This window comes from Apus apus, chromosome 1 (assembly GCF_020740795.1).
Source record: "Apus apus isolate bApuApu2 chromosome 1, bApuApu2.pri.cur, whole genome shotgun sequence".
NCBI lineage: Eukaryota > Metazoa > Chordata > Aves > Apodiformes > Apodidae > Apus > Apus apus.
Window position 1 is genome coordinate 19,564,000 of NC_067282.1, and position 278,886 is coordinate 19,842,885.

The following is a 278,886-nucleotide window of genomic DNA, read 5'->3' on the forward strand; positions in this document are numbered from 1 at the left end:
TTGATATAAGCCTGTTCCTTTTGAACAGAGAGAGGTTTGTTAAAAGAAATCAATTATTTTCTATTTTTTTAGGTCTTAATTTTGAGTTATTTATTCATGTTTACTATTGTTTTAACTCTCCATATAACACTGCCAGGACAATCACTAAAAAATAACAATATAATACAATCTTAATGAAAGTAGAGTTATTAAAGAAAGAAAGAGATTGGAATAGCAGTTAGAGGGGCAGTTTTCATGTGTTTACAGAGCAGGACTGCATACCTTTTTTTCCTCCTGAGTCTACTATGCCTAAGGAAAAGTATATATATTTGCAATGTTAAATACTATTCAGTGAGATCAGATGCTATAACATTTTCCAGTGGTCCATATTAGTTTTTCAGAACAAAACACCAGAAAGAATTAAATACTTTGCTGGTTTTGTTCTTTTTTTTCTTTCATGCTTACATCAGAACACGGAATTCATTAGTTACATTTCTAAAAAAGTGAGAGAAATTGGAAGCTTTTTTCATCACTAAAAAAATCTGAAATAATAACATGAGAATATTGGAAGGTGCTTCCATGATACTGATCAATAAAGACAATAACATTTGCTTCAATTACATGTAAACATATAAAATTTTAGGTCAAGAAATAAAGAATAAAACCAGTAGTTAGACTGGTACCAAGTTCCTGTGCAGGCATATGAAAGAGAGGGAGACTGCTGAATGTAGTTGTGTTCATGAGGGTACTCCTAGGTACCAGAATTTAGATTTTCAACCATGACAAACCATCAGATCTGACTGATCCCACAGGCATTAGAGATCATCTATGGTTTGTCACATGAGTGTTTAGATGTTATATTCTTTATAGACCCTTCCCTTGCTTTTAAAACTAGAGGTATTATCATCAATAACTATTTTGTTGGCAGAGAATGGTCAGTTGTATCTGAGGTGATTTTGTCTTCAATACAGAAGTTCCCCCTGGACTTGGACCATCTTCCCTGTCCTATCAGCAGCCAAATGTGACTCAGCGATCAGACAATAACTCTTGCTCAGATTCCTTGAGAATCCCAGCTACTCATGTAAGACAAAGGATCAAGCCTCCAGTAATCATTTTCCATTTAAAGCTGTTTTGCTACCAGGTTTCCCAGTCATGGTCTGTTGTGTCATTTGGAACTGCTGAGTCAGTAATTGTGCGCAACGTGAGCAAAAACTGTCTGTCAGCTGTTGGTGACCAGGCATGTCTGGGAATTTGAAGGTAGGACAAACCCCTCAGAGATTACTTTTCTAATACCAAAGATACCCGGGTCATGGTGCATTTTGTTTGCCATCCCTGCTTCACTTTTGTTCCAGACTACTGAGCCTAGCAAAACAGTAAAATTACAGTTAAAAGAGAGTTTGGCTTTGTACTTTGGTTACATTCAAACCAATAAGTTTTTCTCACCTTACTCTGAGTAAGTGAATCAGTGAAAACTACTGGGCAGTGCAAGACCATAGTGACCTTCTTGACCAAGGAAGTGGGGCCTCAGAATGCATTGTTCTGGTGTTTCTGAGCAATTGCCAGATATTTGCATGGAACTAGGAATGTGGCCTCTGTGCATTAGAGAGGGTAGGTTTGGATAAGAAAATATGCCTGGTTTCCCTACACCTACAGAACAGTCACTTGCAGCCTGCTGCCAAAGCTGCATCTCTGTGTGGGAAAAATGGACTTGAGCCATGGCCATGGCATTAACTAACACATGGGAGTTTAGGGAGGGTAAAAAGGAGCACACATATAGGGATGCCCCACCTTTATTTCAGGTGTAGGGTGAGATCCCTGACTGAAGGCTTAGTGCAGCAGCAGATCGGTGCCCATCTCTGCCATGTGCTGAGAGATGAAGAGGGTGCAAACCCGAGTCCAAGCAAACCCCAGCACTTGCCTGCAGGTGCAGCAGGAGGTAGAAGGACCTGTATTTCCTGTATTAAAAGTGACAGGACATTTGCAGATGGTTCCCCAGATATAATCCAGAATGTAGAAACATGAAAGAGTAGATAATTTTTTTAAATACCTCAAACTAGTTTGAAGAAACAGTCTTATAATTGTTAGTGCAAACACCAAAAATATTTAGTAGGTGACTTTGATCTTTTGAGTTCTTGATTCTGAAATATGATAATTTTTATTACTTTGTAATAAATCAAATGGTCACAATTTTTAGATAAACCAGCAAATGAAAATGTTACAAGCTGATAAGTTGAACTTTATGTATTAACTCAAAACAAAAATGTGAAATGGTAAATAAAAAACATGTGCAGTTAAATGATACAGATCATAAGTATATATGGAAAGCTGTTCCTAAATAATTTTAGCCTTTTTATACTTTAAAATACAGAGGGTATAAATGGGTCATTCTCCCTTGTGTACAAAACGAGCTAACTACAAAAGATTCAGGTTACATGACTGACACTCTTTACACCGTGGATAAAAATTTCCGTAGGATCAAAATTACTTACATGAAAGTCACTGGTAATTAACTTTCTTCATTTTTTGCATGCTTTTGAAAATACTTAAGGATTCAGGCTAGAATTTTTATGAGATTTCAACTCACTCCCAGAGCTAGATTTTCAGAAGAGGGTAGCATTCCTGTCCCACTGAAATGCTAGAATAAACAGTCATATTTCAAGAGTTCAAGAGGACTGCAAGTAAAGCTCTGCCAGAGCTTTAAAAGGTTATTTGAAATTGTAGCAAATGCTTCTCAACTATTTTAATTAAAATAAAGCAAGGAAAAAGAAAATTGATTGAGAAGGTCAAGATTAAAGATAATCTTGGAAGATCCTCAAAGCTAAAAGAGTACTTGCTTCACTTGTGAATACAGATAATGATGTTGAATTTGGGAGTGAAAGCAGGACAGATAATGGGAATGGACATTATTTCAATTTAAGTGGGAGCAAAACTCCAAGACATTAGTGAATTTTGATGCAAGATAGCTATCTGCTAAAGCTTTGGAGGAGCTGCCATATCAACTTGCAGATTCTGCAACAGCGTTTCCTCATGATGTATTGTTTACTCTATTTAACAGATGTTTACCATGTTTAACAAAAAGGAAAATCCAGGAAGTCAGTAAATTGTTTCCTTTTATTTGTTTTGTGGCATTTAAAGAATGATGACTTCTGGTCTTTTACTGCAGATCATAACTTTGTTATAAGAAATCATTCTGTCGATGATGGTTCAGGCAGCATTGAGGCACAAGGAACAGCGGTTCTGCAGCTCCTTCTGAAATAAACATCTCATACACCTCTGCCCAAAATTACAGGTACCAGATAGTGCTTTGCAGGTAGCTCCGTGATCCACATCCACTGTCTGGAGAGTACTAAAAGGAACACCCATACTCAAGAAAACAGACAAATGTGATCTGTGTCACTGCAGGACAAAAAACAGAGGACATTAAAGGAGACAGATCAGGAGGAGGCTGCAGCAGGTAAGTGTTGAGAGTGTGCACACAGGTTTCTGGCAGTCTTTGCTCTGGATTTAGATGTCAGCCCTTTAATTAATGTTTTCATTAATGAAACTGGCTCATCTTGTGTTGAAAATTTTGCTAGTGACATAAAATGAAGAGGCACAGTTGAAACCGAGGGGGATCTCCACCACTTACAGCAGGAAGACCCTATGGACAAGGATCCCAAGGAATGGACCAGGTGCCATGTACTCCAATCTGTATCAATCACCTTTAGCTCAGGCACCTCACATCAGGTACTTCAGAAGTCTGCTGCCCAGAAATCAGTCCAAAGAGACAGAAAGAGGCATCTTCAGAGGGAAATTCTGTTCTGAACCCTCACTGGAAGTGTCCACATGTCTTCCTGGTCTACAAAAGGAGCACACAGCTTTAAGACAACTGTTTGGTTGGGATTAATACTTGATTTGCAGACAGGTAAGAGGAACTTGTACTGTAAGCTAAAAGGCAATGAATGGAAATGATCAAGAGGGGAGGTAACGAAGAGTTATCAATATAAAACAACAAAATATAACACTAGGCTCCGCAGGCAGTGAAGCATCAGTGCTGTTGTAGAGGGTGTTTGTGACACCTGATCTCCTGTATGGCACAGAACAAGTCTCAACAATGCTCAGAATAGCACCACTGGGATCAGAGTGTGAAAGGCTTTGCTTGTTTGGCCTGGCAAAATGCAGGCTAAGAAAATATATGGCTGCTTATAAATATACACTCAGCTAAATGCTACGTGCGAATAAAACCATTTATGCTAAAGAACAATGCTTGAACAAGAACAACTGGGAGTAATAAACTGGACACGAGTATCTTTTAACACTGAAGCTACTGAAACAAATCTATCCACAGGCCTGTCTGGAACAGCTTTACAGAAAGAGTAATGAGAACAAAACATTTTCACATGTTTAGAATTGAATTAAATAAGTTTATGAAGGGGATTTGTGTGTCCTATTTGCCTGCAAGGGCAGACAACTGGCTGCAATGACTAAGGAGATCTTATCTCCAGTGCTAAGCTCTTCTCACTATCTGTCAGTGAAAGCAGATGTGAGAGTTGCTAGCTGCTGAAATATCTAGACATCTATTTCAGCTGGGTTGCTGAGCTGATTTAAAATAAACAAACAAACAATCAAACAACCCAAAAACAAACAAGAAAAAACCCACCAAAACCAAGACATCTGTAATTTGAAAAGAAAAGCCTGTATGTATTTGGATATTGAACAAAGATCAGACAAAAATGACAGCAGAAAATATAAAACCTCCTGTGTATGAAGCTCATGATTTCTAGCTGGATTTGCTATTCTAAGGGCTGTCCCTCATTCATACTTGGGAACAGAAGCAGCTTATCATGCTGTTGCAGTAATCTCACTATCAGATAGCCAGCCTGTGATATGCTTTTGCAGAAGTGCATACCAGGAGAAAACTTCAGATCCTTCAGTCTCTGGGAAATGAATTGTATAACCTGGGGACTATGAACAATCTCCATGGACAGCCTCTCCCTATTTCCCATATATTTTGCCCCAAAACAACACCATGTGTTCTTCATGGCTATTGGCTATGATGTGAAGAAAAGAAATTCCTTTGAATTATTAGATAATGATTGAGGCCAAGGCCAATTGTACGAGTTTCAATAAGGCCAAATTTTGGGTTCTGCACTTTGGCCACAACAACCCCTGGCAGTGCTACAGGCTTGGGGAGGAGTGGCTGGAGAGCTGCCCAGCAGAGAGGGACCTGGGCATGTTGGTTGACAGCCAGATGAACATGAGCCAACAGTGTGCCCAGGTGGCCAAGAAGGCCAGCACCATCCTGGCCTGCATCAGGAATAGTGTGACCAGCAGGAGCAGGGAGATGATCCTGCCCCTCTACTCAGCCTTGGTGAGGCTGCACCTCAAGCACTGAGTGCAGTTTTGGGCACTGCAGTATAGGAAGGACATTGAGGTGCTGGAGAGGGTACAGAGAAGGGCAGCTAGGCTTATTTGGGCTCTGGAGAACAGGTCTAACAAAGAAACACTGAGGGAGCTGGGTCTGTTCAGCCCGGAGAAGAGAAGGCTGAGGGAAGACCTCGTTGTTCTCTACAACTACCTGAAAGAAGGTTGTAGTGAGGTGGATGTTGGCCTTTCCTCCCTAGTGACTAGTGATAGGACAAGGGGAAATGGAGTCAAGTTATGCCAGAGGAGATTCAAATTGGATACTAGGAAAATTTCTTCCCTGGAAGAGTGTTGAGACATTGGAACAGGTTGGAACATCCCTGGAGGTGCTGAAAAAACAGGTAGACGTGGTGCTTCAGGAGATAGTTTAGAGGTCACAGGGGTGTAGGGCTGATGGTTGGACTTTATGATCTTGAAGGTTAGATTCTGTGATTCTATGACTCTATGATATTTTCCACTGTAAGAGTCAGGATTTTTGTTACGGTCTCTCTCTGATGGCATTTTTTCATTTTCTTTTGTTCAAAAGCTAGGACAAGGTAGGCAGCATGGATGTTGAAGGAGTTGGAGAGAATAAGTCTAAGTTAGAAGTAGAGAATGAAAAGGTAAATGACAGATGCAGTAAAAAAGATTAAGGATACATAAAGAAATAAGAAAAACTAATGGCTGGTTAGGAAGACCTTGAAGAACTTTGTAGAGTAGGGATGATAGTTGGATTCAGTGATCCCAAGTGTTTCCCAACCTGAATAGTTCTATGATTCTATAAATTCACAGAAGACACTGTCATCAAAGATGTGAACCACAGCCTTAATCACACAGATACCCATGTGCTTAAATCTTTTCTGCAGTCATCTGCCTTTTACCTTGCCTTCTGCCCAGAAACTCTTCAGGACTGTGTCTTTCCAGTGCCATAGTCAGATTTTTTTGATCAGAGTAATTGCATGTTTATAAAATGAGAAAAAATAGTAGAAAATTCATACTTGCCAAATAAATAGCACAGACAACAGTTTTTTATTATGATTTCAGGATTGGTGAAATTTTAGATTACTGTTAAAAGAAACACCTTAATTGCATCCTGCTTCTAATGTAATACTGTGTACTATGAGTCTGAGAACAAATTTTGTTTCATCTAGTAACCAGTTAATATCAGAGAATGGAGAGCTTTTGTTGCAAGAGTGAACATTTTTTAAAAAGCAAACAAAAACGGTATTGAAATTAATTTGAGATAAAAGGAAAGAAATAGCTGCAATTCAAAAATTTGCTAACTTTTTAGCCAATGTTTCATAGCTGCAGACTTTGTATCTATATTCTGCTGCTACTTCATCACAACAGTTAAAACAAAAATTCCCATTCTTATTTGGCCTTAGGAGAAAACTTTGTACTCTGCATGCCGATGTTTTTCTTATGAAATCCTGCCGAGATCTTGTAACTGAAGTGTTAAACTAATCTCCCTTTTTCAGCAGAGACAATAACACTCTAATAAAAAAATCTTATGACAAGTGACTGTATGATTTAGCAATTAGCAACTGCCACTGTAATAAAATTTAAACATCAGCAAGGATAAAATGTGAAAAAATATTTTCTTCTCCCTGGAATAGTTGATGTGTTGAAGTGTTGTGTTCCTGAGAAGCAAAATCTTTGCAGATTTGACTTGATGAAGATATTTTTAAATATACAAATACATTCATTTTATCTTTCCTCATCAGTAGCTTCAAGCAGTCCAGGGACATCAGTAAATTTCTCCAAATTCTGTGTTATTTAAGAGAAATTATAGATTAGACCGTAAATAAAACTTTGCAGCATAGGAAGCACAGTTCAGTTGCAAAATGCAGCTGAAGAACTACTCTCTGCCTAAGACTGTCTTTGTCTTGCTCAGCATGGAGATTCTTTGTCTTTCCCCATTTTCCAGGTATGCTATCTTAAATTAACGAGTACAAATGAAATGAGGCATGAGCAGAGCACAAGAACACAATTCAAATATTGCATCGCCCTCACCAGTTCTGTCTGGATTCCCAAATGCATTTTGTCTATGCTGAAAGCTACATGACACACCAGCAGGAACACGACAAGAAAGACACAGACATCATGGAGGAAATTTCTGCTTCACCCAGTTACTCTCAGGTGCTGGAGAAGAGAGCTGCTGCCTCCCAGCAGCTGCATGCTGCCCTGGGACCAGGCTACTGAGAACCAGCTGCCAATGCCACACCAGAGTGGCTCAAGCCTATGAAAACCTTGATTTCTTTTTGTACACATATGCTTGCTGAAAGCCTTAGCACAAAAAGCAACCATCTCACTGTTTAAATATTTTTAAATTTAAAGCATTCAAAAGCAAGTTGAACCCTAATTATTAAATTTCTTAATCAAGACAAAAGAAATCTCACCCATAGGTCAAGCTCTCTGGTTCTATCTGTCTAACAGTTAGATTTCTCAGATCATTAGCTAAGCCCTGTCAAGGGCACCAAGGGCAGGAGGCAGGCACCCCTGCAGAGCAAGTGGTACCACTCATCCATTGCAGATGGCTGACCTGGGAGAAGACATATCTCCTTCAAAGGTTGTCTGCTTCTCTCCCCTGATTATTGATGAGCCTGAGTGACTAGGATAGATTGCAGGTCTATATGTTAGGAAGGTAGGGAGTATGTTAGGGAATTGGGTAGGAAAAATTCCTACCTGTTTCTGACCCAATGTCAGAGGCAGAAAAGCCTTGTTCCGACCAACATGTTTTAAACTGACTGAAGACTTCTGTCAATAAAAAATATCTTACTTGTCTGACTCTACTCATCATAGAAGGAGCTCCACATGGAAGGAGCTCCATGTAAAAAGCCACAAAACCACCTCCTAATACTCTATCAAATCCTCCCTTTGTTGTGATGAATAATACACTAAGAGTGTCTGACATGATTCAGACTGCCAATGCCCTTAGACGTTTACTAACGTCTACGGTGCTGAGAAAGAGAGCCTCAATGTTCCTGTACTATCCCTTTATTTGTACCTATATACTGTTCCTTCTACACTGACATAGAAATTAGGGGGTGGAGGCAGAGATTAATTTTTTTAAACCTGTGTTTAAAAATATTGGTTTGGTGTATGCAGGTGTCTGTTTATGGATACAGCTTCTAAGTGCTATGGAAATAGAACTACTACATAGGATTAAAAAGAATACTAGGTATCGAGTTGTTTTTCATTGTTAATGAGCAATTTCTATGCCAAATGGCCAGTTTCACAAGCTAAAAGGGATCTCAGCTGGGAGGAAGGCAGATCCTCTGTTCTCCCATCGCTCCATTCTCTAAAAATATTCTCTTCAGAGGCAGATGTTTTCTGATGTTTTCTGCATTACTCTGGTTGGGAGAAAACACAGAGATATTTGCTGGAATGAAGCAGGGCTTGAGTCACAGGCTCTCAAAGGCAATGAAGCTCAGATAGATAGGCACATAGATAGATAAAACCCTGAGAATTGGCATTATATCAGGTTTGAATAACATTAGCTCCAACAAGCCTCTCCAAATAAACCTTGTAAAAAGGAAAGATGGTGACAAGCCCTACATGCACTGAGACATTACTGTTGCTTATGGGAGTACTTATAAAGAAAACTTCCAAACAAAAGGACACCAAAGAAAATGAATTAAGACTCTTCTCCTTTTATTATCTAAGCAGAGATATTAAAAAGGGACCTCCATCTCCTAAGTAATGAGAAAGATTTTCCTGGTTACCAATTATTATTTAGTGCTTCCAGACTAATTTTCAATAATGGAGATAAATAATGTGAGATAAAGTGATGCTATATTAAAAATGGGGGACGACTAAAGACATTTTTAAAAGACTGCTTGTAATAGTTTGTAAGCAAATATAAAAGAGAAGCAAATTTAACAGGTTAAAAACTTGGCTTTTTTTTTAAATTTTAAAAGTGGTAAAAATGTTGAAATAATTGTAACACATATTGCACACATTCCCTATTAATTTGAATATCAGTAATTGCTCCTGGTGATTGAAGATGCAGGAGATGAACCAGTAAGGCAGATACACTAGAAAATTTGCTTTAGTATTAAAGTATAAAAAGGTCATTAGAAAGGTGACAAGAAAGCAAAATATGTTATGTACCATGTTATATTTGGAACTTAAATTGCTTAGAATTAATTGTGACATACTCACTCAAAAATAGAAAATATATTTGCTAGCATGTATGAATTTTTTTCTCACTAATGGATAACCAAGTGTGAAATCTCAGTACTGGCCTCCATTAAAGTTATATTAGGCATCATGTGCTTTTTATAGCAGAAAACTAGCAAATTTACAATGAAGGTGTATCTAGAGGATTTGTGGAAGAGACCAAGGAGGAGACAAAATAATGACACAGATAAAAGTTACTGGGAAAAAAATTTGAGAATCTGCTAATTAAAGAAAGTCTAATCTCTCTAGATGAACATAGGTTGTTCTGATTAGTAAGTTGCTTTAAAGGCAAAGACTGTTAACTCCCAGATGCCAACTGCAAAAGGGAAAGATTTTGAGGGACTTCTCTGCCACAGTGAGAGCCATCAGTGCAGAAAGGCTGAGTTGCCTGATCTTGCAGTTAGCAGACTGGAAGTTGATGTAGGTGAAACAGATTGGTGGCATGCATATTGTCTAACTGTAGATGACTTCAACATACACACTCCTGAGGGGCTTACATTTGGATATTTTGAAGTCATGAAGAAGAACTAACAGCTTTTAGATCACCACAGATCAGACAGGTCCATGACGCTTCTCTTACAAGGAAGAATAACCACTGTGACTAGCTCAGCTGTAGCTATGTGCATTTAATTACACAAGTCCTTCTGCTCTGTGTCACTTGTACTTCATTTTAAATCAATTTAAGTCTCTGAGATACATCCTTTGACAAGTAAACTGGTTTGGGGTAGGTTTTTTTGAGAAGTCAGCATAGTGCTCCATAGCTCATGGTAGAAAACCTGTACAGTTGCTGACGTGGAGAATGTTAGGTCTGCAACAAAGACAAATCCAGAATCTTTTTCAGGGAACAGATGGATTTCTGGATTTCTATGTCACCTGAAAGACGTTCACCTGTGGGCTAAAAAGGATGTGGAGAAGGTCACCACCCTTCAGGAGAAAAACTCGATTCATGTCTGCAGCAGGAAAAGGAGGCACCAATGTCTCCTGGCATATGAGTTTCCTTGCCAGCAAAATCTGTCTTGCTCATAGATCTCCAGTTAGAAGAGAAGAGCTATCAGGAAGAATTCACAACTTAGCTGCTGGTAGAGACAGTGACTATATAACTTCTAAGTAGGGATGTAAAAACAAGAAACAAACTGTGACATGGAGTCAGAATTTATTTCCTAGGAAAATACGTACTTAGCATAGACTTGAAGTCTGCTCCCCATGCAATGAGGAATACGTGGTATGCATAGATTAGAAAAAGCTATTTGTCTCTATAACCCATTATATATATATATTTGTACTTTCTTTTTTTATTATATACATTAGTGTCTGATGACTAGCATGACACACCTTTTACTTTTAAAAAAACTGTTTATAGGTTTCAGTTTGCATTTTCTTGCAGATATACTTCAGTATCACAACAAACATTTCATACTAAACAGTCCAGTGAAATTAAGCAGCTGATTTGTCACTGATCCAGTCTCCAGAAGCAGGCAGCAGCCTGCTCACAGCTCTTGAAAGCCAGAGTAATTATTGAAGCAAATTAATGCAGACCTAACTCCACAGACACTTCCTCCACTCCCTAAATTTGTCTATACTGAAAAACTAAATAGCAGAAATAAAATATGAAGAAGCATCTGTTAGAAGATGCATCCTGTTTAGCAGATAGACCACAATACATAAAACATTATCCTCTGCCACAGAGGAAACAGCAAGTCTGGCAGAATTCCTCTGCTCCTGACGCAGTGGAGCTGGTGCTCACAGCTGCAGTGGCATTTCCACAGAAATATGGAAAAACTAATATATTGCCTACAGCTACTTAGGTTGAACACCTGACTGCACTCTTTCTCTTCTGTAAATGCAGGATGGCAAAGCCATGCTGCAGCAGGTCATCATGTGGGCACACTCCCATAGTTTAGTCTATGTTTAGAAAAGTATTTAATTGTAGAAAAATCCTGATTACCTTGTTCGAATTCCAGTCAGTGGAACAGAAAGAACACTGAGTCACAGGGCAGCAGATTCAGACACCCAGGTCACTTTGCTCTACTAAAAAAAAATTTATACTGACACAGGTGCTTCTTGGTGAGTGTGGAAAGAAACCAAACAGAAGCAGGAGGAAAAAAATCTCCTGTTGCAGAGAACAGAATAATGCTGTGCTGGCTTGCTTTTTTCTTTTGATTTTAAATCTTTTCTACATGAGCATGACAATACTGTTTGTCTCTTTGACAGAAAGTGATGAGCAATCAGGTTAAATATAATCAGCCCAACGTCACAGCTAGCTCTTCCAGTTCACACAAGTTCTCTGGTTCATTTTAGCCCCTCTACTTACCTCCTACAATTGCTGATATTTTTTTCTTTCATCTTCTATTAAAAAAATAATCTTTCTGCTTTTGGACCTCACTGTGAGAACCCAGGAGATGTGGGACAGTTCATGACCTAGGAATAAAATAAGATGCTATTATTTCATTTCAGTATTGGAGTCTTGGGAAACAACATTGATATAAAAAAGTACAGTGTGAAATTTTAGCTGGAAACAACTGATGAGTAGTCAGAGTTTTCTTTCTTCTTTCCAGAGGAACAAGATTTATACAGAAGCATTGCTACCTTCAAATGAGTTCATTATGAGAAATTTCACTCACAGTAGAATGATTGTGAGTGTGGGATAGATAACCTAGCTAAAATTAACTTTTGCCATTTAAAAATATATTCAGTAAGTAATTAAATTTCTGGTACATACAAGTTTTTCTCTAGTTGCCATTTTACCTACTTCTAATGCATAATAATTTTCAGATTTTCAGCTATTCTTAATCACTATGTGAAAGAAGGATTTTGATAATTGACGTGGTTGTTGTTGCCAGTTAACCTGCCTGAAAAACTAATTTAGAGACCCATGCAATTAATAATGTGTGAACAGACCGCTGCATCCTTATGGAGCTCCACTGATGTCAGCAGGACTTCTCAATGTTTTATCATTCTAACAGCATGCTGGTAGATCAAGACCCTGAAAGGTTAAACTGGAGCCCAACCCATACCATTTTGATAATATGGACTACTTTTAAAAGTTTATTGAAAATCTGAAAAAAAATAGAGATTGGGTCAGATGCTGTATTCCATTTGACATTTTGAATGGATAGTGTATAGTTTTTTATTTTTAATTTTTTTTACTTTCAACTTACAAGGAAAAAAAAGCATAATTTGAATAACACCTTGAACATGAATATCTGAATGTTTATATATTCATAGGAATCTTCAAAAAATGGGAATGTTACTGCCAGAGCATCATAGTTTTGCAAAAGGTAAGATTAACAGATCTTTGAAAGTTATCTATATTCCCTGGGTTTTGCAGTGGTGGAAAATGTTGCAGTATATGAAAACAGGAACAGATTTTCTGGTTTTACTGCTGTTCTTATGGAGTTTGAAGTAAGCAGCAAATTAATTTTTGCTAGCAGAATAGATTTAGCTTACTCTGACTGTATGTATGCTACGGATATGAAGAACTTCCCTGATTCATTCAGAGAATTTTTAGAACTTTGCTTTTTCTTTTGTTTTACTAAGGCAGTAAGTCTGGACCCATGTCTGTCACAGAAAATAACATTTGTTTTTAGCAAAGGAAGAAAAATTAAATTCTGTTATTAAAGATATAGGGAGAAAAGGGAAATGATGCTAGCACTTTTTATTAAATGCCTTTTATAATTAATTAGTGCTACTTTGTTTACAAATACTTTGCTATGTCTAACAATGTTTTCCTTGTCCAGCTGGCAGTCTTCTGTTTATTACTGAACAACCCACCAGCTTTTTAAAAAAAGACTACATCTTATTACATGAAACTGTCATCGGCTAACTGTAATTTCAAATTCATATTATATCTGGCTACATGTTCTGGTAGCTGGCAATACTCTATGGACACTATTTTTCCATATTTTGAACTCTAGAACACATTTCCAAAATCTGCAGTCTTACAGAAGATGGAAATTTTCTGGATACAATTTTTACTTACTTTGGGTTTTGCTCTTCGTAACTGACCAAAGCCTCAAATACTGGGTAGAGACTTGGTTCCATATTAATTTCTTATCAAAGCTGAAGATAATTAACAAGTTTGGAAAGGTTTGCTAAGATGTTTGGCTGTTTCTCTGTCACTTGAATTTTGGTGATCAAGGTTGGTGACCCTGCTGGAAGGATGTGTTTCCAGTGAGGAGTTACCTGTTCAAAGTAGGACTCGAGATACAGCTGTGGAACTGTGTGATCTGGGTTGGGCAGCCAGTCAGATCAGTGACCAAAAGTGTCTCGTTTGTCACTGAAACCTGTGGAGAAAAATCCAGCCATTGTTAATAATTGCAATATTCAGAGATGTATGCTATATGTTTAGCTCACTAAGTGAGACCATTTACAATATTTGAAAAGTATATATAAAATTGTATTATTCATTTTATTATGGCTGCATTCCTTAATATTACAGACGTTGTTCTGCTTTCATATGTGGTACTAACCATACCAGAATGTTTCATGTAAATGACAAGCTTAGCCACATTCTGCTTTGGTTTGCAGTTGCACTGAATAAGCATTTTTTTCACAAATTGCTGTATGGAAGTCAGTACTGATTCAAGTTAGATATTTCATGTTATATCAAGCAACATAAGCCACTACTTTCTGCAAAAAGAATGATCACCTCCTTGAGAACAAGGACATGCAATGTTTTATTTATCCTGTCTTTATCCATGTTCTGCTTCTTACAGAATAGCAAAAGCTCTTTATTCTTCTAACCTCAAAATAAGCAGCTTGATGACTGAAGTACAGCTTCAACTAACAAACTCAGGGAGGAAGAGAGGTGACAGGCCAGGTTCAGCCAGGCTCAGGGAAATATGCTACAATGTTGTACTTGGATTATTCAGACCCTTTAGCAGCTGAGAAAGCCACATGCTTGTGTGGATTTCAGGCAGCACAGCTGGTGTCAAGAGAGGTTACAGCACTAACAGCAAGCAGAACAGGAGGTGAAAAAGTGTGTTTCCTCTGCAGAAGCATATCCAGAGACCCTCTGGAGATGTTAAAGGGCATGGTATTTTAACTCTATTGGTGTCTCATGCAAAATCTGCAGTAACTACATGTCCTGTCTAAACAATGTTCCTGGACTCCCACTAGTAGGAAGGGACAGGCACTACACAGGGAATCCTTTCCTTCAACCCATGACAGTTGCTTAAAATAGGTGGAATGGATTCCCACTGCAGCCTTCCTACTCCACAGAAAGGGGCTAAATAACTATTTTAGGGTAGAATTGGATGTTTAAAGTACTGGCCTCAGAACTCTATGTTCCTAAGAATGGCTACATCTTGGCACCTAAGTCTCCAGCTGTGATTAATGTAAACCTCACAAATGAGATGATAAAGAATCAGTAAAAACTGCCTTGAGAACAATTTAGCTATCTGAAAGCTTTGCAACAGCTTCAGTTCACCCTTGAAGTCTAAGGAAATAAGACTGTATGAAGTCTTATTTTTTAATTTAATTTTTTTTTCGTTGAATGAGTCATCTTGTCATAAACTTGTACCATCATTCTGTGAGAAAAATAAAGTATCAGACAGCAAAATATAAGTTCAAAGATGAGCTCTGATGACATGTGAAATTTGATGGAAGAAGCAAACAATTTTTAGTAATTGCGGTTTTCAATTGGGTTGGAAGTTTATTATAGAGTGCTTCATATTCCAGAAAAAAATTGCACTTGATACTTAGTTACTTTATTGTGTCTAGCCACAGAATACTTCATAGAGGTCTCAGCAAATTTCTCAAGTCAATTTTTATCTTACAAGTCTAAGAAAAAAGTTAATAGCTCTTATGCTTGTAAATCACAGACACTTAGTTTGAATTGATCGTATTTATCCCAATTGAAACTGCAAAAAATCTCTGGTTTTAGGTGACCACAGATTTTACACCTGTTGATGCATTCAGTGGTAGGATATTTGGTAATTTATCAATGTGAGAAATACATGTTCCGAATTCAAAGGTCATTTCTGTTGAAGGCCAGCTAAGACCTAAGCATGTTAAAATCCTCAAAATAGGATTGCTTTTGTAAAAGTGTGACTGTAAACCCAGAAATATTTTAACATGGATTACTTAGGATTTCAAATTAAGGCAAGGAGTGTAGAAAATAAAAAAATAGTGTTTTCTTGGTTGAATAACACTCTAAGTGTTGAGATTAAGGAAAAAAATATCTAGGCCAAATTGAAAAGTTATCTTCCATTTTAAAACATTAATGTTGGGCTTGAAAATTCAACCACCAATTCAAAGAAAAACAAAAGAAATGTGAATATATTAAGAAAAAGGAATATAGATAGAAATTCAGGTCAAGAGGCAATGGGCACAAACTGAAACACAGGAGGCAGTCTTAACATCAGGAAAGACATTTTCACTGCAAGGGTAAGCAAGCAGTGGCACAGGTGGCACAGAGAGGTTGTGCAGTCTCCATCCTTTAAGATGTTCAAAACCTGCCTTGCCATGGTCCTGGGAAACCACCTGTAGGTGTCCCTGCTCTCATGAGACCCCACCTTGAGAAATGTGTCCAGTTCCAGGGTCCCCAGCACAGAAGGACATGGAGCTGTTGCCAGGAGTCCAGAGGAGGGCCACGAAAATGATCAGAGGGCTGGAGCACCTTTCCTACAAAGATAGGCTGAGACTTGGGGGTTGTTCAGCCTGAAGAAGAGAAGGCTCTGGGAAGACCTTATAGCAACCTTCCAGTACCTGAAGGGGTTTCAGGAAAGCTGGAGTGGGACTTGTTAAAAGGATAGCTATAGGACAAAGAGGAACAGTTTCAAACTGACAGAGGGTATATTTAGATTGCATATTAGGAAGAAATTCTTCATTTTGAGGCTGCTGAAACACTGGAACAGGTTGCTCAGAGAAGTTGTGGAACCCCCCTCCCTGGCAGTGTTCAAGGTCAGGTTGGATGGGGCTTTGAACAACTTGGTCTGTTGACAGGTGTCCTTAGATCAGACACAGAGTGTGGAAGCAAAAGGCCAGTTCTGTCACAAGTGTGTTGGTAATTCAATAAATCAGACCATAAATGGGAGTAAAAGTAATTGGATTGGAACTATGCTAGAGATAGCTTGGGTGTGGGATGAACCTCTCATTAGGTAACATTAACACTGCTAAATTTCTAAACAGACCTGTCAGGCATGATTGCCTGGAATAACAATGGCCTGACCCTCAATTCAGTTGGTCTCTTGCAGCTCCTGACTCAGCAATGTACTAATGAACAACTTCTCTGATTTGGTTAGTCAGGTCCTCAGAGTATCTCTCCTGGCAAAACTCCTCTTCCATTGTAGTTTTACAATGATACTGTAAAACACTGCTGCACTGCTGCTTGGGTCTACAGTTCAGGCACTCAAATCGCCTTCTGAGAGATAAAAGATTATTTTTACAACTGTTTTGTTACATGATAATATCATAATTATCTATTCTCCAGTTTTTGCCACCAAGACCATTGTACCTAAAGCTTCCTAGCAGCATACCTATCACAATGAATCAGTTTCTTTTTGATGTGTAGATTGCATACATACATATACATAACTGTACATTTTTTAATGTACAAGTTGCTATTGAAGTTGGGCTCAAAACAGACCCAAAGATCTGAATGAAATTAATTTTCTCTTCAGAGAGCATTTTCAGACAAAGACCTTTTTTTCCATTTAAAATTACACAGACTACAGTAAAGTTGTTATGTACAATCACAGTGCCTTGCACCAAGAGAAATTGCCTTCAGGAAAAACGAAGAGCCTCGACAGCCCTGATGATCTCGAATACTGCAGGCAAAGACTTTGAGTAAAGCTGGTGGTCAGATAATCAGGAAATTATTGAATAAAATATTGATAATGCAAAAAGATTTATTGGAATATTTTTAAGTCAGTTAAGTATAAACAGTTTTACAGAGTTTCCTTGTTAGTTGGAAATATCTGGGGCTTGAAGAACATGACCAATACATGTAGACCAGCTCAGGAAGAAAAAAGCAGGATGATGTCTTCATTCTGTTCCTTGTGCAGACCTGGGAACTGTTCCATCGAGGAAAAGAGAATTGCTCAGCAATAATTGTGAACAGATCTGGATGATGGCCGTCTCTGACCTTCTGGGAGCAGAATCATGGCTCTGGTAGACATCACCAAGAAAGCCAGAAATCTTCCCCAGACTCCCACTACATCTCTGCTCACATGAGACTCAGAAACTGCAACAGCTTCTATTTTAACGTGTTTCTTTACTATGGTGAAATTAGCAATTTTTACTCAAGTAATTGTAATATTGAAATGATGTAGCATAATTTCCAAAGAAAACAGGCATTTATCTTTTGTCACCAAATGTTCTGGTCTGCAGTCTATCCATGTAAAATCTTATAAATTTAAAAGCTGTGACTGTTTTTCTTGTGTGAGGGTGGCCATTTAATGGTGGTGAAACTATTTTTAAACAAGATCTGGTAAACCTTTTTATCTGTCAGAGTAATATTTAATGCTTTCTTACAACTGGTGATAAGCTAAACTTTTTGTAACCTCCTGCTACATGTCCCTAGGGCACTTAATAAATTGTTTGCATTGGACTTCTTCCAAGGTTCAGTAATCCCTTTCTCCAAAACAGAAATTCAAGATGTCTTTAAAATGTTCATTTTACTCTTCACTGTTTACCCTTTCCCAGAACCGTATCTATTTTTCCTTCTCAAAATTGACATAAAGTATAACCTAGATTCCACAGAAAGTCTAACAATTTTTCCAAGGATACAAAGAGAAGAATACTTAGCAGTAAGGCTAAATATAAATTATACAAGAAACTTCTGCATTACAATAAGTAAATAAATAACCTATTCAATCCTGCTTAGATAAACACTACTAAAATGCTTACTGGAAAATAATTTTACTGACAAATACGCAGCAAATAATTTACATGTGTGTGTATATATGTATATGTTATTTTAAAAGGCCATGAGTATTTGAAGGTTTTTTTGCTGAATTTTCCTGAGTTTTAAATGGAAATAGGAACATTTTATAAGCATGTGTTTGGCAGTGTGAAACACTGTCTCTCAAAAAGCATTCAGATTTCAAGCATTAGCTCAAAAACCACTGCAACACAACAGTATTCTGAATAGTCAATATAGAAATGCAAAACCTAGGAAGACATCACTAAGTTAATTTGTATTATTCTAGACTACACCATTTACAACATGAATTCTTGCAAGAATTATATGAAAACTTTTTTTTAACCTAGAGATGGTTTTCCATATTCAAACTAACTAGAAGGTTGAAAACCAGACATCCCAGTGCTTTCTAACACTGTGAGTTGAGACAAAAGAATACTGCCTACAGGGCCATTGATAACATCCCATTTGGGAGTGTAAGTTTACCATGACAGATACATATGTTCTTAGATCATGTACCCATCAATTGTGATTCCCCCTGTCAAATTCACAGGACAAGGGCAAACAGCCACAGGTAGCTCATAAACTGCATGGAAAACACTGTTATAATTTTAAAATTAAGAACAAAAAAACATTTAAAAATTGCCAAGTTCATAGGTCCTAATGGAGATTAACTTCAATTGTTGTTTTTTTTCTTTAACTAGATGACAATTAATGAAAAAAAAAGTTGAATTGATGTCTTGGAGACTAAAGCAAAGCAGAACCTAGGCAAAGAACCTTTCCTATTTGTACTCTTTAATTGACTACATTATTTTATAATGCTTGACCCAAAATAAGTTATTTCTCTAAATGCTAACATTAATTGGCTCACAATACTAGATATAATGCAGCAATGTAGGACTAAACCAATGTAATTGGACGCCTTTATTCTGAATTTCTTTCACCTCCTCTTGATCTAAGACAAAAGAAACTGTGGTACAGTTGATGGCAAAAGGGAAAAAATAAATAAATTACTTTCTCTTCCTTTTAAGGTGGATGGCAGACGAGTTAGAGTATGCACTCCAGCTCTGATGTAGGCAAAACTGACCATAGATGTACCCAAGGAGTACTACATATACACAAAAAAATGGCTTCTTTGTGTATTTGCTTCAGATTTATGGCTCTTCAGCAGTAGTCAATCCCCACCACTGGGTTGTAAATTAGTTCTTTACATAAAGCCACTAGCATGTGGCAAATCCAGAGATTTTTTTTCATTGCATAATATAATAAAATGAGAAATGCTTCCATACAACTGAACAAAGCAGAAACATTCTGAAAAAAATGCTGAGAAAATTCTGAGACCCTGAACAACTGTGTTAGGTGAGTTTTATAATGCAGGTAGCTGACAACTTAAAACTCTTTGTCTATAGTAAGGATTTGGGGTTGATTATTCTCTCATTGTCTCCAATTGTAAAGATGTAATATCTTACTCTAGAACAGGTAATGGGAGTGAAAGTATTTTTAAAAGGCAAAAAACCTATTTTTACCAAATACTTGTTCTCCTTTTAGGTTATAATACTCATTAAGAAATACACTCATAAAAGGAAAATAAATCCTTCAAAACAATTTTCACAGCTACTCTCACTAAAATAATTTAGATTAACTAGCTCATTATATTAATGCAAATTAACTTTTATTATATGATGGACACTTTTAAATAAAGCCTTGCAATTTAAATAAATTCAGGAACTATCATAACACTTCAGGAATGTATGAGTAGCCCACCCTACGCATAGGAAAGGAAAAATGGGCTTTGTATGTCATTGGAACTGAGCAAAACAATATAAACAAATGTAGTTTACATATTGAGTATAGACTGTGTGTAAGTATCTATGTGTAGCACAGGGAAACGACTTGGAAGTGATTCCTGTAGATTTTTTGCAATTTTCTTAGGCTCATGCTTTAACATGAATGCTTAATATTAATTGCTACTATTAGTATCTATTTTCCATGAAGACATCCATGGTCTTTTCTCAGATTAAAAATATATACAATTCTAATCTGAATATTTTACAAAAGAAGAAGTCTTATTTATCAAACAGGCTTTGCTCTATTTACCACAAAATAAAACACATTTTACATGTTGATTTTTGCACCAAATGATTCCCATTTGTTTGATGTTAAGGACTAATATCCATAAGCAGTAAAATAACCATGTATGTCTCCTTTAAAAGCCTTTCCTTCTTGTACTGCTTACGGGGATAATATGAATTATTATAAGCTTAAAAGTAATTGGCAACAATAATGTTTAATTTCAATAAAGCATCTTCTCTCCTAGTTTATTACTATTTCTTTCAGTATTACTGCTACATGATTTTATTACAAGCCTTCCAAGAATCAGCCAAACTACAGTGTAAGGACTAAGTATACTATATTTTCTGTCCTCAAGAACAGACATTTTCTGTTACAGGTAACATTCCTCCTACACATACAAATAATTGCAGGCACAAATGACCTTTAAGACCCATATAATAAAGTTATTTAAAAACAAAGAAACAAATAAAAAAGAGGTTTTAAAAATTATTTTAAGAAAAAAAACAAAACCAAAGCAAAACAACAACAACAACAAAAACCACAACAAAACAAGGAGAGAGGATTTGTACTGAGAAGAGGAAACAAGGCAAATAACAGGATCACAACCTTGGAGTCCACAAAAGTAAATTTTAGTCTGGTCAAGGGTTTGCTTGGAAGCATCCCATGGGAGACCCTCCGGGAGAGCTGATCAGTGTTCAATGATCATCTCCTCTGTGCTCAAGAATGGTCCACCCCATGCACTAGAAGTGGTGGCAGGAAGCCTGTATGGAGTTGGATGGGGTTAGATGGGGTTCTGAGCAACCTGATCTAGTTGAAGACGTCCCTGCCCATGGCAGGGGGATTGGACTAGATGACCTTGAAAGGCCCCTTCCAACCAAAACCATTATATGATTATATTATTACAAGGCCACTCATCTTTGGAGGAGGCTCCTCAGGACTGGAAGAAAGGAGATGTCACTCCTGTCTTTGAGAAAGGCCAGAATCACAGAACCACAGAATCACAGAATCACAAAAGGGTAGGGGTTGGAAGGGACCTCAAAAGATCATCTAGTCCAACCCCCCTGCCAGAGCAGGATCCCCTAGAGTAGCTCACAGAGGAACATGTCCAGGTGGGTTTTGAATGTCTCCAAGGATGGAGACTCCACAGTCTCCCTGGGCAGCCTGTTCCAGTGCTCTGTCACCCTCACGGTGATAAAAATTTTCTTTATATTTATGTGGAACCTCCTATGCTCCAGTTTGGACCTGTTGTCCCTTGCCCTATCACTAGACATCACTGAAAAAAGCCTGGCTCTGTTCTCCTGACACTCGCCCTTAACATATTTGTAAACATCGATGAGGTCGCCCCTCAGTCTCCCCTTCTCCAAGCTAAAGAGACCCAGCTCCCTCAGCCTTTCCTCATGAGGGAGATGTTCCACTCCCTTCATCATCTTTGTGGCTCTGCGCTGGACTCTTCTAAGCAGTTAAGAAGGGCAGAAACTGCAAGGCAGTCAGCCCTTCGTCAAATCCCTAGAAAACTGACACAACAAATACTCCTGGAGGCCATTTCCAAACATATGAAGGACAAGATGGTGACTGGGAACAGTTAGGATGGATGTACAAAGGGAAAACTATGCCTAACCAATCTGACAGCATGCTGTCATAAAATTACTGTTTTGGTGGACAAGGGAAGAGCACTGGATGTTTTTTATCTTGACTTTAGCAAGCTTTTCAATGTTGTAGCCTGTAACATCCTGATGGACAAATTGATGAAGTACAGGATAGGCAAGTAGACAGTGAGGTGGACTGAAAACTGGCTAAACTGCCAGTCTGAAAGCCTTTTGATCAGCGACAGTAAATCCAGCTGGAGGCCAGCCACTAGTGGAGTACCCTAGGTTCCAGTACTGAGTCAATGTTTGATACACCAGATGGCTGTGCTGCTATTCAGAGGGACCTGAACAGTCAGGAGAAATGGGCCAGCCACTAGTGGAGTATCCCCAGGGTCATCAAAGAAGATCAAGAGCATCCTGGCCACAATTAGGGAGAATGCTGCCAGTAAGCTGAGGGAGGTGATCCTCTGTTTCACACTGGTGAGGCCACCTCTGAAGTGCCAAGTCCACTGCTGGGCTCTCCAGTACAAATAAAACTACGGCCATGCTGGAGTGAGTCCTGTGAAGAGCCACACAAATCATTGAAGGGATTTAAGGAATTAAAGCATCTGACAGAGAGCAGATGTTCAGCCTTGAGAAGAGGGTGTTCATGGGGAATTTTGTCCATGTCTAAAAGCGCATGGAGGAGAGGGTAGTAAACAAGAGAGGTAAACAAGTACTGGCACAGGGTGTTCAAAATGGTTGTGTTGTCTCCATCCTTGAAAATACTAAAAACCTGACTGGAGTTGGCCCTGAGCAACATGTTCTAGATGACCCCTACTGGACTAGATTATCTCCAGTCCCTTCCAACCTCAGCTGTTCCTTGACTCAGTGATATTTACAAACATTGGGCTTCCTGCAAAAGCAATCACAAGTTTGAACTTGAACAAGTTGAAAGCCGAACTACATGGTCTAACTGAATAATTCATGGACTAAAACAAAGGGGGATCTTCTCTATTGTGGAAAGGAATGAAGTTAAACAGAAATACACTTAAAAGACAAAAGTTCACACAACCAATTTGTTCCATTCCTCTCAGTCTTATTCCGTCATTACAAGTTAACAAAGCTGTCTTTTCAGATTTAAAATGTGACATTTTCTTAAAGGCTATTCAAGAGCAACAGCTGGCAAAGAGGGTTTAGGGTTCACTGAGTTTCAGAAATTACACATCACAGCTGTGAACCCTGAAAGCCCAATAGCCCCTTCTAATTGTTAATTGAGGCAAGAATATCCAAACTGACATGACACTAAAACTAATAATTTCAGGCACTTGTAGAAGTCTCAGAGATTTCCACTTTAACTGTAGACTCAAGAATTTTACAAGCATGGGATAAATAAAATCTGTCACAAAAGTACTTCAAAAGTGAAAATGGTACTTGATTTAGCAATAGATTGTTTGTGGAATTTGTAGGTATCTTTGTGAACCTAGGGAGTGCTCTTCTTCAACAGCACTACATTTTACAACAATGTTTTAAATTACAGACAATGGGGAATATTTATGGATTAAAGAAAAATCAATTAGAAACTCAGTTCTCTCTCAAAGGTCTTCATGCTACCATAGTTTCAGTGAGGATTAAAGATCAAGATTTCAAAATAATTTGTTCTTTATTTTTTTGATGGATGACTAATGAAAAATGTTAAAATCTGGAGAGTTAATATATTGAGTCAACATTGTAAAGTACCTGAGTTGACTGGAATTTTAAACCAAAACTCTTTTAAAGTTATTTAAGGTCAGATTACTGAAGACATTTAGACAGAGACAGAGGTAGCCATAAGCAATTTACATGTCAAGTAACAAAATAACATGAAACTCTCATTGATCACCTACAAATATTTTCGGTACTATACAGCTATCAAAACACACTCCTTAGTCACTCAGGAGCACAGAGATTTTGATTGGAAATTCAGAGACGTGGAAGTGATTTGAGAGTCTAAACTTCGATGGCAGTCACTGGGACTCAGATTCTAAATAACTAAGTCACCTTGTGAAAATGGGACAGGCTTCAAAGTTACTTATGTGCTTTTGAAAAGGCCATCTTTTTTGAAAGTGAGTTAACGTTTACTCAGCCTGGTCACAGTAGCTTGAAGTACACTAGGTTTTAAAATCACAAGGACAGTGATCTCATCTTCAAAAATCTGTTTAGATATAAAAATTAATGTTGATACGTATTGATCAGTCTGAACACTAATCACACAATTTAAAAGCAATATTAAAAAAACCCAAAACATTAAGGCAGCAAAATTAACCATGCAGAGATTAGAAAATGTTAGAATTAAGGTTTTCCTGTCTAACTACATTTGTTTTCAGGTACCTAGGTGCCTTATTTAACTGTATGGTCATACATATTCTCTGGGGATCTGCTTCATTCAGAGAATGACAGTGCCCACGGAATGAATCAAAGTTCCATACTTAATGAACCTATAATATGATTGCATGCAAATTTATATGCAAATGACCAGTTGTGCATCTAAGTGGCTACTTGTATGTGTCATTATCTGATTTGCATGCATAATCACTGTAATTATACACAGTTTTTTAAAAGTGAGTTCACAGGGTTTGCAGCTGAAAAATATGACTTAACTCATGTATTAATCATTCCTGTTAGTCAATCTTTTACTTACGATGTGTTTACATTAATCTGTTGCTCTTTGCATAACTTACATTGCCACCTTCCCTACAAGATTCATCCTGTTCCTTTTCCCTAATCATCGAGTCTGTCATTCGGGAGGCAGAGACTACCTGCACCTCTGCCAAATAGCAGACTCCCTGTCTTATGGCTGCAATCTGTGATCTATGCACTCTGTACTCAGTTACCCCATATAAATGCAGAACAATTTAAAAAACTAGGACAGATCTGTGCACCAGAATTAGTTAATATCCCCTCTTCCAGGTAATATGAGGTTCTATTACTCCCACTTACATGTAATGAAAATTGTCAAAACCACCATATCAATTCTGAATTTGCTCTCCTCACTGGCTCCTCCACAGTGCAAACCAAGATTCAAACTAGGAGTGTTACAGTGCAGAGGCTGAAGAGTGTGAGGAGAGCATGAAGACATATTAACTCGTCACCAAGCAAACATGTTGCATTTCATTCTTATGACCCATTATTCTAATTTTGTATTTTTTATTCACTACATACTAAATCATCAATATAGACTAATCTATTTTTTCAGTTACTCAAAGTATAAATGGGAAGACCAGATGACTCTAAATTCTCCAGAGAATAGGCTGTTATTCTTTTGTGATCCATATGTCAGTCTGTTCTCCTATATTATGCATCATTACCTGTATAAAGCCTAAATGATAAAGGACAAGATACCAGCAAAACACACTATGCACATGATTTTCATTAAGTCTAGGGAAGCAAATAAAGTATTTTATTCAAAGACTACAAGATAATTACAGCACATGCATTAATCAGATAAAAATGGAAATGGAATTAAGATGTCAGCATTGATCAGCATCATTACAACATCTCTGAAGGCACTATGATGCAGAAAAGTGTTCAGTATTCCATCAGGAAACTTGTGATAGAAGAGCTGTGCTTAAAAAAGGATCTCTGAGGCCTTGAAGTTCAGTAATCAGTCAGACATGACTTTTCATAATACATTAATGTTCCTCTTTAAATTAATCTCAAAACAACAGGCAGGTGGCAGCACACTTCTGTGATGACCTTGGTGACACATCAGTGATATTATCCATCTGAAGCTAACACTAAGAGAAAGACAATGTCATCTGGGAAAACAGGGAGCAACTGCACTGCACTGTGCATCAGTGCTCCACAACTCTCATCATTAAAGTTGGAGCCAAACCCAAAGAGACTGCACAGGTGAGAGAGTTACTATGTGACCACTCGACTGCAAGTCTGTTTTTACTGCATGCATTTAATTAGATTGTTACAATTAATGAGATGGAGCATCTGTCAGGATAATCCTCGTTATATACCTTCTTCAGAATAACAATATTGAGCTGAAACTGAGTACTCTCCCTGTTCTCTTCAACCATTACTCAGAATGCCCAAATTACCTGACAAAGCATATGTGGAACAATTTTGTCTGCACAAGTGCTCTCCTGTTCAATCACAGAAAGATAAAACTAGTAGGGCTGTGATGTGTCCCTAGAGCTAGTAATGCTGTGGCACTGTTTGTACCACAAACATTGTAATGCTAGTAATCCTGCTCCCTCAGACTTTATCTTGTTTGGAATTGGCAAATTCCAAATTTGTAAAAAATACTGTAAAAAATACTGTGATTTAGTTTACTTTTTTTTGACACCTAATTAGCCCTTATAACATCACTGGGAGCTCCTCTGCAAGTAACCATATTCAAGTTATGTCATGGACATGTTATGGAGCCATGAGCTAACATGCATGTAAACTTCATGCAGCATAAAAAGTCCTTGCTTTTTCAAATACTGTCAGCAGAAACAATTTCTTAAAAAATTCTATACACTGCTTAGGATTCGTGTTCCCTTATTTTATCCCCATTTACTTTTCTAGCCTTATTCAAGTCTTCTTCATGGTCCAGGCCCTGTCTATAGCCAATGGAGAGAGATATTAACAGCACAAAGCAGCAACTAATTCTGCCAGTTTAAGAAAAAAGTACTATTTGGTTTAATACCACAAGTACTTGTTGTGCTGAGTCATAGCAAAAATTCAAACTAACACCACTGTTAAAAACTTTCCTGAATGATGGCTGTCTGCTACTCACTCTGAAATGACTGACTACATTACACACATCTCAGACTAGCTTGTATGCTGCCTTCATTCCTTTTATTGAGTCATAAAGGAACCACGTTATCTTTCAGCTCAACTCAAATTAATTTAAATTTCCATTATTCCATCAGTAACTTGATAAAAGCACCCTTTTAAGTCATGAAAAGGTCTATGCAAAGCAGTAAGAAATTGTAAATGCATATTGAACTTTAAAGATAAACCGAAATCATAGAATCATAGAATCCTAGGGGTTGGAAGGGACCTCGAAAGATCATCTAGTCCAAGCTTACTGCCGAGGAAGTGTTGCTCATATGAAAGTGCTTGCTAAACAGGTGGAAGCCCTTAATAAAATGAAGACTTTAAATAGTCTAATTAAGCTGAACGCCATGAAGCAAAGCAAAGCAAAAGAAATATGCACAAGGAAACTTTCACAACTGATTCATAAAAAGACTGACAGAGAGAACACATAGCTCCCAACATCTGTTATGTGAGACTAAATCTATTTGCTCTTCTTTACAAATACACTCAAAAAATCATGTTAATGCAGAGAAGGATCATGAGCATGTAGGTGTGCTGACAAGCAGGTAAACTCAAGAAGAGTTGTTTGTGTGTGACACGGGGCTGCTACCACTGAACGGAGACTGAGAAAGCAAGGCATCTTTGCTTGTCACAACACTAAGAACAGTGTCTCTCTACCCACCTCCATACTAAAATAATTTATACTCAGTTAAAGGTTTTACAAGTTTTTGCTAAACATTTCTGAGGCCTTCCTTCCTCTCCCAAAGATTAGACATTTCCCAAGGAAATCCTGCTAACAATCTGTCTAATGTACCTTCAGAAAACAGCCTTCCAAAATTGTAGGTAGACGTGGCTGTTTTATTTTAAATATTTTATAGATGTTCTTATCTAAAGTTACCACTTATATGTTTTACTCCTTCACCAAACCAGGCACCCTGGCCAGACTCTCCTTCCCAGAAACTTTACATGCTCTATTTGATTATGCTTCTAAAACACTGATCACAAACAAAAATGAAAGGACTTCTTTCATCCTTTTCAACATCTAGGACAGTCATCCAAAACTACACACATTCTTGAGACATTTGGTATGGGAATGGTACTGAGAATACAGATCTTACAGGGTATTATTAGAAAACTTCAGGAAACTTTCCTAACTTAATTGTAGGAAAAACAGTGTTTATTTATTTTTTAATTTCAGGAGGATTTTTGCACATATTATAAAGCAAAAATAGATAAACCAAGTACTTTTGTGCAATTCCTTCAATTCATAAAAATACAGGCATAAAAACAAAACATTACCAATGCTTCCAATAGTAAAAACAATATAGATATACATCCATTGACTTCGTTATCATATGATTTTAAGAACTACTTATTAAAAGACAGAAAGTAAATACTAATTTAAACACCTGCATTTTATTAGGGGGTGATATTCTAATTCTAAAGGGTTTTTTTAACTTTTTACTTGTCCAACAACAATAAAACCCATGTTGTACTTCAATGAGTAATTTCTATTCTTTTACTTCACTGCACTTAGGCCCTTTCCCCCCCCCCATCATTACCATCCTTCCCCTACTCCTTTTCCGTACCTCAGTTAGGAGACTTTTCTTTTCCATGGCATTTAGCTCATAAAGAAATATCAAGCACTACTTGCTTGAAGTTTTGGAACTACATCTAGCTTTATTGCCTAAGATGACTGTTAATTGACTCTATCCAATGCTTTCTTCTCCTTTATTCTGTTCTCTATTTATTTTAAGTATGGGTTGATCCCATGAAACCCATGTGTTGTTGAAGGTATCATCAGCTGAACATTTTGCACTGGCCACTTAATCACTTCATGAGTGTTTCCCCATGCCAATAAAAATTATACTAATAAATCTGCAGACTGAGGAGTGGCAGCTTCCATTCCTTGTTGAAATGAAGAATAAACCTATGAGAGTTATTCACAGGCAATCAAGCTACAGTCAATCAACTAATGATCACTTTTCCTGTGAGCCTATTAAGTGCGTCTCTGCCTGAAAGAGTATGAAATAATGTCACTTACTTTATCTGAGGCAGACAACAGTTGAAGCAAGGGGGAAAAGTGAAGGTAATCTCCCAGAAAAGTATTTTCAGCTTCACAGTGTGTGCTTTTAAAATAAACCAAACGTGGTAGACAAACCTTAGCAAATTAAAATGCAAGGATCTCTACTGTTCCAGAAACCACACCACTATGATAAGAATCTTGGAGATCTTAAGGTGTGCTGAAGGCTTTTATTTTAAATGAAATAGCACTGAAGTACTTGATGGGTGTGCATGAAAGGGAAGTTTTTCTTTCTGATTTAAGTCTCTAAATTCTATAGCACAAATGCTTATCAGCATCACATCCAGTAAGAGGAAAGGACACAAGCCATGTTACAGCATATGATGATCTACCTTCCACTCCTCCTCTCAAAATAATACTGAATATTTCAAGCCACTTATTCCACTTGGTTCTCCAAATAAAAATACTATACAACAATTTCTATGCAATTGTGATTGTTTTAATATCTCCAAGTCTATATATAAAAAAAAAATAAAATAAAATTGGTGGAGCCCACACATGGGTTACATTAGATTACTTCCCTTTGCTTTATTAAAACACTATAAAATTGTCTATTACTGTAGTCCCTAAAGATTCAGTTTACTTTCCTTTAACAGTTAATACAATTAACTATATCCTAGAACCCTACATTCAGTTTGCTAAAACTAATTTGTTCTGTCCCCATGTTTTGATAAGATTGTCACAACGGAATTTTTTTAGTACATTTGCAGATGTTTGCATCAGAGGGCTGCACTCTCACCTGATGAGAGGTACACAAAAAGCTCGCTGTTCAATTAGTAAGTTGTTGCTAGCTGTAAACCACATCCTCAGATTAGATGCTTAATACGTGGGGAAGGAAGAACTAATCAAGAAGAAAGGTCTGCTTGCATGATAAGCAAGAGACAAACTACGATAGGCAGCACAAACTGCAAGTAGAGAAGCAAATCCAAGCTCAGCCTTTCAAGAAGAATTAGATGTCTCTAGATGGGCTGAAGAGAACTGCCTGGGAAACAGCTTCAGATCAGCTTCTAATTGATTTGAATTGGGTATTTGAACTTCACTCTCCCACTCAGGAAAATACTTTATCCATAGTTAAATTCTAGGTTAGGATCAAGAGCCATCAGTACCTTGTGTGGTGGTGCAAACCCCCAAAAACTCTTGGGCTACTTGGTACGTGGTGTGATCCCCCTCAAGCAACATATCAGCCTGAGGCCACTCGGTACTTAGAGAGATCCACCCCAGGTCACACGCAGCCTGAGCCAAGTCCGATACGGACTGTGAAAAGCAACATACCAGAGCATTGTGACACCTCCTTGATACATCTTGTTCCTGCTCTTCCTGTTCTCCAGGGGTAACAAAGATATCTGCATTGTAAGCAGTGGACTGGCACACCCCCTGCATGTGACCAGCTCCCGCTCTCCCTTTGATCAGCTGTAGAGGTGGGATGGTCGATCACGTCCTGACAGCTTGATACATCTGCACTCGGGTCACGGCTCCAAACAGGGTGATACCAGAACTCCTGAATTCATAGCAAATTCTGAGCATACGCAACTGGTGGAAAAGTACCAGAATATTTCACCATCCAAGTGTGGCCAAAATGGAAAAGTGGACAAATACTTGACACAAATTTTCTTGTACCCTATAAACAGTGATTCCCAGGAAGACTCTCAGACCTCTCCTGGATCACAGGCAGCTGTGACCAGCACCTCCCCTGAGCTGGGATGCCTCTCAGGGGCTGTCTGCCAAGAAAGCTGACAGAAGGCCAGGGTAAATTCATCCTCCTTGAGTCTCAGTAATCTCCTGTTGAGGAATGCTGATGCATTGTGAGTATTTACTCCATATTCAAAGAGGGAAATGTTAACTATAGACCAGCTGCTCCCATCCATCTCCCTGTCAATCCAGGTGTTTGAATACACATATTTGCATTCACAGGAGTGGGTGTCTGTATTTCCCTGGGCCCAAAGGGTTCTGTCTGTCAGTGTGTGCTTGTATGTTTTGTATTTATTTGCATATGTAGTTTAGGATAGCATGTAGTAAGTTAGTGTGAATTTTGTCATTCTCAAATCTGTAATTAAGTCACTGTTTTAATCATAACATCTTGTACGGAATAATTTGTTAATCTCTATATTGGTTAATGATTAAATGCTGCTAAAATTCTGTCTTTTGATTAATAAACCTTGCTGTGCTGCTGAAACATAACTGTGTCAAAATATCTCATCCATGACAGCTTGACAAAAAAATTCCCAATTTTTATGCTTTCCTGGCATCTGAGATACAGAACTTCCCGAATGACACCATGTTAATCACAGCCACAGAAATTAAAAATGTTTTAGCTATCCTTGAGAAATGGAAAACAGGAAAGCTGGACCAAAAATGAAATCTCAATAACGGGTCTAATATGGGATCCCAACCTAGGGAGTAAGCCTCAAGCAGACAGTGCCAGCTTCATTGTTATTCCTATTATGCAATTATTCCTATGCAAATTATTACATTTCAAGTGAAATCTTTACATTTTCATTAGTGCAGAAGCTGATACTTAATACTGCCAAACTCTAGACAGTTCTGTATATGCTGAGAGCAGATAGTGGACAGACCTCAAGTAGAGTTTTCACTAGAAGCTCAGGTAGCCTACACTATATGGGTGGTAGAGGGAAAAGGGTTCGGTAACAACAGTTTTCCCTGAGTGTTTAAGGACAACAGTCAGGGCCTCTTTACACATCTAGCTTTTGGCTTTATGCTTCTTTTAATGGAAATACGGATTCTGTAGTTGCTGCATTCTCTTGCTCAGAATGGTTGCTGTGTTTCTCAGGTCACTGAAGGTTGGGTCTTGAGTGCTTGAAGTGAGCAACCTTAAAGTCACTTTTTGCCAACATTTTTTAAAATCCTCTATGTCACGGTTATTATACATTACATAGAAGTATGTATAGCTTTGAGCAGGTGGTTAGCTTCCATTGTCTGTTGCTATGCTTTTATTTCTCATAATTGTAAAAATGATGGCTTTATTGTTTTGCATTTGCCTTGCTAAGTCATGACACTGCATAATTGTTACTGTATAACTGAAATTTTGTAAAATCTTAAAAAATATATTAAATGTCAATATTATAAAAATCTTATAGAAAAGTAAAACCCAGCTGCTAATTCAAAACTTAATGTAAATTTCAGATCTTTGGCACATCATTGTTTATACTCCCTGAGCATATGGATGAAACTTATTTTAATATACTCTGTTTCTCACACAAATTTGAGAAATCAGAAAGGAGCTATGACTAATAAAAATTTTGAGTGAAATTACAATGCCTGCTGAATGCTTTCTTGAGCATGTAGGCATTGGCAAATCAATTTCTAGTATGCTTCATGACAGATGAAAGTAGCTGTGCAATACTTAAGCTGTTTAATTAAACCTTGGCATTTTAACAAAATAAAGGAAAATTAACTATCCTACTTCATTTCCCTATAGCGAAAACAGAGTGCACGACAGGCATCTGTGAGATATATAATTAATCCCACTAATAAAAAAACCAAAACACTTCCAAGTATAGTTATGAAGACTTCAGTTCATATATACAATAAAGTTTATATCCCAAAGATGCTCGTTATGTACCCCTCAAATTACTTAATGAGATGACTTCTTGTTGTATACACAGTGAAAGAGAAATGTATGGCCATACATATCACTATATGCATTATACATACATTTTTGTAACTTCAGAGAGAGATGACTAAAGGGAAGACAGGAAAACAAGAAGTTACTGCACTTAAAAAACCTGGAGAAAAACTCTGCAAAGCACATTTCATGTACTACCAAAACTGGATATAAGGAAGGAGTTGTACTTTTCATTACATTTTTATAAAACATGTAATGAAGTATTTATTCATTGGTTTGAAATAAGCATCCGTGAAGCATGGAAAAAGCACACCATCTTTTCTAATAACACTGAATGACATAAAAGTATGTTATTGAGATGTGATTTATGTTGAAATTGATTTTAATAAAGCATGCAATTCATAATCAAGCCAATTTTCAGCTAAGTCATAATTGAATGGTGACAGCAGGGTGAAACTCCTGTACAGTGGAGACAGCAGAAAGGGGGAAAAGTTTGCATGATATAACCTAAAGTGCAGAAAGAAATTAACATGTAACAAGTTTTCAGCTAGCCAGGAAATGTTTACTGCAATTTGAGATCCTGTAGAGTGTTTTAACTGGCCTCCAGCTGCCACCCCAGAAGGACTGTGAGATTTCTTAATCTCAAACTGAATTTGACCCTCAGAAGAGGAGAAAGAGAAAAAAAAAAAATAAATTTAAAAAAAAAATTGGGATAATTATATGCCCACATACAAATGTCCAGCTTCATTTGACATGTTTTAAGTTGTCCAAGAAACGCGCATGTGGCTGGCGAAATGACAAAGGACATAGAAGGAAGCTGTACACTGTTGGACTTGCAGTTGGCTGCCAGATAAGATTCCCTCAGGGCATTTCAAAGACCACTAGTCCCTACCCAGAGCCAACTGACATGACTTAACATTTGTGTGGGAAATAGATGCCTAAGACAAAACTGTGGCTAAAAAATCTCTCTGGCGCACTTAATGTTATGGGATTCCTGATTTGATGTAAAGCTCTCTAGTCATCAACAGTTCCACACTTACATGTACTCAGAACAACTCAGCTTCTACAGCTCAATGCCAAGATCCCACCCGAGATGAAGTGAAACAGACCAAGCAGTCCAAAGGACCCAACACAGAAGCAGAGAGCACTTTGAGAGCTTCTACTAAATACGCAGGGGGAAAGTGGTTGCTCTGCTTCTCCCAGTATCTTATAGAAGTAAGTAGACAGTTGGCTACTCATCACCTAGGAAGAGATCCAACAATGTGCTTATGCAAAGAAAGTTTAATTGATCAGCAGATAACAGGAAAGATGGAGCCAGACTCTTCTTGGAGGTGCATTGGGGTAGAATGAGAAGAAAAAGACAGATTGGAACACAGGAAATTCTGATGAAACATTATGGAGAAAAAATTTCTTGAGGGTTACCCAGTCTTAGAAGAGGTTGCCCGGAGAGGTTGTCTCTTGACTTGGAGGTGTTCAAGACTCAGCTTGACATGGCCCAAAGCCATCTGAGCTAATTAGACCTCTTTGAGCAGGAAACAGTCTAAGATGACCCCCAGAGCTCCTTTTCAATCTGAACTACTCCTATGGTTCTCTGAAGGTAATTTTAAGCATACAGCTTCAGATATACATATATTCAGCTCCCACTAGAATTCATAGGATTTTGGTTAATTCTTGTTGCTAATGGAGATTCCAGTTCCCAGTATGCAATACAGGAACCTGTATTAGATATCTAAGTCATACACAATGTACAAGCAAAGTTAGGATTCCCGTAATGAAATCCGAAATACCACACAGGTTAAGCACAGAGCTGAGAAACACTGCCCACAGAAGGACATCTAGCCTGCACTTTTCACCAGTTCTAAAGAATGAAACCAATGTGCTCACAAACTCAACAGTGGAAATGCAGATCCTAGAAATAACAAGTTAATCAGGAACTACATTTATGCCTTTCATAACACAGAAGCTTGAAAAGTTGAAGCAGAATTGGGAGTTGTGGGCTTTTACAGGAGATTTTGAAACATTTTTCCCACTTTGTGCCTATATAAGCAAGTCTTACATTTTCAGTACATTCATCCTAAGTTAATTTATATTTTGCAAAGAAAATTTGTATCCTGCCTTAGCTACACTGAAGCAAAACCTATTTATTTGTCCTTTTGGATGTTTTTTAAGAAAAAATATGTTAAAGAATTCTTTGATTTAATAGTGGCTTTCTCAATCACTATTTCATCTCAATTACTGTTACTGAAAATTATTGTATTTTCCTGGAACTGGTCTATAATTTTGCAGAGATAGTTGCAATTCTAAAGTAGCTATTTTATTCTGGCTGCCATTTGCTACAATTCCTTCTCTTTCAGTGGGAAAATATGTCTTTCTCTTCATTGTGGTTCAGAACAGCAGAAACACGAGACTGAGGGCTCTCACAAGACAGTATATTTTCTTAAAAGTCGTAAGTGATTTGTCACACTAGAATCTATCTTCGGAATCTTTCTGAACTTCTGTAAGAACATACAGTAGAAATTTTTCTATGAACACATAAGGGAAAATTTGGAATGCACTACATCTCTCACCTCTTATGCAAGAATACACCTCTAAGTATCCGTGTAGCCTCTAGATTAGAAGGTGAAAATGGCTTTAATTAAGTATAAGCAATTCTTAAAGACTCCAAATTGTATAAGGATTTCATAACACTGCAATTGTTCTTGTTTTAGTCAGGACAGAAACAACAGCACAAGACAGATGGGTACATCACAATTATTTACTTTCCTTGTGCTCCTTTGAGGGGGACATGTGTTATCTGCATTATTAAAAGTAAAAAGTGAAAGAAACATGCACATAACAATAGTAATTAAACTTAAAATTTTATGACAGATATAACACATGATAGCAGAAGGAATTTCAGCACAACTACAGAAGAGTAAAAGAATGATAAAAAATAACACTTCAATGTAGTAATACAGCTAATGCACTAGGTGTATTATTACCATTACTTTTACTCACTACTTGGCACTTTCAAAAGGCAGTGGGTATGCATTCACCTGCATGGCACAAGAACTACTGTGTTAACAAAGCAAAATTATTCCTCTTCAGGACTACATGACATTCTTGCTAAAGTTTGACTAACGGCGTAAAAGAAATTTCAAAAGTAGTAATTATTACTACAAAGGTCCCAAGGAATTCACTTTTCCTTATATAGTGTCCTGGAAGGACATTGTTAGGCTGATATAAAAAGACTTGAAAATAAAATTGTTATGCTACATGCATGTCCACAGCAATTTGGCAAGAGACAGAGTGTAATTCACATAGAAAAAAACTCCACAAACAAACAAAAAAACCTTGTTAACAAAGCTGCAAAGCCAGTTTTTGGAAGGACATTAAAGGGCTTTCAACAACTGCCAGAATACTTATAATAGATTTATCTTCTTTGTATGACTACAGAAATAAAGATTCTAGTAAGTTCAGGAGGTAAATCCATTTTTCAAAAAAAAGTCAAGTAAGTCTCAGTTGTTGTATTTAACCAGTGTCCTACTGTAACAAGAAGTGTCATAATAAAAGGTTATTTTTAATGAATAATTCCTTATTTAGAACTGCCATATGGCATTTACTATCTAATTAGTTTATCCCTTTCTCCACAGATAGAGGGAAAAAAAAAAGATGAAATTGCAACTGAGAAGAAAATAATATAAATTGGTACAGAACTAGTAGAAATTAAAACCGTGTACACTCTGCTAACAGTGAGTTCATACTGGTCAGATCTAAAAGGTACAAAAAGACAAGAAAAATGTGTAGTCTGAATTAATTACAGTAAAATGCCATTGAAGCAGGAAATCTTTGAAAGTTTACATTCAGAACTAAGAGGAAAGAAAAAGCAAGAGGAACAAAGGGGAAAAAAAAGGAAAACAAAACCAAAACCATACAAAAAAACCCAAACCAAACCAAAACAAAACCAAAAACAAACAAACAAAAAAACACACAAAAAAACCCCAAAACACAACAAGAAAGGCATAAAAAATCTGAAGAAATAATTTGGAAGAACTGTCCTAGACAGAATCCTCTCTGGGTTTTTTCTTGGTTGGACCTAGTAGGTTTGCACTGAAAGGAGCCGAGGATACTGCGGCCCTTCAATGGAGAGCATGGCAGAAAAAGCTGCAAACCATAGTTACTTACAAATGAATCCTCAAATTACTGCCTACGCTCCTGTAGAATCAACAAGGATAGACAGGAATCTCTAAAAAGCTTCTCCAGAATGCTCAAGTGACACACTCAGGTTTTTCTAGGCTCTATAAAGACCTTAAACGGTTTTGAGAGACAATAATGGAATCCAGATGCTGTGGAGGGAATATAATTGGCAACAGAAAAAATGAAGAGGAGTATGCCTGCATTCCTACATGTCTCAGAAACTCAGGGTTATAATATAATGTGTTGCTAAGGGTTACCCAGTGGATTCAGTCCTTTGGTGCCCATACCTATGCTGGGTCCTTCTCATGGACACTGTGTCTGAATAAGAAGAAACACCTTGTCATCCTATCTTCAGATTTCAAGAGGGGAGCTATTAGTGATGTGTTACCAAGGAGCTCAGATAAAGCTCTGTTTTCTGGAAGGGGATAAAATGCTGTCAAGGGCTCGCTAAAAGGCAGCTGCTTTACAGTTGGTACAGGTCCTCATGGAAGAAGCAAGTGATGATCCACAGCCTCACTAAAGTTGTTCCATCATTTAGTCCTGAGGTAGACCACCTTGAATTTTTTGGACCTTGAACTTACAGTTTGGATGGTGTCTAGGGTGATGGCCTCATAAAACTACCTAAGATATTTTTCTCAGAAGGAAGCTGATCTCTTAGGCATAACTCCTGAAAAACATTAAGAACTCTGGGGGTTTTGGTTTGTTATTTTGCTTTTGCTTTTGGTTTTGTTTTGTTAGTTTTGTTTGTTTTGGTTTTTTTTTAAGGATAGGGCTATGTTGGCATCTTAATGGATGAATGGCACAGTGAAAAGTTGTACAATAACCCAGAAGTTGCATCTTGGAGAACCATGCACAAGCTGCCACGAGTCAGCTGAGTACAGGTGGATGGTGGATCCATGCTGTCAGTATGAGCTATTCCCAATGCTGACCTTGAGTTTCTTTATTGGGAAAGTCATTTAAACAGTGTTATAGGTGAGTAGGAATCAAAAAAATGAAAATAGCAACATGATCAGTGAGGGGGGGGACGGGTGAGGAAGGAGGATGGTACAGATGCTACGAAACGTAACCAATGAACATGTTGGACGGTTTGTTACAAAACCAAATGTCTTTACATTTGTATCTCACTCATTGCTTATTCCATTGTACAAGCAATCTGTCTCAAAAAAACCAAGTGAATACAGTCACTCAAAATAAATGAGGTTTCTTCAGGGATTTTTTAGGTGCTATCAATAATATGATATTTCATTTTCTACAGAACAGATTCTTATCTACAAGTTCTTACTACTTTTGAGTCTAGGTGATCAACACATCAAATTCTACTACTCTCCCAGTGATCAAAACATACTATGTACATTTTACTTGCACCAGTATTTTTTTAAATCATGCTTTGGAGGTACTAATTCAGGCATGTTATTGTACCTGATGGTTGTACTAATTCAGGTATGTTAGCAAGTACATACTTTATGAAAATGACTGAATTTTCCATTGATTTTGATTTAACTTGCTAGTGTATCCAGGAAAATAACCACCCCTGGAAGTATTTAAAAGAAATGTAGATGTAGTGCTTAGGGACATGATTTCAGCACTAAACAGGTAGATTAGGTTATGGTAGGTGGATTTAGGTTATGGTTGGACTTGATGATCTTCAAGATCCTTTCCAACCAGGATGATTCTATGGTAGATCTATGGTAAAAATACATATCTATAGACAACATTTTAAAATTATTTTTAGACACTGGTACAGTGGCAGGATTGATGAGCCATAAGAAGAAGGTAGAATATGCACAATACAGGGCAAGAAGAAAAATGAAGAGAGAAAACCAAAGGGAAAGATTTTGGATTAAGCAGGTGGGGTTTTTTTGGTTTGGTTGGTTTTTTGTTTGTTTTTGTTTGTTTGTTTGTTTGCTTGCTTTTATCCAATCCATACTCTGTCTCTTTGATTATTGCAAATCACTAATACAACATTAAGTCCTGTGCCAGATGCAAGTTCACTACAGTTCACTACTGTACAGTTCATTCAGCTGTCCCAGAATAGCTGAGATACAAGGGGTTGGAAGAGATGGGAACAAAACTCCAACTGGTAAACACTTCTAAGTATTATAGGTCATGCCAGAAAGCTGCAGGAAGTCAATGGAGGAAGGGGTTATCCCACACATAAACAATAATCTAGACAAAGAGATGAATTTGATGTTCAGCATTTCTTCCTCTCATTTCTGCAGTTAATACTTCAATGACAAGCTTCAGTGTAACACCTGTAATTCCTGCTCATTTCATGAGGAACAGTAGACATTCCTGCACTGCCACCAGCAGTTCAGTTCAGCAGCACGAACTTCCCTTCCCATCAGCAAACATTAAAAGCAATGAATCTACATGTCCATATGTGCTTCAAATTGGGTTGGTTAAAATTGGAAACTCAGCGCTCAATTCAGTTCTCCAAGGGCTACGATGACATGAAGCCTGTAGGCAGTGTTGCTTTTACTGCTGCTCCTGGATGTTTAGGATCCACTTTGCTTTGGTGGTTATAAAGACAAGTTCACTTTGGAGAACCGGAATCCAGCTCTCCACTACGCATGTGGCATGGGACAATTTTCTGGAAAATAACACAATACATTACACAATTCTTACAGAAGAACTTTATGGATGGTGTAATTTCTATTCCACATCCAACCAATACTCTCACTCATTTCCACAAAATACTTCCATGTGTTCCGCTCAGCTTTGCTAGCTCTTTCAAGCTGTGACTTCTTTTGATCCCCAAGTCCCTTCCTATCCAACAGTTCCTGCAGTGCTTCTCTTATTTCCTCCTTTTTCAATGCCTTCATTCATGCATATCTTCTCTAATTAAAATCCCTTTTAAATTAAAATCTCTCAACGGCTTCTTTTCTAACCTCCATGATGAGGCAGCTGAACTTCTCCTCCATATCCATCATCTCAGTTTCACATGCATTTTGCTGAAAGCCCTGTAAAATTTTGGCTTCCCCTAGCCCCTTGACATTCTATTTGCCTTCTAAACCCCTGTCTTTCTTCATTGACATCATACATTTTCTCCTTTGCTGCCTAAACACTTTTCCTATTCCTTCCTCCTTTTCAGTTATCCCATTAGTGTTCACTCCTCTCTGAACAACCTCGTTGCAAATTGGCTGGAAAAAAAAATCTATAATTTATTGTCCCAACCTACAAGTCACTATTCTTCTCTGTCACGGGCAATTTCCCTTTTTCTTCTCCCAAATTTCCTAATCTCGCATTCCATCAACCTCCTCAGGCATCGACCCCCGGATCCTTTTCTGCCCTCCCCAACCTCTGAAGGTTGTCTGGTCCGCAACCACACATTCAGAGCCTTCCAAAAGACTGCTCCCTAACTCGTACCTCCCAGGCTGTCCCCGAACGTCCCCTGCCCCGCCAGGACCCCACATTCCCGCCCCTGCCCGGCGGGAGCCACCGGGACGCCGGGGCCCGGCCCGCCGGTCCCGCGCATGCGCACTCTGCGGAGGGGCGGCCGGGCAGGCCGGGGGCGCCCTCCAGAGGCGGCGGCTGCTCCTTGCGTGCCCTGCCCTGCCCTGCCCTGCCCGGCCCGGCCCGGCCCGGCCCTGCCCGGCCCGGCCCTGCCCTGCCCTGCCCTGCCCTGCCCTGCCCTGCTCGGCCCGGCCCGCCGCCACAGGGCTAAGGGCAAAGGAGGGGAAGGCAGCGCTGCGGGCTCGGCGGGAGGGGCAGCGGTGCTCCAAAGGAGCCCCGCACACCTCCCTGCGTCGGGCCCTGTCCGAGTCCCCGAGCTGCTGCCGGTGGGGCCGTGCGCCGGTTGCCGCGCGATGGGGCAGCCGGCGCCCCGGGGAGCGGAGCTTCTCCCTTCGCTGTGTCCGGGCGGCGACGTGGGGAGGAGGGAAGGAGGGAGGGAGGGCACAGCTTATTTCCCTCCTCCTGCTCGGCCTCTTCTCCTCCCTCCCCTGTTCCTCTTGCCGCCCCCGCAGCGCCGGCGAGGCTGCGGGAGCGGCGCCCGCCCAGCGCCTGGGGCTGCAGCCGTGCCGGGAGGAGGGAAGGAGGCGCTGCCTGCGGGGAGGAAGCTGGATGAAGTCTTGTGCCTCAGGGCGGGCTCACCAGCCCCTCGGGCATGAAGGGGACCGCGGGGACTCTGCCCTGCCCTGCAGCCGAGCCTGGACGTCAGGTAAACGCCCCGCTCGCCTTCCCCCTGCGCCGTGCGCGCCTCGAGTGCCGGGAGAGCGCGGGCGCCGTGCGGGAAGTTATCGTCCCGCCGCTGGCCGGGGGGGCGAAGGGCAGGGCGAGGCGAGGAGGCAGCCCTCGGTGTAGGGTTACTCATCGGCTCATTCGGCCGGACCCGTGCTGTAGAAACTCGGCCGGGCTCCGGAGGTTGTGCTTTTGCCGTGGGGGGTGAGGCAGGGAAGGGCTGAGACCTGGCGGTTCGTGCTGGCGTGTGTGCCGCTGGGACCCCCTGGCCCCGGCGGTTCTGCGGCGCAGTGTGGGGCGGCGGGAAGTTTGCAGCAGGGGAGGGGGGCCACGAGAAACGGGAGAGGGGCCGCGGCGGGAGGTGAGCTGGGGAGGGGGCAGCCTGATGAGGGAGCGGAGCTGGGGAGGGGGCAGCCTGATGTCCGGAGGCGTCCAGCGCAGTTGCCCGTGGACGGTGGCATGAGTGGTGCTCCCAGCAGTTCCCTGAACTGCAGCTTAACTCCTCCGTGCTTAGTTGTCATTTGTTACGGAGACGGTGGTTTTAAGTATCCGTTGAGTTATAATGTTGGCATCTTTAGTGGCCGTGTTTTAGTCTCCTGTGAAATTTACTTACCTCCTTATGTCAGCTCAGATATGTTCAGGAAAAGCAAACAAGAAAGTCTTGAGAGACGAGAGAAAACTGCACAGCAGTACACCGGAGACTTCAGTGTGTGTTGTGTGGGATGGCGTAACTGTAGATACACTGCTGGTCCTCTTGAATCGCACTTTGCTGGGACTTTCAAACTGCAAACTTGTGAATTAAGTATAAAATTTTAGTAGATTATGTGGATTAACAGTACTGGAGATTGAATTCCACTTTAAGTGTTTTATTTTCTGCATTTATTTAGATGTATTATTTTCTTCCCCCTTCACTCACAGTTTGTATAAAGGACAGGATTTGTCTTTTTTGCTTAGTTCTTCTAAAATAATTTAAGGAATGAAAAGGGAACAGAGTACCCCACGCAGGTTGCTACAAAGTAAAAAACTATATTGAACCACCCTCAAGAAAAGCAAACAAACAAAATCTATACCTTCAAAAGCCTCCTTCCTTACCAGCCTGAACAAAGAAGTGTATCTTGCAAAGTCCCCTGAGTGAGAGTTGAAAGATTTACATTATTTCAAATAAGGCAAGATTCCCCTTATAAATGTTCTGCACTAACTCCTTTGATTAAATCAGAGATAATCTACCTTAAAAATTACCTGCTGCAGTTCTGTTTTGCTTCCAAATTTTTAAGAACCAAGGTAATCCCACAATGTTTGTAGCAAAAATCAAAGGAATAACTGAAGTGCAATGAGCTTAATATCATTAGATCAGGAAAGTACATAGCTTTTTGGTTTGGGCTTTGCTTTTGTGGTTTTTTAAAATAATAAAACAAAATTGGAACCAAATTTAGGGAAGCATTCAAAAGCAGAATAAGTTGAGCAACATGCATCTGTTACTGCAGGTAATGCCTATTATCATCCATAGGCTATCGATAAGGCACTATATTTAAGCAGTTATATTCCCTAAGAAGGTCTGTTAAAGTTAATGGTCCAGTGCAGCTTGGAGAGTCCTTTTATGTATGCTCACCTTTGTATTAACAGACTTAGAACATTGCATTAAGCTGAGAGAGAAGGCTGAGGAAAGAGAAGTACAGGCATGCATCAGACTTAAAATACTTCCCTTTTATGTGTTTTGTTCTTTGATGGTGGCTTTTTGTTGGTTTTGGTTTATTGGGTTTTTTTGTCAGCTTCAAATATAACCTCTCTAGCCTTTCATGCAAAGTGGCAAATTTTATTAAACATATGGAAACAAAATCTATTGAATGTTCTTTAGTTCTTACTTCTTAAGAAGATAGATATGACTAGAAAATTACTATTTTTCTTGACAGCATGACAGTTAAAACTTTGTTTGCATAGAATGAACATGTGTAGTGCATTTAAAAGAAGGTGTGATTATAAACTGTCATTGACTAACTTTTCAACATGTTTTTGTGAAAGTGAATATAGCACTTGTAAAATGACTGCTGGGATGTAACTAAGAGGTAAGAGGGTGTTAATGTGGTGATGTAGGGTCTAATTTAAGATTTTGAGTATGGATTCAATATTTGAATGCCTACAGCTTTAGTGCTTGGTCTTGTGAACAGGTATGTGAATTAATTTTCTTCACATCTGCATCTCAGTTAAACTCACAAAAGTACTATTGATGCAGCAGTGCTTAAGCTACACAGAGGTGGAGTGTGGAATTTTGCCTCTTTATAATATACTGAAGCAAAATGCTTTGCTGGAAGCGTTCTGTTCTGGTAACAAGTCCAGATTGTATGTAGCTATTGCTGTCAAAAGCTGTGCTCCTGTTACAGTTAGAAGCTTAAACCTGTCTGTCTGTTAAAGAAATGTTCCGTTACAGCATGTGAAACCTGAAGCAGTGAAAATGGCCAGGTGAAGCAAGGGAAGCATATAAAATGCTATTAAGGTATGGAAGTGTGGAAAGTTTGGTAAAAGGGGAGAAAAGGGAAGGAATTTAGGAATTCATGTTTTTTTTGAACATGAGCTTTTGCTGTAAAAACTATTCTGCTGTACTTTAAAGGCTCCTCTTGAACCATGGTAGAAAATGTCTTACTTGGTTGTTAAACCTATGGAGTGTAATATTTCTGTAGAAGCATGAGACTGATACAAAATGGAATACTGACTAAAGAAATTTCCGTCTTAGTTACAAGCTCAACACCCAGGCACTGCAGAGTGCTTACTATAAATGTGGAGAAAGTGGGGTTAGCTTTTGGGAAAGGATTTCTTCTGGTGGCCACAAACAAGTAGTGTTCCTGCAGAATGAGCAGAGTGATCTTTCAGTTTGTGTGCCCATTCCAAGTGTTTTTCCGTCTCCTGTTACATCTCTACTCAGTCTCCTCTCAACTGAGACTCCATATTCTTTAAGTTTTCCTTTTTACGTCACCTTTTCTAGATCTCTGGTAATTAGTATTTTTTACTGATTCTCTGTTAGAGGTGGGAGGGGATCGAGAACACTGTTGTCACTGGTTTAGTTGCCAATCTTGAGTCAAACCGTGACAATGTCCCTGAGTATCTTAGCAGTCTGAAATTTCTTAACAAATTGTCATTATATTAAATTTGATGTTAAATTTACCTGCTTTCTGTTAATATATGGAAGGTTAGATTTAACAGAGTGATACTGAACATTTAATTATCTTTTTTTCCACATGAGCAGAGAGACTCACCACGATGTTCCAAATTAATATATTTGTCAATATTGCTGTTGAGTTAAGTCACATAGCACGTCTCAACCTCTGAAACTGAGGAATTACTTTTGGAAAATGCAACATATATAAATTATACAAAAATACTCAAATAAATTTCTTAACTGTGGTTGAGCATTAAGCATTCACTGCTTCTGAAGATGAACATGCATTATAAGCAATTCCATAAACATCATAATAACATGTTTGTATAAACCTGGAGAGGCAGCTTCTATTTGTCATCTAAGAGCTGATCTGTGGAATTCGGATTTTGTATAGTGAACACCATTACTTTTTATTGTAATATTACTTGTTATTATAATAAAAATTTACTGGTTAAAACATGTTTCTCTGTGTTGTGAAAAAAGTTGCTAGCTTTTCAAAGTTTCAAGGAAAAGGTTTCAAATTCATTGAAGTGTACAATGTGTACAAAACAAAAGCATGCATTAATTACAAAAGACATATATACTAATTTATGCTAAACCCAGCAATTTATTTGACTATAGAAACAAGGAAGTTCTTTACATAACTCTCCGGCAGTTTTCCCAAAATAAAGTTTCTTAATGAGGAATTACAAGCTAATTTGCAACATTATTTGTGAAAAATGTAACATGTGAACAATCATAGCATAGTACTGTTTCCCTGCCTTCTTCAGACTATGAAGTTTTGCATGGAGGTTTTTGCTAGAAGTTTTGAAGATGCCTGTGTTTTTATATTTATTTTTTTTTTCACAGAGGTGTACAAGCACATAGGTAAGAAGTATTCAGTCTTTTCCTGGTGCTTATTTCAAAACCTGCAAGTATTTTAACCAAACAGCAAGAAAAGGCAATCAAAATTGAAAGATCTGGCTGATAAAATACATTTTTCTGGAATCTCCCACTTTGCTGTCAAAAACAAACTCCCGAAAATAATTTGAGAAAGAAATTAGTAACCAGTCTTGTGAAGAGGATGCAAGCAGCCGTTGTGGAAGTCCAGAGATCGTCTGCCTCCTTTTTATTTGAGCTGACACTAAACCCTTCTGTTCTTTAGAAAGAAGGTTTGCTTTCAGAGAATCATTTACTGTGTCTTGGCACTTGCCAGAGTTGTGTTTTTGTCTGAAGTGTAAGGTCGTATTATTACTTCTCTTGGGACATTAATTGTTGGATGACCTGTGTTCTTTACGAACATAGAACGAACTCAGGAGATCTCACAGTCTTTTCAGGCATGGTTCTGTGATACTATGTTGTTATGAGTTTGCTAAGTCTTGTACACAGTAGGATCTCCTCCTTCCCTTAGTTCACTGGCTGGCTAATACAAGGTCATCCCAGGATGATGTTTAATTGCTTTGGTCAGTGCAAGACAAAAGTGATGACCTTAATGGTCCTGTCGGTGTGAAGAATGCTCTCCTGTTGCTATCAGTCTATAAAATTATTTGATGTCATTATAGACACCAATATTGTGATTCCACCAGATTCATTGTAGCAGCCTGAAACCAGTGGGCATTGATGGTAAAAAAAATTATGGTTGGGGAATTACTTCTGTATGTATGTATGGTATATATAGTAGTGTCTGGTAAGGGTTCTGTATGGTGGCATACATGTTCCTGGTGCTTGATATTCTACAACTTACATTTTGTAGAAAATTCACTCAGGTGGCTTTAGTATTGTCCTTCAGACATCAAGGCTTCTGTTTTCTGGCAGGTTAACCAAACTCATGACAGTATGCTGCTTCACGTTTCCCAGTCAGTGAAAATATGGATGCTTACTGCTTAAGTTAGGACTTGCCTGAATCAAGATCAATGGTCTTCAGAGAAGCAGTTACTTCAGCATTTCGAGTTTTAGGAAGTCCCAAATGCATGCAAATTATTCCTACAGCAACATCAGGGGTTGCTAATGAGAACTGCCCACTCTTGATAGTACTATGTATATTATGTAAACCAAAAAGCGAGGGGAACAGTGTCTCCTTTGTCAAGAATACATGGTATTTTGGATATATCACCAGTGGAATTAACTTTTTATCAGTTATCTTACCAGGGTCCTCAAACTCATGCAGATTAATTCAACAAGGTTTTGTTTGTTGTTTTTTTTTTTTATATTGCTTTGGGGGTTTTTTTTAATAATTATGTCACTTTTTAAACTAGCTTATTTTAGTTTGTGGGTTTTTTTTTTACTCTTGCTGTTTTTACCAAACTGAAAACATTGTATTTTGTCACAGGTGCCAGTCTGGAAATATTTAGATGTAGATGTGTGTAGTCAGGCTAGTTTTTTTAAAAGGAGATTGTAAAATTTTAAAGGAAAATTTTAAATGAAAAGGCTAGAAAAACATGAAAACAATTTTGTTGTTGAGCATAATACAGCTGTTAAAAAGAGCAGATGTTTGTATGTTTTCAAGTGGAATGAGATAATAGAAATTGTGGAAATTTTTCTCCATCCCAAGAAGCATTACAAAGAAAGACTGTAGATTATTTGAACATGTTATTTTGAAAAAGTATTAATACATTCAAAATAAAGTTGAAGATTTTTCTAAAATAAATGTTTATTTCTTTAGCAGTTTGTCCCAGGCAAAAATAATTTGCTTACTTTGCATGTTTTATACAATAATGTCTTAATTTGGCAAAAGTAAGAAATACTAGAATTTCAGTTCTTATGTGGAAGAATAGTGCAAGCACTATGGATCACTTCATATGATATGTGTAACAACTAACTTTGTAATTACAATAAAATATATATATATATGTCTGGTTTTAGCACAGCATTTGGCTTCAGCAACAAGTTTACTGAAAGTTGAAAAAGTGGAAAAGTTCTGCAGAGCAATTCTGACATTCTGCAGGGGAGGGAGGTTTATTTTGGACTAGATGATCTTTCGAGGTCCCTTCCAACCCCTAGGATTCTATGATTCTATGATTTTCTTTCAAGACTGTTTAATGATTTTCATAAGTGATGTATCTGTAAGTGAAAAATACATGTTCTGAGGGAGGTTCCACTTTTAACTGATAGAGCAGAACTATCTCATATGTATTTATTAATCATTTGCTGGTTTTCTGCTGTACGTTGTCACCAGCATCAGCAGGTAAGTTGAGGAGCATCATATATAAATATTTTATATAGATTTATATAATATCTATTATATCTATAATAGACAGGACAAAGGGATGTTTAAAATAATAAAAGCAGGAGAGACTCTGAAAACTTCTTGAATCCCAGTTAAAGATGAATTTTAGCAGCTCCTAACCAATCCTCCACTTAAAGTAAAAATTCAGATGATTTTTTTTTTTCTATGCAGTGGTTTAATAATTTTGGAGGCTCAGTTCATTCTAACAAGGCACAATTTGTAGATACAGATTCCCTACAGAAAACCTTTATCATGTTGTCATCTACTGCTTCCACTTACTCTGTTTAAAGTTGTATTCTAGAAGGACTGGTTTTGATTCTTGCTGCTGTTTTCCTCCTCCTCCATCACATAGCTACAAAGAGTACATGCTTTTTAAAGAGCTGCTTTAAAATTTAACAGAGCAGGCTTTCCAAGTTGCTTGCACCAAATCTGCTTGACATCTCCTTTGCTAGCCATGAGAAGAGGGAACCTATGTGTGTTCCTAATCTATCCATCAAAAGCTTCAGCATACCCACCTATTCCTTGAAGAATGATGTGATATCAACAGTGCTGGAATCCTGTCATAGGAAATAAATGGGTTTTACCTCCTGATATAAATAAAGAATACATGCAAGAGAACTATCAGTTAATTTCCTCAAAATCATCAAAGTATTTAGTACCAAAAATTCTCAAAGATCCTGAGTTGTAGGAGAGAAGATTATCTCAAAGGCAAATAGTTAAAAACCTGGGAAGAGAGAGTGGGAATAAATTGTGGGGTTTTTTTCCCAGATGTGACAGGGTACCAGTGAAGTGTTGGGATAAGAGATACTGAAACCTTTGCAGCTCAGTGAACTCTCAAATTATTTGAACAAGAAAGCTAGTTGGAAATTGAGAGCTTTAGCTGAATAATAGTGAGTTAATATAGGTAATTGCTACTAAACAGCGGCATTATTTCCTGGGCATGTAACTTTCCTTCTCGATAGATGCTCAGTAACTTCTCAAAAGATCTTTGCTCTAGCCCTTGCCCTCAGTCATCTGTTTTTGAATACTGTGGAAACCTTCAAAGAAGAGTAATGGAATTGCTGAATATAACTTTTCAGTAAAGTGGAGTAAATGTTTCTGGTAATTTTAAGTGCCATAGGCAGTCACAGTTATTCTCTTGAAAAAAAAAAAAAAGTTTATAAACAATTCAGAGAAAGGCAGAAGACATGCCAAGGAGGTGCTATACCTTTTTGAACAGGTGATCAAACAGATTACAGCTCTTCAGCTTCTAAAAGAAGTGCTAAAAGGTCATGTGACAGGAGTCAATGACATTGAGTGGCGTGAAAAAAAGTGAAGATGGTCTTATTATTCACCCTTTCTTATTGTGTGATAACCTTCCATGAAATTATCAGTCACCAATAAAATAAATTATTAAATAATTAAGTTGTCAAACTAATTGCCACAGGATGTTGTAGTGGGCACATATATAAAGGACCTCCAAGCAGAGTATTCAGATTGATGAACTGTGAGTTCACTGGTAGCCTTCAGGTGGTGATGGTCCAGAGGCAGTTTCTGGGCTAGGAGTTCTCTTTATATCAAGTGCAGAGATATAGAAGAACATGCCAGTGATGGCAGTGTCAGTCTTTGACCTGTTTCTTACAATTTTTTTCTTAAGCATCGTTTTTGTTAGAAAAAAGACAGTAGCTTGACATACAAAATTTGTCCACTGCTATGTTCAGCCATGTGCTATGGATGCTGTGTTCAGTAATTATACTTCTGAAGTGTCTGGAGTAACCTGTTGACATGGCTTATTTGATTGCTAATACTGTATAATTATGATATATGTATGATTCTGCTCTTTCTCCAGCTTGTACCTACGTTTCTATTCCCTGCTTAGAGACTCTTTTCATGAGGATAAGAACAGATTGTATTTTTTGAAACACTAGCCTTTGAACAGTAAAGGAAGTGTGCATAGATGATAAGGGAATTTTCTTATTCCCATGAGTGGAACTTAACCTTAAAACTGAGACAAATTAAATATCTATACTAAAAGAAAACATCCCTCCCACCCTTAAGTGTAGTGCTGTGTATCTCAATTATTTTGTGGTTAAACCTAATTATAGCTAAACTGTTCTCAGTTTTGGGATTAGTTTTTCCTGTGGTAATCTGTCTTAAGATGGGGTATCTAACATTTTTTCTTGTCATTGTTGCTGTCATTGGACAGTGTCTCTTACACAATGCTGAATTCTTTGGAGTATTTTGAAAGTATGTGTAAATTATGACAAATTCTATCTGGATTTGTATTCAGGATTTTTTTGGTGTGTGTGCATCTGAATGATAGGTTGACTTGCAGCCAGTTCAATCAGTAATTATTTGCTCAGCTGAGCCCAAAAATATGCTAATAACAAATCCATTCAGTCCCCCATCTAGCAAAAAAATGCAGTTGTGCCTAAGCATGCCAGTGAATTCTTCTCCCAGGTTGCTTATACACTTGGCACCTGCACATGTCTGTGAGCATGCCAGACTTTTGTCTGTGGTGAATGCAAAAGTGATTGAAGACCTAACATTGCCAGATAATAATTTCTGGACATGCATGCTGATTCATGTGTTTTCCTTAGTCCAATCATCAAGCTGGGAAACAAGTACAGAAAATTTTTCTGCTTTTTCCAGCCTATGTTTCCAGCAGGCATTTGCTGCATCTGGTCTTGGCTGGCAGGCTTACTTCAAGGTCCCTGCCTATCCAGAAATCAGCTGCTCATGCAAATATGCAAGAGTTGACACCATCTATGAAATCTGGTTCTTATCTCTCCATCATTAGGGTTTATTGATTGTACTGTCATTTTCGGGTATAATCTCTGACTCAGGGTCAGTCTCTTTACCATGAGTACTGCAGCTTCTAGCTCACTGTGTAAATGATGAGCATAAGACTCAAACACTCTTTTTGCACAGTGTGCAGAAATCCTAATTAACAGCAGAAATTACTACACTGAAATAATCTTTATGGCTGCAAACAATATTCTGGTTTTATTTAAATGGTAGGTCCATAAGGTTTTGGAATACCTTGTGGGGTGATTGGGATACAGCTTTGGATGAGCTCACTACAAGCCTGCCTCACAGCTATGTCTATGATTAATTATTTTTTTCCTGGCAATTATGTGTTAACTTATGTGATAAAAAGATAATACTAATGTATTAGTTAGCAGAAGGCTATTACTTGACACCTGCCTTTGTTTTTGCAGATTGAGCTACTATGTGGCTTTTCAGTCTAATGCTTTGAATACTAGACAGGTGCAACAATCAAGCTGATACTATTTATAAGGGCTAAGGAAGCTACTAATATTTGAAAAGATTCAAAGACTATCACAGTGTCCGCGGGCTGAACAAGTGTTCTTTCTGAGAAATAATCTTCCTGTCAGTTTTCTTTTTATTCGCTACAGGAGCAGCATAATTGTCAGTATCCATATTTGATAAATACTGTTCTGGTAGCAGATAAAAACTTCAGGAGCGGATTTCTGTGACTACTTTAAAAGTAGATAATTAGGCCACAGTTCTGTTGACTGAAGATGGGCATCTGGGCCCGATGGTGTCCTGTCTGGTCAGTGGTTGTTGCTGTAGAGGAACAAGAGTCTCCATATTTGGTGGCTCTGTGTAGGTGCCTCAGATGTTCCAAGGCACCTAAAACTGGTTTTTTAGGTGATTGAAAAAGTCTTTCATTGGCAGCTTTGCTACAACCAGGTAAAATTTTATTTTCAATCTTGATTTGAACTGCACTCTGATTTTCCCAAGCAAAATTTATATTTCTTTAAAATTTTCAACAGCAAAATATGCATGTTAATATACATTAATTTGACAAATAAGAAATTCTTGTTACTTTAAATAAGAGCCATGATTTGGGGACTACGTTATAAAAAGTATTTATGTGTATGAGCACAAATATATTACATATCTTGGTCTGTCATCCCTTCTTTATACCTGTATTCTTCTAAGTTTGGAATCTGAGTTCATAAGGAATTTATTCATAAAGGAAATGATTCAATGTTTTTTTATCTTGAAGTCCTCCAGGTTCTGGAAATGGATAAAATACCTGTGCTGCCCCAGTTGGTCCCATTGATTAAAAATTACCACATTGTCTTTTTGTGGTGCATAAAAATGTGAAGTGCAAAAAAGGGAACATCTGTCAATAAAAAAAATGTATATAAGCAATAAATAACCATTTATTTATTGACTCTGATCCATTTTACAGTAGTCTCCAAAGACAGTGACTGTATGAAAGCAGTAAGTTAACTAAAATGATCACTGGGAATATTTTTATTCTTGCCTGCAGCCTTGTGAAAAAAGAAGAGAATGCATACCTGACAATAAATGAATTAAGTTGGTTGTAGTAACAATCTATCTCTGCCATCAGCTGCAATTGACATGACATAGAAGTTGCCTGATCCTGATAATATTTGGAAAGACCGGCATGACTTTCTCTGAATAAGTCTGAAAAATTAATCCATTCTCTCTGCTCATTCTTTTCAATAGCTTACTAATGCAGACATTCTAAAGGAGATGCTGGCACGTCTTTTCCTCCTGTTAGTTTTAGATGTAAACTCATCTAGCATTAAGTACACGAATTACAATTTTACAATCTAGGTCTTTAATGAGAGAAGAAATCATGATAAAATTGAGATCCTTCAGGCTTTTGTCATAAGAAAGCAATTGGTACTGCATGAGAAATAGGGACAACTCATGAGATCTTCAATAGTCACAGAAGATAGTCTAATGAAAATATTATATCTTTCTTGTAACTGTTATACGGTACCATTATTCTCTAGAATCAGTTGACAGGAGCAAGTGAGACTGTTAAACAGAAACTGTTGATAATAGGAAGAACACAAATCTGGTATGTAAAAATGAGAAATACTCAAAATAATTTCATTCATCTACTCATAATGGATATTAAAATAATAATAATTTTCTGATAACAGTTCTGGGAAATGGTATACTCTTACAGTAGGTGAAATAAGTCTCCTTTAACATGGAAGAGATGTCTTTATATCTCTTAAGTGAACAGTATGTCCCAAAAGAGTATGGGATTATACAGGAACCTCTATATCATTGGAGGTAATCATATTAGGAGTTGGGGATAGCTATCTGCATAGAGGTATGTGTAGATATATGCAAGTGCCTGAGTTTCTGCAACTATTGTGGAAATTGTGACTGTGCTGCCAGTATAAGTCTGTTAGACACAGCAAACATAATGCCATGGGAAGATGCCTACACGATCTTGTTACTAGAATAGTTTTAACATGCAGTTTATAAAATCACAAAACTTATTAAATAACTACAATAAAATTCTGTATTTCTTACTTTAAACTTTCATGTTACATATTATCTATCTATTCTGATAACTACTTTAAGTTCAAGAGCTACCTTTTACTGAGAAATACTTGGATTATTACTGAATTTTTGAGTTGGTGCTAAAGCAGCTGAAAAATGGAGAAGTTGTTTTTTTTTTTCTACTTTATGTTTTGATTTTCATTATAATTACTATTTTTTTTTCATGTATAAGGATCAAATGCTTAATTGAATGATGATGACTCCCTATACAAATGACATTTATGACACTTGTAAATGTTCCGAAGTGCTCAGATGCTAATCCAACAGAAAACATTATGCTAGAAGTAGCTGACAGGCTTTTGTGTGCAGGGAAAAGCAGTTTAATTTCCTGTAGGTAGACACAGGTGAGCTCACATATACAAAGTGAGTTTCAAAGTCATTGAGTCTTAAAATGTTCACTATTCAGTCAAAAACTGAAATGAAGTGATTTTTGGTGGAACTGCAGGTTAATACTTAGGTGGTACTTCTTATAGTCTGTGTTGACTTGTTATCTAAGCAAGACAATTTCTGTAGCTTTCAATTTTGAAGTAGTACTATTAAATTTTGCTAGTTAGTGTTGAAATTTTGGTAATTTTAGTAAGCTTCTGCTTATGTAATGGTAAAATGACAGTCATTGCCTTTTTGATTTATCTGATACTTTTAAGTCTTCATTTCTTGGTAATTAAAAAAGTTAATTAAATAAAAACTGTAAATATTATATTATCTCGTCATTTGAGTTATCGTCAGTCATGATCCATACCTATGCAACACAGCTTTATATTAGTTGAGCAAATGGCAATACCAATGGCACTGGCAGGTTGTCCTTCCCACTACTCGTGTTGTTACTAGGCAATTGAAACCATTTTGGCTGGGTTTATTGCCAGTCAGCTGCTCTTCAAAACACTTAAAGATTTGAGAATTTTGAGTTGAATTTCCAATTGTGTGTGGGAATGTGCCCTCCCACCTAGCTGTTTCATCTTCCTTTTTGTGTATTTCTGCCTATTTCTCTGTATCTTATCCTATTTCATTGTCTGCTATTGTTCCTTGCTGGTGTGCTTTACCTGCTGCAGATTGTTTCTGTCTTTTCCACCCTGTCTCAGTCCCTTCCTTTTGTTTGTTTTTCATCCTATTTCTTGATTTCTCTTTTGCATGTTGTTGCCCTGCCGTCATGTCTCCTACTTCTTACAAGCAATATTTTTGGTATAGATAATTTTTTCTTTCTATTCACTGCCTGAGCAGAAGCCAATTGAATTTAGAAAGCCCAGTGGAAAGCTATCTGGCCTCATTTCACAGCAAAATTCCATGGTGAGCTCAAATAACTGGAAGGACAAATGGCAGAGGAAGTCTGCCTAGAGAAGAATTTCTCATTAACCAGTTTCAGGAGGTCATCACAGATTAGTTTTAAGTAAGACAGATGTGAAACATTTTGATTTCTTGAGTTTTCTTGAGCTATGACTTACTAATGAGTCTACAGTGTAGTTAGTGTACTGTAGGAAATTAACACAGTTTTTCTCATCACAGCTGTTATAAGAAAAAATGAGGTTTGCTTCATTGAGTTTGATAGTTGTAAATTTTAGGTAAGTCTTCTCCATCATCATTATTGAATGATGGTCTGTCTAACTAGAAGATCTTTGGACTTCCGTTACAGAAGTGTCTGTTTACAGGCAAGAAGAGAAGATTCTACTCACTAGTGTTGCTTGCCAGAATTAAACAAACGTAGTTAAAGCTCTGTGTTCTGGTGACTTACTATTCTTGAGTAGTTCACTTTTGTCTATAGAAATAAATACTGAAGTAAGTCATGACACCATTTCATGCCATTAGGGATCCCTAGTGTCTCTCATAATATTTGCCTTATATTTTAATAGTAAATCTAACATAGATTTGTTATAAATACTGAGAATACGTAGTAATATTTTACTGAGAAGTTCACTGCAGTTATGTGTCTAATTTTATAATAAAATCATAATGTTCTAACTTCTGTAAATCACAGACTAAATAAAACTCAGCTTTCCAAGTGGATAAATCTCATAGTTTATTTAGTAATGGGAGACACTTGCCATGCCGGGTAACCTTTTGTTCACTAGCAGAAGGTATAGTGTTACTTGGAAGTGTCAGAATATATTGCCATCATGTAAAAATCCAATTATTTTAACTTTTCCTACTTTTTTTTTTTTTTTTATGACCTATCCTGCTGAAATTGTAATGAGAATTCACAGGCTCACTTCAGCAGATAGATGGCAGAATGTACATATTTATAACTGGAAAAAAAGCTGTTTTGTTTTGTCACAAGTCCTTCTTATTGTCTTGTTGACCTTTAGCAAGGTATGAAGAAATGGAATCCTATAATACAGAAAATATTACCTCAGAATAAGCTTCAAGAAACAACTCCCTTTTTGTTATGTGTGTATATTAAAAATGTGCAAAAAAACCTCACAAGTATAAAAGCACACATGCTTTTGTTTACATATTTACTACTCAGCTAAACTTGCTGAAACATTTTGGTATGTAATATTTCCTGTCTACACAAACAACTTTTTCACATTTACATCAAGCTTGAGTTGATAGTGACATTATGGTCACAGTGGTTTTGTAGCTTAACCAGGGAAATACCTTATCAAAACTGCACTATGTCAAAGCAGCTTGACCTTGCATGTAATTACTAATCAAAAGCCATCCAAGCAGGCTGTTCAAGTATTTAAACTGAACAAGAATACTGTATATTTGTTTTCTTCAATAAGTAGCAAACAAGGTCACAGTAACTGGCCAAGGGGAAAACATTTACCAAACTTCTGACGTCTAAGCTTTTCCCTCATATTGCTGCAAAGTTGAAAATGTCATTTATTTATTATTTTTTTTCCACTCCAGGAATGTTAGTCTTAGTAGTTTGTAGTGAGCTGCTGCCATTGAAGATGATTAGCCCTATCCCTGAACTCCTGGAGATCTTTGTGAGACAATAGAAATCAGGTTTTTGTTCCCTTGCAAAGCCTGATTAGTGAGAACTGGTTCATGTCCATTCTTCTCAAGCCTAAGACTCTTTGGAGAGAGAAGCTGCATCCTTGCTGTGTATAAGCAGGAGTGTACCATGGTGCATGAGCTACTTCAGAACACTTTGGACTTTCACAAAATAGGCTTCTTTGGTCTTAAGCTGTTTCCCTCTTGAATGCCTCACAACAGCATCTGTATGTTTATGCAAGCCATTGGTTTGTGGTCATTGCCTAGACATGATATTGCTGTAATCTCCCTTATGAGGAAAGGCTGAGGGAGCTGGGTCTCTTTAGCTTGCAGAAGAGGAGACTGAGGGGAGACCTCATCAAAGTTTACAAATATGTTAAGTGGGAGTGTCAGGAGGACAGACCTAGGCTTTTTTTAGTGACATCCAGTGATAGGACAAAGGGCAATGGGTGCAAACTGGAGCATAGGAGGTTCCATGTAAATATCAGAAAAAACTTGTGAGAGTGACAGAGCACTGGAACAGGCTGTCCAGAGAGGTTGTGGAGTCTCCTTCTCTGGAGACATTCAAACCCCACCTGGACAAGTTCCTGTGTGATGTGCTCTAGGTGATCCTGCTCTGGCAGGGGGGTTGGACTCGATGATCTTTTGAGGTCCCTTCCAACCCCTAAGATTCTGTGATTCTGTGATTTTACTGCTACTTGAGGTGACTTCACTAGCTGTATTCTTTAACATCTCCCCTCAGACTTGTTTCTGTAGGGTCACACATCAAGCACTGCGCCATTCCCAAAGTCTAGGCACTTCTATAATGGGACTTTTCAGGCCACCACTGCTTAATTGATGGTTGGGTAATGCATACCATCAGCTGTTTTTAGAATACTTATGTGAGCCCCTCAAAGGAAGTGGTTTCTAGTCTACGCATATGTTAGTTTGAAAAGGCAAATCTTTCCTATGTATGTCTGCTTCTGAAAGTAAATGATTGAAAGTTGCAGTGAGTCAAAAAAGACAGCATGTATGTTCTGTTCGTGCAGTGTTAGTGAGGCAGGGATTATAGCCTCTGTCCTGCAGGACAAGACTTCAGTCTTTAGTCATTAGGGTAAATACACCTTTTGCTGAAATGCACTTGTGAATTACCCAAGGAAGGAACAGGATTACTGGTAAGGAGAATTTTCTCCCTTGGTTTTGAAAGCTACAGTCAAGAGAAGGAGCTTAAAAAAATGCAACTAAGCAAGAATATCAGGGTAAGGAAGGAATTGGAGGTTTAACAGCCCTTTCAGTTGAGAAGCTATGGAAAATATTGGGTGAGGGTGAAAAAAACCATTGGAGATAAGGTTTATTTCTCTGCCTAGATACAATGTGCTGTGTTTATGAATACTGATAAGAGAATTACCATATGTAATGCTGAATTAGATTTTCACAGACAGGAGCTCAATGAAAACATAATTTATTTTTCTGTCTTGAAGTAAGTCCTATGGTAAAAAGCTGTGAAATCATCTACTTTTGCAATAAATACATAGTAGATAATTAATATTTTGGGTTTATGCTACATTTTAAAATATTTTTGTAAATCAGTTGAAGCACTTGAAAAGTAAACAGGATGTAAGGAAATTTTATCTCAAATGGCATTCAATAGCTGTTCATCAAATTGGATTTTAACATGGAAAGTGAAGTTTAGTTCAAAGACTTAGTGAAGGTGATATACTATTAGAATCTGGGAAATGTAAATTAACTCTCTTTTTAAAACAGCTTTTCTAAGAATTTAAATACCTTTCCAAGGATATTTTTTATTATTAAAAAAAGGAAGAAGTTGATGTCATATTGTAGCTACATAGGATCCTGGTGTTTCTTTAATTGTTCTTATATTGGGACCTAGATTCTAGCAACATGCTGAATAGCTTTTAAAACATGAGAAAACTCTAGCAGGAGGGTTTATGTGGTACCCTCCTTTTAATTATTAATTTAAGTGAAATATTGTGATTGTTTTACATAGTTTCTGATTATTAGCCCAGATTAACACAAATGCACTAGGCAGACTTTTGGTAATTTCAGGAATAATAGTAGTTACATTTTTAATAGAGGAATATGAGTAAGCATGTTAATTTTACTGTTTACTAGGTAGGGAAGTGGGATTATGAATCTGTCTCTGCTTCTCATATTTATTTTCTTAATAAGCCCAACATATTTTCTGTTAATTATGTTGATTTTTCAATTATAAATGGGTGTATAACACATGCTGTAAATCAATATTAATTACATTGACATATTTCCTCCATATTTAAGGCAAACTATAAAATAATCAACAAATTCAAATTACCTGCTTATCTTCACTAGTGTGAGAAGATTGGAAGTGGAGCTCTTTGAGAATGCATAAACCATATGCAAATTATTGTTCCAAATTTTGATGATTGCTTGAAAAGAGAGAAACCTATCTAAGGTATAGGCTTATTTAAGAATATGAGAAGTAGAAATAATAGTATGTACCAATCAAAATCCACTGATGTAATCCATGAAAATCTTACTAATATATTTGATGTATCTTTTTTGAAAGTGGTTTTTGTTTGTTTGGTTGGTTTTTTTGCCAGATATGGACCAAACAGATAATTAAATGGAGTGCAGTGAAAATTTAAATTCATGCTTACACTTATGCTTGCCAGGGATCTCATTGTAGTCTAGGAAATATAAAAAATACAGACTCATTCACATGTGTATCTCTGCAAGACTGTGGCTTGAGAAACCCATTTTGTCACTGTAATTTGGAGTAACACAGTGTAACAACTAAAGCTTTCCAGTTAGTTTTAAGATTATTTAATGAATGTTAAAACTGTTCAATATTTAAGGCGTATGATTTATGGTGTTTTGTGTGACATAGGGTGTAAGCTGCCCATGTGCGGTATGGATAGACAGACTTGTTTGTGTTACTTAGAAAATTCTAATAGATTACTTTAAATGTTATAAAACATTAACATAATCTAAATGTTTTCTTTATATCATTCTTTTGATTGAAGCAAAGGAGATATACTCTAGCTAATCAGAAATTGTTTCCATGTTTCTTTAAAGTCTGTATCAAAATGTTGACATACAGTACTTAGTGAAGACAATTTCATATATATCTCTGTATACCAATCCATGCTGATTAAAATATCTAGATGTAATATATGGAACCTTGTATGGTTTGTCCATTCTAAGCCATGGTTTGAGGATTAACCAAGTATTTACCCAAAATTGCTCACGATGTTATCTCAGATTATTTGAATGTGAGTGAAGAAACACCATCACTGCCACCAGTTTCATTAAGAGGATACAGCTGGGACTTGCCAGATAACCAGTGATTGGCAAAGAGAGATGTCTTAAGTATATTCTCGTGCAGTGAAAGACTAGGGAAGGATAAAAGATCCTTGCAGTATATGAAGATATAAAATACTGCTTGAGCAAAGAAATACAATTAAATGCAGAAGAATCTCTATCTGGTGGCCTCACCTGTAGAGGTTACAGTGTATGATTAAGTAGGTGTACTGCTCTCTTGTGTCATCTTGGGGAATGTGTTACTGGAAAATATTCAATGTGTATGGATTTGTTGCTCACAGAGACAGTCTTCCAAACCTTGAAGGCCATTCTTCTTAACCTTCCATGTTGAACATAAAGAACAGAAGTGGTATCTGTCTACAGCAGATTGGCTACTAAAACAGCAGTCTCAGAATGCTCCTTCTTCATTCAGGGTCAAGCTCTTACAACAGTGAGGTTACTTCCATTAGTTGATCTCAGAATAAGGTCAGACTTTCCTACATTACTTTACCTCCTGGTCTCTCAATGTATGGCCTTCACAGGAAGAACAACTTCCCTAGCAACAGTGCAAACACATTTTAATTCAACTCCATCCAAACAGTTTCTGAATTTTTAACCTGATGGTGAATAATTGTCTTCACTTATTCGCAGTCACTTTGCAATATCCATGTCATTGCAGGAATAATATTCTTATGTGCTGCTGGATGCAGAATATCACAAATGCAACACCTGATTTCTGTCTTCCCTGACTTCCCAGTCTTCAGAAAAAAATATGCAGGCACCCCGTTGTGAAAATTAGAATGGTTGGAGACAACTTTTCTGGGTATCAAAGTGCCAATCCCTCCTAAATTCAGTCTTTAAAATTTAAGGAGAACACAAGGATCCAAAAATATTAATTTTCTCCCTGTACCATTCTCTGAAGAAAATTTGAATATAGTATTGGCCAGACTTTTTCTTTCTGAGCTATTTCAGTAGCCTATAAACCAACATCCTGTTTGTTTGCTCTGTCCTGTGCCAACCAGTAGAGACTTATGGGGGAATTTTGTGACATACATTTATATACCGTCACATACACCCAGGTGTGTGACAGGCTGTATGTCTGTTTTTAAAATGCAGCTTCATTAATTTTTTTTTCTTCTTTTAGGGCAGCCACAGAGTAATAAATTGTATAAGAAATAACAACTACTAGCTTTTGATAGTAAACTAGTATGCCCTTAACTTTAGAAAAAGCTTAAAATCCAAGTGCATTAATCAGGAAAGAGAAATGCTACTAGGGTTTTTTTTGAGAATATAAAAATTAAGTGGTCTGGTAATGATGTTTTTTGTCAATTTTAAGGATCCTGTGAGGCAGGGAAAATCAGTTAATTACAAAGTCTAAAGACCACAATTAAAGAAAAAGAGCCTCAAAGGTATGTGGACATTCTGAAAAGCTTGGCAATGACTACTTGTATGTTACTGGTCATCCCTTAAAGCCTCTTCCTGTGAATATTCCAGGAAACATCAGGGATACTTTCTGAGAAAATGCTACAAGCAGTACAGATAGATGTATGTCATGGTTGGACTGGGTATGCAGGTAATCATACCGTGAATACAAGGGTCCATTCTATTTAGTGCAGTAGCTGACCAGGGCAACACACTTGTACACTGATTTTGGTGCTTACCTGCTATGAGGGATTAAAAATAGGTAATAGCTCAGAGGCTGTTGGGCACTTCTATCGTAGGAAATGATCAGTGAATTTCTGGAAGTTGTTTCCTGCTGGCAGGGCTGGTCTGTGACTTGGCTTTGTGTTTGTTCTGCAACCATTTGCTAACAGCTAATGGACTCGGTGTTTGCCTGCACGGCCGGAAATGAAGCAGCCTGCCTAGGTAGCACAGTTTTCTAGACAGTGAATGAGATGACCGTACAAAGTAGGATGCAGCTTTCTCACTTTAGCTGCTGCAAAGCCAACTAAGTGTGTGAAATAAAGACGTAAAGTAAAATGGTGTGATGAATAACAGAGAAATGGACTTTTAACCATAACTTGTTGACTGATAATGCTGAAACTATTTCAAATCACAAGTTTACTAAGGGAAAAACTTAGACATTTGTTGATGGTGTATATTGCTAAAATCAAACCAGTTGTCTCCTGTTTTGGACATTGAGAGGAGCTAAGCAGAGCCTCTTTAATTTTGTTGCCTGTTGGGTTTTGTGTATTTTTTCTAAAATAGCTGGTCAGAGTGAGATGCCCAGTTAAAATAAACATTGTTCCAGATAGTGCTCCAGAAAGAACATTAGGCACACTTTTAATTCCCATTTAAGCTAATTCAGCTATTTATTTTTAGAGTATATTCTAACTTAGCTTCACAAGGTAGGGTGTCACATTATTGAAAGCTGCCAAAAATATCATAATTACTACATAATTACATTATTCCCATGCTGAATTTATGCACTTCAGTCAAACATAAAATAGTTTATGATTTATTCCCTGGTTGATTATTGCTTCTTCTATATTATAAGACTACACTTACCATTTACTTGCTTTTGCCAGATAGTAAATTAAGTGTACTCATGTGTCTAATTTTTCTGCTTGCATTTTGGCAGTTAAAATCTCAGTAGGGCCAACAGATTGTTTATTATTATTATTGACATTAGTAATTGTTATTTTTATAGTCTTTACAGTGGATGGTTGCTCAGAAGCATCTGATGGATCAAGGGCTCTGACTTAACCGTTGGTATTAAGGCTCTACTTCTACACAAGTTCAAAACTTCAAACCAGATTCTTAAAAATCATATTCTGTGTACTTCTACTCTTGCTTTTTCAAGACTGTTTGAGTTTATTTCACAGAAGGTCAGAACACAAATTGCTATTTTATTATGGTGGTTGGTGAGAAAACTTGTCCTTTTTCTGTTTCCTTTCTTTCGGCCTTCTCGTTGTCTTCCTAGAACATCAGAAGGCATAAAAACTGCTGAGAATCTCAGCTGAACGCTGAGGTTCTGTTGTCTGCCTGATGAGAACAATCATCTTGATCTAGAAAAGGTACTCTGGATTAGCTACATCAGTCTGCTGTTATCATCTCCATGGCTGATCTTATGAAAGTATCATTTCAATTATATATGTTTTCAATGTAACTGCATTGTGTTAACCAAAGATTGCCCAGGCCTTCAACGTGAGGACAATTCTTTCTGTGAACTGTTTTGGTGGGTTGACCTGTATGGTACAGGTCTAAACTGACCCTAGCAATTTAGAAGCAAGGGACTTAGATTAGGTCCAGAGTGAAAAATGGAAGCGCTATGAAATACTGTATACCTCTAGTTTCTAAAATAATAGCTAAAGGTAGATGTGGTTTAGGCTACTTTATAGCACTAAAAATACTTTTTATTTTGCCTTTTTTCACCCTCCCATTTCTGGTATTTTTTTCCCTGACATTCTTTTAGTGAGTCATAGGGTACAGTATGATTTTGAGTGCAAAATTAAGAGTAATCTACTTCAGAACAGTTTTATGATGGCAGCTTGTGAAATGGAAAATCATTAATCCTTCAGTGTTTTATAGTGTAGTTTTAAAGGAAAAGTAAAATGCTTTGGGAACATGTGTTGTTTTTTTTCTTAGCTACCAAAAAAAAATATGGGAGATAATCAGTATGGGGTAAAAGCTTTTTTTTCTTTAGCTCATTGTTTTACTCAAGTGTAGAAGTTGACGTCCCTTTCTAGATACTTACCATAGTCCTATTATTAGAAAGAGACAAGATCTTGTTCTATCAATAACCAGCCTGCTGTCCTATCCCTTACAAATTTAAAAAGCACATCAAGCATAGCCAACTCAAACTGTGTTGGAGGGAGACAGTAGAAAAAATTGTTTCCAACAGCTCTTGTTTCATGTTACAGCCTCTAGCAGCAGTGGGAAGTTAGGAGAACTGAAAAAATTTATTTTTTAAAAAAAAGGTGATTTTTCTGTAGTATTGTTACTCAAGATCACAGGTGACTTAACAGGTACAAGAAAAAGTATTGAGAAAACTTGGACAATTTCCCTCCATTCCTGGAAGTCCAGAGGAGTGTAGTAAATAATTGTCTATTAAATTTTCTGACCATTAATAAAATTACTCACCCCTGCCTTTATTTGGTTGGTTTTGTTTTTTGCTTTCAGTGATTCTAGTAAATAAATATTTATGTGTGGAGGGTTTTTTCCTTTTTTTTTTTTTGCATTTGTTAATACTATTAGGTATCTATTTTCAGGGAGTTTTACTTTTTTTTTTTCAAATTATGTGCCTTTTTATCATAAACATATGTTGGTTTTGCTGTACTGTTTTACCTTTCTGAACCTTTATCAAGATACCTTTTACTATTTCATATGGCAAAACTTTGTTTCATTTGGAGTTCTACATGCTAATTTTAACTATATTTATTTACTGGTTGTCTCAAAATTACAGTTTTCAGCAGTAGAGGACTTGTATTCTCAGTTAGCTCATTATTAACTGTCTCTGGCAATGCAATTTTAGGATACAAGAAGTTTGGGGTATCAGAGGAGAGCGTGTGACTGACACCAACTAATTTTGGGCCACAAAGAGAAAGATACTGCAAATGCAGTAAAACCATTATTCTAGAACTAACCAGATACTCTTTGACTACACAGATGATCCTAAAATCTGTTTCCTGACTTCAGTATGTAAGCCTCTATAGACACAGACTGCTTTTTCACAAATAATCAGAAAATTCTTTTTTTTCTAAGACAAAATCTGTTTTCCATAGAAGCTAGAATATCCTTCTTTTGCCCTAAATCCCTTTTGCTTAACATGCCCGTATCTCACTTTTTAAACATGTCACAGACTTGAAAATTACCTGACTTAAGGTAGAGAAGTTGACACAGATAGGACCTAATGGCTTCTATGTCTGTTTAAGTTAGATTACTTAGTCAAACCATTACATGACAGTCATTGTCTTCTCCACCCATGTTGTCTTGTACTTTGAGGGATAAGCAGATGTTCTTGAAATCTTATAGGTATACACAGAATTTTTTGTCAAAATTGTAGTTTTTTGCTCTAAAAAAAAAAAAGTTACATCTTTTAATGAGAGAATATTCAAACCACAATTGAAGAGTCATTTCCCATTGTCTTCTCATGGCATAAGCTTGCAACTACTTCTCATTAGGCTAGTGCTGGTATGAGTGGACTCATACTCGATGTGAATGATAAATATGATTGCTTACTTACTTTTCTAGGACTAAATCATCAGTCATTTACTTTCAAAATGCGAGTGAACAGGAGGTTTGCAGTTTTTGGTGAGGAATGGGACACAAGCGCTCTTGAACTGTGAAGATAATTATGTCACTAAAAGAAAGACTTTCTACAGAAAGTTTTTCTACAGATGCATGAAAGTCCATAACTGAAGTAATTGTCACTATACTAACGCATTCTGATGTTAGACTGAACTTTAACATTGCAACACAAATATAGATTTTGAACTGATATTTACTTCTCACTTACTGTAAACTGTACTGTTACAAACATTTGCAGTCCAAACAGGTGTTAGTCCATCAGAGCAAACAGATTTTGGTTCATGACTCGTAAGATGTTGTCAGTTAAAGTAGTCAGGAGGGTAATTCAGGAATATATCTTGGTCTTGGATGTGAGGGCGATCTGGCTGCGACATCTGTCACCCCATTGATCGCCAGGGTTGATTCGGCTGATCTGGCTGGCTAGGCGGGTGTCCCCTTCCTCCCTCACCGCTCCATGTGCGTCCCTCCCAAAGCTGCGCGCTCGGTCGAAGAGGACGACCTTCCCCGATAGAGACGTACCGTTCATCGGTCAAAGGTATACGGTAGCTGCGCTCCCCTGCTAGAACCTCCAAACAAGCTCAAGGTCCATTTGTAGGAGAACGTAGGGTAGTCAAGCTTCCAAGACTGCAGACACATCCAAGTGAGGCACTGCATGGGGCAGTCTGCCATTGTTTTTTTGAGCACGCGGCAGCGCAGAGCGGAGAGCGGCAGCGGCACCGGCAGCGGTGAGAGCTGCTCCTTTAATTACTGAAGATTAGAGAAGGGGCCGGGCTTCCCGGAGACAGCGAAGCCGGAGCAGAGCGAGGAGACCCGGTCTGAGCGGGAATCCTGAGAGGAACAGGAAGGCTGACGTGGCGGGGGTGTGGCTGAGAACGGCGGCAGGTTTAACAGCGGCCATCTCGGCAGCTCCTCAGAGCACGCGGCAGCGCAGAGCGGAGAGCGGCAGCGGCCATCACAGGGAGTGGCGCGAGGGCAGGGAGCGCGAGCACACGCGGAGAGCGAGGGCAGGCAGGAAGCAGAGAACACCAGTAAATTTCTCTAGCATGGTGACAACACGCCCTAAAACCGTATTGAAAAAGGATATGGGAACTCAGACGGAGGTTCTGAGCAGGCACGCAGCTGTGCAGGTCTCTGGCTGCAGCGACTGCCTGAGCCTGGCGCTGGTGCCAGAGGGAGCCAGTGGCACCGCGTGTGTGCGGTGCGAGCAAATCAATGATCTCCTCAGGCAGGTTGTTAGACTGACAGAGGAGGTTGAAAGACTTAGAATCATCAGAGATTGTGAGAGCGAAATAGATTGGTGGAGCCAAACCCTGAGGCAAGGGCAGAAGGAAGAGGTGCTAGAAGAAGTGACAGATCCCCTCCCCTCCTGTTCTCAGACAGAAGGAGAGAACGTTAGGGACATGGAGGAATGGAGGGAGGTCCGTCCTCGGAGAGGCAAGAAAAAACCCTCCCAACTCCCTCCACCCTCCGAATTGCCCCTGAAGAACAGGTATGAGGCCTTGGAACTTCAGGGAGAGGAAAATGAGGCTGGAGTGACAGATTTGTCTAGTGAACCGCCTAGGACTTGTCGCTCAGCTCCATGACTTAGGACTTCTTCAACTAAGAAGGAAAGGAGGGTAATTGTGGTGGGTGACTCCCTTCTGAGGGGAACAGAGGGGCCAATCTGTCGAGCAGACCCATCCCACAGGGAGGTGTGCTGCCTCCCTGGGGCTCACATTAGAGATGTTAAAAGGAAACTCTCTAGTATGGTAAATCCATCTGATTACTACCCACTGCTGATTTTTCAGGTTGGTAGTGATGAAATTACTACAAGAAATGTAAGGGCAATGAAGAGAGACTTCAGGGCCCTGGGACGGCTAGTTAGGGGGTCTGGAGCACAAGTCGTGTTTGCCTCCATACCTCCTGTAAGAATGGGTGGGGAGGTAAATAGGAAGAGTTTACTTATCAATGAATGGCTACGAGACTGGTGCCAAAGGCAGGGCTTTGGTTTTTTTGACCATGGGCTGCTCTATGAGACACCTGGCCTGATGGTGGCAGGTGGGATGCACCTGTCCCAGAGGGGGAAGAGGCTTTTGGGGCAGGACTTAGCAGGGCTCATTGAGAGAGCTTTAAACTAGATGTGAAGGGGGAAGGGGAGAAAACTGGGTCTGTTAGGGACAAGCCCAAGAGAAACATACCAGGGCCTGAAGAGGGGTGGTCTAAGGAGGATTTGGTCCCACCAGTGTGCTCTACTTGCTTCCTGAAATGCCTGCACACCAATGCACGCAGCATGGGGAATAAACAGGAAGAGTTAGAGGTCTGTGTGCGGTCTAAGAGTTATGATCTGGTAGCAATAACAGAGACGTGGTGGGACAGCTCACACGACTGGAATGTGGCCATGGATGGCTATGTGCTTTTTAGGAAAGATCGGTTGGTGAAGCGAGGTGGTGGAGTTGCTCTTTATGTGAGAGAGCAGCTAGAATGTATCGAGTTTTGTGCAGGGGCTGATGAGGGGCAAGTTGAAAGTCTGTGGGTAAGAATTAAAGGGCAGGGTGTTATGGGTGATACAGTTGTGGGGGTCTACTACAGACCTCCAGATCAAGATGAGGAAGTTGATGAGGCTTTCTACAGGCAGCTGAAAGCAGCCTCACAATTACAGTCCTTGGTCCTTATGGGAGATTTTAACTACCCCAATATCTGCTGGAAGACTTACACAGCCAGCCTTTCACAGTCTAGGAGGTTCCTCCAGTGCATTGATGACAACTTCTTAATGCAAATGGTGGATAAGCCGACTAAAAGAGGAGCGCTGCTGGATCTTGTGCTCACCAACAAGGAGGGCCTTGTTGAAGCAGTGGTGGTCAATGGCAGCCTTGGCTGCAGTGACCACGAGATGGTGGAGTTCAGGATCCTGTGTGGGAGGAACAGAATACCCAGCAGGACCAGAACCCTGGACTTCCACAGAGCAAACTTCAGCCTCCTCAATCAATTGTTAAGGGAAGTCCCATGGGACAGGGTGCTAGAAGGTAAAGGGGCTCAAGATAGCTGGACAACATTCAAGGACCACTTCTTGCAAGCACAGGATCAGTGTGTCCCAATGGGTAGAAAATCTAGTAAGGGAGCTAGGAGACCAGCGTGGTTAAAAAAGGAACTGCTGGGCAAACTCAAATGGAAAAGGAAAATCTATAGATCATGGAAGGAGGGGCTGGTTACTTGGGAGGAATATAGGACTGTTGTCAGAGAATGTAGGGAGGCAACTAGGAAAGCTAAGGCCTCCTTCGAACTTAACCTTGCAAGTCGGGTTAAGGACAATAGAAAGGGCTTTTTCAAATACATAGCCAACAAAACTAATACCAGAGGCAATATAGGCCCACTGCTGAATGAGGCGGGTGCCCTGGTGACAGAGGATTTAAAGAAGGCAGAGGTGCTGAATGCCTTCTTTGCCTCTGTCTTTACTCCTGCAGGCTTTCCCCATGAGCCCCAGTTTCATATAGCCCCAGTAGAAGTCAAGATAAAGAAGGAGTTTGCCCAGGTAGATGAGGATTGGGTTAGGGATCAGTTGCGTAATCTGGACATCCATAAATCGATGGGTCCGGATGGAATGCACCCAAGGGTGCTGAGGGAGCTGGCGGAGGTCATTGCTAGTCCACTCTCCATCATCTTCGGTAAGTCATGGGTAACAGGAGAGGTGCCTGAGGACTGGAGGATAGCAAATGTCACTCCAGTCTACAAGAAGGGCAAGAAGGAGGACCCGGGTAACTATAGACCGGTCAGCCTCACCTCCATCCCTGGAAAGGTGATGGAACAACTTGTCCTTGGCACTATTTCTAGACATATCAAGGAGATGGGGGTCATCAAGAGCAGTCAACATGGTTTTACCAAGGGTAAGTCATGTTTGACTAACCTCATAGCCTTCTATGAGGAAATTACTAGGTGGATAGATGATGGTAGAGCGGTGGATGTGGTCTATCTTGATTTCAGTAAAGCATTTGACACGGTCTCCCACAGCATCCTTGTAGATAAGTTGATCAAGTATAGGTTTGATGATCAGGCAGTGAGGTGGATCAAGAACTGGTTGAAAGGAAGAAGTCAGAGAGTTGTAGTCAATGGGGCAAAATCTAGTTGGAGGCCTGTGACTAGTGGAGTCCCTCAGGGGTCGGTACTGGGACCGGTGTTGTTCAACATCTTCATCAACGACCTGGATGAGGGCACAGAATGTACCCTCAGCAAGTTTGCTGATGACACCAAGCTGGGAGGAGTGGCTGACACACCAGAAGGCTGTGCTGCCATTCAGAGAGACTTAGACAGGCTGGAGACTTGGGCGGGGAAAAACCTGATGAAGTTTAACAAGGGCAAGTGTAGAGTTTTGCATTTGGGGAAGAAAAATGTCATGCACCAGTACAGGTTGGGGGCTGACCTGCTGGAGAGCAGTGTAGGTGAAAGGGATCTGGGGGTCCTGGTAGACAGGAGGATGACCATGAGCCAGCAATGTGCCCTTGTGGCTAAGAAGGCCAATGGCATCCTGGGGTGTATTAGAAAGGGTGTGGTTAGTAGGTCAAGAGAGGTTCTCCTCCCCCTCTATTCTGCATTGGTGAGGCCGCATCTGGAGTATTGTGTCCAGTTCTGGGCCCCTCAGTTCAAGAAGGACAGGGAACTGCTTGAAAGAGTCCAGCGCAGAGCCACAAAGATGATTAAGGGAGTGGAACATCTCCCTTATGAGGAAAGGCTGAGGGAGCTGGGTCTCTTTAGTTTGGAGAAAAGGAGACTGAGGGGTGACCTCATCAATGTTTACAAATACGTAAAGGGTGAGTGTCAAGAAGATGGAGTTAAGCTTTTTTCAGTGATGACCAGTGATAGGACAAGGAGTAATGGATGCAAATTGGAGCATAGGAGGTTTAAGGTGAATATCAGAAAAAATTTTTTTACTGTGAGAGTGACAGAGCACTGGAACAGGCTGCCCAGAGAGGTTGTGGAGTCTCCTTCTCTGGAGACATTCAAAACCCGCCTGGACGCCTTCCTGTGTGATGTACTCTAGGTGACCCTGCTCTGGCAGGGGGGTTGGACTAGATGATCTTTCGAGGTCCCTTCCAACCCCTAAGATTCTATGATTCTATGATTCTATGATTTTCACTGTACTCATTAAATTTTTTTCTTTTTCTTTCCGTTCTTTGCATTTAAATAGGACAGCTGCTTTCAGATGATACAGAACCTTCTGTCAGTTGCTCTTGCTTCAGTCCTACTTCATGAGAATTTCAGAAGATACTAACTGAGGTATTTATTTACTCATTTTTAGAATTTCTACATTGAATGTATTAGGTAGAAAAGCAGAAAAAATACATGATGAATCTAGACTAACAGGAGTGATCATACATACAAAATAATACAAAAGTTCCACCCATAAAGAGAGAGAATAGACTGGACTAGCCTAGCCTATTTCGATTGGAAGGGGCCTACAGCAGTCATCTAGTCCAACTGCCTGACCACTCCATGGCTGACGAAAAATTTACAGTGTGTTTTTAAGGGCAGTGTTCTTCCCTGACACAGCTTTGAACCATTCCCACATGTCCTCTCAGTGAATACCACAGAGAAGAGCTCAGCACCTCCCTCTCCACTTCCCCTCCTCAGCAAGCTACAGACAGCAATGAGGTCATCCTTAGCCTCCTTTTCTCTAAACTAGAGACTCCCAGTGTCCCCAGCTGCTCCTCATAGGACATCCCTTCTAGGCCTTTCACCAGCTTTGTTGCTCTCCTCTGGATGCATTCAGGGACCTTAGCATCCTTCTTAAATGGTGGGCCCCAGAACTGCACCCAGCACTCAAGGTGAGGCCACACAAACATTGGATGCAGCGGGATAATCTCCTCTGACCTCCTGGTGATACTGTTTGATGCCTCCAGGATGTGGTTTGCCTTTTGGCCTTTTTCTATAGCTGGGCACTATGTTAGTTTTTTTATAAACTGAGAGATCAAATAATTATAAATATGAAAAAAGGAAGCATATTAAAATTAAGTTAAAATGTTGCTTTTTTATGGTCTTCTATCAAGTTTTGTCTGATCCTCTGCTTTTCTCCAAGATGGACAAAAAGTTTTACAGGAAATCCCTGGACATGATGACCTTATTACATAAATAAAGACTAAATAATTAAACCTTCAAAACAATCTGGTGTTTATAGATTTATTCCTCTAATACTCACGGGAAATTTCAATTAAAGAAAAGCTTTGGTGTTAACAAAAAAGCCCAAATACTTTCATCATAGTTTATCTTTCCTAAATCCATGAGATTAAATATAAAAGTTTTTTTAAAGATAAAGTAAGTATTTTATTATGAAGAATATTTGTTGTTTTTGTTAGATACTAGGGAATTAATTCCTTCATGTCCTAAAGAACTTCTCTATTTGTGTATGTAAACAGAGTCTGATAAATGATTAATGGCCACAGAACTCAAAAGTGGAAAAACAAAGTATCTTGTAAGCCTGTGATCAGCTGGATTTATGTCAGTACTAAATTTATGATTTGCAGCTGTTAAATATCTGATGGGAGCTTCATCATCTAAAGCACGATGACAGTATGAGTGCATAGCTAGAAAAAAGGAAATATTGTGCTTTGAGAAATGAAATTGTCTAAACATATGGATGATGGTTGCAGTGCTTCTCATTGCACAAAACTTTTACTCTGTAAATCTTACAAATGGATGTTTTAATGCAGACAGCTACCAGCACAGATTCTAAAATAGCATGGGTTCAACAGAGTGTCTGTTGGTCATTGTTTGTGTAGTCAGTCTAATGTAAGCAGTGCCAAGCTGGAATTTTGAGAACTCAGAGCTTAAATGGCACTGAGAAAGATGTTGCATAATTTCTATAATATCATCTTAAAATATGTAATATGTGCATTTTTTTATAGCTCTTGGTATTTATATACATCTTTCTTAAATATCAATAATAGCTTAACTTTGTGGAAAGGTTGGTAATTGTTAGTATAGTTACTGTATAAAGGTCGTATGTACTATTATAGGTATAATATAATACAAGTATTTCCTTATTTGCAATGGAATGTACATATCAGCCATACAGATTATAGGATAATGTTAGCATTAAAATTAAAAGTTTTCAGAAAAACTACTGTTAAAATTCAGTTGGATGTTACATATGGATTCATAAGAGAAAGCATCTCTTTTTTTTCTAATTTTTGCTTTGTGTGCTGTTAGCAGCTGCCTGTGTTAATAGTTTTTACATGCAGATTCTATGAAGTGCTGTATATTCTCAGAGTTTAACAAAGCAGATGGCATGATGTGAGGGGTTGGGCCACTTTAGTTTGCATTATGGATTGGTTATGTCTTACAGTGGGGCAGTTCATTTCTGGAGTCAGTGCACAACAATTTTAGCAGTAGAATGAGCCGCTTATGTCACAGATTATAATTAGCTGCGTCTGTATGGCAAAGCAACAGGATGGAATGCAAAGCAGAGCCAAACATGTGAACGAATTTTCTTCCAGTGATATTTGGCCAGGCCTAAAATATCTTCCACTCCAGATTTAAAAGTAGTGGAAAAGTTAGACAACTCTCTCTTAGGAAGGAACTGATTGTAGTTTATTCAGAAGTCTACATTGTTTCAGATCTCTAAGGTAAGCAGTGATTTTTTAAATTTATTTTTATATCTGTACTAAAATGCTAGCATATTAATAATTGAGTTGTTTTTTGTTTGTTATTTACTTACTCGATGGATGTATTGAACTTCTCCTCCATCTGATTTTCCATGAAACATTTCTGGCTCATTCTGTACTCATTTAAGGATCATGTTGCTGCTTGTGTGATTAATTTTAGAGCCTAAATTTAAGTGTTCATTTTTATGTATAAATACTATTTCAGATTCTGATAGCTTAAATATGCTTGTTTTTACAATTAAATATAGTATCAAATTGCATAGTTTACATTTGCACTTGTGTAATGTTAAGAAGCTAACTTTAAAAATCTTTTACAATATCATATGACTATATAGAGAAATTGCTGCAGTTATATAAATACCTGATTTGCAGTAGTAAACCTCTGATGTTCGTAACTCTAAACTTTTCTCAGTTTATCTATCACATACTGAAAGTTAAATTTAGTCAAGAATTAATCTCTGCTTCTGCTGAACACTTTTTGTTATCTTGATAGTGTGATAATAACTTTCCATCTGAGGAACTGTTACCAAAATCAATTCTAACTTCTTTGAAACATATTTGAATTAATATGGAGTGTCCAACTACGTGTATTCAGAACTCCTTCTATGAATTTGTAGTCTCCTTGAATTCAAATACACTTTGTCTGAATGAAATAAAATTGCTAGCTAGGTATCAGTGTGTTACTGACTCGTTATCAAATTATTTATTGGATGATGCTTAGTGTCTTTTCACCAACAGGTGCTTGCGTTGCATGTGTAATCATGCATCAGAATAACCATGTATGTTCCTAAAACAGGATATTGCCCAAGTATAGAAATGTGATTTGACAGCATCAACACCAGTCAGCTGGGCTCCTTTTATAGAGATATAGGTGGTTTCATTATATTTATCTTAAATCTCCTCCTGCTTGAAGAGATGAATGATGTCCTAGAAGTGTCTGCCTCTCTCCATTGCCTGGAGCAGGGACCTAGGTCACTATGGCTGATGTTATCTGAGTTTGATGAGGTGAATTCTGGCCTGCATAGCCACATCCAAATGCAAAGTCCACATGAGTGAACTATAGTAATTTTGTTCTGTAGAGTTCTGAAAGTTGGCAGTCAGTTAAGATTTTGGGAGTTTTGGTTGTGATGCACAGTCAGAACTGATGCTGCTTCAGCTGAGATGGATGTACATTTACCTTCTAACCAAATGTGATATTCACATATTAGATACAGACCTCCTTTCCATTATGTAATGAAGAACAAATGGTCCTAGAATACTGCCAAGGAGGAAGAGTCACTGCATGGTGTTAAATTAAAAAGGTTTAAATTAAGCCCAGCATTAGAGGGGACCATTTAAAATCTATTTTCTAAACCTTTTCACTTTCGCTAATAATATGCTACTTTTTCTTGGTTGAAATCTCAGTGGTTAAAAGCACATTATGTCTTCGTTTTTAATCATAATCATAAGGCTTTAGTAACAATATGAAGATACAATAGTCATCCATACTGTAATAGGTTTGTATTTATACAGTTGTGACTATACTTTGTGTTGAGGATCCTCACATGAACATGTATGTTTTAAGGTAAGGGAAGAGTTTTGGAGGAATAGTTGAAAGGAAGAAATGTATATATTGTATTGTACAAACCCAAACCTTTGTCAAAGGAAACAGAAAAGTTGTCTGGGCGAGATCCTTTTGTTTGTATAGGCTTGTGAGATTCATTCCTTCCTGTGAAAAGTGATGCCTTTTACATGTGATACAAATCTCAAGTCCTGACCTCTTATAATTTTTTAATTATTTGCATGTCTAGGAATTAAGTAATCTGGATTTCAGTGGGCTTATTTCTCCAAGTTGCTTGTCCCTAGATGTTTAACAAGCAGCCGCTGAAGATTTTCCATAACAAAGATGTTTACAAAGTCTTTCTCTCATACAGGTTTTCTTACATCTAATAAGGTCTTCTTGCCCATTACAGTCTCTCAGTGGAGACATAAATGGGGTTTCCTCTTCTGCCTCATTTTCAGAAAGTTTGTAAGAATGTAGGATTTCTGAGACCTCTACTTGTTTGTTGAATTTGGTTAAAATAGACCAAGAAGTTCAAAAGCTATTGTAGGAAGGAGGGAAACAAATGGGAGACAGACAATTTTGTACATAGCGTGTGTTTGCTTTTTTTGTATATTAAACCAGGCTAAAAGCATCGTAGCAGTTTGGTTAAGAGGTTTATTCAATATCCTGGTCAAGTTTTCAACTTGGGTAACTATTCTCGCTATTTAATTCATCTGAAACTTGGGCTACCTGGGCCAGTCTTCTCATTAAACCTTGCTTTACATCTGCGAAAAGCTGTTAAGCAGCTGCTGCATTTCATGCTGCAGCTGGTTGTGTTTCTGTGGTGAATGAAGTACTTCTGTATAAGAATGTGAAGAGGAATAAAAACTACAGTACATCAGTATTTTTTAAAAAGTAAAGTGGTGTGTACTAAATGTTGGATGTTGCTGGATTAGCCATAAAACACGTGGTTTTCACTAAGACATACTGTATGTTTGTTTATTTGTGTGCATGCGATTGTGTATCCTAAAGATTGTAAGGATTACTTAGGTATGTGTTTTCAAGAATGGGATGTACAGGTGGAATAATTTTGTAATAATGCCTGTTAAAACTCTTAAGTTCCTTCTTGTTTATTTGCTGTGTAGTCAGTATTCTGAGAAAAAAAAAAAAGTCTTAGTACCTTTTCTTCACCTTAGCTATTTCCATAGTGTGTGTGGCAGATTCTAAATTTTACACAGACTTTTTGCATTGTTGGCTTATCAGTTCAGGATACCATAGGTTTTTGGAAAAGCCTGGCTGTGTTATGAACTTCAGCCTCTGTTTCAAGCTTCATGGAGGTTCTGCTTCAAATTTCAAAGCTGTTAGATCGGGCTATGAGAAGTGTGCAGCCTCTGTCAGGGATGGCTGCTGGTGGAAGGAGAGATTCCTCAGTTTTGAGGAAAAGGAGATTGAAATGAAAGGCAGTAATAAGTAAATAAAAACCATGTCGTGGTGACTCCCGGCTGCTGAAAGCAGAATAAAATGAGACTGGTTCTTAAAAAATAATGCTCTGGAAAGAAGCTGAGTCAGCAGAACACAGCTATGGCAATGGCCCCGAACTGAAGGCTGGGCTGCATTAGTGAGGCTGTAGATGCCAAGCTACATCCAGAGGTGTATTTCAGTCCAACATTGAACTGGAATAGATGACCTACAGAGGTCGGTCAGTTTGTTTTTTTTTCTGGGATTCTCAGAATTTGTTCAGAAAGATCTTCCTGAATATTCCCTTTATTTATTTACCTACTGATCTTGATTCCTCTGCTGGTTGTCTTAATAGCTCAACAATCTGCAGTGTTTCATATTTCATGTCTACTTTCAGTATGAGGAGGGCATCACAGTTTACCAAATGAGAAACTTCATGGAAGATCAGTAGCCAGCAGTATTCTCAGGTTCCTGTTGGGTCTGTGTAAAGGTCCTATAAATCAGTAAGAATTGATTGCAATATTGGACTTGAATTTTATGTGAAAATACAAGGAAGGAAATAGATGGATTTTAATGACAAAAAAGTAACAGTGAGGATTATTTTAATATCATCATTCCCTGTGAGTTGAAAAGTTGCAGGAGGGTATTTGGGAAACTGGCAGAAAACGTCATAGTTACTGTTTGCCTAAGTGAAAATTTTCATAGTGGGGATAAGAAAGATTTCAGAATGTAGAGGAGGAAGAGGTTGATTGAGGTTTTGCCTGAGTGCCAAACAGGAGCAAGAGAGCAAGGTTAAAACTCTCAAAAGTCAGCATGGATGAGGCAGACAAGGCTGCCTAAGGTTTGGTTGGTGCCATGTTCCTGTATTAATATCCTGAAAAGCATTGTACCTTCATATTACACCTCAAGGCTTCTAGCATATTTTCTGGTTCTACAAAAAGACAGTAATTTTTGAGGGCTAAAGAGGTGAAAGAGGACACCCAAAGGGCACCCAGAGCCACGTTTTATGTAGTGTGGTTGGATGTAGTCTACAGTTTTATGTAGATGGAGCAAAACTTTCTGTAGGATGGACCAGGATAGGAGGTGGTGGACCTATACTGCCTGTGCTACTTTTCAGGCTGTTTTTCTAGACAAAAATGCTCAAACCAGATGAAGGGCCCAGTATACTAAAAAACTTGTTTACTTTTCAGTCCTAGTCTTTGGTATCTGTCCTGGTTTGAGGACACATTTTCTTTTCAGCCACACAATTTCCTTCCCTGTAACATTATTTTTTTAGTTTTGTTGTGTTATGAAAGGTATTTTCCATTTAAAGAAAATACTGAAGAAAACTTCTGAAAATTGAAATCTTGATTAAACATAAACTGCATAATGAAATAGTGTATTTCATTCTGTATGATTTCTTGAGTCATTTAATATATATTCAAAAAGATAACGCTTTCAAACAGAAATACAGTTCTTATATTAATGAAGTTGCATAAGACTACTAATTTATTGTCATAACAGTAGAAACCTGTACTTGATAAAACCCCTGTGTTTATCAGAGTATCCCACATTCTTTTTAAATTGTGTATGTCATTAAAGTTATGTTAATAACAGTTTTTGTGACCCATTAAAGTATGTAATTTTTTACATTTGCATTCATATGTTTTATTAATTTTGCTTTCAGTTAAACACATCTGTTGAACTGATAGTATGATTCACACTTGGTGGTTTGTTTTATCTGGTTTTAATCATACTTGTGGAAGACAAGACTGTATCTCTTTAGCCATATTGAAAACATCTAAAATGCTATTTAAATTAAGAACATTAAAATTACTGTCCTCCTGTGTCAGAAATCCTCAGGTGCCTAGTAACTTATGACTCTAACTCAGGAAAAAAATCCAAAACTGGCATTCAAAAAATTATATAGAAATAAGTTTTGATTTTAAGATTGTCCAATGAGCAAAATATAGAAGTTGCTCAAATGTAAGATAATTAAAACAAAGGCAGCAAAAAGCAAAATTATTTTCATTTTCTTCATCTGAAGATTCCATCATTTGCTTCCTCCTCCTTCTCTTTGAATTTTCTTCAGCATTTCCTGGGCACTTTCTCTTCAAGTTTTACAATCTCCACTTAATGTGTCTCATGTTCCTTTTCCAAGTGTACCCATTACTTAACTTTTTTCTCTAATCCCCAACTGTCTATTCACAGTATTTAATTTACTGTACTTAAATTATACTGTGGAGACTTTTTCTTTTTTCCGTCTGATTTCATGTTTTGCTAATTCACAGCTAAAATGGAATGAGAACATTTACAAGACAGTTTTTTTCATGCTGAAATAGGTTTCAGCACTGTGGTGGATGATTTTAAAGTTAAGCTGAATTTTATCCAGCTTTTTCTTTTAGATTGAATAGATTTTAAAGCCATGAGAACACTTTTTACATTTGTATACAAAAGAATAACAAAAATCTCTTGGTTTTCTTTACATTGAACAAAAGCCTTTCTGATGCATGATTACCTTCCAGAAATGTGTGTTAAGTTGTTCTTCAACTGCCAATTAAGAAATCAAAATCCATCTTAGGCAGAGTTTAATTACCCAGTAGTAGAGAACAGTCCAGACCACCTGCAAACCTGGACTAGGCAAACCTGCTGTAACTAAAATCTAATATCTTTTGTCTTTATTCTGCCATTAGAAACTTGTAGACTTTTCCAAAATTTGAGTTTAGGAAAGCCTAATTTGCAACTTTTTCTCTTCCTGGAGGAATGCTTTCTTGAGAAGACACCACCACTGTCCTGAGATTAGTAAAATGTTCATTTATTATGGGGAAAATTATCAGAGGACTTTGATCAAAAGATAAATGCTTTGCTGCTTGCCTCTGACTCACCATTGACCTTATTTGCCAAAAAAAAACAGACGAGAATGTTTTAAAACATATGTGGGACCTCTTACTTATGCTGTTGGAGAACTTGCTTTTCCAAGTAAAGCAAGTTTATGGGGTGTTTTTTTGCTAGACTGTAAAGTAGGATTCAGGATTAGTGATCCCTACCTGGTGAAGTTGTTCTTTTGAAGCAGGGGTCTAATCCAACCTAAAATGCAGGTAGTAATGATCTGAGCATGCACAAAAGCCACAAAGAATTTTTCTTAACTGCATAACGGAACCAGTACTTCAGCATGAGCTGCAGGTTTCTTTGGACCTACAAGGAACACTTAGGAAACTAGTGTTAATGCCTTTAATTCTGTTCTCACAAACTATGGTTAAAAGCTCTGGAGCTAGTCTGCTGCTCATTATTTTTGGTCAAAACTGCAAATAATGCTGCAGTGGATGCATAGGTAGCAAATAACATACTGCTGTTGTTATTAAACATTCCTGCTACAGTTCTTTTTTTCGTTTTATGATCTGGGTCAGACTACAAAAACTGATTGACATGTCAGGCATTACTGGCTATATTTGATGAGCAAACAATGTCTAATTTTAGTTTAAAAATGCAAGTTATCCTTGAGATCTGTGAGTGTCTTTTTCTGTGTATGCCTAAAGAGGAACTTCAGAAACTGCAGACATACTTCCTGGAGAAGGTAATGTGCTTGTTATTTGATCCAAATATGAATTGTTTTCCAGTTACCCAAATTAGGATCTTTAAAATTAAGAAGTATTAAAAAAAAAGTCTTACTTTTCAGATTACACTATTTGATTTACATCAGTAATTCAGCTTTAATTGAAAGGCCGGTGGTATTCTGGAATGCATTAGGAGGAGTGTGTCCAACAGATTGAGGGAGGTTCTCCTCCCCTTTTACTCAGTGCTAGTGAGACCTCACTTGGAGTATTGTGTGCAGTTCTGGGCTCCCCATTTCAAGAGGGACAGGGATTTACTTGAGAGAGTCCAGTGGAGGCTACGAGGATGATTAAGGGACTGGAACACCTGCCTTATGTGGAAAGGTTGAGAGACCTGGGGCTTTTCAGTCTAGAGAGAAGACAGAGGGGGAATCTAATTAATGTCTATAAATACATGAGGGCTGGGCATCAAGAAGGCAGGGACAAGCTCTTTTCACTTGTGCCCTGTGATAGGGCGAGGGATGATGGATTCAAACTCAAGCACAGAAAGTTCCACCTCAACATGAGGAAGAACTTCTTTACTGTGAGGGTTACAGAGCACTGGAACAGGCTCCCCAGAGAGGTTGTGCAGTCTCCTCTGGAGACTTTGAAGACCTGTCTGGATGCCTTTCTCAGTGATCTGCCCTAGTTTTGGTCCTGCTCTTTCAGGGGGTTGGACTTGATGTTCTTCAGAGGTCACTTCCAACTCCGTATATTCTGTGATTCTGTGAAAATTAAGAATTTTATTAATAACTGCTTATTTCTATTTCAGAATAAATAATTTCTATGAAAAATTCTACTTTGAGATACAAGGAGTATGTATGGTACAGCAAATGAGAGATTTTGCTCTTAGTTTATTTTGGAATTCATACATACTTAACATGTACTGGGTTTTGTTTATACTTCACTTGTTTTTACAGCTAACTGAATAATCAGTTATGTCTTTAATCCAAGAAATGGCATACTGATCTAAAACAGTATTTATATGTTTTGCCACGTTTTTCATCTTCCGTGTTCCTTGTATCATGTTATTGCTTTGCCACTGTTGCTGAAGAAACTTAGAGTCAGCTGCTCTCTGAACAGCTGAAGTCAACATCACCAAAAAAGGCTGCTGTGGGACACGTCTTTTAATTGTTTCCTTTTGTGTCTAATACACATTTAAAGTAATCTGGTTTTCCCCTGTGTAAGGAAGAATGAGTAATAAACCTGTTATGACCAGGACTGCAATGCTGCAGAAGCACATCATTTTGTGTTCACTGATATTTCAAATTCATCAGAAAAGGGCAGAGATTAAAAATATATCATGAGACACGGTGTATCTAGGAAAGAATTTTACTTCCCTTGCTACTGAAAAGGAAAGCAATTTTTTTTATTTTTAGTTCAGCTTCATGGGATCTTTCAAAAAAGGTGCAGTTGTGACTTTCTAGGTGCAAGGTCAAATTAGTCTTCTTTTGTGTTTTCTTAAACATATCTGTGGTAAATCACTTGAATTAGGGAGGGAAGACATGAGGATTAATTTTAATCTCCAGTTTCTGCATCTACTTCTATTTCTTGTTTCCTTGGTGTATTTTCACTTTGCTATTCAAAAAAAGCTTCATGGAAGAGCAGTATAACTCAATTTACAATGTGAAATCATTTAGCAAGGCTAAATTAACAGCATTTCAAGATTGGAAAACACCACAGAAAGGAGTTATCTGTTTTGTAATTGTGCTGAAGTCTGCTGTACGAACTGGAACTATGCCTCTTATCTAAAGAGATAAGATCATGCTACCTGGAAGTAGCTCTTTCATAAAAGCAGCAGCGAGAATAGGAAAATGAGAAAAGGTTATGCCCATTTGTATGCTTTTGTGTATTTAAATAGAGCTGTTTCTTTTTGCTCTCTCAGAGGTTACATCTTCCCAGCACTGAGGACATGAAATACATTTGCTGAGAAAAACATTGAGCATAATGTTTAATGGATTTTGCTAAAAGCTCTGTCCAAGTTCTGTCCTGACATTAGGAATGGTATTTCTGCAAGATATATTTTGGCCTTATTATTGTTGTATGGTAGAAAGGAACCACTATCACACACCTAGAACACAGGAAGATATCTTTTATTAAAAAAAATAATAAATAAACAGGAAAAGATGTGATTTTCTTTTAGAAGTATTTTTTGAAGTATCTAAAATGGTTCTTTGTCTGGTAGACATCCACACAAGATTATGATAGTGGAGATTCTTTCATTTTCTGTCTCCATCACAGGGATTGCTTTCATTTCCCTCACATTTGTAAAGAACTTCAAGCCTTTCAGTATGTTTAACAACCCAAATGAAATTAATTCCTCACTCCTCCCCCTGAGTTAGCTTTGCAATACTGGTACATCTATCCCACTTCTCCAAAATATATAAATACCCAGAAAAAAAGTATGACACATGATATTTATTTATTTATTTAAATGTCATGCCTGCCAATGTTCTGAGATTCCTGGTGTTGTCTCTAGTGGAGAAAAATTAAAGGTCACAAAAACAATTCTTATTTGCATTTAATGGTCTTTAAGTAACGAAATATTGCACACAGAAACCTAATCTTCCCTGCAACTCAAAACAACAAAACTATCATATCCTGTCTGAAAACTTTACTATATGTTAAAGTAAAACTTTGTGGTGTTTCTTTTCTTGAGACACTGTATATTGTTGATAAAGGGAGAACTGAAAGTAATTGCCAGCATGCAAGCAATACAGTAAAAATAAAAGTAATTGATAGCAGGAATTTAAATCCATACAGTGTATCCAATGGATAAAGCATGGGATGTATCCAGTTTTGTCAGCTACTCAAATAAGCTTCTTATCTTAATTTTCATGGCACCAGCTAAGTAGTTAACATGTGTTAACATGCCAGATATGTACACTCCCATATGAACGTTTCTCCTTCACTGGAAGGATTAAGGAGAAAACCAGCTTTACCCATCCCTGGAGCTCCATAGTCCTTAGCAGTATTGTTGCTGCCCATGAGACAGGCAGCAAGGGCTGGATAAGCCTCAGAAGTCTCTGCAGTATCCTATATATGATCACTCAGCAAGCACCAGAATTCCCAGGGCATCAAAGTCTGGTCAGCAGAGGGATGCCTCTGTCTCCTGCTGAGGGAGGTCTCCAGTGACTACCACCTACCAGCTGCCTATGCAGGTTGCCACTCTCCAGCTTTTTTTACTTTGCTGAAGGGCATTTCAAGATTGAATGATCAAAAATGAAAATGGCAGATAAAATTCAGTCTAGGTAGATGTGAAGTTTTCCACATGGGGGTAAAAAGGCCTTCAAATGCAAAGTGATTTTATCTGAACTATTATAACTTCATAGTGAGATCCTGAGGTTATAATAAATGCTTCATTGAAAACACCATTTCAGTGCACACTAGTTGTCAGAAAATGAAACATTTTTTAATTCATGGGGAAATGATCGATATTAAAAGAGAGTACATTGTACATTAGTCACCATCAGAGAGAGGCTATTGAGCTAAAAGGACTTTGGTCTGCTCCAGTGTAGACCCTTTTATGGTTTTAACCTCATAGATAAGATAATAAACATTTTAAATGTTGTTTGATTGTTTTTGTAGGTCAATTTGTTGTTATCAGGTGGGATCTACTGGTGGGATAGAATATAATAACACAAAGCAGCTGAAGCAAAAGTGTAAAAATATTTCTGAAAAATTATTTTAATTTTATCAGTTATTAATTGTCTTAATATTTTCTGAATGTTTGCATTTTTTTTCTTTATCACATGTTCAGTTCTTGTAGGAAAAATATGTGTTTTAAAATATAAATTGTGTAGCAATTAAGCTGATGGAATTCTACTTGGTGTTTGTTTACCTCAGAGTTGCTAAACCCCACCCCCATCTTTTTTGACTTTGCAGACAAATTTGAGTATGATAAAATGAAGCATAGAAGTTTTCAGAGTAATTAAGGTTTTTTCAAGTTTAGTGAAAATTTATTGTGAGGCAATGCCCTCATTAAAGCAAAATTCTGTCCTGTGGGTCAGAACTCAGTTCAAACTAGCTAATACTGGGATGTATTATCTTTTGCCCAGGAAATTTTTATAAACGAGTTGGAGAGAGCAAAAGTAATAAAGTTACTGCATTGATGTGGATCCTTTAAGAACAAAAGGTGCAAATCTCTATGAAACTAATTCTCATTATTTCTGTTTATAGAACAAATTCTTAATTAAGCTTGCTTGGTTTCTTTGCTGTTTTAAAAGGATATTTAGGCACAACTGAAAGGAGCAGCAAACATACCTATACCATCTATCCTCTTTTTGTTCTCTTTGTATTGTCACTAATTTCAGTTTCATCTTTGCTGCTGATATAAGTGGTAAGCATTAACTGGGCTTTCTAGTTTGCTGTTTCCCAGTGCTCCTCCTAGATGAAACACTTAGTGCCAAGACAAATTCTGAATTTGTTTCAGAATGTTATTGCTGTGATCATAAAAGAAGATGTACTGTCTGTTCAAATACCATGTCTACGCTGTTTCATGACCAGAGGTGGTGAGGGACGGTCCTTTTGGCTGTTTATAACATCTAATTCATGTGTTGGATCACTCCAGGATGTCATGCATCAGCTTCAGTAGGTATTAAATTAATATTGGTTGATAGATACAGAAACTGTCTTGTGGTACTTCCTCGATTACTTTAAATGTACCTTGCCAGACCTGAATCATTGTCTTCACAGTGTTTGTTGTTTTTTTTCTCTGTGCATTTTAGCAAAATATCCAGTGAAGCCTGAATAGCTTTTTCAGCAGAAGATGAGCAGAGTTAGATACCTTCCAACAACCTGTTATCATTGATGTTAAAAATTATCAAATACTGGGGATAATATTTTTGGTGTTGATGCTGCAAGTAGCTAACCTGATACTTTACAGGAGCATTTCAGGGTGTGTTCCTGCAATTTACAGTATGCATTCAGTTCCTTTGTTGTTTGTTGTTTTGTGTTTTTTTTTCTATTGACTTGTATTTATTTGTGTATGTTATTAATATACATTTGTGTACTTGAAATATACTGAAGATTTATGTTTTATGTGCCTGAACAGATCTATCAAAAAGAAAATTCCTAAGGAGTTAACATTCATGTTCCCCATTAAGGAGGTCTGGGAAATTTCTGTATGTTGCCCTTCTTTATGAAGGATGACTCTTAAGAAGTGTCCCAAATAAAAGTCATAGAATCATAGGATGGTTTGGGTTGGAAAGGACCTTAAAGATCATGTAGTTTCAACCCCACTTCCTGAGCTGGGACACCTCCCGCTAGATCACAGAATCATATCATGTGTGGGGTTGGAAGGGACCTTTAAAGGTCATCTAGTCCAGCCCCCGCTGCAGTGCACAGGAACCTTTTTAACTAGATCAGGTTGCTCAAAGCCCCATCCAACCTACCCTTGAACACTTCCAGGGATGGGGCTTCTACAGCTTCCCTGGGCAACGTATTCCAGTGTCATATCAGCAGAAGATATTTTGGGACAAATCAGTAAAATTAGTAATTTTTCTGTCGCCGGGACCAGAAGGTATTCACTTATTTTCAGCAGAAAAAAACCTCATTTGTGTACCTTTCTGGTAAAAGAAGCAAGCTAGCATCAAACATGGCTTAATCTTAATTTTCTGCTCCAAGAGCTTCTGATGTATTTAGATTTTGCTAACTGCCTGATTCTAGTTTTGCTTCAACAATATATTCCCACTGTCTTTTCTTCCAAGAGCTTTGGTACAGAGTACCGTAATGATGACAGACACAAATAAATCTTCAACTATTATGCAGTTTCAGTTAGTTTTTGTAAGTAGAGAGAATTTCAGCATTGTTAGACTGAGTAGAATACTCCCAGGCAGATTATCCCTATCTTGATATTTTTAACAAATAAAAGAGCAGTTATGTCGGTTTAAGCCAAATTGTGACCTTCATTCTGTTTATAAATGGTTTATAATGGTTATAAGGGATTTTAAAGGGAGAGTCTAATAAATAAATAATATGTAAAGCAGGCAAACAGACACGATCAGATGTTTGCAAGCAATTGGGGAAGAATGTTTTAAGTTACAGCCCTATAATAGGAGGATAATGTCCCATGAAGTTAGACTTCTGAAGATACTGTTGACAGCTGCCTAGTTCACTGTAATGCAATATGAAACAGTTTTACATTTTGTCTGGAGGAAAGTAGAGTTTTTAATGAATGCTTGAGAACACAGAAGTAGTTCTGTAGAGCAGTTCAGAAGTTAATGGCAGACTCACATGTCCTTATTTTTGGTCTGGCACTTTCTTCCAAATCTGAGTGTATTGCTTTTGCAGGTACAATAGGTTGTATTGTAAAAAATACTTTTCTAGATGTAAGGTAAGAAAATTCTTAGTATAAAAAAATGGGCTACCTCAGCAAATCCAGGACAATATGTACCTGAAAAAGTTTTATGACAGTCTAAAATTCTGTCCAAGAATAACTAATTTTTAAATCCTAAACATCTCCATTAGTTTGGCATCCCTGAGATAAATGTTTCAGGCAGTTTTACACGTTTCTGCTTGTAGTTTAGTTTCTCGCAGCTTTTCTCCAGACCAGATGAGTGTTCCATCACCTCAGAATGACTCAATATACTGCTGTCAGGTATATTGGGATGAAGCACAATTTTTCCTGTGGTAAGTTTGGGTCTGGAAATTGGAAATGAGATGTGAGATCCCATCTCCCATAGGAATCTCTGTTCTCAATGAAATATTTTCCTGTGCCTCTACTGGTGTCTGCAAGAGATGGAGGAGGAACTGATATTAAAGCAGAGGGAACAAGAGCCAGACAAGGAATGTATGGAATCAAGCAGATGGAGACAGGGGGTTGGTACTTAAGAGACACTAGAACTAAGCCTGGTCAGCCAGAGTGTGGAATTTGGAAGAAATGCTGGGAACAGATATGACAAAGAGACTGGACCTACCAATAAATGTGTAGGGTAAAGGACTGGAGCGTCTGCCCTGTGAGGAAAGGCTGAGGGAGCTGGGACTGTTTAGCTTAGAGAAAAGGATGCTGAGGGGGCATAGAAACTGTAAAAAAGCATAAATCTCTGGAAGCTGCCCAGATAGATAATTCCTGAATGGGTGACACTGCCAATGTGTAGCATGTTCTGTAGTTGGGAATTGAGCAAGTGTAGATCCGTGGTTTCATCCTCCTCCATTTAAGAGGAAGTGAAAGTTACACTAAGGAGTCCTGCAAAGCTTAATACATATTACTGATACCAGAGCCCCACTGTAATGTTTCTGCGTGTTCAACTGTTACTGAGAGCTGGAATGGTTTAATCTCATTCCAGCTCAATTTACAAGATAATAATAGAAGCACCTTAAATTAGAATAGTCCCTTATTAGAAGAGGAAGCAGAAAGAGGAGGATATCAGGGAAGTTTTGCATATGCTGTCTTGACTGATTCATTCATTTTTCTAACCTCTTCATTTCCTAGACAGGCAGCTAGCTAGAAGAGCCAGTGTTTAAAGTAGCGAGTTGTATCCCCACCAAAAGGCAGCTTTGGTAAGAATAGCATCATATATGGTAGTTAAACAAAATGGTGCCTTGGAAGAGACAGCAAACTTAATTAGCACAGTCCTGAAGTTGGGGAGGCTGGAAGGGGAAGCAGGGAAAGGAAAGAAAGTTTTAGGAGAATGAAGGTCATGTTGAAGAAAATTAAGGTTGGGATACTTAACTGGAAATCACCATTTTTTCATCTGTATATATGTTAGTAACATGTAAGTAGAATGAAACTTTCTTCAGGTCCAGAAAAAGTGATATTTTTTTATTCTGGAAGCAGAACTTCTCATTAAGCATAGAATCTTAGTAAAGTGAATGGGAATATAACATCTTTCTGTGAATGCATCAGAACCACATTTTAAACTCTGGTGCATGTGTAGCTGGCTCATTTACCTTTTTACCTTCCTTTCTTAGTAAGTCCTGCTACTACACCTGGATTTCAGATCTCCAGGAGCCATATATCTACAATTTTAATAAAAGATGGAAGAAAACAGCATGTTTCTTGACTCTGAATGCAGCTATAGCACAAATAATTCCAGCCCTGTATGCAAGGCAGGAGAAGTTGTATCAGAAGTAGTTGCACCTGCTGTTTGGCAAGTAACTTGGATTTAAGTTGAGTAACATTAGTGAGAATTTATGCCTCAGTATACCTCAGTATTTCCTAAATACCTCACTATTTAGGAAACCTTACTGTATCTGTTTGGCTGGTAGGTAAAGGAAGGCAGCAGCATTTCATGAAAATTGGCCAGTTCAGACAACCAGACACAGGAGAGGGTGCAAGTCAGCAACCCTGAAATCGAGGGAACAAGTAAAGCTACTGAGAGTCTAGAAAGCTAGCAAAGAGGCTCTGAAGGCAAAACTTAGACTGAGATATGGGTAACTGACGACCAGGACTGCCATGATAGCAATCTTTGAGCAGGTTATTGGACTAGATGATCTCCAGGAATCCCTACCAACTTTCATGTTTTGTGATTCTGTGATTCTGTTCTGGCAAAACTGTTGCATGATAAATTAAAGATAAATCTGCCTACGTAAATTGGAGATAGAAGCCTGGGAAATAAACAATAATTATACATGCTTCTATAGCCTCAAAATAAGATAGAAAAATTGAAGTACTTAGCTGTAAGGTAACAAAGAAACTACATGGACTTGAATAGTCATGTTGAAAACATAACAGAAATAAAACATTCAGTGGGTAACACCAAGTTAGAAGCATAAGGACCTGGGGGTTGTACTTGATGAGAAGCTTGACGTGATACGCCAGTGTGTGCTGGAGCCCAGAAAGTAACTGCATCCTGGGCTGCATCAAAAGAAGTGTGGCCAGCAGAGCCAGGGAGGGGATTCTGCCCCTCTGCTCTGGTGAGACCCCAACTGGAATACTGTGTACAGCTCTGGTGCCCTCAGCACAGGAAAGACATGGAGCTGTTGGAGAGGGTCCAGAGAAAGGCCATGAAGATGACCAGAGGGCTGGAGCACCTCTGTTATGAAGACAGGCTGAGGAACTTGGGGCTGTTCAGCCTTGAGAAGAGAAGGCTTCAGGGAGACCTTACAGCAGCCTTCCAGTATCTGAAGGGGCTACAGAAAAGCTGGGGAGGGAAGTTTCACCAGAGTGGGCAGTGATGAGACAAGGGGTAATGGTTTTAAACAGAAAGAGGGGAGATGTAAGTTAGACATCAGGAGGAAATTCTTTACCATGAGTGTAGGAACACATTGGAATAGGTTGCCCAGGGAGACTGTGGAAGCCCCCTCCCTGGAGGTGTTCAAGGCCAGGTTTTGTGCAGCCTGGTCTAGTGTGAGGTGTCCCTGCTCATAGCAGGGAGGTTGGAACCTGATGATCTTTAAGGTCCCTTCCAACCTTAACCATTCTATGCAAGTGGTGCCATGTGTAAACAGAAGTTTACTGTACAAACAGATTGATAAAGAAGTTATATCAACAACTCATCACTTATATCAAGCTATTCATGGTTTGAAATGTGCCATCAAAACATCATCATAATATTAGCAGTTGTAAAAATAGGATTGAAAATATTAAAGGCTGTATTGCCAGTGACCTGATCAGAGTTATACAATGACTGTGTCTTGGTGTAGTGGATCAGAAACAGTATGAGAGGAAATTGTATTTTTTTTCTTTCACTTTTTTAGTATAAATGTCATAATTAAGTCCAACATTCAGACCACATTTTTAGATCTCATAAATTACTGGTTTGGGCAGCAGTTTCTCATTTCCCGACTCTGCACAGTGCACAATGTGTCTTTCATGTTGTTGTCAAGGAGAATATTGTACACAGAATCATCACAGAATGGTAGGGGTTGGAAGGGACCCCTTGAGATCATCTAGTCCAAAGCCCTGCTAGAGCAGGATCCCGTAGAGCAGATTACACAGGAACATGTCCAAGCAGGTTTTGAATATATAGAGGGATGGAGACTCCACAGCCTCCCTGGGCAGCTTGTTCCAGTGCTCTGTCACCCTCAGAGTCAAGAATTATTTTCTCATATTCAGGTTAAGTTTCCTGTGTACCAGTTTGTGGCCATTATCCCTTGTTCCGTAAGTGGACACCACTCAGAAGTCTCTGACCCCTTCCTGCTGATACCTGCCCTTTAGATATTTATAAGCATCGAGGAGATGCCCCCTCAGCTTCCTTTTCTCTAAGCTACACAGACCCAGCTCTCGGCCTTTCCTTGTATAGCAGATAAACCAGTCCCTTAATCCCCACAGTGGCCCTGTGCTGGACTCTCTCCTTGTCCTTCATGAACTGTGGAGGCCAGAACACCAGCCATGTTGATGTTAGAGTAAGCATTTGTGATGGAGTAAAAAGATCTGAAGTATCTTAGTTCTTAACTTTAAAAAGGTATTATGTAAAAGTAAGCGACCTGTGAGAAGTAAACACATTTTTGCATGTGACTGTTTCAAAGTCTATCAGATGCTGAGGCTCAATACGTATATAAAAGACATTGCTAAACCAGTACAGCTAAAAAGCAGGACAAGAGTTATAAAAAACATGTTAGTTGTATCAAATGGGGTGAAAAGGCTCAGAACTCCAATAGGCTAAATGTAATAACACAGTAGAGGAGTCCAAGCAATATTTAAGAACTTGAAAGCAAACATAAATACTTTTTCAAATTGCATGTAAGGCTGCCACAAAAACTCTAGCTGAAATTTAGCAGGACTGTTCAGAGACACTAAGGCTATTGAAGAAAATGGAATTCCTGATAACAGATGGTTGAACCTTTTTCCCAGCAAGTAACCAATTGTGATGTCAAAGTTAACCCTGCTTTGAGCAGGGAATAGGACTAGAGGACCTCCAGATGTCCCTTCCAACTTTCATGTTCTGTGATTCTATGATTCTTTTCTGGGCAGGTTGTTAGATGATAAATCAAAGACGACCTCTCATCACCTCATGAACAATTGAACACAGTAGCACAGGTATAGCACCATTCCATAAAAAATGCCTGTTTTCTGTCACACAGTAGAGGACAAAAAAGCAGATTAAACAGTCACTTGCTTTTTCTGTCTGTGTTAGTTTAAAGCCTTAACTAAAAATTTAAATTACTCATAGTTTGAGTAATTTAGTTCATACCTAGCTTAATTACAAACATTTTGTTAAAGGGCATGATTAAAGAAAAAGAAATTGAAATGAATCCATTCTGGCTTCCTCTTCACATGTAAAGGATTTTTAAGTCCAGGGAAGAAAGAGAGAAGCTTCACATCCAGAAGACCCTACAATATTTTCTGTTCTGATACTGTATTGCAAGACATTATGTATCTTCCATTCTCCTGGTGGACTTGCAGTCTTTTGTGTAAACACTTAAATGATCTTGACACCATTATTGGATCTCAGTCATTCATTGTTAGGTGAAACCAGTGGCTGCACAGATTGCTTTTTTCTCTCTCCTGAAAGACTTAACTTCTAAAATCTGTGTTTGTGACATTCACCTAGATGTGGGTGTCTCATCCACATCATCATTGTCACTTCGTCAGTTTCAGTTGTTGGAAGCTCTTTGTGTTCTTGAAAAGAATTTTGTCTGCCAAGATAGAGTAACATATATGTCAGAAATCTTAGGAAAGTAAATAATTTTTTTCCCCCTGCATTACGGTATTCAAGGTTGCTCAAGGAAACTTAGCTGTAATGGTGAGTGAATTTTAGAGAGAGAAGTTTCACTTTTTTTTTTTTTAATTAAAGCATTTTAAGACATTACACGTGAAAGCCATGGAATTTCTCATACCAGAAACTAGCTACTTCTTAAAATGTTAGTAAGGTATGCAAAAAAATTAAAATAATTTCAAAAAAAAATCTGTCTAGTATTTTTGCTTGGCTTTTTTCTACTACAGGAACTATAATGAAAATTACTTTTCTAATCTAATTAATGTCTTTGGAGGTTTGTGAAAGGAGGAAAGATAAATCAAGTTGAAAGACTGAAAACAAAGTTTGAAAAACATTTTAACTGTAAATGAGGTTCAATAGTTCACAGATATTAGAAAAATAGTAATTTTTAATACAACATTTAATCCAATTACTACCTTTCAGCTATTGCACTGCTACTTAAAATGTGCAAAACTATTAATTGTGACTGTCATAGTTATTATGCAAATTTGCACTGCAGGGTATGCAGACAGTTAACAAGGCCATTTTAATTTCTTTGCCAGTTTCTGCACATAATGCTGCAGGGATCCAGCTTTTGTTGGCTGATGACACTACTTAACAGTTCAAACTGTAACTCACTATATAATACAGAAACCTCAGCAAAGAGAGGTTGGGCAAGATTAAATACAGTATGTTGGAACGAGGGAGGGTTGAAAGGAATGAGAAAATGTTCATCTAGTCATGAGAGTTTGAGTGTTCTTTGCCTTTCAGATTTTGTGTTGAAAGCTTTTCCATATGGATTCCAAAAGGTTCCCTTCTTTTCTATTTTTTTTTTCTTTGAACAGCAAGTTTGCCTCAACTGGTTTTCCTCTGGCAGGAAAATTCTCCAGCTGCACTGATTTCCTGCTTCTGTCACCCACAGACAAAAGTGTGCATGCCTGAATGCCACCAAATGTGAAGTCTTAATGCATTTCTGATGTTCCTAATATATAATAATACCCATCTAGCTCAATGCATTATATAAAAACATTAAGGAATGTAATGTTCCTTGAAGATACTATATGCAGATCATAAAAGTAGTTCTCACTTGCCTGGGTTGACAGGTTGTTATATTTCAGGTTATGGTTAGTTTGTAATGGCACAAGAATTTAGTTTAAATTATTAAAATGGTCTTCCTACTGAATTGTTTTAGTGTAGCACTATCACCTCTTTCATCTCCACACATACTGCATGCAAATAAATCTACTTTATGTAAACAGAGAAGAAGCACTGATGACTGAAGTTCCCTTTCAAGAGAACATGTGTAATATGACCATCAGTGGTGTAAATTTATTAAACTTCACCATTTCATCTTAACTGCTGCATTTTCTGAGTGCTAAGCTTGTTGTCTCTTTGCTGAAAATCCCAACACAGTTGAAACTAGTCCAAAAATATAAAATGCCTAGTAGTTATATAATTATTACTGGAATTATATTTTGTTATTAGTATTAATCAACTAAGTAGTTTTATATTTAAATTATGCTTTCTTGTAGATTATTATCATTATTATTGTTGTTGTTATTACTGTTGTTTTTGTTGTTATTATTATCTTTATTACAACATGACAAAGTACTTGAAGTACTTGAGAGAACAAGAGGTAATGGATCAGAATTGGAATAGGGGAGATTTAGGTTAGACATTAGGAGGAAATTATTTAGTGTGAGGGTGGCGAGACACTGTAGCAGGTTGCCCAGGGAGGCTGTGGATGCTCCATGCCTGGAAGTGTTCAAGGCCAGGTTGGATGGGGCTTTGAGCAACCTGATCTAGTGGGAGGTGTCTCTGACCAAGCATGGGGGATGGAACCAGGTCATCTTTAAGGTCCCTTCCAACCCAAACCATTCTATGATTATGATACTTGAGTAATACAGCTCTAAGCTGTGCATTAAGGAGAGTTAGATTAACATTCAGGAAAATAGCACATCTATTTATGAACAAAAACAGGAAAAACATATTTTTACAATTGAAATAAACTGAGATAGTTTATTTTAGTTGAACTAGTATTCTGTCTCCGTAATTTCTGCAGAAAATTAATTCATTAAAATAATGTGATTAACATGCTAACCTAAATCCAGCAGTAATATTTGTGATGGAGAGATTTTCAATATCTAGAAATTAATATAAAAATCTTCTGGACCTCTGACTCAGGCAAATCACAGAGGCCAGTCTCCCGGGTCTTGCATGGAAAAAGCTGGAATACATTCAAGAAAATGTTCTGGCATGGCTCTGTATTTTTAGAGGGCAGCTTTAGTAACACAATGTAAAGAACATACAGTCCTGCCATTGGCAGCTTGGATGTGTATTCTGTTAGGCACGAATGTCATGCATTACATGCAGCACTTACAAGTAACCCCTGAACACATGAGAAAATCTCACATAATACAAATATCTGCAGTGTACAAGTAATTAACAACTTCTATCCATCATTTAAAATCTATTGTAAATCTCTCAGCCTGTTAGCATTCAGTAACTGTTTTAAATCAGCAAATGGGCAAGAAGTAATTGGATAAAAATGGATCCCAGTAAACCAGATTATGACAATTGAAAAATACTTTCTAATAGCAAACTGCCACCATAGAGCTTGATCCTATGAGTTATGGCCACATATGCAAAAATCAGTAAGGAATGTGTGTGTAGTTAACCTTAATCGTATTTGACTTCTGATTGTGTGGGCCCTTTAGTAGGAACACCAAAAAATTCTATTTCCAATTAAGTAGAAGATTTTGTTATTATTAAGGTACTGTTGACATGTTCTGAATAATACATGTTTTCATGGCCCATTTGAATGATGCCAGAGTTTTCATTCTGAAACTAAATTGCCATTTTATCTGTGCTATAGGTTGCTAGGACTGGTCTAACTCTGTAGTTCATCACTGTGTGCTGCCTCCTTGTAAGAGCATAAAGATAACATTGACCAGTCATTGTTCATTGTGCAGAGTTGCTTCTGCAACTATCTTGTGTACACACAGGTGCACCCAGGGGCTTTCTTCTTGGTGCCTGTTTAGTGTACTCCTACACAATGAACTTACAGCTTCATCATTATTTCATTAACAAATCACATTTTTCATCATAGTTCTAATGATCTGTAGTTTTCCTGCTTAGAGCCTCTCTTGAATCCTGACAGACTTCACCAGCCAACTATGAGATCTGCCTAAAGGCTTTCCTTTCAGCCCAGCTTCCTAAAACAGCCCAAACCTATAAAAGAATTTCTCTCTGAGTTCTCCAGACAAGTCAGATTACTCTCCTGTGTGAATGTGTAATTCAGTAATATAGGAAGTTGATTCTTCCAGAAGAAGCCATCCATCAGTATCAATGTAATTACTTGGTACTGGGCCACTAATTATCTTAAAAATCATATTTTATTACCTAGAAAAGTTTAATCCTTTTCAAAGCAGTCAGTTGTCTAGGCCAGCAATAGCCATTTACTAGAACCAAAGCAATTTTTAGTGGTATTAATAATGCTCAGGAGCAACAGAACTGTTTTCTCTCAGGAAAAAATAATTTATGTAGGGAACAAACTGCACTGGGAGATGTCTCCTCTAGAATTTCTGAAGGGCTGAAAACAATCACAAAACTCATAGGCTTTTTGGTGAAATGCATAATGAATTTTGACCTCGCCTCATTTAACATCAGTACATAATACATTATGTATAAAATCCTCAACTCAGACAATAAACATTTTACAATAGGGTATAAATGGAACAGAGGAAAACAGAAAACAAAGGAATCCTATCTTTATGTTGAATTACATGCTTCTGGAAATCATTCTGGTTGGAATTAATTGGGCCAGATGTTTATGAACATATGGGTAAGTCGTCCCATGGTCGTTTTTTATGGAGAGAAATGACACACATCTAAGGGGCAGCTCATTGGATGCTTAAAATATGCATGTATAATATCAGATAATTAATTCCCAGCGTGGGTAGGTTTATCTCCATTGACCAGTAAGTGAGCACAGGTTGACTGGCTCATATGTTGAAGGCAGAATTGTTGGTATCTAACATTGCAAGATGAATCCCAACCTCAGAGACCAGTGAGATGAGGCTGACATAAAAACATGAAGATCGGAGAATAAATTTACTCTTTACCAAATTGTGTTTCTATTGCAAAATTTACCTTGAAGATGTAGCAGATGGCAACACAAGGATCAGGCAAAGCTTAGATGCCGCAGCTAGACACTTGTTGAAGGCTCAGCCAACTTTGTAGACTGTGCAGTTTCTGAAGAATAGTCTATTTCCCCACAGCCCTGTTTAAAGAACCTTATCTTGTGAGGGGGACTTCTGTCACTACAGAAGTTTCTGTAGCTGTCATCTAACTTGTTAAACTGACACCTAACAAGTATGTGTCGTGAAGGAAAGAGTAAGAAACTCAGAGGATACCCTATGTTAGGGTATCAGATAGTTGTACTATACCCGAGCACGAACTGCACAGGTTATTTCTCCAAGTATATCTGTCCATGTCACCAGATAACACCGCATCCTGTCTTGTAACTCACAATGTTGAGAAAACTGTGGAAGTAAGCAGAAAGGTTTTTCTAAGCATTTTGTGAAGCCCGTTGTATGTATAAATGTATAAATGTCTGCCTTACTTGGCAGAGTGTGGTAAAATAGGTTTAATATAAAGGGCAACATCAATGTGAGTGGTGTGGTTTGTTATACAATTAGTGAGAAAACAGAAAAAAATAGCAGCAAACATAAAAACAGTATCCTATAATCAGTCCCAGGTGCTTCAGTAATACACAGAACTAAAAAATATAATCTGATAATTTTCATAGAATCATAAAATGGTTAAGGTTGGAAGTGACCTTAAAGATCATCAGGTTCCAACTCCCCTGCTGTAAGCAGGGACACCTCACACTGGACCAGGCTGCACAAGCCTCATCCAACCTTGAACACCTCCAGGGAGGGGGCTTCCACAACCTCCCTGGGCAACCTATTCCAGCGCCTTACTGCCCTCATGGTGAAGAATTTCCTCCTGTTGTCCAACCTAAATCTTCCCTCTTTCCATTTTGACCTATTACCCCCATGTCATCACTGCCCACTCTGGTGAAAAGCCCCTCCCCTGCTTTCCTGTAGCCCCTTCAGGTACTGGAAGGCTGCTATAAGCAATCGTAGTTCATATGGTGAATATTAAGTACCCTTTTGTAAATCTACAATGTTTTGCAGTAATGTTAAGCCAAGGTATTCCAGAACCTATGATTCTCTGCTATTAAATTATTGCAGTATTTTTATTATTTTCAGCAGATAAAAAGATTTCTATACACAGTATCATGAGCAGCTGAGACTGATAGCAACAAATTAATTAGAATATTGTCCCATTATGACTGTAGCATGGTTACATTATGAACTGCCAATGACCAAAATTATTTTTTTAATGTAAATAAACAACAAATTAAATATTTTAAATGGAATTGTAGAAATAACAGGAACGCTGCATTTATACGAAGACATAATGCATGAACTTCCATTCAGTTGTAAACTTATATTGTGTTCTCTGCTTTGTAGTTTGAGAGGAAGCCACAGGAAGAAGACATCTTTATAAAGATGAGGGTTAGAACTCAGAGCCATAAGCTTGTTACAGATGCAGGATGGCTCTGCAGAAGACTTGAAGAGAGCTTCTTCAAGAACTTAGGGTCATTCAGCAGCTGGGCAAGGATGTAATTTAATCACATTTTGAAAGCTGTGTGAGCAGAGCACAGGGATCTCATTCCCAGGATTGAGAGGAGACCTTGTGTGAAACCTGGCTGAAGGCACTCTCGTTTGGAAACATCATACCATAGGAAAGTTGACCAGTTTTTGGATGTGAGGTGCCTTTGGGTATACCTGGCTCTTGGGAAGTGCTTAAATGTACAATACCTTTTTTGTTTTTACATCAATGGTTGCGGTTATAGTGGTTTTTTTTGTTTATATCAATGGAAATGAGGTAGATGTTGCCCACTGTTGTTCTTGATGAGCAGCTTCAGCTGGTGAGATTTTATTCTCTTGTCTGAAATTGTAATCTTTAATGAATTATTTCAATTGTTGGTGGTCTCTGTGCTCAAAAAGTGGAAGCTGATTAATAACCTCATGTTTTAAGGAAGTGCAATATGATAATATTTCTTTAAATTTAAAAAAAGAAATGCTTCTTTAGTAACTATAATATAAAGTGAAGGAAGTTGTTTAAACCCAGTGAATAATATTTTTTTTGGTAGCATGAGTGTCTGATAAATTGAAAAATCATTATTTCCTTTACATTTTTAAGAACCATTTAATATCTTTATATACAGATTCTGAAGCTTAACATATTTTGGCATTCCAGGGATACACGGTTGTTTTGCAACACAAAGAATGTGTTTTATTACTGAATTGAGGAAAGAATATGTAGAAGTATTTTTAAACCTGTGCTTACAAGGTACCATTACCACTTGTAACTATTTTTGCAGTAAAATAATGTTATTCTCTGAGCCTCAGATTATTATGTGATCCTATGAAATATTTTGTGATGGGACAAGTAGAATATGATGAAAAATGGAAGGAAAGTGTTGCCATTCTATGCAGGAAAAAATAAATTTAAGGCTCCTGAAAATGGCAATTGATGCAGTTCATATATTAAAACATTTTAAAAGTAAGATAAAAGTGTAATTTGAATGAGACATGATGAAAATGCTTTCCAGGTAAAACTTCATAGGAGTTCCTAGTTTCTAGTAACTTACTGTTGCAGTTGTATCTTCGTATTTCCCTCAGGGTTTTTTAAAAGTATTTTTCATTTAGCTCAAACAACTAAGCAATCCCTTTTTTTTCTTTACATAGCAGATGGTACGTGAACAATACACTACAACAACACCAGGCACTAGCCTAGAGAGGCCGAAGAATGAATATGTCTACAAAATTGGAATTTATGGCTGGAGAAAGCGTTGCCTCTACCTGTTTGTTCTCCTCCTGCTTATCGTCCTAGTTGTGAATTTTTCTTTGACAATTTGGATTCTTAAAGTGATGTGGTTTTCCCCAGTAAGTGTCCTTTTTAATTTTCCATTATTTTCATATTCTCTTCTCCTCCTTGCCTCACCACTTCATTTATTTTTGAAGTACATCAGCTTCTCTGTATGTAGCAGACTGTTCTTTTTAGTTCCTTATTGACTGCAGTTTGTGCTTTAGTTGAAATATATATAAGAAATATCTCTTTTTTATCATACTTCTTGATCTGTAAATTCTAAGTTCATAATAATCTTTAAAATACTGAGGTTATTGATACCTTATGTTGAGGTGAATTCCAACCATTCTAAGAAAATTTGTTTTGCTATTGTCTCATAGTCTGTGTAGTTTAAATTTTGTAAATGAGTTTGTTGTAATTTCATCTCATCCAGAATTCCTTAGGATTAAAATATTGCTGACAGTTGCTCTTTTTTTCTTAGATTCCTTCTCCTGTTTGTAAGCATCTAAAATTTAACAATTTATTTGCCCAATTAATTGCAGCTCAGAGATAATTATCACTACTTTGTGCTTGAGGCTAAGCAGCTATATTATTCCAGAAAAAATTTAATAACTTTCCACCATCATATATTTTAATATTTATAATGTAATTTTGCGTGTAGTAGATTAAAGGATAACTTTCAGAAGTCTGCAACATGTAGCTTTAGTCAGAATGCAATAAAATGCATCAGTGAATAATGAAGCCAAGCTGATTTGTTCCTAATGTGCAGTCATGATAGACAGATTATTTGAATAGACTTGTTACAAGAAAAACAATAATAGTAAATTACTACAGCTCTTCCCCTGCTGCTGAAGAAAGTGTTATATTAAGGTTCCAAATATCTATAATTATTACACCTCTGTCACTAAATGAAGGCCATTTTATCTTCATAGAAGCTTTTCTATGCTTTCTCTTACTATAGAGAAAGTAGGTTAATTTTAAGTGCTACATACTAGTATAGTTATTACTGCTTGAATTCCCATGGTTTCGTATTCCACATAAGTCCAACACTGTCGCTGTCATACAGATTATGATGAAAACATCTTGTATCTCATATAGTTTTTTGTTACGCAGTTCACATGGAAGATGTGCCCTTAGTGACTGCACATCATGAATCACAGAGAAAATTAGTAACTTAAAATTGCTTTCTGTGTGGCTCAGATTTATATTTGTAGGGGCTTTTAAAAATTACTTTCTGTTGGTTTCTTTGTATGAAACTGGGTATTTCTTCCCTAATATTAGTCAGGAGTAAAAAAAAATGGCATCAGAAACTTCACTTCTGGGAACTCCTATCTCTTGCTACTTATGTGTGAGGAAGGCATCAAATGCCTTGATCTGCTGAGTCAGAGTATCCTTCTGCCCTGGCAACAAGAGCAGCAGAGAAACATCTCAAGTAGTAAAGGCTTGCATTATTTCAGAGGATGGACTATGAATGCCATGGTTATAGGGGTTTACCTAATTCTCTCTTTAAGAACCTGTATTCCTGATATGGCTGATTAAATAATGACTTAACTGCAATGCCTTTATGCATTTAGGGTAATTCTAGGGAAACATCTTTATTTAAGATAAATATCAGCTGTAAGAATATTTGTGCAAAAAGCAAGTGTATGTCACAATCCTCAGCAAAGTATTTGTGAGGTCTGGAGAACAGAGATGTGGGCTTTTTTGCTGAGTATTGTTTTAATAGAGTGTATCTGGTAAGATGAGATTTAACTCTGAAGAGACCAGAAATATCATCCAGACAAGCACTGCTAGCCTCTAAGAAAAGTCTAAGAAAGAGTACAGGAGTTAACAGTATCTTTAAAGTCTGCAAGTGTAATTGAGGCATCACAGTCCTTTCCTGTGCCTCAGGAAATACTGTTTGTAAAGAATGAGGGTAAGAGTCATAGAAATAACCAACACTGTCATCATATCATCAGATTACTTGGGTTGGAAGGAACCTTAAAGATAATCTGGTTGCCAGCCCCTGCATGGGCCCGACACCTCCCACTAGACCAAGTTGCTCAAAGCCCCATCCAACCTGGCCTTGAACACTTCCAGGGATGGGGCATCCACAACGTCCCTGAGTAACCTTTTCCCGATGAAATTAAGCATCTATGCCTCCAAGTTTTTTGTTAGTGTTTGAAAAAGAGAGGTAACAGTATATTCTCAGGAACAGATTTTTAGGATTCTTGAGTTCCAACCTTGACACATATTTGCTTTTTAGGAAATAAGTTGATTCATATATATCCTACATATCCAATTAAACATTCTCATTATTGGAAAGAATTCAAAAGTAATTCTGAAATATTATCCTATGCATTGTCAGTTATCTGGCAAATGTTAGTCTGTCAGCTGTGATGATACTTTTTATATTTAGCAGTTGTGTTCTAGGTATATTGTGTAGAGTTTATACTACTTAACTATGTTTAATATTAATAATACCTATTGCATTTTTAGCTATTACTGTTGAAGTATTCGGTCCTAGTTTAAAAAAAATACATTAAAATATTATCTCTGTTAACAATTTTAGAATATTAATAGGTAATAAAATCCTAACAACTCCATCACTGTAGAATAATATAAGAAACAAGCTGTATTCTTTCTAAAGTGGATAAATAAATTTAGAAAAAAATGGTAAACATTTTAAAAGATATTTTAATAGTACATGTCTCTCTTCTACACAAGAGAATTTATGCTCAAATAAAACTTAGTTGTAGTATGTAGTTTTGTTAGGAAAAGTATTGCAGCATAATGCATAAAAGTTGTTGATGCTTAAGTGATTGACTGGCATAGTTCTATAGCACAGCCTTTTTCATGAGCCAACTCAAAGATGACAAAATTGTTATTTACACCTCAATGTCTATTTTATAGGATTTTTTTAATTATTTTTTTTCTGAAAAGCAACCTTAAATCTTTCATTATACAATAATTTGCAGTGTATTAATTCATATGCAATGTCTAGTCATAGATCCAGATTAAAATAATATTGCAACTATGAACAGAGCTTCAGCGGGCTCTGGCATAGGATTAATCCATATACACATCTTTTGTCTCCACTCAAAAAAACAGACAGCATGATAAATATGAGCAAATTAGCTAAGCTGATAAAGGAGACCATGAACCAGACATAGACATGCTGCAAGATTAATAGATTTTAATCTTGTAGAAATTTGGAAAGATGATGAAAGTCAAAGACTTTTCTAGACTCCATTTTTTGAGAGAGCTTCAGCATTAAATGAACATGACTAAATTGAAAGTGACTTAATTTAATTTAATTTCATAAAATCTAGACTAAAAAGAAACAACCTGAGCAGAGAACACATTCCTTTTTTTATATTGCTCCAGTTGCATAATATATAAGCATCCCCAAGCTGTGCAGATTCATCCCGAGGTGTCAGATATGTCTGTGTTTTGTGTTTGGTTTTTTTATTTTTCTCTCCTGGAATTCAGGGGGACAGGGTCTAAAGGTGAGTTTTTTGGGGAGTGAGAGAAGAAAGTTGTAGATTCTTTGTATTCAGCTGTTTTGGAGAAGACAGTATCAAATAATTATGCCTTGAATTTGGTGAATAAGGGGAAATAGAATTATTTAAAAACTAGAATCAGTTTTGCATTAAAACTTAGAAAGTTTGAAAAATCTGGAGGCTGAGGGTTTTTTTTCCCTGGACATAACATTATATGGAATAATTTGATTTTTTTATTGGGATGGAGGTAACACGTGCTTCACCTGTAAGGTGATTACAGAACTCACCTTGGAGACAGAACTTTCCATTCTAGCTTCTGCTCCAATCAATATATTAATTTATATGAAGTAGAGCAAACTAGAAAAAAAAGAGAGTAAATATTCTAAACATCAAATGAACTATAATTGCTGGTTAGACCGTGAGTCTCTGGGAGAAGTTACGAGATCAGATTTTCCCAGGGAAAGGAGGAGTTTTAATCTAGGGGTGCAACATCCCAATTGAGTCCTGCAACCACTTGTTCGTAGGTAAAAGGACATCAGGGTCTCTTCACATGGCCACTTTTTATCCTTGTAGTCTTTATTTGTCCAATGGTGATCACATAATTTAACTGCAAGAATATTAGTATGCCTAGATGTGTTGGACAAGTGAGGAGGACTTTTGGGGGTCTATATTTAGGAATCTGATTCTTAAATTATTTAAGGATCTTCCATACTTATTGCCCAAGATGCAAATTCCATATTGACAAGACTGTGGGATGCTGCATGACTGGCAAACAAGTTGGAAAAGTTGACTGTGTTAAGCTAATTTGTATAACAATGTTTCATACAACACTGAACATCTTAAAGTTTTACAGAGATTAGCTGCTCAGTGGGAGACTGGCTTCCTGGTTTGTTACACAACTTACATGATTTCACAGCCATAGTCATTTATTTGTTTGGCTGTGGACCAGTGATTCATGGTTTTTTTTCTTTTCCATTATCTTTATATTCATTGGAGAAAACTAGGTTCATGAGACTGATTTTGCATCTTCTGAATTGACAGACTTTCACTGTCCTCGCCTACGGTCACATAGAGAATTAGCACGTGCATCCTCAGAACTTCACCTGTAATACTGATCCATTACATCTACACTATAATTAGTGAATGGTTAAGGTTGGAAGGGACCTTAAAGATCATCAGGTTCCAACCTCTGCTATGAGCAGGGACACCTCACACTAGACAAGGCTGCACAAGCCTCTTCCAACCTCGCCTTAAACACCTTCAGGGAAGGGACTTCCACAACCTCCCTAGGCAACCTATTCCAACGCCATTCTACCCTCATGGTGAAGAATTTCTTCCTGATGTCTAGCCTAAATCTCCCCTCTTTCAGTTTAAAACCATTACCCCTTGTCCCATCACTACCTTCTCTGGTGAAGAGCCGCTCCCCTGCTTTCCTGTAGGCCCCTTCTGGTACTGGAAGGCTGCTATAAGGTCTCACTGGAGCCTTCTCTTGTCCAGCCTGAACAGCCCAAACTCTCTCAGCCTGTCTTCATAGCAGAGCCTCAGACCAAAACTTTTAGGTCACTGTTTAATTTTGTAGGTTGTCATGGTAGTACTCTTAAATGCATGTGTGAAAAATGCACCTGATCAGATTATTACCATTTGTGATGCAATAGGAAATCTTGTTCAGAAATCCCCCATTAATTCAGTAGTTATATCATTCAGCTAATGCTACATTATCGTAACAACCAGGACAGTCCTTTGGCGAGGATTATTCCTAAACTTTTTTAGCTTTTGATGGAGAAACCCATGTTTCCATGGGTTTTCGTGGATACCACAGCTATCACAGTCTCCTGGAGTAAGAAAGGTCAAGGGAATTGTCGTCTTTCATAGTGATAAGGACAGACAGTCATGAAACAGGAGCATTTCCCAGGAAAGCTACTTAGTTGTCTTTCTGCAGTCTGGAGTTTGGCATGAAAGTTTTTCTCTGGCAAAAAAAAATAAAGCACAGCATGAGTAAGAATCAGACAAGTCTTTATACTTTTAGCTGTGCTGTCAATTAAACATGATTTGACTCTGCAGTCAATCCCGTGTTCTTCTGCCATCCATATTAAACCCTATGTGGGCTTGAGTCAGTAACAAGAGGAAAGTCATACCCTAATCCCAAAATTTAGAAGAACCTGTGGATCACCTTGTCACAGCAGGAATTAACTTGGCATAGGGAGGGCCAGGCACATGATCTCCAGTCCATCAGTGCGTATCCAAATGTGATTCTTCCTAAGAACAGCACAAACATTGAGCCTGCTCTCATACCTGCACTTCAGCTGGACTTGAAGATGTAGGCAATGAGAACTGGAAAGGTCTCTGCACGTTTAGGCTACAGACTGGTCTTCCAGGTTCTCTTTTATGCACAGGTATTTCTGGCACTGAAATAAACAGGACAGTTGCTACAGATGAACAAATAAATAGAGCGTTTTCCAAATGTTGTTCACAGGTATTTTCTTTTTCTGGCTTACTTGTAATTAGTGAGTGCTCTACCCATGTACCTGTTGCAGAAACATTACAGACATACCACTCTGCTAATCTTCTTGAGTTCTCATGGGCAATTAATAATGAATATAGACAAAGTATTAAAAATGGGGGTTTTTAGTTATTTTCTGAAGTTTTCTGTAAGACAATGCTGATTTGTTTATGTTCAGTTGTATAAGAAAATGTTGAAAAGCTAACTGTTGTAACTGGTGTTACAACTAATGACTATATATACACATTAGTTGGCTGATAATTACCTAGTCTAGATCTATAAATATTATATGCATTTTATAATAAAATATTTACTTAAACATTTGAAAAATTCAAGCACTGAATATGGAGGGGCTTACTTAAGGAAATAACAGATATATGAAACTAGAAATGTGACCAATTTAGAAATCAAAATTTGTACTGAAAATCAAGTAAAGCTTTCTGATAGTGAAACTTACAAGACTGTGTAATAGCATGCCTTATTAAATTGGAGATGCCCAATCATTTGGAACATTTAAAACCTGACTAGACAGCAATGAAAATGTAAGGTAAAGAGCACTCACTCACAGCAAGAGTTCTCCTTCACTGCAAAGACATACACTAAATAGCTTGTACAGCCTTCCCTGCATTCTATCAATAATAATACATGCTTCATGAAATTAGTTGCCGTTTTGAGAATGCTGCATTTTTAAATACTCAAAATATTTACTTAATTATTCACATATTCTCATCTGAATTTTTGCTAAAATATTTTCATGTCTGAACACGATAGTTTCCATAGTTTCTACTCTGAATCATCCTGACCAGCTGTATTTTGCTATTTTTCTATTAAGTTGAATACAATTTGCCTCCAACCAGGCCACAGTTATTCCCATTGTCTCTATCAGATGGTGAATATTTAAATATTTCATGCAAAGAGTAATAGCAGAAAAGAATGAGTCTGAGATTTCCGTAGAAATCAGTGAGACAGAAAATTAACCCCTGTTCTCAAATGATAGCTCCCTAAGACATACATTTGTTTACGTAATTTATATGTCATGTTTCACATATTATATTGTCTGTGGTGTTAGCACATGCAGCTAATAAATACCTCCTGTGTGTTTCTGCTACAACAGGGCCTTTGTCCAGATTGGGATCTGTGAGCGTCTTAAAATTAGAAAAGGAAAAGAAATGCTGTGTAACAATCAGTTTCCCATTAAAGAGATTTAACCTTTAATAAGATTAAGCCAAACTTTGAAGTCTGCTCTCCTAGAATGTAAAGTTCTGGCTGCCAGAAATACATTAATTGTCTTAAAACTTTCTCCTGACGTTATATGTTGAAAGATTTACTTCATGAATGGATAGCAGTTTTTATCTCTTTTTTTCAAAATTTTCTTGTTTAATCTTCAACCAAATTTTTTTTAAAGTGTCATATCTTTGAAAATGTACAACCAGGTCTGTGTTGGTTTTGTCTAGATAGAGTTAATTTTCTTCACAGTAGCAGGTAGGGAACTATTTGTTGATAACACAGGGATGTTTTTGCTCTGGCTGAGCACTGCTTGCAAAGAGCGGAGGCCTTTTCTGCTCCTCACGCTGGCCCTACCAGCGAGTGGGCTGAGGGTGCACAAGAAGTTGGGAAGTGACACAGCCAGGGACAGGTGACCCTAGCTGACCAAAGGGATGTCCCAGACTATATGGCATCATGCTCAGCAATAAAACAGGGGATTGAGCTTGCTGGAGGTGGGGGGGCACTGCCTGGACACTGGCTGGGCATCGGATGGTCAGTGGTGAACAAATGTTTTCATTCACATCACTTGTCTTTCTTGGGTTTTATTTCTCTCTCTTTATTATTTTCCTTTCCATTTTTGTTCTTACTTCCATTATTAAACTTTTTTTATCTCAACCCACAAGTTTTCTCACTTTTACCTTTCTAATTCTCTTCCCCCATCCCACTGGGAGGGAGGGAGGGAGTGAGTGGCTGTGTGTGCGTAGTTACCAGCTGGGGTTAAACCATGTCAAGGTCTTAGCCACAGTGTAGGACATGGATTGGAAATTGTCAAAAATTTTAAATGTAACCAAAAAAATCTCATCCTTCCCAACTTAAAGCTTCATTTATTTGTTATTGCTGTGATTTGTTAGGTATATTGTATAATTAATGTGTAAGAATACATGTTAAGCTATAATTTTATTGATACATAGCATATATTTATTCCATTATTTTAAATATTATACTGTTGTCAGTACTAGAGTAGAGCTTGCTGAGGTGCAATATAGAGAAAATTGAAAAGAATTGAAAAAAATTGTTTTCCCTTTTGCTCAATAAGAGTTACAAAAATGCACTTATTCATAATGTCATTAGAGAAGCATCGTAGTAGGTGTTCATATTTATTTGTGTAAAATCTCCATGGTCACAAGTACTGATCATTATAGATTTTTGTACTGTGATTAGCAAAGGTAACCAAAACTTTGCTCTTAAACTGTTCAATCAGGAATACTAAGATGAGAGTGGGTGACTTAAAATGAGGTTGAGTTGTTACAGGACATGATCTATTTTTGGTTGCAATATACTGCAGCAGTTGCTTTTAATATGATAAAATCTTTTTAAAATAAATTTGCATGATAGCTGCAAGGTAAAACATAAGGTAAAATATGTCATTCTTTCACACAGAGCTGTAGTGTTCCTCAGCAGTGCTCTGTGAGGGATGCAACATCTCTTTGTCCTTTTTTCATGTCACATTTTTGTCAGCTTGACTATTCAGGCAGCAAATACTGTCAGGGTATTCAAGAAATAAACACCGTGCACTGTTGTTCAGAAGAAAATCCTTCTGAAAAGCTTTACAAAGCAAAGAAAAAGATTTAATTCCATTTCTTTAAGTTGCATAATTATAAATGTTAACATAACAAAATTAATTAGCCAACTTATAAAAACTCAGTTCCTGAATAAATGTGTGCAGTAGTATGTTTTTCTAGTTTTGAGTAAATCAATCACAAAAGATGTAATGCCACATGTAATGGCATTTTTATTATCAAAGTATTGCCCAGCTTTGGAATTCCTGCTTGTGCAGTAAGAAGCAGAGACAGAATTTGGTCCTTGCCAAACAAGAAAATGAAGCTGGAACTGGAGCTATTTTGAGGAGATCTGGAGTGATACCTATTGTAATTACTACCTACCTTTATTTAAGAATGACTGTTGTTCTACCTATTGGGACAAAGAGGACCTGAAAATATCTTGAAAGCATGTATCTTAAATATGAATTTTGTTTTATGAAATAAACCTCATCAAAACTAAGCAAATGTCAATGGTATGGTGAATTTGCATCTTTCATAGACATTTCCTTACAAAACTGTTGAGTTCAAAGTGGCCATCTACTTTTCTAGATCACGGGAGTTTATCTACCCACTCTCTAGCCATATTTGCAGAGGATGTTTTAGTCAGTATCCAGCCTTAAGCCAGGTGAGACTAACATCTATCAGCACAGGAGTGCTTGCTGTTGCTAAGTGCTCTGATTTGTCCAGTGTCTTCAACAGAAAAGACTCCATTGTCATCTAAGAAAAGGAGTCAGATAACCTTCTCTCTCTGAGCCCAGGAAAGACAGTCCTTGCAACAGAAAATGAGATGAGGCATCAGCAGTGTTATTATACCAAGCACGTACTTAGCTCCAAAATAGATATTGTAAGTCAAACAGAGAGTTTCATCAGATTCATTACCACTCCTGTTTTGCTGATTGCTCTTTAACAATCTCTACCCACAGCCCTATTATCTCAATGAAACAATATGCTCTTGTTTGCAAAGCAAGTTCTCTAAATAATAATTGCTGCAAGAAGTACTGCAGTGAAGCCTGGATCTATAAAGCTATTAATTGAAGTATCTTTGGGGCACAACAAATGAAATCTTGGTCTGAACTTGCCAAGGTTTTTCCCTAGGTTGGCCTAAAAGTAGGATGTAAGTATCCTGTAAGTAAGAAAAGGTAATATCTGGATCGAAATGCTGCATCCTATCTAGCCTGAAATTAATTCTCGGTTCCAATCAGCAACTACAGCATGTGTGGACTTCTGATATTTGAAAAATTTGAATAATCAGGGAGCAGGTGCTAGAAATCCAATATACTATTAATTTCTAAGACGGGAGCTATTTTACTTTGACTTGAGTGCATGTTAAAGGTAATGCTTGGATCAACCTGGAGCTTTTACTGTAGTAACCATCCTAACATATGGATACACCTGTCTTTCCAGTATTTGATCTCTTCCCCAGAAGAAAAACATGCATCTTCCTGTGCAGGTATTAGGTAATACATAAATCAGAAGTTTAATTTCCACTGCTTAAGAGGAGTCTGAGGGCTGCGTTTGAGTCTAATGCTGAGAAGGTGCAAAAACAGTGATGATATGGTAGAAAAAGACTGCTTGACCCAGTATAGTAAGCCCCTACATGTAGCAGTTTCTATGTTGATAGGAAAATGCAAGTTGCACTTATTGATTGAATGTATGTTACTAGAAATACTCATCATAAACTGAATGAATGTTCCTCGTGCTTCATCCTCATTTCTAAGGGCTATGTACCTACAGCACCAGACCTCTACTTTTTTATATGGGCTTGAGAGATGTCTTCTGATGTTCTTTTGATTCCATAAGCCATAGACAGCTCTGAGAGCAGTCACTGTGAGTGCAAGAGCCTTAGAGCCACAGCTGCTTACTTCCACTTATGGTAGTCCCACACCAATGTGCAAAGTGCATCTCTTTCCAAGTGACTTTCTTGGTCCTGAACCAGAGCAGCAGATACCAACATGACAACAGGTGAAAGAGGGCAAGTTTTTGCATCCTGTTTTAAGAACACAGGCCTTTATCACTAGCCAAAACTTGCTTTTTCCAATCCTGTCTATATTTGCCTCCACATGGATTTTCATAGCCAGAAGAAGGCAGCCATACCACCAGACTCACTGGTATGACTTTCCAAACTTTTTGGTCCTGATGAAAAACCAGTCCTTTCATAATCCTCTGAAAGAAACTTAATGACTTTTCTATAGCTTGTGGACATACTATACTTATCTACTGGCTTAGTAGACAGTGGAACTACTTCCCCTTTTTACAGAGGAAAATAGTTTACATTTGTTGCGTCTAGAGTCTAAGAGAATGATAAACCATGCAAGATGGTCCTCCTGTCCACATGCTCTGTAACACAATGAGTCTTACCTAGGATCCTAGTAGTGATAGCTACTTATTCCACATGGTTTCGAGTATCCCTATGTAAAGAATAGCTGAATAGCTGTCAAATATGCTTTAGACCATGATTTCTGAATCAAAGAGCCTTTTGCTGGGCATTTATGATGCTTGAACCCACTCAGAGCTTAAATGTCTTGTAGAAGGCCTTGGCTCTCTTTCTACAAGCACTTACCTCCTCAAGAGCATTTTCAAAGGATGAAAAATATTTCTACTGCAGTCAAAGACAATCCTGTTAACCCAATTAGAGTGTGCCTAGCAGTTTTGAAATGAGCACTGGTCACACCTTTGTGAACACTAAAGCTAAATCGCGTCTTTGGTGCATAAGGGTTTGGCAGCTGCCAGCAGTTTCCATGCAGTCAATACCTTGCAGCAATAGCAAAATCTGCTTAGTGTCTACAGAGATACCATTTCATCCACCTTGTCTATACAGCTCAGCCCCTGCCTTGCTGAGGGCTTCGAATAATTAGAAGGCATGAGCCTCAGGTTTGTATGCACAACAGTGTGGTACATCTCAGGACCAGCACACTCATGCAGTGACAGTCACCAGCAGCAGGGTAACAGAAGTCCAGACTTACCATACATCTGCTGTGTTTAATGAAGCACTTTGGTTTTCTACCTAATCAATAGCTGATTCTATAACTGTGTAAAAGCCTGCATCCAACTGACATTGCACACTTTCCTCAAGTCAAGAGAATATTTATTTAAATTACTTGAATGAGAACATAATCAAATCCTTAAAACTGAAAGCACCAAGGTTCTTCATCACTGAAGAAGCTAAAGTACCCAGTAAATAATAATAATCTTCTCCTAAATGGTAATGTAAGAAGCACAGTGGTCGTTGAGAGAACATTATGTATAGCTATTATACTCCTCATTTTTATGGAACTTATCATTGGATCTCAGTGCATTAGGGTGGCTGTTTATCCTAAATCCCTCTTTTTTATTCTATGCAACTTCAGTTTGCCAGCTACAAAAGGGGATAATAGAATTTCCCCATCTCACAGTACTGCATAACTCAGTATTTTGACAACTTAAGATGCTAAGAAAATCATAATTGTTTACAATTAGAGTGGTCAGAGAGGTGAGGAGCACTGCATAAAATCCACACTTTTGCTTTTCTCATGCATTTTACAGAGTTTACCTGTTTGTCATCACAAGATAGTAATTTATGCAGGTTACCCAGGTCTAAATTTCCGTATCTTTTTAACTTCCTGAGTGGTGAATGAGAATGGATAAGGATGTTCTTAATAAAATATGTGAGAATATGAGCTTTGTGTCAATGCTGAAATGAAATATGGGATGAAGAAAATAGGACATACTTGTGGACATACTTATACAAAGTAATCCTACATGATAAGACGGGATTTACTGAAAAATAAAAACTTAGAACTAGGTTAAAGTGCTCAGTTTTGTCACATGGCATATTATTTTTGATGACAAAAAGACATTCCTTTGTCTATATAGCATATTTAGAATAATCTTTGCTGAACAATCTGAATCTGTTAGAAAGAGTGTACTCAGTAAATTGCATAATCTTCTTTTTCAACATCAATTATAGGGGTTTTTTTGCTAAAAATTGATTCCTGGCAAAGCCAAAGGCAGGATAGGGATTGTCACTGAGGAGTTTATTAATTTTCCCTGATTTGCTTCAGAGTAAGAAGCTACTTTTTCCTCTGCCTTCTTAAATTTCAGATTTGTCAGTGTCATTTTTATACGTACTTTATCTCATAATGTTTACTTAGTTCCTTCTATTCCAGGAAAAATATGCAAACTGTGTTTAAACATGATGCTTAATATAATCTACTTTCCCCTGATGGGAAAGGCATGAGATCAGAGCAATAATAAGATCCTAAATTTAGTTAATTGAATGAGAGCCATTTTTTAGTGGTGTTTCTTTAAGAATATCCTGATATTTCATGTCATTTTTTTCAGGAGCATTTATCTTAAAAACTGTGTGATTTTGTGGTGTTGAAATGATCTCTGTTTTGTGTTACAAGTTAGAAAAAACTGCCTATAGTCTTCACTAGAAAAACGTATTTCTAAATCACTCAGTGTTGCATACATGATTATGAATGCAATAGGGGTCTCATCATAGGTATTTTTTTTTTAATTTTGCCTTGTGAGATGTGTTGGTATGTAACAGATACTTTTTAAAAGCTTTGCAATGGTCTAGAATTTAGAAGTTGTATCTGCTTCCACTGAGAAAAGCCAGTACATTATGTATTTCAAAGCAGTAAAATATTTGACACTAAGTACAGACTCCATAAATAGCTATTCCAAAGTCTCTTTCCTGAAATAAATCCTTACTGAGGATGAGTCGCAGTTGTGCTCTCCAGTGGAGTGGACTGCTGGCAGGAATATTTCTTACTTTAAGCAAAGCCTGGTTTTCTCTTTGTCTCTCTTCAAGCCTCTTATAAGACAGCAACTACTGTTTTTCACTGAAGTCTGGTTAGACATGTCATTTAGCATTATATACATATATACATTATATATATATGTAATCTCATTGGTGAGAACATACCATATTTTAAAATAATGGGCCTCTTGAAGTTCCAGCTTTTTTCAGTGGTAGGCAGAATTCACTAGATGAACAAGTTATGGATGTATCATCAGTGTCATATCTCTTCTGCTCTGCTTACATGGAAAACGACTTGAAAAATATTTGGAGTGGAAATACTTTTTGGATTTATTATTAATTATTTAGCCACCTCGCCTACTTCTTGTAGTTTGAGACAGTTGAATTGAAATATTTTCATGTGTGACCAAGCTGTAAGGCTGCAATTTTTTTTCTAAGCTTTCTGTCACATCTTTGGGGGGGAGGGCAGGGGTGAATCCTTTATGAATTAACTGAATACTTGTGAAATTCCTTGCAGCTGAAGCCTGTAAGTCCTGAGATGTACTTACTGAAGTAATTCCTCACTATTTTTCACATTGTCAGTGCTGTGATAATGACAAGAGAAAGTAATAACAATGAGCTACGATATGGATTGGAAAGCACAACTGGGCTAAAACTGGGAAGAAGAAACTAAAGAGAATAAGGATGGTACAAAAGCTGACAAACAGGTGACAGAGAGAAAGGAAGATCATAGAGATGGAGCCTTGACCTATAATTAGAGGAGAAAAAGAAATAAACCATTGAAAAATGAATTTAAAAGAAAGAAGAAATTACAGAAAACAGAGCAAATAAAAATCCCTTTGTCTTAGAATTATTACGTTATTTGTAAAATGCACTATTGATAGAATAAACCTGGAGATGTTAACATAAGATTTGTTTCATGTAAGTACTCGTGTAAAGTCTATTTTAGAAGGCAATTTTAGAAGGCAGGTATGAAGGCTATTTCAGCACAGTGAATACAAATGCACTTCCTAACTTTAATAACTGTCTTGAATGCTACAAATTCTTAAAGAAAAATACCCCTGGAAGAAATGAGGAATTCTCAAAATCTTAACTGCATTAGCCTCGGTATCTTTGTCAATAGACTGGATGCAGGCAGCTTTGGAAATTTTCAGTTTATGAAAATAACAAAAATTAGATACAGCAACAATCATAAAATGTGCCTAATTCTTGCATCTTCTTCTCAGACTGGAATGGGACACCTGCGTGTTACAAAAGAAGGCCTTCGTCTGGAAGGGGAATCGGAATTCTTATTCCCTCTTTATGCCAAAGAAATCCATTCTCGAGTGGTAAGCAGTCTTTCAGTAATGCTGAATAAATGAATGCACTTATGAGCAGTTGAATGTAGGCAAAGTTTAGGCATCTGTCATGGAAATATATATAAATATCTGTGTGTGGATGTGTACGCACACATTTTTTCACACTAGTAAGTTCACACTTTGTCATCTCTAGGACAAGCATTAAATATATGATATCTTTATATATTTATGTATATGAAATCTACAAGAATAAAGGAAAAGATTGAGTATTTAATCTTGTTTGCATAGACAGAAAAATGTATTATTGTTATTACTACTAAGGTAAAAAAGGAAAAACATACTTTGTAAAATAAAATATTTATCTAGCAGATTCACTTTACAATTACACTAAGAATAGGTATGGTGTAAAGATTTTTATTGAGGCAGTGGGAAAACTATGTGCTTAAATTAATTTCCCTTGATGTTGTTTATCCAATAAGACATGTAACTTTAAGACCAGCATAGCTAATACTTAAGAGCTCCCTCTGCCCCAAAAAATAGTTTTGCTATGTTAAGCCGACATTTGTGCTCTTCTAATATTCCTTCCAGCTCTTAATACATTTAGTACATTATAGGAAGAAGGAGGTGTGGCAGCATCTAGTATAAGCTTAGCTATCTAATGAACCATCATAATCATTAGTAGCATGCACTAATTAGAGCCTTCAGGCTACTGCATGTCTCTGCCTCCTATGAACTGATAATTCATCTGAGGTTTTTTGTTTGTTTGCTTGCTCGTTCCTTAAAATATTTGAACTCTCTAGAGGCTTAATTGCCTGTAGCTTGACGTCCTGAGTGCTGTTTATATATTTATTCTCATGAAGCTGCTTACTTGTTCTGATTTTTTTTTCTAAGTTTCTCTGTTAGAGAATTGGGCCACTCACAGCTATCTTAGCAGCGTTGCCTTAATAGTGTTCTCCTTGCAGTCTCCTAACAGCTTTTCTTGCCTAATGAGGTCTCCAAAGTGCTAAGAAAATATGTAGCAGAAAATCTACTTGCTGTGCATCATCTCTGGAGTCTATTACAAGTTTATGTCTTCATTATGAGTCCAACACAGAGTTATGGTCAATACTGTTGCATCTTAGCTAATATATATTAGGTAAAAATGAACATTTATAAATATGTTTAATTTGTCAACAACACATGCTGAAGCTGTAGGTCTAGAATGCAGCTTATTCACACTTAAATTTGATATTACAACTTACTAGCTCATTTTTTAAATCAATCAATAGCAGTCAAATAAATATAACAGAGATGCTCAGATTTTTTGATCATTTAGCATGTGTAATTAAATGTAATAAATTTACTTGATCTTTGTTGACTTTGCTTTCCCACTTCATACTAGCTTGTTAGCATTAATGTTAATTCTATCACACTGCTTTCTTTTTCCTCAGACTTTTCATTACTCGTGTTAATTCTGTTAGATTTCAGTTTTTCCAGATATAATTTACAACATTAGATTCATCTATGGTACTCACAGTGTCTTATTTAGACATAGCTTATCTTCCTACTTGTAAGATATCCTTTACAAAAAAATATATATATAAATTGAACTCAAAACTGTGTTGCTTCTACTGCTGTTACTAGGAAGTGTCTGTAGTAAAATTCTTCACATAAAATGTGTTTAGATTCTCAGAATATCTCATACTCTAAGCATGAAATTAGATCGGGAACATGATTTGGTAGTGATATACAGGGATTAGCCCTTCAAGGTGCTTCATAGTCTCTCTCGAGTCCAGAAAAAGTACCAGAAGCCAAATAGAATCATAGAATCATAGAACTATTCAGGTTGGAAAAGACCCTCTTCTTGCATCCTTTCTTTGGATGAGCTACCTCTTTCACCTTACCTGGGCTAAATCTCTTGCTTCCCGCACCTTCCTGTATTCCTCACACTGCCTGGAATGCTCCTGGATCCTGGCAGGGAAGAGGGTGAGAGTGGAATCAGTTGGTGTCCGTGGTCAGCCTTTCATGTGGCTATATTTCTTTTGCAGTCATTTCAGACTTAGAGAGGGCCTTGCAAGTTGACACATGTTGGCTTTCCTGCAACAAACTAGTTAGCCTGTTGTAGCAGGGGCAGGTGTCACCAGAGGCTTGGCAGTTGTCTCTCAGCTACACACCTCACTCAACTCATCACAGAATGGTCAAAACATCATCCACCTGTTGGTAGTATTCTCTTCTGTGCAAGTGTGTAGTTTTGCAGTTTTAACATAAAATTGCATGCTTCTTAGGTCCTGTTGTACCCTGTCTATGGCTTTCTATTTTTCCTTAGATAATTTTCTAGCTACAGAGTTTTAGAACTGAGACTTATCCCCCTAAATTTCAATGAGAACATGTGATTCTTTAATTGTTTACAGCTCTAATTATTCTGCTGAATCTATTTTTTTTCCCTCCATACATCAGGACTCATCACTGCTTCTCCAGTCTACTCACAATGTGACTGTCAATGCTCGTAATTCAAATGGGGAAGTCACAGGCAGATTAAACGTGGGTAAGTCTGATTTTTTTTTCCTTTGTCACTGTTTTGGAAACTTTTTAATGAATATTTGCAAGGAGCTTGGAGGATATAAAGAACTAAAAAAGTTACTACTTTTTACTATTATGATGATACATAAATAGTCTGGCTACTACTCAATAAGTAGCAGCAGTATATTTTCATTTTCCCAGTTATGCGTTAGTTCTTTAAATACTTAAAGCACTTTTTAAATGCAGAGTTATGCAAGAAAGGTCACTGCAGAAGTTATTCTTTTTTTGGTGTATATATTTCTATTGATAGTTTCAAATCTTTTCCTAATAAAATTCAACAAGAGAAGGTGGCTAGAAAGGTCTGTGTATCTCCTCTTTTCCTAGTACTCCAGAGACTAATACATTTAAGCAAATGTCCGAAAAATAAACCTGCCAGTTCATAACTGGGAAATGTACCTATTTTACCATATTGGGTAACAGTAAGACACATTGGTTTACCAAGTGAGATCAATCAAGATCTAGACAGACGTACATGCTCGTTCTTAGCAGCAAGAATAGGCAGACCTTCCTCTTTAAATTGTATGTTTAAGACAATAATGGCAACAATGTGTGTCATATACAACAGACCTTTCCTTAGTTTTGTTAATATTTTTCAACTGTTACTTGACTTTGAAGAAAAAGAAGAGGAGGTGCTAGAGAGACCTCATAGTGACCTTCCAGTACCTGAGGGGGGCTACAGGAAAGCTGAGGAGGGGCTTTTTACAGGGGCTTGCAGTGAGAGGATGAGAGATGACTTTAAACCAAAGGAGGGTTTAGCTTAGACATCAGGAAGAAATTGTTCACTGTGAGGGTGGTGAGACACTGGCACAGGTTTCCCAGGAAGTGGTCAAGGCCAGGTTGGATGGGGCTTTCAGCAACCTGGTCTAGTGGGAGGTGTCTCTGCCGATGGCGGCATGGGTGGATGATCTTTAAGGTCCCTTCCAACCCAAAACATTCTATGATTCTATGGAAAATGTAAAAAATTATTAACTTGTTTCTTTTGATCCTCATGCAGAAAAAGCATGAATTCGTACTTATTTAACTGTGAGACTAACCTGATGTGCTTAAGTAGTTTACTAGACTGTGACTCAGATGATCATTGATGAGCACCTCTTCCATGTTGATGAGACTGTTTAACTTCTGTGACAATTCCAGTCTGAAGAATTTTTGTATCAATCTATTGAACATTTGCAAGATTTCACGTATAACTCAGAGCTTGCTTTTTCTCTTAACAATGTTAAATTAAACAATTAATCAGAATTTGGTCTTTAATGTTTTCACATACATTTTTTTAAATTCTAGCTAGTCATTCTTGTTAAAAAAATACCCCTAAATATTTATCAAAACATGAGAGTAGCACTTATATCTCATCTGATAATATTTAATGGTGTGAAATGTACAGAACTTCTAGTTTCATATTATTAGTACAGCATTGAACTGTTTGGCAGTAATTAACCATACATTGACCACATGACCAAAACCAAACATGTCACATGATGAAAATTTCTGTGACATGGCACGTGTGCTGTTGGTTCTGTCTGCTTCATATTGTTTGACTGACCAGATGTGGTCATGTCCCCATCCTGCCTGATGTGAAGAAGTTCTCAGGAGGTCGTTTAGGAAGGCAGACCACAGAGCAGATCACTGACCACTCAGCAGATCACTAATCTGTCCAACTTGATCCCTGCTTAAAGCTGAGAAACTTACAGGTAAAATCATGTCAGACTGTAGCTCAAAGGCCTGATTGTTTGACAGGCTGTATCCAGCCTGTGTGACCAATTTTACTGAAAGGAAATATTTTAATTGTGCCAACTGGTGTCAATAGATATTACCTTGGGAAAATGAAACGCGGCAAAAACCAAAAAATCTGAGACCCTTCTTTTTTCTTTTTTAACTTTTTTCTCTTTAGTCTTTCCTTTTCTTCTTTTCACATTCCCAGTAGCAGCATAGTCTTCTGAGACCGTTCACAAAAAGCAGTACAGAAAGTGAGATGGAACTTGCTGTGTGAAATAAGAAGTTAAAAAAACCTGCTCTGAAGGGCTAGAGACACCTAGATTGAAGAAAACTGGAGACCTGATAGACAGAGAAGAGTCAATACAAAGCCATGTTGTAGAATATTTACTGTGGTGTTTAGAGGGAAGAGTTCTGCTGGATGGAAACTGTCTCATCAGCAGTGACTCATTTATGTCAACTACCACCCGTATTTAGTATTTTCCCTTCTTATTGGTAGTTAATTCTGTTTCACCACTTTTCATCACCTGGATTTTCTGGCCTTATTCCCATTAATGTCCAGTTCAGTGTTCTCATACCTTATGATCTCAAGCCTGTTTAACCCTTTCCTAAGTGAAAGCCAAATACTTAGTGTTGTCCAGATGGAAAGTTGTCTGGCTATGCAGAGGGGCTATGTCTGACTTAGGCAATACAGAAGGAAACAAGTGGGAAGGAGCAGAATGCAGACTGCACTTTTCTCACTGCACTTTTAGAAGTGTACCATGTATAGAGGCAATTCAAGTTTGACACTGAAGTGGGAAGGTCCTGACAGCACTCTGGCTTGCTCTGCAAGAAATACCTAGGTAAGAGAGTGAAGTAATTATTTGAGCCTGGGAAAATCAAAACGATATCAAAAGGAAGTGCTGAAGTGAATTTGCATATTATTTGAAATATTTCATGTTAAAGTAATCACTTGTTGACTGGCAGTTCCATTTATTGATTTCACTAATAATTGGTCTTCTGTGCTATCTGGTTTAGTTGGTACCATTGTAAATAATAACATGTAATATTACATTGAATTATAATTTTAAATCATATTAAATTTAGACTGATAGAAAAGTGTTGAAAGAGCAGTAAAAGCTTAATACTGTAAAGAACTCTGCTAACTGCTGAAGATATGGTGAAACAACAACTGGAGTGACAGTCTATTAAAGTAAATTACCATCTATACATAGCTTGATATTTCTAGCCGTTGTCCTTAGCCAGTCATAAAATGCAGGCATGTAAGATGACGTTCCCTTGTAAGAAGTGTGAAAAATGGTGTGTGGCAGATTTACTTCTAAAGAATTTGTGCCTTCCACCATTGCCAGTATACTGGAATTAAGTCTTAAAACTGTAGTCATCTTATAAATATGAGTAGCTGTCATTTTGAAGTGGCTGTATAGATAAGTTTGGGATCATTCCAAAAAGGACAATATAATCTAGTATCACTCATAAAACCATCTTGTTGTGTTTTGGACTGTGTTCCATTATTATACTGCTTTCAGAAGCCTCGCTGAATGCAAATACTGCTTGTCAGGAAAAGAATACTGTCAAAATAACAGGGTTCATAACTATGAAAAAAACAAACCAATTCTGTTCGTTACTCTTTTTTGACTTCAGTGTCCCTCTGGATGACAGAGATACCCATTTTTGTTTGAGTTATTCTTTAAAATAATTTATAACTCACCTATGACCAAAGGAACTAAATATAAAACCATTAAAAAGTTAAAATATTAATGTAATGCAAAAAAGGAAATTGGACATTTTAGTTAAGGAATTATGGGATGTGATTGCTTTGGGAATATTTCTGAGAGAAATGGGACTTAAATTAGGGATGTTGGCCAGCAGATAAATAGGAGGGAATCTAAGCAAGGCACAGACATGGGTAGGTACAGGATTGAGGGTCAGAGGGAAGTAAGAAAGCCATGGAGAGAGATGCCTGTAGACAAGGCAAGGATGTCTACAAAACAGGTGGTAACTCTTTCTTAGAATAGTTCCTGTCTTTAAAATCACAGAGAAGATTCAGATGTCATTGTCACGCTTGCCCATCAACCTGCAATGCTCAAAATATCAAGAACTTTTTTTTATAATCCAAGAAAGCAGTTGAAGAAAGCTTCTAACCATCACCTCCAAGATTCTTGTTCTTACCACTTCAATCCTAGAATAAAAAATAAAAAATAATATACCCTGAACTGTAATAAAGTAACTTAGTGTAAAAAAATGATCAAACTTTTTCAGTAATGAATATTATGAAGAGAGACTCTATAGTCAAATATCAAACACTTAAGAGCAACATTGGTATCAAACAGCGAATGACGCTTCACCTCAGTAAACACATGCTTTCTTATACAGCCAACCCACAGCCAACTATAATACAGTCAGATTTTGCAGTGATGTTACAGTGCCAAATACTAAGAAAGTAGGTGAAGTACAGCATGTTTCCAACTATCTTTTCTGAAAAGTAGGGCCAGTTTTTGCAAAGATCTATATTTCAAGGAACTTGTAAGTAGATTTTAACCTACATGTATTTTCCTGGAGAAAAAAGACCACAAAGGAAAGGGGCATCCAAAGTCATTAAAGGTCTGTGAGAACAGATTCTGGTACCAGGGACTGCTGATCCTCCTCCTAGCTCAATCATTTACACCAAGGAACAGCAACATCAGTAGCTTCAGGTCAGGTGTTCAGTTTAAAGTATTTAAAGCTAGAGGAAATTTATTTAGATAGTTGCATAATGAAGCTGTTATGCACTTTGAAACATGAAATCATCACCACTCAGAAAACATGGGATTATGGTAAATGTCAAAATGTTTTATACAGTCTGAAAACAGAAACACAGTCAAAATTCTGCCTAGAGACTGTTTTCACATCTATTACATTAATCTTAACAGCTGTTTCAGTGAGAGCATTTGAGCTATTCCCCCACCCTGTTTTTTTCAAACAGGAAAAACATCCTGAGAAAACAGATGTGTCAGAACTTAATTGCTTCACTAGTGTTAATTGCCATTTATAAACTACTACTTTCCAATGTCAAATAATTTATGTTTTTTAACAACATTTTGATATTTCATTTTCAAGTGGTGGTATTTTTTCATCAGAGACGTAATAGGAAGAAAACAATGCTAATGAAGCATGATGTATGGAAGAGCTTGTAAGATGGCATTTTTACAGGGAAAACCCTGAAGTCAGTTTCATAAACTTGACTTAATTAATTGTAGAATCATTTATCTTTTCCTTCTTTATTTTTCCCAGGAGGCTTTCATTAAAAACTCCATTTTTGTGCAGATAAGTTCTTACTTATCTTCCAGATAAAAGCCAGAACATATTTCTTGAAGATCTTTGTACTGCAGGAAGATGATTATTTGCACAAGTTTATTTGTACAATGTCCAGCTGGGTTATAAGAAGGAATGATACAACATAGGAGTGATTAATAGAAAGATAAATTCAAAACTTAATTTAAGTATTTTTTAGGTGAATAAATCTTCCTATGATCAAGAACTTACAATATTTGTTACAAGGGGATTAAAGTAGGGATTTTTACGTCCAGAAGTACAAAAAATGTAGCTACCAAGGAATCTGACCATATGAAGACATAGATGCTAGTTTTATCTAAAAGCAAAATTGAGTTGACTCAGATTAGGCAAAATGTAGAGAATGACATCTGGCTGCTAAAACATCCTACAGACTTGTTAACCAACCCTCTTTTCTAATTTCCTGTTTTAATCCATGGCACATGTGTTTCTGTTCTATATTAAATGCACATACTGTGAGTCTTTTCTGAGACTGTTGTGTATTTAAATTGATACAATGTTGAAAAGGATTTTTTTTAATTGCAGAAAATAGTAAAGAGTAGTCAATATTCATATAACTTTAAACTAGATAAGCATATCACCATGACAACCTATTAATGACAAAATTTCATCATTACAGTTATAGTTTAGTATTTAAACTCAAACAGTTTCCTCTTCAGCAAAAAAAATACGATCAATATCTATGTAAAAAGCATAGTAAGGTGCTCCATAGCAAGGTTTACACACCCTGTCCCCAAATGTGATAATCTTTATGAAGAAATGTGTGATAATGTTAGGCATCAGCAATACTGACTTAAGTCAGACTTTAAACATCTTCCATAATTTAATCAGGTAGTTATGTGCATTGCCAACTTACTTAAATACACCAGCATCACAGTTAAGGGGAAATCTAACCTGGCCAAGGGGTTTTGGATCCTATTCTGTCACTTCTCTTCTGTGTCTAGAAGAGAAAAGCAATATGCATAGAAGTCTACAGAATTTAGCTCTAAAACAAATGCTAATGTTTGGGAATTTTTTTTTGTTTTATTTTTATTTTTAAAAATAACCAGATAGTGGATACCTATTCCTCGTCAGAGAGGAGTCACACATCTGCATATCTCTCTTTGTTTCAATGGAAGGAAGGAATTCCCAATAAGCAAAAAACGGGGAATTGTTAAGTAGTCTATAACCTTCTCAACTTTCACAGTCTTCAGGAAATTTGCAATCCCAAACAACATATTTTGGTTTGTATGGTATAGTAATCATTAACATAAGTCACTGGATCAAAATTTGAAGATAATTCTTATTGCTAAATGTGAGGACAGTTCCTGTACTTCCTTCCTTTAAAGTAATAAGATTGAATTATTTGCATTGGTTAATACTACATGAATTTTCAAAAGTCAGCTTAAAACAGCTGAATTTCATTGTGACTATGATCTATTAGAGAATTTGGATAATTAAGTACGTCTAAAATCCTAGTCATTTCATGTGTAACTTCTTTCCTCTTAAAGCTAACAAGACACTTAAGTGACATAGTGGCCAAAAAGAAGCTGCTAGATCCTTATCTTTTTGCAGCAGGTCTGCAGAAGAAGGCACACTCGCCATCCTGGTGGACTACTTGAACATGTATCTGCAGTGTAGCCTTGTGGCAAACAGGTTTCATAGAGTACTGGGCAGCATCACTCCACTCCTAGGAGACTGCATCTGGAATACTGTGTTAGGCAGCTCCAGTATGACAGATCAATGAGCAGACTGAGGAGACGCACTCAGGGTGCCATTCAGATGGTCAGGGAGTGGAAGCAGATGCAGTATAAGAGGATGAGGATGTTGTGTTTGTTTACCCTGCAGAAAAAAAAAGTCTTAAAGGGGGCTTGTAATCTCTGCCTGCTACTAGAAGGGCTAGAGATATGATGAAGCCAGAGTTCACCTGAAGTACCGTGTCCAGTTCTGGAGTCCCCAGCAGAAGGACATGGAGCTTCTGGAGCGAGTCCAGAGGAGGGCCACAGAGATTACGAGAGGGCTGAAGCACCTCTCCTGTGAGGACAGGCTGAAAGAGTTGGAAATGTTCAGCCTGGAGAAGAGAAGGCTCCGAGGAGATCTCATAGCAGCATTCCAGTACCTGAAGGGGCTACAGGAAAGCTGGGGAGGGGCTTTTTACAAGGGTGTGTAGTGATAGCATGAGGGATAATGGATTAAAACTGAAATAGAGGAGATATAGAGTAGACATCGGGAAGAAATTCTTTGGTGTGAGGGTGGCGAGACACTGGCACAGGTTGCCCAGGGAGGTTGTGGATGCCCCCTTCTTGGAAATGTTCAAGGCCAGGTTGGATGGGACTCTGAGCAACCTGATCTAGTGGGAGGTATCCTTGCCAGTGCAGGGGGGTTGGATCTATATGATCTCTAAGGTCCCTTCCAACCCAAACCATTCTATGTTTCTATGATTCTTCTCAGAGGTGCACAGCCAAAGGACAAGAGGCAGTGGTTATAGGTTGCAGTGAGGCAAAATGCAACTGGATAAAAGAAGGGGGGAGGAGTGGAATATCACTGTTTGAATATGTAACCATGGGAACAGGTCACCCAGGGAGGCTTTTGAGTCCCTTTCCTCAGAGGTATTAAAATTCTGCCTGGACAAGACCCTGAGCACCCTGCTGTGAGTAGGAGGTAGGACTAGGTGACCTCCAGAGGTGACTTCTGGCTTGCATTTTTCTGTGATTCCATCTTGCCTTGTCTTCAGCTGATAGTCTGGCAGAGCTCAGGTTGCTTACAGACCCCATGTCAGATTTTCTAGTCCAATATAGAAGTCTTAGATACTCAAGGGCATCTAAAATAAGCTGAAGGCCAAGCAGGGAACACCAAAGGATGTAAAATGGCACTAGCCAGCTGTGTTGGCAACTGAGTCACGCCCCATCTGTTTAATTGGTCCTCTTACATTGTCCTCTGCCCCAGTCCAGTAAGCATGCACAGAATACTCCTGAAACATAGTGCTGGTGTTGACTGTATGAAAATACACTCACGGTTTGTTTCGCATTTGTTTTTGGTGTTGTTTTTTTTAAATAAATAATTGGAGGAAATAAGAATTACCTATTATACGGAAGATAGAGCAGTTAAAGTATTTTAACTTGCTGAGATGCTCAGATCAGCTGTCTTCTCTGCATTCAGGGTATCAGATGATCATGCGTCATCTCCTTTAGTAGTTTCCTTTTCACCTTACCTGCCCGAGGACTGTGTTTCACCTTGTTCTGTTAAAGTTATTCATCATGCAACAAATTCTGGATTCATTAGGCCCCAGAGGAAAGGTGACACGTCTTTTTTTCAAGTTGCTATGTGAGAAACATCATCTCCTATTCCTACCATGGTTTCTACATGCAATAATCCATTTTACATGGGTTCATTTTTTATACTTAAAATAAAGTATTTTATAAGCATAACACCTAGATGGATAAAATCATAGTTACCCAAATGACTCTGAGAGGGTAAGTGCTACCACCCACCCCTGTTGGGTTGCCAGTGTCTGCAATGATCATTAAGAACTGATTTTTTAAAGATGTCTAGACTCGTGTTCAACCATAGAGAACAACAAAGTGTAAGAAGCACTGACAGTAAAGCAGCCTTACTTTGATCTGAGAAGACATAATTGTTGCATCTATTGCATAAAAGGAGAACTGGGAGAAAAAGGGGAAACAGGAGTAGCAAGTGTTCCATTAATGTATTAGAGAAGTTTTTCAAGATGATGGGACATGTATGATATGGACATAAAATACATATATACAACATACTGCATATTTTTTGTAATAATGCATTTGTTCTACTAAAAGATGAGTAAGTACTTCCATGCCATTCTGTACGAAAATGTGACTAATTTTATTCTTTTGAAAGTAATAACTTTACATTTATTAGCATTATATTACTCATTAACTAAATCTGTAGGACTATTACATTTTTAATACACTTTTAATGTGATCTTATTTTAAATAAGGTGCTTTAATACAATTTTAAAAAACCTAAAAAATGAAGCTGCATAGCAGTACCCCAGAGCACTCGGGATGTTGGCTTATATTGAACACTTCAGTGATTCTGAACACTTCAGTGATTCTGGAGCACGCGGCAGCGCAGAGCAGAGAGCGGCAGCAGCCATCACAGGAAGTGGCGCGAGGGCAGGCGCGAGGGCAGGCAGGGAGCAGTGGGTGCCTCATAGCAAGACAGGCAAACTAGTAGCTAGATAGATCATGGTCGCAACGCGCCCGAAAACCATAGTGAAGAAGAATGTGGGGACTCAGACAGAGCTCCCAAGCAGGCATGCAGCCGTGCAGGTCTCTGGCTGCAGTGAATGCCTGTGCCTGACACTGGTATCGGAGGGAGACAGTGAGAACACGTGTGTGCGGTGTGAACAAGTAAACGATCTCCTCAGGCAGGTGGTTGAACTGACAGAGGAGGTTGAAAGACTACGGACCATTAGAGAGTGTGAGAGAGAAATAGATTGGTGGAGTTGTACCCTGAGGCAGGGGCAGATGCAAGAGGTTGAGGAGGTTGAGAAAGTGACGGATCCCCTCCCCTCCTGTCACCAGACAGAAGCAGAGGACTTAAGAGATATGAAGGAATGGAAGGAGGTCCGACCTCGTAGAGGCAAGAAAAAATCCTCCCAACCTCTTCCGCCCTCCCAATTGCCCTTGAACAATAGATATGAGGCCTTAGAAATTCAGGGACAGGAAAATGAAGTTGAAGGAGTAGACTTATCTAATGAAGCACCTAGGACTTGTCAGTCACCCCGAGTCCTTAGGACTTCTTCAATCAAGAAGGAAAGGAGAGTAATTGTGGTGGGCAACTCCCTTCTGAGGGGAACAGAAGGGCCCATCTGTCGACCGGACCCATCCCACAGGGAGGTCTGTTGCCTCCCTGGGGCTCGGATTAGGGATGTTAAAAGGAAACTCCCTAATCTTGTAGAGTCCTCCGATTACTACCCACTGCTGATTTTTCAGGTTGGCAGTGACGAAATCATTACACAAAATGTAAGGGCAATGAAGAGAGACTTCAGGGCCCTGGGACGGCTAGTTAGGGGGTCTGGAGCACAAGTAGTGTTTGCCTCCATTCCTCCTGCAAGAATGGGTGGGGAGGTAAATAGGAAGAGGTTACAGGTCAACGAATGGCTAAGAGACTGGTGCCAAAGACAGGGTTTTGGTTTTTTTGATCATGGGCTGCTCTACGAGACACCTGGCCTGATGGTGGCAGGTGGGATGCACCTGTCCCAGAGGGGGAAGAGGCTTTTGGGGCAGGACTTAGCAGGGCTCATCGAGAGGGCTTTAAACTAGGCGTGATGGGGGAAGGGGAGAAAACTGAGTCTGTTAGGGACAAGCCCAAGAGGAACACACCAGGGCCCGAAGGCAGGTGGTCTGAGGAGGATTTGGTCCCACCAGAGTGCTCTGTTTGCTTCCTGAAATGCCTGTATGCTAATGCACGCAGTATGGGGAATAAGCAGGAAGAGTTAGAGGTCTGTGTGCGGTCTAAGGGTTATGATCTGGTAGCAATAACAGAGACATGGTGGGACAGCTCACATGACTGGAATGTGTTCATGGATGGTTATGTGCTTTTTAGGAAAGATAGGGCGGGGAAGCGAGGTGGTGGAGTTGCTCTTTATGTGAGAGAGCAACTAGAATGCATTGAGTTTTGTGCAGGGGCCGATGAGGGGCAAGTTGAAAGTCTGTGGGTAAGAATTAAGGGGCAGGCTGGTGTGGGTGATACAGTTGTGGGGGTCTACTACAGACCTCCAGATCAAGATGAGGAAGTTGATGAGGCTTTCTACAGGCAGTTGAAAGCAGCCTCACAACTACAGGCCCTAGTCCTCATGGGAGATTTTAACTACCCCGATATCTGCTGGAAGACTTACACAGCCAGCCTTTCACAGTCTAGGAGGTTCCTCCAGTGCATTGACGATAACTTCTTAATGCAAATGGTGGACAAGCCAACTAGAAGAGGAGCACTCCTGGATCTTGTATTAACTAACAAGGAGGGCCTTGTTGAAGCAGTGGTGGTCAATGGCAGCCTTGGCTGCAGTGATCACGAGATGGTGGAGTTCAGGATCCTGTGTGGAAGGAACAGAATACCCAGCAGGATCAGAACCCTGGACTTCCACAAAGCAAACTTTGGCCTCCTTAATCAACTGTTAAGGGAAATCCCATGGGACAGGGAGCTAGAAGGTAAAGGGGCTCAAGATAGCTGGTCAACATTCAAGGACCACTTCTTGCGAGCACAGGATCAGAGCATCCCAATGGTTAGGAAATCTAGTAAGGGAGCTAGGAGACCTGCATGGTTAAAAAAGGAACTACTGGGCAAACTCAAGTGGAAGAGGAAAATCTACAGATCATGGAAGGAGGGGCTGGTCACTTGGGAGGAATATAGGTCTGTTGTCAGAGGATGTAGGGAGGCAATTAGGAAAGCTAAGGCCTCCTTGGAACTTAACCTTGCAAGTCAGGTTAAGGATAATAGAAAGGGCTTTTTCAAATACATAGCTAACAAATCTAACACTAGAGGCAATATTGGCCCTCTGATGAACGAGGTGGGAGCCCTGGTGACAGAGGATATAAAGAAGGCAGAGGTGCTGAACGCCTTCTTTGCCTCTGTCTTTACTCCTGCAGGCTTTCACCATGAGCCTCAGATTCATATAGCCCCAGAAGAAGTCAAGATAGAGGAGGAGTTTGCCCAGGTAGATGAGGATTGGGTTAGGGATCAGTTGAGTAATCTGGACATCCATAAATCGATGGGTCCGGATGGAATGCACCCAAGGGTGCTGAGGGAGCTGGCGGAGGTCATTGCTAGTCCACTCTCCATCATCTTCGGTAAGTCATGGGTAACAGGAGAGGTGCCTGAGGACTGGAGGGTAGCAAATGTCACTCCAGTCTACAAGAAGGGCAAGAAGGAGGACCCGGGTAACTATAGACCGGTCAGCCTCACCTCCATCCCTGGAAAGGTGATGGAACAACTTGTTCTTGTCACTATCTCCAGGCATATCAAGGATATGGGGGTCATCAGGAGCAGTCAGCATGGTTTTACCAAGGGTAAATCATGTTTGACTAACCTCATAGCCTTCTATGAGGAAATTACTAGGTGGATAGATGATGGTAGAGCGGTAGATGTGGTATACCTTGATTTCAGTAAAGCATTTGAGACCGTCTCTCACAGCATCCTTGTAGATAAGTTGATCAGGTATGGGTTTGGTGATCAGGTAGTGAGATGGATCAAGAACTGGTTGAAAGGAAGAAGTCAGAGAGTTGTAGTCAATGGGGCAGAATCTGGTTGGAGGTGTGTGACCAGTGGAGTCCCTCAGGGGTCGGTACTGGGACCGGTGTTGTTCAACATCTTCATCAACGACCTGGATGAGGGTATAGAATGTACCCTCAGCAAGTTTGCTGATGACACAAAGCTGGGAGGAGTGGCTGACACACCAGAAGGCTGTGCTGCCATTCAGAGGGACTTAGACAGGCTGGAGAGTTGGGCGGGGAGAAACATGATGAAGTTCAACAAGGGCAAGTGTAGAGTTCTGCATTTGGGGAAGAAAAACACCATGCACCAGTACAGGTTGGGGGCTGACCTGCTGGAGAGCAGTGTAGGAGAAAGGGACCTGGGAATCCTGGTAGACAGGAGGATGACCATGAGCCAGCAATGTGCCCTTGTGGCCAAGAAGGCCAACGGCATCCTGAGGTGCATTAGAAAGGGTGTGGTTAGTAGGTCAAGAGAGGTTCTCCTACCTCTTTATTCTGCATTGGTGAGGCCGCATCTGGAGTATTGTGTCCAGTTCTGGGCCCCTCAGTTCAAGAAGGACAGGGATCTGCTTGAGAGAGTCCAGCGCAGAGCTACAAAGATGATTAAGGGAGTAGAACATCTCCCTGATGAGGAGAGGCTGAGGGAGCTGGGTCTCTTTAGCTTGGAGAAAAGGAGACTGAGGGGTGACCTCATTAATGTTTACAAATACGTAAAGGGTGAGTGTCAGGGAGATGGAGTTAGGCTTTTCTCAGTGATGACCAGTGATAGGACAAGGGGTAATGGGTGGAAATTGGAGCATAGGAGGTTCAAGGTGAATATGCGGAAAAATTTTTTTACTGTGAGAGTGACAGAGCACTGGAACAGGCTGCCCAAAGAGGTTGTGGAGTCTCCTTCACTGGAGTCATTCAAAACCCACCTGGATGCGTTCTTGTGTGATGTGCTCTAGGTGACCCTGCTCTAGCAGGGGGGGTTGGACTAGATGATCTTTGAGGTCCCTTCCAACCCCTAAGATTCTATGATTCTATGATGATTCTATGATTCTATGTGGTAGAAGAGCGAGGCATACAGAGCAGGTGATAGCCATAGGTTATCAGAAATTATGGATAGCAGAAGAGACTAAAGATCTGAAATTAAATCAGTAATATCAGTATTTGAAAACATTTGTGGATATGTATTTTATGGCAAGCCCTATTTTTGCTAGAAGATTCATTGCCATCTTGTCCTTCCACATTTGTATTTGGCTGGAGTTCACAGGTTGAGTAGCAGTAGAAGGGAATTTATTTAAATGCTTTCTGACTGAAATGGATTCACTAAAGAAAAGACCTTCCTTCTCTGGAAAACCACCTAGGGGAGTCAAGAGTGAGGAGGAGAAACAAAAAGGAAGACTGTTCAGCGGTGTGCTCCTTTGCACGCAACAGGTCAATTGTTTTTGGAACAGTTTTTCATCATTCAAAGTGGCATCCTCTGTGTCAAGAAGTATGTGGTGTGATGATCACATACAAGGTCTGTATCAGATCTGCAGGTGTTAAAGGAGGACGTGTAAAGATACAACAGGCAATTATCAGTCAGCCTTATTAGCAAGGATAATGGGTCAACCTGGGAATTCCTGCACATTACTCAGGACTGCATCCAGGTGAGATTTTAATATCTCCAGAGCAGGGGACTCCACAACCTCCCTGGGCAGCCTATTGCAGTGCTTCATTAACCTCACAGTAAAGAAGTTTTCCTCATACTTAAATGGAGCTTCCCATGTTCCAGCATTTGTCCGCTGCCCCTCATCCTGTCACTAGCCCTGTGGAGTGTCAGCCATCCCTCCCAGTTTGGTATCATCAGTGAACTTACTGAGGATACCCTCTGTCCCCTCATCCAGGTCATTGACGAGTATGTTGAACAAGACTTGACCCAGCACCAACTCCTGGGACGCACTGCTGGCTGAAGACCTCCAACTTGACCCTGCACGATTGGTCTCAACCCTTTGAGCTCTGTCACTCAACCTGCTCTAAATCCACCTCACTGTCCAATTTTCTACAAATCCTGTTATGCCTCTCTTTCCTCATCTATCTGTGGAGATTTTTCTCTGGTTTTCCCCTGTCTCACTATTTTAGGGGGGTACTGCCTTAATTTCTTATTTTAAAGGTGTTCTACCTTGTCTGGAGTAATCAGAGTGGAAGAAAAGAGGAGAGCCCAGGAGTGTGTTCGTGTGGTCTAATGTTAAAAACATTTAGGTGAGAGTGGAAAGGCTGAGTCCCAGTCCCTCTTGAATGGGATCAGTGCCTACATGGACCAGTTTAATTAAACTGATACATATATATATATATATAGCATCTCCATTTGTATGAGTATGGAGTTTCATATTGGACATCATGCCTGAAATTTGCATGAGAGAGGGCAGATGAGAAAGTCAGTCTGCACATCATGTGTTTGTTATCTATGCCTCTTTACTTTGATTAGGTGAGAGAAAACAGAATTTGGTCCAAGGTATGTAAATGCTATTTAGTGTGTATATATTAATCCTGAATTCAAACAGTTAAAGCAGCTCCTGTATTTTATAACTGTTTTCTTTTGTCATGTCTTACCTCTCTGTAGAATATGCAGATTTACAAATTATATTAATTAATTAATGCTGTTTGGGGTAAGTATTTCCTGTTCTTGCTATGAGAAATATGAAAAATCTTACTTTGACAAGATTGCTTGTGAAATAGATTCAGCAAGTGAGCAGATCAAGAGGATAAATGAACTCCTAGAAAAGATCGAGTTAGGCTGATGCCATTCATGTCACACTTCTCCAGTTCTTTCAAAATCATTTTTTTCCAGTGCTTTATAGTCAATTAAAACCTCTATGTCTACCAAGGTACTGAGTAGGAAAGAGCAGAAATGCCACTATTAGGCCCAGCAATATATTTTCAAAGATGACTGCCTTTGTACCAAGGAAGTCAGTAGATAGCATTCCCTCTAAACATAATTTTCATCACATGAAGTATTTTTCTGTGATTGTGTCAATAATTAACAATTATATATAACTTAACAGTATATGTTTCTGACTCTTCTAGATACATTGCTGGTTATTGTTAGCAGCACATACACTTACAGCATTTTCTAATCAGTATTTGAAGGATTACTCACACTGTAAAACCAGCTTAGAAGTGAATCTGTGGGAGGTCTAAAGGCACCTACTTTAAAGGACGTATACCTGAAGTTTAAGTCTTCAGGACCTTTACTCAGTTATTAATTCTTTTAATTAGTAAATATTCTATAGATATATAAAATATTTGCTTTAAGCATGCCAGATCTGCTAAAATATTGACAGCACTGAAAAGGAAAATACGTAACTTTGTCAGAGCCTACAGAATAAGCATTTGTATTTCTATCTCATCTACTCAGTCTAGTCCAGCAGATATTTCAATGGCATGCTTTTTAGAATGGGTTCTGACAATAAGCAGGATCAGGAGAAGAAGAGGTGGTAGTACAACTGTTTTCTCCAGCAGTCCTACAACCCATGTTGATGCTGGAAGATAGAGACTTGGGTTTCTCTCTTCTGGAGGAAATAAAGGGTCACAATAGTACCTTCCTTTTCTATACAGTATACAACATCTTCAACAAAAGAGACAAAGAATCACTCCTAAATCCCTTCCAGCAAAAGTGTGGTATCCTCATTGTGCCTGAGGCACCCGACCTGTATCTTGTCAGGCAGCAGAGGATTTGATTTGTGTTTCCTCTGCTCATTCTGAGTGCTGTAATCATGGTGTTGGATGAATGAGAAACTAGCCCCTGCAGCACCAGTAAAGTTGATAACAGCCAGTGTACTTAGGCCTTTGATTTGTTTAAATAAACAAGGATCTACCTACACTAGATGGCCAGTTTTATTACTGCAGCTGGGCAGAAACAGCAACAAGAAAACACCTTAACCAAGATTTTTTAGGAAAGCATTAATAGGGATCCATCCTTGTCTCACTTATCCAGAATGGCTTATTTTGCTGTAAAAAAAATAAAAAAAATAAAAAAAATTACTGTTTAACACCTTTTCACTGAATGAAGATATTTTCAGAGCTCACTTTTTGGAATATGCATCTCAGAAATAAAAATCATGTGCTTCAGAGGAGCTTTAGAGAAGGGTCAAATTGAGATCAGTCAGAGTGTGGTGGAGTGCACAAATCCAACAAAGTGTAATGTACTACAGAGTTCAGCCCTCTATACTGAGATATTTTCAAGTAGAATCAATTTCGGGTATTATGCCATAACATTGTTGCCCTAGTTGAGGACATTATGGCTTCGATAACCCTCCCCGTGCTTGAAGGGCAATTAAAAGCAACACTTTGTGTCTGTTGAGGGAAACAATAAGCAATTTGTATAGGACCTTCTGGTAAGCATCCCTCAGAATCAGCTAACATGCAGATTTTAGAAAATACCTGAATGTGTTTCTTAGCAGTGTTAACCATCAGTCACCTTAATGCCATTTTAATGCAAGATCTAATAGGAAAAAAAAAATCCTATTTCTTTTGCAAATTGCTACCTGGAATATATTTAAGGTGTATGAGAGTAGGCATGGTAAGACAGGCTCTTTCTGTGAAGGAAGCAGCTCAGTGCCTCTTGGTCCTGTGGATAGTCTGTGAATTAATTACCTTTATTAAATATTACTGAAAAATAATCTTAACTCCTTTGACTGTTCTCTGTAATTTTAATTCTAAACATAGATTTAGATGATGACTCTATCAAATAGACATTCAAACTTATATGATGTGAATTTTTAATTGATCAGGTTGTTAGAAAGGTATTAAGGGTTTGATTTATGTTTGCTTACCAAGCCAATACTGTAGAACATGATGTTTTACTGAATTTAGGATCTGGTAACATGTACAGACTCTCGCACACAATTGTTTTAATTTTTGGAGTACCAGATCCAATTACAAATGCTCTCACAGCTTTTTTGATCTCTTCTAAGAGATCAGTAACATAAGTTAGATATGTGGAGCTAAACTGGCCTTTGTTACTAAAGAGCTGAGAGTCCTGCCCTTGCATGGGATGTTTGTAATTTTAAAGCATTTGAGCCTTCCTAATCATAAGGGGGACGGTGCTTCAAAGACTTTGATAATTAGTTTCTATGTTAGGAAGGGGGAAAAAAAAAAGAAAAAAGAAAAAAAAAATATATTCTAGAGTCATACTGGTGAAAGAATATTAGCAGTTTCAACACTGAGAACATAAATGTTTCTCTTGATCAATTCATGAGGGATTTCCTAAATTCCTTGGAAACCTAACTTGAAAACAGATACAGTTTTGAAGACAAATTAGATCATATAAATAGACTCATCCAATTTCAGTACTTACACGGCCTCTATCCTTAGAATATCTGGGTGCTTCATGATCCTTAATATACTTAAATGAGTGGCTAAATTATTATTACCACAATGCAAATTATTAGCAATTTTATAGAAAATTGAAGAAAGCTGATGTAATTATTCTGTTATTCTACTGTGCTTTGCAGGTCCTAAAATGGTAGAATTCCATGGTCAGCAGTTTCAGATCAACTCAAAGGATGGCAAGCCACTTTTTACAGTGGATGAAAATGAGGTTGTAATTGGCACGGACAAACTTCGAGTCACAGGTTTGTAACAGTTTAAGAAATGCCCAGATACAAGTCACAGGAAAAGCACAATAAAAATGGCATTTTTAAATACATCACTGTGTGTGAACACAAGTTCTGGTTTTTCCTCATTATGAAATGGAAATGTGAAGATATTCTGACCCTTTTTCAATAAATAATCAATGAGAATTTTAACAGCAAAATAATAAAATGTATATATAATGATGTATAAATCTCTGTATGCACGTATTTTATTTTAAAGCCGTTAGTGATTGGAACTGTACTGGTGGGGGTTTTTTTGAATTATTTAATGTTTCCAGTGCACACTGTTAATTTAGGCTGGAAAAATTCTAGATCGTCCAGTTTGAGTTTTATAGAGTTTTATTTGCAAAAACTTTTTAGATGCGCTCTGATATTTTCATATGGTTTTATCTTTCAAAATGAAAGCTTCCCTGTTTCTGCTCTGCGTGTAGCACATGTATCATGGAATGGTATTTGTAGTGTATTTTAAATGTCATCTGTCAAAAGGCAAGTTTATCTTAGGTTATTTCTGCAAATCACCAAAGTACTCATTTACAAAGTAAGATGTCAAAGTTATCGCATGAAAAGCTATTGCCTTTCTTATGACCTGATAAAGGCAACCTTCGGTTTCCAGCTTTAAGGTTGCATTAAAACAGATAAATCAAGGTGTGATTTCTCTTTAAGTGGAAGAAGACATCAAAGGATATATTAAAATTATCCTGTAACTTGTTTTCAATTACCTTTCTAGCATTTTTAACATGATTGCAACTATGATATTTAACTTCTGTTAATTACTAGCCCTCTGAAATCTTGAGGTCTTACTTTGAATGGATATGTTCATATGATTTCGCTGTACAAAACTACAAATGTGGTGATAACTATGCAATTAGTGTTTCAAAGCCAAAGTTAAGTTATAATAAATGTTTTAATAAATTTTGTTTATGCCTGAGGGTCTTATCTTAAGTTTTTTTCTTTTTAACCTAAATGAAATTACAACTCTGTTTAACCAGGAAATCATATCAAATAATTATTGTTTGCCCAAGGGATGCTGAACTTTAATAGAAAAGCATGTTTAACAAAGATATGAAAAACTGCATAGTTGTTAACTGATTAGGAAAAGGTCTATCTCTGCTCAAAGTAAGTAAAAATCATTCATACATGAGTTCAAATTTATGCTAAAACATGTATTCTGACTTGTCTAACATTAATCTTTATACTGCAGGGATAATTGTTTACTCTAGCAAATATTGGAAAAAAGACACATTGCCTATTTCTTTTTTCCATGGTAGTACAATTCAAAAGCAAATCCATTAAAGTCAGTGAGGTTATTTCCTTGTATAATTAACACAAGTGAGAGGAGATTCATGCATACTTTGCTTCAAGTTAATTTATTAGAATTGTGATTTAAATGATACTATTAGCATGAAGGAAGAACTAGTAATACTTTGCATACTGAGATTTTTTTTTTTAACATTTTAGATAGAGAACAAGATCAATGTGAAATAAATTTTGAAAAGTTCATACCTTAAGAAGAAAACTACATCAGGCTTAAAATACACAAAGAACATTTTGAAGTTTTTTATGTGCAGTCTTATGAACTATTTGGTTTTAATTCTTATTTATGTGAGTTATGAAAGCTCAGTAAAAATATGTAACAAAATCTGACAGTTTTTAACTAAAATATAATACTGCAGTGAGCAAATATCTGTGATTTATGGTATTTTAGGAAAAAAATAGTCCAAGAGTAAGCAAACCCAAATGAACACCTCATAAGTTGTCATTTTCCAACAATTTGATATGTTTGACCTTATGTTGTATCAGTGAGACATTTTCTGGCCCATGTGGTACAATAAGGTAGTAACAGACTCTCTCTCTGTTTTCCTGTTACAAGCAAATGCCTGGGGAAAGCCATGAGTGGGAAAGTGTCTCAGATACTCCACAAGGTAACAGATGGGTCTAGATGACTATGTTCAGACAACTGAATTGGACCCCCAGTCAACACAGACAATGCAACCTAAACTGTGAAGAAGACACCAAGATCTGGCACATGGGGAGCTCTTCTGCTGACCAAATGCAGTTGTCTGCTTTAGGATGAGCTCAATAGCTCACTCATCTCCTTTGAATGTAGTGTCTGAGTTAGATGCTTAAACATAGGTGTCAAGTAGTGTTTGAAACACCTTAGGGGATGTGAGACACCACATGGTATCACTGTGCCTACAGGACACCACCTACACGGGAGACACTTCTTTGATCTTGGCAGCTGAAGGCTAGGCAGGATGTACAAGGGTATTTTAGATTGCAGTAGGTACATATGATTAGGCAATTGAATTCTGCCTTTAGCTCATCTGTGACCCCTACATTATAGACACTTAAATTTAAGTGTATAAAGCTGAAGCTCAGTTTAATCCCATATGATGATTAATGGTACCTGAAGGAACGTGTACTCCACTTACCTCCTCTCATATTATTTCAGTAATGATCTGCATCTTCTGCAGACATTTATAATGCTGCTACAAACGTACTGAACATCAGCATTCTGTTCTGGTAGGCTTTTATACATTTAGTTGGCATTGGTGACAGTGAAACCCAACTTGTAACACTGTATTGGCTGGCAAAGAGACTATGGCTATGTAACTAACAATATTGTCATTGGCTGGAAACAGTGCTGCTCCCCTTGCTTGCTCTGCAGACTTGTCAACTAGAAGTCTGATCACAGAAAGGAGAAAATAGGCTCAAGAATATAAAAGTATATACAATAGTAATACAATTAACATTCAACAGATAGAAAATAGTATCAACTACTGCACAAAAAAAAAGCTTTTTAACTAGTGCAAATAACTATATATCATGACTGTTACATCAGGTAATAATTTGGTGATGAGTAGACAAATTAATAGAAGGCAGTTGCTTATCCTCCATTTGAAGAAAAACTGGCAAGGCAGGGGGATCACTATCTTTAGGGAGAAGCATATTGCATCACCCTTTCTCCAGTTTAATAGTTCTTCTGATTGCTTGTCTTTCATAATGTCTTAAAAGTAATTGCTGAGTATTGTTGGTGATTTTCTGATGTTCTGTTCTATGGAAAGGTTTTCAGTTTGGGTAGCTAACACTGAAGTGCAGTGTGAAGGTGTGTGTTTAATTTAAACACTTCTACTCAGAAGAGAAACTAAGGAGGAAACAATTTGGGGGTGTGATTAACTATTCTGTTAGACTTTGAAGAGACAGATGGTCATAGAATCACAGAATCATAGAGTATCTTGAGTTGGAAGGACCCATGAGGATCATTGAGTCCCACTCCCTGATCCTCACCTCAAGCTAAACCATACGACTAAGAGCATCATCCAGACACTTCTTAAACTGTGACAGGCTTGGTGCCATGACCACTTTCCTGGGAAACCTGTTCCAGTCACAGGCCACCTTCTCAGTGAAGAGCCTTTTCCTAATGTCAAATCTGAACTTCCACTGATGCAGCTTCATTCCATTTCCTTGTAGTCCTTGCTTGATGGGGGTGGAGAAGAGGTGTTAATGAAACTTACTGACTTTGATCCTCTCATTAAGAAACTTAAGAAAGTGTTCAAACTTCAATGTTTGATGAAGAATTTTTTCTCACAGGAAGGCAAGGCTTTACTCTTGATTAGAGGTGACAGCTCTAGAATATGTAAATAATCCGTTTCATTCCCTCTTACACCACCACCACTCACTCAATGCTACCTCTCTCTCTTGAGCATTAACACTGATATTTCCTGCTGGCTTTCTTCCATCAGCTCCTACTCCCATGCAAGTGACACTGTCCCTGTTACCACTTACCTGTCTTTCAGAGCAGGGTGTCCATTTTAGGAAGTGGGAGAGGGGCTGAATTCCCTCCTTGGCCCAGGAAACTTCAATCCTGCAGTCCTACCTCGCAGGACAGTGCTCTCTGTCGCTGTACAAAATGTTAGGTGCCCAGCATGAGGGGACAGATGGGAGCAAGCACTCTTGATTTCTGCCAGCTAAGTGAAGCTCTGCCTCTGTGCCTCATTTCTTACTCTTTCATGGTTCACCTTCAAGAAGAGAAGAAGAGGGTGAGATCCCCAGAGCTGTTCACTGCTAAGCATGGCTTGCAGTCTTTTCCAGTAAGGACGGAATGCTCCCATGACAATGCTGTTTTATAAAGGCATTTGGAAAGATTATTTTTAATTAAAATCTTGTAATTAGTGGGGTTTAGTGCTGACTCTAGTGCCCTTGATTTGCACAGGCTTGAGAACTAGCAATACAATCGGGTTTCTCTTGGGAGTTTGGTCTCTCTGGTCTCTGCTCTCTCTGCCTTGTTTCTGAGCCACAGTGGTGCTTAGACCAAGAGACCTGCCATCTGGGACCTAAAACAAGGCTCTGCTTTATTTCTTGAGCAGCCATGATTGCACTCAAGCCTCACAAATCTCTCTTTGTGTAGATGTTTGCTCCACTCCTCCAAGCAGTTTTGCCAGGCTCCTCTTTCCAACATCTGTCTGTGCATATCTGGTCATATTTAACTTAAAAAGTCCAAACCTGGACAAAAATGTAAAAGTTGGACTAGAAGAGGCATCTTATTTATCAGCTCACACCCCTTTCATAGACAGACAAGTAGGTCATATAATTTATAATTTTATCAAGCGACATCTCAAATGCAATCACTTCTTTGTTTTTATATCCCTTTTTATATCACATTTTATGTGTGAACTTCTGTCTAAAAGGTGCTGCAGGAGAAATACAAAAAACTGTATTTAAACAGATCCCAGAGTGAAATTAGGAAAGCCTTTGAGACAGAAGAGTTTCCTTCACTGTTGTGATTTTTTTGTGCCTTGCAGCTCCTCGCATCCCTTAGTAAGACATCATGAGGGCACCTTTGGCACGTGGCTTCCCATGGGTGCTGCGAAGTGTCCCCAGCACTCATCAGCCCACTCGTGAGTGGGCTGCAGATCTATTTTTGAGAATGGCTCTAAAAGTTCCCTCAAGTCTCAGTAGGGCATTCTGAATTGTAGTTAGTTGAAAAGAAGATTTCTGAGTAATAAAGTTTAGGAATGTTGCCAAGGCAAAGCATTTAAGATCAGCAAATGTTACTAGACAAGTTAGTTTGAGCTTAAATAATTGACAAGAGAGCTCATGTGTAAAGAGGTAAGCCTAAACCTGGACGGCCTGAAAAAGGCATATTGGCAAAATAATTGAGATACCCCTTTATTAGTTATTTGTCCTTTTCATTTCTGTCACCTCTTTTGCAGTCTGTCTCAGCTGAAATAATCAATAATTACTTATTTTCTTCCAAGACCATGATAAAATGTTCCATCACATTTGGCCCCACTAGTAACATGCCCCTCACTCATCATTCACTGTTTGCAATTTTAAGACCTATCAGTCAATTTTAATCTATATAATGCATTCCAGGCTGATTTGTGTTGCTCTGATCTCTTAATCAAAATATGATGTGACATCAAAGTAAATGCCTGTGGAAGTTTATTACAGCCGTACTGTTGCCTTTATTGGCCAAGCTTGTAACCTCATTTACAATTCAAAGATATAAATTCATTTAGTAATGTCAATACCCAGTGCTGCACTGCATACAAAGAAAGGTGCAAGAAGTACAAAATATGGTGTTAATTAGTCTGGTAGAGGACCTTTGTATTTTGTTCTTGCCTTTCATACACTGGTACCCCAGTTTCTTGACTTCCACCTGAGTGTATCTGAGAAAGAGCAAAACTGATTTTCCCATGGTTTTCCCTGAATCCACTGATACAAATACTTACAACCTTTAATTTCACTTTTAATTCATTTTGGAACTACAAATCCATATTGATGAGCTGTATTTTCTGTATGGTTTTTTGAAGGTGACAGAGGAATTACATGGAAATCAGAGCACAGAGTAGAGCTTTTCAGGGTCTGCCAATGCCGGTGATGTCTAATGTGGAGACAAACTACACCAGTGAAGTTTTAGAGACACGTCTTTTCCTTTTGAAGTAATTATTTATTATTTTGTCAGTGATAGCAGATAATAGACCATGTTCATGTAGTTAAACTACTAGGCTCCACTTAGCTGTTATTACTCTGATCATCACTCTGATAGCTACATATGCCATTTCATGATTCTGTGAATAACCATTCGTGTTACTTTCTCAAAATATTAATATGCTTATTTTCTTCCCTAATCTTTCTAATAACTGAAACTATGTCATTTATTGCAAGTGGATGAAATAAATAACTTATTTTACACAGGGTAATTGCAGCAAAATTTATAAAAATGTTAAAAATGCTAAGACATAAGACTAGATTTTTAATAGCAGTAAAACTATCATGCCATTAGGTTCTGTGGAGCTGCTCTGGCAGTTTCAATGCTTTCAATGTGAGGACTGTATTTGCAGTAATGACACTCTGACATGCAAACAGTCAAGGTGCTTTACAAATGTGCCACTCAAAATACGTCACTGGAATAGAGGCTCTTCAAGAAGGAGAGGTTGGAAAGGTGATGCAGAAACTGTGTCAAGATCCTCAGTATGTGGCATTTATTCAGATATCAAGAAATGAACACAACGTGAAATTCTACCACTGTAGCCATAGCACATAAGGATATGCAGCAGTGTAGCAAGGCATGAAATTTCAATCTATGCAGTTTCATACAACTGACATTATAAGAAGCTATGCAACTTATCTAGGCATAGGAATGCACTGATATCCTATCTTTGTTATACCTCATCCTATGACACAGTACCGCGAAGCTGGTACTGAGGATTGCTGAAAAATTTTAACTGTCTAACAGAAAAGTCAATGGATTCCAAACCATGCCCAAGTGAAGCAGCACACCATAGAATGTGTGTTGATATAGTAGATGCATGCATGAGCAATAAAAGGAGGGAACTAAAGGAAATTTAAAAACGCCTTCCTAGGTCTTCAAGCCAAGGTGTGCATCCACAACAACATTTTGTTCAGTCAGAACTGCACTTTTGCTACAGATCTGATTCTGGCAATAGAGTGGACTCTTTTTGGATTAAACCAAACTGAGAAACAGGCTCCAATAATGCATTTACTTCTTCAAAATTGCAAATAGGTTTTAAGTCCATTGGATGAGACAAGAGAAAGTCCAAAGTAAAATCCCCTAAATCTGCATAGTCTGCATAGAGCAGCAGATCTTTAGCATCAAGTACACCATTCTATAAATGCACCCTTTTTAGGTCACATTACCTCCTACCACAGACATACCTGAAGACTTCCCAGAACTGCAACTGGAAGACATTAAGATCAAGCTATCTCCCCTGATAAAATCACATTTGGAGATAATTCAAAGTTGCTGACAAGATAAGTCTTTCGTTAGCAAAGGTAGTACTGTGACAGTGTATATTTCACTGAAATTGGAACTCATTCACTGTAATCCAAGATGAAAATCTGAGTGAGGAAACAGTGACATGCTTCTCTTGCCAAGACTTGTCAGATAGGACATAGTGGAATGAAGGAGCATGGTATATTCACAAAGGACCACAATGGCAGAAGAATCACATTTGAGGCAGTACCTACTCAAAGAAAAAATTGAATTCATTGCCACTTTTAGCTAGCAAGTAAACTAAATCAGAAGTTTTACCAGATTAGCATATCTCAGCAAAGTATCTAAGTTGCACCAAATCAGCATTTTCTGTCAAACTTATTTAATTCTCTAGCAGGTCTTTATCTCCAATGTGTAAGGTTGTCACCTTGTAACACCCACCAGCACAAATACAAGAACAAGAGAATAATTACCTGTCTGGCCAGACATTGGATTTTATCTTGCTAAATAATCTTCATGCTAATGAAGAAGAGTTAAAGTCCTGTCTGAATTAATGAATTTTCCAGTGTTAGATTCGTGCCAGATAGCAGATTCCAGAAAGACTCATCTGTTAGTTTCTTATGAGGATATCAACAGCTAAATCAAATTTAAATAGAAGCTTAGAAATCCATGGTTCCTTGAAGTGGTGAAGTGATTTGGTATGGTAATTCTTGTATTTTGTGCACTTCTCTTCCATCTGAGCTAAGATTTTATCCTAAGGAATCATTATTTCAGCTACAGCTCTTCTCAAAAAGCAGTATGTTTCGTACTTTCTTAGAACATCCTGAGGACTTTGCCTGAGAACATTCCAAGAAGAACCTTCACAAAGTGAATGTCCTCCTATCCATTGGGTCAGAAATGTATTAATTTCTAATGACATTTCTTGATTTCACTTTTTTCCTTTACCATGTCCTCTGTGGTTGCCCCCACTGATTTTTATTATCCTTTTCCCTTTATGCCACATCTAATACCATGTCTACACCACCTACACCATACCTTCTAATCATACATTTCCCCTTGTCTTTCCTTCCGTCAGCCTGGTTTTATATGTACTTTTACTGTTTCATCCCAGTCTCCTCAGGTTTTGCAGACAGAACACACACAAAAAGTTTTCTTTGCACATGTATTTGCATATATTAGGTTTACTATTATTACATTGATATTTAAATAGGTATGCATTAATATTCAAATAGTGCATGCATGCATGTTCATCAGCCTGCTGCTCAAGAGGGGTCTTCAGAGTTTTCTTCTCTAGATGAAGTCCAAAGCCCTGACTAAAGACTTTCTACAGCCCATCATTCTTTCTTGAGGGTAACTGCACTCTGTTTTAATTCAAACAGCAGGCAGAAAAGCCAAGTTGAGTAATATCCTACCTATTAAACTGTATTGTCACGCTACATATTTACCCAAAAAGTGCTTAAATGTATGAAACCTATAAGCCAGAGGAGATCACTCAACCCAAGGCCTCCCTAGTTCTGAATGAGTGGAGTGCCTTCACAAAGCAAATGAACAGAAAGTGAGAGCCTCCTTCCTTGCTGCAGCTGGTGGTGTTTAGCTGCTTTATTTGAGCCATCTCTGTTGCTGAGGGGCCTTGGTACCACAGCTAGTTCCCTAAGCCCAGTGAAGCTTAGGCTGGAGATACTGCAGTGATGCTAGTCTTCAGGAGAACAGTAATGGAGATGCTTGGAGAGCATGTCCAGTGGGGAGGCTCCTGGTGAGGTTGTGTGCCTGCCTGTTGTGGGGACAGTTTCAAGCTTATGGTTTTGGTCAGGTTCTTTTGGTAGGGCCTATTTTTAGTGCTGAAAATAGAATGATGCAGAGTAGGGCACTTAAATGATGCCTCCCTGCAGAGGGAAGAGGCCCCTCTGTAAAGCAGCTCTGCACACACGGAACCAAGAGGCTCTGAAGGAGGCAGAAGTGCTACACCGTGTACCTGGTCTGCTGCCTGGGTCAGTGCAGTAGATATTCACACCGATAAAGAGGGCTTGCAAACCAAGTTTCCTGCCTTATAGCCAGATGCTCCAATCATCATCACAGAATTTTGCAAGACTTAGATACTGCTACTTCCTTCTCTTCTGCTGGCAGCTGTGTTTTGAGGGGGACTGGAGGGTGTTAACTGTGTGGAAACTGGTGATATGAACAAGCAATATTTAGACACTTCATTAACTTCCTGACAATATTTTGGTTTTCAATCTGTGTTGCTCTCTTAAACCTCAACACCTTGGACCTAGGTTGGAGACTGACCGTTAGGCTGTTACAGGCAATCTGAATTCCAAAATAAGTTAAATGACCAGGACCTAAGATTCATCTAAGTCCTTATCTAGATTTAGCCTCTAAGCATTCAGTCTTTCTTATATTTCACACTAGAAATTCTCAGAGGAGGACCAGCCTCCAATACATGATGCAGTCTGTGCAATGAATTCCAGTCTTGAAAATTCCTGTCTTTATTATCATAGCATTTCTTGAACAACTTAACTTAGAACCACAGAGTACATTGCAAGAGTCAAATCACTGGATGCAAGAAAATAAAATAAAATAAAATATAAAATTAAGAACAAGGTTAAAAGTAGGTGGACTACCAAGAAAAATTAAAATAATGACTTGTGACAACCAAGCCAAGCACTCTGATTTTCCAGAGGGTACTGGTATTAAGGTGATGAGGTGACATAGTAGCTCCTTTTTTGGGAAGGATTGTATGAACAGAATCTGCAGTCATGAACTTCATCTGGTTCTGGATGTCCAGGCTTTAAGATGTATTTGCCAGCAGCAGCACAATGCAAATAGTCCTTTTGTACTGATGACTTGCATTGCCCCACCATACAGAGTGAATCACTGTTCATTTTCTGTTGGAATAAAGTTACTCTTATTTCAAGGTGTAAACTACCTGGCCCCATAAACATTTCATGTGCAGAAATACCATTTTATTTTCAGCAATTCTACCTAAAAGTAGGGGGAAATCTTTGATGAAGCTGCATGCTGGAATTTGTGCTATGTAAAGAAGAATCTGAAATAAATATTATATAATAATAAATATTAATATATAAATCTGTAATATTTGCAAAGGTTTTGTGGTATTTTTATAGTATCTGTTAACTCTAATGGAAGTTACACTGGAAAAGTCTTATATAAATATTTTGTTGTCCCAAGTAGTTTAAAATTTCTTCAGATTTTTAGATTTCTTTTTAAGAATTTATACCTGTACTTTCACATCAACTGTGTATTGTGTTCTTACAATCCATACTGTAAACAGGACTGTATATTTTCATTGTCGCATTCATTAATATTTGTTTTTGTATCTTAATTTCTAGTATCAAAGTGGCCATATAAGTTGCTGATGCTATATTTTTATGTTTGAACTTTTACAATATTGTATTTTTCTTTTTTTTTCAGGGCCTGAAGGAGCACTTTTTGAACACTCTGTAGAAACCCCACTTGTGAAGGCAGAAGCTTTTAAACAGCTTAGGTAAGAATTTATACATAAAAACATAAATCTAATAAGTAAACATTTTTTGCTATAGATATACACTTTTTTTATGAACAATGGATTTTCAACAGCATTTACAGAGCTACTGATAACTTTTTTATATATTTTATGTGACAAATTATTGCTTTGAAAGAAAATTATACGTTGCTCTGCAATTTTGAAATATATTATGGGCAATTTTTTTGCTGATGTTGAGCATTTAAAGCCACATAATAATATTTTATTTTTCAATTTTGAAACACTCAACTGTACCTTTTGCTACAATAGAAGTTGCTTGTCTGCAGCAGGTCGTAGATCTATAATTAGTGAAGAGTTTTAGACACTAGTATCAATCTGAGGAAACAAGCTAATAATAATTTGGAAATGTACAAAGTTCTGCATGACTAAAGAGCAATTTGGGATGAGAAAATCCTTACAGAGTACCTTGTATGTTTCGGAACTCCATAATTCTGGGACATCATTTATTTGTGCTTTATTTTATGTAATTTTGAGTATCCCAAATTAGTTTATCATATGTTGGTTATGATTAGGTAATAAAGTCAATTTATATTCTATTAATGAACATGTTATGTTTCATTTCATAAGGCAGTTCAAGGAAAGATTTAATGAAAGGGAATCTCTTTAAGAATTATACTTATGTTCTTTCGTACCTGTCCTTTCATACAGTCTGCTGCTTTCTGCCATAATTTCTCTTCTTAGTGTTTCTTCTCCAGTAGAGGTAACTTACAGAGAGTAGCAGAAGATGATTAAAGCTTTCAAGAATACTGTCTGTATCCTGGTGACTGAATTTTCAAATTAAGAATGGAAAATGAGGGGGAGGCTACTGCTTAGTTTAATTTTCTCCTTGATATATGAGGTTTACTTATAGTAAGATACCTTGTGCTTTCACTTGAAGACAGAATGAGCTCAAGACATTAGTTTCTATATGGTGATCTCTGCTTTCAAAGATGTGATTCTTCTACAGTGGTAGAAATTGGAAGTGACAGACTGACCAATTTGTAGGATTCTGCATTGTGGTGAACATTGTCTGGTTTTGGAGAGAGTGGATTAATTATGTTGTAAATTCATAATTTCCTCTGATTATCTGAATTTTTATTTAGTCGGACACTGAATCTTGTAATTACAAAGTCAAGGAGGTCTGTGCAAGTTTTAATTGGATACATATCACTTATTTTCTTTGGTTGTTACTTTGCTCCAAAGGTATAATCAATTAATAATATCTTAGGCTTAAAGCTAGTAGTTCTATCCTACAGGCATTATGCTATATTATATTTTAAGTTCTCATCTGCTCTTAATTTAAACACAGTTACACTGTTTCAGACGATATACAACTATTGTTATAAATTTTTCCTCTGTTTTTGAAATAGGATATTATTTGAAGAAAAAACATTGAGATTAATTACAAGTGTTCATAAAGTTCCCCTGCATGGATGAGTTTCCCTTGTGGCTTATCTCTTTAGTGATTTTTACCACATCAACTATAAGCACGTTTTGACCTGCAATGTTACGGTATGTTAGCAGAACTCAAGTGTAATAGTAAAAACTCCCATTCAGTTCTGTCTTCAATTAAAATAGTGTGAAGTACAAATTCCTCCAAAATTGAGGGAAGTTGTGGGAATAATTGTTATGTCAAGTAAATCCGTACATGGCCTCATCAACACTTGCCCTTGTGACTGACATTGGTAGTGAACACAAATCCAGAGCTGCTGAACACCTGTGCTAGAAACCAAGCTAGCTTAACCCTAAGAAAAACGCTGAATATCAGGGCATGAAGCTGTGCAATGTGTTCAGCACTCACTCATGTCCTAGCAGGCTCTCACCCAGAGCAGTGCAAAAATGCCTCATTCCTTTAATGGTGTTTTGCTGCCTTCACCACCCTCAATCAGTGTCCAGTCTGAAAGCAGAGATGGCAGTGATTCCGTGGAGGGCTTCTGGGGAGGATCAAGAAGAAAATCCATTTGTCTGCAGTCCAGATGCCAAGCTAAGGTGTAGGCAGAGAGAGCATTCTACAAAGCTCATGCTGGAAAAAAGGTTACTTTCAAGGGTAATCTTAGCCATCAATATAAACACAACTCATGCATTCCATTGTAGAGGAGCTCAGACAAGTTTACCAATGAAAGGCAATTTTGTAATGCTCTATAAATATTCTGTTTCATTCCATGTGGTTAAATACAGGAATCTGCCTACTGAAAAATACTTCAATATAAAAATTTAAAATGCAATTTGAAGTATTACTTTTCTATTTTAAATTACAATAAGCTTCCTTTCCAGATTAAGGTAGCGAGTACCAAGTTATAGGTGATATAACATATTTGCTCTCCTCAAGCCTTATCTCCATGCTTTCACCATCTATTAATCTTCTGCTATTTTTCCTCTATTTTTCCTTCAGTGGTTGTGATGTGCCATGTGAATGTGATATGCTGGATGAATGTAATATAAAGTGTCACAGTATGCAGCATTATGTATGGGGAATGCTGCTCCAAGAAAACCCATCCACTTCAAATGGAGTTGCATGTTTCAAGGAGCTGCCTGGAAAGCTGTTAATGCTCATAACTCTTCAGCTTATGTCATATGGGTGCAGGCAACATTCATTTCTATCATTCAGATTTGGAGAAGGATCACAAACAAAGCTGACACAAATGGCCTTCTGAATTACACATTCTGCTGGATTTCTTGTCTGAATGCTGAATTTCAAGATAGTCTGCTCTTCTGGAAGCAGAAGATATGTTAGAACATATCTTTTATAGCTAAGTAATGGAGAAAGAGCAATGCAATTATACCGTGGTCAGTAACTGTCCTTTCATTCTGTAATTTGAAGGAAACAGAGAGTTGTTTTCAGACTAATAGATTGAATTCATGACTCACCTGTAAAGAAAAAGAGATGTGCTTGCACTTGCTTCCAACTGGTAAGAAGGATTATGAAAACAAAATCTACATTTCAAAATTGAAGCTTTCCTGGGTTTAAAGTAACATTGCCCGTTCTTGAATTTCTTTCCTGGGTTCTTATATCTAAAGAAGATACCTAGTTCCCATTTACAAAATTTGTTAAGACTTCAGGAGTTAGTGGAGACTAAAAACGGGGTCTTGTATATAGTAAGTGGCTGGCAAACATCTCAATGGCACGTTTACTGTCAGTGGGAATATTTGGATATATCAAGGAAATACTCTCTCCCCAGACAAACACCACTGAGGAGGTACCAGGTTAAAATCAGCCACTTGTAATCAGTGATAACAGAAATATGTATGGACTCCTGCTGCTCTCTGCCATTCTGTTGCCTGATATAGTCAAGTGCCTACACAGCTTCCAGGTGCAGAGGTGTGGCAAGAACCTGTCTGCTGGGTCACATCTCTCCTTTGGCTGAACCTGTTCTTTATATTCGTGCGAGCAGAGAAGAGCAAGCAAGAGGAAGCACGAGTTATTCTCGTGTTTAGGGCATTCCGCCAAGAGTAGGAGACCAGGGATTTTCCGTTATGATTTAAAAAGTAATCCTGGAAGAAGAATCAGATTAATATCCTGACCACTGGGTTATTTCCTCTTTATTTGCTCTGTTTCTTGCCAGATTACTTGGTTGTATAAAGACTGACACTCAACACAGGGATTGCTACAATCCAGCTCTTTTCTCCTGCCAAACTGTTTTGTAGTCTGGTAAATACAAGTAATGGATACAGGTTTCATTCCCTTCAAGATGAAGAGGGAATTGAACTGATGCTTCATGATTCTTTGTTGAGTTGCAAAATCAATAGGATTGTATAATATGTATAATGCTATATTACATTGAATAATATCAATTATAATTTATATTTGATATTATATTTGGAACATTTTAACGGGATAGAAGGTGTTACTTAATCCGTGGTTCTCCATGAAAGTGGCCACAGCCCTCATACTTCAGTGTGTATTTGGAATTTCAAGAAGCTGCCTCCATCAGATCTCCTGAGGCTTCCATAGAATTTAGCAGCCACTTCTAACTGGATCACAGAAAAGTTTTAATGGAAAACAGGTACCTTGCTTTCCAAAAGAAGGAATTTAAACAGTGTTATAGAAGCTCATGTTCAGACACGTATCTTGTGACCCAAAATGCAAGTGGGAAATCTGTAACAGCAACTAATGGAACTGGCTGCTGTGGGCAGACACAGTTATAACAATTCCCTAAAAGCCAGCTTTTCCCCAGATTCCACGTTGAGTACCAGCAGTAGCTTTTTCTGATACTACGCAGTTTCATGCCAGCAAACATACCCTTTTATACCCCCAGTTATCAAATAACAATCTGTATGTGAAAACTAGTGTTTCACTTTAGACATTTTTCCAGCCTGATGTTAACATGTATTTCAGACCACTATAGCACTTTAGAGTATTATTTAGCATATTGTTCTTTTCCGCTTATATTTTGAATAACATGTAGCTTATATATAGGTTTTTTTCATTTTGATACTCTTCACTTTTTGTGAATTTGCAGTTTTCTTAGGGAAAACAAAGTAACAGCAAGATTATTAAAATCTCAAAAAAATGTTTCTGAACTCAGCATTCACATTTCCCAAACTTCTGAAAATGTGCTCACAAGTGACATCTTTCCATTTATTTACTAACTGTATATTATACATAATGAATATAATGCTCATAAACGAGTACGAGCTTGGTTCTCTTATTTGCCATATATAGATGTCTGACAGCCAACAACTGTGTCTTTTGAGCAAAAATCCTGTGGGAAATCACTTTTATTAGAGTCAGTTTGTGGTGTTTTGCCAGTTCTTCAACTGAGGGTTCACAAAGTGACCCACATCATTCCACCCTTCTTGGGTTTGAAAAGCTGTATAGCAGGAATGATGCCACTGTTCCAGAGAGTCAACTTTTGTCAGACTGTTACTATAAATATCTATATATAATACATCATTTGAATATGGGTGTGTTTAATGGCTACGGGTATATTCAGAAAATGTTTCAGTATTTCCTAGGGAAACAGATATATTTTGAACAAGTGTATAATATTGGCATTCACTGTAATTTTAAATATATAACTTAAGAAGCATTGCTTCATATTTTAATGAAATCCCTATGTGCAATGCTTAAAAGCAAAAAATGTGTATTTACCAGCTTGTGACTTACATGTGCTAGGATATTGCTAATTGGAGGGCATAATTACACATCTTCTAGGTATTTGGTTAAGGTAAATTACTGCCCTAGGGGATTGCTGGCAGACCTCACTTCTCTCTGATTCTTTATGAAGACTTACTTTTATCCTTTCCTTTCCCCAGTGATAATATTGTTTCCTTTTGCACTTCAAGTATTTGGTAGGTTTATGTGTAATAAGACAGAGAGAAAGTCTGGAAAGTGAAATTGTGGGGGGTTACAATCGTATGAATAAGAATTATGAAAGAAATCTAGAAAAAGGTGGATAGAAGAAGCCTACCAGGGTAAAAACCATTTGCTACATCATTGCTTAATCATATTTGTAATACTAATGCTTACATGCTAATTGCTTAAAAATATCATCTGACTAATGGAAGTACAGTGATTATTTTTTGCATTCATTATACAAATCAAAAGCCCAGTCAGTCAGAAGAGAATTAATTACATAACTGAAAAGTAAGTTTACAGTTATGATTCAGTATTTATAAAGCATCTCTGCTTCCTGACTAGTGAGATATTTCTACTGCAATGTAATTTTATGAGCCCAGGCATTAAATTTGCTAGATGTAAATTTGCATTCATATACTTTACTGCATTCAGGTTAACTAAGAACACCATCAAATAATTCTTTTGGAAGCTTAAAGAATTTCATTTCATCTGGTGGACTCAAATCTATGAAAAGGAATAGTTTAGAAGGATTGGATGATACAGGACATCACGTTTATCACCTTTTCAGGAGCATTTCTGACTCAGATATTTAAAAATATCTTACTAGCAAAGGTTTGGGTACTACTTCACATCTTTTATTTTAAGCAGTGATTTAACTTGAAAATATTAATCATAAAGTGAAATGAATTTTCCGTGTACAATCTATTCTCTTTGCCTTGCATTACTACTTATTTGTGTGCAATTTGGTTTACAAACTATACCTGCAGGGCATGTACATCTGGATCACAAGACCTTAGGAGATAGACTTACCTCTGCTGATTACATCATCCTGCCTTCTGTAATTCTGAGCCTGAAGAAAGACCCTGTCCTGCTCTCACTGTATCCCAGGCTGCATCAAAAGAAGCATGACCAGCAGGTTGAGGGAGATGATTGTCCCTCTCAACTCTGCTCTTGTGAGACCCCACCTGGAGTACTGTGTCCTATTCTGGAGCCCCCAGCACAGGAAGGACATGGAGCTGTTGGAGTGAGCCAGAGGAGGGCCATGAAGATGATCAGAGGGCTGAAGCACCTCTCCTATGGAGACAAGCTGAGAGAGTTGGGGCTGTTCAGCCTGGAGAAGAGAAGGCTCTGAGGAGACCTTATAGCAGCCTTCCAGTACCTGAAGGGGCTACAGGAAAGCTGGGGAGGAGGGCTTTTTACAAGGGCTTGTAGTGAGAGAACAAGGGGTAATGGATTTAAAGTGGAAGAAGGGAGATTTAGGTTAGACATTAGGAAGAAATTCTTTAGTGTGAAGGTGGTGAGACACTGGAACAGGCTGCCCAGGGAAGTTGTGGATGCCCCTTCCCTGGAAGTGTTTTAGGCCAGGTTGGTTGGGGGTCTGAGCAACCTGATCTAGTGGGAGGTGTCCCTGCCCATGCAGGGGGGGTTGGATCTAGATGATCTTTAAGCTCCCTTCCAACCCTAGCCTTTCCATGATTCTGGGATTTCTACACCTATGCTGTTGGACTGGGTACCTGACAGTGTCAGACTGCTTGATGAGATTGCTAATGTGAACTTGTCATCAGTGATTCCAGCATACTCCACCAGATCACAAGCTATTGTGAAAATTTCATTAACGATCGTCACAGTTATAGACACCTTGCAGGTGACCACCTGGAGCTCTCTTTTTAAGTCTATGATTGTGCTGTCACTAGTCTACGACGTAACATTGAGCTGGGTGGAGCATCCCTTACATTATTGTCCACCTTTATATCAGTCTGCACATGTATCAAGGGAGCTGGGGGGAAGCATGGAACAGGAGTCAACCTTCAAAAGGATGTGCATTTGGCAAACTCTGGAGGAAGAAAGGAAAGCATTTCCTCATAACAGTATTTCTTCCAAGAGATACTATACATGTGCACAGTCACTACTCACACTCTGTCCCCTCTCCCTCAGCCTGTGTGTACGGTTGTGATACTTCAGTTGTGAGGAATCTGAAGAGAGTGTGGCACATGCAGCCACTGTACTAAGGAATCATAAGAGGAGAAGGGTATGACCTGCTTGTCAGCAAAGATCTCTTCACTTGAGTGTTTATTTTCATTCAGAATAAGTGCAACCTTTGAACAGAACTTACTGAAGAATTCCAGTTACTCTTATTCAACATCTTCATTAATTACCTGGATGAGGGGACTGAGTGTATCCTCAGCAAGTTTGGTGATGATATGAAGCTGGGAGGATTGGCTGATACACCAGAAGGCTGCGCAGCCATTCAGTGAGATCTAGACAGACTGGAGAGCTGGGCAAAGAGGAACCTAATGAGGTTCAACAAGAATAAATGTTGAGTCCTACACCTGGAGAGAAAGGCTAAGAAAACTGGGGCTGTTTAGTGATAAGAAGAGAAGACTGAGAGGGGAACTTATTAATGTCTATAAATATCTGAAGGGTGGATGTCAGGAATGGGCCAGTCTCTTTTCAGTGGTGCCCTGTGATAGGATGAGGAGAAACAGCATCAACTTACAACACAGGAAGTTCCACCTCAACATGAGGAAAAACTTCCTTGCTGTGAGGATGATGGAGCACTGGAACAGGCTGCCCAGAGAGGTTGTGGAGTCTCCTTCTCTGGAGACTTTCAAGACCTGTCTGGATGCATTTCTGAGTGATCTGCCGTAGGTGTTCCTGCTGCTGCAGAAGGGTTGGACTTGATGATCTTCAGAGGTCCCTTTAACCCCTATGATTCTATGATTCTATGATTCTATGAAATCTTTATGCTTCTGCATATTGAAGAAAAATTTGCTTGAGGTATATATAAGTCAAGCATGGCAGATTTCAACCTGGAAGATAATTTTATTGAAATAAAGAGTCATAATGGAAATATTAACCAGATGTTTACAACAGTGATGCAAAAAAAGTGTTATTAATTGAAAGTAAAATTTTATAATACAGTGAATTGTTTTATACTATCATTAAAGTAATATGAAAAAGATAGCCATGCTCGAAACATCTGTGATATGCCAGATTCAATCACAATCACTGGGCCCCTGGCCATTTTTAATTACTTGGAGAGTTAGCACATCATAAAATTGAGGTCATCACAGAGACCACTTTTGAATTAGCTCTGCCTACCACTCTTTATCACAAGTGTCAGTCTTGAGAGAAGCTTCTATTTTAATCATATCTCAGTTCTGATCTTTAGTCTTCGTTCCTTCGACAGCTCTGCATTGAGTGACAATGGACAAACAGAAAAAACCACCTCAATATTTAGGATGGATAGAGAACTAGTAAACAAACAACTACACTGTAATAATCTTATCTGCTATGTTTTTAGTAGGGTATAAATGTCGGTTTTTTTAATTACTTCAAAGTAGCATTAAAACTGGGCACTGTTTTATTCTCTTCTTAAGAGAACATATAAGTGCATTTTTCCTAGAACTCTGAAAATTTCTTTTCTATTGCTTACATGAAATAAGTTCTGTTAATCAAAACCTTGGGAACTGGAAACATCTGTTATCCAAATCTGGCTTTGTAATTGTGCTTGGGCACAGAGATCACCCCTAAGCCATAAGCAATGTTGATGCCCACTGTGCTTACACTGAACAATTCCCTTGAATCCAGAATCTCATAACTGAGCTTTACTGGAATAATCACTTGCCACTCATTTCAGATTTAGAACATGAATGTGGAACACATTTGGAACACAGAATATTTCCAGAAATCAAAGTATGACAAGATTTTTTTTAAATATAAATTAAAGGAAAGGACAATACGCTGAAGAACACATCAGCTGACATCTTCAAGAACAGCAAATACTCCCAGCATTTAAGAATGCCACCCAAAAGGACTGGATTACCTCAGGGACCTCTCCTTTATCCTTGATCGTTTTTAGCAAAGAAAAAGATAAGGTAATAAAACCCCAGCAAACTTACTTATTTAAAAATCAACCACACTTCTTATGTATATGGAGTAGGGTTAAAAAACAAAACAAAACAAACTCGTCTGTATCTGTCTAACACTTTGGCTGATCCTAAATGTCCATGTGTGTGATTCAGCTGATAATTCAGCACCCATTTCTGGTTACCATTCAGCTCTTAAATATTCAGACTGAATTCATATAGCAGACTCCAAACCTAGAGGACCTCTGTGTGCCCAGAATAATCAGATGCATCTCAAATGTTAATACTGATTTAGAACTGCCCTCTCTCTGCAAGCAGAAACACTCATTCACAATTCATTCATTCCTGCATTCATTCATGCATTCATTCACTGAAGTAGGAGGGCATTCTCCCACAAACTACCCACATAGGTGCATTTTCAGAGAGACTAATATACCTGGATCGTGGCCCCAGGGGTTTAAAACTGCTTGGGCAGATAGTTCAGGTGGGATTGATTCAACTCAGACATCTAGAGTGTAGCTAGCTACATCGGATCTCATCACCTCTTTGGGGAAGGCAACAGGTATTTTAGGGCATGTTACTTTTTATTCTAACAGGGGCATGTAAAATAGATCAGATGAATTATGCCCTAGCAGTGCCTATTTCTCTCTATTCATTTGGAAGGGTGCACAGGGGATCATCTGTACTCCATACTTCAGGAAATGGTTTTTGTCCAGAGGAGTTGCGCACGTATTGACTGTGCCGTGTTTGGGTAAGCTCTGATGAAATGAAAAGTCATCATAAGAAGCAAGATCATGCACTGTGATGTGAAATGCTCAAATCCCAGAGTAAAGCTTTTCCATTTGTAACCCTATCTTCCATAAATTCATCTAATTGTTACTCATAGTTTATATAACCTTGTCGGATTAGCAAATGCTGCCAATTACTATCTCTTTTTTAGTTTCAGGGATGAGGTAATGAGGCCTTCCAAGCTAATAATTAGCTTCAAGGCCCTGGCCATGCTAGAACTTTATCTTTTCAGGAAAGCCATGACACCATCATATTTACCTAAAATAAGTGTCTTTTCTTCCTATGTTAATAAAAATCCATAGTCATCATACACTCACTAAAGAATTTGAGAATTCCAAAATACAGTCGTAATGTTTTCATTGCTGTCAGTTTTCTGAATCTCTTCTGTCTTCATATACTTCTGCATGTCTTCTGCATCAAATTCAGACATTTTTTATACTAATCCAAATAATTGTGTATCAGCCTCCCATGCTTGTATTTACATGTATATTTATTATCTTCTACAGTTGTTCCATTGACTCAAGCAATTCTTGCTCTGAGGGTTTTTCTGGGTTTTTTTGCACTGCTCTACACCACTCATCTCCAATGTCTTCCTGTAGTTTACTTCTTTCTTAAAGCTTACAAATCTGCAAATTTGAGTCAGAAAACCAGCAAAATCTGTCTTTTCTTCTAATCTTGGGTCATCAGATTGCCCACAGTCTGAAGCATGAGTGAGGATGAAACAATCTTATCTTGTATGAGCTTTTTTTTTCATGGAGTTCTTAACAATGAAGTCATTACGGGATGCAAGCCATTTTGATTTCTTGGGTTCTTCAGCTCTCATGTTGCAACACTTAAAATTCAGATACCCTGATTCAGCAGTAGAGCAAGTATCAGACTTGACTCCATATCCAAGCTGTTTGATTTATAAGATTGTAATAAGTCCATGGACAAAATAATTTCAATATAGATTCATGGATAAATGAATTTGTTCATAGAATCTGATTAATTATTATTTTATTTCTATCCAATGACTGTCTAATGTACAATACACACAGAGTTGAGGAATTCATTACTGCAGCTGCTCAAGATTATACGAAGTCATTATAAGATTGTTTTAGCTTTAGAAAAATCATTCGCTAAAGGTGAGTTATGCTTAGTTGAGCCTAGTGATTATTTGTGATCTGACTTCTTGGTTTCTCCCTTCCACCACCACATGGTTCTTCATGAAATATTGAGTCCACTGTTATCACTGGGATTTTGTCATTTCACTGTGGCTCCCCTTAATTCCAATCAAGCATAATAAGCCCAGCTGTGTTGCATGTGATGACAGTTCCTTCCCAAGAGATGGCAAAAAGGGAAACATTGAAGTGCTTCAACAGTCTTTTTTTCCCCTCCAGGGCCAAGAACTCAACCCTGAAGCGGTCAAGTAATCAAGTGCCCGCCCTTTAGTCCTTAGCAACACAGATAGCTGGGAGAAGAATCTAATAAACTTTGTGCCCTCCAGAAAAATCTATCTATAAACCTAACAGCAGCTTTTTGAAATATACTATTTTCCTTGATTGTACAGAATCTTTTACAAATGTGAGAGTTTGTTTTTTAAGCTCAGCAACCATACGTTATTAATACTTTACTCCTTGTTGATTTCAGTCAGAAATAATGGGCTTCATCCCAGTATTATTTTCCAAAAGGCATTCTTTTTTAAAAAGAGAGTCCTGCAGCAATATTGTACATGCCATTCAAAATTCCTCTACTGCTGTTAGCCCTCTTGTAACAACTGCTCGTGCTTCACACATTAGGACTGTCAGTGTATGTATGTATATAAATGTCAAGAACATCATTGTCCCAAGAAAGGAGGCTACCAGAAAAATTATTTCAATAATTATTTCAAATAATTATTTCAAAGCATCTTTGCTGTTATTGAAGCATTTGGGATGTTTCAGTGCATTACAATGTGCATTTGTGTCTGTTTTTTAGAGCTCAGAGATATTACAAATGGCCAGCAAAGCCCAGCACATTCTGAGACTTTTCAAAGTGATTTAGGACAAAATTATAGACTTTCCAAAATTACATTTTCATTAATGTTTTTAAGCAATAAGCAGAAGAGAGTCAAGACAAAAGTGACTTTTAAAATCAAATTGCAAAAAGTTGCTCCACTATTTTATAGTTTCTAAGTTGGAACATAGTGCCACTGAAGGTTTTTGTAAAAGCTTCAGGATTACTAGAAAAATTGGGTGCTTTACATACTGCTGCTTCATTCCAGTCAAATATGTTTTCTTTAATGCAGTTCCTACGTATGTACACTTGCATGTAAACAGACACCCTCATATTATGTTCCTCTAAATTCCATTGCATCCTATACATTTCCCTATATTTATTCTGATGTTATCAGATATTTTCACAAGATGCTGGTGGTTTACTTTTTATTATTGGCACAGTAACTTTATTTTGGAGAAGTATTAGCTTTGGCATACTTCAGTTGAAAGTACAGTCCTAATATTAAGCTGTATTTTGTGCTACTATACATTTTCCTGTATACTTATCTGCGATTAAAATAGCCAGATGCACTTAGAAGGAACTGCAAAAAAAAGTTATTTTTTAATTTTACATAATTGCTATTTAATTTTGATTCATGAAAAACTTACTCGTTTGCATATTACATTTTATTGTGGCATAAATAATAGACTAACTTGGTGTTCATTGTATGGGAGCTGTAGATACTGAAATCAGTCTTACTGAAACAGAACACATGTCCTAATGCAGGAGCAATAACCCTGGAAAAATTATTTCTTTAAGCTACAAAAATTGGGACGATATTATTTAACCATTGACCAACTAATGGACTTGACAGGGGAAAATGGATGCTGTTTTTTCGGTCCAATTTTGGAAGACAGCGTCATCCAGATAGGAAGCAATTACTCCAGCTTTACATGAACAAATTCAACATGCGTGATGTAAAATGGGACATGTTAGGAAGGAAAATCAATCAGCATTTTAAAGATTCACAGAAGTTATGTCAAATCAGAATTTTGTGCCAAGGCTTGACTAAGTAACTGCTATGCTTCCATTACTGTGCAGGAAGTGACCAGGGAAGGAGATTTAATGAGTCATTAGTATTTTATATTTTTTGACATTCAGTAAGAGCTATCAGAATTTACTGTTGAATACTAATACCTCTGTGTACTTACTATATATACAGTTGTTGGAAAATTCTCTGAAACTCATCCTTCCTGCTTGCAAGAAGATTTAATTTCAGGAGTCATTCCAAAGAGAATGATTTACAAAATAAAATAGAAATGAGGCATGTACCAAGACTGAGATCTCACTCCTGTTCTTTTGTCCTTCTTTGCCTTTGGACCTGCTGGCAAGCAACCAAAAGCCACAGGGCAGAACACCAAGATCCATAGCATTGGGTAATCATATTCTTGCTACATTCAGATCACCCTCTCCACTTGCCTGACCTCAAAGCAGCAAGCTGCTGGGAGATAAGTGAGTATGGGCAGGAACTGGCAGCCGGCATTGGGGAGTCCCTGCTGCTCATATCCACCTCTGCAACTCCAGCTTAGTTTTCTTCAGCTCATTAACAGGAATCTAGTTTCTTGATAAAGAGAGAATATGGTTTGAAATTCCATATATTGGACCATTAATAAATGCTGAAAATCTCATTTTTCTGTGTAACTAGTGCATACTCTTGGCTGTGGTTTACTCTCTTTTAACATCCAGCTGCATTGCCAGTGAAGTAGACTGCTTTCAGAGTAATCAAGAAACCAAAATACTCCTATGACTCCTTTTAAAGGTTAATATGCATTCAAAGAGCAGAGCTGAAAGCAGACACCTACAGAGAACCAAGGCCAATTAAGCTCACAGAACCCTTTAGGTTGCTTTTTTGACTTTCACAACATTAGTTTCTTGACAGGTTAAAGATTTTCCTTTTCCTCCTTTTTTCTTATGTTTTTATTCCTTCATTTCTTGCCTTTTCTACTTTTTTTTCCTCCATGACCTCCACTTGCTGCCTAATTGACTATATGTTAATGGCCTGAAGCTGCACCAGGGGAGGTTTAGACTGGATATTAGAAATAATTTCTTTACTGAAAGAGTGGTTGGGCAGTGGAACAGGCTGTCCAGAGAGGTGGTGGAGTCACCATCCCTTGAAGTGTTTAAAAGAAATGTGGATATAGAACTTAGCAACATGATTTAAGCACTGAATGAGTAAATTAGGTCATGGTAGGGGGATTTAGGTTATGGTTGGACCTGATGATCTTCAAGGTCCCTTCCAACAAGGATGATTCTATGATTCTATGTTCCACTTTCACCTTTCCAAAGTCAGACTTGAATTCAACAGCATGTGTTCATGACAAGACTCCCTTCTGCATGCCAGAAGTACATGAAGGTTTTTTCCTTAATTAATCATGTGAAAAAGCTGGTTTGGTTGTGTGTCAACAGCATCTGATGCTCAGTGCCCCTTTTTCACAGCCTGTCTCCTGTGCAACCTCAGTGCTTTGCATCTTTGTACACTGTAACAAGCCTTGTAGCCACTGCTCTCCTAACTTTTCTTGTTTCTCTCAAGAAAATAAAGTAGGAATGAAAATGTATGTATCTTCATAATCTCAGGAAAAGACCAGCCTAGTGTTGGAATTAGATATGCATGGGCAGAGTTGCACAGTGCTCGCTTTCACGTGAGTGCAGACTTGCAGGATCAGATCTTCAGTGGCAAAACTGGCAACCTTATTAAACTTGCTGTAATGGACTTACTTGGTCTTGGAACAGTTTAAGTAAAAGCACTTTATTTTAAAAAATCTTTTCTAACTCTGAGAAGCCATGGAGATTGTTTACTGTGAGGCGGGTCAAACAGCTGTGTGCTCAGAGCAATGGGGGGGATCCTTACCAGGTCATCAGGTTTGATTTTAGCGTCTTCATGGAAGTTCAAGGGAAAGAACAATATGCAAATACACATCAATGGACCAAGTACCATTATCCCAGCTCTTCTGAATTACATTTTCTGTATCTCTTCTTTTTTCTTCAAATTCTTCAGTCTTTTCTCTAATACTGCATTTCCCACACATGCTCCCATATCAATGCTTAGGAACAAGCATGATGCAGCACCTTCAGCCCTACAAATGGCAGAAAGGAAGGGGTGTGGGATCTTTCACTGTTTTCTGCCCCCTTATATTTCTTTGTTCTTAAATCAAACCTGAATATAGATTTTTATTTGACTCTTTTGCTTGGATCCTTTTATTTTAATTATACTGAAGCACTACAGGAAGAAGGCTGAGCATACTAGAGAAGTGAAAATGATGGATTAGTATATTTTATGAACTCTCATAAAAATCAATACCAGGAAGCACAGTTAAAAATTTTTTATGAACAGGGATTATGAAGTAGCCAGCATTTAGGTTCTGCCTGGACCCACCTTATGTGCTTTCAGTGCTTGAAAGGGCTTCACAAAGAAAATCCACCATACAGGTGAACACCAGACCAGTATCTTATTAATGATCTAAACAAACATACTGGTGTGAAATAATCCAATATGAAATAAAGTAAATCAAGTCCAATATAGCTGACATTTTATTTTCTCCTGTGTACAAGGACCCTCTTTTTGATTAAAGCTGAGTCAGGGCTAAAATACATCGGTGCCTTACTTTTACTAATCCAAGAACATATTTAACTCAAAATACTTGATACACTATACACTGCTGAATTCTTTATCATACTTTAACACTACTGCTGTGTTTACATTTTATAAAATCTTTTCAATATGATAAAATTGATCAGGCTATTTTAACAAAAAAGCAAGAGGAAGAAAAAGAAAAAAGAGAAAAGAAAAAAAAAAAAAAAGAGAGAGAGATAGGTGGGTAGCACCACAATTTGAGAGGCAATGCCCACCTACCTGTCCAGTCCACTTAAAATAACCATGGTCTCCTTCAAGTGGGTGCTGGGAGGAATGCATATATGTGGGGAGCTTTTATCGTAAAGTCATACTGAGGAATTCTGTCCCCATTGAATTCAGGAGAGATGCCGACTCATAAGGTGGAAAGGACAAGAAGTGTCCAGAGGGAAGGGATAAACTATTCCCCAAACCCAGATGAGCAGAGCTGGTTCCTCTATCCTGCTCTAAGAGTCAAGCAACCCCATACTGCAGTAGGAAACTTGGACTCCAGAAGACTGTGGTACTCTTTCTGCAGTACTAAAACCAGTTTTCTAATGCACTGTGGTACTTAGGTCAGCAAGATAGCCTTCCTTCTCCTGCCAGAACAGGATGAAGGAAGAGATCAATATTCCTGCAGTATTCACAGGCAGCATCAGCTGCTCCTTTACCACAATGACAGCAAGACTGTCACTCCCCTCACATCCTCCCAAAACAGCCAATTGAGCAATTTTGGTGATTTGGTATTGCCATGAGTTTACAATGTGCTTATAGGAAAAGGTGAGAATCTCCAAGCCTTTAGGTTGTTGGGATGGTTTCAGATCCAGAGTCTGGATGCTGTCTAGGTTCCCTCAGGAGATTTTCACACAGTCTTTCATTAATTCTTCTGCACATGTCAGCACCAAATTTCCTTGGCCGCCCACCAAGACAGTATAGTCAACTTCTGTAACTATCTTACCAACAAGGAAGAAGGCAGGGCTAAAAATTCTCTCTTCCTTGTAATTGGTTGTTTAGTTGCACTGGACTGCTGGAGGACCAATATCCAGCAGATGACAGGGCTATGAAATATTAGCAAGGAACCTTTACACTCCCACTCTTCCCTGCAGCCACTGTGCTGTTTCCCTGCACTTTGCCAACAAATCTCCAGGTGGCTGCAGGGAGAACAAAGCAAAAAACTACTCTGCAAGTGGGCCGAGATATGGTTTCCATGGCTTCATGTTCCATGGATATGTCTACACGAGTGTTTTCATTAAAATTCAGAAGGGGCTTTTGAGGGATATGTCCAACTGCTTGAGCTCCCCACATCTTGGTTCTCATTGTGGAACCATTTGGGGTACAAGAACGGAATGACATTTAGATTAAATTAACCCAAAAGTTGTGCTCTCCTAGAGAACACCTAATGAGCTCCAATGTTTCTGGGCTCCCAGTCTTTGGGGTCAACAGCTAGTCCAGAGTACTCCTCAGAACACATGTAATGGGGGTGTCGGTTCCCTGACATAAAATGTTGTGCCATTCCAGTCAATTCCTCTTGCATCACACCACTTGCTAATAGAACCAGCTATCACAGTACCAAGAAGCTACTCATAAGTACAGAATCCATCTTCCCCAATGCTGTGACAGATGTCTCATTTAATGCAGCACATCACATAGATTCATTCCTCTAAATGATAAAGATCCTCACTCCATTGTTAAATGTAATGTATATGCCTGTAATTAAAAATAAATAAATAAATTAATTAATTAATAATGAAGTGACAGGTAACCATGTATTTCCTCATCATTCTACTGCCTGAATTCAAACAAATACTATGAAATTACTAAAAACTTTAAGACAATCAACTTCTGTCCTCGAGTCTCCAAGCACCCTCCAGCATTTGCATACAAACTAAATTCTTGTTTTGCCAAGACTTTTAAGGAGTACACATTAACATTTTGCTCAGCCCAGTCTATACTGTCCCTCCATTTTTTGCCTAGGGAAGGTCTTGAAACTTTCTCATCAGCCATTACCTGCACACAGTCATGTGTTTTGTTCCTGACTGACCCAGATCTTTCACAGTGCTAAGCAACTTCTTCCTATCCTATATTTTAAGTAGACCCACTGGTCACTGATTAAAAAAACAACCAACCAAAAAACAAACAAACAAACAAACAAAACCAAAACAAAAAATATTTTGATTTATAAATGTCTTCTTAAATCACCACTAGTGCTCTATTCATATCTTTCTGAGACACCCTGAGTTCATAGAAATATCTCCATCTGTCAGCTCTTCTGCTAGGGCAGTTACATCGTCTCCAGACCCTTAAGCATACCAAAGTCCAAACCTGCCCACCAGCAAAAAACTGGACATGTCTCTGGGCCAGAACTGAGGAATTTCAGGTGACTCTAAAGTCATTGTTTAAAGGGAGGAGGAAGTTACATATCTTCAGGACCAAGTGGGGTTGGAGAAGGAACATTCAAAGTCAAGATTCGACTCAGTCACGTCATTTCTACACTAGGTGTTTGCTTGCCTTTTAGTATATCTGGATTTGAGGCACAAAACCTTTGAGTGCTCTATGAAGAAACACATCATTAGTGTTAACAGAACGTTGCCTTTTCTAAAACCTCACACATAATAGTTCCAGAAGGCTTTAAAATCAGTGCTTAAGCTTCACAGCAGTTTCCATTTTCAGGAAGCTCCAATGACTGACTTAATTAGGTAAATCCACCCTTAGTTAATCTAGAAATATGACCTGTATAAACAACAAAAGTTTAGGATTGTGATTAATATAGCAAATGTAATTCTGCCACGTAATTTAAATTTTATTGAAATCATAAAATAAATCTGCAAATGCTTCCAAAGTATGTAGGCTTCTTGCCAGCATTAATTTTGGTAGAAACTAAGAAATGCTCTACAGTGCTTTTCAAACTCCAGGTCTGATATACTCTTCAAAATATCTGTCCCAGTCTGCCTCCTTGTAATATTCAATAGAGCTTAAACATAAAAATTTATGCCTATGTGTAGATTTTATAGTTGAAATGTTTTACAAAAAAATATATATATACAAAAAAATAAATTATTTCAATGTTTAAACTTCTTGCTAAAACAAGCAAGAATAAGAATCTCAAGCAAAAAGTAATAGAAAAGTTGTTAAGTCAAAACCACTGCTTAATAGAGATGACTAATACTATCTTAGACATCTGATGCAGAACAGACTTATACTCTTGCCCTTGTCATGATCATGACAGAAGTTTGTGCCATCTAAGAGTCATGGGATAAGGCATCAAACTGTTTTACGCATATGGTCCTAATATGGAACCATGATGCAGTTATCCATTGTGAGGAATTTAAGTTACCAATCTGGAGTTTAAACTAATTGAAGGTGACTAACCCAGGAGATGTTGGGGAGAGGCAGATCATAGAAACATGAAGTCATAGAATGGTTTGGGTTGGAAGGGACCTTTGAAGATCAAAGAAGATATCATCTTCTGTTACCTCTGGCAAGCAGTGATAAGCCAATATTGCCTGAGTCATTTTCAGATTTGGGGATAAAAAATGAAGTTGCAGTGACTGTGCTTAGCTGTGCTCAGATATCATGGGTTTAGGTTTTAAGATACCAGCTGGATTTAGCTTCTCTAGAACTCTAAGATACAACTGATGTTTCTCACCAGCACAAACTGACTTCTTTTAAAATTCTAGTTTTAACGAAGTAACTGCAAAAAAAAAAGGAAGAACTGAAGCAGTCTGAGTAAATTAAACCCACCAGACAACTACATCAGAACTGCATGTGATACCATTTCATTCCTTTAGCATGTGGTTGGCAGTCAGCATCTAGACTCACTCCATGACATAAACCTACTGAAGAACCTGCTGGGACACAGGCCCCATGCATCCCGACCAGCTGCTGGGCAAGCGCAGAGCCAGCACAGCTTCTGCTGGGAGTGCCTGTGCAAAGGGGCACACAGACACACACACACACTCCCTGCCCTTCCATAAGGCACACTGGGCGTGCACATGCAGACCTGGGAACGGGGCCACATGTCTGAGTTCTTTTATATGTGCCCTGGGAATGTACAGAATAGAGAAGTTAATATGGATGTAAAGTAAACTGAGACCACTAGTTGATTAATTTTCTCTAGCTTTAATATTCACATATTTAATGTTGGCTGACTGATAGTGTAAAATTCAGGCTGGTGTCATCAGGAAGGGTGAGACAATATTCAGGAACAAAACCCAGTAGGTATCAGCTATGATCCTGCAGTGTTCCCAGTGTCTCAAGACAAAGCAGTAATAGCCAAAAGAAGCAATATAACCAATAGCTTGTTGCTTGGCTTGGGCTCTTTCCTTCTTATGCTTTTTAATTAGTAGTTCTGACTGTGCTATTTATTATGGAAATGTTACCAAAATTCTGAAGAAACAAAGCCTTATCTCTTGGGAAAATAAAAATCATTACGCCTGCACAGCTGACTCGATGAGGTGACTACTCAGCTAACGCAGAACCTTCCTGCCATCTTGTGGCACTGTAGGGTTTGCAACATTCTGTTATATTGCATAACTTTTATTTCAAAAAAAGTTACTGATTTTTGCATTTCAGATGCCATCTAGTTAAACAACACACATGCACACTGAGTGAAACCTTGGTCTGACTGGTGGCAGGGTAAAAACTCTTGTTTAAAAAACTTCCAGACTGCATTAACTGTATTGATTTCAATATCTTCTGATGTCAAAAATGAAAAAAAAAATCAAACTAAAGAATGAAAAAATGGGTTTCCATTTTAAAAAATAAATTAGCATTATACTGAAATAATTTGAAGTTCTCTCTGAAATAACACCTGGCATTTGTATTATTAATTCATCTGTAATTTTAATTTGGGATACTTTGGTGGTTTTAATTAGCTACCTACTTTCTTAAATCTGCCTGAACAAAAAAAGAATCTGCATCTTTTATATGACTTCAGGCAAAATCCTTCAAGTACTTTTTTGAAGTTTACTTATTTTTCAAAAATAAAGGAACATAAGAGAATGTGCTACTGTCAGATTTTCTCCTGCTTTCAGGCTGGAATCACCAACTCGATCTTTGAGTATGGACGCACCACGAGGAATTAATATCAAAGCTCAAGCTGGGAATATTGAAGCTCTTTCCCAGATGGATATCAAACTACACAGCAGTGATGGTGTGGTGAGTACAAGCCCTTGTGTTTCCATAACTATGGTTGATCTTGCTGATTATATCTAATTTAATTCCTCAGATTTTAGGAGACAGGATATAAAAATTAATTGTGCCAATAATAAGACTTTATTTATGGGTCAGATTAAATACTGCCAATTGACCCTATCTTGTATTAGCTTAGAGAAATGCTTTCTAGTGATAGCGCTCAGCTCCCCACTAGCACAGTGATCCCTGGGCACCACAGCAGGGTCCTTGGCCCAGAGGTAGACTCAGCCCCAGAGTTGCTAAATCAAGGAGTGAAGCTCTGGAGACATCATTAGGAGCTGCCCCATCAGCAACAGCACACAATACACAGCAGCCTCTTTATCCCCTCTGCAAGGCTGTACAGTGCCAGTTCTTCCACAGAGCCACTCCAAACCAACCCATATGTCCATCCTTAACCATCTGGCATGGCTGCAAGCCTTCAGCAGGGACACCTGGGCCAGGTTGTTCAAAGCCCCATCCAGCATGCGCGTGAACACTTCCAGGGGTGGGGCTTTCACAAGTTCCCTGGGCAACCTGTTCCAGTGTCTCACCACCCTCACAGTGAAGAATTTCCTTCTAATATCTAAACTAAAATCTTCCCCCTCTTCAAATTTTAAGGCATTACCCCTTGTTCTGTCACTTTGTGCCCTTGTAAAAAGTCCCTCCCCAGCTTTCTTGTATGGCCCCTTCAGATACTGGAATGATCTCCCTCAACCTGCTGGACTCACTTCTTTGTATGCAGCCCAGGATGCAATTGGCTTTCTGGTCTGCTAGTGCACATAGTGTCAGCTCATACTCCAGCAGTATCCCCAAGTCCTTCTCTGCAAAGCTGCTCTCAATCTCTCATCGTCCAGCCTTTACCCATGCTGGAGACTGCCCCAACCCAGGTGCAGATCCTTGGACCTGGCTGTGTTGATCTTCATGAGGTCTCTGCTTGGGAAGAGGATGGGCTTATCTCCTGTGTTCCAGTGTCTGCCAAGAGCTTAGGCCTCACAGCAGCTTCATTTGTTCCAAATCTGGGTAGAAAGCTCTTCTTAAACCACCGCCTAGACAAAGTCAAGTTGTTTTATGGCTATTGCGTTTTTATCTGTAACAATCCCATTTGTCCTGCATTCTCTCATGCAGCTTTTGCTCGATGCTGAAACTGTGCGACTGCCCAAACTGCCTGAGGGCACGAGGGGTGGATCTGGTATTTCTCAGGGGCTTTACGAAATCTGCGTGTGTCCAGACGGAAAGCTCTACTTGTCAGTAGCCGGCGTGGGCTCCACTTGCCAAGAATACAGCCGAGTCTGCCAGTGAGGCCCCAGAGGAGGCTGCACATCCCCTTGCCAGACTGAGCTTTATATCCTTGCTAAAGAGTGTTACCGAAAGCAGAATTTTCAGAATTTTAGAAGCAAAGTACTTCAGTTTAGGAAGCAAATCTGTATCTACAATTTTGGACTACAGGGTGAAAGGGGAAGAAGAGCACAAATGACATTTCAACTTCAGAATAATGACTTGAATTAAATTATATATTCAGTCAGCAACACACTCAAAACAGCCTTACAGAGAGCATAAAAAATTAAAAGGAATATGTTTCCATGCTGAACTATTACTCAGTCAGATGATTATGTCATTGTTAATATTTTTTAGTTCCTTGTTTTTTTTCCTCTCACTACATGTAAACACTGCATTAGTGGGTGAAATTAAATCGAGAGAACTACTTGAACAAGGCAAAGACAAAGCATTATTTGGGACATTCAGAAAGTGCCAGCAAATGGTCTATGCAATTTTGTTCTTGCAATAATACAACGTACAAAAAATATGGTATTTGTATAAGTTCTATGTAAAAGGTATTAATTTGCTAATAGCTTTCTATTTTAATTTGGCAACATAATATGCTAATTTGCTTATTACAGAAATCCCTATTAAAAAAAAACTAATACAAAAAACTCCAGGAGTCTTTTACACCTCCCTGTGTCTCAATTCTGTTCACTATACAACAGAGAAATATGTTAGTATATTTTGTAATAGCAATAGTTTGTTGTACTGTCTGTACAATTGTACTCGTTTAAACCCTTTTATATTTTAGGACATGCTAATACAACAAAGCAATTTGCTCTGCCAGCTGGACTAGTAAAATGAAAAAAATCCTTAATGTGGCTCCAGATTGTCTGACATGAGGAACTGTTTGGGCAGTGGGGAAAAAAAAATCCTCTTTTGCAGCCCACAAGATTCCAGTAAGAGGACTATTTCATTTCCATCTGCAGCTGTTGACTGATATTTCTGATCCTTTCAGAGTGTGACTCCATCACAAATGGACAGAGTAAAACTACTCTTTATTATTTTTTACATTAGGACCTTGGATACAAAGTAAATGCTCACCAGAGTTGACAAACCATTTATTGACCTTGTAGGGAAACAAAACTACAGACCCATTCCCCTGTACAATGGCTGCACTGAACACAAATAAATTGTTTGCATACCTCTGGGTAGCAAGATTTGTATTTAATGGCCTGTTGTTTAAACCTCATGGGTTTTTAACTCCTTTAATGCTGCTTTGTATATACCTAAATATATTATTAGCCAGGTAGGAGCTGCTATCACATAGTGCCTTGGTGTCTATTTACAGAAAGATTTTAACTCATTATTAAACCACAGAATGTCCATCCTTTGGAGAAAATAATTATCATCCTTAAAGTAGGAGAATCTAAACAAGGGTAACTTAAGAATATGCCTTTTTTAAAACTTGCTGCTTCAGCTCTGGGGGTCAGGTGAAGAAACCCCCCACGTAGTTACAATCCCTGATACCCACAAGACTGAAAAATTCACCACTGTTTTTGTGGTAAAGCCCTGGGTAGTCCCTGCCTCAAGGGCTGCCTTTGTAATTTATCCAAGGGTCTAATGTACAATACTGAATTTTCCCTTCATTAGCAGGGTGGAGCCCTCAGCAGTTAATGCAAACTAAAAGAGCTTCATTAGAAAAAGGAGAGGTGCTTAAGCTGAGCTTCAGGCAAAGGATGAAGGCAAATCAAGGTCACCTGTGGTATTTGGAGAGTGCTTCCATTGCTAATGTATTGCCTAAGAGAGTAGCAGGAAGCCACAATATGTATCTATTCTACAACTGTATCTCTCAGCTATCTCTCTCTCTACAACTAGGCCCTCAGCTGAGGCAGGCTTTAACAGAAACCTGCCTTCAGCATTCCTTTAAAGACAGTTTAGGTGTTTCCAGCTCCTTTGAAAACCAAATTATGAGCAGACTTAGCTTATTCATTGGACAGAAAGTATGAGTATTAAAATAAAGAACAGCAAATTCCATTTCATGTGTCAGATATCTAAAAACTGCTGCTACAAGCAACCTGGAGGGCTGTAATGTCTACAGTCATTTATAGATGTAGTACAACAGCAAAACTGGGACTTCAAGTCCTTAGAGAACTCAGCCACCATCCAGTTTCAGAGGCATTTGAATTGTCATCATACCTATGCTTCTGACATCAAGGAACACATCCCCACTTCCATGTGGGAACATACTACTCATTCCCCTAATCTAATCCCTAAATTTTAGACAGATGCTGTAAATAAGCACATTAGTCACAACCTGCCAATTCTGATGGCAACGGAAACATGGCATTTTAAGTTGTGTATTTTAAGCTTTTGTTTTGCAGGCACATTTCCAAATGTGATTTGCTGGTTAGTACAGAGCAAGGGATTGAATCCAGGCTTTCCATCTCTCATAAGAGTAACCTAATCCCTAAACTACAGGGTACTTGGAAGCCACTTCTGCACCAGCTTCTTGTGTTGAAGTAGCTCTGTTTTAGTTAACGTTTTTACAAAGCTGTGGTCTCCAACTAGCAAAATCAGTGCAGTTCCCCAGCCAGTAACAGTGCTAAGCATTATGGCACCTCAGTTACACATGGCAATAACTGCTGCCTTTCTTGAAGAGATAAACCTTTCGGACTTGCCTCAGTTCACAGGTGGACTCTGAGTAGTATAGAAAACTAAACAGATCTGCTAGATCCCCAAATCTGCCATCATCAAATCACCAATTTGTCTCTCTTCATTGTTTATATTGTTTAAATGTTGTTTGTCTTTGCAATATGCTACAAAATTGACACTGAAAATAGAGTTGCATTATGTAAATTGTGCAGGTTTTTTAAAGCATGGATAGCATCTTCTTGCCACTGAAGAACATTTTTGGGATTTTTTTCTTTTTAGTTGTAGTTAGTGAAGAAACAAAGTTTATGTTCAAATTACCACAGTGTAGTCAGATGATGCTATAATCTGAATTGTTGTTAATCTCAATATAGTTCATACATCACTGAATTATCATTTCTGGTATCTCCATGTGGATGTCTTTCCATCTCTAATACTTCAAATTAATTGCCTCTACTTGACTCAAACTTAGTAAATAGTTACAGATTAACAGAAACTTACAGCACAGGAATCTGAGAGCAGATACTTCTCCAGTTTATTTTAAAAAATGTTATCCAAATGGGGAAAAGAAAAACTCACTACCCAGCATAGTGAACTATATTGTTTGCTTTTTTTTTTTTCTCTCAAGAATTATTTACAGTAGTCCTTGTAACTGGTTGGGATTGTTACACAGTGTAAAAGTAAAAATATCAAAATGGTAGTAAAATGTTATTGGTGATTGCCCAAACACAACCCTCTTCGTTTCCATTTCACAGCCCTTTAGTACTGACATTTGTCTCTCTTGATAAAGCTTTATGCAAAAGGGAATGATAAGAATTGACTGAAAACTGAATTCTTAAATAAACTTTATACATTTTTTAAGTCTGCTTCTCCTTTTGTGTTCAAATGAAACAGCTTAAATGAATGTTTTCATTTTAAAAACAAAATTATTTCTCAAGATTCTGAAATGTGAAATGTACATTATGCAGAATTATGATCAAAAATCTTGGCCCCAGCTAAAAATTCACTTTCCAGAATTTAGAAAATGCTTTACAATTACATTTTCTTGGACAACGAGAATTCCTGTTTTCATCTGTAGTAAATGAAAGTAAGCAAATAATTATGCCAGTGCTACTGAATTAATTATCCAGAAAGCAAACCAAAGTTTTGATGAAAAACTCATTCACAAACATCTCCATGTGATAAAAATGTGTGTCTTCTTCAAATGAAAACATCTACTTTGGCTGTCAAGTTTAATTATTCTGGAACTATTACCTCTACCTGTGTTCCACAATACAAATCCAACCATTCTTAAGGTGTTCAGATCCAGCAATAGGGAATCTCAGAGTTGGTACTACCCTCCTTTGCTTTGAGTAACGACAACAGATTTTACTAAAGCCTCATTTAAAGGAACCCAAGTACCAAGTGAATACAATCCTTGTTCTGGTAGTTCTTGAATCCTAGTTTTCAAAACACCTTTGTAACTTTATTTTTATTTGAGTACAAAACTGCAATTATTTATACAACAAACTATATATTTTTCTGTTCGTAGTTACCTACACAAAAATCTATTTCTAAAAAAAAAAAAAATAAAAAAAAGTATTGTCACTAATTGCCGAGGCAAGTGACCAGTGCCTTTTAGAATAGGTGTCAATACCATTGTTTGAGAGGAAAACTTTTACAGCGTCCACAAGATAATATTAACAAACATGCCAAGAAGGCTTGTTACAACCACAGTTCCTTAGCTTTAGGCTAGTTAATGTACAGTTAAACCAGTTTCTTGTACCACTGATCTGTGCTTAACCTCACAACTATAATCCTGGGAGATGAGACACTGGAGGTATTCTCTGGAGATATACAGGACCAGCCTGGATGCAGTCCTGAGCAATGTGCTCCAGGGGATCCTGCTTTAGCAGAGGATTTGGACTAGATGATCTCTAGAGGTCCCTTCCAAACTCTGACAATTCCATGATTCCATGACTACTGAAGCTGGTTTTCTAGACACATTGCTTGTACCTGTGGAGATAACTAGGACATATATCTGGCTGAAAAGACATTTTCTCTCATGTGAACTTGTGTAACATGCAGAATTACTTGTAAATTATGTTTTTGTGGAATATGACATGCCAACATTTACTTCTACCAATCATCACATACTAACTGTTCTGACCTTACCTGCATCATCTAGGAGTATGTTACTCTGCATTTCCCAAGGCTTCAAGCTGAAGCCAAAGGAAGCAACAATTAATATGCATTTTTTAATATTTTTTTGCCTTAAAGCAGGGATTAGATGGCACTTGTGGTGGTTTCTATCACAGTATGGCCCCCTAGTGTCATAAGGCCTCGTTCTTTAAACTGTTATGGTGAGTTATGCAGCTTCCACCAATAAGAGACACCACTCTTGTCTGTGTCCATATGCAGAGCCTACTTCAACTGATAATGGTATCAACCAGAATAACAGAATATATAATCAGTTCCTCAGTGTGATTCAGATTTTCTTGCTCACTTTGGTTCAATATTTAAATTAACTTCAGACCATTAGATTTCTAAGAATCTGGACCATTTTCTCTCTCAGTGTCATCACTCAACACTATTCACAAATAAAAACATAACAAAACAGTTTAGTAGTTCTGCAGAGACATTTTAATGATCCATAATAATATTGGGAGGGCAACATAAGTTGCTAACAAAATACAGCTATGCACTCAAAAGATTTCCTTCCTCAAGATCTCACTTAAAAATGGGAAATGAATCATATTGCTCCTCTATTTGTTTCACGCTGTTGTGCTACCTTTACATTTTAGCTTCATTTACACTGAAAAACACAGCGAGAACTGTTTCCTTTTGTTAATAAGAGCCACAAAGGAATCTGTTTAAAAAACCCTGGGAATTAACTAAACTGATAAATTTCATGGCTCACCAGGACTTGTGTGTTTTGCTTACATGCTATTTATTGCAAAAAAATCAGCAAAAGGTACAATTTTTTGGGAAAACTGCAAACATATATCATTGCAAATGAAAAGGATTTTTCCTTTTTAATATTTGGGCAATTATTTAGAATTAATTGAAAAGAGAGCATGTGTTCATCTATATAAAATAAATCTTGAAATAATAGATAAATTTAGTCTAGAAAACCAAAACACATCAGACTGAAACTTATGTTTGCATTTTTCTTTATTAAAATTATGGCACTTAATATTTATAGCAGAAATAATAATAGGGCTTCACAATCAGAAGCAGTATCATTTTCCAAACATCAGATTTCTTCCCACAACAATTTGCAAGCTTTTTCAACAGAGAACAAGTCCTTTACAATTTGCACAAAACTGAAGAAGCCTTCATCATGATTTTTTTGGGTTTTATTACAACACTGTTGCAGCTGTATCAGCCCTGCAAACTCACTGCTGTTTATTTTCCTTTGTATTCTGCAAGTGAAGTTACAGTTTCACTGTGCTGTCAAGTAAAGAATTGTAATAGCATGTCACTGGAAAATGTTTAACATTTATGTTAAATGTGGCTGATCCAGCAAAGAAAAATCCTTCCATTTAGCATTATCTTTGCTTTTTTTTTTTTGTTTTTATTTTTTTCTACAAATACCTAACATTGAACATATTGCATGACATTACCAAAAGTATTAGAAACTATAAAAGAAAGAGTGTGGACTAAAAATCAGACTTCTCTAGGGTTGTAGTGAACAACAAAATAAAAAGAGCATTACATTGCAGCACCTTTAAACATGTAACAAAAACAGTGCTCAGTGTACACCAAAAATGGGTTACTGAATTTTCCTATTATCAATGTTTGTTTGTGGAAATATATATATATGTACACACACAAAGGCACACACTCAGGAAAAACAGAAAAAAGAAACTCAAATGTTTAGACATCTGAAAACTCAGGTTTGGTGTTCAAAAAAAATCATAAATCATCATATAATAAGGTTTACCAATTTTATATCATTCACATGCATTTTTCATTAAACAAAAGCTGACAGCTCTAGGAAAAAAGTAAGTTAAATACATTACTATTTAATAATAAAGTAAATGCAATCAATGCATGACATGAAGTTGCATGTTAAGTCAAGTATCATTATTCAGCATTAAAATAACTGTACCAGTTCACAGGTACTAAACTATCCTTTAAAGGTTCACAACGTGATGCGGCAGCAAATTTATAATCAGATCCAGCTGATAAAAATAATACTACAAGTGACACAAATGTCCACAGAACACAAAAGAATACAGAAATGCTTTGGAGCAACACCTCCAAAGTTATTTTAATTTCCATCCCACTTCCCATTTCATAGTATGTGTCCAGTCTTAAGACTAATAGATTGAAAACTGACAACACAATTTTGAAACATATTGAATGAAAAATCTAATAAAGACTTATAGTTACAGCCTTCATCTAACAGAAAACTAAGCTTTGGTTATATAAAGTGCAGTTCAATAATATGCCAATTAATCATAATATTGTACATACAGCTAATTTTTGCAGCTCAGTTTCCCTGCATATTTTAAAAAATATTCATGTTTTACAGTTTGCTTATACAGCAGGCTCAGTTTAAAAAAAAAATCCTGTTTAAATGAACTTCAATTCTAAGTACTTCACTACCATCCACCTTTGTGTACTACACTACTGAACTGCTTGGAAATGTGTAACCTCTTGGTTGTTCAGTAATCTGCACAATCACATTTGTCTTCCGTTACACAAAATACCTAAGATCTTGACAAAACAGTTCCCTACCATCTTCAAATCTCTTACACTTTTTGTTGTATAAAATTTTCAAGTTTTATTATGATACAAGCAGTACATTCCATCACTCTCATAGCAACTTCTGAAGTAAACCTATCATTGGGAATCTGTGGAAAAGGAAGTAAGTCAGGATACCGAGTTTTTAAGCTATCCACTCCATAAGCTTCCAACGTCTGAACATCATTTGAAAGGCCTTCAAGTTGCTGACTATATTCCTCTATTTTTTGTGCAAGGGCTGCTGGTTTTACATCTTTGTCTGATTTGCCCTTCACAGCATAGTCAGCTGCAATCAAGGCTAGTTTAGTAGAAAGGTAGCATTTAAAGCATACCCATTCATTGGCATTTTTATGAAGGTCATTCCTTGCAGCTGAAAAGTTAGCTCGGGCCTGCCTAAGCCATCGACGTGCCTCTACAGGATTGCCAACAGACCTGAATGTAGGTGGGACAAAAAAGCGTTGTGAGTAAGATGGCCCTGTGGAAGATGGACACTTTTCTTTATACTGTTGCCGTTCAGATTTGTGGCTTGTTGCTTCCTGATTCCATGAAGTATAAAATCTCTGAAATGAAAATTTATCTGACTGAAATCGAGAAGCAGAGGATGAAAATGGTCTTCTTGTGGCTCTGTCCATATTTTGATCCATAAAGGACTGTTTTTCTAGCCTGTTAATCTCATTCTGTAAATGTTTGAAAACTTCATTGGCTATATCAAGATTGTCTGCATTTTTATCTGGATGCCATTTAAGATACAACCTCCTAATAATCTTTTTTCTTTCAGTCTCTGGAAGCTTCCAAGCCTGTTCAATCACAGATGTCACTTCTCTTAATATTTCTGGCAATGAGTTTGACTTTACCTTTTTTGGAGAGTGATGTTTTGAGGACATTGTTTTATGGCTCTCTCTCCCAGGGAAGAGAGGTGGAATTGTCCTTGGTCCATGTGCTGGAAATTCTGTAGGACTGGTTGGGGTAGAAGGTGTGCTATCCCTGCTTTGAGAACTTTCCTCCGGTCTTGAAAATTTGTACAAGTCAAGAGAACTGACTATTTTGTATTCACTATATCCAATATCAATCTGGTAGATCTTCCCCAGAAAACTGGGACTTTCATCATCTTCTCTTTCTACTTCTTGTACAATGATTGCATAGGTGTAAGTTGGTTGATATGATCCATATATATCACCACCTTCAGCATCAACAAGGTAACCAACATATTCACCAGGATAAAATACATTCATTGGATCCATAAGAAGTGTATAGTGAATTTCAGCTGGTATAGGAGTGCCAGGTGTTGGTAGTTCAAGTTTTGATGGCTCAGAAGAGTCATACTTCACTCCTAAGCTGTCAAGCTTCTCACTGATCCGGTAGATATCATTACATCCCAGCATGGCAATCAAATATGAGGTATCAGAAATCAGGTTGTCAGTTGCAGATTTCAAGGTCATTGCTAATGCTAACAGAAAATTTATGTCTTTGCTGTCAGAATGCTGTATATAAAGCAGTATTACTGCATTTCCATACCTCTTCAGGAAAGCAAATGTTTCACTTTTGCTGTGGGGAATAGGAGCAAAACCTTTAACTCTTAAGGTTGTTTGCAGCTTCTCAAAACAAGAAACTTTCAAACCTTCTCGCAAAGCTTTGCAAAGCCTTATTGCTTTTTCTTCATTAGCTAAAAATGCATTGTCATTTTCATGCTTCATAATCCTAATGAGTCCTGTGATGAATTGTTCTGAAGACAACAGTAACTGTAACCTTCCTTGCAAAGAACATAATGCTCCAAACTGACAAATTTTGGGAGACTCTTCATCCAACTGTTCTTCAAGAATACTGCTAAGTAAGCGAGGCCTCAGTTTCTGAGGGAATAACATTATCAATTTCGTATGAAAGCCGTGGTCTTTGCCTAAGTAACACTGGCTAAGATCAACAAGCATTTGCACACCAATGTTGCCTTGGATTCTGCTTTTGTAGTGAGGTGCATCATCAAAAACTAAGATACTAGACTTTACCAACCTTCCACCTTGACTGGGAAGGTAAAGGACAAAATCCCTCATATTCTCAAGGTCATTCCTAACCTTGACAGAATCATTCTGAAGACTTTTGAACAGGCCAGAAACTACTCTTTTAACTGTGCGCATTTCATTAGGATCCAGTTGCTTTCCTTCTGAGTTCTTGAATATGCGACTTAGAACTTCAACATACTGCTTTGTTGAAATAATATCTTCAGTGCCCAAATGTTTAAATAACTGATGGAAAGTACCAAGTTCTAAAGGAAGTTTGTAAAGATAAGGCTTAAAATCAGATTCATACTCAAGGTTTATTACGACCTCTTCAGGCCTGAGGAGCTTCCAACCCTCCTCCACCATTACAAAAGAAACTCCTCGAAGCTGAAAGCGGAATTCCCTTTTCTCTGTACTAAGAAATTCATAAATGCTTCTTAGGACCTTGGCCCTAGTTTTCACCATGTCTTCATCCAAAGTTGTTATATTGCATATGTTCCTGCAGTTATTGATAACTTTGTCAAGGGGAGGGTCCAAATTAACATTCAGCATAGTTAAAACATGCTCAAGCTGTTCTTGTGCACCAAGACTACTTCCCTCTTGCTCTTTGATACTTAAAGGTGTTGCTTTCTCAGGAAGAATAGGACATGAAGTCCACAGCAACTGCAACACATCAGTCTGTTTGAATTTGGGATTCACCTGTGCCCCATTGAATCGTATAAGAGGAAGTGTCCCATTAACTTCTTGATACTGAGGGTGAAATCTAACAAATTCTGCTGGAGCTCGTTCAGGGCACAGAAAAGGAATCAACGATAATTCTTTCAGAAAATTTCCTGACAAAAGGTCAGTTCGTTCTTGAAATATGTGATGGAGAAGGACATCGACAGTATTCTGTAGTGTTTCTTTAGACCAGTTTTCTGTATTTGCTCGCATGCTGATCTCCTTAGCAAACTGTAGTAACTGTTGCTGTGAAATGATGAATTTCAATCCAATATGTCGTAGAAAAGTCACCCATGATGGAAGGAACGCAGCTTGACTTTTTGGTTTTGTAAGTTGCTCTAGTTTCTTAAAAAAGTCTTGAGGTATGAAGAATTTTTCAGGAAGCATCACTTCAAAGACCTTAACAGTCCTGTCATAAAAATGTTTTGCTGGTTTTAATCTATTCGTTGCATCATGAATTATCAAAATGCTTTCAAGCTTTTCAAACAGCTGTTCTTTAATTTCTGAACTTTCCTCAATGCTAGTTAGCCTGTTCTTTAAGTAGATCAAGTGTTCCAGTTTTGCATCATAAGACAGACTTTCAATTTTTGGCAAAAGATGTTTCAAGTACACTTCAAGGTCATCCACAGAGACACAGCCAAGCACAGTATATAAATCTTTCAAATGAACCTTCTCTTCAAGAAAAGCTGATGAAGTCGACTGTGTCCATCTGTCTACTTCTACTGATGGGATGCTTTTTGTGAGGACATAACATGTCCCATATTTTGAAATGCTGATGTAGCGGCCACTAATCGATTTATAGCAAGGAAGAGACTTTAAAATTTTAATGTCATCCTGAGATGTCAAATTACATAAATTGCAATTGAAGTACATTAGGAGAGCCTCAAAGTCACTTTCTGCTAACTTTTCAGTCCTAAAAGTTGATGTCTGTACCATATATTGTATGGCTCTCAGAATGCTTGAGGGATTATCTATATTTGCTGTACATCCTGACAACAAAGGTACTAAAGCACTGTCCTTTGAGCAAATTTTGTTCAATGCCAGCTGAATACAGCCTGTTTTCATTAAAGCATGGAAGACTTTATCACTCTGAGCGTTTGGAAAAACAGCTATATGCATAATGCTGAGAGGCAGCAAAACATCACACTCTGGCACAACAAGATGATTAGCTGAGACAGTGAACTTCACGCCTGGCAGCAAAGTCCAGTCCTTCAAAGTTTCAACAACATCATCAAATTTTGCTTGCATATCTTCTTGCTCTTCCTTGACATTTATAGACTCACTAATAAAATGCCAGACGTTTTTAAGCCAAGATTCACTTGCAAAGTTTTCCTTCCATTTAATAAAATTTCTAGTTTTATATTCTCTAGGCAGCACGGATGATAACAATTCAGCAAAGCCTGCGATATCAAACACTTTTGCTACTTCACTGTTAAGCAGAATACTGTTGTATCTCAAATACATTGTGTTCATAAAGAGGTCCTTGCGAGATGGAATCAGCTCATGGTATGTTGTTAAGAACTTGGGTCGCTTTGAATCAAAAATTTGCAAAACATTGTCAAGAGTAATAAGGAGTGGCAAGCCCTCAATTTGGATTTCATTTTCTTCTGCATCTTTAAAACAGTAGTCAACCAGAAGTTTGAGACTATGAAAGAGTTTCAAATTTGTCTGCTGAAGACGACAGGGTAACTTTCCAATGTGGCAATTGGAGTCTGGAAAAGCAAATGTCATCAAAAATGACCGGACATCAGCAGGTGTCACATAGGAGACAGGGATATCTGCATCTACCAAACAGTGGTAAAGATTTGCAGTTTCATCACAGTTATATACCAAATTGAATCCAATTTCTAAGAGTAAGTGCTTCAGTCTGTAAACATTTTCAGCCACTGTCTTCCGCGTCGTGATGTTGTATTCTGTGTTTTTTAGATGTTGCAATTCATCCTGTAGTAAATTGTCAAAGAACGGCCTGCCTTTGTTCACCGCAGACATGTTAACCCATGTGATAATAACAGCAGAATGCAAATCAGAACCATCAATATTTGGAGCTCGCATAACAGGTAAAAGACGCTTCAAATCTTCATAAATGCAGCTGTAAACTGCTTTCACTAAACAATACCAATCTGGCTGAATGTCAAGTCTATTCACTGGAAAAAAGGATAAAAATTTTTTTAAAGTGTCTTTCACAACATGAACAGGTGTGTTTTGCAGCACTGATACTGTAGGATCAGTGCCTGGAAAATATCGTTTCTTCAGCTGAATCAGCAGTTCAACATAGGCTGGTGCTATCAGGGCCGTCATTAGGCTATTATTCCAGTCACTTCTTACTCCAACACCATTATCATCACGCCATAGATTTCTTCTTGCAGAATCCAGAGCAAAGTGTCCATTCACATGAAAAGGTAACCCAGTTTCTAAAGACAATGGTAAGAAACAGAATGCTCTGTGGGGTTTTTTGTAGTTATGAGTAATGCAAGCTGCTACCCCACCACGTGGAAAAAGTGTAATGTCCTCATTCTTGTGGGCTGAAACCACACTTTTGGATACCTTTTCCATGGCAGAAAAGCCAGACCTGTTACAAATTAACCAAGTTGTAAGATTTCCCTCAGAGTCTTCAGTATCCATTGTGTAAGTGATCTGTTGTACAGGTATTTCACTTAGCTGCTTTTTTTTAGTTACACTGTCAATTACAGATGCATGGAATTGCTTTCGTTTCAGTCTGTCTCCATCAGTGATTTTGCCTTGTACAGAATACAACACATTCAGTGCTCCTGTTGTTTTTTCTATCTCGCAAATAGAAATTTTTTCCATATGGTTCAAAAACATTAAGAGTTCTGCTCCATCTGTACGCAGCTTATCTAAAAGGTTCTGGACCATTCTATCTGAACATGGTACCGAGGAAATTTCTGATACTTTGGCCATTTCTCCATTTCGAAGAGGAAACCTGAACATTGTGCAATTATCCAGTTTGAAGTGGTTTCCTAAATAGAGGTCCAGTACATCTGAGAACTGTGTTCTGAAATCTGCATCTAAATCTCTAAACATGCGGCCAGGACTTGTTGATGTTGCACCTGGTGCATATCTAGCGTGAGGATCAAAAATACAAAGTATATCATTGCCAGATATGAAAGAAGGGCAATCAGTAATGTGATAAACAGAATTGAAACCTATACCATATTGCCCAGTTTTACAGGGGTTTCCTACTTTTGTACCCTTTCCAAGATTCTGAATTCCTCGAATATCGTCTTCTGTAAAAGGCTGATTGTTGTAAACACACAGGGCTGGTCCTTGAAGCGGTGCCCATTTCTCATCGAATATTCTATCGGCTGGATGCTGTCTAGGATCAAACACAAAACAGATCTCTGTAGCTTTTGCATCATCTGCATTCTGAAGGAGCTCTTTCAACATTTCTTTTTCTGAAGGGTAAGCATTAAGAATGCTTTTAATTCTACTTGTCAGTTTTTCTTTCTGGCCAAATTCTGTTCCAAGGGTAGTAAAACAGATGTTGGATGCGTATCTTTCTAAAGCTTTATGGCGCTTTGGTATTGCTCCAAGCTTTACTGCAACTTCTCTTGGAATATCACCATGACAATATTTAACAGTGGTGTCTTTAACTTTAATCCATGGACAGTCATTGTAACACAAAGATTTTGCAGGGAGAAGTGCAAGACGAGTATCAGGTAACAAAATTTCTCCATACTTTTTCTCACAAAATTCCTGCTTCTTCTCTCTAATGAGCCCCCATATTCCTTCACTAACTATCCTCCTGCAAAGCTGAAAGTTCTCTTCTGTTAGCTGTTTATTCCCTCTTTCCTGATTTATTAATTCCAGAACTTCAGCAAAGTCTTCAACTGTAAAAGCCTGTCTTACACCCACACTTTCAAACAGCTCACGGAAACTATTTTTGTATTTATTAGGCAACTGATAGAGATAGGGCGCTGCTTCAAAATTCAAATGAAAAGACACCTTTGTTGGATCAACGTACACATTCTCAACTAGAATAAAACTACAGTTTGTCAGTTGTTCGATTATCATAGCTTTTGTCGATTCATTCTGCAACATTGCTTCGTGTAGATATTTGTAACAAGCATTCGTGATATTTTCTTGATATAATGTGATTCCATCAAATGACTTTGCTACTTCTTCTAACTGATTCATGACCAATTTAACAGCTGGTTTCTTCAGTAAACCCAAGAACTCTTTGACAGCTAATGACAAAGCACCACAACCTTTAAAGGAGTGGGAATTTTCATTAAGAATTGGTTGCATTAGGCAGACTATATCTTGATGATCTGCAGTGAAAAGATCAGTTGCTGAAAACATGACTTCAGGCTGAAAATCGCTGCCTTTCCAGTGCAGTGAGAAGCCTGCTGGCTTGCTAAGGAAAGGAAGAAAAGGGATGGTTTGACATTTTGCAGCAAATTCTTTAGCTCTAGGGTCCCTAGATTTTAGTTTTTCATCAATGAGACTCAATATAATACTGCTTCTGAGACAAGCTGCAGAATGATCAATCTTGTTAATTTCGGCTACTGATTCTGCACGTTCTATCAGATCTTCCCATAAAATATCATCTTTAGCCATTCCCAACTGAACAAGTTTAACCAAAGTAACAGGGTTAAGATAATCCTGAGTGGTGCCATGAGGAAATCTTCCATCTTCAGCATCATATAACTTCGCAACTCTTCCTTCAGGATGAATCAGTCTTGATGGTGTAACTAATGGATGTCCATCCAATGAACAAGGAATACATGGAGTAACACGAAGAATCCCTGAGAACTCCTCAAGTTTTTCATTGAGAACATAAAGCATCAAAGGATCACGCAGCTCTGCTTCAATCTCCTGCACATTAGGGAAAAATACCTCAGAAAAGAACTGTTTCTCAGAGAAAGTATTCTCCAATAGTATGTATTTGCATCCTGCTTCTTCAAATCCTGTCTTCACCCAGGATGGGAGATCTACAGCACACAGATTTTTCGAACCAGTTTTCTTAAGGTACTTCATAAAGATCTTAAAGGCTGATGGTCCAACATCTGGTCGTTTCAGTACAGAGTCATCTAAAAACCTTACGTTCTTCATGGAAACCCAAGAGGAACCATCAGAAAACACTTTGATCCCTTCTTTGCTTTTCATATGAGCTATGTCTTCATAAAACCCTTGACAAATAATGGAAAAATCATCATGAACTGAATCAGGATCTGGCCACACAGCACAGTAACTGTAGTCAACTAGCTCGCCGTTGATTGACATGTCACGTAAAACACAAAGTGCTTCTATGTAGGCTTTTACAATGACATGCCTCATGAATACTGTGTTCCATCTTCCTTTCGTGTCTGTTTTCCAGATTTCTTTGCGATTTGAAGTAACTGCAAAGCAGCCATTAATATGAAGAGGTAAGCCTGTTTTTATTCGTAGAGGTAAATAGCAGAATACTTCACCTATGTTGTTGAAATTAGGTTTCACCATCCATTTTTGATCCTGGGTTTCAGACAGCAACACTCCCACCCCACCACATGGAACAAGACCTAGTCTTCGTCCACTCTCATGTATTGAAAATTTTAAAGCATCTCCAGTGTCCATGCATGAACATATAAGCCATGTTGTTGAATCTACTGTTTTCTGTGGCAATTCATCAGCTGATCTTTTTACCTGTCCTGATTTAGCCATTTCAAAGAGAGAAGCTGGATCGTCTTCCGTACCTCTGAAAAGCGGAGACTGTAAATCAGCAATCCGCCTAAACACATGGTGAAATTCTTCTACTACTATCTGTAAGATACACGAGGACTTTGGTGTTTCAGTGGGAAGCTTTTTATTACTGCTGCTGCAGAGCTTCATGAGTTTAGCAGCTTCCTTTAAAACGCTCACATTTGGTGCAGTTAAGGCTTTGGAAGAACACAGGGTTTTTTTGATTGTGACAACATCTTGTGCCACCCCAGGATCATCTGCCTCAATTTTCAAGTACTTCAAAACCATTGAATTTACACTCTGAGCAAATATAATCAGTCTATGACCACAGATGCTGAATTCATCCACAAGAGAGTAAATGTCTGCTGTATTGTAAGACGCACTGCTGACTTCACTCACTTTAGCTTCCTGCTGAGTTCTAAAGGACAGCCTGAAAAGCGTCCCTTTGTAGCTGTAAGGAGATTCTACAGTCAGTGGTAGTTGGCAACCAAAAACTCCTATGAATGGCTTAAACTGATTGGGAAATTTTCGCAGCCTCTTCTGTTGTTTACTCCAGTTGATTTTGATCCCAGGGTTAGATTTATCTCTAATATGCTTACTGATATGGTTAACATTTGGATCAAACATTATCATGAACTCCCGGCTCAAAATAATAGGAACATCAGTGATATGATAAACAGAATTGAATCCCAGTCCAAATTTTCCTACTTTGTCAACTTCACTCCTTTTTAAAGACTCTCCTAAACGAGTTATATTTAAGAAATCAGAGTCAGAAAATTCAGAATTATTGAATGACCACAAAGCTGGACCATGACATGCTGCCATTCCTGGATCCAGAAGATTCTCTCTTATATCCATATTTCTTCTCATGTCAATCAGGAAATTACATTCTGTTGCATTAGCATCATCAGCATTTTGAAGAAGCTCTTTAAAAATATCTGAAATGGAAGGGTATTCTTCCAAAATGTTTTTAATTCTTACAGTCAGAGGTTCTCTTTGCCCAGATTGCTCAAATCCCATATTTTCTGGATTAATCAATCTTGTGCTAAGGCATGGGACATTCAACCACTCAGCAGTTTTCATTGGTATGTCTTCATGCACCAAAATTATTGGTTCAACAGAATCTTCAAGCAAATCATTTAAGTCATCAACTTTGATATCACAGTAGCAACACTCATGAATTGGCCTCATTGCAAGTTTGTAAGGAATTTTGCCACTGTATAGAGGCATGGGTGTATGCAGACTTGCAGGAATCTGATTGCTGTACAGCCATCTTATGATGCTCAACATAATGTGAAGGTTTTGTTTACTCTCTTGTTCCGAGAGAGACTGCTCACTTTTTAGATATATTTTCTGAATGACCATAGAAACGTGGTCTGGTGTTAACTGCTCAATTGAACCACAAGATTTAAACAACTGGTGAAACTTCACCATAGTTTTTGGCACATAATGTAGGTAAGGCTGCAGATCAAGATCAGGTACTGACTTTATTACTGCCTGTGTGAGGGAACAAAATGTTTTACCTGTCCAAACCCAGGGAAACTTCAGGGCTTTAAAAGCTTCTTTGCCTTCTTCGAGATGATCATGCATAAATCCATAAATCTCAAGCAGGATATGCTGAAATTGATAATAGTCCTCATCACTGAAGGTTTTAGAACTGTGCCAATCAACCAACACCTTGAAATGCTTTAAGACTGCTTTTATGCTGGGCTTGGTGGGGATGCCAAGTGCTTTTTGTATATCTAACAGCACATTATCCACAAGAGGAACTGAGGAACCAACTAAAATTGCATGAGATACATCACACATTTCTGGTGGCGAACAGAGATTACAATGATCTCCTTTCCACACTAAGGATCCTGGGTAATTTGGAGGTCTTTCCTTACATGCGGGAATCCATTTTATTTTTTTCAGCGCAGTTTTTGTTTCAGGTGACTGAAGTAGTGTATGGTTTTTGTTCAAAATCATCAAGAGAGTTCTAGCTTTTCTTAACAGTAAATCATGATCAGTGTTTGAGTCAGCATGCAAAGTTTCAGTTTTATTTGCCACTCTCATAATATCACTTTCCTTAAGATCAGCCTCATTTTTTAAGCCTATTTGTCTCAGAGAATGAAGAATATCTGAAGATGTAAAAATAGCTGGTGGGAAGCAAATTTCCTCCTCAGCATAAAACAAATTTTGCAGAATTTCCACCTCAGGATCAAAGAGTTCATTTGCTGACATTATCTTTTCCTCTGAGATCTTAATAAACTTTAGTGAAGTCAGCCAATCTATCACATCTGCATTCTCATTTTTCAGAAAAGTCAGATTTTCCAGAACCCATTGCATTATCTGTGTTGTTTCATCGTGTGAATAAAAATCACTCCTAATGTCTTCTATAACAAACTTCAAGCAATCTGTGCTCCTTAGGTGTTCTATTTTCAGCAGGTTAGTTAAGCGAATAGTAGCTTCATCACTGCTGTCAATTATTGGAACAGAAAATCTTAGACCAGGAGGAATTTTGGCAGTGTGGTGTAATACCTTACTACCTTTGATCCCAGTAAAAACAGGGCCATTTTCATCAGATAATTTTTCAATTTTTTTAAATATTAGCAATTCTTGAATAATTATTCTTTCTTTTTCACTTGCATCAGTTAAACTAGCCAAGAATGCCCTAAGAGCATCCTTATGTGTTGATGGGAATGATGCAACCTGACTGCATAGCTTCTGTAAGGACATTTTTTCCATTATTTGTAAAACAGCACTTGGTAATGGTGGATGCACATATTTTTTTAGAAGTGGATGTTGGATAGAAGTATCCAGCTTCTTAAGTACAACTCCACCTACTTTCTGAATAATATCAGCCAAGTATTCCGGGAGCTGAGTCTCAGATTCATCTTCCAGAATGATAGGTGATGGATTCCTAAATCTAACCAGTTCCACTGATGTTTGGTTTTCCTCCAGAGGTGTCTTGGGGATAAGTGGCATGTCATCAAACACACTCAAGTCATCAGAAAAATGTATATATAGGTTCTTCCAGACCATCTTAAGCCAGGAAACTGATGGGTGATTTTTTTCTTCCAAACCTGGATACCACTGTACCACCATGTCTCTGCCAGGCCACACGGTATTCATAACTTCTTTAATGAGCCGAGCAAATCTTTCTGGGTTCAGAAGCTGCAGCTGAGTGCATGGCCTTCCTGAAATTATAGCAGAAGGGCAAAGTCATGAAAATCACAGAGAAGAGTTACATAACAAAGTGCTTTTGGTTGCTGGTGGGGGGAGGGAGGGTTAAGAAAAAATAAAATTAAAAAAATCTAACTTGTGCCCTGCCTTTGTAAAAAAATGTTAAATACAACTGCAGATACCAGCTCCCACTGCTTTTAGGAGTTAATTAAAAGTGAATACATTCCATATTAGTATAAAAATAAAAGCAAATTTAAAATTATCAATATGTTATTGCATGTGTTAGTTTAACACAAGAGTTCTCAGGCATACACTGCAACTGTGGATTCACAAAGTAGAAGCTTCCAACACATTTTTTTGTTTGGTTGACTCTTTACACTACTCATTTGGCTAGCAGTGAATAAGAATCTAATCCATTATTTGATTGTCTACAATCACACACATTCAAATAGATCTGAAAGATCATTTATCAGATATAGCAAAGAGCTGCTGAGGTGCAGATGTTCTCACACTACAACTGACAAGCAGTGAAACTCAGTTGTGAGAGAAGTGCTGAAACTTAAGTTTAGATGGATATGCTTTTATTTCTATTACCAAAGCCCTCACTGAAATAAATATATGTTAACTCTAATCTTAATTATAATTAAGACAGCTTATACTTAAAACTTACAGAACTTCTGAGGGTAAGAAAATAGTACAGAATATAAAAATACCTCTACTTCCCAATTACATCAAAAACACCTACTAGAATTTCAGACCTTTCTTCCATCTAGATAGTACTGCAATTTCCTTAAATTTAAGATACTATCCACTATCCCCGCTCTGCTGGAAATCAGCAGTAAGAAGACATCCTTCAGGAAAAAAAAAGTTTTCCTTACACTTCATGTCTACATAGCTACACATTCTGTTAGTTCTACTGAACAGAAAACACAGGTAAACAGGAAGCCTTCTGAAAGCTAAAAATCCTTGCACTGGTGGGCCAGTAATAAAAACTAAGCTCAAACGCCATTATTTGAGCACAGGTTTTTAGAAACACTCTTTCAAAATCTATAATACAAATATGTATCTATAATCTTAAAATACTGGAAATTTTCCTGCATGCAAATTTATTAAAGTCTATATAAATACACCAATGAAAATCTTGATAGTTTTTATGCAACCTAACTGCAAGTTTATCTTCATCAATATGCATTTCCCTTGATTCTACTTAGAACTCTTTTCATAATCATCCTTGGTAACTATTTGTTGCCAGCTCTATTTAGCAAGTTTTGTTTACAAGAGAACTGGGGTAATAGCTAATCACCAAATTCACGCAAATATCAAGCTTCAATCCAAATCAGCACATCTTTAGTTAATAATCATACCTGAAAATCCCCAGAGAAGCTGTTGGGCTAGAATACAATCAAATCCATTTTTAGAAAATAGCTTGTGAGTTACACATTAACACACTAAATACAGGAACATTTACTAACTAGAAAAACACTAATTTAGCAGAGGACAAATAAGATCTGGTTTCCTTTGTTGAACACTATTTTAAAAATTGCATCACATTTTCTAAAAAAAATTTTAATAGAAATTTTCTATTTCTGCAATTGTGTCAGGAATCTCTCTGATATAATTTCTACAGTTATACAAGGAAAATTCTTGACATGTCAGGTTTCAAAACCCACCCAAAACTCCTCTCATACTTATTATTTATAACACAGTACAACTTTTAGATTACTGCAGCTGTACTTTACAATTGTGCAAGGAATAATTTAAGAGGAGGTAAAACGAAGAGAAAAGTAGGCAATACAATCTTGCAAATTATTATCTAAAAGCCCTTAGGCATTTCTAGAAGATTTAGAAGAATTATATTAATTTGCAAAAATATATTTGTCTAATCAACAAGAGGCATACAACCAACCAAGAACAAGTCCTTAGAAAAATGTCATTCAAAGAAACTGCTAGATGAAGAACAGAGACAGAAGCAAGACCTTAAATTTGATAAAAAAACTTTGTTGCAGAGACCAAGCCTAGAAGTGAAGAACTCAGCAAGGGACTGCTTTATGAATACATAGGGATTTTTTCACTTCAGTCACCTCTACTTTTTTTTGTTTCAGATGTATTAAAGCACACAGTCTGTCAAACCTGCAGTAAGTTTTGTGGTTTTTGCCTTTTTTTTTTTCTTTTTTGCCTTTTTTTTTTTTCATTTAAGCATGGTTTTGGACTGATTTGTGATATAAAATTTGAAGAAATTGTCTAGGACATCTCAAAAGCCAACTTAAGGCTTGACCACAAGGAACTGGCATTTTTCAAAGCTAACATTCCTGTCATCCATACAATGTTTCATCCATCCAATCTCACTGTGGCTCTCTTGATCCCTATATATTTCTGTTCTTTTAAAGTCCCAGGAATTACTAGTGCAGTAAACAGTAGTTCTTTATGGTTCTATTCCAAATTAACAATATTCACTGTTTGGATACACAAGTTAAAATATCCACTACTTTGAACAATGTATAGTCTGTATTAAAGCAAAACAAAACAAATTAAAAAGAGTAGTGGAGGAAACTAACCGTAAAAAAAACCAAACAGGCATATTCTACTGGGACAACAGACACAACACCCATCATATAATATGCCCATAACCCTTTCACAATTCTGCTTTTTAGAGGAAGGTTTTGATTTATAGTAGTTTCAGACTTGCTGTTCTTCATATTCAATGAAAGTCTCAGCACTGGTTTCCTACCTTCTATACAATTTATATAATTTTAAATATTTACACTGTTTGCTCTGTAAAATAAGTCACTCCTAATTCTTTAAATCTTTTCCTAGATGCTTTGCCATGTTTTTAAATGTATCTGTGATTCTGTGATCTTAGCCTCAGAATGATCTCAATTTTCTAATATTTTTTATAATAAAGCAATGACAAAACCATGAAGAAAGGAGCAGGTTTCCAACTGAACAGCAAGAAGAGTAAACAGAGCACATATAAAGGACTGAAAGGGAAAAAAGGTCAGAACAGAGACTGAATAGAGACTGCGACTGAATGACTAAAGGCCATCATAAAGGGTATCGAAAAAAGCAAATCAATGCTGATTTATAGTATTCTATGTCTGGTTCTAGTATCTTCAGTCTAAAAAAGAATTCTAACAAATTAAGCCATTAAAAAAAAAAAAAAAAAGAGACAAAGGACCTTTTTCTGAAAGTACATTTTCTAGACACTGAAGAATAAAACAGCTCACCATATGCTCACACTACTTAAAAATAAGCTGACAAGTGACCTGTTTGCAAATTGTTTTTAAATAAATGACTTCTGAGACTCAAGACTTCAAATTTACCAGTCAAATGCACAATGAAATACAGAGTTGAAAAGGTAAATACAGACAAACTCTGAGTAGACCAGTCAAATGCACCATGAAATACAGATTTGGAAAGGTAAATATAGACGAACTCTGAGTAGAAAATGAGGCAAAAAATTGATTGTGAAAGGAGTAAAACAGAACTATCTTATCTAGAGATGAAGCAAACTTCTTTAACAACTTTAATCAAAATTACAAGCATTTCAGTAGCTCCACATTGACACAATGATAAGCTATGAATTAACTCAGGGAACGCTTGATGAAATTACATGGTCTATAGTAGGCTTGAGGGTAGATGCTTAAGCTAGTTTCATCTGGTTTTAAAAAAAAGCACTGATGAGATCGCTTGTGGCTGAGAGATAAGAGATGATGTACAATACCAAAACCATGACATAGCTATTGCATATGCAGATACTACAAATGTAAAAGATAATTCAGACTGTCTTAAGTGAAGGAATACTATTTGCATAAAATTACCAAACTTGAATACACGCTATACTAAGTAGTGAATATCTAATATTGTACATTCTCATCCTTTTTATCTTGCTTTTGCCTTTTCTCTTAATTTATAATTTTCATTTGTGCCATTTCACATTCAAACAACATTGTGTATCATATCTTAAGTATTTTTTTAAGATCACCAACTTATTTATGTGAATTCCATTTCAAAAACAATATTGCTTTGAACTTGGGTTTAAAACCACTCTGTTCAACCATTATCAATCCATTTCACTATATGAGAATACAAAAGACATTACCTCGGCTTTTGGCAGCTTCTTTCAAAGCAGCTAGAACCTCAGGCTTCAGGTCATCAGAAAGTAATCTTCCTTCCAGGCCAGGAAAGAGTGATCTAAGAACACCATAAAACAAACAAACAAAAAAAATAAACCCAAAGCAGACTTTAGCAAAGCATCTAATTTATTTATGTTGCTGCACAGAAATTACCAGCATGATAATCATCATGGTAAGACAGTCACATGCAAAGTAACTGCCCACATATGCAGAATGGAGCTTTCAGTGGGCATTTTCTTATAAATTAAAAAAATCATACATTCAGAAGCAGAGTGTAGTAAGTGTTTTTCCAACTACTCTTCTTTTCAAAGCAGGTCTAAGCAAGTTTTCTTTTGATAGAAAAACTGGAGTTAGAAAATTATTTTCATCTATTTGTATTCTAAAAAAAAAAAAAGGGTAAAATAGCACCTATTTTATGCCTCTTAAAGATTTTACTTAAAAGCATATGAAAAATACAAAATGTAATTCTAGGATTTCACACAGATTTGCAAATTTCAAAAGATCTGCAGACAGTGGTTAAGGCTATTATAGCCAAGAGTCAGTCTCATCCTGCTTTTCACCTCTCATTCCTTTACGTTAGCACTTTAAACTAAATAGTTGGTTTAGGTCTTCGGTCATCCTGAAAAAAAAACAACTATTCAGTTTAATTCTAACAGCAGATATGTCAATTATACATACACCGACACAGAATCTTTGTTTTTCTACCACAAGCGTTACAAGAAAGAAATTCATAAAAGAATATTTCAGCTTTTTAAGCAGGCTCCAAATTTGAATATGCAAAGAGCCAAACTCTTAAGTTCAAAGTGTTTTAAAACATCTAGCATAAGCCATTTATCATATTTATAACATCAGAATTAAAAATAATTACTGTAGGCAAGAATAGAGGCAAATACAGCATTACTATTTCAAATTTCTGTATCATCATAGCTACCAGGTAGATTTATGCCTAGTACAACAGCTTTTCTATCAGTTTTACATGACTAACCAAACTAAGTCCATTAACAACAGAGCATAAATTGAATAAGATACTGTGGTATCCTTAAGTTATTCTTAAGTATCTTATGACCAGTGAGAAGCAGAACTGTAATGAAAATGTCAGTCTCATAATGGAAATGCTTTATGTATTAGTATACTGGCTTTACTTCTGGAAGCAGAAACTAAGTAAAAGAATACCAAAAGATAAATCACTTCACAACAGATGCTAGAGAAAATTTTTAATTATTATTTTTAAAAAAAGAGACCAGAATCACAGGCTCTGACTAGTGTTAATCCCCTGATAAATAACTTGAATTGTCTAGAACAAGAAAGATCGTAGGTTTAGAACATAATAAAAACAGAACAGCAACAGACTTGAAAACAGCAAACTCCTCTCAAGCAACATGGGGTGACCTGCATTCAACTGCTTTTCTTGAAGATGTGTTGTCTATACATATATTAAAATCACAATTTACATAAGGACCTTACTTGAAGAACTTTTTATAATATCTATACTGGCACACTGACCCACGTCTTCTTCCCTTATGAACAGTCCATAGGACACTAAAAGCAGCAAAGTACCAAATGTCACATTCTCTCAAGCTGAGGATCTGAAAATTAGGGAAAGGAGAAGGAGAAGGGGGTTGTGAACCTATGTATGGGTAACACTTTATAAAGAGGAAGAGCTATAGGTAAGACGTCTGGTGTATGCAAGTGACTTCAAACAGTACCTCGAAAGAAATTACTTGGAGAGGTGTCCAGATTTAACAAATCTTTTATACATACATAAAATCCTGTACAGACATAAAAAAAGTCATGCTGTCCCCCAGTGACCCCAAGGGCACTTACACCATCTAGCATGCTCTTTCTTACCCCCTCCCCAGTGTCAGTGCAAGCTTTTTTGACAAATGAAATGTGAACCAAATTGGAACATTGATGGAGACGAGAAATAAGCAAGGAAAAAAAAAATTAATTGGAGAGGAACTGGAAAGAACAAAGGGCGAGCACATGTAGATGCTAAGCCCATGGTAGTATCTGCCTACTTCCAGAAACCAGTGTTTAGAACTAAACCTTTCATTAAGAGTGCTGTGTTAAAAAAAAAAAAAAAAATGAAAACCAGCACCTGAAGTAATCTCAAGCTTTAAGCTTAATAAAAGCTTTTATCTTTACATGATTTAATGTATTTTCTAGTATGCATATACCTAACCTCCTCCTATTAATAATTCTAAGAAAGCTAATTTGAAACATATCCTGAGGTACTCCCCTAAAGCCTAGAGTACATGATTCTTTCTAAAGTTAGAATAGTAAGTAGATGTCGGGCTTTTCAAATGAAATATATGCACACATACACATATACACAGAAAACTGAGTTCTATCTATGCATTATTTCATTACATTAGTGGCTGCTGCATATCATCTTGTTTGCTGATAAGCAAAGAACAGTCCAAAGCTCTGTTTCAACATTTAAACTAAAAAAACCTCATATTTAAATATTAAGTATACCTGGGATATTCTTCAGAAGTTATGTAAACTACATCCTGTTCTGACACAGACGAGGAAAAAGGAATAAAGTTTCCATTCTGTAATGGCAAAAGCTCCAATCCAATCAGTTCACTGTAGACTCCATCAGAAAGCACAAATTCTAAAAGACAAAGCTTTTCTTCAGCAGGTCCATTGTGTCCAGACTTCCGTAGTACTTGCCGTGCTACAGCAGGAGTCACTTTTTTCACAGCTTTAGAAGTAGAAATCGTAAGATGCACTGCACTAGCAATATTTGCTGGTACCTTGGCAATCTGCTTCCCTGAATTCTGGAGGTAGCTGAGAACAGACTGTGTGTACTCCAAACTCTCATCCATTTCAGAAAAGTGTACCTGTTCCACATTTATCCACTGATTACTCATTGAGTAAATAACTGTATGCTGAAGCAGCTCTTTAAAGAGAGGTACTACAATTGGTTTCCAGGGTACCCTGATTTTGTTCTCATCAGGCCATAACCTATAAATTCTTTCAGCTGACAATGGAAAATCCGAGTTCTTCTCAGTTTCCATTCGTTTGATAGCTTCCAAAATAAGGGTGGTATATGCCTTTGGCACTACGTTTACCACAAGAAGATCATTCCACAAAGCTGCTGGATCTCTCCATTGATCCAGCTCTCGCCATTTGATACTCCTCCTATTGTCTGTGAGACCAAAGAAACCACTAACATGAACCGGTAACCCAGTTTTGCTTTCTTCACCTGGAGGCAAAGGCAGAAAACAAAATGCTCTTCCTGAAAAATCTGCTACAGCTCCTTTTTCCTCTCCATTAGTTGATAAAGACATGGCTACTCCAATAGTAGGAACAAATTTCAAGTCATCTGCTAAACAATCCAGTTCAGTACACATTCCTCGACCACCTACACAATTACATACTAACCAAGATGTTTTCTGTGCGTCCTTAACATTCTCATCTTCTACAACTATATTTACATGGTATGTCACACATGTTATGCTATTGCTTGGAACTCCCTTACAATACTGATTTATTGCAGTTCCTAAGATTTTGATAGAATTGGGTCTTTCGTGTTTCAAGGCTTTGTTCTCACTGGCAGTTACTCTAAAAATCAGCCTCTCAGTTCCATCAGCTTCCCTAACATGCAACGAAACATCCTGAACACTCTTCAAGAAGAGCAATACTGTGTCTGCATCTGCTCTGAAGGATTCAAACAGCTCCAAAACCTTCTGTTTGTCATAAACATTGCTGCTCAGTTGGGAAGGCTGCAGACGAAGTGGGAAACGAAAAAAGGTACCAGGGAAGTTTCCATTCTTAAAGGTTTCCTTCGTACTGCCAAATACACCAATGAAGGGTGCAAATTGGTCTGTAAGTTCATTGATTTCCTTGCTATCTTCTTTTAGATTCCAACACTGGCCTGATTCATGAGGTCCAAAAAGGGTTTGATGGGGATCAAGCATTCCAATCTGGTCACCACTGAAAATACTAGGGACATCTGTATACATAAAGAACAACTATTAGTAATCCTAAACTAATTTATTTTTCAAATACAGTCATAAGGAACAAAGCTTTGAAAAGTCAAGAAAAACAAATGTTATTAAAGTGCCACGAACCCAGTATAACGTCATGGGAAGTGGCTGAGTCACCATCTCTGAAGGTACTTAACATAATGATGTCACTAGAAGAAACAAATCTCCTCCAAAAACTTTCAATATCCAAAGGATACATTATAGAGTTTTAGGAAAAGTGAACATTTCTTAAGGAAACTTACCCAGGGAACTAACTTTTTAAATGCACTATAGAGAAAATATTAACTTTTTGATGAGTGTCTTAAATAATTAGACAATTTTAAACTTCAACACTTTAATTTTAAAATATCTACTGAGAGTACCTGTTATATGATAAACTGAATTAAAGCCAATTCCAAATCTTCCAACTTTCAGGGGATCATCTTTCTTCCTGCTTCTTGCTATTTCCTGTATACCATGCCAGTCCTCAGGGGTGAAAACTGCATCATTGTATGCATAAAATGCTGGCCCTATAATAAATAAACAAGTGTTAAAAAAGACCACAGAAGAAGTGTATTAACTGTTAAAAACTTCTAGGAAATGAACTTACAGAACTGAGAAAGTACTTTTTTGAAGTATGCATGGGGAATTTAATGGGGAAGCTATGACTCAAGCTGGTATCAAATTACGCTTGGTGATAAAAGGGAGATACAGAGTAGCAGGAAAAACGGAAGCAAGAAGATGGATTTATCTCTGTAAATAGTACTTAAGGGATTATATTCTGATGTCGATTCTATTTCTGGTGTCAACATTTTAAAAGAATTATTTTGAAAAACTGAACAGAAAGCACAATCTTTTCAGTCTATAAATAAGATATTTGAAGGATGTACTAATCACACTCCATTAATACCTCCACTGGAAGGGAATACATGACAAGCTATAACAACAACCTGTGTCTAGAAAATAAGACAGACAAACTCATATTAGAAGTCATTATTAGGCTGATTAACAACTGAGAAAAGCTAGATAAAAGAAGTAATGGATCACTGATCATTGAAATCACAACCGAAAGACTTTTGGGATAATTATGCAAACAAATTTATTTGATAAACACAGAGCTGACCTCTATCACACAAAGCCATCTCAGGTGATGTAAAAACCTTAAAGGTTACAAGAGGCTTCACGTGCACACTACAGGCAGCACAGAGTAAAGTTTGGTACAAGGGTGAAAGAATAAAAGACTGGGAAGAAAACAGAACTGCCAGGAGAGTACTGAAATGTAAGGGGGTAGGGTCATCATTACATTAAGAACTGGAGATAGCTCTCAAAAGGTAAACATTAATTTGTAAAAGTCTGCACATTTTTGTTTAATACCCCAAGCATTATTTTATCCTGGGTCTTACTAAATCTTGTTTACCTGCTCTACTAAAAATCCTTTTTTGTATTTTGTGATACTGAGCAAACCCCAGGAAACAAACCGAAGGATACACAGTCACCCTGGGAGAAGTGACTTAACCTTCATGTTCAGCTTTACTACTTCTCAAACAACACTAACTGGAAGCAGCTAGAAAGCTGCTATTGACACCCTGCAAGAAGTCAATGTAAGACCTTCAATACCAAACACCAGCTTTGGAAAATAATTATCAACATTAAAACATAAGACAAAAGATGCACCTAGTAAGGTGGAAGTAGCAATGTAGTCAACCCTATATGGTCATCTCAATATAACAAGTAGAAAAACACAGAATCACACACTTATTGAAGAGTAATAGCCAAAATTAATAAAAATTATTACATTTACCCTGATATTGTGCCATGTCCTTTGACCATAGAGTTTCTGTTCCATGCTGAGTTTCATCATATAAAAACCTAACCTCTGTGGCACCAGCATCTTCTGCATTCTGTATCAGTTCCTGAGACAGCAAAAAAATCAAACAAAACTGAAGTATAATACAGTAATGTTGTACACATTCTAGCAATGGGTTTCCAACTTAAACAGTAGAAAATAAAAAGCAATTATCTCAAATATAATTTGTTTTCATACTTTTCAAACAGAATAAACTTACCCAGTTTACCTGAATGAAAATAGACATCATTATAAAAGGAATACTCAAATACTGTAAAAGTTATTTGAATTAGGAGCTCAAATACCACACACAGGAAGTAGAGTTTAGAAGTAAGCTACTAAATTATTACTGCTATGACTATATTATTCCAAATCAGAGTTGTACAACGCAAGAGGGCAGAAAAAAAACCAAAACAACAACCAACCATACCATAAAAAAAAAGTTTACTGTGAAGCTCACACTACAGCTCTGAGTAAACAGTGAGGCAACAAGCAATAAATGGACAATACACAGCTCTCTTCTTTACATCAGCTGAAATTCATTTAAATTAACATTTTGCAGCATGAACCGATCATTTAAGAGCCACGGTGCTCACTTCTAACACCCCTTCAGCAAACGGCTGCAAACCAGTTTTGACCAGTAACACTGTAAATCATGAACTAATAGATGTTCATCAACTTACCTGTTGATGAAGCCCAGAGACAAGAAAAAGGATTATGTTGTTAATAGCATTACTGCTGGTGAGAGCTGTGAAAAACTCCAATCACTAAAATGTAAAAATCTAGTTCTGTAAAGGCTACCATCACTAACTACACCAGTCTTGTTTACATCAATAGCATTACACACGGCAGCCACATAAGCATGATTACAAATACCTACAGGATTAGAACTTCACACAATGCTCTATTTACACTGAATCACGGAGGTGTATCAGGGCTCCAAAGATACACACTCATACACACATACATAAAAACACACACACATATATGTGCATGTTTGCGTGGATATATGTAATCTGGCATTAAAAAGTACCTCATCTGAACTGAACAGCTACATAAGTACATCACATCCAACCTATTTATCAACATAAGGGTCATTCAATTATGCATAAAAATAAAAGACTTGGTAGCAAGATCAATCTTTACTTGCAAAAAGACATCAATTAGCAGCAGACACTTCAGATTAAGTTGCATTCTAATACACTGTTGACAGTAAAATAAGATCATTGTTACCTAATACTTGGAAACTGTAACCACTTGATTTTTCACATTGTGTGTATTTGGTCTATAAGGCGTAGCACACAAGAAGCAAAATATATTGTTTATATTGTCACTTTACATAATTTTGAAGCAAGATGAGACAGCAAGAAATACAACCACATTTTAGCATAAATAATACTGTTTTAAAGAATTACCACATGGTATTTCATTAAAAAAAAAAAAAAATTATCCTTCTAAAAGAGTAATTACAGCAATCATTCAAGAGGATACAGAAAGATAACCAAAGCCTCTAGAAATATTAAGTAATAAGTACAGAAACCTCCATGTAGTCACAGACTAGTGTTCATGCTGTGACACACAGAGCATCTGCTACATGCAGCTGTAGCAGCACTGTATTTGAAGAACGCAAACAGGGAAATCAGTTTGAACAGATCAGCAAAATTCCTGGTAGTAACCCTCCCCAACAGTCTGTTAAGTATGAATTGCAAACTGTGAAAGAACAATTAAACTTTCAGCCGTTCTCCATAATCTTTGAGAAGTCATGGAGATCGGGAGATGTCCCTGAGGACTGCAGGAAGGCTAATGTCACTCCCATTTACAAAAAGGGTCCAAAGGAGGACCCAGGTAATTATAGACCCATTAGCCTCACTCCAGTCTCTGGGAAAGTCATGGAGAAAATCCTCCTGGGGATTGTGCCAAGTCAACTGAAGCATGTGATTGGGAAAAGCCAACACGGATCTACCAGGGGCAAATTGTGCTTGACAAACCTGGTCACCTTCTATGACCAAGTAACCCACTCAGTTGATGCAGGGTGACAGGTGGACAGCATCTACCTGGACTTCTCCAAGGCTTTTGATATGGTCCCCCACAGCCTCCTCCTGGAGAAACTGACTCATTACGGCCTTGACAAGTGGTCTGTGTGGTGGGTGGGGAACTGGCTGACAGACCATACCCAGAGGGTGATAGTAAATAGTTCCTCCTCAAACTGGCAACCGGTCACAAGTGGGGTGCCCCAGGGATTGATATTGGGCCCAGTGCTGTTTAACATCTTCATAAGTGACCTGGATGTTGGGATCAAGAGCACCCTGATGAAGTTTGCTGATGACGTGAAAATGACTGGAAAGGCTGACACTCCAAAAAGGAGAGCCACCCTCCAGGATGACCTGGACAGACTGGAGGAGTGGGCTAGCAGGAACTTTATGAAGTTCAATCGAGAGAAGTGTAAGGTCTTGCACCTGGGAACATGTAACTCATGAATGCAGTTCAGACTGGGATCCACCTGGCTGGAGAGCAGCCCTGTTGAAAGGGACCTGGGGGTCTTGGTGGTTAACAAGCTCAACATGAGTGAACAATGTGCTGCAGAAGAAAAGAAAGCCAACAGGAGGCTGGGCTGTATCAGCAAGGGCATCACCAGCAGAGATAAAGAAATCACCATCCCACTCTACTCGGCATTTGTCAGACCACACCTGGAGTATTGTGTTCAGTTTTGGTCCATGCTCTACAAAAAGGACGTGGACAGGCTGGAGAGGGTTCAGAGAAGGGCCACAGGGATGATCAGAGGACTGAAGTACCTGCCATATGAGGAGAGGCTGAGAAAACTGGGTTTGTTCAGCCTTGAGAAAAGAAGGCTTAGGGGAGAGTTCATGACCATGTTCCAGTACTTTGGTGGCTACCAAGAAGATGGAGACTCCCTATGTAGGAGGCACATGGAAAAGACAAGGGGTCATGGGCAGAAGCTGGTCCTGGGGAGATTCTGAATGGACACTAGAGGTAAATTTTTCACTATGAGGACAGTCAAGCATTGCAATAGTGTCCCAAGGGAAGTGGTAGATTCCCCCACATTGGACAGTTTTAAGTCTCAGGATAACAGGGTGCTGAGCCATCTCATATAAACTATAGTATTACCTAAAAAGGTTGGACCAGATGATCTTGAGGTCCCTTCCAACCTGGCATTCTATGATTCTGATTATTTCTTCATGTTGGAATCAGAAATTTATATTACTAAGAAGGTCTGAACCTTTAATGATTCAAATGCATCTTGAGAGGCTTGTGCAAACTGCATGAAGTTCAACAAGGCAAAGTACAAGGTTCTGCACCTGGACCAAAGCAATGCCAAACACAAATACAGGCTGGATGGAGAATGGATCGAAAACAGTCTGGAGGAGAAGGACTTGGGGGTGATGGCTGACAAGAAGGTCAACATGGGCTGGCAATGTGCACTTGCAGCCCAGAAATCCAATTGTGTCCTGGGCTGCATCAAAAGAAGCATGGTCAGCAGGTCAAGGGAGGTGATTCTCCTCCTCTACTCTGCTCTTGTGAGACCCCACCTGGAGTACTGTGTCCAGTTCTGGAGTCTCCAACACAAGAAGGACAGAGAGCTCTTGGAGCAAGTCCAGAGGAGGGCCATGAAGATGATCAGAAGGTTGGAGCACTTCTCTTGTAAAGACAGGCTGAGAGAGTTGGGGTAGTTCAGCCTGGAGAAGAGAAGGCTCCAGGGGAGACTTTATAGCAGCCTTTCAGTACCTGAAGGAGGCCTACAGGAAAGCTGGGGAGGGACTTTTTAGAAGGGGTTATAGTGAGAGGACAAGGGGTAATGGGTTTAAACTGCAAGAGGGGAGATTTAGATTAGACATTAGAAGGAAATTCTTCACTATGATGGTCATGAATACGTTACCCAGGGAGGCTGCGGATGCCCCCTCCCTCAAAGTGTTCAAGGCCAGGTTGGATGGGGCTCTGAGCAACCTGATCTAGTGAGAGATGTCCCTGCCCATGCAGGGGCGTTGGAACTAGATGATCTTTAAGGTCCCTTCCAACACAAACCATTCCATGATCAATCTACAGATTCAACTAGTACTGGGAAATACTAAAAGTATAAGCATCCATCCTATGAACAGACATTGCCCAGAACATAGACAAAATGCAGTTTGCCAAAACAATTGAAGATATACTTATCTTCAGCATTCACACTAAAAATAATCACATGCTAGTTCCACAGTTGCAAAGAAAACCTTCCAAGAGACAGAAGGAATTACTATCATCTGTCACCATTTTTATTTGTGTGTCTTATATATACAGATAAATACACATATTAATTAAAACCTAGTATTTCCATATACCAAGGAAACAAATAGCTTAATATCCATATGATGAAGCATTCTGGATTAAAAGCTTAACATCAAACTATGAACTAATCACCCTAGATTCTCTTCAGAAAAAATCAGTCTGGCACTGCCAGACACAAGTATAGGAAGCAACAGTAAATTAAACAAATCATCTTCTACAAGTACCTGTCTTTCCCCTTGACAAATTCAGAATTACCTGTATTTTTTCAGATCATAAAATCATAGAAAGGTGGAAGGGACCTTCAAGATCATCTGGACCAACACCCCTGCCATGGACATAGATATCTTTCACTAGAGCAGGTTGCTCAAACGTCAGTCCAACCTGGCCTTGAACACTTTGTGGGAGGAGGAACAACTTCCCTAGGCACCCCATTCCAGTGTTTCACCACACTCACTTAAAACATTGCTTCTTTATGTTCAATCTAAACCTACCCTCTTTCAGTTTAAACCCACTGCACTTAGTCCTATCACTACAGGCCCTAGTATAAAGCCTCCTTCTTATAAGCCCCCTTTGTATGTTGACAAGCCACAAACAGATCTCCCTGAAGCCTTCTGTTCTCCAGACTGAAAAACCCTAAGTCTCTCAGCCCTTCTTCACAGGAGAGGTGCTCCAGCCAAGTCTAATGCAAGGTGAGGCAAACCGTACCAGTTCACCATCCTGTTTACTGAAAAAAATGTTAGTGCTTAAATCCATGTTGACATGTAACATTCAACTGTGGAGCATCACAAGACAACATGCCCTGCTGTTGCATACTTTAAAGTCTCCTGGATGAATGCTAAAGCACCATCAAGAACACTAACTTCAACTCAGAAAATCCCATTACATTCTTTTGTTATGAAAACCAACTTCTAGACTAAAAATGTTTTTCAGTCTATACAAAACTGATGGCTTTGTTAGTCTTATCAGTCCAGAGCAACTCTCCCAAAAGCCAATCTAAGATTCCTACCTTAAAAGTGTTCTTATTCTAATGATGAAACTTAGTGATACTGTCATAGGTCACTAAGGAAAATACATTTTGTGACTAAGAAATTCCATAGCAAAATCTTGTATTAAAGTCTCCAGCTTATCCCACTTTTACACTAAGATAACCCCTTCCAAAAAATGTTATATACTATTATGTAATTTTACCACACCTTATAGCAGAGATGAGCAATAATAAGCAAAATAAACATTTTTTTATAGCTCACTCACATACAGAACCTCATGAAGTCTCTGATTTAATTTTAACATCTGTATTTTCTTTCTATTTTTTTATAAATTACAATGGCATCTGTGACAAGCAAACTCAGGTATGTTAAACACAAAGAGATAAACCAGCTACAAACACAAAACTCACTTTGCTTTGTTCACAGGAATGGAAACCTCTATATCCTGTACTAGAATGACTATTCAATGATGTACAACTGCAAGATTTGCTGGAGATTGGTAAATAATGGTATTATGCCATGCATATTAAGCAACTGCTAAAAATACCATTTGTTGTATACCTTAAGAATCTGTCCTCCTTCTGGGTATCTTCTTAAAATATCCTTAAGAAAATCAACAAGTGGTGGAGTTGTTTGTCCAAAACGACCTAAAATCAAACAAGCAAACAAATAATCTGTCTATTATGTTACCATGCACTTAATTTCAGACAAAAAAAAAATACCCACTAAACAATTACTGGGAATTTAGAAATTTTTTTATATTAACTGAAGGCCTGACACGGTAAGATCCTGTATTTCCAAAGTTAACTGTAAAGATACTAGATTATAAATCTTTTTATTAAAAAAAAAAAAATCTTAGATGGCGGTCTTGATGTTAATGGCAACTTGCTGTTTCATATCTAGATGAAATAACTTTGGGGGCTAAGCATTTGCATCAGTTATGCATCAACTACTGGATATTCAAACAGAGCAACTTCTAAAGGACAACTACTTCTTCAGTAGCAGGATAGTATTCTAGGGCAGCAGTGGCTCTAATTATTTTATAGCTAGTGATGATCCCTCCTGACAGCCATACACAGGCACAGTATACTTTGACTCTAGAGTATACTTCCTCTCCTGACGTATCACGGTGCTGGGCCTGGTGCCAGCTTTGGTGCTACCTGGGCCTAGCACAGGAAGGTAAAGTGTCTCAGAAAGGTACTGCCAAGCATTAGGAAGCCCTGCTCTAAGAGACTCTATCACAAAATGAAAGGATCAATATGCTTCAATTCAAACTCTAGTTTGAAATTAAAGACCAGCTCCCCAAATCCAAACCTCTAAAACATGTGCTTCAAACTAATATTAATGATGCAATCCCCACAAGGAGAAAAGATTCTACTGATCTATAGCTTCCCTTTGAAGTTACTAATAAAGTAATTATTCTCTCCCTCCCCTTCTCTATATATGTGTGTTTATGAAGCACACAGATTGAAACATATGTGTGATACATATTATGGAATAAAACACTAAACAAAACAAAACAAAAAAACTAAACAAAAAATCAGGATCCCCAGCAATGTGAAAAATCAAGGGGTATCCATAAGAGAGATCTATTTGCTGAGGAAACATCAAGTGAAAACATCAAACATCATCTTGTCATTACAAAATTTTCCTATGGCTCTGTATTTAATGTAAATCAATAGCATCAATGAAAAAAATCCAAGGAATTGCAACTCACAGCTGAAAGTGTGGAAAGTATTTGATAACTTTTGTTATTATTTTTACAGCATATGAAGTATATGAAGGTCAAATTGCAATATGTAAACTTCCATAATAGGGTGAACTGACCAATAGCATGAAAGTTTGGGTGTTTCTTAGGAGAAATTCTCTAAAATCAAGAAACCAATCTTCTCTAAGTCTAGCTTGGGCAGGCAGGCAGAAGTGTTTAAACAACACACTTCACTATGGAAACCATCAAACCACACAAGTAACTTTTATGTGATATGACTCAAGATAGACATTGCTCTAACTCTTTACATCTAAGAGCAGAGCTACTCTATGTCACGAAAATTACTCTATCTTGAGATCATGACTTAATGCATTCTATCAAAGACTGAACTGATTTTTCTTGAGTATATTGTTAAAAGAATATTAATGCTAGCAACCAAGTAACATAATCATTACAGATTTTAAATAGAGCATTTCTGAAGATATCCGGGTATTATAATGCAATTCAAGATATCATACACACATATATGCCTACAATTTTTAATATAAAAATATAACTCAACATACTGAACCAAAATTTTTAAAAATCAGAACAAATAAGAATCTTTTTTACCAATTATATAGCTTTTTACACAGTGGTAATCTTAAAAGATATCCTTTCAGTATCAAAATTGCTTACACGTATTCAGCTTATTTTATATGAGACAACAGCTATTAACACTATTGGAAGGCAAGTTGTATTGATTTCAAAGCATTAAAATTCTAACATTCTAATAGTCTAATTTCTACACATGAAATTACAAAGAAAAAATTAAACACCAGGACACTTAAAAAGAGAAGCTTGATTTTCCTGGAGCAGAATGAAAAGAACAAGTGAAGGGATACCTAGGACTTGGAAGAAAAATAACTACTTCCCATTTAAAGACGACAATAATTTCAATTAACTCCAGATTGCATTAGAAAATGCTTTGACCTTCCATTATATAAACAGTTTTTTCATACCTCCTCCTTTCAACCCTTTTGACTGAAGCTTCAGAAAAACTTGATTTTGAGACTTCTGAAGATCCACAATCTCGACATCATCAGATAACTGAAATATAAGGCAGATCTTGATCAAAACATTCTACAACATCAATAGTTTAGTTTACTATAGCTTCATTTCCTACTTACTTACTCTATGAAGTCTGGTTTTATCTAAAAGTGTACAAATACTCTGAAATATCCTGTATGCAGTCTGAGCAGCACTTTCAGATCATGCAGTCTAGGACCACCACTAATGCTACTCCCCGGTTTGTCAGTAACAGGACCAGAAAAACAGCAACAAACAAATCAGGTGGAAAAAAATGCCTATAGAAGCATATGAACAGCAAGCCACAGCCTCTCATTTTCACATCTGAAAATTTCTATGTCCTGGGAACTTTCTGACTTACACAACTAAAGCAGTTATTGTTCTAAGGTGCATGCCCAGAAAGAAAATAAAACGTACAGGAAGTCTGTGATCTATGTGCTCCAAAAGCTACATATGGGTATGTAATTTCACAGGAGTTTTTAACTAAGTAGTAACAGCTCAAAGCAGTTAATAATACAGAATGCACAGAGACAAGAGCAAGTCACAGAAAGACCCCCAAACAAACTGACAGCCTCATCTCCCCATTACCTCTACAGGAACATAATGGAGAAACTGGGGCAAACTAAGCACCAAATCCTTAACAGCCATTGGGTGAACTATTTAGTAATCACAGCACACGAAGGTTTTGTTGCAATTCTAGTTTGATATTATATGTGTGTCCCAGTCATATACGATGTGATGCTAAAAAAGTCACACATGACATGATGTTACCCTGCATACCACCATAACAAGTGTAGAATTAGAAGTTGTGCTGTGCTAATTAGAAACTTGAGCAATTCCAACTAGTTTCCAGACAAAGACAGTCTTAGTTCACAGCATGTAGTCATAATTTTAAACATCAATAAGAAAAAAATGTATTTAGAACAATACTGTGTTTGTTGCATAGTTCCTACTGAAATGTTACACTTGAGATTATCTTGTCTCAAGATGTAAGGAACTATGAGAGAGAGATACTGGATTTTACTTAACATCTGTAAATTGCACGTAGCAGCATTAAGGGAAAAAAGATTTACTGATGAATATTCTGCTACCTCAGTAAATCAGGCAATAATTTAATCCCCGTAAACAGGAGTTCAAAAGTTTATAAAAGATTTTCAAAATGGCTACAGTACAACTATATATTTTAGATTAATAATTAAAAAAAAAAAAAATCAGAATTGCTATTACAGTCTGCTTACTGTTCCCTGCCAGAAGATAGTTTTCTGTGCCAGACAGGGTGCTGCTCAGGTCTTTTCTTCCAGAGAAATTTTATAAGCGATATACAGATTTCCTTCCTCCCAAAACAGGAAGGCCCGGAGCGAACAGAATCAAGGACACACAAAACCAGACAGGAAAGTAAGAGGTAAACTACATGGGCACTGTTTCAAACCAGGGTACTCGCAGATTACTTGTGCTCCCCATGCAGGGACATCTTTCACTAGAGCAGGTCACTCAAAGCACTATCCAACCTGGCCTTAAACACTTCCAATGATGGGGCTTCCACAACTTCCCTGGGCAACCTGTTCCTGTATCTCACCACCTTCAGCCTAAAGCATTGCTTCTTTATGTCCAATCTAAACCTACCCTCTTTCAGCTTAAACCCACTGCCCCTTATCCTGTCACTACAGGCCTTGGTGCAAAGTCTCTCTCCATCTTTCTTATAAGCCCCCTTTGTATGATCAATGGCTGCAGTAGGGTCTCCCTGGAGCCTTTCTCTTCTCCTTTACGCATTTGTAAGTCCTCTCCATCTAATTAACCTAATCTCCTCTCTCTACACTTCTTGCCCCTACTCATCCCATCCCACCGACCTCCACATTCTCAGCTCCCAAAAGCATGGTCAGGCATCACTACAACAGCGACCCCAGGATTATGTCTTCAATAGAACAAGGTCACTCATTCATTCGACTCTCTCTCCCATACTCAGACCTCGAATTTTAACTTGTAAGAGCTTCCTGTCCTGGCAATGTCAAGTCTGCTGTTGAAGCTGGCAAGCTGGTAGAAAATCAATTAGAGATCGAAAGGAAGCCAGAACAACCACATCAACACTTTCAGGTGAATCTTCTGCCCCTCTCCAAAGGAGTAAGGACAAAGCACATGGATTATGTCAGAAAAAGACACAAAAACTCGAATGGTAAGGACTGTCACCATCACGAGCAGTCCGGGGGTGAGCTGTTTGTCCAAACGACCTCCTTGCCCAGGAGACTCACACCGAAGGCCCCGCACACGCTGCGCTGCCCACAGACCAGACCCGGCAAGGCGCGCAGGGCGGACGAGCGGGGACTTCGCCAGCGCGGCAGCACGAGAAGCAGGGGAGAGGCGGACGCGCCGCCCCCCACCCGCCGGCGCCCCTCACCTCTCTGCCGCGGTGCCACAGGCGCTGCTGGGCGGCGGGGAAGCCGGCCTCCGCCTCCACCCGCGCCTTCACGTCCCCCACCGCCGCGGCGGGCGGCAGCTCGAAGGTCCTGCAGCCCAGGCAGTCATGGAGGACGGTCACCCGGGCCAACCTGCGACGACACGAAAGACACCGGCTGAGGAGAGACACGCAGCGACCTGCCCCGGCGCCCACCCGCCCTCTCCCTCGGGCATCCCGGAGGCCCGGGACGGACAGGGATGGGCGGGCGGGCGCCTGCCTCCCGCTCCGGGGGGAGCCACCGGGCTCCGGGGGGAGCCACCGGGCTCCCGCGGCCTTCCCCCCGCCCCGCCACCACTCACATGCCCGCCGCGCTGCACAAAGGACCGCTATCTCCGGCCGCCGCCGCTCCCCGCCCGGGGAAGGGGTGGGGCTGCCGGGGCGGCGGGCGGGAGGAAGAGGAAGGAGGGGAAAGGAGAGCGCGGAGGAGCCGCCGCGGCCGCTGCGGGAGGGGCGCGCCCGGCCCGGCTGCCGCGCCCCCCGGGCGGGATCTCTCCGCGGAGCGCGGGAGGCTTCCCCGGGGCGCCCTGCCCGGCTGGCGGGGCTCGGGGCTCCCGTTCTGCCAGGGCCCGCGGGGCAGGACGCGGTGGCCCGCGGGGCATGAGGCGGCCGCAGCCGTGGCGAAGGCTGAGATCCCGGGACGCTACCGCGCGCCAGCTCCTCCTGCGGCAGGGCCGGCGGCGGGGAAGCACGCCGGCATTCGCATCATTCCCAGCTTTCAGGCACCACCCCACGGAGCACACAAAGGTACAGCTGATAAACCTCGTATTTCTCAAGGATCCAGAACACAGAAGAAAACCTAATTTTTCTGCTCTTTGTCAGTCGGTTGATCGATCATGGACATCTATTAGCATTGATCTACTTTACAGGGCATATGGTAGATCCTTGTGCTGTTCAAGACTTAACAGAAAGTGCTCTCTTTCCTGAAACTTGGAAAAAAAACTTACTCCCATCTCCCAGCGTTTAGCCAGAAGCAAAGGACATCGTGGTTGTGATTGTTTTAACTCAGCTTCTATGAAAGCTTAGTGATTTCTAATAGGCTAGTTGCAAAAGGAAGTTCTGTAGAATTGAGATGGATGGAAGAAACACTGTAATGACCATGACTGTAAAAAATGTTGGAAGTACTCAGTGTCTTCACAGGCAAGGCCTGCTCCCACTCAGGCACATTTTGAAAAGCAGAGGTGCAGTCAAGGATGAGAACTGAGCAACAACTGAGAGCTACATAGAGAAGCTGTAGATACTCAGGTCTGTACAACCAGATGGGATTCCCCTGAGGGTGTTTTAAATGCAGGCAAATATGACCAAAAGGCCATCTAGTATATCTGCCATCAAGCACAATGATCAGGAGAGTTTCATGGCTAGAAAAAGAGGCCCATCATTATGAAAGACTAAACAGAGGCTGAAAGCAATTAAAGGTCTGGTAAATCTCAGCTTGGTCCCAAGGGATACGGAGAACATCCACTTGAAATCCACTTTAGAGTACCTGAGGGACAAAAGGGTAATCAGGAAAAGTAAATATGATTTATCAAGGGTTGAACCAGCTTAATTGCCTTCTATACTGAGGTGATCCAGTATGTAGATGAATGAAAAGTACTGGGTGAAATACACCTTGACTTTTAGTATGGCTTTTGACACTTTCTCCTAGACCATTACATCTGGAAGCTGAGGAGGTATGGGCTGGAAGTTAGGTGAGTTGAAAGTTTATTGGGCCACTGAGATCAAGAAATTGCATTAAATAGTTCAACACTGAGCTGACAAAACCCAGAGTACTCCGAGGACATATATTGAGTAGTCCTGATACTGTTTAACATCTTCATTAGTGACCTAGATGATGACAACTCAAATTTGCAGAAGGCCCTTGTACAAGAGCTAAGAGCTTTCTCTTGATCCCTGAAGTCTATCAGAGGCTATAATATGATTGGTACAGAAATTAAGTAACTGTTGTGCTGTAAGGTGACCAGCAGATCAGAAGTGAGTATCTGCTTGGTGTTGATTAGGTTGTATTTTAGATATTGTGCCTAGAATGTGATGCTTTGGGCTTACTCACTTCCACATTCCAGCAGAGGACTGCTAGCAGTGTCAGGGGCCCAAAGCAGGTGATCCACAAGGAGAAGATGGGGAAACTGGGCTTTTTTAGTCTGATGAAGAGGAGAGGGGCACCTAAGATGCAGGATAGTAACCTCCCACAACTAACTGAAGGGCAATTACAAAGGGAATGGAACTAAACTCTTCTTGGTATGCAAGACTGTAACAAAGGGCAGTGGCAACAGTCTGCAGCTTGGGAGGTTCACACTGGACAGAAGGGAAAACCTGTCGCTCAGAGAGTAGTGCAGTTCTGTCATGGCAGTTTGTCTAGAGACACTCTTCATACTGGGTATTTTTAAGGCTTAGCCAGGCCAATCTGACCAAGGCTTAGCCATAGCTGACCTGATCCCATATTGGTGATCCTCCTATTGTGAGCAAGAAGATAGACTAAGCACCTCCAGCCAACCACTCAGTTTTGTTTCAACAAGTCCTCAATTCCAGTCCTCAACTGTAAACTAAAATATTGATGACTTTACTCAGGGAATTAAAATTGCCACTTGGCAGCAACAGAGAGCAGAGTTTCTGTCAAAGGCAGAAAAGACACAATGACCCGTTCTGCAGAAAATCTATTGAGCTAAGGAAAGGTAAGCCAAATAAAAAAGAAAGAAGCTTAAAATATATTTTAAATCTAAAATTATGGGGACTGATTTGAGAATTTTTCAATACTACGTATAGAAATTCGTCTGATAACATTTTTATAACCACTCTTCAAGGAGAACAGCATTTATACTTAGATATACATGTGGAAAGTTCTCCTGTGGCTATAAACAAGAGTTCTGTTTGCTTCAGAATGGTGTCATATAACCCCTACAAGAAAGGACATAAGGCAATAAAAAATGTAAAGAGTCTCTGCAACATTAAACTATTTTTATAAAATGAAATTAGATCCATTTTCATAGCAGCATTTCCTTGAAAACAGAAGATTCTGTGTTGCAGAATGACTTCATATTTCCAGTCATTTAAAATAAGTGTGCAGTAGCAGAAAGAGATGGATGAGCCCCTTCCTTACTTACCACTGCACTTAGAAAGGTGGAACAGAGACTGAAAAATGAGTGAGTGGTGTGATAAGAAACAGACATTATTAGGTCACTTATGCACGAGGAAACCCACTGCAGTACAGTAGCTTCCAGTGCAGCAAATAACATTCTGCAGTGCTGGCAGGCAAGTAGCAGTGACTCAACAACTATGTCTAGATTTGAGACAGTGCACACCAAGCACAAGATAAAAACTTTCTGTGACACAGTAAGCACTTACCTTCATTCTTAAATCAGCTTATCAACTGTTTCTAACAGATGGTTTAAACATTACATTGAATATATTTCACATTAGCCAAAGGTTACAGATGCATTGATCTGTAGTCATTCCCAGGAGCTTGCTTTATCCCTGCTTAGTAATGCCTTTTCAAGAAGTTTGAGAACAGACCTACCATTTGCTGATGACACATGTGCTACTCATTGGAAAGCCCCCCCTCTTACTGGGAAGGTTTTATTTGAATAGTGCCATTAACATAAAACAAGTACATTTTTTTCTTAAAAGAAATCACTGAAATGGCTATAGTCCCAGCTAGTAAAAATGACAAAAAACCCCCCTTCTGGCCCGTGAACAACAAAATTCAAACAAAATACCTAGTTTTGCCCTAAAATCTGTTACACAATTTAAGTAATGTACTGAAACTATTTTATTATATATTGGTGCAGTGGGTTTAAATCAAGTAACAACAACAAATAATAACAACAAATAAAATACTTAAGGGCACAGAGGCCAGGAAATGCTGTTTATTCTCAATCTAATGATTTTTATCACTCAGTTATTTGCTTTAATGTTGCAGCCAGTTCCTTGATAGCACCAAGCAAATCGAAAGACCTATAAAACTTGTTTCAATTTATTCTTTGCAAATAAATAGCAGTGCAAGAAGGCACAAATAAATGATACAATTTCAAAATCTTCTCAATTATTTAAGTAAAATTTCCTCTTAGATCTATCTCTAAGAAAAGAATACTTAAGTACTCAAAGAGAGGACCTAATCTTGCTCTTAACTGTAGTACAGAGCCCATTACTCCACAAATTTATATTACTAAGAATCATAGGGTTTTCTACTGTAGTTGATACAAATAATAAAATACTAGTACAAAATGCATGGCATTTCAAAATATGGAAAAGATTAAACCAAAACAGTGATAAAAATAAACTCCTCAGTTACTCTTTAGAGAATTGCATTAGGAGGGACTACAGTGTTGCAAGACATACATTTTTTTAATAAGCAATACATTAAAATTACTGGTGGTGTTTTCTTACAGCCTTTGATGCCAGTTAAAGGACTGGATTTAGAACACCCACTTTAACCTTGAAACATCAAAAAAGCAGAGCCTAAATTTGCAAATTTATTTCAGTGCCTGATGTGGGTTCCTAAATACCATAATGAATCCAGGCCTACGTTTTTTACCTCCATTTAGGACACACAGTAATCAGCTTATCAAAGCTATTTTTTTCATAGTACCTTCAGACATTTTTCTTAACTTTGTTCCAGAGTACTTAATGAAGCTATTATCTTTCTACATAAGTGAGGAAAATCCACTGAATAACTAAAATGAGATCAGCAGCCCCAGATTATACACATTAATCATTTTAAGAAGCATTTCTCCATCTCTATTGCTTCTCCATACAGCATCTAATCATGCTCTAGAACTTCATAATATTTTGTAGGCTTCAGTCAGCAGAGCCCTATGTATCTAGAGAAAAATCAGAATATCAAACAGAAGGAAATACAATCTATGCAATTTTCTTAAATTATCAAAAGCCACAACTTCACGCACCTCCACAGTATCTGTACATCCGATAGTGGATGACACCCAGTAATAGCTTTTCAGATAATGCTGCTGCTTTACCAGCTCTCTATCAGTTTTGTCTCCTTTGTAACAGGGTTTCATACAGAAAACTGTTCAGCCTGGAGAAGACAAAGCCCAGGGGAGACCTTATAGCGGCCTTCCAGTGCCTGAAGGGCCTACAGGAAAGCTGGGGAGGGGCTTTTTACAAGGGCTTGTAGCAAGACGGCAAGGAGTAATGAATCAAGACTGGAAGAGGAGAGATTTAGGTTAGACATTAGGAAGAAATTCCTTAGTGTGAGGGTGGTGAGACACTGGAATAGATTGCCCAGGGAAGTTGTGGAAGCCCCATCCCTGGAAGTGTTCAAGGCCAGGATGGATGGGGCCCTGAGCAACCTACTCTAATGGGAGGTGTCCCTGCCCATGCAGGAGGGTTGGAACTAGATGATCCTAAAGGTCCCTTCCAACTCAAACGATTCTATGATTCTATGATGAAACACAATTAACAACTAATCATTCAGGTAACAGAAGGATCAGTGGCACTGAGGAAGAAAAATGAGCCATATGTAAGGCCAAGTGAGAGGAAGGGCAGAAAAGGGGAAGAAATGACACAGGGCATCCTTTTCTGGGAAAACACAAAGAAGAAGTGGAAGGGATTCCTGGGTTACGTGACAAGTCTAGTCACACAGCTTTAAGAGTTGCAAGTAAACGCCATTCCAAACACTAGCTCATACACAAGAGTTGCAGAATCATTCCTTACAGAATCACAGAATCTCTTAGGTTGGAAAAGACCTTTAAGATCATCTAGTCCAGCACTAGCCATGTTCCCAAGCACCACATGTAGATGACTTTTAAACACATCCAGGGATGGTGACTCAACCACCTCCCCAAGCAGCATGTTTCAATGTCTGACAACCCTTTCAGTGAAAAAATTATTCCTAATGTCTAGACTAAACCTCCCCTGATGTAGCTTGAAGCTGTGTTTCCATGTCCTGTCCTACATAAAGTAGACATCAAGTACAGCCTCCTACACCCCTACTGCATTTCACTTTTCTTTCCAGTTTACTGGTGGAACTTCTTACATAATTGCCTCTTACCCTGGTTCCAATGGTGTTACCCAATTTAACAAATTCTTGCTATTTGAATTGTTTGAGTTACTTTGGCTTATTTTGATGGAGCCAAGACACAAAGCGTGAGTAATCTGTACTATCTTCAGCATGGAGGGTGTGCTAGCCTGTAGCTTCAGCAAGGGGAAGACATAAAGACATCCTAACTGCTGCCAGTGAAGTCGATGGTAAAACCTGAACTAATTGGAGGCAGGGTGCTTTTGAAAATGCCATCAATGTTGTTTACATGTCTGCACATGTGACAGGGCAGACTGAGTGGTTATTTATTATGTTGTGTTCGTATTTACACATACACACTTATGGAAAGAGTTGATTAAGTACACTATTATATTTCATGTAAAATCTCTATTGAAATATGAGTATGACTTAAGTGCAAAGTTATCTAAGCCTATGTTAACTCCTCTTCAGTTAGCCTGCTTGTGCCTATCTTGAACAGAAGCAGCCACATTGCCAAAACAAAAATTGTAGCAATAAAGGATTTCACAGTCAGTGAAGACTGGATTAGCAGCTGATGGGTTGTGGAAACTAAAGCTGTAGGGTGACTTTACTCCCTCCTTCCCATCACAGACCAGTTTTAAGCACCTCAGTTCCCCAAGATTTATTCCCTAAGATAGATGCATTATAAACAGATTAACAGCAGCATGTGCTTAACAGAAACTACAATTGCAGCAAAGCCTATCTACAACATGATCAATGAAGCCTTTCTGGAAAAGTTAATTTTAATTAGCTAAAAAAGTGTGGGTTTTTTTTTAATATTTGGATTGCATATGCACGTTGATAGAAACAGAAATTAGTATGGGAAGTTAAGGGAATTGCACCCTTATTAATGTTAATTAACTGAATAATACCAAATATATATAATGAAGGGAAGAGTTCTAAAACTTAAAAACCTGGAAAAGAAGTTAGTACTTTAACTGCTGGTTTTATATATATTACATAAACTCCACAAAGCTCCAACTGGGAGCACAATCTTATTATTAACCACTGTACAAAAAAAAAAAAACAACAAAACAAACAAACCAAAACATAAAAGGCTGGCCCTGCCCCAAATGCATCTGTTCATAGTGGACTAAAGACATTGTGGAGAAAGGGCATACACCAAAACTTGAGAAACAAACTAACTTGGTGCAGCATCAAAAGGGTCTGCTATAAACTGAGATATTTGCTTCAAAAGTATCTAAAGCCCTAATTTTGCACATAGGTTTGAAAACTGACACGTGACTACCATTAAAAATAGCTAGGTATGATATCAGTATTCAAGTTGAAACACAGGTAAAATACCAAAATCTCTGAGATCTGTAACTTTTTTATAATTGACTGATACTGGAATAAAAAACTTCTACTGGGGATTCTGAAATATCATTACATAGTCTAATGGAAACTCAGTTTATCTGAGACCTACACAAAAAGCATAAGCTGCATGGAACCAAATTAGTATAAATCACTATATAACTGACATGACAGGATATTTGTCATTTATCCTCTTGGTGGAACAAAGCAATAGTATCCAAGAGTGTCAATATTGAAGTATAGAGTTTTAAATTGTTGGCAGCATGGATAATGATTGCTGCAAGACATCTGCTTTTAGCAGAACAGGTTGAGCAATTCAAAAGTCCAAGTCAAGTATGTGTCAGGTCAAGTCTGTTTGCCTCTCCCAGTTCTGAAGCCTGATTTATTCAGTCCTGCTTCTGTCCAATGCACAGTCCCCAGCTTGAATACTGGCCCTTAATCTAGGGCTCAATCTAGGACAATCCATACATTCCAGCTCTTGCTCCTGACTGTTCTGCAGTTTCATCTCTAGTCCAATTTCAGTGCTTGATGCCAACAAAGCTGACATCAGACTAGGTCTTTACAAGAGACCTTCACGTTTTACTGGATTATAGAAGAGCTTGCTGCATAGATAATTTGTGCAGTGTCTAAACCTCAGAGATTTCCAAATGTACAAAATTTGAATTACATGTGCCTTCTTAACTGATCTAGAAGAAAAAAGAGTAATATCCAAACCCCTGAATTTTCTATCCTGTGGTCACCTTGCAATAGAAATACGTAACCTCCATGAATTTTCAGAAAATTACCCAGAAAGCCAGTGGAACAAACCCTGAAACAACAGTCAGCCGTTGCTCACAATGACTTTCTAACACAAAGCAAAGTCTGCCTTAACACATAGAGAAAAGCAGAGTCTGTTTGTTACAGAGTTGCACATGAGTGGGGATTCTGCAGATTACAAGGCTGAGGGTGGAGGCAGTTGTCTTCATGCAGGCCCATTGACAGCAAATAAGAACACTTCTAACTACAACTCAACATCCAAATAAGCATTTATCTTATAACATTTGTTTAGACCCTGTTCACACAAGGAACTTGCTTTGCTTTTTAGCTGTTACTGAGATTACACATGCCTTGCAGTAATGCAATACGTTAAATTCAAAGTTAGGCAAGTGCAGGAAAACTTTCACTTTCTTTTCCAAAAATGCTATAGTGAATGTAGACGGTACATGTAAATTGAAAGTTAGATTATGAATCTATTACTCACAGGAGTGATTAATTTTTTTCAAGTATTTCTCATTAATTTCACAGAGAAAATTAATAGGTAAATGCAACAAAACCAGACACCTATGTATTATTTGAACTTCATAAGTTAATTTCACCTTTAAAAGTAGCGATTTTGTACAAACACTGTACAAGTTTCAGACTCTTCAACTTACTGACCATTAGGGTTTGAGCAAGAACATGCCAATCTAACAGAAAATTCTTACAGGAGTTATTTTTTTTTTACCTGTTCTTATTCTCAGTCTTCATTGTCTCTTTCTCTTTTATATCTTCCCAATAGAAACATGAAGCAGACGTTTGATTTATTAAATAGCCAATTCTTTTTTAATCTTCTTTGCTTGGTGGCTCACCTCATCATCTCTTCAGTGGACACTAGAAAGCCCAAGCATGTGAAACAACTCAGTGTTCACTCCATCCCTGTACTCCCAAAGAGTGTCTGACGATCTGCTACTTCTCCAGTTTTATTTTAAAGTTACGTGCTTAATTGTTCACAGAAGTTCATTCTCTAGTCATCAGGAATTAATAGGATATGTCTCAGAAAGCAAGGAGGACTTGTTAAGTTTCTTTAACTAAATTCAGGCTATGTTCTTGTGCAATTGATTTATATTTGTCTTCTGGAGAAGGAGTGGGATTCTGGAAACTGCTCTTTCTGCTTTGTCTTTTTTCTGGAGGCAGGCACAGTTGGAAGGGTATTTGTGAGGGCCAAAGTCAGACTTGTCTTTTCACTCACACCTGCTAGAAGACGCTTCTTAACAGTAGCTCAGGAGCTCTGGAAGAGACATAAGAAAAGGAGTGGGTTGTTAATACAAAACAGAATTGAAATGAAGGGTATGGAAAAGTCATTTCCTCTGAGGGAATAGTTGCAGTTACTAGTATTAAGTGAGTCATGATACTAATTATAAACTGCCTTGTGCATTACAGCACTTGTAAGCACATAGAGAACTGAAAGAGAGCAGTGAGGTTTCCTGCTTCTCTGCCAGTACAGTACCATATGATCAGCACAATAACAAACACATGTAGCTTTAAGTATACTGAATAAATAAGCAAGTTTTCAGTTCTTCCTTTGCATTGGTATCTGCTTAAAAAGAAATTTAAGAAAAAAAAAAAGCTCTAGGATATGTATTAGAGCCTTGACATAACATTATGTCATCAAATAAAATAACAGGCTGGGCAGAACACTTATGGAGAAGGATTTTTCCCTTCTATTCAAATGGCTGGCAGCTAGGGGAAGATATTAACTGGCTTGTAATGACTTTCCATAAGGAAGATTGAAAGTCTTCTCAGTTAATCCCCACTCCCAGCTATATACGTCAACACCTACCCTATGCACATACATTCAGGAGCTACTTCCTTCAAGCTGACACACAGCATTTTTATAGCATCAGAACAGTGTATAGGTGAGCAACGCATGTACAGTCAAGCAGGAGAAAATGTTTCATTCAATATACATGTTAAGTTACTACCCAAGGAAGATATATTTGAGAGAGCTGGGAGGGCAACAGTGGTATTCTGTTACCGTTCTGCATCTGTGCCAGTGCAAATCTTTCCCTGAGCCTCTGACAGTTTTGGCAAGTCTCTTCATAATTTGCAGTTGTGTATGTCCCTCTTCAAAGTGTAACACAGAGAATTTCTTTCGTGACCCAGAAAGGGAAATAACTATAGCTAAACTGTAAAATGTGAATTAGTTTACCATGGAAGTATGATACTAAAATACAAATGGTATGAAAGAAAGGAGAGTAGAATTTGTGGCTTGAATTTTATTTTTTTTAATATTTAGGATTTTACGTGCTCTGTTGGTAAATTAAATATAAAAGTATATAGACTGAAGATTAATTCTGAATGCATGTTTACCTTGAAAAGCATCACAGATAACGTAACTTAGTATAATGTGCTACTAAATGGCTTCAATATAATTTTTTCTTTACAGATGCTGAGATGTATACCTAGCCTGTAATCCAAATAAAAGTTCCACATGTAAGTCATACTTAAATAATACAGACCTAAACAAAAAGCCCAGCAAAACCATCCTCATTTGCCCAGCTATGACTGATTCCACAGACTTAAGTAAAACCATTTCAGCCCTGCTGTGTAATGGGTTGCAGTTGTGAGGGGAATATTTTGGCTCCTCGCACTCCCTGTTGCAGCCACAGTGGGAAGACCAAGCCAGCTTATACTGTTTCCCCTAAAACACCGTTAGTAAAATGACACATGAAAAATATTTAAAGTTATTTGAGCAGCTTTAATTCTCTTGGGGAAGGAAAAAGAAAAAATAGTTTTATAATAGAAAGCTAATTATTAGTTTAAGAGGCAGCATCTCCATAATTAGAGAGTGACACACTTTCTCAAACTGCATTCCATTTCTAGGCTGGGCCTTTCAAAGATTGTCCTTTGTTATGTTGCTGTGGGGCAGCTTTTTAACTCATTGCAATTTTGTGCATGATTTCGCACATAGGGCTGTACATGACTTGCATGTTGAGAAGAGTCTAGCTAAATCCATTATCTTAGTAAGTCAGTAATTGCTGTATTTCTCCCAGGACACTGAAAAGCCCCTTGTTTCCTGACATCTTACTTGCTCTTGATACTGACACACCCTAGGAAAATAAAAATATCTTCTAGGAATTTTGGCAATGACGCCTTGTCCAGAAAATGAGTAGGTCTAAAGTAGCCAAAAGCAGCCTAATTATTAATTCAATAAATATTTTGCTTAGCAGAAGAGCAAGCTGTTTCACAGCATGAAGTGAGATCTCTACACTGGCAAATCATTCTGATAGTCCTCGAAGGAGCTTGGTGATGCCCATTCGCTACCAGATCGCATTACAATCCTAGAAAGATTTTGACACAGTCATCTATCTCTATGTTGTCTCCCATGATAAGAAAGACAGCCAACTTGGCTGTCAGATACAGACAGACCCTGGCACACTAACTTCCTGACCTTACATTTCTTCAGCACCCAAGGTTACCTTATAACTTTATACATTGAGCTGCAACATCTGAGAACATTCTGTCATTTAATTCATTATTATAGACATAACAGTAAATCTTCTGGGAAAAACAGTTACAGCCATTGCCTACACCAGTTGTCCTGTGGGATGTATTAGTTTTTAAAAGGAAGCAGCTGGTGCTGGAGGATTTTATGTCTATCTTTAATTGAATTTTGGTGGAGCAGGTTTAGTAGTCAACATGTTAAAACAGTCTTCAGTTTTGTGGATGCCTGTGATTAGTTGTAAGGATGAAGCCACAGGCATGGGTGCTAGTTCATAGCTATGCAAATACTTAATTTTGCAAGCAATTCAGGCTCAAAACCATTGATCACAAAACCTTACTTCTGAGCTGACCAAAAGGGCAGCATGACTGGGTCCCTAGTGGGATGTGCACAGCCAAAGGTACCCCACCCATCTCTTGCAGTCATGGGTAACTGTGGCTGTAGCTGCCATTTCTCTTCAAGGTCTGAGGACACACCATGGCCCAATGTAAACAATCTAAAATTTTTAGATTTTTGAAGTGTAAAATTCAGCAGTTAGGAAGGAAGGAATCAGTTGGAAGGGATCCCGTGGGAAGCTTCCATGGAGGGCAAAGGAGCTAGTGAGTGCTAGGAGTTTTTCAAGAAGGCTCGCCTAGATATGCAAAATGAGTTCATCCCGTCTAGTGGCAAGAGAGGTAGGCTGAGCAAGAGAGCCCCTTGGATTAACTGTGAGCTTCTGGGTCTGCTCAGAACCAAAAGGGAAACGTAAGACAGGTGGAAAAGTGGAACATTACGTGTTGGAAATTACAAGGGCATTGCCTGCGTATGCAGAGATGCAGTTAGGAAAGCAAAAGCTCAGCTTGAGCTGCAATTGGCCAAAGATGTCAAAAACTTCAAGAAAGGGTTCTTCAGATGTGTTAACCACAGGCAGAAACAGAGGAGTAACACTGGCCCACTATTAAACAGGAGAGGTGAATTAATCATCAATAATGCTGAAAAGGCAGAGATCCTCAACAACTTCTTCATATCTGTCTTTACCAGTGCTGTTGGGTCCCAGGCTACAAGAACAAAAGTCCTTCACAGTCAGTGAAGGAAGAGTTGGTGTGTCAACTATTGCAGGATCTTGACCCATAGAAATCAATGGGCCTGGATGCCATCCACCCTAGGGTGTTGAGAGAGCTGCTGATGTCATTGCAAAGCTGTTCTCCATAATCTTTGAGAAGTTGTGGAGATCAGGAGACATCCCTGAAGACTGGAGGAAAGCTAATGTCACTCCCATTTATAAGAAGGGTTCAAAGGAGGGCCCAGGTAATTACAGACCCATCAACAAGGGCATCACCAGAAGATATAAAGAAGTCATCATCCCACTCTACTCAGCATTTGTCAGACCACACCTGGAGTATTGTGTTCAGTTTTGGTCCCTGCTCTACACAAAGGACCTGGACAGGCTGGAGAGGGTCCAGAGAAGGGCCACAGGGATGATCAGAGGACTGGAGAACCTGCCATAAGAGGAGAGGCTGAGAAAACTGGGTTTGTTCAGCCTTGAGAAAAGAAGGCTTAGGGGAGACTTCATGACTGTGTTCCAGTACTTTGGTGGCTACCAAGATGGAGACTCCCTATTTACAGGGAGTCACATGGAAAAGACATGGGGTCATGGGCACATGTTGGTCCTGGGGAGATTCCGTTTGGACACAAGAGGTAAGTCTGAATGAGCCTAGACCTCCTCCACCATGGTTATAACAAGGACCAGTGTGCAAAATGGACGGGCAGCCCTTTATGCTGCTACACAGTCAACTTGAACACTGTACATTTATGTGAACTCCAGCACTCTCACTGTTGCACATTATGTACATAGTACCCTGTGTGTATATGCAGAACAAGATACAGAATCTCGTACAGAAATGAACCCAGATGATTACTAATACATATAACTGTACAGTAAATTACTCTCTAGTCTTTTCTTCCTATAAGATTTAAGACAGCCTGAAATAGCTTGCATTCCAGAGGAAGCACCTAAACCTAAAAAGTGTTATCCAAGTATGAAAAATTTGGGAAGACACCTCTTAAGTACAAATAGTTCCTGTCAATGCACGAGTATACTTGCTGGGTTCAAAATGCATTTCTTTCAAAGATTACATTAAATTCAAGGCTATCACACAAGTGCAGGTACCACACAAATGTTCAGAGTTGCTTGTCAGAGACAAATATTCTGCAGAAATTTGAGATGAACCTGATACATTTTGATATAAAAATGCCAGTAAGCTAGAAATGCTAGAAATAAAGCAGATATGTCCATAATGTGTTTGCTGTCTAGACAGTTTTGGTGCAGGAAATTCATCCAAAATGAGTAGTCTAGGTCATCAGCAGGTATCAAGCAATGCCATAAGCTAAGTATATGGCTCTGCATTTAAACTGTTATGCACTACATGAGCTTTCCTGCTTTATCATATAGTTGTAAAAGTGAACTGAATGCTTTCAAAATACCAACACTTTAATACTATTTATACTATTGATAGTGCTAATACTATGAATACTGTAACACTAGTGTTATTAATATTAATATTATTAATATTATCATTAATAAAAATGCTGCACTCCTGTTAATTTTATATAGAGGACGGAGTGATAGTAGCTGTACAAAAGTGATTATTTTTCTAGAGTGTGATTATTTTGATGCCTTTGGCATAGTAGGTATTGTTCCCTTTTGGTGAAACATGGCAAATGTATGTACAAGGATAAAAAATATTTAGCAGATGAAAAACTGAGCGAATTTTGCTTTTTTTGGACCAGGTATTGTTTATGCCTATCCCTTCCAAGGCCATTCCAGCAATAGAAAGAGCAGCAGTTATCCCTCTTAGATCCCATGGAGTAGTAAAACCACTGACCAGCAACTCTATAATGCCATAGGTTCCTAGAACAGCAGAAAGTTTGATAAACTGGAAAATTCCAAGCTAAACCTGAGCTGATGACTATATCCCACTTGGGGAGTGAGAGGGGCAAAATCCACCTAAGACTCTGTCAAGCTAATCACAAATCTGGGAAAGTATTTAATCTTGACTGCATGAACCAAGTGCCCAAACGGGTATTTGAGAGATTGCAATGACAACAGATGTACCCGTGTGTCTTCATTTCCAGCCTGTCTGCTGTAAATAATCTCCAGTGCCTCCAATTAAATCTAAAAATCCTACAACACACAGTCAGAAATCCTATCATACACCAAAAGGATGAAGGGAAGGATACATTCTTCCTGATCCCTGCAGGGACCAACAGAAACTCAGAAGCATGGGGTTTGGAACCTCCTCCAAAACTGACCTCTCAGATGCCAAATATATGCCTGTATATTCTTATATTAATCACTGTCTTTAAATGTATTCCTTTTGACTTCTCTGTCTGCTCAAAGGAAAAATCCTGAAGCAGGATGATTTGTCTCAGAGACTAATTATTTTATTTTATTTTTTCCCAAAAATGAGTACAATACTTGTTCTCAAGAATAAGGCTAAGATAATTGGAACCAAAAATAGGTCTTGTGCCAACTTCATCTGTTTCTTTCACAAAGGGCACAATTCTCAACAAGTAAAGCGTGTGTAACACAAGATGTGCAATACTTCACTTACAGAAAAGGTGACTCAAGAAGCATGACTACATACAACAATATGAAAGCTCTAGAAATTATTTGTAATGGTATGACTAATTAACAGTTTGATCCTGTGGTATTCAAATGCTCTTACAGTAATCATCTGGGACTGTGTGGTTGAACTATGCATAAAGAATCCTTTCATCAAATTCTCATGAAGTAAACTTAAGATACCCAATGAAAATGTCTCAAAGTGATTTCTCAACAATACAGGGCAGCTGCAGAAAAAGGCTTAAAAAGTCCAAAACTGAGGGAAAGAGCTGTGTTGTTAAAACCTCACTGCTGTTCTGCAGAAACTTGGAGATTTTAAGACCCCTCCCCTGAAAATGAAAGCAGCGAGTGCCACATGAAGGGACCAGCAGGAAAACCATTTGTGTGTAGCATTAGTTCTGAACCACTGAATGGGTTTTCCAGTGAAACAGGAAACTGAGGCTGTCCATAATACGGGAACCTAAAGAGCTCTGCAGTCACAGACATATGAACAATGGAGCTATTAAGCTGAGAAAAAAATAGCAGGAATATGGGTAATGACTGCACAATATGATGCCATTTAGAGATACTCAGCTTAATTGATAAGCTCTGCTTGCCCTAAAGCAGGGTAAATTAATTATGACCTGAATACTGGGCTAAATGCAGCTATATAATTTCTACTAGCTGAGCTAGTCTGGACCATCCACTGTGGCAACACAGTTCCATGCAGACTTGCTTATACAAGAGTTCATGAATTATCTAACAGTGGGATGCCAGTCTCATGAGTCCCTGATGAGAAACCAAGTGAAGGACAGGATAGGAACTGAACCCTTGTACCTAAATTATTAACATTTCAGAATAATTATGCCAGCAGCCATTTTTCTTAAGGGCTGGAAGGCTGGTCAAGTGTTCTGAAAATGTGATTCCCTGCGGGGGAGTGAGGACTTTGACAGATTTCCTTCTCCTTGTTTTTATTTTACTAAATTTTGTTTTGGATTGTTAAAATGATACCTTTTAGATACAAAAGCATCTCTTGAGCACCTTTCTTCAAGAGTAACCTGGAAAATTCACAACTTTATTATTGCTTTGCCATCTGACTAGTGACTGAAAACCAAGGAAAACCAAGTATCCTTCATGGTTGCATAAAGGCACTTTACAGTGCTGTACACAGAAGACTGTTATAGCAGATACATGAAGTACCACTTAAGATGAAACAGTAAATTAACTTATTTTAAAGATGAACTAACTTTATGGTAAATGAAGGTAGTTATGCCCTAAATTCTGAATACCTAATCTTGATATCTGAATTCTTTATCTGTTTTGCCTCCTACCTTGTAAGCTATTTACAGGCAGTTCAGGCTTATGTACACTGAATCAGAATACAATTTGTGTTATTTGTTTTAGATAATCACAAATAATTCTTTGTCTATGGTCAAATGTCTAAAGCAGAAAAAAATATACTTAGGAAAAATTCGTAGCTATTAAATAAATCAAACTCCAAATAACTATCATAAGTAATACATGTATATGGAAAGTTACCCTTTGACACCAACTTAAAAAAAATTATTTTTATTTTACCTTCAGGTGAAGGGTTTAACTATATTCAGATCTTCCTACTGATCTTACTTCAAGACTTAACTCAACAGCAGATGGATTCAGATCTTTAGAAAAAATGTCTTCAATGAGTAAAATGAATAGGTGTTTGGTTTAAGCATAACTGTCCTTGAACTCTGTGTAACCAATATGATGGCTGGTCTCACTGCCTTCTCTGACTTAGCATCTTCCTCTTTGATCACCTTGCAGCACAGATGGCCAGCAAGGAAGCCTGTTAGCCTGCTGCTAGGAGCAGTTGTGTTCTTAGTTGGACTTCTGGTCTTCTAAGGACAGTTCAGGGTCTTTTTCATTATTATACTTACGAATGCAGTGAAGGTTGGAAAGCATTTCTTACCACAGTAATTTAAAATTCCTGAGAAGCAAAGCTGTTTCAAGTGCTGAATTATTTTTTTTTCTCTCATTAAATAAGTATTTATTATTAAATCGAGGTTTCCCCCTTTTGCTTACAGATATTTGGGTTTAAGCAAGATTGATAGCCACAAAACACTGGTCTGTAGCAGATTTACATAAACATGATTTTTTTTTTTTATTTATTGTGTGAATGTGTTTTGCAGTATCTCCTACTTAAATGTTTGAGGTAGATTGAAATTCTCAGACCAACAACTCAGAAATCTGCGTTTGACTAACAAATGCCTGATGAGGAAATTTCAAGTGTACACTTACAGAATATTCCCAATACTTTCATGAAGGGGTAGACACTAGCAGCTCTCAAAGGAGCATTCAAGAAACCAAGCCTTTTCCTGATACATTTCCTTTCCTCAATTAGTATTGCAAAGAACCTTTGAATTACTGGAAAGTTTATGATGAGATTATCTTGATAACATCATTAACCTACAAAGTCATTCTCTCCTTCAGGAGGTATGAGATATGCAGACAGCCCAGGTTTGAGGGATCTCCAAGTGAGGCGACTGTGTGTTGCTGACATAACTTCATCCTGACAGAACTGAGCTCTGATTCATCACATCAGGGGCATTCACAGCAGGCTGTGTGCAATGTACCACTTCACGGAATGAGGCATTTCCTACTCTGCAACAGCTTCCAAATTATTCCCGGGCACAATTTAAGATATGACTTTTTACTTAGCTTTATGCACAACCTGTAACACAGGTAATGTAATAGAGGCAAGTAGCATTCCCATTTATTTTTAGCATTCAATATGGGGACTAAGATTACATGGCTAGTATAAAAAAATGTGCAGAAACTGAAAATCCATAACTGAGGTGAAGTTAACTCACTCTAGTTGGAAGAAACTAGATTATTTCTGTCCAAGAATTCTGGAACACAGAATTGCAGTGTTAGTAGGAAATATGTTTAATAAAGCAGAGTTTAGTACTACATGACTGGGAAAAAGTTATGTGGGCAACTACAGATCCTTTGTGCAACACAATAGTGTGCAAGGCTTTAGAAAGGAATGACTAATTAAATACATGAAAGCAAATAAATACAACAAACTATGTAAAGTCAACCTAATATATTCCATTAGAAATATTTTCCAGAGAAAGGAAATGACATAGTTCTCATGTCCTGAAGTTCAGAAGCAATGACCACACTGAAAATTATCAGTTAAGCAGGAACAAATGGAAATTAATACAATAATGGTAGACATAGAACCAGCTCTGTGGCAAATGATAATAAGAAGCTACTGAGAGTTCCCCAAACACATCACTTGAAACTACAGGGATAGCCAAGGGAATCAACAGCCTGTCCTCTAAACAGAGACTAAAAGAAACTGGCCCTTTTAGCCAAAGGGGAGTTAAAGAAAAGATAGCAAAGCAAAGGTGAGATTATCCTTTGTAAATAAATCTATTAGATAAATGAGCACAGGTAAAGAAGTCCTGTTTAACCTATTAGATCCCATGGGCACAAAAATACATAGTGTTAAATTATCCCAGAAATAACTGAGCCTAGAGTGGGGAAAAATTAATCAGAAAAGCAATGAGGTTCTCAGGCAGCCCTTCAAAAGAAGATATGAGCACAGAAAAGTGTCAGTGTTGGAGACGGATCAGCTTTCTTCTCATAGGCTCTCAGCCTATGAAGTCAGAGCACTGCTCTCTTCCAGGAGATCCCTTTCAACCCCACAGAGCTCCTCTATGCACAGCCAAGCCCTGGGAATCACTTGGAACATCTAACCTGGCAGTGTCTAAAATTTTTGTACCTGGAAAAAGGCAACTGGAAAGGGGTGAGGAGAAGATCTCAGCTCTGGAATTCACATCTACCCTCTTAGCTGAGAGCAACTGAGTTCACTAGCCCGTGAGGCATGTTACCAGGTCACTGTATTCACTCCTAATTTCTCCAACAGGACTGAATAGAATTAAATTATCTCGGATTTATGGTTTGGGAATATTTGTGTCGTCAACATAGTGTCAACAAAGCTGTATTTTACAAAAATGTCACTCACGCATCTCAGATTAGCTAAATGTATGGGTCTAAACCAAAAATAAATTGATACATTATGTCAAAAGTTGTTTTAGTGTAGTCTCCTAAAAGATAAGTTTACTCTGTTGTTGTCAGCCAGCAGGGAATTCCAGTGCTGCTGTTGACAATTTTTTTCTGTTTGCTTGCACCCAGGTCTACCACAAGAATGCCAGTTTAAAGGCAAAAAAATGAAACCTTACACTTTGCCTTGCACCCAGACACACGACAGGACTGCCTGATTTAGGGCAGGAAGCAAAATATTTTGTAATAGATGTTTGTTTGGTATAGTTGCATAATAGCATCAAATCTAGAATAAAGGTATTCAATCTGCAACTACTAAAAGGAATTAAGTAATCAGCAACCAGCTTGCAAATACGTTTGCTACCTGAATGAACAGACCAGATCTGAGAGGAGACGAGATACTACTTCAGACCAGACTGGTCCTAACCTATGGAAAAGTGTATATAAACTCCAGCAATACCAAGTGGCATTTGGGGAAAAAAGAAGCCCTCTTTAATCCCAGCTTCCCTCTTTGAAGAGCTCTGGCCATCTCAGCCTGAGACACTAAGCCATCAAAGACTGTGGCCATCAGGACCTGTTAGCAGGAGGTGGAGTTGCCATTACACTAAAGTAGCTGAAAAATCGTCCATTTTTAATACTTCATTACCCAACTAGAGCTCTCTAAGATATTTTTGGAAGAGGATAGTAATGAGGAAAGGCAGGAAGGACATAAAGGCAACTACCGCTTCCTTCCTTCCATTAGTGCAAGCTCTTACAGACATATGGCTACATTATGTGATGTGGTTTCAGACATCATCATCCTCACTTGATTCAGATCAGCATGTAGCAAGTCTCTGAACTTTTGTGGGAGAAAATACCAAGAGGTTCAAATGAAAAAATAACATGGGAACATTAGAGACTGTCATTAGCAGCCAACCACAAAGGAAGGTCAGCTTCACAGTGCTGGAGAAGGGCATGGATGAAGGTGACAAAGGCTTTGAAAGTAGGACAGACAGCTCATGCTTGATGCTTAGGAAAAAAGAAGAATCAATAAAAGCATAGCAAAGGGCAGCCTTTCTGCAGTGGCAAGTCACGAAAACAATTTGCACAACAGCGTCAGGTTCAGTATCAGCAGAGCAAGACTGTAACTACAAAAGCACAGAAAAAGATGCTGTAACATTTAGGATCCAGGACAGACCAAAAATTCACTTTAGGAAACAAGGTAAAGTCAGAGGCAGCCAGATGGGAGAGCAGAATTGTTAAGAAGAGTCCCCATCCTGCCCATAAGCGATCACTTATATTAACAGAAATCTAAATTAGCCTTTAGACCAGCTGGACACTGTCTTTCCATCTTGAAAATACATATAGTGCTTAGACTGTGTCTACACTACCACAGTCCTCTGGCCCCAAAGCAGGACTGGGTCCCCAGTCTCAGTGGTGCATCCTGACTCGCACAGCTCAAGATCAGAACCAGGCTGGATCTGGGCCACAGACACAGTGCATACCCCTGCTCCTCCCCGTGGGACATCCCTGTGGTCTTGGCAGGTTTGCAGGAGTTTGGAGGGAACAGTAGGGTTCTTGTTAGGTCAAAAGACCTGAAATAATGATGGTTGGGTTGTGTAAAAATGGTACTTTTATAGCATGCAGACTTAAGTTACATGCCTCCGTAACTCATGTCACGGAGAGACGCAGATCCCTAAGCAAGAAGTAGGAAGTAACTTGCAGGCTGTCTTCTTTCTCCAGAACAGTCCCACATAGGAGCCAGACAAACCTTCTTGCAAAGTACAGGGAGCTGTTTCAGAAACAATTAAAAGTGAGCTGAGCTCTGATGAGTGCTGTTCATCTACCTGGGAAAGGGTGTTATTCAGACCAATAGACAAACACTTCTGAAGTGTTTGTTGGAAGGCCAAATTTTATTTTCAGTTACTAATATTAATTTTTTTTTAATACTTTTTTTTTTTTTCTTCTCCTCCGTTCTTCCAAGCCTAGTTTTTTATAAAAGTGGCAGGAAGATGCTGTTAAGATCACTACATACTTGTATGGCTATGGATGGAGTTTGACAGACATGCCATTTGTCAGCTAAAATTGATGACAAGTGGTATGGCATTTGCTGTCTATGACTAGTATGCTTTTAAGCAGGGAATTTATCTATATTAATTATCTCTAAAGTTGGACATACTATGCTGAAAATTCTCATCGAGGAAAGCCAAATGTTGCAGAAGCAAGAAGATTAACACTGACATTTGGCTCAACAAGCCAAGACAGTGAGGAGAAAATATTTTAACAGCTGAGAATAGTTTACTCCTTTGCTGATGCTGCAAACCAGTGTGAAAGCACTGAAATGCAGCCTATTTGTTTAGCAGGTGTCATCCACAACAGCAGCCGCTGTTGAAAATTATTCTTAGAAGAACTCTGACAAGATCTGGTGTGTCTATCATTTGACATCTCTTTTTCTTCTACGGCTTCACAACATACATAATAATCAATACTACTTTCTGAACAGGTATTTCTCTCCTTCCCCCCTTCCCCCCCTCCACCCCCCCGAGGTTAAAAAGGTGGCCTAACACTGAAAGAACTGAATATGGCCATTTCAGCATATGAAACAGAAATAATATTATTCAAAAGCAGCTGTATTAAGCAACAGGGGTACTATACAGCTGCATTCCTGAGTGTTTGCAAAGTGTTTTGAACTATTTGATTAAACACCACCTTATTAGTGAAAATTATGATTAATGAGAAGTTTATAACAACAAAGATCTCTCTTGGAGAAGCACATTTCAGATTGGGGTTGCTAAATAATTAGTAAAGGGTATTTGCAAGATTTTTATATTGTATATTTTAGGTTGATCAAATACACTTTTTTCTATTATTTCTGGTTTTTATAAAACTTCAAGAGCTTATTGTTACTCCTCTTAATCAAAGTAGTATTTTACAACATGATGAGAGAGATACCAGAGATCAAGCTGAAAGGCCAAGCAGGAGCCCTGGGATCAATACACTCAACTCAGAGCAATTTTGTTACTCCATTATGTTCCATAAAGCAAACTAGTGCCTTTTCCATCCAGCTATAGCACCAATCCATTAGAGCAAGAGAAGACATGGTCCTTCTCATTTATTATTTATAAGAAAGGGCACGTGCAACTTGTCTGACATCATCCTTGTCACATGAGAAACTGAAATAAATCAGGTTTTGTGGCATCATAGAAGAGATGAAAATGCTCTTTCAGGTCTAGCAATCAATTTTTCTGCAGTGGGAGAGTGCAAGAGTGCTCTCAAACATATGCAACCAAATAATTTATTGTACATAATTGCATATGTCCCAAAGTGATGAGCTTTCCACACCACTACTGCTGCTTGGGGAAAGTCCCCATGTGCATGCATATAGATCATACAAACATCAGACAACCAATATGATTTAAGAAGATGTGCTTAGCATTGACAAGTAACCAAAAGAAACCAGAAAGCACTTTAAGTTCTTTAACTCTAAATGTAATTTGCTGTGGTGGATCAACACTGTTAGGCTGAGATACAGCATGGCACACGACTGCTGGGGTAACATGAGTCTATGCCCACAGCCAAGTGTTTGTAGTGCCAGTCCAATATGAACGTGAAAGTAATTAGGTGAAAATTACTTGTTAGTGCCCAGGAAGAGACTCCACATCACTCTACACTGCAAAAATCACCCTCCAGTGCACAGCCTACTCCATCTCTTGTCCATGGACTGCTCTAGCCAGAGAGCCTGGCTCAGCACATGCTCTCTCTGGAGAGAGCTAAGGACCTGAGCAGATATTTCTTCCCTAGCTCTCTTCTTTAGCAGCACAGATATGGCCAGGCCCTCCAAATTCACTCCTGGGGTGTAGGAGAAACCTGAGATGCTGCCGACATGCGAGATAACGGCAGAGCAGGGACACTGCTGTTACAAAAAAAAAAACTTCATGAGAGTTGTTCAGAAGTGGTAATTCACATAGGAATTGGCCTGGGAAAGAGTGAAGGAACAATATGGAGGGAGACATACGAGCGGAAAGGAAGAGGTTTATAAAGGGGAAGTTTATGGGGAAAGCACAAGTGGCATAAGCAAGGATTGAGAGCACAGTACTGCAATTCCCTTTCTGTCCCAACAGGTTTCCAGACATCTCCTGATATTTGAAATGTATTACATAGTGTGAATTGTTTTATAGAATAGGATTAGGTAACAGCTGGTGCCTGCTTGTAAAGCACACAAGACCACTCTGAAGCTACTATCATGTTCTCCAGGATCTCAGTTTACATTAATTAAAACCTAACAGTAAGATCCACCACATACCATATATAAATAACAAAAAGACAGCCAGGTAAATCAGCCTGTCCTAAAACAAGGCTGGTCCTTCTGCTTCACTGAAGCTTTAACTAAAACTGGTAATTTAAATACTAGCATCATTATTTTCTTCTTCATGAGAGACCAGAGCCTCAAACTCTGACCTTTACTATTTTCCACCAGCTGTCTTATCTCAAATAGGTGATGATTGGGATATGCAACCAGCTGTATCATTCTCCTGTAAGAAAAAAGAAGCTAAACCTTACTACCAAGAGGAGCCTGGGGCACATTCATGCCTTCCTGAGAGGTCCCCAGAGGAGATCAAAACACCTGCCCTATCGTGTCCCGAGTGTAATCATCACATATGAGAAATGCTGCCTTATTTTGGTTTGTCCTCAGTAGAGCCAATTTCTACAGGTAAGTTTAGGGAAGGCAACTAAGCCTCATCTATTTCTAGTCTGACCTTCACGGCCACACATTTTTTTGTGCATAAAGGCACATAGGTCTTCACAGGCAGTGTGAAACCTTCCCTCCTCACACAGCTCTGGTGTACCTCCAAATACTTGCTGAAAATTCCAAACAATGACCATCTTCTAATGAGCTGGTCAAAAATAAGATGAAAAATGCTAATGAACTAGACCACCCCATTTAAAATTTAGCTCAAGACTGCTAAAATGCAAATAAATCCATTAAATACACACATAAAACAAATCTGAATGACATACAGAGAAAACCTACTGTACCAAATTCATGTATGACTTGTTATATTGCTTAGCTAAGGCAGAAATAATTACTGAATAATTGTGTGTATAACAAAAATATTGCTGAACAAATGACCAGGTATTTCTAAAAAGATTAAATCTTAAAAAAAAATCCAAATACTTCAAGATCTGACATGCAGTTTTTCAATTCTATGTGTTATTCCTAGGATTCATACAAACTGGGCAGCTAGACACTCTTTAAACTCTTCAAGAAAATGTTGGTTTTGTTATTAAAGCCTACACTTTAATATATATTTTAACATAAAAACTCATCCAGTATTTTAGAAACTGTACTTTTGAGAACAGGGTCCAAGCACCCCAAACATTATGAAGCACAATGAGCACTGGCTAATTATAGTTATGTGGTATATCCGTTTTGCCAGAAATGCCCCTGTATTTCCATTGACTTTACAAGGATCCTCAAACAAGTATGATCCTAACTTAGGAATTTTAGATCCTCCATGTTATGTCTTCATGAATCTGGGCCTGTTGCCCTGCAGGCCATAAAAATAGTGTCTGAGAAACAGGAAAACAATTAAGAAAGAAGGACGGTGAAAGAAAAGGTTTTTGACTTGGTCCCAAAAATTCACCCCACTGTAATTCTGCTGAAAACAATGCAAGTACACAGGAGCTGAACTTTTCCCACTGTCTTCACACAACAGTAAGCAGCCTACAAAATCATTGTATCTAATTAAATTATGTCATGGTCCTGCACATTTTCAGTATGGGAACAGAAATTACCCAAGCGGGATTTAATTTTTGTATTATTTTTGTATTCTTGTAACACTCACATGCCAGTGCAAATTATTACTTCCTCAATCTTTGGAAATCCTGTTTCCAGCCAGAGATGCTGTTTGGTGTTGGGAGGGTGATGATCCTTACACAAGAGAGGAAGGGAAATGAACGAACACTGACAATACCACAGCCCCAGCTTTCACATTCACTGCTGGAGCACTCCCTAGGTAACAGTATTTTGTTATAAGCTCTCTAAGAGCTAAACTGGGCCACTTACAATGCAGTTTCTGGTAGCAAGCAGTAAATTACTGTGCAAATAAACAGCTGACAGAGCTGTAATACCTCTGTGAATATGAGGTGAAGGCAACTCCAAAAGCAGTAATAGCAAAACTTCCCTGTGGGTTTCTGTGTGTAAGGGAGAATCTGCCTTATGTACCCACTGTGGTGATCAGCATGAAGGGGACAGAAAGGTGTAGCTACTTGCAGGCAGCAGCATGAGGAGCTGCAGTACTGCCAAGTCCCAAAAGAGATGCACAAAAGATGACTCCTCCTTGCATCATCTACTCATCCTCTTCAACATAACAGCACAGGCTGCTGCTCACAACTACCCCGCTGTTACCTTCCCTGCTGCAGGAGTGAGATCTCCTAGTGGTTTCTGCAGCAGCTGAGCAAGTACCACAGAAGCCATCAAATAGGTGATATTCTTTGGTTTAGAGCAAATCACCATGGTCTTATGCAGTACTTAGCCAGAGAAAGCAAATTGCATATTCTCATAAAATAACAAAGAAAACAGTCATTACTTACTTTTTTTTTTTTTTACTCTGCTGATACACGTTTTAGCCACAATATTTTTTTTTTGCCTGGTTACCAAAAAATTTGCTGAGAAACAGTGCTTTAGCTCTGCATTTTTGCTTGGTTTTAAAGCTGTATTAGGTCATTAGGGCATATGCAGAACAAAAAGCATCAAATCCTTTGCCAAAGAACAAGACATTGGATTCCATAGGAATGAATGTTTACATTTAAAAATACATATATCTACTTCAGCTAGAAACAGACCAAAGATAGGAAAATGTTCATTCCTTTGAGTAATAAATCACACTTGGCACTCTCTTTGGGAGAGCTATGTTAAGAACCAGTCTCCAAATATTAACACACAAAGCTATTGGAATTTCATGAGCTTTCTACAACTGCATACATAAGAAAAAATTAAGAATGGAGCATTTGGCATGAAGCAAGCTTGTGTAACAAATCATTCTAGTACTTCTTTTAATCGAGGCAGTCACTGTAGCGTGAAAAAATGTGCTGTGTATCCAGGGCTTGAAGGCAGCACCGAAACTGAGCAAGAGGCCTTTGCACTAGGAGGGTGGTACTGCAGCAATCTGCTAGCACATCTATCTATACAGCGGAGCCCAGACCAGCCATCGGGGAGGGGGAATAACCTCATATGCAAAGTCCTATGCTTCACCCACCTTGCCAGCGCACTGCAGCTCGTCAAGCACCCAAAACGCCTGTAGAGACACAGACAATACAGCTGTTTGCCTAAATACAGTATGAAACGTGTCACAGTCAATGCTTTGTCCATCTGCAAGTGCTAAAAGCATCAGGATACCCATAAAGCCTCCCCCACGAGCAACTGCAGCGCCCACGGCTCGTACTTACAGCGTCGGCCAGGACAAAGATCGGTATTTTAACTATTTCTTCATAAACTGCTTCCACATGCTTGTCTGCTCATTTTGCCATTTCTTCCGTTGGTTGCTTGTGTTTGCCAGCATCTGGTCCGCAAAAATTATGCTTTTCCCCCCTTCTGCAAAATCAGCAGGCTGCGGAGGGCTGCGTGACCGCTGCTGCAGCCCGGAGAACCCAACCAGCCCAACGCAGCAGAGGCTTTAGCTCCCCCTTCCCAGCCCGGGGGTTTTGCTCTTTGTTTGTGGTGTTTTTTTAAAGAGATACGGTCCTGCCTAACCTCAGGATACAGATCTACAAACTACAGGCACGGGGTAGTTGTTACATAGTGGAGGATACCGAGACAGAGGACCAAAATAACACCATCTGAAGAGATTTTATTCGAGACATAACTTGTATTTGAAGTAAATATCTCCTGTAACAGATCAAATTTTGGCATTTGTTCCTCAAATTTACTTCCTGACATTTTGCTGCATTGTTTCTTCACTTTTTGCATTTCTTTCAGCTTATACAATAGAAACAACAGATTTTTCTGTTTATTTGGTGCTTGAACTATCCTGCCGTGGCAAAGAATTTTTGCATTGTAAAATGTTCATTATTTGAAGAAGTCTCCTCTGAAAACTGGTGTCTGTATAGCAGCTTTGGTAAATACCTCTACTGCTTCTGCCTCTCATTTACCACCAGTATGCTATGCTTGTGCTCTTTAGAACTCTCTTAATTTCTCAGGTGCTGATTACATCAAGACTCAGAAGTCAATGTGCTGCCAGTAGTATCCTGAGATTATTTTCTCTTTTCCAGATTGGCACGGATAGTTGTTGGCACCTACTCAATTTAAAACTTAGCTTCATATGTACTTCACATTCATGTCATCAGCCACCCGTAAAGCAGACGTCCAAAGAATCGGGGGTCTTGGATGCAACCTTGAACAGAAATAAAGACTGAACCATTTCTAATATTTTTCATTCTCTTACCTTAGTCACCCATGTTAACCTGTCAGGATGTCCTCCAAGGAAAACAAAGAAACCTTTCATTTGGGAGCTCTTCTAATCCTGGCAGTCTTGCTGCTTTGTATTCCATGTGTCAGTGAGGAGTGCTGTTCATCCTCAGCAGCCCACTGCCACAAACATGTCTTTCCAACCTTTGTCAGTATTCATTTAAAATGCTATATGAATACAGCACTTCACAAGAGCTTCAAAACTGGCCAAAAGGATGAGTTTAGGGATTGCTAGGGAGCTCGGAGCTCTCTTTTCCCTCTGCAGTCCTTGGCTGCATAGAAGAACAAGGAGTGTTATTGCACAGAACTCCTCCATAGAGAACTCCTGGACTTTACTACGACTCTGCTGCTTTTGGTTTAAAAAAAAACAATTTTCCTGCCAAAGAACTGAGGCTGACTTCTCTCATGTTGAAGTTTAAAGTAACACTGCAATACTAAGATCCATCTGTAGCATTGTAGAAAAGGATACATTAATCTTCCAAGGAAAATCAGCCTGTTCCTTAATGTTTCATGTTTAAAGCATGTCCAATAGTAAGTGAAATTATTTGTGTCATAAGGTTTAGAGTGTAGTTACAAGGAATTGACTGGAGGAGGCCAGCATCCTCATATTTAGTGTGCTGATCATGAAAGGTCAGGAGATACTGAACATAAGTAATCAACAAATCTAGCCCTACACTAGTGCTTTTTGTACTGCAAAGATCAATGAAAACACATTTTTCTGGTGATCACGTCTCAGCTTTACTGAAGTTCACTATGGTCACTGTAAGAAATCTTTTCTGAGTTCAAGTAAACAAAAGGGCATTGTAACCAGGCAGAGCAGACTGTTTAGCCAGGAAAACATGCAACACCAGTCTCCAAAACAGTGCCCTGCTGGATAAGCTCCTGCAGCACAATGACCTCACACAGCTGTCACGGTGCTCCTAAGTTTAGCTCCTGCAAGCACGGGCCCCAGCGCGGTGGCACGCTGAGCATGGTGCCCCCTTCCCGAGCAGGGCACCTGTGTGGGCTGTAACTGCACGGGGCCATGCTGGCCATGTACATCAGTAGGCTGGCATCAACCCTGTTTATCAATGTCAGATCCTGAAAGCAGAAAAAATCCACATGGGGAGGTAGGAATGATGCCACAGGTGATAGAAACAGGACAGGAGTGAATGGGGGAACAGGACATTGAAAAGAGAGTACTTTTAAATATTATCCACAAAGTGCTCAAATCCCTTTTAGCCAACAGGCATGAAGATTCCTTCCTAGAGTGAAAAACAAATTGGGAACTCCTAGCATTATTAGAAACCTTCTTATAGAAGAATATGAGCTGAGAGCAGCCCCCTATTTGGAAACTGAGCCTGAAGAGCAGCTGGGTTGCCCGCATGGGAAGCAGGAGAAGGGCAGATTTCCCTTGCAGGGACATTTTAAAGCAAAGGCAAAAATAAGTACTTGATTGATGAATTCACCATCCCTGCTGTGAAAATCAAGTAAAATTAGAATGCTCATCACCACTGCTGAGTTTGGTATGACTTTTATCAGTGCTGACATAAGTGAAATTCAGCCGTCTACTCAAATGGGTCACCCACAAGGCTGATGCCTTATAAAGTTCACTCACCTCCTCCCTAAGCCAGGACCATTCTTCTCGCTTCTCTGTCTCTATCACCTCCCTCCTCTCACAGAACACTTCCATTGTCGGCAACCTCTGTGCCTCTGCAGGGTGCCAGAAGGGAGAGAGGCACAGAACCGCATCCCCTGCACCCCTTGGGCACTCCCTGCCATGCAGCACAGTGGCCACAGCAGAGAGGGGACAGATGGGCTCCCACCAGGCAGCCCTGGGCTGGGGGCAGCCAAAAACACACACAGTCACTCACCCCAGCAGCACATTGCTCCAAGCCGTACAAATGGTTTCACTCCCCATATGCAGCCCACAGTCACTACTATAACAAGGGGAGCTGAAATCTCCCTCAAATGGCAGTGTATTGCATTTATGCAATGGACCCACTTCAGAAGTTATGAGGGAACTTGAACTGCTTTTACCATTGTGGAGAATCTCAGCAGAGGTGACCCAGTCATTATGAGGTAATGAGTCTCATAATCTTTATGAGACTGATGCCATCCGTCTGGATGGCATCCCGTCCCTTTGGCATATGGACTGCATCACCCAGCTTGGTGTCATTGGCAGACTTGCTGAGGGTGCTCTCAATGCCACTGTCAATATCATTAATGAAGATATTAAACAACACTGGTCCCAGTACAGACCCCTGAGGGACACCACTTGTCACCATTTTCCATCTGGACTTAGAGCCATTGACCACTACCCTCTGGATACAACCATCCAGCCAGTTCCTTATCCACTGAACAGTCCACCCATCAAACCCATATCTTTTCAATTTAGAGAGATGGATGTTTTGGGGGAGTGTGTCAAAGACCTTGCAGAATTCCAGATAGATGACATCCATAGGTCTTCCCTTGTCCACTGATGCAGTCACTCCATTGTAGAAAGCCAACAGGCTGGTCAGGCAGGATTTGCCCCTAGTAATACCATGCCAGCTGTCCTGAATCACCTCCCTGTCCTCCATGTGCCTTAGCAAGTCTCCTAGGAGGATCTGTTACATGATCTTCCCAGGCACAGAGCTCAGGCTGACGGATCGGTAGTTCTTGGGGTCCTTCTTTTTAAAAGTGGGCGTAAAGTTTCCTTTCTTCCCGACACCAAGGTCTTCACCTGACTGCCATGGCTTTTCAAGTATCATGGAGAGTGACTTGGCAACTACATCAGCCAGTTCCTTCAGGACTCTGGTATGCATCTCATCAGGTCCCGTGGACTTGTATATGTTCACGTTCCTCAGATGGTCACAATCCTTCTTCACTTACAGTGGGAGGGACTTTGTCTCCCTGGTCTCCATCTTGTGGGCCATTAACTTGAGAGCTGTGAGGAGACGGGTTGCCAGTGAAGACTGATGCAAAAACGTTGTTGAGAATTTCAGCCTTCTCCTCATCTGGGGGTTGGACTACATGATCTTTCAAGGTCCCTTCCAACCCCTAAGATTCTGCTTTTCTGTAATCTGTCATTACTAGTTCACCACCTTTGCTCATCAGGGTGGAGCACTTTCTCTTTAAGCTGCTTTTTCTGGTTTACATACCTGTAGAAATCATTCTTGTTTTTCTTTACATCCCTTGCCAAGTTCAGCTGAAGCTATGCTGTGGCCTTCCTGACCTCCTCCCTGCATAACCAGGCAATGTCTCTATACCCTTCCCATGATACCTGTCACCACTTCCACTGCCCATGTAGTTCCATCTTGCCTTTTAGTTTGACCAGCAGGTCTTGACTCAGCCATACTAGTCTTTTGCCTTCCTTTCCCCATTTCCTACACCTGGGGACTGAGATCTCTTGATTTCTATGGAAAGCATCTTTACAGATCCGCCAGCTCTGTTCTGCTCCCTTGTCCCTGAGGGCTGTTTCCCATGAGGTGCTATTTACAATCTCCTTGAAGAGCTGGAATTTTGCTTTCCTGAAATGTGGAGTCCTGACTATCCTTCTCATCTGCCTCATACCATGGCTGAACTCTCCTGCACACCCTGCTCCTGCTTTCAGCAAGAAAGCCACTGCTTTGCTCTTTGTCGACCAAGGGTCACTGCTGGTTTTGCCAGTTCCTCCCCTCTCTGTCACCCACGTACCCAGCTCCCTCCACTCCACTGCAATGGCCACATTTAAAAGTCCTGTGGTTACTCCATCAACTCCTCCAGCCATGTCAGCCTCTCTCACAAGAGCTGCCAAGTCCTTCCAGACCTTTCCGCTCTCCCATGGGCTTCCCTGGCACAGGGAACATCCCTGTCTGTCTCAGTCTGGCATATTTTTTGTTAGGGCACAGCACTTACCAGTACCACTGCCCCTCTCCTCACTCCTTGTGGTCTCAGTGGAGCTTCCAGGCATTAAAAGATCATGCTTCTCAGCTGTTGGAGGAAAACTGGCAATTTCCTGTTTAAGCCGTCTTCTCAGCCCCCAGCATTCCCAACCTCAAATTAAAAGGGATAAAAATGAAGCTTGGTTATAAACCTACCCACAAAATTCATCTGTTAATGAGCTGCACTAGGTAATAGCAAAGATTAAGTGAGCTCTTTGATGCCAATGAATATCCAATAGATAACTAATTAGTGACATGTAAAGATAAACTGAATCGTTGATAATCTCAATTAATTTCCTAAAATATTAACAACAGTGAGAGGGTTTTTATTGTATGTAGTTAAGTATCTGGGTCTGCCTAAGTTGGATGTTGTAGAAAGATCATGGTAATACTTAAATCAACAAACACTTCAGCACAGCCACTCCAGCTGTCCCAAGTGAATCACATGCAGTTTAAAAGGGGCTGCAGGGAACAAAAATTAAAAAGAAAAAAAGAAAACTTATGAGAAAGAGGTGATCTCACTGAAAAGTGTATCATACTGTGAGCACCAAGACTCCCAAGTTTTATTCTTTTTTAAGTTAAAATAGTGACTTCTGCATTTTTTAGTTCATCATATCTGTGGTAGACCTTGATAAAAAGACAAAAATGTTAAAAATCAACATTGCTAGGCTGTGATCCAGGATGATTAAAATACCATCTTGCCCAGGCTATTAGTGCCATAACAATTATAATGCGAGCAAGGGCAAGTTATTAGTGTTTGGGTGATTAAAATACCAGCTGGGTCTTCTAGAGCCAGAGTGATTAGTACATTGCCAGCCCAGGCTGTTAGCATTAGCACCACCAATGGTGTGGAATTGTGTAGTCCTTTGAAAATTTAATTTAGGCTCAGATTATCCTGACATGCTGCTCTTCCATTAACTACACTTTTCATTATTGAAATATATGTACATGTATTTTAAAAATTCATAGAATCATAAGAAAAGCAAGTTTTCATACATTTGTACCACCATGAAGTATTCACCCTCTAACTAGAATGCAAAAGCCAGCTCTGCCAGCCCATGGCATGCAGCCCAGCCAGAGCTGTGCAGCCTGACTGACCCCGTTTGCCCAGGGCAGCAGAAGTATTAACTACTGCAGTGCACCACTCTCTGCTTCCTTAGGGCAGGATGGGTAGAGCTGACACCAGTGTTCTAATTCAAGAGATGGGCTGCTTCTGTGACTAATACTGGCAACACCAACGGAGGGGTAAAACTCTACATGAAGGGCAAAAATGCTGTGAAAAATGCTCTGGCAGAGACCTCAGTTCAGGCTCCCTAGCAAGGTGGGACCACAAAGAATCACCTTTGAAGAAGCAGACACTTAGGGGAGGCTGAAACCATGTCACAGCAGGGAGTTGGGCTGCTGTGGTCAGACCATCAGTGTAAAACTCAGAACTGCACCTACACTGATTCTTAGGAACAGTGTGAGATTCATACACATACACACATATATACATACACTATGTACTCTCTTTATATATCCCTAAAGGCATATTGATCAGCTATTGCTACTTTTTACTCCCTGTCTTTTAACAAACTATCCATATATCCAGCCAGTGTTATACTGTGACCACTTAAAATTCATCAAAAACTTTGGCAGTGAATTCAAATACCTTTGGATATATAAGTATGCAGGCTTTCCAAGATCCCTATATGCTGATTTTCTCAAGTAAGTATGTGGGGTATGTTCTGCACTTAAAAAATTCATGTCAAATTTTGCCCAGTGTCACAGTTATTCATGCTTTCTCTAATTTATATTTTTTTAGAAATCTTGTGAAATTGCCCTGTGTAGATGATCTCTAGTTCCTCGCTCCCTTTTGGAACCCTTTCTGAAAAACTGATCTCATCAGTCACATTGCAATCCTGTGGGAACCAAAGGGGTTTAAAACAAAAATTACAAGCATTGACAGTCATTCAAATATTTCATTTCTACGTTATTAAAATAACTTCTTTTAGAAAATGTACGGGTGAAACATCTGGCCCTGGTAATTTGTTACTCTTCATTTTATCTACTTTTCTACACATACTTCACTTCAAGGCAGTGAGTGTGTGTAGTTTCCACCTGGAATTATGCCAACATGGAGACTTCCCTGTGCTCTGTTGTGGCAAACAGAGATGCAAATAACTGATTCAGCTTTTCCTGCTATGGGCCTATTTTCTTTGTGTACCATGGAAGGAATTTATGGGAAGTGTTTGAAAAATTATGTAGAATTAGTTTTGTGCCTTTGCAAGTGTTTCCTCTGTAGCCAGCTCAGAGCTGTGTCACTGCCAGTTTTGGTTTCTTTATGAAAGGATATTTTCCTACATGAGAAGATGTTTCACCTAAGCAGTGATAACTAATACCTTCTTAGATGTGATGTTCGCTAGACCAGATTACGCACAGCCCTCACTAGAACAAGCTGCCTACAGAAGTGGTGGAGGCCCCATCTGTGGTGACATTCAAGGTCGGGCTTGATGTGGCTCTGAGCAATCTGTTCTAGTGTGAGATGCCCCTGCTTACTGTATGGCGGTTGGACTAGACCATTATAGGTCACTTCCAACCCAATACATTCTATGATTCTAGGGTGTAAGATAGGCATGAGCTAGCATTAATCGTTCAACACCGAGTTCAACAGTCAGAGTAGAGTCATGTTTAACACATTATTTGTCATGATTTTAACACCAAAGAAATATGCTCAGGAGAGAAAGATGAAAAGACCCTTATGTAACAATTTCCACACACCTCAACAAATGTAAGTAAAGCTGTGGAAAACAGATATCTCATCATTCTCTCTCTGGGATCATGACAGAACAGATGAGCTGGCTGTGTGAAAGGAAGGGTTTTAGACTGGTAGCATGAGTCAGAGTGCAGTGTCAACAAGTCTGCACCCTGCCTCTGTCCTGCAGTATTATAAAAAATTATTATTCATATGATGAATAAAAAAACTCTAAGAAATAAAACATGCATATATTACACATTGTCTGTAAACCAAGTATATACCAATACAATTTAATGTATTTTATTTATACATATGTTTCTTTTAAAGATCTATAAAATTAATAACAATAATAATAATAATAATAATAATAATAATAATAATAATAATAATAATGATGTTTGTTGATAAACAGCTGCTGGTGTGGTACAGCCATGAAGAAGGGAAGAATGATCTACAGTTTTTAGTGAGTGAGACCTATTTGTAAGATTCTAAGTGATCCTGATTTAAACCTGGGTAAGCAGGCTGACAAGAAGATGCAGAATACAGAAGCTCTAGCAATACAGTTGTAAAAACAATTCTTGCCCTGAAGGAAGAGATTAATCCTGCTTAATTTATTTGTCAGAAAGGAAGGTGAGGAAAAAGTATGACTGATCATAAGCAATACCCATAGATAGCCAGGAAACAGAATAAATGTTTAAAGTACTGGACAGCAATAATTTCTTGTTCAGAAATGCTCTAATTTTTTTCATACAGTTTTTTCTTTTTTGTGTGGCTATCCCACATTTCATTTTCGGATTTGTAGCAGAAGTTGATCCTTGATTTAAGAAGTACTGCCTTCTCAAACAACCTTCAAAAATCAGTTTTCACAACCTTCTTGATAACCAGCTTTGCCTTTTACCTCCCATTTCATCTCTGTTGTGCATCAGTGTATGGGTCTTGCTATCAGACAACTCACTCATGGGGAAAATCTTGTTCATCATCTTCTATCTTCTATTTATCTGGATTAAGAGCTACTCCTTGTCATTTTTTAATTTCTCTCCAGTTTCACTGTGTTTAGATCTCTGGGAGAAAACTGATTAGTGAACAATTTTCCATTATAACCTTACAGTGATACTATCTGTCTCTTTGTCATTGCCAAGGAATATTCTTATTTATCATGAAGTGCAGACTCTTAAGGCTTAGATGTCACACAGCATTCTCAGATAAAATAAATAAGTAATAGAAAATAAATAAAATAATAAATAAAACCATAAATAAAACCATAAATAAAATAATGACTGTAGCACCACCCCTAACTCTGCTGCTGTCACAGCCCTGGGGCTGAATGGCAGCACTGTGCCTAGGATGGGGGTGAAATTGATAGACAAGCCCAAGTGCATCTACACTAATGCATGTAGCATGGACAACAAATAGGATGATCTGGAAGCCATTGTGAGCAGGATAGTGATGATGTAGTTGCCATCACAGAATCATGGTGGGATGACTGTCATGACTGGCATCCTGCAATTAATGGATATAAACTCTTCAGAAGGGATAAGCAAGGAAGGACAGGCAGTGGCATGGCTCTGTAAGTTAGGGAGTGGTTTGATTGTATAGAGCCTGATTGTAGTGATAAAGTTGAGCATTTATGAGTAAGGATGAAGGGGAAGGTGAATAAGGCAGATGGCAGATGCTGGGAGTCTGTTGTAGACCACGCAGGCAGAACAGGGAGGCAGATGAAACATTCTACAAGGAGCTGGCTGAAGTCTCACCATCACCAGCCCTTGTTCTGGTGGGGGACTTCAACCTACCAGACATCTGCTGGAAATATAGCACAGCAGAGAAGAAACAATCTAGGAGGTTCCTCGAGTGGATGGAAGATAACTTCCTGACACAACTTGCAAGGGAGCCTACCGAGGGATCTGCCTCACTGGACCTCATGTTCACAAACAGAGAAGGACTAGTGGGTGATGTGGTGGTCAGAGGCCGTCTTGGGCTTCACGAAAAATAATGAAATGGTGAAGTTTTCAATTCTTATTGATGTAAGGAGGAGTGTTAGCAAAATCTCCACTTTGGAGTTCCAGAGGGCAGACTTTGGCCTGTTTAGGACATTGGTTGAGAGAATCCCTTGGGAGACAGTCTTGAAGGGCAAAGGGGTCCAGGAAGGTGGACGCTTTTCAAGAAGGAAATCTTAGAGGTCCAGGAGCAGCTGTCCCCAGGTGTCACAAGATCAAAGGTCAGGGAAGACAGACAGCCTGGTTGAACAAGGAGCTTTTGCTGGGACTTAGGAAAAAAAGGAGGGTTTACCACCTGTGGAAGAAGGGACAGGCAACTCAAAAGAAGTACAGAGATCTCGTTAGGTCATATAGAGAGAAAATTAGGAAGGCAAAAGCCCAGCTGAAGCTCAACTTGGCCACTGATATGAAGGACAACAAAAAAAGTTTTTACAAATACATCAACAACCAAAAAAGAGCCAGGAAGAATCTCGATCCTTTACTAGATGGAGGGGGGTGAACGTTGCAACCAAGGGTGGAGAGAAGGCTGAGATACTTAATGCCTTCTTTGCCTCCATCTTTAATAGTCAGACCATCTTCCCCCAGGGTGTCAACCATTGGCTGAATGTGAGCCAGCAGTGTGCCCAGGTGGCCAAGAAGGCCAACAGCATCCTGGCCTGCATGAGGAACTGTGTGGCCAGCAGGAGTAGGGAAGTGATTGTGCCCCTGTTCTTGGCACTGGCGAGGCCACATCTAGAATACAGTGTTCAGTTCTAGGCCCCTCACTACAGGAAGGACATTGAGGTGCTGGAGTGTGTCCCGAGCAGAGCTACCAAGCTGGTGAAGGGTCTAAAGAAGAAGTCATATGACGAGCAGCTGAGGGAAATGAGGGTGTTTAGTCTGAAGAAAAGGAGGCTGAAGGGAGACCTCGTTGCCCTCTACAACTACCTGAAAGGAGGTGGTATTGAGGTGGGTGTTGGCCTCTTCTCTCAGATGAATAATGACGGGACCAGAGGAAATGGCCTGAAGTTGTGGCAAGGGAGGTTTAGATTGGATATTAGGAAGAATTGCTATACTGAAAGAGTGGTCAGGCAGTGGAACACCCTGCTCAGGAAGGTGGTTGAGTCACCATCCTTGGAGGTATTCAAGAAACATGTAGATGTGGCACTTCAGGGCATGCTCTAGTGGCCAAGGTTGTGGGTTTTTTGACGGGGTTTTTTGTGATTTTCTTTTTTTTGTGTTGATGGTTGGACTTGGTGATCTCAGAGTTCCTTTCCAACCATGACAATTCTGTGATTCTGTGTACTGAGGTGCCCTCCAAAGCTGCTTCATGATGTTCCCTAATAGCCTGTGATTTGACCCAAAGTGAGCCTAGCAGACCCATCCTGTCAAAAATGTCTGACCAAAAACTTCTTTTCTGTTAGTTACCAAAGACAGGTGTATAAGAAAAAAAAACTGATTCCACAGGGTGCAATCTCTAATGGGTGTTCTGATATTTTCTTTCCTTCAAAGGTACTTCTCACTCCAGTGTCTTCTCAGGCAGTCATGGCCTGATGAGTTCTTATCAGAGCTGTGGTGGTACTCAGTGATCTTGAAGGTCTTTTCCAACCAGAGTGATACTGTGATACTGTGAGCTGTTCCCAGGTCTCCTCTAGCACACTGCACAGTGTTCCTAGCTACTCCATAAAAGATAAAACTTTTAGGCTTGTGCTTGCTTTGTTTGTTTAGATTTTTTACTCTTTACAACATCAGCTATGAATGTTTTGATAATGCCCACTCTTCATTATAAATTGCTATGGCTGCAAGGTAAGGGTGAGCAAAAGTTGTATCATTAACCTGGTCATCCCTACAAATATACTGATTATTTTAATATCTGTGCTTTTTGCCAGCCACCTGACTTTTCTGAGTCCAGTTTGGGTGCTCTGGAAGCCAACAGGCATCTCTTCAGGGAAAATCAATTCACCTAATCCTCAGCTTCACTCCTCCCTGAGTAACATCTGACTCCCAACATTGCACTTTCAACATCTATTCAGGTTATCTCAGGCTGGTATCAGGAGCCTGACATGCCCTTCCTTGTTGTATTCCTTTCTGAAGCAAGGCTCCAATCAGCTGCAATGCCAGTTGGAAGCTCTTTCGTGCACAGCTCTGCTGATGTTCATAAGCATTCACACAACCCAAAGCCTGCCAAAAGCTAGGGGAGTTATTGCTAGGTGCTGCGAGGCATATATTCAATGTGCCAGAAATCATGCTGGAAATCACAAACAGTGACACTGTTCTATCAGACAACTGGGATAACATGTCCTCAGTTTTGGGGATAGATAATGATTTCTTTTCGGCTTTCTTGTATGTTAATGAATACTCCCACTTTCAGTTTTCTCACTTTTTTTCATCACTGTGTTTCAATCCACTTATCATGATACTGCATCTTTCAGTCTTGCCAGTTTTTCTTATTCAGGAGCTCCACCAGAGCTAATGGAACATACAGTTTGGTGGACTTAGGTATTATACTCACATGGGATGCTGGAGCAGACACAGCTCAGTTTTCCTGTGCTCTGAACTGAAACAGCTGAAAAGCTATTTAACCATGATTAGCACAATGCTGATCCCAAACTATTAAGCTCTGCCAAGAGGCAAAGTATACTCGCTTAGGGTGGATGCCACATAAACACAAGGGAAAGAGTGAGTTCATGTCATTCCGCAAAAAATAATGTAGCTATATCCATTGCCTATATGCATGGATATATTTCTAATTAAATTTCACAGATGACACCAATTTGGGGAGATTAGCAAATACACTTGAGAGCAGGCCACTCGGGTGGACCTAGAAAGGCTGTAGGAATGATCCAACCTTATGAAATTCAAGAACAAGCGCAAAGTCCTGCTCCTGGAAAGGAAAAGCCCCTGGCACCAGCTTAGGCTCATTCTGCCTGGCTGGGTGCATCTTTGTGGAGAAAGCCCTGAGGGCTGTTGGGCAGCAAGGTGAGCATGAGTCAGCAGCGACTCTGGCAGCAATGAAGGCCAATAGCATCCTGGGCTGTGTGAACAGGGGCAGAGACAAGAGACCAAGGGAATTGATCATCCCCTTCTGCTCAGCAGTCATTAGACCACACCTACATTTCTGCATCCAAATTTGGGGCCCCAAATACAGGAGAAACATTGACTAACTGGATTGAGTTTGTCAGAGGCCACCAAGGCACTGGAGGCTGGAGCACAGTTCCTATGGGGAGAGCCTGAGGAAGTGGACTTCTTCAGCTGGGGCAGAGAGAGCTTCAGGGGACCTAACAGCAGCTCTCAGTGTTGTAGGTCACTGGATAGAAGGAGCTGGGCTCCTTACAGCCATGCAGGACAGGAGGATGAGAGATAAAAGGTATACATTGAAAGAAGACGTATTGAAACTGCTACTACTTCTTCACAGTAGCTTGTATGGCTGTGTTTTTAACTGCCGCTGAAAATAGTGTTGATGACACAGGGATATTTTAGTTACTGCTGATAATTTAGTTACTGAGTTCACCAAGGCCTGTGCTCCTCACACCAGCCCACCAGTGAGTGGACTGGGAGTGCTCAAGAATTTGGAAAGCGATATAGTTGGGACAAGTGAGCTCAACTGACCAAAGGGGTGTCCCAGACCATATGTCTCACGCCATATGAAGGCATGCTCAGCAACAAAATTGGGGGTGGAGGTTGGTGGGGAAGGCTGCTGCTCAGGCAGTGTCTGGGCTTTGGTTGTTGGCGAGCAACTTCTTTCATTTGCATCACTGTTTTTTTAATTGGATTTCTTTTCCCCTCTCTTTGTTGTTTTGGTGGGAAATTTTTCTGACAATTTTTTTAAATTCAGTCTAAATATTAAACTGTTCCTGTCTCAAGCCATTAATTTATTTCTCACTTTTACCCTTCAGATTCTCCCTCCTATCCTACTGGATGGGAGTCAGCAAGCGACTGTGTGGTGCTTAGTTGCCAGCTGGGATTAAACCATGAGAGTTGGATAGAAGTTTTTCCTCATGAGGACACCCAAGCAGAGGCAAGGTTGCCCAGAGAGGTGATGCACTTTCTGTCTTGGAACATTTTCAAGCCATGACTGGATGAAGCCCTGATCAGCTGAACCTGCTGTTTGAGAAAGTTGGATAAGAGGCCTGCTTTGATCCCCTCCTGCCTAAGCTATCCTACAGTCCTGTGATTCTATGATCTTCCATGTCCATCCTCTTGAAAATGTGTCACTCCAGTCCTTTAAAACTGTGAGCAGATATCAATGGCTCCACTTCCCTCCCACAGTGCATGCAGAGTCATCTCTTGCTGTACTAAGTGTTAGTCTGCAAGAGAGCTGAAACAGCTTTCTTCAGAAAGCAGAGTAGGAGTAGCTTCTTTATCCCTCCTTATAAGTAGTTCTTAATCAAACAAACAAACCACCACACCTTTTCTTACTTCCACATAAATAGGTAAAAAAATAGGTGTCACAGCCCCATTCCAACTGAACTGTTCTATTCCAAATGCTTAATAGAATCATAGAATCAACATTCTTCCAAATATCTACTCTACGTCTAACCTCTTTCAGTTTGAAATCGTTTCACCTTGTCCTATCACTTGTAAAAAGTCTCTCCCCAGCTTTCCTGTAGGACCCCTTCAGATACTGGAAGGCTGCTATAAGGTGCCCTCCGAGCCTTCTCTCCTCCAGCCTGAATATCCCAAACTCCCTCGGCCTGTCTTTGCAGGAGAGTTGCTCCAGCCCTCTGATCATCTTTGTGGTCTTCCTCTGGACTTGCTTCAAGAGTTCCATCTCCTTTCCGTGCTGAGGACTCCAGAGCTGAACACAGGACTCCAGGTGGGGTCTCGTAACAGTTGAGTAGGGGGGGAGAACCCCCTCCCTCGACCTGCGTATCTACTGCATAGACCGGTATTTCCTCTACTGGAGTAGAGGGGGACAAAACTTCAAATGTTGCTCTTCAAACTCACAGTTTAGGTGATTTTGAGGGGGAAAAAATCCATAATGCAGTGAGGAATCCAAGAAATATTAAATTAAATAAGCATTAAACCACCTTATGTTTTTATAGCTCCACAAAACTAATATTAGAGGCAGAGGTAAGAAATCGCAGAATTAGTGCCTGAGGAAGCATGAAGGAGCATGTCCCTCAAACTGGGATGAAAAAATCTCTTCCCTTGGGACTGTGGGTCACCAAAGGGACTGAAAATTACACCTACTCAGGAAACCACGAATTTGCATGCAATGCGTTGTTTAAAATATAACCAGGTACCCACGTTTATGCCAGCACTGGCGTCAAGTCATAGTCAGAGCATTGTTTCAGCTCTTCTTGGTAGCTCTCATTATAGTCTTCTTTTCATCTCCCCTCTGCTTTTCCTGCGGGCACAGCTCTGCGGGAGGTGTCGGGGAGCGCAGGAGCAGGGCTTGCTCCCTCGGTTTCCACCACGAGAGGTCCCCCCAGCCCCGCAGGCGGGGTCGGTCGCGCCGTGCCGTGCCGGGCTTGTCCCGGGACACCCAGGGCAGGACGCGAGCCCGGGCTGCACCCTGAGCCGCACCAGCCTCTCGGTCTTCGGCAAGTGACTTCGTCAAACTTGCGTGTCTAAAATGATAACATTCTAACTATCAAACTTGATTTCCGCCCCCCTAAATGAATTCCTTTGGGAATAACAGCAGGCTGCAGGGGAACGGCCAGCAGGGAGCCGAGTCTGCTCGGGGCGGGCCCACCAAAGTGTGCCATTCTGTTGGGAGTTCCTTCACATCAGAAGGTATTTAAAATAATGGCATTTGCAAATCCCTGCTGTGTTGTCTCGTGTTTGCACTAACCCGTCCCTGTGTTTCAAAGGCTGAATTTGTACACATTCTTTTAATGGAAGAGTAAGTTAAAAAAAACAAAACAAAACAAAAAAACACAAAACAGTAAAATGACCGTTCAGAATAATTCAGAAAAATACTCTTGTCTCTGATGAGACCTCACATAAACCCAACTGCTGTCACTTCCCTCCAAAGTAACTTTTAAAATTATAATGGAAGTGCAAATTCCTGGGTGCCAGTGGGAGCCCTGAGCAAGTGGGTGTGCATTACACTTTCTTTTCATGCAGCACTTGCCATGTGCTTTCACTGAAGCATATTTTAAGCTGCATCTTAGTAGGCATCCAGATGACTTCAGGCACAGGTGTGCTCCAGCCAAATTGTTAACATGAATAATGATTCGTGGCAGTGAAAGCGACATGTATCTGTGCAATACTCATCAACATGAAAGGCTGGTGCAGGTGGCAGCATATTAGCCACCCTGTTTTGGTCAGTGCTGCATCTCAATATTTGTCACACATCTTATTTTTAAAAAAAATTAGAAATCACATGAGAGACCAACTTGTTGAGCATTAATCACCATTGCAGAAGGGAATGGCGAGGAACAGGTTGGCCTGGTTGTACAGTTATAAAGAACCAGGGGCTAAATTTGGCAAGACTGCACCCTAGCCCTAATCCAACAAAGCATGTGTTTAAATTCATAAGCAATTCATTGACATTGGTATGGTTATTCTCATGTTCGAAATTAAGCGCTTGTAAAAATGCCATACAGAATTGGACCTATCCCTTCAGCGCCCCCAGAGTGTTCACACAATAGTGCCCTTTGTAGTGTTTGAAAATCTGGTTCCTCAGCTTCCTTTGCCTGCAGTGATATTGCATAATATGAGAAGCAGGTTGTTTTGGGCCCAGTCCTGCTGTGAGCTCCATTTAGGCAGACATGAAAGCAGTAGAAAGTCTCTAGCCCAAGCCTCTTAAAACTTGATTGCACAAACTGCAATGATTGGATCCAAGCTTCTGCTGCATCCTTTCCCCATCATACTGCTTCTCAAACTATGGCAAAACTACTTCAGCCTAGTAGTTCACCATCATCACTGCACCAGGAGAACAGCTTTAGCTTGCATAAAACTTAGGTAGTGCTTTATCGTGACAAAGTGCCCTGTGAACTTAGAGCCTCCAGAATTCTCTAAGTGACTTCTCATTAAGACACTGCAAGAATACATCCAGTGGAGTTAAATTTTTGTTTTACAAAGCTTCCTAAAAATCTTGATAAATTCCCAGATGCAAGATGTTCTGTAAATCTATAGCATTGTTACAAAATGAAAATTCTGAATTAGTCTGAATGCAAATGTACCTGAGTGATGCCTCAGTAACATACCTCGGCAATGTGCAGCCATGCACGAAGCAAAGTGCGTGTATTCGCATGCAACTAGTCATAAACCTTTATGCTTTAGCACTAGATGACCTAGGGGGGAAATAAAGTAACCTTGTAAGTGGCTGATTAAAAGGGAAAAATGTTACCCTGTCATTAAAAAGTGACTGAAGAAAGGAACAAATTTCCAGACCAAAGAAATTAACTGAAAGAATTTGAATTACTTTCTGATGTTAAGTATATCAGGCATTTGGACAGTGGCCATCACTGCAAAACAACCGTGTGGTGAGCCAGGAGTCATGTTTGTCTCATAACTGTCACCAAGAAGGAGTGGGTGAGGAGGGCCCTTCCCAAAGGACGATAGCGCAGCAGTTGCATGGATTCCTGCTGGAGAACAGTCATGTAGTAAGTTAAAACTGTATGAGGTGCCAGCTTGATGCCTTGCAGTAGTGCTTTTAGCCAGGGAACTGGCTTTGTGTTTTGATAGCAAAGAGACAGGAAAAATATTTGTGTGCATGTATATGCATCCATACTTTAAATTCCACTTATAGAGAATAGAAACTGCCCCCTAAAATGGGCTACTGCAGAGATTAGAGCAAAAATTTGAGAAGCAGTTTCCTTGAGTCTGGCTGCTAAGGTTGTACTTAGACACTTTAAATAAAGTTTTGAAAATTACAGAATCATAGAACCACAGAATGGTTTGGATTGGAAGGCACCTTCAAGATCATCTAGTTCCAACCCCCCTGCCATGGGCAGGGACACCTCCCACTAGACCAGGTTGCTCCAAGCCCCATGCAGCCTGGCCTTGAACACTTCCAGGGATGGGGCCTCCACCACATCTCTGGGCAATCTGTTCCAGTGTCTCACCACCCTAACAGTAAAGAATTTCTTCCTAATGTTTAACCTAAATCTACCTTCTTAGAGTTTACAGACATTATCCCATGTCCTCTTGCTACATGCTCTTGTAAAAAGTCCCTCCCCAGCTTTTGTGTAGGCCACCTTCAGATATTGGAAGGCCGCTATGAAGGTGCCCCCCAGCACCTTCTTTTCTCCTCTTCTCCAGGCTGAACAATGCCAACTTTCCCTCTGATCATATTTGTGGCCCTCCTCTGGACTCTCCCCAACAGCTCCATGTCCTTCTTGTGTTGGGGGCCCCAGAGCTGAACATGCTACTCCAGGTGGCATCTCAAGAGAGTAGAGTAGGGTGGGAGAATCCCTGCCCTTGACCTGGGTATCTGCTGGATCTTTCTAACTTGAATGGAAAGTGGAACATACGGTTTACGCACAGTCATAAACTGGGGGTTTGAAGACGACTTTTATTAAACTCTTGGCCATCAAGTAGAAATAACTTGAACAAACACATATGCTTACATCAACTTTGAAGTAAGCTTGTGAAAAATTTATTCATAGGGCACACATTTGTACATGTTATTAAAAATGCATGCATGGAAACACTCAAAGTGATGTAAATAGAATCAGAGTGCATGGCTGAAGCCTCAGTAGCAGAATGTGTGTAGTACACAAACATCACACTGCTGTGGACTTTGAATATCAATGTGGTTTTCACCCACCACTTTATTTGCTTTTTAACCTTCTCTTCCACAACATGTAGACAGTGATTCCAAGCACCAGGTAGAGAAGGTGCCTTCTGTCCTCTCTCTTCACCCTGACACTCTGCACGTTTCTGACTTCACATTCACCATGACCCTCTTGCTGCCTTCTCCACTGAAGTGTAGGGCTTAATTCTCCAGAAATGTCCCGTTATCTTTAAAAAAGCAACAATTCTCTGTATTTGGTCTTTAATTTCAATGGTACAAATCCATCAATGTAGTACAAATTACAACAGAATTTGGCCTTTGCTGACTTTGAAGCAATAAGGGAAAATGTGCATAATCATTAACATCTGTGAATTTACACATTTAGAAGCATGTTTTCAAACAAAAGTAATGTGCTCTCTGAATATGTGATTAGTAGAGTAGGGATAAATCCTACAGCTATATTGAAGTCTGAGGTGTGAATAACAGTAAAGCTTTGATTTCAAATGCTCACGAGAGTTTTCATAAAATATTCTACATTAGGCAGTAGATTTATCATAAAAACTTTTAGGAAAAGCTACAGACCATTATGCTAAAAATGGCACAGATCAGAAATAAATACATAAAAACACTATTTGTAGGGAGAGGTAATGAAGGCCATATTTGGATAACATAGACCATATTACCTCTTTTCATAAACTTTATCTTGCTTATGTCCTTAAATGGTCACTGCTATGTAGCACTGAAGGGAGACGCTGCTTTTAGGCAGGATTCCCAGTTTGAAGTGTCTCTTAATTTTCTTCTTTACACTCAAGAAGTTTTTAAAACATCTAGCAGTTCCTCAGTAACCCACCCATGATGTAGCAGACATCTTTTTTTTTTAAATAAACATCACACATTCCAGAATGTCTAATGAATCTCCTCCATGCCTCTGCATATTGGAAAGGGGGGCTGCACAGAAGTGTTTTCCCAGGATGCAGCAAATGGCTCTGGACAATAGTGGAACTATTCCAAATATTTCCCCTTCACTGTGAGTAAAAACTGTTCCTGTGCACTGAGAACCCTTTGAACATTTTATTTCTGCTAAATGTTTGGACCCATAGAGGACATATTTGCACCCAAGTATTGGAGTTAGTGTTGTAAAGATTGGAGCTTTTCGGTTTTGATTTCTGTGGCTCTGCCTGAAGCACACGTAAGTGCCATAGTGCCCCATCATCTCCATCCACCTCCCTGACCAGCCGGACTGGACATCTCTTGGGGTTTGCCATGGCTCTGGCCTGGCTCACATCTCCACGTGTCCTTCTTATGGAAACCAGGGATCTGGAGAGGGACAGCTGGAGTGCACATGAGTTTCACCCCAAAATATGATCAACACATGGTCTCTGTGCGCGTCCTGACTTAGAAATTCAGATGCCTCCCAGGTTATAGTGTCTAGACAGAGGCTTAGTACTTTTGGGACGTTAATTTACGTTTTCCTGCACATAGGTCTCTCATCTGCATAGTAGAGGTCCACATTGCTTGCTGTCAGTTTGGAGTAAGGACAGTCTCCTGACTTCCTCTTTGAGGGTTAAAATATTAACATCCTGATTTCTATTTAGATCTCTAGCCCGTATTATAATTAATACATGGACAATAATTTGTTGCAAAGTGTTAGAACACCTGTGTAGGGTGCATCATACTACCAGAAATCAAAAGAGCAGATAAAATAGAAGTTTAATCTCTCAATGATACATAATGCATGCTTCTCTGCTATACACCTGAACATGGTGATGACTGATGCCACACACCACATAAATCCAGAATGCTTATAAAAAACATGTGTCTCATCACCTGTTATCCAGCTTCTTTCCTTTTTTTCACTAAAACAACTGCAAGTGAAATACAGCCTTTCAAGCCAAAGAAACTCTTCAGCCAGCGGCCAGTTTCAAAGGGTTCGTATTAAAATTGTATGAAAAGCAATCCGACAGGAATAACTTTGGCAATTCAAAAGCATAAGAACTGGCAGCTTCAAATTCCATATTGGAAGTTGACCTATTTTTAGAGACAAATGATAATTTCTGCTTCACTTTAAATCTATTTTATTTCTGGAGCTCCAGCCAGCTGCCTTCCTAATAAAAATGAATAATAATAATAATAACTACAACATGTGAACACTGGCATCCTCACAGGGGCTTGCAGTTTTTAAAAAAAACATTGCTAACAGTCACTCTCTGTTGCTGCAGCAATCCCATCCACAGCCACACGCACCTTAAGTGAAGGTAAGCTAAATTTTTGGCAGCAAATTTTGAATTAGGAATTATTTTAAGGTAAATATATGCAATGCAAGCTATGAGGAAAAGGATGTGTATCTAGACACCTGTTTTTCATTTATGATCTTGGATTAAATTGATCTCATCCTCAAGGCAGGAAAAGGATCATCTGAATCCATCTGGAAGAAGCTGAATAAATGGTAATTTCACCCATTCCACAATGTGAACTGATGTTTATCCATTTAGACAACACATCTCAGCACCCTTTTGAATACAGGAACAGTAACTGTTTGAACTGGTAACAGCCTCATAGTTAATAAGTAAATATTGTTTTCAGAGCTCAGCTTACTGGGCCAGAAAGAACAAAACATGGTGGGTTTTAATACAGCAAATAGAAGGACTCTGTGGCCATCTAAAGGATAAAGTCTTTTCTACCTGCAAATTTGCTAACTTGGTCGCTTTTACTCAACATGTCATTTGTTTTCTCAGCAAGTGAGAATTGGATTCTGTGCTGGGCAGGGCCGGGTGAGACCTCCTTGACCACTTACTGTATGTAGGGGGTGTAGAAGGCAATAATTTCTTTCATGATGATAAATGGAGATTTGGAATATATACGAATTTTGGGAAACACCTTCTTTGCTGTCCTAATAAAGCCCATTTGGCTCTGCATTCAGAAAGGCTTTATTAGAGCTGAAGGATGGAGGCACATATATAAGAAGGTGCAAAGAGCTGGTACCATGGAACCACACGTATACACACAGTTGCACACATACACGTACATGCACAAAGATGTGTGACAACTTTTTGTCTTTCAATATATGCACAGGCCACAGTTACTTCTTTGAGCTAACATACAGCATCTATATTATGCTGATGTCCTTAATTTATGGACATGAATGTGTCTTCAAACAGTAAGTTTAGCAAAAATAAGTAAATAGACATATAATTAAAATGCTATCAAAATTAGTATCAGTTTTGCCCCAAAAGACCACAAATTACATCCCTAAAACAGTGGAGAAGTAGAATATCCTTATTGCTACATTTTTTTCAATGAAGGGTTACAACTTTCAAGTAAAAACCATTGTCATAAATAGTGACACAATTGTTTCCAAAAAATAAAAATGAAAATAATAATGAAGGCAAATCCACCTTTATGGAATTAAATCTGTATTTCCTTCAATAGTTGAATTTGTGCAGAAAACAGTAATTCTGTTAATGCAAAAAAAAATATCCTCAAATAACCAAAAAGGACCAGGAATCCAAATGGCAAATAGAAAACATTCTGTACTAATAAGTTTCCTGTGTTTCACTGTGTTTGCAACTACACTAATCCTTTTTTTCCCCTCACTAGTTTCTGTATTGTTAATTGCTAGTACAGCCACTCATTTTCATTACAGAAATCTGAACTAGGAAACAAGGGGAATATAATAGTTAATCAAATACTATACAAATAGAAGCACTTGTATCATGTCCTTAAGGGCATTGGCTGATTTTTAGATTGAGACTTTATCTTGCACATCATATTACATAGTGTAACATTTGAATATAAATAATGAGAGAGAGAGAATTAAGTAAGTAATACCAAAGCAACTTCAGCAGCATCTCAAGTCTCATATTTTTGCAAATCAGCTGCATACAGGGCCACTATTTATTTATTTATTTATTTATTTATTTATTTATTTACTAATCTTACCTAGATGTCTTTCTAGTTTACTCAGTTCTGGGAGCTTGTTCCAATTCCTTTTTTTTTTGGGGGGGGGAATATATCAAAGTGAGAAGCCAAATACAACTTCTGACAAGTATAACTCGGCAAGATGGTTTTCAGAGAGAGACCTTTAGGTGGGTTCATTATTTCATCCAAAGCAAAATTTGCAGCTGCTACGAGCTGACTGAAGACCTTCCAAATTTTTCCTTTTTGTTGTGGATCTTCAGATATCATTGTTTTTGCAGATATCTCCCCAACATGTCTTGACAGCTACTTGATCTCATATTATCTGATAAGAGAATGTAGAATAATTTAATGTTATTAATAATAAACTCTCTTAAGTTCTACTTTGCAAACACAAAGTATACTCACATGAAATGAGCAATGTATGAGTATGCCCTGACAAGTTTACCATCTAATACCAAGAGCCCCAGAGAACTCTTCTTATACCCCAAATGAGAGAATACAAGCAAGACAAGAGATCAGGCAACTGCTATGGGGAAGAAGAATGGAAATTAAAAATATCGGGAGGAAGTCTGCTATAGCAAATGGGTTTTAAGAATGGTTATAAAAGAAAAAAAGAGAAAAAGAAAAAAAAAAAGAACAAAGTTTGCTGTTTCATTTGTACTCTTTTGTAGTTTTGCCTTCATTCCCAGGATAGACTCTATTCCTTATGGCTTCACTCCAGCTGTTTCTGGGAAAGGAAAGGTAAAAGGGTGCTGGGCTTTGCAGCATGCCCTGTGCTCAGCCAAAGACACCTCTCCTCTGAGCTCTCTCACACCTTGCATACAACCTGGCTGCTTCAGGCTCTCTCTGCCTCTCAACACCATGCTTCCCAGCACCCACAGGCCCGGGAGTATCCTCTGAGGTGCACACTGGCCTAGGAACAGATGTAATAACAAAAGGGATTGAATAAAAGCTGAAAAAAAGGTAGCCATGAAAAATGGAAGATGAAGCTGAGTCCACCACTCTTCCTACAGCTGCAAGGAGGCTTGTGGGCTTGTCTATATACTTCGGTACCACCAGTTGCACATCTGCCACACCTGTTGCCCAAGCTTGGCAAGCCATGACCCTGTATTAACACAGCCCTGAGTTTAAGGTAAGAAATTTTGCTGCGAAGAAGTATTAAGCAGCTCATACTACACAAGTGTGCTTGTATGTTAGTCCTGAGCTGGGCCTTATCTTGCAAGTTCAGAGATCCAAGTGCCTACGCTTATCCATATATACACAGCATAAAGGTCTGTATTTTTCCATTCTCCATACATATGTAGATACATTCCTTTTCAGTCTCTCACAACTATTTTTTTCAATTAATTTAACACAGCTAGGTTTAAGATAAAGCCTTAGTCTTTTTCTTTTTCATTAAAACAAATTCTTTCATTATGAATATGGATATCAACCTGCAAATCATTATTTCTTTCTCTAGTCTTTATGGATGAAATTCACTTCTGGCACAGATGGCTATATATATGATCCTGTAGTAGATGAAAAGATTGCAGAAAGAGGGGCTGCAGGATCTTGTGTTCAAAACAGCTCACAGGCTTGCTAGAAAGGTCTCAGCTGCACAGCTTAGCTCGTTGCAGCCTCAAGCAGCGACCTTTGGGGTGCATGTTTGTGTGAAGCCAGGGTTCCCACAGCCACCCAGCTGGCCTGGCAGGCTGAAGCAGCAGACACAAAGGTGTAAGTCTGCAAATGCTAAACTGCAGCCTGCTCTCTCCTAAGCTCTCTGTTCTGCACCTCTAACATCGCTGCCTGAATATTTGTGATCTCTGTTCCCCAGCATGCCATTCCTTGGACTTCAGTAACACCACTCACAGGAGTGGAAGCTTGCAAGACAAAAGAAAACCAAACAAGGGTTTTTATGATACAATATTTCAATCTCTTCATGGATTAAGCTGATTAAATGGACGTAAAAGGGGTGTTCGCTGCAACACTACTTCACTTATGAGATTCCTGCAGTTCAGCACTAAGGAAGTTTATCAAAACCTCTGTGTCCCAAGCTAAAACTGATGGAATGAAATGACTTGTAACTGTGGAATGCATTTCCAAATGGAGACATAAGTGTCTAATTCTTTGCCTTAAGATTACATCTAAACATATTTTACCCATCTCAAACCCTTCAAACTTTAAAACTTTACAATAGCATAATTGATTTTAATCTTTTCTAAGCACTTATCTGGTACATGAAACTAGATAGTGCATATTGTGATTCAGTCCTTAGGCTTAAAAATTGTAAATAGTGTTCCTTTGAAAAATAAAATATAAAATCAAATATTATATCTCTGACAGTAATAGGTTTCTCAGTCTATGGCTTTATTACTTGTGCTTGAGGTAGGAGCCCACAATTGTGAGAAGAATATTTGCACAATGTTGTAACATGAAGCAACATTAATAACTGGCTTAACTGAAATACTGTGTAGACTAAGACCTTAACTTTGCAAGCCTGTTTATAAAATATTTTATAAGGATCTTTAGCACTTCTGTCATGACTATGTCATTTTAATACTCATTAATGTCAAACTCCGAGGAAGAGTGAAAAGCTTAGAGCACCACTGGGAAGGGATGCCACAGGTGCTGGGGCACAAATCAAAGTTCATGACCCAAAATTACATGTTGAAGTGTCCGTACTACCTGGCAGAACATCTATGAACATCTACCTATGAAGGATCTACAAATGGGATCGTTACACAGCAGTGCACAAACTGCATGGCCAAATACACAAACCACCAGGAAATGAGAAGGGGAGGTCCCAGTATCTTCCCTGGGGGTCTGAGGGTGCAGCACCATCTGCCAGGTCTGCTTCCAGTCAGCTCCAAGTCTGACCCAGCCAGCACATCCTGGTCTCCTTGATGTACTGTCTCAAACCTCAACAAAATTCCCCAAGTGAAGCCTTCACCTCTGCTGAAGACCATATCCTAGTCTCCCACAGACTAATGACCAGCAAACACACCCAAAACCAACAAACCCCATAGGTGATAACACACAGCTTTCGCAAAATAAATCTCTTCTATGATTCTTCTTTATGTAAACACTAGTATTATGTCAATTTCATACAGTTTTGTATGAGATGGTAAGATTACTGATGCATTCCCTGGGAGGTGTGAGTCCCAACCTCCAGGTCTCTGCCAGTCTGAGGGCATTTGAACACATTTGTCTCACAGGGAAAGCCCAGACTATACATCTGGTGAGTGATGTGTTCCCATGACCAGTACTAAAAACGTATGTAAATGTTCTTTTATTAAAAAAATATATATATAAAAAATTAGTCATTTGAATTTCTTGAGAATCTTGGATTAGACTATCTCATCTTTTGATGAGACCCACCATCATTGAAGCAGAGCAGGACACTTTGAGAAATTAGTTTCAGCTCTCTGATTCCCTGCCTAAATTTATCTTGCTTAGGGAGGCCTGGAAACTGGCTCACCCTTTCCAGGGAACAACCATCTCTTGTGGATCCTCTACTGTGGCAGGGCTGGCTATGACAAAGGCATAAGTGGGGTGGCTGGAAAGCAAAAGGCTTATCTGTTTTTCCAGTCTATTTGGTGGAGAGATGTCAATGAGTTTTCACCACGTACTGCTCCTCTCATCCAGAAATTTGGAAAGTGGGAAGGCAGCAGGAACACTCAGGTGAATGCCTCCAGGGCTCACTTGCCCTGCGCTGGCACAAGTAGGTGTAATTTCGATCTCATGGGTCAGCAGAGGTGAAGTGAGGAAAGGATGTCTCTTCTGCTTTTAGAACAGGAAAAAACATAATTTTTAAACTGAATGTAATGTCTACGGTAAGGTACCTCAGATCCCTTAACATACTTACTGCAGCCCTTAAAACTGTGCCTTAAAATTACTAATCAAACTAGAGACAATGCCTACTTCATAAGGAGCAATGGGAACAAAATCTAGAATATATGCTGAAACACAAATTTGTTTGTTTTCTCCATATTTTTCTCTTTTTTAAAATATTACTCATTTTAATGCAGTCAAGAGTGGGATGAAAGGATACAAAGATAAAGCTGCAGATACCCATTTGAGGACTTAGGTACCACTCTAACATGAGACATTTTAGTTCTGACTACAAAGCATCTCACAGGCTTTAGGACACAGAAAATAAACAGTGTGAAGTGTTTTAGCCCTTCGCCTCTTATTTCACTGTGTTGAACTGGAACAGAGACTGCAGTGAAAATTCCTGAGAGCTGAATTCAATCTCCATCTTGGATACATGACTCTTTCTCTGTTACATGACATTCTCCAGCCTGTCATGTAGTGCTGTCATACAAAACCATTTATAACTTGTTAACAAATTAGTGACAGGGACCTGAATATTTTCCCACAATGGTAATTACATGTTTTAATAAAGATTCATATGTTGATCATTTAAAGGACATATAAATAGTGAGTCAAAATAGCCTTCCTTGACATCTGGAAACAAATGCATTTGCCAGAAGGTGGTGCAAAATTAATGCATAAATTATTTTAACAAAAATTAAGCTGACAACCAACAGCACTGAGAAATGTGCCACAGATTTCTTGATAATTTCATAGCTATTATTATTAGAGAATATTGTAGGACAAACACCATGAAAGGCAGTGAAAACTCAGGCTAGGGTCCTGACACAGACTTCTCATAGGGGAATGTGTGTTGCCTAGTTTCTGAAGGAAAATTCAGTTATGATTTTTATAATGCTCAAAGATTTCTTTTGGCAGAAAGCTGGTCATCTGCAGTGGAGTGTGGTGCAAAAAGCACTCAGTATTCACCTTCTTGACAAAGCCTGCTCTCCAGTCTTCACAGTCCGTTTCCACATGCTCCCCTTTTCTCTCTTGGTAGCTAGGGAGCTTTCTGCAGGGAGCAAAAAAAAAAATCAGCCACAAGGATAAAAACACTGAGGTGGCTTCTCCATGCACCAGAGGAGCCCCATATCTGGCCCACAGTGGGACAAAGGCTTGAAGCTTGAGTTTCTCTTTGCATTTTTTGTTTATATTTTTGAACTTAATTTAATGCTATCTCTTCTTATATCGAGATTTCCTACTATTTTATCTTCTTTGTGGGAAAATTATCCAAATTATGTTATTCATTAATGGGATTTGCATAGTGTCAGTGACTGAAGAAGGTACATTTGGTACATCTTAGTGAACAACTGCAGATGCAAGTCTGGTCACCACGTATAAAAAAATCCTAACAAAAGGAAAAATTGAATTAATAAAGGATCTCTCAGATATAATATGAAAAATTATGAGGTGTGATGAAAAACATAATAAACATTAAATTCAATTTGCAGCCCAGGTAGGAAAAAATAATCCTCCCTAAGAGCTTAGCAATGCATCTATAAAAGACTCAGTTCTGAATTCCTGAGATTAGAAGAAACTTGGCATCTGCATCAACATTTGCAGAATCAAAGTTCACACTGAAATAAAGTTTCCCTCTTTCAACTTTTCAGTTTTCTTTTTTCTTTTCAGCCTTCCTTTCCTCTGCACCCACCACCACACAGTCTCTTTTTTTCCTTGTTTGTTGCCATAATGCAGAAAAGTTCTTTGAGGATTTTTTTCCCAGCCCCACCTGACGAAAAACCATAAAGCCCAGTGCAATGCAAATAAAAATGTCGTCTGGTTTCACATGTTTTAAGTGCCTGGCTTTTTGTTTTTATAATTCAAAAAATTACTTTATTTTAAAACCTCAGACTTTAAAGAATATCTTCATTATGCCCTGAAAACCAGCACAAAGGCAAAAGATAAAGAAAACAGGTTTTAAAATGAACATTTATTACTTTTTTTTTCTCTGACAAGCTTTAACACAAGCAGCTGCAACAGTGAAATAATGAGATGTATGATCCTTAACCCTTTGGATGTCAACTTTAATCTACATTTTTAAAAGGAATCAACATTTTTTTGTGCACTTGCCCTACCTGTCTCCCAGGCTATGCCTTTGGGATAAGTACATTCTCCTCTCCTCAGATGGCCACCAAGTGAAAGCTCTGTTTTCATTTTGCAAGTGTTTGGTTGTTCCAAAAGAATAACTAAGAGGAGTTATGACCATTAGCACTCCTGTGTCCAAAAATGCAGCCTTCAGGAAAAAAATAAATATTGAGATATTATCTACAGGCACAAGTGGGCACTACTAAAAAAAAAAAAATGCAAGGTTTTGTGAATCATGTTCACAACATTCACTGAAGTACAATCTTGACATGACAAGTGTGTTTGTGTGAGCAAGTGTCTAAAACTGAGATGAACAACCATCAGATTTGGCACAGAGGAGACAAGGTGTGGAAATGGATATAAGCAACTTTTCCAGTCCTTTTATCTCCTTTTATTTCCTGATGGCCAAACTAGCCCTCAGTATTATATGTGAACAAACCTGACTATCCCAATAATGCAGAGACAAAGCAAATCAACAAGACAGATGCTGCCCAGAATGGCCCATGTCCTCGGGACGCCCATCCCACAAGGCACACACTCTTCATACTTCAGAGGTCCCAGGGTAGCTCTTTTTTGAGCACCCTGTGCTCCCTGCTATTGCACAAAGGCTGAAAAAAAGACTGCAGGAAGGAACTGACCCTGATTTAGGCTTACATTACTTAAGCTTCCACCTGATTTCTTCAAGAGAAAGAAACTGCACGTGCTTGGAGGCAGAGCATGGCTGGGGCATGAGGAGGGAAGTTCCAGGGACAGCCAGCCCCAGCCCTCCCCACTGCCCTCTGCCCCAGAGGTCAGTTTGCTGCAGGAGCAGCAGACCTCTCCCAAAGCTCAAGTGCCTGCTGCTGCATGGGAGACACACAGACACACAAAAAAGCCACCCATCCTCAGCTAACAGGCAGGCTGGTCATTTCCTTGGGCTATGTTTCCTGTGGCAGAGGAGTGTGACCTACCGGTCTGCCTGTCATGCAGAGATGTAATTTGCTCTCCTTTGCAAAGTAGAAGTGCCTTTGATCTATAGCCTGGATTAAAGTCTTACTTTGAAGATTTGCTCAGTGGTGCTACATTTAAAACTTTCCTGTAAATTAATTTAAAGACCCCACAATTATCTTAGAAAGAGAATTTCCAAGCTCTGCAGCTGTGTGCCTTGTGATCTCCTTTCACAGAAGCTTGGCTTGAAGGAGGATCCCTTTGCAGCTTCCAAATATAGGATCCCTTCATTTTACCTTGGGACACCTCAGGTATGTCCAAGGATACAGACTGAAAATTATTTCCCTAAATGATGCTCTCCCAGAATTGGGTTCAGACAACACAGAATCACAGCCAGGGGTTCCCCCACACAAGCCTGATGCCAGCCAGATGGGCTAATCCCACCCCTCCCAGCGTTTCAAATGTAGCCCAGGCCCCTAAAGAGCTCTCTTACAGAACAGTTAAATTAACCAATTGGATAGAAAACTTGGTCCTTTGCACTGCTTTGGAGTACTGTTTTGGAGTGTTTTAGCAGTCCTTTTGGTTACAGACACTTTAAGACCAGATCAGGCCACCTCATTTCCTTGCCATGCCAGCTCTTCAAACCCTTGGGACTGATAACTGTTACATTAGTGGCAATCCCTGAGAAGCAACTTGCCAAACTAGATTAAGACCATTGCAAATTTATACCTAATAAATACATGTGTATACAAGAAAATATATTAAAATATATTCCAAGTAAAACACATCATTAAAGTGAAAGGAGGGCACACAAGAAAATTCAAAGGTTCAATAATATTACAATCCAACCAAATATATATACACTGAAAAGTTTTATATATGCTGGTCAGCTAAGGAACCATTCAGAATCATACCAGCTTCTTAAAATGTGTTACTATTTTCTGGGATTCCTCTGTAAATGCCATTTGCAGTAATTTATACACATCAGTGACCCGTACTGAGCAAAAGATCACTACCACTCAAATGTATAACATTTAGTACTCTATGTGTATCAATACCAGTGCAACCATACACAGGAGTGTGCTTTTGGAGATTAATATGCTGATTTTTTTTTCCCACTGCCACATACCATAAATAATCTCTGATCGTGCTGTCTTCATGTGTCTTGTATGTACGTTTATTCTGTTCCCTTCAATAGTTCCTTAGAAGCATGTAAAAAATGATGTTTTTTTTCCAGAAGATAGGTGGTTTTACTGCTTTCCATTTTCATGCTCTTTAATTGGCTATTTTACATTCCTGGTTCCTTTTACATCTTTTACATCAACAATTTGTCTTGCAAGATCCCCAGCCACCCATCCAGCCCTTGCTCCTTCTCTGAAATTATCTTTTGTTTAAAATAGTTTGTGATGTATTCTTTGCTTCTGATTATAGCTAATTCTTCTCATTCTACACAGATAAAGTAGGTTTTGTTAGATTAATTTTTAACCAGGCCAGAAGCTGCTGAGATCATCTAACCCAATACTCTGAAAAATAATTGCCACAGGACTGCCTTGAATTAACTCCCCTTTCAACTGGAGACCCCTAGAAACACATGTGAACTTAATTTAAACAATTCCAGTGATGGTAAATTGACCACAAGCCATGATAAACTGTTCCAGAGTTTAATTAACATGTCTATTAAAAATGTATGCTTTATTTGCAGTTTACATTTATCTGCTTCATCTTGCACCAACTGGATGTCATTAAAGCCTAGTTTATTTTAGTTCAAACAGCCTTTTCATAATGAATTTCTGGTTTTGATATAGGTACTTACATATTTGTTGACTCTCTCATCCCGAGGCAAGTTTTTGAAGACTCTGGTCATTCCTACTGCCCTTCACCTTCTTGACATTTAGACCTGAGATCCTGGCACTTTTTTTTTTTCTCTGAGTTCCATAGCCATCTGGAGACACAGTCAACATTTAAGTCTAAACTTTTAGTCTCTATTCCCCTATTCGCAAATCCAAAGATGGAAACTGTCTTTTTCACTAAATTATCATTTTCAGATTATAATCATTGAAGCATAAAATAATCATAGAATGGTTTGGGTTGGAAGAGACCTTCAAGATCATCTAGTTCCAAACCAACTGCCATGGCCAGGGACACCTCTCACTGGACCAGTTCTGGGTTCCCCAGTTCAAGAGGAACAGGGATCTACTTGAGGGAGTCCAACAGAGGCTATGAGGATGATTAAGGGACTGGAACACCTGTCTTATGAGGAAAGGCTGAGAGACCTGGGGCTGTTTAGTCTAGAAAGGAGAAGACTGAGGGGGGATCTAATTAATGTCTATAAAGAGATGAGGGCTGGGCATCAAGAAGGCAGGGACAAATTCAAAACCTACCTAGACACGTTCCTGTGTGATATACTCTAGGTCATCCTGCTCTGGCAGGGGGGTTGGACTAGATGAGCTTTCGAGATCCCTTCCAACCCCTAAGATTCTGTGATTTTGTGACAACCTCTTTTCACTTGTGGCCTGTGATAGGATGAGGGACAATGGATTCAAACTCAAGGACAGAAAGTTCCACCTCAACATGAGGAAGAACTTCTTTACTGTGAGGGTTACAGAGCACTGGAACAGGCTCCCCAGAGAGGTTGTGGAGTCTCCTTCTCTGGAGATTTTCAAGAGCTGTCTAGATGCCTTTCTGAGTGATCTGCCCTAGTTTTCTTTTTTTGGTCCTGCTCTGGCAGGAGGGCTGGACTCGACGATCTTCGGAGGTCCCTTCCAACCCCTAATATTCTGTGATTCTTTGATTCTGTGATAGACCAGGTTGCTCCAAGTCCCATCCCAACCTGCACTTGTACACTTCCAGTGATGGGGCCTCCACAACCTCTCTGGGCAACCTGTTCCAGTGTCTCACTGCCCTTACACTAAATAAGTTCTTTTTAATGTCTAACCTAAAACTCCCCTCTTCCAGTTTTAAGTCATGAACCTTGTTCTCTTGTGACATGCCCTTTGTAAAAAGCCCCTACCCAGCTTTCCTATAGGCCCCCTTCAAGTACTGGAATTCCACTATACTATCTCCCTGGAGCCTACTTTCCTCTTGAAAACTCCCTGCATAGGAGACTGAGACAGAGAGACACGCCCAAACCAACATCTATCAGGGCACCATATATTAATTTAACTTTTACTACTAGTAGCATCAAGCTGTTATTTACTAAAAGCAGATAATAGTATATTCAAGTATTCAGACACATGTTCATGATCCCTCCTTGCTACCCAGCTGGAGCAGCCACACAGGGTTGTTCTGAGGCTGTCGGGGCTTCAGGTGAGTCATCAGCAAGTCTCTCAAGGTCTTGTGCTTCATGAGGATGCATGCAGCAGCCACCCATCTTCCACAATACAGTCCAAATTGTACAACCTTTGTAGGTTTTGGCATGTACTCATAGCTTAGCACAGGCTCTTGGTGGCCTAAGTTCACCTGTTATTATGGATTCCTTAGGACTAGGAGTCTCCAGAGATTTTGTCAGCTGCTGAAAGACTTTCACACTCTGTTTCTCAGTACATCATTCTTCTTTCCTCAGCCTGCAGTTTTCAGGTCACTATTTCTGCATTGACACATGGAGACCCCACAGAGCCCATGCGCACAACCTCACCCAGGAGAGGTGTTCATGGCATATCATCATGATGCTCAAGCCTTCTCCAGAGTCTCTCCTTCCTAGGCTCCTCACCTGCAATTATGGCCTGAATCCTATTCTCAGCATATGGACATATCAGTGTGCCCAAACATTTCTTTATAGTAAATTTCCCAGATTATTCAGGTGATCCTAGATTCACAATCTCTCCTCACTACAATCTACCTCTTCCCTAGGCATGTCAAAACCAGAACAAATTTTCATGTAAGAGTGTTGAGAATACTTTTTACATTATCTTTCACACAGACCATCTTGTTGCTAAATACCAAAATATGCCTGACAACAGCAGAGAAAAATATATCATTGTTTCATTACTTAAAGATTTTTTTTATTTTAAGTATTCTTCCCTCCCCCAAAAAAAGTTGAAGTGAGCATTACATATTTCTGACTCTATTACAGGTGTTTAGTCTCCTTTTATCTTCATCTACTACGATAATCATGGGTGTAAAAAACCCCACATTTGTCTAGAACTCCTTGGAACTTCTGCAAATGTTGACATTTGAAATATATCAAAACTTAAATTGTCTTTAGGTAGTGTATAATAGGTTTTTCAACTGAAAAATATTACTGGTTCATAACATACTCCATAACATATTTTAGAGTATATTCTTTTATAACAGTACATCAAAGCAATTTTAAATTTAGAAACAAGAACACAAATATCCCCAGTAGTAACTTTCTGCTACTTACTTGAATTCTGAACACTTTAGACAGAAACAAGTTAAGACAAGATAACCACTTAGATCCTTACACTAAGTCTACTGAAATCAGCAGGACAGCCTCTACCTTCAGTGTCTTTGAGCCAGTTCTTTAAAACTACGACTGAATTCCCTCATTCAGAGGTTTTCAAAGAATTTAAGAATAAATGAACTGATTTGCAAGTAAAATAATTCACTGATGTAAAAACTAGCTGCTTTGCTTGATGATCAAAAGTTATTAGTTTTAAAAAAAAAAACAACTGAAAATACCCCAAGCAGAACAGCTGAGCTTGGTAAATAGAGGCCAAAAAGTTTATTTAGCAGCTGCCATTTAAAAAATAGTATTTATTTCATGAGAACATAGAAATTCCCATGAAATTGGGATAACCAAATCAGAACTGCTCCTCTGAAAATAAATAAATAGTGGCCTGTGATCTCATTTAACTCTTTTGAACAGAGCAAGTAGAACAGAAGCACTCAAATTTGCCATAAGTGGTCATTAAAAGGGTCTAATTAGTTTAAACAGGTATTGTGTGTTTATGGCTGGGCTGTCTGTAAACAGAGCAGCAGTATCTGGAAAACATACTCCAGAGAGAGCGGTTTTTTTGGTGGTGCCCTTTGGACCTGTGATTCCCTTCTCCTTGTTTCTCATTTATAGTGGATTTGGTTTGGGTTATCTAGGACTTATTTTTAAGTACTAGGACTTTCAAAGGCATGAAAGGTGTCTGAGGTAGGTACGTTTGTTACTAAGATAAATTTTAAAAACCACATGAACCATGTAACATAGATTTGCAAGAAAGCTAATGGCAAAAATGCAAAAGTGAAAAAGATAATTTTCAGCAGGCAAGATCCCACTGTTCTGCACTAAGACGCTGTTAAGGGTGTTGCAGCAGAGAGCTCATCAGACTGGTTTAGACTCTCAGGACACATTCATTTAACCTAATCAAACCTATCTGGGAGCTTGGTGCCTTAGGTGTCTACACTAGTCATCCCTACACCCCATGTGCAGGCAGTGAACGAAGATCCATCACCCTGCGTATAGGCTGAGTCACCCCACCTGCCTTGGGCATCTTGTTGAAGGCAAGATGAAACCCTCCCTAAAAGCCCTTATTTGTCTCTTCAGGCTACTGAGAAAGCTTAAATAGCTGTTTTAGCCCCCAACTTTTGAGCAGCTGAAGTTAGGTGAGATGAATCCTGCCAACAAGAACATTACCCCAGCTTTCAGAAGGAACTATTTGAAGGCAGGCAATTGGCAATACAAGAGCAAACACCATTTCTGCCAGAAATGTACAAGAGAATGTCCTTTAGGAAAAACAAACAAACAATCCAACACAACAAAAAAAACCACTTTTTTAATACCCATATATTTTAATGTAAATTCAAAAAGTCCACAAAAAGCTTTTCATGGCAGTGTTGGTCACACTTGAGATTGATATGTACTTAATGTATAGAAGAATTGAAACACACTAACATATGCTAGCCCTGATTTTTAAATAGTTACATAAAATACCCCTAGATGAAACAACGGTACATGTAGCATTTGAGTGATGGATTACATTTTACTTATCTACCTAAAAAAAATATATATAGGTGAAGGAAAAAAGAATGAACCTAGGGACAGCATTAAAATTTCTAAATCAGAAGTGTTCTAAAAATCAAGACTTTTTTAAAGAACCAAGTGAACATGAAAGAGTAATGGTTGAACTGGATGATCTTGAAGGTATTTTCCAACTTTAATGATTCTATGCTTCTATGATAAAAGAGGCCATGGTGTGAGAAAGAGGAGATGGATATTCTTTTTACAGAGTGCAGATTCCCTATCCAACAGATGAAAATTGATCCTAGTAGTAAATCACTATTGCCCACTGCAATATACTAAGCTTTTTTAATAACTTCTCCCATGTGTGCACATATTTAAAATCAAGCCATTTACTTCACTGAAGAGGAAGAGAAATTAATCTTTCTGGAGACTTTCTGGAGACTAAAATAAATTCTACATCTTGAGTTGCTCTGTTGAATTGACCAACTGTTGAATTCTTCTCACACTTAACTGACCTGGTCTGAGTATATGATCTTTACCAAGAGTTATTCACAAGATATACGGAACTGAAGTGTCCCCACATGAGATATATGGAAAGACAGACACTGAAAATTATTTCCCCAAGTGATGGCACCCCAGAAAAAGTGAGGTCAGACAGACAATATGGCCAGGCCATGCAGGAGTTGTCTCACACAAGCCTGGTGCCAGACAGAAGGGCTACTGCCACCCCTCCCTGAGTGTTTGTAGGATGTAAGTTTCTAAAACAGAGCTTAAGCAGTTTGGCTTTGAAACAACGTGCAGTTTTAACCTGTAAGATAATCTTCCCGCTGAGGCCCCAAGAAGTGCAACTCATAATGTGTTGCTCCTGTTGCAGCCTTTTGTGCTCTGCAGAATGCTGGCTATCATTTTTTCAAGAAGGACCCCAAATTTTACTGTAAATTGCCATAAATCTACAACTTCACAAAACCTCTAAAACTCAGGTTACTGTTTTGATATGAAGTACACATTCAATAATGCTGCTTGTATGTTATCTGACAGTAATTTGTTTTTATTTCATCTTTCAGTGTACATTTTGTCTTTACTACACTGTGGACTTGCCTTTTTAAGTTTAAACAAGCCTGGTACAGAGCAGATCCCATCTCTCAACATTATTATTTCTGCCTTTCCCTGTGACCTCAGGAAGACAACTATAATTCAATACAACCATACAAACAAGACCACTTATTTTCTCAAACATAAGGGCAAGGAACATTTTAAAACTAGGGCTGGGAGATTCTCTGGAAAACTACCAAATTATTCTGGAATACTTATTTCAATAAATTCCAGTAGCTTCACAAGGGTGGACACACCCTCAGAATGGACACAACAATTCTGCAGCAAGGGGTGAATTCCACAACAAATCCTCTCCATAAATTACTACTCCAGCAAGGATATAGCAATTCCTCTTCATCTACACATCTGGCCTTGTTTTTAGTATCCGTCAACAGATTTTTTATGGATATTTTTTATATGAGGGGGTTTTGTCCTCCTTTGTTGTTCTTATGATAATAATTCTAACCTATTCCTTTGTAAAACTGTCTGAAAATCCTCACCTGAAAAGTTTCATCAATTCAAAACATTATCAGAACCACTCTTGTATTGAATTAAGAAGCTCTATTTGCTGTTTGCATGCCAGTAAGAACATATTGGCTCTCTTTGCTATTTTTTTATCAATAGGAATGTGTGCTCTTGTTCTATAACTGTTTTAATTTCCAGCACTTCTGTTGCTTTGGAAATAAATACTTTAGCTATCTTCTGTTAACAGGTAGCATCCCACACCCAGTGTGCTCACCGGTCATAAAAATTTATTTCTGTTCTCATTCTTGATATTTTTCTAAGTCCTTTCAGCAGATTAATTAAAAAATCAGATGCAACAATTTTTTCTTTCTGAAATTGGCATAAACATATATAAACAGAACAATATGACAAGTATGCAACAAAATAAATGGTAGTAATATTCTCCCACATGGTATTTTCATCTACAAGCATGCACATCTGTATGTGCATTTGCCAGTGCATACACTGGCAATTTTGACAGTTTACCATCCCAAAGTTACAAATGCTACTTTCACTGAAGCTCTGCAGGCCCAGAATGTCTCAAGATCATTCTCCTTTGAACAGACTTGATACTTTAGTCAACAATTAGACCAAGTGAAAATCATTTACGCAGTGCATCACTTAGAGAAGTGAATATAGAGAACGTGTATGATCAAGAGGAAAAACTGTTGGTAGTGTATTTAAAGAAGACACAACTAGCTAGCTTTTTATTCCATTATGTAAAAGTATTTTAAGGACTTGCCACCAGGGTGGCTATCCTTTTCCTATAAGCATTTAAAGTCTTCACAGGATCAAAGGCCATGTGACATGTACTACATACCCTGAGATCTGTAGAGCCGGTGAAGCTCCAGGGAAAGTTCAGAGTATGAAGGTGATTAACAGCACAATGGGAATTCATCTATCCTGCCATAATCTGGGGGAGCAAAGAGCACACAACTTGGTGTTACATTTCCTGCTGATATTGGGTCTTCCTGTCTCCTGCTCGTTCACTTCCTCCTGCAGCAAGAGAACACATTATCCAATTGTCCCATGCCAGGGTAGCACTGCTGACAGCTGTGTGCTGTCCTCAGCTCATCTTGGCATGAGAACTGCATCTGAATTGCTTGCAAGTCTCCGCTGAAAGGCTACAAGCTTTATCACCCCAGGCTACAAGATATATGAAAGTGTTTAAACAAATCTTGTTTCAAAGTGCAGATGTCATTTTTGGTCCTGTTCCTTTTGGCTTAAGTGCAACTCTAGAGAGCTGAGTCGCCATAAAGTACAAACACTATAGTGCATTTCATGTATCTTATTGAGTTTCACCACTTAAAACAGTAAAATTAAAGAGCAATCAACCAGAAAATAGTTCTTAATCACTACTCTTTGGTAGGGTGGGAAAGGGCAAAGGAAATGAAACCACTATGAATACCAAACTAGCCAAGATCTCATTAAATGAATATGATCTCCTACAATGCTTAAACTATTCGCCCACCTCAATGCCTTCAGGGAACTTCTCACATGTGGCCCTCTTTACTCCACATCCAAAGCATTCCCTGCCTCCTTTGCAAAAGAGACATTTGAGGGCATCTCTGACACTAATCCCTGTCTCAAGCACTTCCAGGAGAAGCTGTCGTAGGTGGCAGAAGGCAGGGCTGATGTAGCAAGAGTCAGGACTGAGGGACCATGCTGGGCTTCCTCTTTCTGGCCAAGAAGCACCACCCAAGAGATGCTGCAGAGCTGCAGGTTGTTTTCCTTCGCACCGAGCCGCGATGTCCTTATGTCTCAGCAGACAGTCATACACTGGCACTGCAGACTGCAGTGTAAAATAAAGACAACCCCTCTCGCTGGCAGATAACTTCTTTGGACCTCAGCAGCAACATAGGGTGACAGCACAGTACTCACTCCAGGCTAATTTGTCCTGCTCCCTGCACCATGTGTACATTCAGACTGTTTCTAGTGCCTGAGCTAGCTGGCATGTTTCTGTGCTTACTGCAGGGTCTGCACTTGGTTGGACCCCAGAGTAAACACAAATGGAAGGGACTGATTCCCAATGAACCAGGGAGGATATGAGACTTCTGCCCAGACTGAGAGGGAGTCTCTGAGCTAATAGAAGGGCAAATAAATTATTATTCACCTTCACAGACTTTTTAAGGAGATTTTCATGCACGTTTCCTAACTGAGAATATCTCACAGGAGTTTTGCCATGGGAAGGAGAAACCTAGGGCATTTTGATAACCCAGAAAAACCTGCTTCTGACCTTAGGGCATCTGCATGTGCATATCAAATCTTTTGAAAAGGTAGGTGTATGCATGGAACAACTACATCAGATTATATGCACTTCCACCCTCAATGGAATTACATATGCATGCAAAAGAGGGAGGCTGTATGTAAAATGGGGAACTACAATTGTCTCCATCAAGACAGATACAAGTTTCAGGAAATTATTTTGGCACGAGACTTGGAATAGTAAATTAAAATATAAAGATAAAACACGGAACCATGACACATCATCAGTTTAGATAAGGCTGCATAGCATAAGATTCTGTAGGAAACTGTATTCACACCATGACAGGTGGCTACAAATTCCTGCCAGGCAAATGACAGATAACAGACTGCAGCACTTAGGGAGCATAAATCTAACAAATCAGTCGTAATATTCAGAAATTCTAACTAGTAAGAGATGAAGTTACACTATGGTTGGGAAGAGCAAACTAGACTTTGAAATCCATCAGGAAGTACAAGACAAAATATGAGAACCAGTCTGACTGTTCATACTAATTGAAGAGCCCTCTAATGCTGCTCAATGTATCTTCTATCATGCCCTGCTACTGACAGGAGCAGCCCCATCTATGTAAAAGCGATTAAAAAACATGGCAGAGAATATTACAAATATGAGCTTAAATGCCAACATCTGTTGATAAAATAATACTGTAACCATTTTTTACAGATTTGCAATTTCTCATAATGCAGTATTTTTACAAAGGAAATAATAATGTATTTCAAATTCAAGAAAAGTTATCCAGTCTTCAGTATATCCCACAAGTTCAACTCTGCAGCTATGTAAAAGACCTTGTTTTGTCCTTCTTGTGTTCTCTCCCACATATGTCAGTATACTGCAAATGTAAAAGAACTCCATCAAGATGGATTAACTCCTGCATGAGATTATTACTAATACATAGACATACAAAGCAGGAAGAGGTGAAATAGCAGCGAACTTCAAAATGCCAGTTCAGGTTTATCCTCCTGTAACTAGGTAGGAAAGTAATCCCCAGGCACAGAGTTTTGTGGGCTGGAATTTAAAACCTCCTGAGGGATATACAAGCCTGCTACACTGCTGAACATTCATGGTTTGAAATATCAGGAATGCCTGCAGTACACTTTTCAGTTATATGGTAGGGGTATATATCGACTTTTCAACAGAGTGATAATTAGCTGTGAATGAGTAGTACTATAGTGACCCTCATTCATTTCATTCCTGCCGCTTCTGTGAAGGCATAATTAGCAAATTCACAGAAAAGTTTCATAATACTTGAAAATCAGACATAACAATCTCTTCAAGAGATATTCAAGTTTGACAAAACTCCAATTTATTAACAATCCTCCTCACATAACCAACTTTGTCTGTAATAACATTGACTTAACTCATGAGGATGCAAAGGTGTCATTCAGCCATGGCCCTTTCTACTTAAGAGTGCTGAGAAGGCACTTCAGTATATTACTTTGGTGGCTTAACAAACATAGGAGCTCCAACTGTCTCTTACATCTCCTTGAAATAAGTTTCTGCACAGAAGAGTCCTTCAAGAGGGCCTGCAACAAGGCCTTGGCCACTTTTGTGCCAAGTCCAGCATCTTAATTTAATTCATTTTCATGTGCAGCTTGAATTGGTGGATCTGGTTGGAACCCTTTATGCTCCTTTTCTGCTGTCTCCACTAGGAGGATGCAGTGTCAGGTAGGAGTGGTGACCTCCTCAAGTCAGCCCTCAAAATGCTCATGAGCTCATCTCTGTGCTTTTCAGTGCTCTCTCCTCTGACAAGAGGTTGATCTACAACTGCTACCATCTTCCCACAAGTGGTTTACATAACAAATTTGCAGGAGGTTTATTGTCTTTGTTATCCATTGCAGGAGAGAGAGAGGAAAAAAAACCAAAACTTGTTATCTTTGCTACCATCCTTTCTACATCTCCTTGGTCATGCAATATTTAAATTTCTTCCCACAAGGTATCAAACATTATCATTATCTTTAATTACAAACTAACCTGATGTATTTTTATAATTAAAGGGAAGTGAATAACATTTAGTTTTTAATTCTGAGCTTCTGCAGAAGGCAGTGGTTATGTTAAATCACTTATTGCAAGTACAAAACACTATTCACAAGAAAGGGAGACAAAATAGACACAACGACAGGCAAATGTGAATCATATCCACAGTATCTTGTATTTCAAAAAGAACTATCTGCATCATTTCAGCAAGAAGAGAAAGAGACCAGCTGTAAAGAATAGTCGGAGTGATCATATCATGCCATAAGAGGACAGCTTTGAACCAAACAATACTTCTTGTGAAATAGGGATGAAAATTGCTGTTTGCAGACCCTTAATTAAAAGGTAGCTGTCAAAGCCTTTTAAAACAAAGAGATGACTGGCTCCCAAAATATTAAGCTTACCTTCTCCTTCTTCTATATAATCTTTTTCCAACATGCATTTATATTTTCAAAGCTCCTATGTTGAGGAAGAGTCATGTAAAACTGTGAATAACAAATAGCAAGACATGTGCACTGTTAACAAGATTTTCAAATAATTAAAGACTTGGTAAATAGTACAATTATTTATATTGGTTCAGTCCAAATCAAAGTAGTGCTCCCAGTGCTGTAACATGCTGCTTTCTGTGTCTTAGGCTGGAGGAACCAAGCAGCACATAATATGCTGCATATTGCATTTTTACAGGATGAAAGGCAACAGCTGCTCCTTGACTCAGTGGGGGCCACTGTCCCACCAGGCAGCCCACACCAAAGACTGACCCAACAACTTGGGGGCAACACCAGCACGATAGGCAGGACCTCAGGGAGACTGTGCAGGTTGCCACTTGGATGGAAGGATGAAGACCTTCCTGCTGAGCACGACCTGCAGGCAAGCTGTTCCTCAGCAGAGGAGCCAGCACCCCCAAAAAATCTTGGTGTGGTCTTGTCCAGACAACAGTGAGCTTTGACTGGGGCTCAAGTTGCAGGGCTGAAGGAACAGCAGATGTGCAGAGCTAATCTACGTGACATGTTAGTACAGCCCAGAATTGCTAAAAATTAAGTTACTTTTCCATAGTTGCCTAAAATACAAGCTTTTAACACAGTGTGAAAAAGTCACAGTCAATCACGATACCAGTAACTTACTTCTCTTTGCAGCACTAAGGATTTTGAGGGATTCCTGAAACATCATACATTTTCATTTTGTGTTGCAAAAGAAGAATATTTATTATAGCACCTATTATTTGTAATTTTCTCTTTTAATAACTGTAACACTGTACAAGGTCTTACAGATACTTTTCAAGGCTACTCTGCTGCAAATTTTGAAGAAAATGTGGCACTAATTTGTAAACCTCTGTGCATTTTCATAAATATTGGAATATACCTCTTAACTGCAAGTTATCATTGTGGCCATGCACATTTCAACACATGTTCATTAATACTCATCTGTCATTCTGCCCACTAACTTCCTCTGTGTTAGAGGTCTTATCCAGCAGTTTAACATCTTCCACTAGTGCTCATTCTTGAAATAATATGAGGACTATAATCAGGAAAAGGTAGCTTTCTTGAAACTAACCTCTCTATCTAATGGCATTTGGCCTGTGTCTGCACAGTCCCATCAGCATAGAGTCTAGGAAGTAAGACTTTATTTTAAATCATATAATAATACCTCAAATTACTAGTATTTGATACATTTATCCCATTTCCCCCCCTGTTTCTTCTCAGAAAGCACTCCCCAGTCCTCCAGGTAGTAGCAAAATCCTGAGGGTTCCTGAAACCACATCTGTCACCTGTTACTATCTTGAACCCACTTCTGGTTAAAGCTCTTTCCTGACAGCATGAATATCATGAACAGCACTCGGCACATCACCATTCAGATGGGTTTACAGAACAGAACTTTTTTGGTTTAGGCAGCCAAAATTTTAACATCGTCAAGCAACTAGTCTTTGAGTAATTGGATCTTCCTCCAGGTACAGCGTAGAGCTTTGTCAGGCAGGGCACTAGAAAATAGGTTGGGCTCTCTGAATTAACAATGAACAGTTGTCCTGGGCATTTATCTGGAGGTAGTAAGATCCCCCCTTTTCCCTCCTATAGGTGAATCTCAGAGATATCGGATGTCCTATCATTGCATCCTTACCAGTGTTCATTCATGCTTTTCTGTGGCTGATGAAGAGGTATAAAATAAAACAATAAACATTATTTCTTTTTTAATTATTTATATATATTTACCAAGTAGAGCTAGGAAGGGAAACAAAGAGCACATACAAAAAAATGATTGTTCTAGCTGTTCCTTTGTCCCAGTCAGGTGTTTGTCCATCATCAGTGCTTATGCAGGTTGGATAAATCACAGGAATAATTGTCTCACAAATGCCCAGCAACAAAAATTTTCCTTCTCCAACCAGAATATCTTTAGGTAGTGCTTGACAGCCCTGTTCTGCAAGACAGAACTGATGGCCTCCTGCATGTAGTCTGACAGCTCAGTATCAGCTAGCCTGCTTCTGATTGCTGTTTAGTACAGGAGATCATACAGCTATTATAATCAGCACCTGGTGTCAATATAATGCCTAGTTACTGGCCCATGACAATACACAACATACATGTTCTCCCATCAGCCACTCACTGCATTCTCCCAAGGAGAAGCCAAAGCTCTCACCATTGTTTCTGGCCCTTCTGCCTCCTGCTGAAAGAGACACTGCAGCAAAGTGCTGCTCTTGGGCAGTGGCTGTAACTCACGTCACGCAGTCAGGTAAGACTGGGCATAGTCTTACATGTTTTATGCAACTTCAGATGTTGGCATATTAGAAACACTCTCTGATGTGAAAGGAAAAGTCAAACAGGTCCTTCCATAAGACTCTGTGAAGAAATTTGAATAGTGGCACAATTTTGGCTGGCATTTCAGACCATAAGATACAGCTGTAGGAAGCCTAGTGCATAACCAGAGCTGCAGAAGTCAGTGTACCAGTCAGTTCACCAGAACACGAGTGCAGTGTAGCTGTGCAGAGCAGGTACTCATAACTGGTTTGGCTGATTTAGTATTCCGTACTCTTCTCACACAGGACTCTGATCCCTCTGAATCTGATCCCTTTGGTACCTCATTTTTTTTACAGCTACCTATGTCTGGTGCTTCCAGATCACTTTCATTCAGATCAACACTGCAGCATGAACGTGCAATTGGGCAGGAGTCCAATGGGGCACAGGCTTAGTCCATGCATTTGCTGTGACCTTGTGGACCAGGTGTCCAATGTCTCATAGTCCATGGAGCTCTTCAATTGCTAGGTATTAATACTAAGAGCCAAAGGAGACAGTAGTTTCATAACATTGTTTTCTAGGCTGCAAAAGCAAAGACGATTAAAAACTTTAAAGTCCCAAATGTTGGTATGGAACAAATATTCCCAGTTTATTTTCTTGCAAGAACCTGTGGGTATAAAATTAAACACAAAGTCCTCAGGTCCAGAACAAAGAAACAGAAACTGCTTCATACAGCATGATGTTAAGTTTCAGAACAATAAAGGCATTATCATGTATCTGATGGTTTTGGCCATTCTATAAATTTCAGTTCACTCCTTGATAAAAGTATGTGTTTAACACAAAAGTACATACAATTGGTCAGAAGCTGGAATATATCATATAAATAATGGAGTCATATTTCTATAACTCAACATTTTGAGAAAGAGCAAACACATCACACAAAAGGAAATCAAGAAATAATAAACTTTTCATGCAAGGTCATGTTTCACAGCTTCTAAGAAGTGGTTTTCCTGTGGAATTTCGGTAAGCGCTTAATGTACACTAGGTTATAGCCATGAATTTTAGCCATTATTTTTTTTTTTTCCTTTCCTAAGGTAATCTGCTGTCACAGTACTTCCTGGTAAAAAGTTCTGTTGTACCTGCATAACTCTGTCCAACCAAAACTTAAAGCTGTCCTCCCATCACTTATTACTTTGGAGATATTATTATTAGAACCCATTATTGCTTTTCCTGAGTCATGTTCATTTATTTTTTATAGTCTCTTGGCTTTGTATTGTTTTAAATTACTTTTTCATAGCTCTTTGTTTTGTAGAAGAGCAGAAAGATTTTTAAGGTGAGGGAAAGTGCAACAATGTATCTAGGGAAAATATATGAAAGTTTTACAAATCATGAGCTAGGAAATATGTGTCAAACTAGATACAGAACTCCAGTCTAAAAACAGACGAAAGTCAGAAGAAGAACATCTGCTTTTAAAAAGCTGGCAGCAAGTATCAGCTGAGCTTGATCCTTTTTATAACTTCTGCTCATTTGTTTATATTTTTCCTTATTCTTTTGGCATCTTTGTGGCTAATATGGATGATTTCTCACAGACTGTAGGATGCAGCTGCTATCATTTCATACAGGGAAAATACAGTTTATCACCTATAAACACCCCACCCTCCTAAATGAATAAATAAATAAATAATCTGTTGACTCTTTCCAAGTTGAATATGTGAAAAAAAATATATATTGCAACTGGAGCTGCAGACAATTACTTAGGGATTAGATCTAGTTACTATTGCTTCTGAGATGTTGATTCTGTTCAGATGTTTTGTTAATGAAAGTGCTGTTTATCAAAGCTGCCTATTTAAGAGCGCTGACAATTTGTACATCTTGTCTTTAATTTCTTCAGATAAGCCTACTTTTCTCTTGGAAGCCAAACTTGTCTAAAAATTACAAGTGTAATTGTAATTGTAAGAGTTTTGCTCTACAAGTCAGTTACTGTGTCATTTTCTGAGGAAAGGCTCTTTATGCCTGAACCTCGGAAAAATAACACATGGGCTGAGCCCCAGTTCAGAAATACTATACCTCAGTCCTATTGACTGCCTGCTGCTTAAAGATAAAGACATACTAGTGCTTTGCTATAGGGATGGAACTAAAGAAACCTCAACTCTCTATCCCTTTTGAACTTTTCAAGACAATTATCAGCTTCAGAGTGACTAAGTTCAGGCTCTTAGGATTCTAACTGCAGAGGGAATAAGTATCCAGTTTGCAGTCATTTCATGAGGAACTGAAGTTGTTCAGCACAGAAGCTTGGATTTGTGCTTGAAGTAGGTGAACTTTGGAGTACAGAACTTAGAATCCTATACATGCAGTATGGGATTTTACATGAACTATTGAAGTGAGCTACTAGATACCAAAATAATGACAAAGCAGGGAAAGCAGAACTAGCAGGTCTGTCCTGATATCAGTCACAGGGAATTACAGGTATTAGCTTAGGATTTTGAATACTACATTTCTACAAGTTTATATCTTAACTAAATAGGCCACTGCATCAAAAATCTGGCATAAAATAGTGTTTCAGAAAACAATTTGAAATTAAGGAATAATTAAAAAAAAAAAAAGTAAACTTGCTGTTTGTTCTGGATTTTCAGGGGAAAAAGAGTTTGGGAGAGCCACCTCTGCTATGACTGACAGAAAAGAAGGAAAGAGGTGGCATAGGATCTATGAGATAGATTGAGGGTGTTTTATTTAAACGAGGAAAATTCTGAAGTACAAAATTAAAATAAAGGGAAAAAATGAGCAAATGCTTGAAGATAGAAGTGTGGTCATGTGATTGCAGTCTCCTTATGATCAGATGTAAGTATTTATACACATCATTTTGTTTAAAATAAGAACATTCTTTTCAGTTTAAAATAACTTCATGATCTTTTAGAAATTGTTTTGCTGGAGTTGCCTTAAGGGAATCCTTCTAAACATGTGTTTTGATAACCAGTAGGCAGGTGGCCAGCTATGATCTCTACCCCTGATCAGTTAATTGCACATATCAGATTTGTTTCTCCATTTCTTTTCTTCCCACTTAGTCTGCTTTCTTTGTCTCTTCTATAAAATAGTTAGATTTAGAGTGTTGGGGGGTTTTTGTACTGTTTTTTTGCAACATCTAGCACTACAAGGTTTAACCCGGTTGAGAGCTTAACATGCTTTAAGAATAAAAGTCAGATAATAAAGTGTTCTGAAGAGAGAGGCATGATACTATGTACGTAATTTTTTTTAAGTAGGCTGAAAATACAGTCTCTCAAAAACATCTGTTGGTTTCTGAAATACAAATTACAAAATCATGGGTCTATCTTTAAAGTCTTTTCCAAGCAAGGTAATTCTGTGATTCTGTGATGAGCAATATTGCTGATCAAACTCCGACAGCCTTTGTGTCTGCTCAATGCCAAAACTCCACCAGCACTTCTAGAAAGAATGCTACAGTATTGAAGTTTGCATGCTGGTGCAGAGCTTCGGCCACTCTAACAAATAGAAAATCAGTGAACTATTTCAGTACAAGTGAAAAACTTGATGTAAAAGCAGGAAGAAACTTTATATTTTCATTTATTGAAACAATAAGGAACAATTACAAAGACACAAGTCTCATGCTGTTGATTCACTTCTCTAATGTGTGCAAGGGCAGCTAAGGGCTGTGAAACTACACTGCACAGTAAATTGAGAAGTGAACTAGTGCCCTAGGGATGCTTATTATTCTTAATATTCTTCAAAAACACTTCAAATACAGAAACTTTTGAAGTTTTAGAACCAGGTTATTTTGATTTGGAATTAATACAGAATTGTTTCACATTATCTTGAGCAAAATATTATAAATAATCATTTTTACATTATTTTTAAAGAGGTATGAAAACATAGTGGAGAAAACTGGGTGGCCATATATCGTAAACTGCCATTGCTCCTTTGATATCCTTTCAGCTAGACCTTACACAGCTGAGGATCTAACCGAGTGAGAAAAAGTGATTTGCCTCCAGTCATATCCATGTGATAGAACCAGGAATAAAACCGCAACTTCTGACTCCAAATCACAGGTGGATTAACTAATACTTCCTACTGGGTGCATTTACATTATTCTTGAGGACAACCTCAAAGCCAAATTCCCAACCTTCCGCATTATCTAGATGCGGGAATGCCCTTGAGGCTTCCCTTAAAGTGATTCATCTGGTGAGCCAACAACCAAAAATCTCCATTTTGCTTAGATCTTAGGGTACCTGTAAGGGAACCAGTCAAAGCTGGGTTCTATGAAGAACCATGGGAAAAAAAAATGCAGACAGACAGCAATAAAAATTCAGGACCAAAGAGAGGCAAAACAGAGCTGTTTTCTCCTCGAAAGTCATGAGTTGAAGGAACTGCCATTGCAGCACACATAAATGGCAGACAGGGCTTTTCCCCTGAAAGTCAAAAGCTGCTGGGGCTACATTCAAGCTAGTGTGAGCTAGAACAAGTTACTCTGCAATGGCTGCACAGACCGTTGCAGATGATGGTAATTCTGATGACAAGCTCTGTGATAACAGTGAGCCAGTC

The 278,886-nt window shown here is 38.6% G+C and overlaps 2 protein-coding genes across 5 annotated transcripts; one reads left to right on the top strand and one right to left on the bottom strand.

Annotated features, from left to right (window-relative positions):
• The first annotated feature begins 40,688 nt into the window (after window positions 1–40,688).
• SGCG (sarcoglycan gamma) lies at window positions 40,689–168,290 on the top strand. 3 transcript variants are annotated; one of them, XM_051608557.1, is made up of 9 exons: window positions 40,689–40,839; window positions 69,177–69,265; window positions 96,602–96,799; window positions 111,482–111,583; window positions 113,990–114,077; window positions 131,865–131,984; window positions 142,675–142,747; window positions 163,379–163,502; window positions 164,643–168,290. In XM_051608557.1, exons 3-9 carry the CDS (start codon window positions 96,605–96,607, stop codon window positions 164,814–164,816), a joined length of 876 nt encoding a protein of 291 aa, XP_051464517.1. In that variant the 5' UTR covers window positions 40,689–40,839; window positions 69,177–69,265; window positions 96,602–96,604; the 3' UTR covers window positions 164,817–168,290. The 3 variants fall into 3 exon arrangements, with proteins under 3 accessions (XP_051464517.1, XP_051464516.1, XP_051464518.1); XM_051608556.1 differs by lacking the exons at window positions 40,689–40,839; window positions 69,177–69,265 and adding an exon at window positions 71,521–71,610; XM_051608558.1 differs by lacking the exons at window positions 40,689–40,839; window positions 69,177–69,265 and adding an exon at window positions 71,521–71,610 and having other exon boundaries at window positions 96,605–96,799.
• A 1,738-nt stretch (window positions 168,291–170,028) lies between these two features.
• Window positions 170,029–230,994, bottom strand: SACS (sacsin molecular chaperone). Of its 2 annotated transcripts, XM_051608554.1 has the most exons (11): window positions 230,789–230,994; window positions 230,599–230,637; window positions 212,971–213,513; window positions 204,107–204,257; window positions 201,648–201,735; window positions 199,500–199,585; window positions 193,624–193,735; window positions 192,206–192,352; window positions 190,327–191,809; window positions 187,815–187,906; window positions 170,029–183,729 (listed from the first exon to the last, which is right to left on the bottom strand). In XM_051608554.1, exons 3-11 carry the CDS (start codon window positions 212,991–212,993, stop codon window positions 172,169–172,171), a joined length of 13,743 nt encoding a protein of 4,580 aa, XP_051464514.1. In that variant the 5' UTR covers window positions 212,994–213,513; window positions 230,599–230,637; window positions 230,789–230,994; the 3' UTR covers window positions 170,029–172,168. The 2 variants fall into 2 exon arrangements, with proteins under 2 accessions (XP_051464514.1, XP_051464515.1); XM_051608555.1 differs by lacking the exon at window positions 230,599–230,637.
• Between the last annotated feature and the right edge of the window lie 47,892 nt (window positions 230,995–278,886).

Excerpts from the sequence above, each read along its gene's own strand:
- SGCG (XM_051608557.1), top strand. The coding sequence starts at position 96,605 with ATGGTACGTGAACAATACACTACAACAACACCAGGCACTAGCCTAGAG. Across the intron at positions 114,078-131,864 it reads CACAGGCAGATTAAACGTGG|GTCCTAAAATGGTAGAATTC; the intron begins GTAAGTCTGATT and ends TGTGCTTTGCAG. Across the intron at positions 131,985-142,674 it reads GGACAAACTTCGAGTCACAG|GGCCTGAAGGAGCACTTTTT; the intron begins GTTTGTAACAGT and ends TTTTTTTTTCAG.
- SACS (XM_051608555.1), bottom strand. The coding sequence starts at position 212,993 with ATGAAGACTGAGAATAAGAACAG. Across the intron at positions 199,586-201,647 it reads AAAAGGGTTGAAAGGAGGAG|GTCGTTTTGGACAAACAACT; the intron begins GTATGAAAAAAC and ends GTTTGATTTTAG. Across the intron at positions 191,810-192,205 it reads TTCAGTTTATCATATAACAG|ATGTCCCTAGTATTTTCAGT; the intron begins GTACTCTCAGTA and ends TTATGTATACAG.